General features: G+C 43.6%; 3 protein-coding genes, 1 long non-coding RNA gene and 2 other non-coding genes across 10 annotated transcripts; 2 read left to right on the top strand and 4 right to left on the bottom strand.

Moving 5' to 3' along the window:
- The first annotated feature begins 16354 nt into the window (after positions 1-16354).
- TRNAW-CCA (transfer RNA tryptophan (anticodon CCA)) lies at positions 16355-16427 on the top strand. The gene has a single exon. It is a non-coding gene; the product is annotated as a tRNA-Trp (tRNA).
- Positions 16428-18391: 1964 nt separating this feature from the next.
- Positions 18392-127569, top strand: LYN (LYN proto-oncogene, Src family tyrosine kinase). Of its 4 annotated transcripts, none has more exons than XM_059901977.1 (13): positions 18392-18474; positions 73044-73117; positions 76226-76271; positions 77101-77206; positions 79313-79411; positions 79533-79636; positions 80942-81091; positions 82390-82542; positions 92621-92803; positions 94875-94951; positions 115235-115388; positions 117806-117937; positions 126222-127569. In XM_059901977.1, the coding sequence occupies exons 2-13, from the start codon at positions 73049-73051 to the stop codon at positions 126422-126424; spliced, it is 1476 nt and encodes a 491-aa protein (XP_059757960.1). In that variant the 5' UTR covers positions 18392-18474; positions 73044-73048; the 3' UTR covers positions 126425-127569. The 4 variants fall into 4 exon arrangements, with proteins under 4 accessions (XP_059757960.1, XP_059757957.1, XP_059757958.1 ...); XM_059901974.1 differs by having other exon boundaries at positions 73044-73180; XM_059901975.1 differs by lacking the exon at positions 18392-18474 and adding an exon at positions 23667-23683 and having other exon boundaries at positions 73044-73180.
- A 2826-nt stretch (positions 127570-130395) lies between these two features.
- On the bottom strand, positions 130396-162556 carry LOC132351885 (uncharacterized). 2 transcript variants are annotated; one of them, XR_009498510.1, is made up of 5 exons: positions 161175-162556; positions 146772-146905; positions 134347-134421; positions 132829-133102; positions 130396-131429 (listed from the first exon to the last, which is right to left on the bottom strand). It is a non-coding gene; the product is annotated as an uncharacterized LOC132351885 (long non-coding RNA). The 2 variants fall into 2 exon arrangements; XR_009498509.1 differs by lacking the exon at positions 132829-133102.
- Positions 162557-162638: 82 nt separating this feature from the next.
- RPS20 (ribosomal protein S20) lies at positions 162639-163794 on the bottom strand. Its single transcript, XM_059901978.1, has 4 exons — positions 163661-163794; positions 163363-163462; positions 163009-163082; positions 162639-162857 (listed from the first exon to the last, which is right to left on the bottom strand). The coding sequence occupies exons 1-4, from the start codon at positions 163661-163663 to the stop codon at positions 162675-162677; spliced, it is 360 nt and encodes a 119-aa protein (XP_059757961.1). The 5' UTR covers positions 163664-163794; the 3' UTR covers positions 162639-162674.
- Positions 163149-163215, bottom strand: LOC132352164 (small nucleolar RNA U54). The gene has a single exon (XR_009498626.1). It is a non-coding gene; the product is annotated as a small nucleolar RNA U54 (small nucleolar RNA).
- Positions 163795-186653: 22859 nt separating the features above from the next.
- MOS (MOS proto-oncogene, serine/threonine kinase) lies at positions 186654-187694 on the bottom strand. The gene has a single exon (XM_059902204.1). The coding sequence runs from the start codon at positions 187692-187694 to the stop codon at positions 186654-186656; it is 1041 nt and encodes a 346-aa protein (XP_059758187.1).
- Positions 187695-228394: the final 40700 nt, after the last annotated feature.

Raw genomic sequence — 228394 nt, 5'->3', positions numbered from 1 at the left:
TACGTTTATATTTATTTCCCTGTCCATATCTCCCTAATATGTGATTCTATCTTTGGAGCAGGAAGCAACGGGGGGATGCTGACACTAGGTTTGGTATCCTGAGGATTTGGTTCTTTCCTGGCTTTTGCTTGCTTATTGGTTGGTTGGTGTATGAGTCTGCCGGGGCTACCATAACAAAATACTCCAGAGTGGGTGGCTTAAACGACAAAATTTATTTTCTCACAATTGTGGAGGCCAGAAGTCAGAGAGCAAGGTGTCCAATGGGTTGGTTTCTCCTAAGCCCTCTTTCCTTTGCCTGTGTCCTCACATGGCCTTCCCTTGGTCTGTGTGTTATGTTCTAGACTCCTCTTCTTATAAGGATACCAGTCATATCCGATTGGGCCCACCTGTATAAAAATTTTAAGAAACAAACAAGATCATAATTCCCCCTCTTTGGTGGGGAAGCCATTCCCAGGCTTCGGGGGCTCTTTTCTCCATATTGTTTGTAATGTAGTTATATTCAATTTATAATTTTAATTTTACTTTTAATGTCCTGAAAAATGCCCTTTTAGAATTTGTTCATTATTTAAAATTCATTATTTAAGACTGACCCTCAAGCTAAGCAAAAACAATGTAAGAAACTTCTGTTTTTCAAATATTTCATTCTTTGTTTCACAATATTATCAGTTCTATGTTTAAGCAGAAGTTTCACTGTTTTTCTTAACAACTAAATTGGATCAAAACAGAAACAAATTTCTCCTTCATTTATTTCCACCTCACTGTTTTACAAATTCAGCATTCATTGGACCAAAACTTGCCACCAACCTCAAAATCAACCAGAAAGTTATTTTTAGGGGAAAAAAAAGTGATTTCATCTTATGAAGAATTGAAAACTTAGTTTTATGGTTAACCAAAGATTGTGTTCCTTTTCTTCTTAGTCTCTCTTTTCTCCTTCATGTGGTTCAATCTTTGAAAAAGACCAGAGAATATTCCCTCGCACTTTGGTTTCAGTGTTCTAACAAGGCAGCTTTTGGGTAGAGAATGTTCTCCAAGGTAGCTGAGCAGGCATTTTACACTGGAAAACAGCTGTGTGTTATTTGGTCTTCTGTGGCCAAGGGTAATTTACCTTTGTCGTGAGGGCTTTTCACAATGCTTCTCCCCTTGGGCTCCACTGAACAAGCCGGGGGAGGGTGGCCCCATCTGCTGAGCTGGGCTCCGTCACCTTCCAGCTGGGCTGTTTGGGGCAAGACTCCTCATCCAGCTGAGATTCTGTTTCCTCTGCTGTAAAATGGGGACCGTTGCCAGTATCGGGGCTCCCAACACATGGTAAGTGTTCAATAATAACTTAGTGTTGAATAAATGTGCAGTTAAAAGGAGATAATTGTGCAAATACTTTAGCACACTGCCGGAAGGATACAAAAACTTCTGCAAAAGTATTTAGTAGCTCAGGAGAAGAGTCAAGAAAGAGGCAGTAGGAAAAGAGAAATCGGTGGCAAGTCTTCTCCTTCCTATTTATAGAAGGATAGGGAGACGTTTTGACTGATTAGTGTCAGAGTAAGTTACACTTAGTGTAAGTGTAAGCTAAAAATGAGAGGAATTTTTATGCAGCCCATCTCCTGTGGACGGACCAGCCCACATCTTTATATTGATAGATCGATGTAGCAGATTACACAAACCATTGTCTTTTCCTTGCACTGCATCTTGCGCTCTGGACTGGCAGGCAGTCTTCAAACCCAGCTCTTCCCCCGGGAGACGCATTTGCAAGTCCCCCTAAATGTCGCGGGAGTCACCCCTCCCCTGCCTTGGCAGTAAGAAGCAGTCTGGGGGGTGGGGACGCCGTCCCGCGTGGACAGAAGTGCCCTGTGCCCCCTCCCAGGGCGGCTCCCGGTCCCTCCGCCGTCGGAGCCGCGCTGCAAGGTTCACGGCACGCAGCCTGGAGATGCTCAGACTTCCACGCTGCATTAGACGCCGTGCAAAGAGTTTGAAATGTTGAAAACACAATAGTTGCTCTTTCTCTGCCAAATCCAAGCGTTCCTTGCATTTCCCGGAGTTTCCTCGTTTCTCTTCTCCTCCTTTAATAACATCTGCTGAGAATTTCCCAGGAGCCACGCCATGCCGAGTCCTTTACGAGCTGTGTCTCCTTTAATCCGAGTCCTATAAAGTCTTGTTCTTTCCGTTTGAAAACTCAGCGCCCGAGGTCCAGTGAGTTCAGGAACGTTCCCAAGCTTGGGTTCTGGCTGAGGGATAGCCCAGCCCCCGGTCCCCAGTATGTGACCCCTCAGATGCTGAGGATGTGTCACCCTTCCTTCACCCCGCACGACCCGCCCCTCACCCTCCGATGCCAGCCCCTCAGTCGCAAGAAGCAGCAATTCCCTGGAGCAGCTCCACTGTGTCACCGCCACACCCCTGCTAACAGTGGACGGCGACTCCCCCGATGCAACTCCCGGCATTGGAGCTGCACCCTCTGGCCTCAGCCCACCTGTCCCTTATTTTCTAGACTTGCAGCAACCCCTCCCCGTGGCTGACCCATTTTTCAAAACTTCTTCCCCAGACATCACACTCCCTACACACACACACACACACACACACACACACACACACACATCCCTGCACTTACAGACATGTGTCTGCAGGTACACAAATCTATACACATGCATATAATACACCACACGCATCCCTGCATACCCACACTCCTGCATAAATGCACACAGATGTGCTTACACACAACACACTCCTGCACACACATCCTTACTCACAAACACCCCTGAGCACACACACACATACCCCCATAAATGTCTTTACATATGCCCCCACCTTGCACACACACACATCTGTGTACATACACACCCCTATGCACACACACACACCCCTGCACATGTACAAATACCATCTACACGTGGCCCTAAATACATCCCCTACACGCACACACACACACCTGCATTCGCATACACAGCCTACACACACGTGCACAACCAGCCCAGTATCTGAACATGGATGAAAAGTGGACAAAACGAGGGGCATTTTATCATTTACAATTCCAAAGAGGGGACTGAGGGAAGTTTTCTTTCTTTGTTAATTTTTAAAATTTATTTTATTGACGTATAGTTGACTTACAAAGTTGTGTTAATTTCTGCTGTACAGCAAAGTGACTCAATTACACACACATATACATTCTTTTTTGTATTCTTTTCCATTATGGTTTATCCCAGGATATTGAATATATATTGAATATAGTTCCCTGTAGGACCTGGTTAACTTTTTTGAAGAATATGATTTGGCAATAAATGTATACCGAGGCGAAAGGTCCGTTGATGTAACATAATCAAGAAGTCTTTGGGAGATGCTGCTTTGGGAAAGATCCCCATCTTCTCCTTACTCGCTGAAGGTAATAATAATCCTTCCTTCTGCTGAGTTTTGGCTTTGTTGTGTCTTTTGGCTCGACACCCACCAAGAAGCGAGCGCAGTTTTTCGGGTAACACTTTTCATAGTATTTCTCCTTCTAACATTCTCTATAACTGATTTAGTTTTTTTACTGCTCATCTTCCCCCCGCCCCCATTGCAATACCAGTCCCAGAATGCAAAGCTTTTTATTGATCTTGTTCACCACTGTATTCCCAGTGCCTAATACAATGCCTAGCCCATAGCTGCCACTTGATAAATACTGGTTGAATACATGAATAAAAGCTTTTCTTCCTGGAAAGAAAGAATTCTAAAACATTTCTTACGAAGAAGTTTTTGTGCAGAGGAGACATTTTAGGTAACTTACATACGATGGTGTAAATAACTGCAAATAAAAAAAGAGGAGGAAAAAGACACCTTTATGTGTCCTCATTTTGTTTTTCTTTTTAAAAGATTATGGAATTAAAAGCATGTAATTTGTTTTGCTTTATCACAATGAGTGTTGCCATCCCTTTTTATGTGAAGCTGCTATTATTATTATTATTATTACTATTACTATTAGATTACTGGTGAGTTTTTGCAACACATCACTTTTTGTTGTTAATTTTTTTTCATTTTTCTTTTTGCAATACATCACTTTTGTATGGTTCAAGGGCTAATGAAGTTTTTTCAGTTGAGCAAGTGCTATCCTAGCTTTGCAGAACGGTGGTAAAACATAGAGATTCAATCAACAGATATCTTCCTCATGGCATTTATTATCAAGAACTTGAGAAGAGGGAAGTACCAAAGCTTTCAAGAATTCAGAGAGAAGACCAGCCTTGATGCTGCCTGCCCGTTCTGGGTCATCATCATCTCTGTGTCTAAAGTTCTTTCAATTCAAAAAGAATTACAGCAGATACCTTTACATGAGGACACCCATCGCTTGTTATCCTCGAATCTATGCGCTTCACTTTTATGAGGAGTGAAGTACCACACACAGTAAAAGCATTTCCGATGTGTCAAGTTTTATAGTGACTCATGCGTCTGTCTAACAAGATAAATGTAACAGGACATCCTGCAGTCGCTGTGCAGTTTTTCCAATGCTTCTAATTTTTTCTTGTCTCCCTCTCTCTCCCTCTCTCTCTCTTTCTCTCCTCTCTCCACTCTGCATGACATGTAAAAGCAACCATATATATTTTTTAAACCTCTTTATTGGAGGATAGCTGCTTTACAATGGTGTGTTAGTTTCTGCTGTATCACAAAGTGAATCAGCTATACGTATACGTATATCCCCATATCCCCTCCCTCTTGCATCTCCCTCCCACCCTCCCTATCCCACCCCGCTAGGTGGTCACAAAGCACCGAGCTGATCTCCCCGTGCGATGCAGCTGCTTCCCACTAGCTATCTATTTGACATTTGGTAGTGTATATATGTCAAAGCAACCACATTTTAATCCAATACCAAAACATCTTATAATTGTAGTTGCAATTGCATGCAAAAAGACAGAAAATGTTACTGATACTATTAGATGAGTACTGTACCTGATAGCATCCCTGCAAAATGCATTTTCATTTGAAAGCACAAATCTCCTTTCTATTGCTTTTTATTCCATCATGCTCTCCTCTCCCATCACTCCCACTCTTGTCATGTGCTTGGTTTTGGCCGTTGTTGTTTGCTTTTACTGGGAATTAAGGAATGTCTCTGAAAGACCACAGGATGTATAATTTTGTTTCGGTAACATACTACTTTATACAGAGTTCCCATACCTACTTTGAAATGATTTTGTATTTCTTCCAGTGGAATGGCGAGACAATCACCAGATCACGTAGACAGCAGCAGAGCAGGCCACCAGTTAAAAGAGCAGGCCACCAGTTAAAATGGTTGAGGATTCATAAGAATAGAACAAAAGTCAGCTCATATGTATAAAAAAGTTGAACAGTTAAGAAATTAGTCAATTATTATTTAGGTTTTACTTAAAGAATAAAATTTTTTCTTTCTTCAGCTAATAATGATAACAATGACCCTTAGTAAACATTAACAAATTAAGTTGTGTTTGGTTTTTACAAATGTCCTTAAATTTCTTAAGCATTGTGTTTCACCAAGAAATTATAGTCCAACTCAAGTTATAATAGAACACAAGTTACAACCCAAAGGGTAAACATGTAATAAGCTAAACTTTTGATCAAACGTTTAATTCTAGGTATTAATATATTTACACAAAGGTAATGTATGGCTTGGATAATTATTCTTTCCTTCCATTTACTGGCTGTGTGATATTGGACAAGTTACTTAGCCTCTCTGAGCCTTGCTTTCCTTATCTGCAACCTAGGGATTAACAATACCAGCAACAAATCACTGTTGTGAGAAGTAAATAAAACAACTTAATGGCACTTGTTCTGCTTAGCACGGAATGAAAATTAAGCAAATGTGAGGTGGTAGAAGGACCACAAGCAGCGAAGCTGAAAAGCCTGGGTTCCATCCTGGAAACATCGATTTACTAGTCTAGTATCAAACAAGGATTTTCTCTTTTCTTCCCCTCCATTTCCTTGCGGTGAAATGGAACAAAAACCAGCCTGTGAAGCCCCTTGGACTCTCCGGGTCATTGGTAGCAGCTACTAGATTCCCTTTCCTGATCTTTCCTGGCTCTCTGATCCTGTACTACGATATTAAAGTGAAAAATAGCAGCAAAATGACTGATTTTTATTGGGAAGAGAAAATAAGTAGAGTTATTAGCATATAATAGATCAGCAGTCTCCAACCTTTTTGGCACTAGGGACCGGTTTCATGGAAGACAATTTTTCCACGGACCGGGGTTGGGGGGGAATGACTCAGGTGGTAATGCGAGTGATGGGGAGCGATGGGGAGAAGCAGATGAAGCTTCACTCACTCGCCCGCCGCTCACTTCCTGCCCTGCGGCCCGGTTCCTAACAGGCCATGGACGGGTACTGGTCTGCAGCCCAGGGGTTGGGGACCCCTGTAATAGATGATTTCAACCTATAAGAATGACAGTGTTCCACAAGATAGATCATAGTTTTATACATATGAAGCCTATATTAAAAATAGGTGACGTCTAAGAGGTTTTGTGAGGTCGGTCACATATAGAAAGGGGTCGACAGCACTATAGCTGTCATTTCCATTTTATCATTAATCCTACAGCCAGTTTATTAAGCAACTCAACATCATGTATGTTGGCTGGGCCACTGTTTCTTTTCTTTTTTTTTTTTATTTGAATTTAATTTTATTTATTTGATTTTTTTTTATATAGCAGGTTCTTATTAGTTATCTACTTTATACATATTAGTGTATATATGTCAATCCCAATCTCCCAATTCATCCCACCATCACCACCCACGCCACTTTGATCCCCGCTTTCCCCCCTTGGTGTCCATACGTTTGTTCTCTACATCTATGTCTCTATTTCTGTCTTTGGGCCACTGTTTCTTGATCAGAGCAATGCAAGGCTTGCAAGATGGATAAATTGATGGAAAAGCGGGAAACAATCCAGTTTCAGAAAGCTCATCGCATCTTTGAATTCCCCTACTTCTCGACAGAGGGGCTCTGTCTGTCACGACCATCTTGGACTTAAAAACCTGCTGTTTGTCAGATCCAGCTGCTCCCCATGGAGCCTTCTGGGGGCGGGGGTGGCATTTCTTATTCCTGTTTCCAGGCTTATGTCACATGTATGGCATAATACGGCCGTACATACACGTATACATATATATGTACAATTATGGCCTCTTTAACTTCATTTCATGATTTGTCCTAAAATTGGAATTTTTTCTCGATCTGTCTGTAGCCTAATGTGTTTGATTAATATAGCTTAATTAGTTCTCAATCATTTCCTGAGCCTTTTTTTTTGTTTTTTTTTTTTTGAGCACTTTTCTCTTAGGGTTGAAACCCAGATGCTGCCAAATAAGTGAAAATGGACGATGACCTCTCGCGACCATTGTCACTCTTCCAGAATCTGCCTTATCCGGCCGTGTACATCAGCCGTGTGCATCAGCCGTGTGCATCAGCCGTGTACATCAGCCTTGTGCATCAGCCGTGTGCATCAGCTGTGTACATCAGCTGTAGTCTAGACCTTCAGGTTCAGATCACAGAAGGTCCGTAGCAAAGGGACTTCAGAAGATTTAGTGTTGGTTTTCTAGTCATTGTAAAGTTTTCTTTCTTCCTGTTTAACAGAAGCATCTAGTTGGACTGGTTTATAAACGTTCATGATAGTTGGTGAGGTTTAAGTTTCTTAATACTAACGATCTTCTTACCACTTCTTTTGTATATAGATGCCCCTCAAATGATCTTCCTTATTGAAACAAAAAGCTGCTTCTGATTGGCCTAAACAAAAAATACTGCTTTATACTGCTCAATTAATTGCTCCAGGTCACAATGAATTCTTTTCTTGGGTAAAATGCCCTGAACTGGCAATGAAAGTCCTCACAGGAAGTCACTGCCAGAAGCATAGACTCTGAAACCTGGAAGTTACTATAGATGCCACGCAGACCAACACCTAAGTTTAAAAATGAGGAAACCCAGGTTTCATAGCTCCTAAATGGTGGAGTTGGGGCCAAAACTGAGATCTTATCATTTCTAGATAACATTCTTTCTATCAAAGAAAGGTTATTTTTTATTGCCAGCTGACAACGTAGGCTTTTTTGATGCATAAAGGCATAACATTCTTTTGTCTATAAAATCGATTTTTTAAAATTGATACAGCCACTATGGAGAACAGTATGGAGGTTCCTTAAAAAACTAAAAATAAAACTACCATATGACCCAGAAATCTCACTACTGAGCATATACCCAGAGAAAACCATAATTCAAAAGACACATGCACCCCAATGTTCATTGCAGCACTATTTACAATAGCCAGGACATGGAAGCAGCCTAAATGCCCATCGACAGATGAATGGATAAAGAAGATGTGGTACATATATACGATGGAATATCACTCAGCCATAAAAAGGAACGAAATTGGGTCATTTGTAGAGATGTGGATGGATCTAGAGACTGTCATACAGAGTGAAGTAAGTCAGAAAGAGAAAAACAAATATCGTATATTAACATATATATGTGGAACCTAGAAAAAGGGTACAGATGAACTGGTTTGCAGGGCAGAAATAGAGACACAGATGCAGAGAACAAACGTATGGACACCAAGGGGGAAAGTGGTTGGGGGGGGTGATGAATTGGGAGATTGGGACTGACGTGTATACACTGATATGTATAAAGTAGATGACTAATAAGAACCTGCTGTCTAAAACAATAAATAAAATAAAATTCAAAAAAAAATGTAATCAGGTTGGAAAAATTTTTTTAATATTTTATTGAAGTATAGTTGATTTACAATGTTGTGTGAATTTCTGCTGTACAGCAAAGTGATTCATATACACACACACACACACATATATATATATTCTTTTTCACAGTCTTTTCCATTATGGTTTATCACGGGATATAGAATATAGTTCCCTGTGATATAAAATTAATTTTTAATCCACTGAGAAATCCATTCATCCAACAAACATTCACTGAGCGTCTTCACATACCTGATGCTGTGCTAGTAAAGGTGAGTAGGACACCGTCCTCAACTTAAAGCAGCTCAGGACCCTCCTGGCCCTGCCTGGGGATGTGGCCACATGTCATCTGCATTCGAGGATGAGGTGGGTCTTCATTGAAGGATGGCAGGAGACCGGTAGGATGCAGCCTGGTTCTGGTTCAGAAGCCCTGAGTGGACCCCAGCTCCCCTCTCACCACTCATGTGACCATGAGCAAGTCTCTTCATTTCTCTCTGTCACACTTCCTCATTTGTAGAGTGAGGGTCTCATCGACTGTAGGACACACTAAGCAGCATGTGTGGCAAACATAACTGTGAGAATTATTACATACATGGTGTATATAAGTGAGTTCCCAGCTCCTGAAACAGACTGGGGACTCAAGAACTATATTAGTTTACTAGGGCTGCAGTAACAGACGACCACAAACTGGTGGCTTAAACAACAGAACTTTATTGAATCGTAGTTGTGGAGGCCAGACGTCCAAGATCAGGGTCTGGTTGACAGGGCTGGTTCCTTCCAAGGCCATGAGGAAGAACCTGCTGCCTACCTCTCTCCTAGCTTCTGGGGGTTTCCTAGCAACATGTGGTGTTCCTTGGCTGGTAGATGCATCACTCCAGCCTCTGCCTTCATCTTTACATGCCTTCTCCCTGAGTGCAGGCATGTCTACCTGTGTCCAGATTTTCCTCTTTTGCAGACAGTCATATGCATTTGGGGTCTACCCTAACACCCTCTCTTGACTTGATAACCTGCAAAGACCCTGTTTCCATATAGGTCGCATTCACAGCCCTGGAGATCAGGATTTCAGCATCTTTGGGTGGAGAGAATCCAACCCATAATGACTGATGCCGGGTCTTCCCCACAAACCAAGGCTGGACATCGCCTCCCTGGGCTCCCACATTGTGGTGGCAGCCTCGCACTTTATTCGGCAAACTCACTGCAGCTCCTGTGCACTGTGCTGGGAGCTTAGAGTAACAACAACCAACAAACACAGACCAAGAGACATAGCCCGGATCCTCCTTCATTCCACCGTCTGGTGCAGGAGCGCCATGTATCAATAGATAAATAACAGCATTAGAAAGGGTGGAAAGTGACAAGTGTCAACAAGAGGTAGGGGTCACTTTCTGTAGGATGTCAAGGGAGGAAGAGAGGTGATGAATCTAATGAAGGCTTCCTGGAGGAGGTGGCACTTGAACTGGTCCTTGAAGGATGGGTAAGAGTTTACCATGGGAAGGTGGAGCAAAAGGGGATGTGTGAACACAAAGACATAAAGGTACCTGTCAGTGCGGCCTAAGCCACATAGAAATACCTCCATCCCACATCCTCAAAGCATTCTTTGGGTTTCTGTTCCTCCTCCCACCTCTTCCCCTCCCCCACCCCCAGCACCCCAGGCCATCACTACTTTATGCAGAGATTAGGAAAACCGGTCACTTCTCTGCCTTCACAGTACTTGTGTGAGGCGCATGCGACTTGCTTTATAGACAAGCAAAGAGTCAAATTAAGTACAGTTTACCCAGTAATCACAGAAGAACCTCTTCAGACCCTGGGGTCATGTACATGAGCAATTCAGGCTCCAAATCATACTCATTCCGTCAAAACTCTCCCACTGGGTGGTGAGGTAAATATCATCTTAAATTCTAACTTTCCTAATGCGACACTTTTCCTTTTGTAACTTTGAATCCTACCGACAATGAGACCGGAAGAATCCCTGAGTAAGAACCAGATAGCTCATGGGACAGTTGTTATTTAGGATAGCAGGAGCTTAACAATAACTAATCAATGTAAACAGGACTTCCAAGGGACAGACACACATAAACTATTTAGATCGACAAAAAGACACACCCATAAACCCACCCTGGAACGAACCCACCCTTTAGAGAGTGGTTGAGATTTTACTGAGTGACCTGCAGGAATACTCTGCATTTCCTGGACTTTTCTGGAAGTGGGGTTAAGGAAAGGAAGATGATTTCCATGGAGGCGCAGAGCTCTCCCCTCACACCTGAGCTGAGTACAAGAGGCCCCTGGCTCGTCGGTCAGACCTGCTCCGCGGAGACAGGACGGTGGGGCTCATATTAACACACACCAACCTCTCTTCACACAGAGTTAGAATCCAGAAAGTCCAATGAAACACTTCTCGCCTAACAGCAAAGGTGGCCATGTGTGTACAAGACGCGGTAATAACCAAACCGTGTTATCAGGCTGACTCTGTAGAGACCAGCGGGGGATTCAGATGATGCCTCCTACCAGGGCAAACAACAGAAGCCGAATTCATTTGAGGCTGAGATCATTCAAAGGCAGCGTAGACAGAAACAACATCCAAGATGGTCGTCAAACTGAATACACACCTCTGTGCGTAAAAATGATACAACACTAAGAATGTACTGTATAGCACAGGGAACTCTACTCAATACTCTGTAATACCTATATGGGAATAGAATCTAAAAAAGAGTGGATGTATGTATATGTATAACTGACTCACTTTGCTGTACAGCAGAAACTAACACAACATTGTAAAATCAACTATACTCCAATAAAAAGTAATTAAAAAAAGAAAAAAAGGGGCTTCCCTGGTGGCACAGTGGTTGAGAGTCTGCCTGCCAATGCAGGGGACACGGGTTCGAGGCCTGGTCTGGGAAGATCCCCCATGCCGCGGAGGAACTAGGCCCGTGAGCCACAACTAATGAGCCTGCGCGTCTGGAACCTGTGCTCCACAACAAGAGAGGCCGCGATAGTGAGAGGCCCCCGCACCGCGATGAAGAGTGGCCCCCGCTTGCCGCAACTGGAGAAAGCCCTCGCACAGAAACGAAGACCCAAAACACAGCGAAAAATAAATAAATAAATAAATAAATAAATAAATAAATGGAAATGTGAAGTTCTTAAAAAAAAAAAGAAAAAAGAAAAAAATGATACTGCACTGGCCAATGCAGATAAAAAATATCAGAATATAAAAGTCATTAACTTTACACAGCCATCCTCATCTGGCGCGTCTTCACCAGATGCTGTGTTTCTGGAATCGAGTTCAGAGAGCCACGCCGCTTCTGGTCCCCAGGAGGATGTGCAGGCTGAATGAAGGGGTCGGTGGGTGAAAGAGGGGTGATGGCCTGAGCCAGACCCTGAAGGGCCCCTGACAGGTCATCGTGAAAGGTCACGTGGACGATTCTGTCAGCACAGAGTGACGTCAAGCTCTGGGGAGGAGGCCGGGTTTGTTTCATGCTGGGAAAGCAGCGCAAACACCCACGGGCAGCCCTTTCACGCTCACTATTTTAACTACTTTGTGGTCACGTCTATGACAGAGGCCAGGGCGGCAGCCCCATGGCAAGGGCTCAGACGTGACCCCTGCCAGCTGTGAGCGGCGGGGAGGGTCTCCACCGACAGGAGCGTCTCTCCACACACTTATCACCTGGTCCACGGGGTGGGACACACACTGGAGCCCCTTCCTGGAGCCCCCACGTGGAGCCTCTGAGACTGGGTACAACTCAAGGTCCCCAGATCAACGTAACCAGGAATACTTCCCCACGGAATAGCTACTTACAGGAGAGCTTAAAAGAAGGTGGGGTAGAGAATGTAACAGGAGAGCCTAGCAGCACTGCAGCTGAGCTCTGGCTGGTCCACGCCTGGGCCTCGGCCCCAGCCCAGCCAGCCGCAGCGGGACTCCTGCTCAGTTCTGACAGTGGAGTTGATGGCCTCTGCTCATCCCTGGAGATGGGCACCCCATCCATGCCTCCCTCTGTTAATCGACTTGTTTGTTGCTGTGACCATTACAGGTGATCATTGGAGCTGCATCTTCCAGAAGGCGTTAAGTTGCGCAGGCAGCTCTCAAGATCAAGGTCTGCGCGATGCACCCCTGGACTCCCGGAGCAGGGCAGGTGTCTTTCTGCAGCCCTTTCCCACCCAGCATCTGCCTCAGGCCCCAGCCTTGCTTCCTGACTGCCCTGGCTTACTTCCCCCGAAGCCCAACTTCCTTCATGATGTCCTGGGCACCACGTGACCCCTTGCCCCTTCATCTCCATCCAAACTGCCAGAGTCTTAATGCCGATCGACCTTAAGAAAGGTCTCTGATTAGACTACATCATGAAGCTGCTCTGAGAATCAAGTGGTTTTATGCCATTCTGTTTGATCCTTGCCACCTGTTTTTCCAAATTCTTCCTACCTCCTTTGACTGACACATCCTGTTCCAGAAAGTTCATTTTGTTCAAAAGTCATAGGATACAGCATTTGGCAACCATCACGGTGACCATCGACCCAGGCAAGAACTGTCAATGGATGCTTAATGGGGAAAAGTCTGATGAAGACCAGGAACCTTACAGTAGACACAGAGCACAAATATGGTTAAACACGGACAGTTAGAGAATCTGGCTGAAGGATATCTGCTGATTCTTTGTGTTATGTTTGGAATTTTTCTCTAAGTCTGAAATTATGAAAAGCTAAATACATGAGTTCCTAGAAACCAGAGGGGCACCCAGAAAACAGGTTTGGCACCTCTAGACATGAGACCAGGGGACAGGGCAGACCCTAGGGTCCTGCGACCAGCTCGATTGGAGGGGCTGGGCATCCTCACTGAGGATCAGAAGGTAGGAAAGAGTGGGAGGTAGCCTTGGGGACTCCTCCTCAGAGAGAAAACAAATGAAGTCAGAAGCAATTCTCCCTCTTACCTTTTGGGTGTTCCCTGCTAGACCCTAGGAACCCCCAGTCTGACTATAGGAGACAATTTCTTTTTTAAAAAAATTTATTTTATTGAAGCACGGTTGATTTACAATGTTGTGTTAGTTTCTGGCGTACAGCAAAGGGATTCAGTTGTACATACATATACTAGTTTGCATCTGCCAATCTTGAACTCCCACTCCATCCCTCCCCCCTCCCCTTGGCAACCACAAGTCTGTTCTCTGTGTCTGTGAGGCTGTTTCTGTTTGTAGATAAGTTCATTTGTGTCATATTTTAGATTCCACATATAAGTGATATCATATGATATTTGTCTTTCTCTGTCTGGCTTACTTCACTTAGTATGGTCATCTCTAGGTCCATCCGTGTTGCTGCAAATGGCAGTATTTCATTCTTTCTTATGGCCGAGTAGTATTCCAAGGAGAGAATTTCTTATGCATAGCTGACGATTTTGGTCTCATTACCATGTAGAACAATCTTGTGTATCGCTGAGTAACAAATTAACTTTGTTGTGAATTTGATAAGATTCCGATCCCAGTTACTGGTGATACTATGTTTACTGTTTGTCTCAGTTTTAATAATTTCTTGTTCAGGTAGCTTGGGTCTTCCTTCATAAATGTAAAGGAATGGAGGAGACTCGGCCTCAATTTCTCCGTTTGCTTCCAGGCGCACGGTGCTGTGTCTCGGGTGTTTCAGGCTGAGAAGCCTGAACTTTGTAGGCACCTTGACATCTAAGGGTCCGAGCTGGGCTTTGATGTCAGTCAGACGGAATGGGGTTCAATTCCAGCTCCCGCCACCTCAGCAAGGTGAATTTGGAAATGCCCTGCTGTGAGATGAGAAACTGGGGGTGAATGATGTACTTTATTTAATTAATTAATTAATTAATTAATTTTTTGGCCGCACGGCTTGCAGGATCTTAGTTCCCCGACCAGGGATCGAACCCATGCCCCCTGAAGTGGAAGCGCGGAGTCCTAACCACTGGACCGTAAGGGAATTCCCTGAATGAATGTACTTTAGGTTGAAGTTCAAGTAAAATGTTTAAGGGACATTTACATCATTTTTATGATGTCCCCACTTCAAACAACTTGCTTGATTCATCAGTGCCAAATGCGTCAGATGAAAGGCTCTCCAGCGTGTTTTACTAGGAACACTGGTGAGAAGCAGAAATCCATCTGTCTGGCAGATTTGTCCCATATTCTCCCAGGATGTCTGGCCGGGGGTCTTTCCCAGTAGCTCCCCATCTTGGCTGCTCACTGGTACAATCTGGGGAGATTTGAAGTCTCTGAAAGTCTCTGATGATTGGGACCCCGAATCCCACCCCCAAGACTTTAGTTTAAAGACCTGGGAAGGGAATTCCCTGGCGGTCCAGTGGTTAGGGCTCCGAGCTTCCGCTGCAGGGGGCACAGGTTCAATCCCTGGTTGGGGAACTAAGATCCCACATGCGGGGCACGGCAGCCAAAAATCAATCAATCAATAAATTTTAAAAAATAAATAAAGACCTGGGAAGGGCCTGGGCTGGTGATTCTCAGGTGCCGCCAGCTTGTGCACCACTGTTCTGCACCATACGCTCAGGTCTGTGTCCACGTTTGCAAGGGTCAGATGGAGAGTCTTAGCCTCCGCTCTGCCCCTCCCCGCAAAACCAACCTGGGGGCTTCCGCAGATGAGCCGTCAGAGTCCCTGAGCTGCGCTGAGGAGCCTGAACCCCTGGAGGGCAGCTCCAGAGGGGCACTGGGGACAGTCCACAACATGGCAGCGGGTGGGCTGCAGGTCAGATGGCGAGGTGGGTGGGCTGACCTGAAAGTGTGTGCAGAGATGACCAGTCTCAGCTGTAAGTGCCGTGATCGGGAGTGGGAAGTTGAAGGTCGTGATGGAGGAGAATCTCCTTGAGGTCAGGCCTTTCTTTTTCCTCCCACGGAACGATGGGCTATTCCTACACACAGTAAGTTCTCATTATTCGCGGGAGTCTTGGTCTAGACAGTCGCCACAAATAATGAGTTAGCGAATACTGAGCCACTGTTCCTAGGAGGAATACAGGGTTAGGTGGCTGGGAGCCTCTGGCTGCCACATTTTCATCAGTTGATTGATGGATAACCTTGTTTTATGCGTCTCTGTTTAAAGACACCTTATGTAACGTATATCGTTGACTCAGTGACACTGAACTCATAGCCAACAGCACAAGTCACGTCTGAAGGCAGCTCATCTGCTACCTTGTTTCCTCCATGAAAGCACATTACAGCCTTCTTGTGCTCTGGGCACCAGACAGCACTTTAGCACTATGCTCAGGGTTATTTTAAATAGTCAACTCACCAACAAAAGGCACAAAAATGCAAAGAAGTTGCTCTAAGCAGATCACATAAGGACTCATGTTTGTATAACAAGAGCTAAAAGGAGAGGGCAGAGAAACACCTTGCTGACCTCAGCTGGGAACAGGTGAGTCGGGCGACTCAAAACGCTCACCGCTGTGCTCATGTCCACCAACGACTGTGAAAGCACTGCCTGTATACTGACTTTGGGGTTACAAGTAAATGTTAATGAGTAGGTGAGTTTGCAAACATGGGATCTGAAAAAAATGAGGATCGACTATACCTAGCTGACGCCATTTCCACTACTTCTCCTGTGTCTCCCCCCACCAGTCGCAGCCCTCATCTCCTTCAGAAGCCCACTTGCCCGTTGAGGGGTCTCTGCTGATTTGCAGCTGCCTCTGATCACTCCATTCTGTGCTCACTTCTCAACAGAGAATCTGTCTGACAGCAGGAGAGAGAGAAGTACAAAAAGCAATGCTGGGACTTCCCTGGTGGTCCAGTGGTTAAGACTCCATGCTCCCAATGCAGGGGGCCCAGGTTCGATTCCTGGTCAGGGAACTAGATCCCGAGTGCCTCAACTAAGATCCTGCATGCTGCAACTAAAAGATCCTGCGTGCCACAACTAAGACCTGGTGCAGCCAAATGAATGAATGAATGGATAAATAAATAGAAGGGGTGGAGCTTGGGGAGGGCTATTTTAGGGGTAAGGGATTTAAAAAGCAAAAGGGATTATTAAGGGATTAGAAAAAATCATGTGTGTGAAACTTTTGAAACTTGTAAAGCACTGCAGAATTTAAAGGAAATTTCATTCAATAAAAAATAAAATTAAAAATACATAAATAAATAATACTTCTGGGGACCTCTTTTGGAGATCCTTACTTTTATCACACCAAAAAGAAGCGGTGGAGCTTGGTGCAAGTCCAGCTCTGCCTGCTGCTGTTCTGTTTATTGCTCCAAGAGCCCTTTCACCGTAAACACTAGCAGGACCTTCCAGATGGATTAGCCAACACCAAACATTCTGTGTCCCGTGCCTACTTGCCAGTGCCTTCAGCCAGGACCTCAAGGACTCACTGGTAATAGTAGATATTTTAAATTAAGGCCAAGATATTTAAGAGGTCATTCTGAAGAAAAGTCCAGGAAACGGGCCCTCAGGTAGTGAATTAGTCCATAGGATTCATGACATGATCAACACTTTGCAACAGGTAACCCAATCCCTCGTCTTCAACAGGAAACTCACCAACTACATACCAGGGACCATCACAGGTAGAAACCATCCTACTTTGTTGTTGTTGGTTAAGGCAGTAGGCTGCAGACCTTTTCCTCTGTTACCAGTAATAAATGACTGCTCCCTGGGTCATGTTATAAGACGGCAGACTGGACCGCTGGACTATGGCTGTAGCCTCAGGTGGGCCGGCCTCTCAAGAACATTGTTAATAAAAGGTCATCGGTCTCACGAGCTTGGGGCCGTGGCTGGCACCCAATAGGCCCTATGTAGGTGTCTGCTATTGTTAACACAAAGTCCAATCTCCTACAGGGAGCTGTTTATTTCCTCGTAAATGCTACACTTTAGTGCAATGCTGAGATCCCAGCGAGTGGAATCTTGCTTAGAACAAGACTGATAATCTACCTTGGGTTTGTACGTGGCATTTACTGAGTTGGACCGTGAGCTTGAAGATGCAGTCATTCTTTTAGCAAACGACGGTCAGGCACCTGCTGTGCGCCAAGCACCGCGCTACACGCGGGGGTGAAGGTGTGCCAGGCACAGGGCGAGCCCTTTACATGCTCCCAGTACCCTGTCTCCATTTTTCCGGGAGGAGATTGAAGTTTTGAAGAACTGAGGAATCCCCAGGCCATTTAAGTCCACGACCACGCCCCACCCCTACCAACGCCCTGAACACCCCCGTGTACACCCTCAAGGAGCGACTCTGCTGGTTAAGAACTCAAGGAGACCCTGAGCATCCTCCCTCTAGGGAACTCCAAACGTTGGGGGAGCAGAGCGCGCCCCTCTGCTGCCAGGGGCACCCCGCTTCCTAACACTCGAGCGAGTAGGTTGGAAGGGAAGGAAAGGAGACGCGAGGGGTTCCGTCGCTGTGCCAGGACGCCAGGCGCCAGAGGGTCTCCTGGAAGATCCTTCTGTCCGCCTCCGCCGGAGGAGGTCGGGCCCGGGGCGGCTCCACGCTCCGGAGCTGCGGGCTGGGACGCAGGTTTCTCTGCCTTCAAAGCTCGGCGCGACGGCCACGCCAAAGCCCCAAACCTTGGGCAGGGGCCAAACGGTCACTTCCCCGCCCTCCAGGCGCGGTATGCAAATCCGAGCACCAGGAAGTAGCTGGGACCTCCCGGCCGAGCTCGGCGACGGCCAGTTCCTCCGCCGCTCGCTCCGGGCCGCCGCCGCTCGCTCCCGGCCGTGGCGCCTCGGGGCCGGACGCGCCGCAGCCTCCAGCCCGCGGCAGGCGGGGCGGCCGCGCCACCCCGGGCCCCAGCCCGCACCCCGAGCCGCGCGCTCCCCGCCCCGCCGGGCCGCCCCGTCGCGGCCCCCGCTCGGACCCCCGGCCACCGTGGAGCGACGCCGCCGCCGCCGCCGCCCCGCGACTCGCACCCGGAGCTGGTGAGCCGCGGACGGGAGCCGGGGGGCGGGGGGCCGGGGCGGGCGTCTCCGCAGGTGTCTCTCGGCCCGGGGCGCAGGGGCGGGGCGGGGCGCGGGCTGCGGGCGGGGGCGGGCGCACCGCGGGGCCCTCCGGCGCCGCCCCGAGGGCCGGATGCTGTCCCCGCGCGGGCCGCTCCCTGCGCGGCGGGGAAGACCCTGTCCACGCGGCGCGCGCGCGGCGGAGGTCCCGCGGGGACTCCTCGCTGGCACGGTCCGCCGTCCCCTCCGGGCCCCGGGTCCCCGAGGTGAGCGATGCGGCCCGGCCCGGGCGCCCTCCGAGGCCGGCGGGCGGCCGCCCTCCCCGGTGGCCCGGCGGGAGCGTGACGTCCGGGCGCGGCGGCGGCGGCGGGGGCGGTGCGCACCCTCCCGCGGAGCCCGGCGCCTCCCGGCCTGCGGGGCGGCGGTCCCGAGCCCCCGGCGGCCGAGAGGAAGCGAGAGTTATTTTAAGAATTCAGGGGTTGCCTTTCCTTCGCCTTGGGGGAAGGGTGTGAACGTCAGTTCTCACTTTCCTGCGTTATCTCCGGCGTGGTTTTGTGTGTGTGTGTGTGTGTGTGTGTATGTGTGTGTGTGTCTGAGTGTCTGAATTACCCCAACTTCTTTGCCATCTCAGAAACTCGAGTTCAACCGGGTTTCGCAGTTTCCTAGCTGAGTGTGAACTTGGGCCTATTATTGAAATTCTCGGTTTGGGTTTCCTTATCTTTAGGAGAACATACCTACCTTCTGAACTATTTATTGCACGTAAAGCCCCAAGCACATACTAGGCATTCCATAAACGGTGCTGTTATTATTGCGAATAATTTTGTCCATAACAACGAGGCTCCCTGGTTCTTTGCAATTTGATGGGTTTTACACCTAAACCTGCTTGTCAGATTTAGCCACCTGACCTTACTAATAAATCTGCAGAATAAATACACCTGAGACGTGCTGTCCCAAAGCAGCGCCCCGGAGTCTGACTCACCCTAAGAGCTAGCCAATGAGGAGGTTTGACTTGCTTTTGATTTCTTGGCTACCCCCAGCGGCTGTAGGGTTCAGGAGGGCAGGGGCGTTCTCTCTGGGCAGCACCATCTAAAGCTGTGCGGAGGGGAATATGCGCTGAGAGAACACGGGAGCTTACTGAGTACTCATAAGTACGTCCTGATAAGGTAAGCTCTGCTGGAAAAGGGTAGGATTCAGGTAGCTCTTGGTTCTCATTTGGAAGTAAGGAAGTCAAGCCGTTTTGAGGCTTGAAGAAATTTAATTTGATCACAAGGGGCTTTTGGTGACTAGGCCTCTTTGTTTTTTGTTTTGTTTTTTTACATCTTTATTGGAGTATAATCGCTTTACAATGGTGTGTTAGTTTCTGCTGTACAGCAAAGTGAATCAGCTATATGTATACATATATCGGCTGGGCCTCTTTGGATGCAGAATGGGAAAACCCTCTTCCTGAGTGAAGGACAGAGGGCAGCTGATGTAAAGAAGCCAGGAAACCTGAGTTTGGGTCTCTTCCACCATTTATCACAGCTGTGATTTGGGCTCAATTACTTGGGCCATTTATTCCGCCAGTATTTCCTTCACAGCAGTAACTAGAGTTATATTATGATTTGCCCATATGTGTATAGTCTGCATTCACCACTACGGTGAAATCCCTGTGAAAACAGCTTTGTCAGTCTTGTCCAAAATGCTAGCCCTGGTGCCTGTCACATGGTCGAGATTGCTTGGAAGAAGGAAGGAAAGTCTGCTCCGAGCCTGGCCCTGTGCAAGGCCGAAGAACAGGCTGGCCCCTAAGGCATCTGTAGCTCACTGGTCCTCTCTGTCCTGGATTTTAAAATGGGGATTTGAGGAACTTTTTTGACTGTCAAGTTATCCCAGCATGAGTGTTCTAAGTGGGCATTTCCACTCAGGACTGGTTTCTGTGGTGTATCACTGGGAGAGAAGTCTTGATTTGGAGTGGTAAGAGGTAGCCTGCAAAGACTACATCTGGGTAAGATGTTGCCCAAAAAGATGCACTTTATCTTACAATCATCGGTATTGGACCCTTTTGTAGAGAACTTGTGATATCTGTGTCCCATCCCCACCCATGGCATTCTCTTAGCAGAAAAGTGATCCACTGGGGTTGTGATTCAATGACTTCCAAAGCCTTTTAGTTCCATTATATTTGTATTCAAAAATAAACCACTGAAACATTTGAGATGCCAGCTGGTTCAAATGAATATATGGACTTGTAACTTACAAAATTAAACCACATTATCAGGCTTCCCTGGTGGCGCAGTGGTTAAGAATCCACCTGCTAATGCAAGGGACACGGGTTCGAGCCCTGGCCCGGGAAGATCCCACATGCCGCGGAGCAACTAAGCCCGCGCGCCACAACTACTGAGCCCACGTGCCTAGAGCCCGTGAGCTACAACTACTGAGCCCACGTGCCACAACTACTGAGCACACGCACCGCAACAAAGAGTAGCCCCCGCTCTCAGCAACCAGAGAAAGCCCGCGCAGAGCAACAAAGACCCAACGCAGCCAAAAATAAATAAATAAATAAATATTTATTTATTAAAAAAAACACAAAAATGTGGGACCATATTATCCATAAACAAACCCATATTAATTTAAAATTTGTATAAATAGGAATATATGTCCCCATCATGGAACACCGTTACAGCCCCCTCACACTGCGGATCTCAGTGACCTCTGTGTCCTCAGGCATGGACAGTGTTGACACGGAAAGGTCATCACAGTCATTAGCTGGGGCATTGATCAATGACACATTGATGGCAGAGACAGCCTCCTACCTTTCCTGGGCTCTTCCTAGAATGATGGTGCTGATACCTTTTGCTTATCCAGGGCTCTGAAGCCTTCTGAACTGTGATTTCATTTGAACCTCTCATGACCCCCGAGGGCAGGCAGGGACAGATACCAAAAAAAAAAAAAGAGTTTAGGCATATCCAAGGTCACAAGCCTGGTTAAGTGGCATCGCTGGGCATAGTAGGTATGTTTTCTGGCTCCAACTCTATAGAGTTTTCCCCACTTTTCTGCCTTTGGACCTGTCGTAGGTACTCAACTACTTAGAAGTAAATAAATTAACTTATCATTTAATAAACATGTTTAAGACAGAATCACAAGGTAATTTTCTTCTATCACTTGGAAACTGTCTGAACTAAGGGGCTGTCAGAGCAGATGTACTTAGGCTCTACTGAGTTCCTGTGCCTTTCAGCTCGGCTTCCTGCTTGGGGCTGGGGGAGCTCTGATAGCTGCCTAGGTGACACCTATCCTGGCTGCTGTCAGAGCAGCTCTAGTGACTGCCTTGGGGGCTCACCAGTGCTTACTGGTTACTATAGAAGTACCCAAGTAATACTTTGCAAAGGGATTCCCTTCAGCCTCTTTAGAAACCCTACGAGCCTCCTTGTGTGTTTGTTATAATAGGGAGAGTTGTCACTTGAGGGCAAAATATAAAGTAAGGAGAGAGGGCCCACAGGATGCACATGGAGACACACTGCCCGTTTCCTGGGTACCTGCTATAAACAAGGCTCGTCCTACGCCCACACTCCTACACTAGATAGACATTCCCTCCCGTCTTTTAAGATTGACGAAGAGCAGGACAGGGAAGAGGAAGTTGGTCAGAAGTACTGAAAGATTTCTTACAGCTGTCTGGTTTCCTGATACTTAAGTTGTGAAACTTTGAGTTCACTCTCTCATCATTTCTGACATTTATTTTGAGTAAGTTCCCATTTGGGGGAGAAGCCCAAGTGTAGAAAATAGTAGGGAAATCTGCCCATTGAGGGATTCAAATATTTGGAACAGGCCAGTTTAAGGACGTGAACCTTATTTTAGATATCCTTGGCTTCCGTTAGCTGGAAGGGCTCCCTTGTAATTTAGAACAGCAAGTTTCAGGAATTGCTTGGGACGATGTGTTTAAAAGGCTCATCCATGCTGACAGGTTGCAGGGGCCTGTTATAGCCTTGGTTCTTAATTCCTGGGCTGCTGCTTCAATCTTGTCCTGAACTTTACTTTCCCTTAGTACTGAGTAAGCACCAACATTTCTTATTTGCTGCCAAGCTAGTTCGGGAAAGTTGGATTTATAATCAAGGTATAGTTTCCATTTGTAAAGAACTCTTCCAAAGTGTTGGTTCTTTAACTGTGCTTTATTTGCATTTTATTAACCTCAGTGTATTTCCAGTGTCTCTTGTCTAACTCCCCTCTTCAACTCTTTCCCCACTGTTCTACAGAGCTTTCAAGTCATGAGTTGATAGGAGGTGACCGTCATTGGTTGATCTCGGGGTAACTGTGTTCCTTCTTCATCACACTAAGATGTATAAGGGATGTTCTATACTATAACTACGGACGGGGATACATTAATAGAGTCCATCGGAGTGGGCGTTTCTCAAGGCTGGGAGCTGTGCCTGCCCTTGGTGAGGTGTAGGACACAGGGAAGAAGTCTTCATCCCGAGGCTCAGGGGGTCTTTACGTGTGTCTCATTTCCGTTTCACAGTCCACACTTGAGACAAAGTCAGGTATTGCTGGGCCTGCGCACACGGCCCCGCTTCTGTGAGCCCCGAAGGGCGCTCTCTTTACTGACCCCGAGTCATGCTGGTTGGAAGCTCTTTGTCGCCTCTCCCTCTGGTCAGGGGCGCCCCCCCCTCCGGGGTTCGGGCCCTCGGGGTGGCTCCAGTCTCCGGTGAATGTTAACCCCCGGGGGCGGGGAGGCGCGGGGGCGAAGCTGGCCTCAGAGAGGCCGTCTGGAGAGGGCGGCCCACTTCTGCTTTCCACGGGGAAGCTGCGGCCCGGAGAGCAGAAGTGCCGCGGGAGGCCCGCGACAGGAGGAGGCCGGCCCGGAAGCGACGCCCGCCCTGGCCTTCGGCACCAGCCCGCACTGCTTTTTCTTGCGGGTTCGGGCTCTTTCTAGCACCTTCTGCTCTGTTCCTTTTCAGTTTGTCCTTGGGGGGGGAGGGGAAAGGGGGGATGGGGGGAGGGGGGAAAGGGGGAGGGGGGAAAGGGGGAGGGGGGAAGGGGGGGGAGAAGGGAAGGGGAGGGAGAAAAAGAATGAGCCTCGCCCTCAGGGTGGAGCCTCTTCGGGCAGAGCCCCGCGGCGGCCATGCTGGAGTTTTTCAGCCACAGAAAGATGGACGTTTTGAAATTCTGCATCATGGAAACTGTTACAAAAGTCTGAGTGGACGTTTTGAAATCTTTTAATGTTCAGGTATTATAATAATTTCTTAATCCTAACTACAGTGTTGAGTGCTATTTTAAAAATTACTCAAGCTATAGCCTCTTGTTAAACATTTGGGATAGATCAGTGACTTTCAAACTTCTTAACCTTGATCCGTAGCAAGAACCATCATATTTTACCTTGGGCCCAAATGTGCATCCATCTGTATGCCAAAAAAAAGAGAAAAGAAAGAAAGAACATTTGGTGAAAAGCCCCTCCTCCCAGCTTGTTGGGGGAGTCTGACCCCGGGGAGTCTGACCCCAGGCAGTCCTCTGAGGCCAGCTTGGTGAGATGGGGCAGAGTTTTAAATGTGGACTTCCCTGGCGGTCCAGTGGTTAGGGCTTGGCTTTCACTGCTGTGGCCTGGGTTCAATCCCTGGTTGGGGAACTAGGATCCCACAAGTGGGGTGGCCAAAAATAAATAAATAAGTAAATAAAATAAAATGCACAGAGGTGGTCCCAGCAATTCCACAAGCTGCAGTCCAGTAAGGGGGTTTATTACACAAACATAAATTAAGATACATCCATACGATGAATGGTACACCTTGCAAATGTCTTTAAAAATAGAATTAAATTACATTTCCCGATATGAAAGATGCTTTTAAAAAGCTGAACACAAACTGAGACGTAATATATATGACCATTTCTGAACTAAAATATTTCTGTGTGACGCATAATTATAAGCTATGCACGTCAGTAATTGTTTAAAGTTTTCAGCACTGATTATTTCTGGGTCATGGGAGAACGCTGATTTTTCTTTTTTGTAGATCTCTATTTTCTTACAAAGAGCATGACTTATATGGTTTTAGGACAGCGGTGTAAGGGGCGATGACGTGTAATAAGCCAGCGTGGCGGCAGAGGGGAGTTGGAGCGATCAGGAAACTTTGGGGCAAAAGTAGCCCTTATGATGGCTATGTGGATATCATTGCAGGCAGACCCGACCCTGGAGGAGCTCATGCGTTGCAAACGTTGTAAGCAGACAGGATATTTTTCTAAAGAAGCGTCCACTTATATTTACTTATATTTAGGGCTGAGTTTCTTGAGAACCCACCATGAGTCAGGCCCAGCATCGGGAGGAAACCCCGCAGGGGAGAAGGAGCCGCGGGGGGCCGGGGGAGAAGAGACTGGTTCGTGCAGCACCACTGGGCGGCCAGGCAGGGGTGGGGCTGTTCGCGCAGGCGCCGAGGACCCTTGTCCGCAGGACTCAGTGTTGCATTGCACTGTGTAGACGGAGGTGAATGGTGGCGCCTTTTTACGGGCAGCCGTTTTTTTTTTCCCATCACAATCAACTTCTTGCCTAGATTCTTCCATAATAAAGTATTGGTGATGTCGCCAAAAAATGAAGCGACACTGAGACACTCATTGTCTGCTCTGAATAGGAGGATGATTAACCCGGGGGAGGAACGGGGACTTCCACAGAGGTTAATCTGGGGCCGGAAAGTAACATTTATTGCTACTTGACGTGACATCAGACTACATCGTTTGTAGTCAGTAGCGAGTAGGAACTTGACGACTGCCCCGGATGGTGAGGCGCTTGCGCAGACATTTATCCGAATCTTCCTGATGAGGCAACACTGCTGAAGAAATAAGTTTGGAGTTGAGGTCTGAGTTTCTGTGGGGCTATCGGTATTTTCCACTTGATTTAAATGGAGGCTAGTTATTGTACGGCGGCAGCTCGGTGTTGGCAGTGTTCTTACCACGTACAAATTAGTGTATTAAAGGCATCACCATAGTTAGGAATGGCGACGGTTGGACAAAATGGCATAATTTGGCAGTTATGCGAGGAACGCCCTTGCATAATCAGACATGGCATGTTGAATAGCTGATGTATTCAGTGCCTACGAGGGATTATTCATTTTAACCTTGAGAAAAGATGGTATATCATACGGTGGAAAGAAGATGGACTTCCAAGTTAGACAAACCTGAGCCCACTCTGCGCTCCAACACTTGTGACTTATTCTCACCATTTCTTCATTTATAAGATGACGATAACGGTACCACACCTGCTTCTCAGGTGTGTGGTGGGGATTAGCAGAGTGGATCCGTAACCTCTGACGCTGTTTCTGGGACACAGCCGGCACATAATAGTGCAAGGCTTAGACGCTGTCTCAGCGTCGGTAAAGTTCAGAGTCTAGCGGGGGAGTCTGCCCTAGGCCATCCTTCCCAGCACGGTGTTTGCCCTGGGCTGGAGCCTCCGCTGTCGTGGGTCAGCTGAACTTGTGATCTTCCTGAGGTACCGGGAATTGCCGGAGGCTACAGGCGTGAGCAGGATGGCCTCTGCATTCAAAGATGCCCTCAGGAGTGGGACATGGGGGCGTAAATGTGGTTTTCAGAGTGTGCTCAGTGCTGCCCTAGACGTGTACATACAGAGTGCCCTGCACACAGGAGGACAGGACTCTTGGTGGCAGCGAGGGGACGATGCTTGAGCTGTGTAGGATGGGGGGAGAAGGAATTCACCGGTCGGAGGCTTTGAAGGGAGACATCCTTAAAGAACGAGAGACTTCATAATCTGAGGAGTGACATGGGGGTAGTGGATGCAGTCCCTGCTTCAAAGAAATCTCTAACATACAGTTTATGGTCATCAGCATAATCCAACATGCACCGAAAGAGTTAGTTTTTGTCTCTCTGGACCACATTGACTTTTCCAGTTGTTTCAAATTTAACGATGCCAAATCTATTTAAAAAAGAAAATTCAACAATTTCATAACTGCCTGCGTTTATTTTACTTTATGGTTTTCAGTTATTTTCAAAGCTTTAAATAAATGAAGATAACCACTAAATGAGGATTTAATTGTCATTTGCCATAAATTCCTTTACCAGTGGATAACCTTTCAAGAGTCTAGTAGGAAAAAAATTTCTGGACGTTTTGGTAAATGACTCAAATGTTACCTTATTGCTGTAGTTAATGTCTTCAACTAAGGCAGCCCAGTACAGCCCAATTTAACAAATGACGTGTTCCCCCTGGCGTCAAGTGTCAACCACCGGGCTCTTGACATCACCCATCTGCCTTAGTATCAAGCATGAGAAGCACAGACTCTGAGAGAAGGAAGAGATTTTGTCAGTGTGTCTCACACATAGGCACTTTCCCTTGAACATTGGGTCTCAAAAGTTAGGGTCTGTCCCAGGTGATTCTAACGCATGTAAGGAGGTCACATTGTGAAAAGCACCGTGATAGGGATATTCCTGTTGCCCAAAGCAGCCCGTTTCATTTTTGTCCAGCTGTGGATATTAGAAAGCTTTTCTCTTGTGCTACAATGTTTTATTTCCATAGTTTCTGCTTGTCAGTTCTAGTTCTGCACTGTTTTTGCGCAGTTGAAGCCAGCCAGTCGGATTGACTGAATATCCATCCACTGTGGCTGTAAGTACAGGATGTGTAGGGACACGACTGTTGGCCTGTCCACCCAGCACTATTACTCTGCCTGTCTTCCCTACAGAACCCAGATCACATCAGGATCCATCTTCTCCACTGAAGTTTCTGCAGACGTTTTCTGCGTCCCCATCTACAGGGTGGCCCTGATTGGTCAAAGGCTCTTATTCTTGCAAGTGATTGGTTCATGAATGGTGTACTTTGGGTTGGACGGTAATCATTAAAAAAAATAATGCTCCATAGATAGTCCTAAGATACAAACAGAAAAGGAGTGGGGGAGGGAGGAGAGTAGGGAAGTGAGACATGGATAAAGGATAAAGAAAAAAAAGCCTTATGTGAAAGTCAGGAAATTGGAAGGAAGATAGTATAGGTTATCCTGATTACTAATTTGTGATGTACACAGTAGGTGGTTGTCTGCTCTTTGTTTCTCCTAGTCACACAGACCGGTGTGGCATTAATGCTGATTACTGGGCTTTTGTAATCACAATGGATTTTTGAAATGTATATTTATTGAGTGCTGTGTGTTAGGCATTGTGGTGGGTATAAACCTTAATAAGTGTGAACTTCCTGTCCTAAAGAGTTGATCATACTCTGTTCTCTCTGGGCTGTTCACACACCAGAGGCTGACAAACTAACTTGCTGTGGTCGTGGGTGTGACCATCACCTTGCTCGGGAAATCCCAGGGCATCTGAATCAGTGCACAGAAAATAAGTAGTTCTGGTAAGAAGGAAGGCAGTGTGTAAGTGCTTAGAGCACAGGATAGGGAGGATATGGAATTAACCAGAAAACCAAACACAGAAACAAAACCCAGAAAATAACAAATGCTGGTGAAGCTGCAGAGAAATTGGAGCCCTTCTGCACTGCTGGTGGGATTAATAAAATGGTGCAGGTGCTGGGGAAAACAGTCTGGCAGTTCCTCCCAAAATTAAACACAGAATTTCCTTTTGATTCAGCAATTCCACTTCTGCGTGTAGACCCCCCAAAATTGAAAGTGGGGTCCTGAAGAGATATTTGTACACCCATGTTCATAGCAGCATTATTCACAATAGCTAACTGAAGTATCCATCAACAGATGAACGGATAAACAAAATGTGGTCTATACATGCAAGAGAATATCATTCAGCCTTGAAAAGGAAGGAGACTCTGACACAAGCTACAATACGGATGAACCTTGAGAACAGTATGTTAAGAGAGATAAAAGGACAAATATTGTATGGTTCCATCTATATGAGGTACTTAGAGAAATCAAATTCATAGAGACAGGAAGTAGAATGGTGGTTGCCAGGGGCTGCGGGAAGGGGAATGGTAGCTGTTGTTCGATGGATCTGGAATTTCAGTGCTGCAAGATGAAAAGAGTTCTGGAGATGGATGGTGATGGTTGTGTGAGGTTATGAATGTACTTAATTGTACACTTAAAGGTGGTTAAGATATAAATTTCGTTATGTGTATTTTATTACAATTAAAAAAATGAGTTTTAAGAAGTTGCTCGATAAGCAGAAATGTGTACAAATAGATGAGGGTGGTCTGGAGGACATTTCATTGAGTTTGCTGAGTTGCCCTTGTTCTGACTGGGGATTTGCCCACCTAGCTGACTGGTGCTCAGTTGTTTGCGGGGAAGGGGACGGGGTCTCTAACTCTGCGTTAATCCAGGGCCATGTGGATTGATGGCTGACAAGATTTTGTAATGGCTGTGGTGTGAGTTTATAATGGAGAATTTTACCAAGGCAGGGTTCGGGATTGGAGAGTAAGGAGGAGCTTTCTAACAATCAGAGCGGCCTGCAGGGGACCCGGCTGGGGTGTGAAGTGGTCCTTCTCCATTACAAGTCAGAAGTTTGTAAGCACAGGCTAAGCGACTCTCTTGCAGGACCTTTCAGAAAAGGTGAACTAGATGCCTCTGAAAGGTGTTTTCTGATTTGCTAATTCTGTCATTTCTAGCCACGGACCCCCAATTCCAAATCACATAATAGGAAAGAATATTTCTAATGCAGTTTTTCTTCATAGGTGTGAAGAGGAGGATTTTTTTTACGCTTTCCCAGTGTGGAGGTGTTTTTTTTCTTTTAAGTGTAATGTACATGTAGCAAAATGCAAACACATAGCTTGCTAGCTCCAAGCAAACCCTCATGTAACTTCCCCCAGATGGGGAAGCAGAACGATGCTCACCCACAGTATCTCCAGTTGCACCTCCCCACGCTCTCTCTCCTCAAAGGCATCTACATTCCTGCGGCAAGTTTTAGTTGAGTTTCCTGTGTTGGTTTTTTCACAATAAAGTGTTAGAAATTGAAAAGCAGTACAAAGGCATTTGGTTTGGCAGATGAACAGCTTTTCAAGCTGTGGGTTTGGCTGGCATCGGCATCTCTGTGTTGAATGACTGCAGTTCAGTGGGAGGAGGACAAGTCCTGGTCTGGTTTTATACCCTGGCTATTCAGTTGCTAAAATTCTCACACTGGGTTTGATCGGAGCCTTATTTACATACCTGTTTATTCAACCATTAGTTAGTAAAATTAGATGGCGCTCGCCATACATAGCTTGTTTTTCTACCCATCTCTGCATAGCTCAGTAAATGTATAAATGCAAATTTAGAAACATGGGTGTGATAAGGGTGGTTTCCAGTGACCCACAAGTAATCAAACATCCTGCTGTGTGACACAGAGCCAGTGTGCACACAGACATTTAAAAGTACCAACTGGCTTTGTGAATTCAGTTATGACGGTCTTCATAAAATGGGACTCTCTTTTTTGATGTGAAGAAACACAGTACCCTTATGACTGACTGACTGTTCTGCTTCTCGTAGTTTTGACATTTATTTTTGTTGGGGGTGAGAGAGCGCTGTCATTTGACCTGCGGAATGCATTAGCCCATGAAGTAATGCTTCATCTATTCATGATTCAGAAAACATTTCTTGGATGCTCGCCGGTCATGAATATGCATGCATTTGACTTGCCCTCCCATCCATTAGTTCTGAATGGTAGAATTGTTCCAATATGCTCAGGAAGTTAAAATATTTTTTAAAGTAGGACGAGGAGTATAACTTTCTATTTCATGTGAAATATGAAGAACGCACACAGGCAGCAGAGTACGGAGGTGCCCACCTTCCTGCGAGGAAGTCACAGTTGTGGTCCCGAGGTCAAGGCTGGGAATGACCCCACCCCGGGGGGGTCACTGAGCCCATGGTTTGGCTGCCTGCAGTTCCAGCCCCAGGTTCATGTTCCTCTGGCCACAGCTGCTGATGCTTGCTCTCTGCGTTTTCACCGTTGGATGATCCGGAAGATTGGAACCGGGAGGGAAGCTGGGGACGGAGGGAGGGGCGGATTAGCAAGGGGACCGGCCAGAGCAGGGCAGGTTTCCGGTGAAGAAGTGCATTCCTCAGCTGAGACTAGAAAGAGAAAAGATGGGGAAACAGTTCAGCCGGCTTCCTTGCCCATCTGCTGGAGGTGGTGGGCTGTGCGTTGGTAGCAGTCTAGGAGCTTGCGTGGCTGTGTCGCGCCACGCTGCCTTGAGATGCCTGAGGAGCAGGTACGCGTAGTAGTTACTCTCTTTTAGCTCTTCTACTTAAAAAAATAAATAAAGGTCCTCTCCAGCAGAATCTTCCAGGATGGTAGTAAAGGGCAGTGCTATTAAGCCTGGATGGAAGTTCCTACGGAGGGAATGCTGGGAAGCGGAGTTTTAAGTTCTGGGGGTGAAGTGTGGGCATTTGCCCTGCTGCATTCTGCTGCCTCCCCGCCTGCCCCCCCCCCCCCGCCCCTGCTGCCCGGGGGTGATGGCACTGCTCTCAACCCCCAGGTTTACTTGGCGGGAGCAGCGTCTGTGAGCCCCAGCTCCCCGCCTGGAGAACGGGCATGACCATAGCCTCTCGTGGGCTCTCACAGGCCTCAGGTGAAATGGGATCATTTGAGCCAATTCTTCCTCTTCTTTGTGAGAGGAGCGTCCTCCGGGGATGACAGACAGCGGACCCGGTCACATGACCTGGCTCCACCTTCGCAGGTATGAATTCTCACAGTTGGAGATATAATCTTGGGCAAGTCACCTGACTTCTCGACGTCTCCCTGTGGCCATGGGTCATGTGAAGATTCATAACAGAAGGTCTTTTGAAGTTCATCTGTGATTATTTATGTGGATGTACTTGAAACATAATAGAGGCCTCACAAACATTTCCTATTTGCTTTTCTGTTTGCCCAAGTAATCAGTTTTTGGCCATCATAGTCTTTAGGGAGCTTATTCTGTGCGACGATATGGAAATGACTGAAAAGATTTTGCAAAGGCTGTGGTCTTCTGAACCTAGATGCGCGCTTGGACTTGAGCCCGAAGTGCATTTTGAAATGTTTGTCCAAGCTCAGAAGCACCGTGTGTTGCTGAGGGAAAGAATGTTTGGATGAACGATGGACAGAGGGACCACACCAGGATGACTTAACTTTTCCATGCTGCCTGGGCTCTGCAGGGAGCTAAAGGACCTTTCTGGCTCATAGGCCCCCAAATCTAGACTGTCTTACTTACTGAAGACTAGATAATGATAAGCCTCAGGATCCAGACTGAACTCACTTTTTTCAGACCAAAGACTGATGTCTGAGGCTCAAGGAGAAAAGGAGCTAGGAGTGGTTAGTTTGGCACAGAAGGGAAAGCCAATGTCTTTCTTTTTTTTTTTTAATTTTATTTATTTGTTTGTTTGTTTGTTTATTTATTTATATCTGCATTGGGTCTTCGTTGCTGCACGCGGGCTTTCTCTAGTTGTGGCGAGCGGGGGCTACTCTTCGTTGCGGTGCGCGGGCTTCTCATTGCAGTGGCTTCTCTTGTTGCAGAGCACGGGTTCTAGGCGCTTGGGCTTCAGTAGTTGTGGCACGCGGGCTCAGTAGTTTTAGCTCATGCGAGCTCTAGAGCGCAGGCTCAGTAGTTGTGGCACACGGACTTAGTTGCTCCGCGGCATGTGGGATCTTCCCGGACCAGGGCTCGAACCCATGTCCCTTGAATTGGCAGGCGGATTCTTAATGACTGCGCCACCAGGGAAGTCCCCAATTTCTTTCTTAATTGGAAGAATCTTACTGGGTTGGCGAAAAAGTTTATTTGGGTTTTTCCATAACGTCTTCCTTCCTCCCTTCCTCCCTTCCTTCCTTTCTTTCCTTTTTTTTTGGCTGCGTGGCTTGTAGGATCTTAGTTCCCCAACCAGGGATTGAACCTGGGCCATGGCAGTGAAAACGCCGAATCCTAACCACTGGACCACCAGGGAATTCCCGGAAGAATCTTGTAATGACGCCAGCACAGTTATTACTTGCTTGACCTTCATACCAGGCAATGATTACCTTTTACAGAAAACATAATAAAAATAGCATTCATTTATTGAGTGTGTGTCCTCTGTTAGGTGACCAATTCCTTAGAAGGTGTGTTATTGATATTCTTGGTATTGATAAGGAAACCAAGGCTTAGAGATAATACTTTGCTCTTTTAGCTGCTAAGTAAATGGGATGCAAGCCAGCTTGACTCCCAGGTTGATGTGTTTTATTTAACCTTAAAAGGTTATTTTTTAAAGTTCGTGATTATAGCATGTGGAAGGTAATATCCTTTTTTTTGTTTTGAATTTTATTTATTTTTTTATACAGCAGGTTCTTATTAGTCATCCATTTTATACACATCAGTGTATACATGTCAATCCCAATCTCCCAATTCGTCACACCACCACCCCCCACCGGCCGCTTTCCCCCCTTGGTGTCCATACGTTTGTTGTCTACATCTGTGTCTCTGTTTCTGCCCTGCAAAGCAGTTCATCTGTACCATTTTTCTAGGTTCCACATATATGCGTTAATATACGATATTTGTTTTTCTCTTTCTGACTTACTTCACCCTGTATGACAGTCTCTAGATCCATCTACGTCTCTACAAATGACCCAGTTTCGTTCCTTTTTATGGCTGAGTAATAGTCCATTGTATATATGCACCACATCTTCTTTATCCATTCATCCGTCGATGGACATTTAGGTTGCTTCCATGACCTGGCTATTGTAAATAGAGCTGCAATGAACATTGTGGTACATGACTCTTTTTGAATTATGGTTTTCTCAGGGTATATGCCCAGTAGTGGCATTGCTGGGTTGTATGGTAGTTCTATTTTTAGTTTTTTAAGGAACCTCCATACTGTTCTCCATAGTGACTGTATCAATTTACATTCCCACCAGCAGTGCAACAGGGTTCCCTTTTCTCCACACCCTCTCCAGCATTTGTTGTTTGTAGATTTTCTGATGAAGCCCATTCTAACTGGTGTGAGGTGATACCTCATTGTAGGGTTTTTTTTAAAATTATTTATTTATTTATTCTTAGCTGTGTTGGGTCTTCGTTTCTGTGCAAGGGCTTTCTCTAGTTGCGGCGAGCGGGGGCCACTCTTCATCGCGGTGCACGGGCCTCTCACTATCGCGGCCTCTCTTGTTGCGGAGCACAGACTCCAGATGCGCAGGCTCAGTAGTTGTGGCTCACGGGCCCAGTTGCTCCGCGGCATGTGGGATCTTCCCAGACCAGGGCTCGAGCCCGTGTCCCCTGCATTGGCAGGCAGACTCTCAACCACTGCGCCACCTGGGAAACCCTCATTGTAGTTTTGATTTGCGTTTCTCTAATAATTAGTGATGTTGAGCAGCTTTTCATGTGCTTCTTGGCCATCTGTATGTCTTCTTTGGAGAAATGTCTATTTAGGTCTTCCGCCCATTTTTTTTTTTTTTTAAATTAGAGTCTTTGTTTTTTTGTTTGTTTATTTGTTTTTATAAATTTATTTGTTTTATTTTTGGCTGCGTTGGGTCTTCGTTGCTGCGTGTGGGCTTTCTCTAGTTGTGGCAAGCGGGGGCTACTCTTCGTTGCAGTGCGCAGGCTTCTCATTGCAGTGGCTTCTCTTCTTGCGGAGCACGGGTTCTAGGCGCTTGGGCTTCAGTAGTTGTGGCACGTGGGCTCAGTAGTTGTGGCTCGTGGGCTCTAGAGCGCAGGCTCAGTAGTTGTGGTGCACGGGCTTAGTTGCTCCGCGGCATGTGGGATCTTCCCTGACCAGGGCTTGAACCCATGTCCCCTGCACTGGCAGGCAGATTCTTAACCACTGCGCCACCAGGGAAGCCCTTCTGCCCATTTTTTGATTGGGTTGTTTGTTTTTCTAATATTGAGCTGCATGAGCTGTTTATATATTTTGGAGATTAATCCTTTGTCCGTTGATTCGTTTGCAAATGTTTTCTCCCATTCTGAGGGTTGTCTTTTCGTCTTGTTTGTAGTTTCCTTTGCTTTGCAAAAGCTTTTAAGTTTCATTAGGTCCCATTTGTTTATTTTTGTTTTTATTTCCATTACTCTAGGAGGTGGATCAAAAAAGATCTTGCTGTGATTTATGTCAAAGTGTGTTCTTCCGATGTTTTCCTCTAAGAGTTTAATAGTGTCCAGTCTTACATTTAGGTCTCTAATCCATTTTGAGTTTATTTTTGTGTATAGTGTTAGGGAGTGTTCTAATTTCATTCTTTTACATGTAGCTGTCCAGTTTTCCCAGCACCACTTATTGAAGAGACTGTCTTTTCTCCATTGTATATCCTTGCCTCCTTTGTCATAGATTAGTTGACCATAGGTGTGTGGGTTTATCTCTGGGCTTTCTATCCTGTTCCATTGATCTATATTTCTGTTTTTGTGCCAGTACCATATTGTCTTGATTACTGTAGCTTTGTAGTATAGTCTGAAGTCAGGGAGTCTGATTCCTCCGGCTCCGTTTTTTTCCCTCAAGACTGCTTTGGCTTTTTGGAGTCTTTTGTGTCTCTATACAAATTTTAAGATTTTTTTGTTCTAGTTCTGTAAAAAATGCCAGTGGTAGTTTGATAGGGATTGCATTTAATCTGTAGATTGCTTTGGGTAGTATAGTCATTTTCACAATATTGATTCTTCCAATCCAAGAACATGGTATATCTCTCCATCTGTTTATATCATCTTTAATTTCTTTCATCAGTATCTTACAGTTTTCTGCATACAGGTCTTTTGTCTCCCTAGGTAGGTTTATTCCTAGGTATTTTATTCTTTTTGTTGCAGTGGTAAATGGGAGTGTTTCCTTAATTTCTCTTTCAGATTTTTCATCAGAATGCAAGAGATTTCTGAGCATTAATTTTGTATCCTGCAACTTTACCAAATTCATTGATTAGCTCTAGTAATTTTCTGGTGGCATCTTTAGGATTCTCTATGTATAGTATCATGTCATCTGCAAACAGTGACAGTTTTACTTCTTCTTTTCCAATTTGGATTCCTTTTATTTCTTTTTCTTCTCTGATTGCCATGGCTAGGACTTCCAAAACTATGTTGAATAATAGTGGCGAGAGTGGACATCCTTGTCTTGTTCCTGATCTTAGAGGAAATGCTTTCAGTTTTTCACCATTGAGAATGATGTTTGCTGTGGGTTTGTCACACCCTAATCACAATTTCATTACTTGTGATTAGTCTGTTCATATTTTCTGTTTCTTCCTGGTTCAGTCTTGGAAGGTTATACCTTTCTAAGAATTTGTCCATTTCTTCCAGGTGGTCCATTTTATTGGCATAGAGTTGCTTGTAGTAGTCTCTTAGGATGCTTTGTATTTCTGCGGTGTCTGTTGTAACTTCTCCTTTTTCATTTCTAATTTTATTGATTTGAGTCCTCTCCCTCTTTTTCTTGATGAGTCTGGCTAATGGTTTATCAATTTTGTTTATCTTCTCAAAGAACCAGCTTTTAGTTTTATTGATCTTTGCTATTGTTTTCTTTGTTTCTATTTCATTTATTTCTGCTCTGATCTTTATGATTTCTTTCCTTCTACTACCTTTGGGTTTTGTTTGTTCTTCTTTCTCTAGTTCCTTTAGGTGTAAGATTAGATTGTGTATTTGGGATTTTTCTTGTTTCTTGAGGTAGGCTTGTACTGCTGTAAACTTCCCTCTTAGAACTGCTTTTGCTGCATCCCATAGGTTTTTGATCACCGTGTTTTCATTGTAATTTGTCTCTAGGTATTTTTTGATTTCCTCTTTGATTTCTTCAGTGATCTCTTGGTTATTTAGTAACGTATTGTTTAGCCTCCATGTGTTTGTGTTTTTTATGTTTTTGTCCATATAATTGATTTCTAATCTCATAGCGTTGTGGTCAGAAAAGATGCTTGATATGATTTCAATTTTCTTAAATTTACTGAGGCTTGATTTGTGACCCAAGATGTGATCTATCCTGGAGAATGTTCCATGTGCACTTGAGAAGGAAGTGTACTCTGCTGTTTTTGGATGGAATATCCTATAAATATCAAATCTGTCTGGTCTATTGTGTCATTTAAAGCTTGTGTTTCCTTATTAATTTTCTGTTTGGCTGATCTGTCCATTGGTGTAAGTGAGGTGTTAAAGTCCCCCACTATTATTGTGTTACTGTCGATTTCCTCTTTTAGAGCTGTTAGCAGTTGCCTTATGTATTGAGGTGCTCCTATGTTGGGTGCATATATATATATAATTGTTATATCTTCTTCTTGGATTGATCCCTTGATCATTATGTAGTGTCCTTCCTTGTCTCTTGTAACATTCTTTATTTTAAAGTCTATTTTATCTGATATGAGTATTTCTACTCCAGCTTTCTTTTGATTTCCATTTGCATGGAATATCTTTTTCCTTCCCCTCATTTTCAGTCTGTATGTGTCCCTAGGTCTGAAGTGGGTCTCTTGTAGACAGCATATATATGGGTCTTGTTTTTGTATCCACTCAGCGAGCCTGTGTCTTTTGGTTGGAGCATTTAATCCATTCACGTTTAAGGTAATTATTGATATGTATGTTCCTATGACCATTTTCTTAATTGTTATGGGTTTGTTTTTGTAGGTCCTTTTCTTCTCTTGTGTTTCCCACTTAGAGAAGTTCCTTTAGCATTTGTTGTAGAGCTGGTTTTGTGGTGCTGAATTCTCTTAGCTTTTGCTTGTCTGTAGAGCTTTTGATTTCTCCATCGAAACTGAATGAGATCCTTGCCGGGTAGAGTAATCTTGGTTCTAGGTTATTCCCTTTCATCACTTTGAATATATCATGCCACTCCCTTCTGTCTTGTAGAGTTTCTGCTGAGAAATCAGCTGTTAACCTTATGGGAGTTCCCTTGTATGTTATTTGTCATTTTTTCCTTGTTGCTTTCAATAATTTTTCTTTGTTTTTAATTTTTGTCAATTTGATTACTATGTGTCTTGGCGTGTTTGTCCTTGGGTTTATCCTGATTGGGACTCTCTGTGCTTCCTGGACTTGGGTGGCTATTTCCTTTCCCATGTTAGGGAAGTTTTCGACTATAATCTCTTTAAATATTTTCTCGGGTCCTTTCTCTCTCTTCTCCTTCTGGGACCCCTATAAGCGAATGTTGTTGTGTTTAATGTTGTCCCAGAGGTCTCTTAGGCTGTCTTCATTTCTTTTCATTCTTTTTTCTTTATTCTGTTCCACAGCAGTGAATTCCACCATTCTGTCTTTCAGATCACTTATCCATTCTTCTGCCTCAGTTATTCTGCTATTGATTCCTTCTAGTGTATTTTTCATTTCAGTTACTGTGTTGTTCATCTCTGTTTGTTTGTTCTTTAATTCTTCTAGGTCTTTGTTAAATATTTCTTGCACCTTCTCGATCTTTGCCTCCATGCATTTTCCGAGGTCCTGGATCATCTTCACTATCATTAATCTGAATTCTTTTTCTTGAAGGTTTCCTATGTCCACTTCATTTAGTTGTTTTTCTGGGGTTTTATCTTGTTTCTTCATCTGGCACATAGCCCTCTGCCTTTTCATCTTGTCTGTCTTTCTGTGAATGTGGTTTTTGTTCCACAGGCTGCAGGATTGTAGTTTTTCTTGCTTCTGCTGTCTGCCTTCTGGTGGATGAGGCTATCTAAGAGCGGTAATATCCTTGATAGTTTATCATGTTGACTTTATACATTAACTTAAATGTAAACACAGGAATGCGATTTCTCCTGGGAGACTAATAATAAATATGGGGCAGAGACTTTTACTGGGCACAGGCTGTGCGTCATTCATTATTCTAAACGCTTGCTAAGTTTTTATTCACTTAATCCTCCCAACAACCTTATGAAATCGATACAGTTACTATCCCCTTTTTTTCAGATAAATAAAGGTTAATTAACTTGCCCAATATCATGTCTCTATGGGGTGGAGCTCAAACTTGAACCCCGGAAGTCTGGTTCTCAAGCCCCACTCTACTACTACATGAATCCAAGGTGCAACCTCTCTGACTTGTGGGAGAAAAAAGCCCAGACACTCAAAACCAGTAGTAGAGCCAAAGCTAGAAAGACCCCACCCCCCCAGTTCTGACAACTTGGTGTCATTCTTACTATCATCACCGCTTGCAAAGACCAAGAAAAAAATTCATTGAAATCGCACCAAAAATCTAAACATTAAGAGTTTAAAGCATGATCAGGATTAAGCCAGTTGAATTTATGTGCATTAACTTCAGCTGGCGACTTAATTTCTCTCTATTATCCTGGTCACCATTTGTTGGGAGAGAATGATTTTCCTCTGCTGGCAAAGCAAAGCAAATCATTTGTTTTATAGCTAAGTTTGAATCATGATTGGATTAGCCTTTCCTTCAGCAGTTACTCCACAATTTTCTTTTGCTCAATACTTATCCAGCTTGTGTTTTTCTTCCTATTAAGCATTATCTTACATTCTCATAACTCTCTAAAAAACAGCTTCAAAGCTGTATTTGAAAGGTTATTAAGACTGTAGTTAATAGATGACTAATGGCAAAGGGTTGGATAATAGGCAAAGAATATACGGATCTGGTGAGTCATACAGCTGTCCTTGGCCCATTCCCTTCCTCTGTTCTTTGTGGCATTTGCAGCAATGAGTTTAAGATCATTGATGGTTAAGCCAGGGTTAAACCAGTTTATTCCCTGGGAAGCATGTCAACTATCTAGCCAGTGTTTTCACTCAGCACTTGGGTACCCCTTGCCCCATGTCTCCTGTATGGCTCCTGAATGGCTATTTCCATTTCTGAATGCTAGCTCTCCGAAAAGAAGTTAAAAGTGAATAAGAGGGCTTCCCTGGTGGCGCAGTGGTTGAGAATCTGCCTGTTAATGCAGGGGACACGGGTTCGAGCCCTGGTCTGGGAAGATCCCACATGCCACGGAGCAGCTGGGCCCGTGAGCCACAACTACTGAGCCTGCGCGTCTGGAGCCTGTGCCCCGCAAAGGGAGGGGCCGCGATAGTGAAAGGCCCGCGCACCGTGATGAAGAGCGGTCCCCGCACCGCGATGAAGAGTGGCCCCCGCTTGCCGCAGCTAGAGAAAGCCCTCGCACGAACCGAAGACCCAACACAGCCAAAAATAAATAATAAATAAATAAATAAAGTAGCTATAAAATTAAAAAAAAAAAAAAGTGGATAAGACTTTAACTTTTTCTTTAGAAGGGAAAATGTATTAGGATCCCTCTATTTCCTTTCATTCCTGGGGTGTCAGGTGACTCTTTAAGTAAAACCCCAGTTTTCGCTGGTCTTGATGAAGTTGGTATAAGCAGAAGTGTTCTGACATTGACTTTAGCATAAACGTTGCCATTTAATCTCTCCATCAGTCCTGTGCTCATTCTTGGGACCCCACAGGATCCTCTTTTGGTCCATCTTGTGGCCTGGCTGGAAACACTTCTGGGGATTTCCCTGGACCAAAAGCCCCCAAATACGGTACCCGAAGGCTGGGCATTTGCAGAGGTGGTGTGTCATTCTTGCTTTCTGTGGGGATGAGGGTGGAGCCGGCAGAGTCTTGTATCCATATTTTCCATGCCGATCCAGAAGGAACATGGGTCATACACTGAAATACACCCCGTTGACTGACAGTTTGGACCCGTTGCTAGTCTTGTAAGAATCTTCAGGCCGTAGAACCACAGCTGCATCCAGGACCAGCCACGAACTTGAGATCTTTCAGAGGCTGGGCTGGATGCAGCAGGAGAGGACTCCTAGCTGAGTAGCTCGTGCTAAGTCTTTGTCTAATTGCACTTCCTGGCTCAACCAAAGATAAACAGATGAGAAGAACCTAAGCCAAAAAGGGCATTAGGACCATGATTTGGGTAATAAACTATCCCAGGCTCGTAATGGACTCATTCCTAGACAGACACAGGAATCTGGGGTGAGAAAAGCCAAATGAGTGAGTGATGATGTGTCATCATTTAAAAAAATGTCTCATCGCGTTTATACGAACAGTAGAGCAGATGTTAGATGGAGCCCCTCTTTGACTGTTTCTTTAATATCTTCAAGAGAACAACGTGAGCTCGTGGGGAACAGGGAAAATTACTAAGCCTCCTGTGTGCCAGACTTGTGGGGTAGAGTTGAACAAGATGTACTAAACCTCAACAAGAGAAGAATAATGAATTGAATTACAGTTGAGCCTTGAACAACATGGGTTTGAACTGCATGGCCCCACTTATACCTGGACGACCTTCGGCAGTAAATACTACAGTACTATGCCATCTGCCTTGGTTGAATCCGAGGACGTAGAAACACGGATATGGGGTCTGACTGTAAAGTTACCGTGGATTTTCCACTGCGAGGGAGTCAACAGCCCTAACTCCACATTGTTCAAGGGTCAACTGTACATATGTTTTTGATCGCCAGTGTTTCATGAAATAAACAGGTTAAAATTTTTCTGCTGTTCTAAGTTTTACCTTTAAGATCAGGGGATAAATTATTTCCTAGGAAGCTGTTCTTTACTGTATGTTCTTTCTATTTCTGTGTTGATAGTCTAATCTGAATTCATTGGGTTTATTGAGACTTTCACATTTGTAAGTGATGATTAGCCTGACTATTGTTTATTTATGTAGAATTTATAGTGTTTTATCCTTTATGTAGATCTTGGGGTTTGAAACTTGAAGTAGCATTGCTTTATCAATCATAAACATTTGTTCTCTGAGTGCTGATTATAAACAATAAGGTAGAATGACTCTTGAAATAAAGGAATAAATAGTGATGGTATTGTAATAGATAAATCTGAGATAAGTATAAGTGAATTATATTTTTCATAAAATGTACCTCAAAGCTAATACTTTGTAAATACTACCATTTCCTTTACAGCTAGAGTGTAACCAAATCCAGGACTAAATAACTCTCCATTTGGGGCCATCAGGTTTATAGAACAAAACTAATGTTCACAGAAGCCTAGTTATGATAGGAAGGTCAACTTTACTGCACCAGCAAATTTTCAATAGTGGGTTCCACTCATCAGTCAGAGCCTTTTTTTTCCCCTCCGGAACATTTTTTTCTGGTTTGAGTTGGGTATGGGGTTAGGTTGGCAGTGGATAAATTCCAACGCCACTCTGGCATAAGGGCATGGAATTGTAATGCCATACGGGATAGTTTGTGTCACAGCTAGCCGACAGGGCATCTGAAGTTAAACCATCTATGGCACATCCATTGCTATGATTTCAGTTCTGGCGAGGAGTTCAGTACTTGATAAAAGGATCCCAACACTATTGGATTGTGAATTCTTTTTCAGAGCAGGGCTTTTCTAGTGGTTCTCAGCCCTGGCTGCTCACTAGAGTCAATGGAGGAGCATTTAATCCTCCCCAGGCCCAAGCTGCACCCCAACCAATGAAATGGGGACAGTGGGGGACCCAGGCATCAGTGCTTTTTAGAGCTGTCCTCGAGACCCCACTTGTGTACCAAGGTTGAACCGTTTGACCAGATCCAGCCGTTGTGGAATCTGTGGGCTGTTAGGGGATAATGTTCAGATCGGTGAATTCGGATGGTCCATCTCAGAATGTCAGATGTCCCGAGAGCCGATACGTGCCCAGAATAGCTCCCCGTCCCTTGAGGAGAGGCGACCACACTGGGCACCAGTTAGGAGGGTGGCGAGTCTCCTGGGGTTAGAGGGCCTGCTAACCCCAGTCTCCTCCCACACTTGAGAAGCATCTGGGCGGGACACCCTACCTGTTGGGAGAGCCTCACCCTCCAAAACAGCATGTCTTGGCTGTGTTGTGAGCTGTGTCGGTACACAGAGCTCCTCCTGCTCCGGTGGGGGACCTCACACTCAGGCCCGGAGCATCTCCCTTGTGCTGGGGGACCACTTACCTCTCCCCGGGACACAGAGGAGGTTTCAGGGGTCGCTCGTGACCTCTGCAGACTGAGGCTCCATCAAAGCGACCCACGAGCGAGAAGGTAGTACGTGGTAGGAACCGGGAAGTAGCGTCGTGCCGTCATAACTCGTTCAGTTGTTATTGTTCTTTTACTTTTTACATCCAGATCGACCAAAGTCTCAGAGATGGGGCACCTGTTCAGGCAGAGGGCTGGGATAGCGAGGTCTTCCCTGTGAGCCCTGGGCCAATTACCCCCTGTCTCCGAGCTGCTCTTTCACCATCTGTTAGAATTCTTATCAGGATTGGTTGTGAAAGAGTATGCGAAAGTGGTTTGTTAGAAAAAGAAAAGGAAAGAAAATAAATGAGCCCCATTTAAACTCCAGCTGAGCCAGGGGTGGTAGCCCTCCGGCCTGGATGGAAGGAGTAGCCCTCCGGGAAACCAGTAGCCCTGTCCGAGGGCTGTTACCCTTTTCTCGGCATCATTCATGCTGGTTCAGTGAGCCATCACGGTCCGTTAAAAAAAAATACTGACAATCCCAGCGTGCTGGCGAGATTGTGGGGAGACTGGAGTGGAAATGGTCCAGCCACTGCAGGAAGCCCTTCGGCGATTTCTTATAAAATTCAACATACAAATGCCTCACAGCCAAGCCTTTCCACTTCTAGGTATTTATGCAAGAGAAATGAAAGCAGATGTCCACAAAAAGATGTGTACAGTGACGTATATAGCAGCTCTTTTCATAATATATATATAAAAAACAAACCCCCTAGAAATTCTCAAATATTCATTATCAGAAGAGTGGTTCAATAAATCTGGATGATATATTCATAAAATGGGACTACTTGAACCAGAAAAAGATATTTCTCCATACAACAACTGGTTGAATCTCCAAAACACTATATTAAGTGAAATAAGTCAGACAGAAAGAAATATGTACTGTCTGACTTCCTTTCTATGAAGGTCAAAAACAGTGATCATGGGGAATGGGTGACTTAGAAAGGGACACAAGGGGACTGAGGTGATAGGGCCGTTTTGTGTCTTGTTTTTGGAAGGTGGGAATGTGGGTGGAGACATCTACCAAAACCCATCTCATACAGTACTGAAGATCTGTGCATTTCACTGTGTACACATTTTGGGGGGGTAATAATTAAAATTTATTTTTCTTGTTTGTTTTTATTGTGGCGAAATAGACCTAACACAGCATTTACCATCTTAACCATATTTATTTTTTTAATTTTTAAAAATGTTTTAATTTTTCTTTTTTTGGCCGCTCCGCGCAGCGTGTAAGATCTCACTCAGTTCCCTGACCAGGGATCGAACCCGAGCCCTCGGCAGTGAAAGTGCAGAGTCCTAACCACTGGACCGCCAGGGAATTCCCTCTTAGCCATTGTTAAGTGTTCTGTGGCATTAAGAACATTCACACTGTTCTGCAACCATCATCACCATTCATCTCCAGAACATTCTGTATGCATTTTGCCTCAATAAGAAAAGCAAAGTAAAAACACTGTCATATGGTGAGGTCACTTCAGCTGGAACTGAGGCGTTGGCCTCATGCATACGGGAAGCCAGCCTGGGCACGCAGACCGTCTGCTTCCCTCTGCGGCCCCGAAGCGCACGGCACACACCTCGGCTGGGCACCTGTCCCATCAGTGTCAGTGTCAGTGTCGATTTGCCTGCTTCTCCCACTGGCCCCGAGCTCCCAAGGATGGAGACGGTCCTGCTCATCGCCCTCCCCTGTCATCCATGTGAGGAAGGCTTTCGTGCACGTGTGCTGAACGCCAAGTGGTCCCCATGTCAGGACTCGGCCTGGTCCATTTCCAAGCTTTTCTCAAAGAAAATAGGTGCCTGTATCTTTCACAGCTCTATCTGTTAGATGGTTAAAGAAACCATGTGAGCATTTAGAATCTTGAAATGGGGAGCATTTTGCACGACTTCCTGGAACGATTGCTTCTAGTTAGCGTGTGTGTTTGTGTGTCTTCTTTCTTCTTGCTGGAGTCAGCTCACGGGTTCTCCCACCCAACACGGGGCCTTAGGCACTTCCCTACCTCCTGTGTCCTGTGGTTTCCTGGCCTGCCTTCAAATTGCTGATCTGAACAACCCAAAGGGCCTGGATGACCACTGCCAATATTCTACTCTTCTAGCAGCCCAGAAGAGTCCAAACGAAAACTTCAGGTTTTTCTTCTTCAGAAACTCCAACAATTGCCAGGAATCAAGAGGATTACAAAATAACAGGAGGGGTCGTCGTACGCCACAGCGTGAGGACCCACTGCCTTGCTTTTCAGCTGTGCCGCAGACGGTCCGCAGCAGCTCCTTCTCCCTCTCCTAAGCCCGAAAGCCAGAAATAGAGTCGTATGTGATAAGGGCTTCCATTCCCGGACAGCTGAACAATTTGTACCATTTCAAAATTCCATATTCCTGTTTAGACTCAGTTATCAATATATGTTCAGCATTTCACCCATGGTCTCAAGTTGCGTGCATTTTCTTCACAATAAGGCGACGAGCTTACACCAAAAAGAGGGTTTTGCTTAAGGCTGAAGAGTCCCTGCTTTCAACCTACCTTGTACTTTTCATCTTGTTGCTTTTTATAGCATTCATATCAACACCTTGGTCTTTTGGCTTTCCACTAAATTTTTTTTTTAATTACCAGTTTAAAATACAATGAAACGCTCAAGTAACGCACTGCACCGGGTACTGACTGAGACAGGGCTCCTGGTGACTGAGCTTGGAGGGACAAGCAGCAACACCGTGCAACTGTGCGTTCGCTGTTCGATGGGGAAAAGTCTGAGTCTGGGGCGGGAAAGGCTGTTTAGGGATGTCAACATATTATTATGAAAGTTGAACATGCCAAAGTGAAGCCTGCTTAGAATGTAAGGAAATCTCATTTCACAGGCGGGAAACTCATTCATTCGCTCATCAGCAGTAGGTCTTAGAGGGACGATTCAGCACCAGGTTCAGGTCTAGGTGCCCTGGAGACAGTGAACAAGAGGCAGGCTCTGCTCTGAGGTGCGGGCGTTGCCAGTCAGGGCAAAGAGACCATACACCAGTAACCGCTTCCAGGTTGGATGAAGGGCTTTGCGGGAAGTCTAAGTACTGCGATGGAGGGCGCACGGGGCTCGGGGGGTGCTGCTTTGGCTAGGTTGCCAGGGGAGCGTGGGGTTTCCGGGCTGTGATGAGGAGAGTGGGAGACACCCAGCGGGGGAGGGCTCGAGGCTGAGGAGACAGCAAGTGCAAAGGACCTGAGGTGGGGATGAGCTTGGGTGTCTGCAGAGAAGAAAGAGGTTTCTGATGGCCAAAGCATGAGGGTGAGAGAGGGTAAACAGGGAGGCAGAGGGCCTGTCCAACCTCTCCTGCCTTCTCCAGCCAAGCGCCCTGAAGCCCTCGGTAAAGAACTTAAATCTTATTTCCGAACAAAGCTGTGGAAGGGCTTTAATCAACAGATAAAGATTTGGCCCTGTAGGGAATGCGGGGGCAGATAGGGTCACCAGATTTAGCAAATAATAATACAGAATGCCAGATTAAACTTAAATTTCAGGTATGTAATGAATGAATTTTTAGTATATCTCATGCAATATTGAGGACATACTTATATTAAAAAATGATTTGCCATTTCCGTGAAATGCCAGTGTAACTGGGTGTCCTGCATTTTTCTCTGGCAGTGAGAGGCCATGGTGGCGGAGCTGAGGGGGTGAGACTGGGGACGGGCGGTGGATGTCCACGGGGAGACTTCGCTGATGAGCTGGATCTGGGGAGTGAGCCAAAGAGGAACCTAGGGTGACTTCTGGGTTTCCAACCTCAGCACCTGGGGGTTCCTTTACTGGGCTGGAGAAGATGAGGGAGGGGAGCATGTGCGTTGTGAGGCTGACAAGCCTTATTTAAGGGCACGTAAACAGGAAGACGTGGACGTTTCTTGGATTGTCCCCCGTCCAGGCCCACCCCTCCAGCCGTCTCCCCTCCCCCTCCCCTGTTCTCTGCTCCAATGGAAGAGAGAGAAGCAATTCAGGACACAGTGTGACTGGGACAAGCTATTTTCTAGATGAATATTTAGACCCCAGCTAAGCTGCTGCTAAGAGAAACAGTGGAAGAAAGAAATGTACTTCCTAGGAATTGGACTAAAGAATATTTCTATTTCATTATGTAACAGATTTCTGTGTGCCTCTTTTTTTTTTTTTTAATTTATTTATTTAGGCTGCATTGGGTCTTCGTTGCTGCGTGCGGGCTTTCTCTAGTTGTGGTGAGCAGGGGCTATTCTTTGTTGTAGGTTGCAGAGCACGGGCTCTAGGCGCGCGGGCTTCAGTAGTTGTGATGTGTGCCTCTTTTGCAATGTGTCTTTAAGGATCCATCGATAGGAGTAATGAAACAAGACAATTTTTGCAATGAAGTGGTTATGTGGGCGACCAAGGACAGCCGAGATAAACCGGACACAAAAGTGTCTTTGTCACAACTTTTATAAAACCCAACATTACAATTAGACCCAACATTACAATTATAAGATCCAACATTACAATTAAGTGCATGGCTGCACTTAAGTATTTTCTGACATTTTAGCCTAAATAAGAAATTCTATCATTATGAGGGAAAAACAAGAGTACGCGAGCTGTGATATTGCATTTCCTGATTAAAAAGATACATCTTTAAAAAAATGGACAACAAGTATTATAATTTCTTTTAAAGCAGCCCTTGTAAAAAGTTCATTCACCTTGACTTTATTCTTATACAGGAAGAAGCCACTTGACTAGATAAGTATTTTGATTACAGAGGGTTTGGCTGTAAAGTGGCCTCATAACCAGAGAATGTTTTGCAAAAATCAAAACTGGACCCATCCCATGACTTTTTCTTTTTCTCCATCCCTTCTATTTAAATCTTTTAATAAAGCATTTTACCAAAAATTCACATTAAGGTATGAATAGTCAATAGAGTTTACTATGTTGCTCTCTTTCCAAAGCGGCTCACATTTTAGTGGGGGGCAAAATGTGCCCGTAGTCAAAATCAGTAAAAGAATTACCTGTACTGTTGGCTACAAACACCCACACTCTCCATGTGGATTCGGATTCAGGGGTCTGCCTAGAGCAGGGCCCAAGAATCTGTATTTTTAACAAATATCTCAGTCATTCTTGTGAACTAGCAAATCTGGAAAACACTGGCTTGAGTGAAAGAATTAAAACATAATCGTTGGGGCTTCCCTGGTGGCGCAGTGGTTAAGAATCCGCCTGCCAGTGCAGGGGACATGGGTTTGAGACCTGGGCCGGGAAGATCCCACATGCCGCGGAGCAACTAAGCCCGTGCGCCACAACTACTGAGCCTGCGCTCTAGAGCCCACGAGCCACAACTACTGAGCCCACGTGCCACAACTACTGAAGCCCGCGCGCCTAGAGCCCGTGCTCCGCAATGAAGAGCAGCCCCCGCTCGCTGCAACTGGAGAAAGCCTGCGTGCAGCAACGAAGACCCAACACAGGCAAAAATTAATTAATTAATTATAAAAAAAAATAATTGTTGAATTGCAACTGTCTTGAAGGTGTGAGTGAAAGAGCCTTTTGAGAGGCTGAAGGGGAAATAATTGGACATAAATGATTGTATTAGTTAAATCGTTCATCAAAGTTTGTTGAGTGTTCGCTGATGGGCTTGGCGGCGTCCTGGGCACTGAGGGTGCTACGTGGATGAGATGTGAGGCTGGAGGGATGGGCAGTTCTGCCTGGCAGCTCAGGACAGCTTTCCACACAGGACGCGGGATTTGAAATGGTTCACTTGAAACAAGAAGGAGAAGGAGGCTGCTATGGGGCGGGCGGAGGGGGGAGGGCGGGGGTTATTCCAGGAAGAAGCAGGTGCGATGGTTCGGAGGAGGATGGAGGCCTCAGCATTGGGTTTCCGTGGGGCTGGTCCACAGGGTGTGTTGGGGTGATGCAAGCGGCTTATGAAGCCTGGGACATAGGTTGCCGTGAAGGGCGATTCTTGCCCAGCCCTGTCCTGTGAGGAACAAGGAAACGGGGGGGACAGCTGTCGTTGTTTTTGGAAAGGTAACTGGAAATAGCAGCGTGCAGCGTGGCGGATGGTGTGTGTGTGAGTGCGAGTGTGTGTGTACTTGAGTGTGAGTCTGCGTGAGCGTGTGTGTGTGTGTGTGTGAGGGGGTGGCGGGAGAATGGTAAAGGGAAAGCAAGAGGAAGGAAAGCCAGGTTGGAGAGGTTTTTTATTTTAATTTTTTTCTTTATTTTTGGCCGTACCACACGGCATGTGGGATCTTAGTTCCCCAACCGGAGATCGAACCCGTGCCCCCTGCAGCGGACGCGCGGAGTCCTGACCACTGGACCGCCAGGGAAGCCCCTGGAGAGTTTTAAATTCAGCTCTGTTGGTAGTGAAGGGTTCTGAGGTAAGGCGGGGGGTCCAGGCCCTAACGCTGAGGGGCTCGGGGACACTGAGTGTCCTCAGGAGGCCAGCCTCTGCTCCCTAGAAGCGTTTTATGTGTTAACGTGAAACCTGCTGGGATGACCCCACACCTTAGGGGGCAGATGTTCCCTTCAAGTGACAGTGGAGAAGAAAAAGCAAGAATGCTCCTGTTTCCACGTGTGAGAGTGTCAGGCCCCTTTGGGGCTCAGAGAGGGACGGACCATGTGCGTGGGTCAGGCCGACCAGCAGCCTTGACTGGGCCCTGCTGAGACCGTCTGCAGGCGTCCAGCTACCAGCCCAAGCCCTGGGGCCCTGGGGCCTCCGTTCCAGAATTTTACTGGGAATCCAGACAACAATCTCCGTGGAGGCTGTGCTCCTTGGACCTCTTTCCCGCCAGCCCCCCTCTCCCCTCCCAGACATGAGAAAACACCATCTCAGAACAAAATCCAGAAGACTTACCTACTTGGTAAAGGAAGGAAGATCAAGGCAGTTGCTGTTTTGTCTTTTTCACCCCCTGACCTTGTTCCTTTTGTTTGTAACAAAGGAGCTGTTTCAGACAGACGCAGAGAAGGTGAACAGCGGCAGTGGATTCGTGTCGGGGGGGTCCAGGGCCGCTGGACTTGGAGGGGCTCTCAGCCCTCTGTGTGCCTGAGGTTTCTCCTGCTTTGAATTGGGATAATTGAATGACGTCCAAATAGACAGAGAGTAGAGATGGGTTTGTTAATTAGATGAAAAGATCCATTTTATAATTCGTATATTAAACATGGGTTGACTGAGGCTGTACCTTGTCTTAAAGCCTAATCTGTTATCTGTCCTTCCTTTTGAAAATGTGTCTTTTCATTTCAATTTCCATCACAGCACATTGCGGCTGTCCAAGCTCTCTGAATTCTAGAATTGGATGCTGCTTGCTGTCCACCGCAACTCTTACCGTTCTTTGCCTGATTTTTACGATTTTGTTCCGCCGTTCCAGACATCCTCAAGCCTCTGGTTAGAAATGCCAATCCCCCCCCCCACCCCCACCACTGGCCAGATCTGCAGAATCAGACCCTCTGTGGGTGGAACCAGCGACCTGAGGTTGAGCAAACCCTCCAGCAATTCTTACACCTGCTGAAGTTCCGGAACCACTGATTCACTAGTCCGACCTCCTTGTTTTATAGACGAGACAGTGATGCCCGAGGTCCAGCTGGGAGCTGGCCTTTCTAAGCCGTTGCCAGGAGATGCTGAGGTTGCTGGCCTAGATGACTTCTTCAGCCTTCTCCAGCTCAGAAATGTTGACTCTGTCTTCTTCTGTAAAGCATCAGGAGGGCACTTGTAACATTTCTTGAGTAGATGTTTGTATCCGCCCATTTCTGCCCTGAACAGGTGTATTCTGTAATCGCTCTTTCCTGCCCCTGCCCTCTGCCAGCCTCACCCCACCCACTAAGGATCCCTCTACCTGCCAGTATCCGACAGCCGGTCTCACCCACTCCCAGAGGCAGCCATTCTGGGTGGGCAGTGGGGCACGGCGGTCCTCGCTTTCACTGTGTGCGCTCAGATGTGGACTCTTAGGATTTTTTGGGCAAATGGTGCTTACCCGAAAGCGAGCAGGTCAACTCTGGCTCCACTGTTTACTGCCTCTGTCACCTTGGAAAAGTTACTTTACCTGCCTAAGCCTCAACGTTCTCATCTGTTAAATGGAGATGATAGTAGTATATGCAGGATTGTCCTAAGTACTGAATGAAAGAGTCCACGTAAAGTGCTTGACACAGTACCAGGTACACAGTGAGAGTTAAATAGACGTTAGCTATTTAAAACCAGTAGATTAGAACTGATGAGGCTGTGTTTCCCATCGTATGCTCTTTTCTCATTTAAACATCGTGCTTCTCAGGAGAAACTTTCTGCTGCTTCTGGACATTATCAGATTACTTTGGGTGACTTTGAAAGATTTATGCCTGATTTCCAAACATGACACCACTCAGGAAGGCGTGGGCAGAGTGTAGATCATAGAGCAATGGAGCCGTGCATTTACATCAGAGGGCAGCGGTGTAGACACTTACCCTGGAACAATGGTTCCAAATGGGTGTCCTGCCTTTGATGTGATTCCTGAGCACCAGATGTGAAGGAAGACATAAATCCCTCATTGTGTGCTGAATGTCACGATGCCCCACCCCTGAGAGACGAGCACACACTGACCTCTATCTGGCTCTAAACTAGAGATGTGGGGATTGTAACACTGTGCATGTGTGTGTGTGTGTGTGTGTGTGTGTACAGACAGAAAAATAAAAGACCAGGTTTTGGTAATTTGGGGTGATGACTGAGGTCAGGGAGAGTCATGCTTTGAAAATGCTCTTTAAATGTTTCTACACAGTGCAGACACTAATAATATTTTATCAGACTTGTGAAGTTGAGGGAGTGTGGGAGGGGGAGATGGTGCTAATGAGCTGGTGACATGAACTGAAGAAAGAAGGGAAGAAAAGAGTTCCCCGAGTATGTGCACCGTGGGGAATTAGCCTACACGTACCCCAGGACTAATCCCCTTGGCTCCTTGGGGAGAGGCCCATGTCTGGCAGGTATTTGTGCCTCCTATGTCTCTCCCACATTAGATTCAACAAGTGACAATGACCCCAGATGCATAGATGCACAGAATTTGAGCTGGAAGAGGTGGGTGTTTAGTTTGACTCACGTGATATACAAGTGAGGAGATGGAGGTCCAGGCAAGGTAAAGGAACACTTTTGGGATACTCAGTGGTCTAGGCTGTAATAAATTCCCCCAGATTTCCTGATGTGAAGTTCCATGTTTGTCAACTATGACTCCATGCATAAGATGAATTTAAACTAAATAACCTGCGGCATTAGTAGAAATTCTTTGGGTTTCCATGGAAACCTCCTCTGGCTCTAGTAAGCAGAAAGGGGGAAGTATTGCAAGGAAGCTGAGGTATTGCACAAAAGTGCCCCAAGGTGAAGGAAGGGCTGAGTAAGCAAGTCTGCAGTGGGAAGCAGCCAGGGTGCTTAGGGGACGTGGCACCTCGCCGACCTCCTGCCTCTGATGCTGGGTCAGCCCAGCCCACCGCCCACTCCGTCTCTGATCCGCATGCGGGACTCCGCGGGGCCGTTCCCTCCCACGGGGTCCTCAGCTTAAGCACGTTCTCACAAAGACCTGCTCACCCACCATCCCGTCCCTCCTGCTTCTGCTACCCTGCTTTTTCTGCATCGCACTGACCACCACCTAAAAGTCTTAGCGTTACTTGTTCACCTGTGGAGACTTTAAAATACTGTCGCCCAGACCTGACCCCCAGAGATCCTGATTTAAATGGTCTGGGGTAGAGCCGGGGCATTTCCCCTAAAAGCCCCCATGGTGTTCTAATGCGCAGCTCAGGTTAGGAATCGTGGCCTAATAAATACACTGATGGGCCAAACACAGGACATAACTGCATTCGCCAGCGCAACTGAAAATACGTTTAAAAGAATTAAGAGTGACAAATGCAGAAAGGATTCTTTGGGAAGAACCAGGCAGTTGTGGGTAACCGCGCATAAGTGCTGCTGACAAGAGCCCTCCCAGAGTGGGTGCCCTGGGGACCAGCTCAGCTCCCCCTACACTGGCCCTGGGGGTAGGGGGCAGTGGCCTCAGTTTGCAAGTGAGTGCACTGAGAGGCAGAGGGAAAAGAAAGTGTGATTTCTGTCTCTTTAGGGAATTGAGATATAATTTAGTGTTTGCACTTTTAGCGGTTTGGTGAGAGGGGGCAAACAGAAATATGAGTGATCTGTTAATATAGTATTTTTCATCACAATAATGGCGTAGAACAGGCTTCACTGGGGAGAACAGAAAGCCCCCCTTGTGTCGGGGTGGTTTGGAAACAGACTGCTTTTAACAGGGGGGGGATGGACCATGGGACTGTGGGTTCTTGCAGAAAGAATCTGTAATCCTTTTGGGTTTCACCATTAGGCAAATCGAGCTTCCTGGTTTCAGAAAGAGAAAACACACCCAAAAGAGAAAAACCCAGGCCCGTGGGAACAAGAAACTTCCTCCTCCTGGGGCTGCTTGAAAGGCCTAATGTGCCCGTCCTGACCCTCCTGCTCAGCATGATGCTGGTTGGAGGGCATCCTGGAGGTGGAGGGGTGATGGGCAGAGAACGGCCACCTTGCAGGAGGAACTCAGGACACAGTGGCTGCCGTGACGGGCTTGGGCCTCGGCTCTGAAGGCACCGAAGCTGGATAGAGGCGGCTTTATCCTTTGGTGTAAACCTGGGGAGTGGAGAACCCAGGACTGAGTTGGGTTCCAGCTCTTTGCTCCTTTGTTCCCTTGGTCCTTCAGCCTAACACGCCTTGAGGCCCAAAATAGAATTCTTCGGGTTTTTACTCTCTCGGTGACAAAATCAGAGAAAAGACTCAAAGCCAACTGAAAAAGAAAGAGCTGCAGATACGGAACTCGTTTGCCTGCCCAGTAGGTGAGTGAGGCTGTAAAGACAGTCAAAGAACTGAGCGGACTCATTGAGGGGAGCCCAGTGTGAGATGGGGAGAGGTCTGAAATCTGGACCACTTGCATTTCAGTAACGGGAACAGAGGGCTGGGATGGAGGTGGAGGTGGGGTTCCTTAGAGGTCAGCTGCAGTGCTGTGGAAACTGCAGTGCTTTAGTTGCAGTGGAATCCACACTCCTCAGCTACATGTATAGAGCTAAAGCCTCCTTAGCAATTTTTATTTAGCAATTTTTTTGTGTGCCAAAAGTCACATGAGCCTTTTCTTCACTTACATGCGATAGTGTCACTATAAGCTGGCTCTCCCTGTTTTGGGGGGCAGGGAGGGAAAACGGGAAGTAACAGATTGTTCACTTTTTTGAGGCGGGGCATTTTAACTTAGGCTCTTGCGTTTAATCCTCACAATAACCCTTGAAGGAGGAGTGTTATCTACATTGTACAGATGAGTAGAATGAAGGTTTTTTTTTTTAAACAGATTGTCCCATTGGTGCTAGATTTCTTTTTTATTTATTTATTTATTTTTGGCTGCATTGGGTCTTCGTTGCGGTGCGTGGGCTTCTCATTGCGGTGGCTTCTCTTGTTGCAGAGCACGGGTTCTAGGCACGTGGGCTTCAGTAGTTGTGGCGCACGGGCTTAGCTGCTCCGTGGCATGTGGGATCTTCCCAGACTAGGGCTCGAACCCGTGACCATGTGTTGGTAGGCGGATTCTTAACCACTGCGCCACCAGGGAAGTCCCAAGTAGAATGACGTTTAATTAAGTAACTTGCTGATGTTTATATGGCTCTTAATAAATGCAGGAACCAGATTGGACCCACATTTCCTCATCCTAAAGCGCTGGGCTCCTTCATTTTGGGCAAAATTATTAAGTAGAGATTTCAGCCCGAATTCTTTAAGTGATCGCAGACTCTCAGTGAATGGGGGCATCTTGGCGGCTGTCATGGTCTAGATATGTCTGAAACTAAAGCAGTTTGGGGAATTAACATTTTCTGATCATCTGTTATAAACCAGAGAGGTTGTGGCTAGTAAAAAGAATGGGATCTGAGTACAGAACTGCTTCTGACCGCAAACTGTAGTCCATGGGGTTTCCAAGTTCAACTTTAATTCAACGAAGGTGTTTTGCTGCATCATGGTGACCAGGTAGGGGGACTGTGTGTGTCTCGGCGGTGGAAGCAGGGTGAGAGGCAGAGCGGATATAGTATCTCAAGGAGTTTACCGTCTCCATGGAGGAGAGAGCCACCTACACATTAACAAGAGCCAACGCAAGAGTTACAGAACCACGTGAAACAGCACCGTCAGAGGCGTCCCGGGGCTTGTGGCGACGTTGCAAATCGATTATGGAGAGAAGTAGTCTGGGAGAGAAGGATGTAGACCAGACTCGGTTTGAATACGGCTTCGGAGGATCTGTGGGATTTGCCTAAACGCGGAAGGCAGGATGGTGCCACCATGTCAATAAATACACGTTTCTGTCCTGGACACGGTTGGTGTCGAGGCGGAGTGGAGCCGGGCTGTGAGGGGCAAGTTGAGTATTTGAGATCTTATCCTGTTGGCAGTAGGAGAGGTGTTGGTAGCAGAATTCGAGGTGGTGGTACAGTCGTGATAATAGTGTCTACGCTTCTTGAGCACTTATTCTAGTGGGCATTCCGTGAGATGATGAACACGTACAGCGCATTTCCAAGCACCAAGCACCGTTCTCTGGGCTGGCAATACCACCGGGCACAGACCTGTCAAAACTCTCTACTTTCACGGGGCTTGCAGTCCTGCAAGGAGAGACAGACATGATAAAATAAGTCTTGTAATCTACATTCATGTCGTGTAAATATGGAGAGGTGGGCAGGGAGGCGGTGAGTGAGGACATCTCAGTTTTGAAGCTTGGCTCTGAGTACACGTATGTATTCATTCATTTAATCAGGTGAATAGTAGAAGGCAGTCTGAAGGATTTTGAATATCAATGATATGATGAAATGATAATTCACAAACTTGAGCAAAGAGTAGGGAAAAGACCGATGCCACAGAGGCCGGCTAGGAGGTGACCACACCACCCAGAACAGTTGTACTTAAAGCGGACCTTTGAGTCATTAATATCATTCATATCATAAGGTAGAGAAAGAAGACCAATGTAGGGGAAAACTGTCAGAATGACACTGTTTGTCTGGTCCGTGCATTTCCCTAAGTCTAGAAACCCAGCATGGTTACATTGTGAAGACGACAGGACTTCATGGAGACCCTACTCCAGAGGATAACGTGGGACCTGGATGTCACAGAGATGACAGAGCTTTTGAGCTTGGGTGATGAGGGTGGTGAGAAAAATGAGAAATCTGCACTAAGAATAACGGAAATTCAACAGAAGAGCCATCATGCTGTCCAGGTGGTGTAAAAATTTCCGAAAGTGACCAGGGGCATCCTCTCGTGTCAGCACTTCCTGGGAATCGGTGGTTTCTCCTCAGAGCAGGGCAGGCGACGTGAAGGGCAGCCCGGCCCGCCCCCCTTCCCCCCAGGTGCACCCGCAGGGGCCGCACCCTGTGCTCTTGCAGCCTGGCAGCTCCAGCTGACAGCACCCACCTGCCCTGTGCTCTCCTGGTGCTCGTCCCTTTTTAAAGATACAGGCTCATAGGTTCCCAAAGCCCCTTGGTTCACAGCCAGTGAAAATTTCATTCACAGTAACTTTCTCACAGCAATCCTAGAGCACAAGAGGCACCACAGGGTTCCAGTGACTAGGGAGGTGGGTCCAAACCGCTTCATCTGCATTTGTTGTAACAACGTAGTACCCTTTGAAAAAATGATACACACCCACCGAAAGCAAAAACAGAACAGTTGTCTATTCTCCCACATGGACATGACTGAGGGGGTGTGTGTACCTGTGCCACACGCCCTCTCAACTCTTGGGATCTTAGTTGGATCCCACCATCCTCACTTCCTGACCCAGTTTTATCTTCATGGGATAGCTGCTTTTTATCAGAGCAACCACAGAGAATCCACTTTCAGGCAGATGTGTGCAGGTGAAAGGGGCGCAGCACAATCTAAGGTAGAGCTAGTAGTTCTCGCAGTGTCCAGCAGAGGCCCTTGTGTTTCCCTTGAAAATGTGAAATATCCCCAGGAACGCCGGGAGTTCGCCGCGGCGCCCTGGGGTGCCTCGGCACACCGTTTGGGAACCACGGTGTAGGCCTGTTCTCTGCCTTCTCTTTCTTCTCCTCCAGCTTATGATACTTCTGGGCCACACCTATTTTAAGAAAGTGACTGTGGACCCAGCCCTGGCCTCAGTTTCCTCTTTTGCACTTTTAAACTCCTGGAGTGAGTGTACAGTGATCCTCTCTGCTGGCATCTGGGATCTTACACTACTCTTGGTAAGTCAGGGCTTTGTCCTCAAGCTTGTTAGTCCAGGGAATGGTTTCCAGTCCTCTCTCTTCCTTACTTCTTTTGTTTAAAGAAGTCTTGGCCCCCGTGACCTCTGGGCTCCCGGGTTAGAGTTGTTGCCTGGCTTTTAGCCATCACACTTTTTACCACAAGCTCGGGGGGTGAGAGTGGGAGCTGGGCCACGGGAAGGAAGGGCCTTCTGTGCCTTTGTCTCCCTGGACGCCCCTGAACTCCAGCCCAGCCCCGTGGGGATGATGCGATGCCTCCCCCATTGCATCGGAGGGAAGTGAGGCGGCCCTGCCATCCAGGCCGCAGGACAGAAACTGCACCTTTGGGGCCGCTGGCCTCCCAGTTCACGCAGAGTCTACGAGGCCACGCGGCATTGAGATGGCTGGCGTAAGTAACTGGCTCCCTGTGTTTCACGTTTAATTCAACCGCTGTATTTTTCATTCATTAATTAGTTAATTAATGTATGGCCGCACCATGCGGCATGTGGGATCTTAGTTCCCTCACCAGGGACCGAACCCTTGCCCCCTGCAGTGGAAGCACGGAGTCCTAACCACTGGACCACCAGGGAAGCCCCCTTTTTTTTTTTTTCTTTTCAACCACTATATTTTTATGAAAGTAAAACAGTGTAGCTTGTCATAGACGTGTTGGCAATGGAGAGGGAGAAAAATTAAAACGGACCATAGAAGTGTGAAAGTGTTTTTATTTTACCTTTGATTTAGTTTTTTAAAACATTTCTAAAAATTAGTTTCTTTTATTGTAATAAGCAAGTGTTTTTAATTTGTAATTTAAAAACCCATCATATATCATAACGCTGTACTGATTCTCCCCCCATTTTGATTTAATTTGATTTCCATGTTCCTTTCTGAACTCTTTTCTACATATGTGATCACAATGTAGGTTAAATTTTAACCTCGCTTTGTTAAAAAATTACATTATAAACATTTTTTTAAAATTTAGTCACAGAATTCTTTTAGCCATCCTTAAAAATGAGTGCGTATCACTTTCAAGGTGATACTTGTACATAATTTAAAAAGCAAAACAACTAAAAAGCTTTAACACGAAACCTCAGACACCTACCCCTCCTTCCTAGCGTCCCTGATCCAGGTTTACTCGCCAGATCCAACCACTTTCTTATCCTCAATTTCAGTGGCTCTACAATAGTCCCTTGAATGGTACCATGTAGTTTACGCATCTGCCACCCGTCCTATTTTTACTTAATCGACTTACTGAACTACTGGTTGACAGCGGTGCTTCTGCAGGATTACTAATTTCTGATAAAATCCTGTTCACTATGCAAATACGTGTGCGTACTCAGGGCTGCATTATCAGATGGTCTCTGCCTGCCGTTTTTTATGTCTAAATCAGTCGTATCTCGCATTTATCGTAAATGGCTACAGGCATATTGTTAGGAATACCACTTTATTATTAAACATTAATAGAACTTCTACCTCTTGCCAGTTATTTTTCCAAGCTAAAATTGTAGACGTTTGGGAATTCAGTCAAGAAGATTGAATGAAATTCGATTGTGTTTTACATCACGATGATTAAGGCAGAGCAGGTAACAGCCTGCCCTTGATCATTGTAAAGAATATTGGGTGCCTGGAAGGGGCGCATTAGAAGCTGTGTACAACTTTTCTCAGCAGAAATATTTTAAGGCACTAGGCTTTTCAAAATTGGGGATACGTTTTTCTGAAATACTCAAAAGTATGTGGCTTGATGCCTATTCTATCACAATATACTTTTAAAAAATTAACAGACTTTATTTTTCAGGGCAGCTTTAGGTTTCCAGAAACACTGAGTGGAAAGTACAGAGGGTTTTCCATGTAGTACTCACCACCCCCTCGGTTTCCCTTAATTATTAACATCTTGCATAGTGTGATACATTTGTTACAATTGATGAGCCAGTATTAATACATTATGCTGAACGAAAGTCCACTGTTTTCATTGGGTTCACTCTTGGGGCTGTACATTCTGTGGGTTTTGGCAAAGGTATGATGACATGTGTCCACTATTACGGTGTCATATAGTTCAGTACCCTCAAAATCCCCTGTGCTGCACCCATTCAGCCCTCCCTGTCCCTCAACTGCTGGCAACCGCTGAACTTTTAACTGTTTCCATAGTGTTGCCTTTTCCAGAATGTCATAGAGTTAGAATCATACAGTATGTAGCTTTTTCATATTGGCTTCTTTCATTTAGCAATACGCATTTAAGTTTTCTCCATGTCTTTTTATGGCTTGATAGCTCACTTCTTTTTATTGATAAATAATATTCTATTGTCTGGATGGACCACAGTTTGTTTCTCCAGTCACCCACCGAAGGATGTTTTGGTAGCTTCCAAGTTTTGGCAATTGTGAATAAAGCTGCTATAAGCACCCGTGGGCAGGTTTTGATGCGAACCGAAGTTTTCAGTTCATTTGGGTAGATACCAAGTAGTAGAATTACTGAGTCATATGTTAATAGTATATTTAGTTTTGTAAGAAACTGCCAAGCTGTTTTCTGAAGTGGCTGCACCATTTTTTGTTCCTTTTGTTCTACCTCTACCGCAGCCTTGGGTGGTGTCAGTGTTTGGGATTTTTGTCACTCTCATAGGTGCGTGGTGGTATCTCATTGTTTTAATCTGCATCCCCCTCGTGACATATGATGTGGAGCACCTTTCATAGGCTTATTTGCCATTTCTCTGTCTTTGGCGAGGTGTCTTTTCAGATCTCATGCTCATTTTTTGATTGGGTTGTTTGTTTTTGTATTATTGAGTTTTAAGAATTATTTGTGTATTTTTGGACACTAGTCCTTTGTGTTTTGAAAAGATCTTCTCCCAGTCTGTGGCTTGTCTTTTAATTTTCTTTAACAGTGTCTTTTGCAGAGCAGAAGTTTTTAATTTTAATGAAGTCCAATTTATCAATTTTTTTATTCTATGGCTCATGCTTTTGGTTTTGTATCTAAAAAGTCATCACCAAACCCAAGGTCATCTAGATTTTCTCCTATGTTATCTTCTAGGAGTTTTATAGTTTTGCATTTGTACATTTAGTTCTGTTATGCATTTTGAGTTAATTTTTATAAAAGATGTAAGATCTGGGTCTAGATTAATTTTTCTTTTTGCATGTGGATGTCCAGTTTTTCCAGCCAGTACTTGTTGAAAAGGCTGTCATTTCTCCGTTGAATTGCCTTTCTCCTTTGTGAAAGATCAATTGACTATATTTCTGGACTCTTTATTCTGTTTACTATACTTTTAAATGAGGGTTTATTTTTGTTACCTTCAGTGAAAATAAAATCTATTAGTAACTAATCTTGGTTTGACTTCCTTGAGTCTTAGTTTCTTCCTAAGAGGGGGTGGGTAGAATAGATCATTCTTACTGTTTCTTCTAGCTTTATCTCATGAGACTAGTTTGTCTGTATTTTAGTATAGCGTCAGGGTGATGATTTTCTCATAGAAAGTTTCTGGGTCTAGTCCAACAAACACCAGGTCTGTGTGCGTGTGTCTTTGTGAGTCTGTATCTTTCTGTGTGTATAAGCAGAGTGGCAGACTTCTATTGAACAAGATTTCTGGCTATGCCCTTTACATTTTATAATGGAATAGTAAACCTATCTTTCACTGATGAGTGACAAAGCATATTGTTCTGCCCCACTCTGTAACAGAAAATATCTATACTTAGGATCATTACCAGTAATTGAAACATCAGATTTCCTGCCATGCAGCTTTCATCGGGGACATTTGGCAATGTCTGGAGACATTTCTGTTGTCATACCTGGTATCTTGTGGGTAGAAGCCAAGGATACTGCTAACTACCCCACAGTGCACTGGACAAACCTCACAACAAATAGTTTTTTGGCTCAAAATGTCAATAGTACTGAGGCTGAGAAAGCCTGTTGCAGAGAAGCAGATTTATCTGCGGCATGTTTTCATCTTTGGTTTAGCCTCTAGAAAACCTAAACTTTTGGAGATTTGTGGTCTGTATCTAACAATTGTGCAGAAATTTCTGGTAAGATATAACCTTCAGCTTCTTTTCGCTGTCTTGGGCTTGGTTTCACTTTTTCTCAATTTCATAATAATTTCTATTTTTTGTTAAATCTATTTATGTAAACCTGACCTCTTAAAGTAAAATTTAAATATATCATTTTATATATTTCTAAAGATAGGTGGCTGGATCATTGATCATAAAAATCTGAGGCTAGAAACAGGGTTGATGTTTCTTCCACTTCTTGGGTTGTAGTACATAATTCAGACTCTGCTTTGAATTTCCTCTTCTGGTCCTTTAAATGATACATTTCCCTGTGATACCTAAGTTTCCATGAGCTCATCTTGTTTTCATAGTGTTCCCTTTTATTTTTAAGAGAAACAAAACCAAAAAACCCCCGCTCGTTTCAGCAATCCCCCGTGTCTTCCTCTGTGTGAAGTTGCTCAACTAAGAGTTATGCAAATGGGGATCGGCTTTGTGCACATTGATTCCGGGGGCGTCACTGCATCTTCGGTGTATTTGTTGTCATGAGAGCGTCAGGACCCTGGCCTCCTCTCTTACAGCTCAGCCTCTAGCCTTCCCCCAGCCTCATCAGCTCCTTCCCTGCCCCTCACCTCATTCCCATCATGGATCTGGGCACGACCTTCCAACTTTCTTGGAGTCAAAGAGAAGGGGGCTTGTAGGTATCAGCTGAACCTGCCTCTTGTGTACACCTGGGGACCTGAGTGCTTGTTATCTCCTGAGACAGCCAGCAGGCCCTCGCTGTCCATCCAGAGCGCACTGGGCTGCATCTCCTGGACGCTGAGCCGTTTTCCTGAGGTCTGTGACAGTCTTCATGATTGACATTTCCTTTCCTAGCAATCTTAGCAAAGACGACGGCTCCAGCTACGTCCTCCCCAGATTCTTTACTCTCACGGATTAACAGGGTTTGAAGGACCTTAGGCCATGGGTTCAGATTCTCTTGTCTTAAAATTTTTATCCATTTTTGTACAAGTTTATGTATGTGTGTGTATATTACATGTTTTATATATATACATATATATATAATAAAGACACGTATATATGTGTGTAATATATATACATATATGTAATTTACACAAAATGAAAAAATCTTTTAAAATTTTAGAATAAGGGTAATTAATTACCCTTATATAATAATGTGACCTAAGGTCCTTCAGACTCTGATATGTGTGTGTATACATATATATATCCGTGAATAGGAAATTATATATATATATGTATATAAAATGTGTATATATATATATAATTGTATATATCTAAATATATGTAATGTATATATATAATTTCCTATTCACAGATATATATATGATAGGAAGATGAAAAAGGCAAACCCAAAAATACCTGCAGCCCCATCACCTGTAGATGAACATTGTGATATTTTAGGATTTTTCTTCCTAGACTCTTTTCCTACCTATTTATATCTTTTCCCCTCACAAAAATGGTATTATGCTAAATGTATTGTTTTTTAGCTTAAATATATTGTGAATATCTTTTTATGTCAACAAATATAATGTACAATATTTTAGTGACCACTAGTATTCTTTCGTGTTGAGGTATCATCTTCTAGATCAATTTTACAAAAGCCAATTGCCTAAAGGCCAATTTGATGAACTTATCAAATGTTTCAATTTACCAGAAGATGTGTTTCTTTTAACTATTTGAATATTATTTCTATTTTTTAAAGAAACTTTATACATTTTTAATGTTCTCCTGCTGGTTCTTCAAATGGCATATCAAGTCTGAGGGCTGTGCAGTTAAACAACTAAAATTTTAATTTAAGTTTAGATTTAAATTTAGAAGCATCAGAAAGAAATTGGAAGTGATCAAACATTCCCAACACATACAGCATGCTAAAACTCTGGATTCTAAGGAGGAATGAAGCTGTGTTGATCTGTCAGCTGTTTGTAAAATCATTTGATATGAAAGGATGGAACAGCTTTGAGATGTGGAAAGGAAGTGAAGGTGTGTAGAGGAACTTCTAGAAAGAAGCAGAAGACTTGAGCCTCAAACATAACCAAAAACATGTTACTAGGGTCAAAGAATTTTTAGAAATTAGCTTAAAATCCTAAAAATGTAAAGATAAAGTTAAGAAATGAACTAGGAAACTACAGAAACAAACATATCTCATATTACATTTAAGCTACTAGTTACTATTTCTAAAATTACATCCATAAATATTTTAATTTTATTTCTAAAAGATAAAGAATCATTTTTCAACATAAATTTAATACCATTATTAAACGTAACAATAATTCCTACTGTCATCAAATATTCAGTAAATGATCAAATTTCTCCAGTTATCTCATAATTATTCTTAATAATTAGGCTACTAATTACTAGTAACTAAGGCTAATATAGTTCTAAGAAGACTCAACTATCCTTAGTTTCTAAAAATAGAGCATTCCTTAAAAAAGCATCATAGATGGACCTAGAGTCTGTCATACAGAGTGAAGTAAGTCAGAAAGAAAATCAAATACCGTATGCTAACACATATATATGGAATCTAAAAAAAAAAAAAAAAATGGTTCTGAAGAACCTAGGGGCAGGACAGGGATAAAGACGCAGACAAAGAGAATAGACTTGAGGACACAGGGAGGGGGAAAGGTAAGCTGGGCCGAAGTGAGAGAGTGGCATGGACATATATACACTACCAAATGTAAAATAGATAGCTAGTAGGAAGCAACTGCATAGCACAGGGAGATCAGCTCAGTGCTTTGTGACCACCTAGAAGGGTGGGATAGGGAGAGTGGGAGGGAGGGAGATGCAAGAGGGAGGAGATATGGGGATGTATGTATATGTATAGCTGATTCACTTTGTTATACAGCAGAAACTAACACACCCTTGTAAAGCAATTATACTCCAATAAAGATGTTTAAAAAAAAGCATCATAGAAATCTTCAAAAGCTTTTAAAACAATTACATTTGATAGGAATTGTTATACCCTTAAGCTGTTGAAAACTACTCTTAACACAAACCGTCAGTAAACTAAGCTGTTAAAACATCCCATCAAATATGAAATTATATACACCTCACAAATAGTTAAAAGATACAAATTTTGATAAACTGATCATCTTGTAAAATGAAAATCCTCAGAAAACTGGCTTTGGGTGAAATGAATTTCGAGAACTGTTCTACATTTATTTAACCAATGACCTATTATTTGGCAAACAAGTCTATTTCTTTTTTCTTTTTTTAATTTATTTTTTTAAATTGAAGTACAGTTGATTTACAATGTTGTGTTAGTTTCAGGTGTACAGCAAAGCGATTCAGTTGTATACTATATATATATATATATATATATATATATATATATATATATATATATATATACATATATTCTTTTTTTTTACATTCTCTTCCATTATAGCTTATTACAAAACACTGAGTATAGTTCCCTGTGCTATACAGTAGGTCCTTGTTGGTTATCTATTTTATAAATAGTAGTGTGTATATGTTACTTCCAAACTCCTAATTTATCTTCCCCCAACCTTCCCCCTTTGGTGACCATAAGTTTGTTTTCTAAGTCTGTGAGTCTGCTTCTGTTTTGTAAATAAGTTCATTTGTATCATTTTTTTTAGATTCCACATATAAATGACATCATATGCTATTTGTCTTTCTCTGTCTGACTTACTTCACTTAGTATGATAATCTCTCCATGTTGCTGCAAGTGACATTATTTCATTCTTTTTTAAGGCTGAGTAATATCCCATTGTATACACATACCATATCTTCTTTATCCATTTGCCTGTCGATGGACATTTAGGTTGCTTCCATGTCAAACAAGTCTATTTCTAATTGGATGGTATTACAAACAGTCTCACAATAAAAATCCTTTTCTACAGAGCTTTGTGTAACTGCCCAGTTATTTTCTTAAAAATCACTTATTTATGGAGGTGAGGATGTGTTGGGAAGTGGATACATTTTAAAGACCTTGATAAGTGTTGTCAAGGTGAAGACTATCACTTACTCTCTCGCGCCAAGCCCAGCAATTTCATTTCATGGTGAGGAGATTAGAGGCCACAGACGGGAGTGGTTTTGTCCATCATTATAGGACAGTCCAGGCTGGACCCAGCAGTCAGGCGTCCCGACTCCTAACTTCCCTGCACCTCTCGTGACCTCTCCGCTCTCTCTTCCAGGCAAGAGCCGAGTTACTCTTCCACCTTCTCTGTCCTGGACGCCAAACCTCCAGGTGTTTGAACCTCGTCTATCTCTGGAGTTGTCTTGCACTTCTTTTCTGGACTTATTCTAATACATGTAGTGATTAAAACTGTACTGGTTTATTAAAGCTCTGATAAACGCAGTCAAGTTGCTGTATTTATGCATCATTATTTCAAAATATCTTCGTGTCAGGTTAGCTTTACATTTTTATGCTACACATTCATGTTATAGTTGACTCCTAACCCCTGGGTCTTCCTGCAGCCGTGCCTGTGTCTTAAAGCACATAATAAAGAAATGGTTTCAAACCAGATAAAGACATCAGCAAACACGAGATAAATTAAAATGTATCAGATTTTGATCACAAAGGCGTAAAGAAAAGTTAATGAAGAAGAAATCAGCCATACTTGCAGTGGATCTCTCATTTCTGGGGGATCTCTCATTAATTTTAAATTAATTTTTTATTGATACACTTCAGATACCATCAATTTACCCTTTTATGGTGTACAATTGAGTGGTCTTTAGTGTATTCACGAGTTGTAAAACCATCACCACTATCTAATTGCAGAACCTACTGCATCTTGTGTGTAGTAGGCTTGCAGACTTTACAATTGCAATTCAGCTGTGCAAAGAAAGCAAGAAAGCAAGCTTCACATTGTCTAACTCTTCTCTCTCCAGCGCTCTGAGTAGCAGCAGGTGGAAAAATGGCCTTCAGTTTGCCAAGTGGGTTCAGATCTTTTCCATTTTAAATAGTCTCTTTTCCATCACGACTCTATTCCTTTAAGAGGAGAGCTTGGTCCTTCACATTTCTTCTGCTCCTTTCCAAGATGTAGGTAGATGCAGGTTTCTCTTGTGTTACTTGGGGAGAAAGAAGCCATAGATTCTTTCCATGTTCTTGGTGTGCCTGCTGATAGGACCGGCACTGCTGACTGGGGGGAACGTTACACTGACACCCGCCCCCCCCAAGCAAATGGATCACATTAGGACAGTCGGAAACACCTGGACCCCCTTCAAACCTTCAACAGGCTGAGTGAGGGGAGGCTTGTCTTGACACCTCCTTTCCTTCGTGCTCTACCGTGTGGGAGACACAAAGCAGGGAGGGGACCTGGAACCATCCAGATAGTCTTGAAGCCACTTCCCACCCCACCCTCTTACCCAGCTGCTTCTTAATAGGAAAAGTGGATGTTTCCTACATAGAAAACAAACTTAACAGTTACCAGGGGGTAAGGGGGAAGGGATCAACTGGGAGATTGGGATTGACGTATACACACTACTATATATAAAACAGACAACTAATAAGGACCTACTGTAGAGCACAGGGAACTCTACTCAATACTCTGTAATGACCTATATGGGAAAAGAATCTAAAAAAGAGTGGATATATGTATATGTGTAACTGATTCACTTTGCTGTACCCCTGAAACTAACACAACATTGTAAATCAACTATACTCCAATAAAAATTAATTTAATAATAATAATAATAAAGTAATGACATAGAAGCAAGAAAGCCAGAGATGCTCAGTTAAAAAAAAAAGTGGATGGGGGATGGCTGACCCCTTGGACACTGATTCTCTCCCAGTCTTTCCCAGTCTTTCCAATGCTCTCCTCTTCAGGCTCCTCTTTCTCATTCTTGTAAATCAAAAAGTACTTCTTTTAAATCCCATCGCCCTTCCTTCAAGGGGAAGCCCGATGGCTCAACCTTAGTCACAGACTGGAGGTGAAATTCATACCACAGGAGCAGCTCTGTGGGCCAAGTCGTCAAAGCCTTGCTCTTGACCTGGAACCTAGAGAAGAACTGGGAGCTGGGGATTGCCAAGTACCAAAATGACATCGACTTAGTTGCCCCAAGACAGTGTTCTTGTTTCATAAGGTATTTAGACCTTAGGGAGGGCTTTATAGGAGAGGCTGGTCAAGTAAGAAAGCCAGGCTCTGGAGCCAGGTGGACCTGGGTTACCAGCTTTCCAACTGTGTTGACAATGGCTTTCTGGGTGATTTTACTGAGGAAAAATATCAAGAATGTATGAAAATGATTACCACGGTGTATAAGAAACAAAAACCTTAGTTGCCTAAGTAAAGAGAGTCTGGCTATACCCTTTTCAATTCTATCTCTTGCAAAAGGAATTTAGGAAAATTGACGAAAGAAAAGACAACTACTTAGGTTGGAAGTGATGGCATTGGTCGCGGAGTTAGTTCTGGCACTCTCTCCTCTTCTGCCCTCCCGAGGACACCTATGAGGCTTGTCTGACCCCCTTTCTTTCTGATAAGTAGTTTGGAGAAAGCATCGCAACTCCTCCGTGGGCTTTGCTTCTCTAAAAAAGCCTCCGAAGTCTCATCCTTGAAAGTAAAGTAAGAAGGAAAACAATCAAAGGGTGCCTAAAAGGTTTCTGTTTGGGTGGGCAAAGTACATCTCTTGAATTATGCAACTGGTAGCAGACTGCATGGATAAGAATTGTTTTAGGACGAGTCCCTGTGAATGACCCTTGAACCAAACTCAACCTACTTTCGAAGCTCAAGGCCACTTTTGTCTGGGGGATCGTTACCACCCATCTCCATGTCCTTGGGGCTTCCTTTCTCTTTCTAGGCTCCCTAACTCAGAAACCTCTTTAGGAGATGAGCTCCCTCCACAGTCATGCAGGAGGCTTGGGTGGATAGAAGTGCAGCTTCAAGGCCGATGGGCCAAGGTCCACTTTAACGGGGACCTTTGATCGCCAGGCACAGGTCCATCTGTCAGGGTGTCATCCTGGTATGCGCTGCGCCAGACACACAGCAAGCAATTCCACGTCCTCCTCTTTTTTCCCACGCGCCGTCTGTCTCCTACCCTAGAGATGTTTCTGGTTACTCCAGAACACGACCACTTGATGTTGCAAGGTCAGGCGAGAGAAGGGCAGCGACAGCAGGGAGACTTCAGAGCTTGTGGATGAGTCATTCACTTGCTGCTGGGAAAACGCAATGCAAATTTACGAACTCAGCTTGGGAAGTTGCAGCGAAGTGGGAAAAAAATGTTTCTAATTTCTTTTTGGCTGCTAGGATAAAGGCAGAAAATGCATCAGTCGTCAAAAAACAAAATGCGTAAGTCGTAATAAAAATAAAAACAAAAATAGTTTCTTTTGTAGCAGTTTGTAGAGGCAAGAAATTTAGGTTCTCAGGGGTTAAATTCTAGTACCTTTGTTTTTAAATTTTAAGATCTAGGATTGTGTGAAATCGCTGTTAAAACGTGGATTCAGATTTTATAGGGGAAGTGGCATCCAATTTCCTGTTTTTGATTTCTTTAAGCTCTCAGAATATGAAAAATTGGTGATTTAAAAATCTTTGTATAGCCGAGAGGGAGGTGAATTTGTATGGACTTCAGGTTGAAATAGACATGATGGAATATCTTTTAAACTTGTGAAACTTATGATGAATAACAAAATATTACCCAAAATGTATATTATACAAATCCAAACTCAGGAACCTCTTTCACTACACAATTCCTTCGCTTCTCCCTTAATGACAGAGTAATACACACATTTACATTCAGGTCATCATGTTATAAAAGTGGACAGCAGAGTAACATGGCATATAGGGTACCTTGCCCAAAAGAGGGGAGGGGCAGAGAGGGAGAAAATGCAAGTGGCCCACGTGTCAGCCTGAGGCTGAGATGGGAGATGTGCTTCTGCCGTTCCCTCTTTGGGGTGAGGTGGGGTTTCCTTGTGCTTCTCATCATGGGATTGTTTCTCTTCCAATGTTGGAGGGAAAACTGGCATTTGGACCACATTTATTTATGTATTTAACAAAGATGTATCTAGCTCTTACTGTGTGCTGCTTTAAGTATACTTCTAAGCACTTTACAATATTAACTGATTTAACTCATCTAATCCTCGTAACAACCTAATGAGCTCGATGAAGTTATCTCCATTTTTTCAGAAGGAAACTGAAGCACAGAGGTTAGGCCACTTGCCCAGGTTCACACAGTTAATAATTGAGGGACCCAGGATCTGAGTTTAGCAATCCAACTTCACAGTCCTTTACTCCAAAATATTTTGCAAACTGTGGTGTCTTCCTTAGGAATTTTTAAGAGAAAATTTCTGTATACGATTGTGCACCTTACAAGTGGACTTCAGAACCCAACCAACATGGTAGTGGGTATCCTTTCAGACTTTTTTCTGTGGACATTACATATGGGTATGTGTGTGTGCGTATATATATATGTATATACTGATTGGTTATATAAAGTGATTGATATATATGATTTTTTTTCAGTCAATAATGATTGGTGGTCAAGAACATCCAAATTATACAAATCTCTCTTTTTAACCCACTTCAGTCTCATAATATGTCAGTTTGGTCTCATTTAATGGACTCTCCCCTATTGATAGACACCTCATCTCTGTCTGTAGTATAAATAAGACTGATATGAACATTCATTCATATTCCCTTTGTGACAGAGGGTTGCCCACTGTCTCTGTCTCATTAGATCACCTACTCGAGCTTATGTGTGAACATCCCAGGGTTGTATTTGCATGTCACACACTGAGGTATTATTATGAGTAACTCAAAGTCTCCACATGTAAAATGTGCCTTCATTTACTGTTAAACAAAAACACAAAAAAATTGAAGACGTTGTCATCTACATCATCCACAGCGCTTTATGTAAAGCCCATCATACAAAACTTTAGAATTCTCATGCCGGGGCCTCCCTACCTGGTGAGGACCAGGTCAGCTTCCTCTTTCCCTGGTGAAAGCGCGATGATGCAGGCTTTCCTCTGCCTCCTCCTGCCAGGAAGCCTGCTACTGCAAATCTGGTGCCCACCGGGTACTGCAATGTGCAGTACCAGATCGCATCCTCCTCTTCTCCCTGCCTTGAGTTTTCTGTTTCCAGTTTATTAAACTCACTTTTTGTAAAAGCATTTCAGATCCTTTTGAGAAAGAAGAGGCTATAAAAACAATCTCTTTAGTATTATTAATAAGGAGATAAAATGCATGTTTCAAAAGAGCCATTGTTGGGCAACATGGTAATTTAAAAAAAAAAGAAAAAGCACAGACTTTAGGGTAAAGCTATGTGAGTCCACCATTCACTTGTGCAATGGCTTTAGGCCAGCCATTTAATCTCTCCAAGCCTCAGTTTACTTCTCTGTAAAATGGGGTTAATAATACCTGGGTCATGGGGTTTCTTCAAGGATTAAATGAGATGCTCAGAAAATTACAAATGTTTAATTGAAAAAATACTAAGGTGTAAATAAATCATTGTAAAGCGTAGCTCCTGTCACTTGCAAACACGTTAACTGTGCTCTCAGTTTTTGTTGGGGGTGCGTGTGTTTTGTGCTTTTCTGGTACCTTCGTACAGTGAAAAGAATTGAGGACCTGATGTGAGCGGGTGGTGTTTATCCCCTGACGCAACAAGATGGTCTCTGAGCTTTCTTGCTGGAGTGTTTGAATTGCAGGGACCCAAACTCAAAGCTCAGTGCTCGTGGGTTGGGGTCTTCCTCTACCGTACGTCCTTTTGGTTCTCAATTATCCATGTGATGGGGGAGGGGAAATCATGACATAAGCGTAAATAAACGATCATCTGCGGATTATATCACCTCCTCACACATCCACCTGCTTTTTATTTTCATTCTCCGTCTTCCTTCCCACGGAGCAGGCCCTCGGACCATCGCCGTCACCCCTTCAGAGGTCTGGGTCAGCGATTCCTCGCTCTGCGCTCTGTAACTAAGACCCACAAAGCGCTTTTCTAATCTCATCTCCTGCCTTCACACACAAACGCGCGCGCACACACACATACACACTACAGGGGTTCCTAATATTTTGGAAAAAAATTTTTTTTCATCAAGTTGTTCGTACCATCCTCCTATTTTCTCCCTTATCCGACTTTTTATTTTGAAAATTTCGAATCTACAGAAAAAAAAGAATACCCTCACCTCGATTCACTAATTTTGTTTGTTTGTTTGTTTACTATTTTGCCACATTTGTCCCCTCCTCTTGTTCCCCCGGCCCCCTTTCTCTTTTTCATTTTGGCGGAAGTGTTGAAAGTGGCAGATACCCTGAGCTTGCATCCCTGCCCGCCTTGCGTGCATCTCCTCGGATGTGGACCTTCTCCTGCGTGACCGCAGTACCGTCATCACGCCTTTAAAGCACACAGTTGCCCACGATCACGTTCACACGTACTCAGATTCCCCCAAGGATCCAGCCATGTGTCCTCCCCCCTCCCCCCCCCCATTCATTCAAAGCTCATTCAAGATAGAGCTCCGCCCCTTCCCCTCCCCTGTCCTTTCTGAGGTGCCCAGCTTTTGGCACATCGTGGATTTGTCTGATCATTTTGTTCCTCTAACCTCTGTGCTTCCTATAAACTAGAAATTAGTGCTAGAGGTCTCTGTCCCTCTGTCTCTAATAAAAACGACAACGGCTGGGGCGGGGGCGTCTCCTTTCCTTGCCCACCTTGAGCAGGAGGGGTTGGGATGAGCACACAGGAAGCCCCGCGTGCAGCAGCCAGAGCGCTTGGTCCCTCCCTTCTTTCCGTGAACCCTCTCGGAGCACCTGCTTTGACAGGCACATTGCAGGGAAGGGGCAGGTTGGGAGCCCGGCCCGTCTGCTTCGGTTCCGTCTGGGGAGCTGACCTTAAAGAAACCCACGTGTAACGGAATGGCCGTCTTAATAAGAAAAATGAGAGTGTAAAGCGTGAGGAGTGGGCAGAGGGGTGACCTCTTCAGTAGGGTGGTTGGGAAGACCTGTTGGGGAGGTAACCTTTGGGTCCAGATCTGGAAAAAGGAGAGTGACCCAGCCGGCTAGGGCCTGGGGAGAAAAGCGGGCGCGGGGAGAGCCAGGGCTGCCCGGGCCGGGCGCGCGTGCGTCCTGGGGACCCGCCGGGCTCCTCCCCTCGCAGCTCGGGGCGCAATCGGGGGTCCGCGCGGGGTGGCCTTTTCCGCTACCGAGTTCCCTCCTTCAGGCATCACCGTTTTAATGCGGATGATTTAAACACAGCTTCTTTGGAGGATGAGGGTGGGCCTGGTCCGAAAAGAACTCCCCTGTTTATTTACAGATCAACTAGAAAACCCATCTCCATTTCAGAAACTTTAGCAGATGAAAAAAAAAAAAAACTGTCCTATTTTGAGTCAAAGGAGTACTTGCTTCCCCTTTATTTTGGGAACCACAGCTCGCTAGTTTCAGAAAGGGGTGTGACTGTCCTTAGAGGCCTCCTACGTCAGCCAATGAAATGATGAACAAGGTGAAGGTCGCAGACCTCCTGGAAGCCTGCAGGACCAAACGCAGGATGAGCTGGGGCGACAATGCAGAGAGGATGACAGTTCAGAGGAGAGCCCCTGAGGCTTCTCTGTACACCAGGAGCTGTTCCGAGCTCCCACCGCCCGCCTTCCCCACGCGGAACCACCCGTCTATCGTCCTCTGAAGTTCTAGGCAGGGGTCCCCCTTGGCAGTGTTTCAGAATGACACAGATCACTGGGGAGCACCCGCCCCCCGCCCCCCTCCCCGGGCCCAGGTGAGCCTAGACGATTCTGGTGTGCCTTCAGGTTTGGGAACTCTGCCCTCTAAGACCTTCTCATGGAGCTCATAACAGATTTTGTTTTGTTTTCAGTGTATAAATTTGACCATGAGGCTGTACTGTATGGCACTATTCATATCTGATTTCAGTTTTAAAATCATCTTTGGAGTCCCCAGAGTGCTTTGGGTGGCGCTCTACACATCCTAGTGTTAACTGAATAGACGAATAAGAGTCTAGCATTCAGAGGGGTGGTTCCTCCTGTCTGGTTGCCCGCACAAGCCCCCCCTCTGTCGGCGGTTCTTCCTTGAAGCCTTAGGCTTGCTGACGGCACCCTTCTGTGCCTCTGGCTCGGCCGTCTCTCCTGGTCTCCAGGCTCACTAGTCTCACTGGGAAACGTACAGGATGCGATTGTTTGGGTGTGCCTGCAAGCATCTTTTCTCCATGCCTGTGCCTCCTCTTTTATTTCCAGTCTTGGTGAAGGCCACCACCATTGCCCCAGGCCCCAAGCCACTTTTGGTTAGAGGCAGATTCTATGCCTTTGAAGCCCCAGGTCCCCTCACTTCACCTTGCACAGTGACATTTGTCTTCAGCTGTACCTCCCTCTCCAGCCCAACTCCTGGACTTCCGTCCTTGTTCCCTGAGGGGGACAGCTTGAACTAGTTCCCTGAAGGGGCCTTGTTATCTCAGGGCCAATGCTTTGCATGTGAAGTTCCTTCTTCCTGGAATCCCTTTACTGACTTTGCCACCTGGCTGACATCACTCCCATTTTGACTCACAGAGCATTTCCTTCAGGACACTTCCCTGCCCACATCCTTTTCCTCTTGCCTGAGTGCGATGTCTTTTCCTACGTCCTGTGCAGCCTGTGTCATTGACTTGCCACATTGTATTGTAATTTTAATTCACCCATCTTCGCCACAAGAATATGAGTGTCTTTAGGGCAAGAATTATATCTTGCTGACATAAAACTGATGCTCAATAAATAGTTTTTGAATGAATGAATGAACAAATGTATGAACAAGCAGCTAGTTTGTCAACAGTATCCACCTTTGAGTTTGTTAAACCATCTGCAATGAAGAATAAAAGCGTACTTTTTAACTCTTCGTTAATGGAGAGATTTTGGTGGCTTGAAGCCAGTTCTGGAATGGTAAAACAATGCCATGGCTTTTGTATTCCAACAGGAACTATGGGATGTATAAAATCAAAAAGGAAAGACAATCTGAAAGACGATGGAATAGATTTGAAGACTCAACCAGTACGTAATACTGACCGAACTATTTATGTGAGAGATCCAACGTCCAATAAACAGCAAAGGCCAGTAAGTAGATAGTCTCAGGGGAGCATTCCCACAGCAGGATCAAAGCATGGCTGCGTAATTTAAACACCAAATCTGTACCATGTGCATGCAAAAAAAAAAAAAAAATCATGCCAATTACTTGGGCCTCCAATAATTTTTGATATGCTTTGTAACTTAATCCTTTAAAGAGCTTATAAATATTTTCAGGATAACCAGGCCACTTAATGTACAATAAAGGGGGCTTTGGTCACCTTCTTATGTGTGGAGATAATCACCTTTCCTATCCCTGGTGTGAAGACCCACTCTTTATATATAAAGATATGCATCTGAGCTGGTGTGACTTAGGATAGATAGTGAGATTAGAAGGAAATGCTGGATTCAAGTCAGAAGCCAAAATAGGTCCTTTGGTGTATCATACTTTATCCCATCTTGTTGTTCTTTAATTAATTCAAAATAGTACAAACACTGAAGTTGCCATGACTTATTACAGAGAATTAAAAGATTTTTTTTTTTTAAAAGCATAACTAATTCTGCCTTCTAACCTTACACAGATATCTGTACCAACATTTTTATATGAGTGATGTGTTGTTTGATGCATCCGAGAAATGCTTGGCAGATGAAGGACTAATGCCGCATTTCATGGGAGAGAGGGATAATTAATTGGATAATTATTAATTAGATAATAATAATAATTTGGATAATTACAACCTTAAATGCACTTTATTTCAGATTTTATATCCTCTCCATCTATTCACTCATTATATGTATGTATGTATATCTCCCATTGCCTGGTTTTTATGGAATTCCTCAGCATTTAAGCTAGAAGTAGCTTATTCCACGTTAGCCCAAATGCCTTCATTAAGAGTTTTCATTGTTTCTCTAATCTGACATGTTTTTGAATGCCTTGGCATTCCAGAAGTATGTTATTGTTGTCACGCCCTCTGCCAGCCCTCTCCCCCTCATTCCCCATTATGCTGCAGGTTGACGTGTGCCAAAGTCACATGTCACTATTGAAATTGGTAAGTCACTGTTGGCCTTCTTAAAAAGAAGTGGAGATGAAGAGTGAATACATTATGCTGTTAATTACCATACTTGATATTTCTAGACAGATACATTAACATTGTAATTTTATATATAGAAACTTAAAATGTATAAGATTATTGATAACTTTAATAATTTGGTGATCATAAATATATAAATGTAATATTTAAAAACATCACATAAATAGGTATAGATGTAGAACTAGTCTATGGAAATATGACTTATAGAAAGTGAAATGATACAGGAATTGGACTCACAAATAGTTTTCTTATTATAGACTTCAAAGTTCTCATAAAAAGGATCTGGCTTTTTCTGGTATCATGTGCTATAGATTTTACATGCTTTAAAACCCCCATTTTTCTTACGTGATGAAAGAAGATGTCCTTTATTCAGAAAAGCAAAGGAAAACAGTACAAACTTTATGCACCATTTTCCCTCTCCTTAAGAGTAAAGGAGGTTCAAAAGTTAAGTTAGAAAGCAGAAGTAGTAAACATGTTGGAAGCCTCTCAGCTCCGTCCCACACACCGGGAACGCTTCCTTGTGCCTTCTGTGGTCACAGATGCCCTTGTTTACGAACCAGACAGTTGGCCTTATTCCACAGATAACACCCAGCTCCGGCCAGACGTGCCCAAAATCCACCCCTGGATTGATTACAGGCGGTGTGATGTGACATCAAGGCTGAACTGAGGCAAATTCAACAACACTCTAAGGAAAAGACATTTTAAAGAAAAAGAGTGATGATCGATGAGTTCCATACACGTGTTTTGGTCTTGTAAAAAGTGTGTTAAAACATTTGTCAACTAAGGACTCTTTGATATTTGAAAATCAGCTTGCTGCTTCCAAAATGATTTAATCAGTTTCTCATCTTGTTTCTTCTAACTCATTTAAAGTTGATCATGCATCCTAATTATGCACATCTAAATGAGTTTAAAAATCAGTGTAAAGCTTCTTGAAATCAGCATTGAAGGATAATATGGACCCAAGATTTTCTGATACTAGAAAAACGTAATGCCCCCCACCCCCGGAGATTTTATGGGCTGACTTTCATCAGAAATTTAAGTTTCAGTACAAACTGTTTTGGTCCCCATTCCACTAAATCACTTTAATCAAGGAGAAACATGATTTGTGGGTGTAAGCCTCTGACAGTACCTTCTCTAAAAGAAGCTCAAGAGGTCTTAACACGTCCTCCCCACGGTCACTGAGGGAAAAAAGGATTTGATTTAAAAGGTGATTGAGGTGGCCTTTGTGCCACCAGACCCTTCCTGATAATTCACCTCTCAACTAAAATAACAGAGATGCCATCTGTCCCCATAACAGAATCAGGGTCGGCCACAGGAAGCCTGGATCTGTTAGCACTTGTTCTCAGCTGCTAGAGACCGAGCCCTGACTGAAGTTTTTAAGACAAGTTTGGGAGTTGTGAAGATCAGCAGTCCTGGGCCGGGTGGCACTTCCACAAGGTCACCAGGGCCCCAGGTGACCCCCAGGACCCCTCTCTTTTTCTCTGCTGTCTCTGGTGACTGGTTTCCATATTGCTGAGACCCCAGTTCGTTACCTTCTTCTAGGCAGAAAGAAGAGGGCCAGGGAATACGAGAGTCAGGCCCAAAGCCCCACACGACCTGCTTGCAGATAAACTCCTTCCGCATCTGCATAGAATGCTGGAGAATCGGAGAGCATCACCATTTAGCTGGTCACATTGCCTCCCCCAATGATATTAGGGGTCTGGTACCAAATCAGAGGGAGGGTGCTGATTGGGTCAGCAGCTCGCAGCCAGTCTCCAGAGCCCTGGTCATTTCCTGCCGCCAGGCCCGTGGCCGCTGGAGAAGGAGAAGCCGTTCCCTGGGCTGTGGAGGTCAGGACGCAGCTCCACAGGACTGCTCCTCGGTACTCCTCTTCTTTCTGGCTTAATGAATTAACAAATCTAAACCCCATTCGCTTCTGCTAGAAAATGATGCAACATTCAACACGAATGTAAGTGTAAAAAGCTAAACATAAAAACGTATTTTTCTAACAAATATTCTCTCGTAGGTTGCAGACTCTCAGCTTTTACCGGGACAGAGGTTTCAAAATAAAGGTATGTTTTCACGGCAGCATGGAAGTTTCTTTACTGTTAGAGCCTCTGTAAAGTAGTTGTCCTGGGTGTTTTTGTTGATTTTTTTTTTTATTGTGAAAAAATACACATAGAATAGAATTTATCATCTTAACCATTGAAGTGTTCAGCTCAGTAGCATTAAGTACCTTCACACTGTTGTGCAACCAGCACCTCCATCCATTTCCAGAACTTTCCCTCATCCCAAACTGAAACTCTGTACCCATCAAACATGGAACTCCCATCCCTCCTCCTCCCAGCTTCTGGTACTCGCCATTCTACATTCTGTCTCTATGAGTTTGATGACTCCAGGAATCTCGCCTAAGTGGAATCAAGCAGTATTTATCCTTTTGTGTCTGGCTTTTGTCACTTAGCGTAATGTCTTCAAGGTTCATCCATGTTGTGGCATCCGTCAGAATTTTCCTCCTTTTTAAGGCTGAATAATATTCTGTTGTATGTATAGACCACATTTTGTTTATCCGTTCATCACAGTGTGTTTGGATTGTTTCCTCCTTTTAGATTTTGTAAATAACTCTGCTATGAGCATGGGTGTATCATTTCTTAAACCTAGAGTTGGAAGTTATTGTGGTCGTAGGTCTATGTGATTTGAGATAACAAACACTGTACCGGTGTGCACAGTATGTGACCGACCATGGACCACGTGGACCCCGAGCCCCACTAGGACGGAAGCAGGTCTTTATTCCAGCTGCCCATCTCTCAGCGCCTCACCGCGTCCTTTGTGCCCCATGACAATTTGTTACAACATTTCTGCTGTGGATTCTCAAAGGTCTTCGCTTGCGTTCTTCATTTTCAGATCCAGAGGAGCAAGGAGACATCGTGGTCGCATTGTACCCCTATGATGGCATCCACCCAGACGACTTGTCCTTCAAGAAAGGAGAGAAGATGAAAGTCCTGGAGGAGTAAGTGCGCCCGGGCATCCCCCGGGCCTGCCGCCCTGGCTTGGCCGCCAGCAGCACAGTGAAGCAGACACCCCTCTGGGGTGGGCATGGGGCCCCCAGCCTCCTTGCTGCCCGAAGGAGCAGGATTGGAGAGATTTTCCTGTTAGGCTTTGCTGTGAGCACTTCCCAAGGGTTTTCCCTTTCTTTCCTTATCCATCAGTGCTGCCTTAAGAGGTTTGGGTCTACGTGGAGTTTGCATGTTATTTAAATTCCATTTTTCAAAAAATTTTATTTATTTATTGACTTATTTGGCTGTGTTGGGTCTTCGTTGCTGCCCACGGGCTTTCTCTAGTTGCGGCGAGCGGGGGCTACTCTTCGTTGCCGTGCGTGGGCTTCTCATTGCGGTGGCTTCTCTTGTTGCGGAGCACGGGCTCTAGGCGTGCGGGCTTCAGTAGTTGTGGCTCATGGGCTCAGTAGTTGTGGCTCACGGGCTCTAGAGCGCAGGCTCAGTAGTTGTGGCGCACGGGCTTAGTTGCTCCGCGGCACGTGGGATCTTCCCGGATCAGGGCTCGAACCTGTGTCCCCTGCATTGGGAGGCGGATTCTTAACCACTGTGCCACCAGGGAAGCCCCTTACCATTTTTATTTCGTTATTTTACTCAAATTAAGCCTGGGTGTGTGGGTCCAACTGGGTGTGACTCCTCAGGGCGTGGTGCTGAAGCAGTGGTCGTCTCGGGAGAGTCCCCACTCAGCGTTCAGCGTTTCTGTGAAGTTGCTTGGACATCATCTCCGTGACCCCTCCAGGCTGACTCGCACACCTGTGGCCCTGCTGAGACCACAGGGCTCAGCAATGTGCTGAGAATAATGAACCCAAGAATTCTAGTCATCTTTCATATGGCGTCACCTTGGCCTGCCAACCGCGACACCCTTGGTTGCTTGGAGGAGGGAGACCCTGATTAAGTTTATGGTGTTGAGTGGCTGAGAGCAGTTGTCAGTTCCTGGCTGAGTGTGAACTTGAGCCAAATCCTGGCCCTGCCACCTGATAGCTGTGTGACCTTGACGAGTCACTTCCACTCCACACCTTAGTGTCTTCACTTATCAACCGGGAACGGCAATACCTCTGTCATGGGGTTGATGTGAAGGTTATGTGTGTACATATATATAAACGTGGCACAGGCATGTAGTGGACCATGGCCTGGTGGCAGCTGTAATTGTCCTTCATGTCTTGCAGACGAGGGTCCCGTCTGGGTGTGGGAATCTGATGGGGAACATAGTTGAGGCTCACAGGGACCCGTCCATTCCTCCCTCCCCAGCCCCTTCCCCGGCTCCACGCCTCTCACAGAAGGTGAGAGTGTGGTGATGAGGCCTAGCTGCTTGCGGTTATTTTGTGGTTTTCTATTTCTTTTTTTTTTTTTTTTAATTTTATTTATTTATTTATTTATGGCTGTGTTGGGTCTTCGTTTCTGTGCGAGGGCTTTCTCCCGTTGCGGCAAGTGGGGGCCACTCTTCATCACGGTGCACGGGCCTCTCACTGTCGCGGCCTCTCTTGTTGCGGAGCACAGGCTCCAGACGCGCAGGCTCAGTAGTTGTGGCTCACGGGCCCAGCTGCTCCGCGGCACGTGGGATCTTCCCGGACCAGGGCTCGAACCCGCGTCCCCCGCATTGGCAGGCAGACTCTCAACCACTGCGCCACCAGGGAAGCCCTAGTTTTCTATTTCTTTTTCCCATGGCTTGTGTCTATGGAAATGAGATGTTTTAACAGAGGAGTTTATAACATAGGAACTATGGCCCTTTATTCCCTTGACTCCCGTTTCTGTAAGGACCCCTAAAGCATTTCTTAGATGTGAACTTTTTGTTTCTGCAAGATGGGAACCATTTTCACCAACTCCCGTTGGGCAGCTCTGAGCACAGCGACCCACACTTCAGTCGTGAGACTGTTTTCTTTTGCTTCCATCACTGAACGTATTTATGTTTTAGCAAGAAGCATGAACTTTCTCCCTGGATTCTGGGTTTCCAGGGGTCTTCCCCGCCCTCCCTCACCCTGCAAGACAGACACATTAAGACAATTGCTCTTGTAGTTCTTGAGTCATTGAATACAAACCCTTTTGGATGCGTGTTTCTATTCCAGGCATGGAGAATGGTGGAAAGCTAAATCCCTTTCGACAAAGAGAGAAGGCTTCATCCCAAGCAACTACGTAGCCAAAGTCAACACCTTGGAAACGGAAGAGTGAGTCCTTTCCCGTGTCGTCTGGGATGGTTCCGTTTGTCGCTCTGGGTTTCTTGTTTATTCTTCGTCTTTTTCCTTCCCGGGATTAAAACACCCATGAAATGTTAATATGTCTTCTCAGGTGGTTTTTCAAGGATATAACCAGGAAAGATGCAGAAAGGCAGCTTCTGGCACCAGGGAACAGCGCTGGAGCTTTTCTTATCAGAGAAAGTGAAACATTAAAAGGTGGGAAGTGACATAAGGCCTCTTATAAAACACTGTTTAGGAAATCATTCTTAGAAACGATTCTAGAATTCTGAAAAAAAAAAAAAGAATTTTTTTTGGAAAAAAAGTCGATTACTGGCAGACCTCGTTTTATTGGCTTCACTGTATTGCGCTTTGCAAATACTGCAGTTTTTTACAAACTGAAGGTTTGTGGTAACCCTGCATCGAGCAAGTCTATTGGTGCCATTTTTCCAAGAGCATTTGCTCACTTCATGAGCAAATGTGTCTCTGTGTCACATTTGGTAATTCTTGCAGTATTTCACACTTTTTCTTTATTATTATATTTGTGATGGTGATCTGTGATCAGTGATCTTTCATGTTACTATTATGACTCACTGAAGGATCAGATGATGGTTAGCAATTTTTAGCAATAAAGTGTTTTTTTAATTAAAGCATATATGTTGTTTTTTAAACTGATGCTATTGAACACTTAATAGACTACAGTACAGTGTAAACATAACTTCTTTAATGCACTGGAAAACCAAAAAGTTTGTGTGATTTACTTTATTAGGGTATTTGCTTTCTTAAGGTGGTTTGGAACTGAACCCTCAATATCTCTGAGATATGCCTGTACTATGTTCTGGTAGTGAAAGTTTTATAGTTTGATAACAAATAAGAAGCTTAAATTATTAGTTTTGCTACTAAAAGTAACATAAAAGCAGACATAATTATGGCTATTTTTTTACCATGCTTTATGTTTACTGAGCCTCTTAAATTATTATTTAGTATAAAACTTGAAATTTTAAGAGAAAGAAAATCAAAATAACTTTTCAATTCAGCAAAATAATTTTTAAAAAACCATCACAAAGAAGAAAAAGTGTGTTGGTAAGCTTCACAGTAAACAAAACACTAGCTTTGTCAAGTAGACTTTTTATGACTTTAAAATTATGCACTATATACATGCTCAATTTATATTTTGCATATTTTTATGGCAAAATATGTCCACGGTGTGTATAATGCCAACCTTTTAAAAAATATTTTATTGAAGTATAGTTGATTTACAATGTTATGTTAATTTCTGCTGTACAGCAAAGTGATTCCCTTATACATATATATATTCTTTTTCATATTCTTTTCCATTATGGTTTATCACAGGATATGGAATATAATTCCCTGTGCTATACAGTAGGACTTCGTTGTTTATCCATCCTATACATACTAGTTTGCATCTGCTAATCCCAAACTCCCAATCCTCCCCTCCCCCATAATGCCAATCTTACTTACAAAATGTAAGTGTAATCTTTGCTTGTACTTCTTCCCCCACAGGAAGTTACTCCCTGTCTGTCAGAGATTATGACCCTGTGCATGGTGACGTTATTAAGCACTACAAAATCAGAAGTCTGGACAATGGGGGTTATTACATCTCCCCACGAATCACTTTTCCTTGTATCAGTGACATGATTAAGCATTACCAAAGTAAGTGAAAATGCAAGGTCAGACAAGAAAAGATACATCTATTATGATAAATATATGGTGTCAAACATTTATATTAAATTTTTTTGTATTCTGAAACTTTATTGAATTCATTGATGAACTCTAGTAGTTTTCTAGTCGCATCTTTAGGATTTTCTATGTATACTATCATGTCATCTGCAAACAGTGACAGTTTTATTTCTTCCTTTTCAATTTGGATTCATTTTATTTCTTTTTCTTGTCTGATTGCTGTAGCTAGGACTTCCAATACTATGTTGAATAAAATGTTTTATGTATCATATTTCTTTTGGATAAAGTTGGAGGATGATATTCTATAGTTGGTTCTAAATTAATCTATAAGTATACATTCAAAGTCAGATTTGATCTTTGTGAATAATTATCCTAGTCCTTCCCACCTAGTTTGTGCTGTTTAAGAGTTAATGTTCCAGAATTGCAAAGAGAAAAATGGATACTGTTTTCGCATAGTACGTATTTTTACAACGCATCTTTAAATATCTGGAATAAGAATGCAAATTTGTAGAACTGTCTCCTAGTGTATACATGTCTATGTGTGTGTAAAGTACATACCACGAGTACGTATTACTCTTGGTAAAAGAAAACAGAAATAACAACAACACCAAAATATTTAGAAGTGGCCTGTCAGTGGTCCTCTGTCACCAATCTGCTCTATGGCCTGGCTAAGCTGAACCCATGACTGTGTGTTTGAGGCCAGTTGTAGTGGGCAACTCTTGTTACTGCTTATCTCTTCAACCTGCTCCAAGGGATTACACATAAAATTTGCTTAGGTCCCAAAATATGGAGAGAGCAAGTACCCCAGATTTTGTGGAGCCCTCCTTCCCTCTCTGTTACCCCCATCCATTTATCCATCTGGCACGTGTGTTGAGGGCTTGTGGAGCCCTGGCCCTGTTCTGGCACTGGGGCCCCTTGGTGACGTGACCAAGTTCCCGCCAATGTGCCCTGGAGAGCTTACATGGGCTCTGTAATTAAAATTATATTCTATTAAGTGTGACAACGTGTCAGCCTTTGTTTATCTGTTCATTTTGTTGTTTTTATATTTATAGGTTAGCATTACTAATGAATAAAATCAAGTCTGTCTTAAATTGTCTTTCATTTAAGAATTTCAAAAGTCATGATTACGCAGAAGATAACCCTATAAGCATCTTAGGTTCGTAGACCTTGGCAAGTTGAAAATGATAAGACTCATAGTCCGGACTTCCCTATAGATACTGGTAAAATACAAGGGACGACTTTTTCCACGTTTATTTTCTCTTTCAAATTAGAGCAGTCAGATGGCTTGTGCAGAAGATTGGAGAAGGCATGCATTAGTCCCAAACCACAGAAGCCGTGGGACAAAGATGCCTGGGAGATCCCCCGGGAATCCATTAAGCTGGTGAAGAAGCTCGGCGCCGGGCAGTTCGGGGAAGTCTGGATGGGTGAGTGTGTGGCTCTGGAGCCAGAGTCCCTCCTGGGGGCGACGGCAGGAGAAATAAGGGCTCCGGCCGATTTCTATCAGTTTTCTCAGAAGTATCACTGCTTTTGTTTTCCTCTGTCCACCTGTGCCAAGAACCAGGCTACACAACCTACATGATTAGACTCTTCCTCTTCCTCGTGACTTAGTAGTTCTCTTTCAGGATGAATTTTTTTTTCATAAATTTATCTATTTATCTATTTTTGGCTGCGTTGGGTCTTCGTTGCTGGACGCATGGGCTTTCTCTAGTTGTGGTGAGCGGGTCTCCTCTTCGTTGCAGTGCAGGGGCTTCTCATTGTGATGGCTTCTCTTGTTGTGGAACACGGGCTTTAGGCACGCAGGCTTCAGTAGTTGTGGTGCACGGACTCAGTAGTTGTGGCGCACGGGCTTAGTTGCATGTGGGATCTTCCCGGACCAGGGCTCGAACCCGTGTCCCCTGCATTGGCAGGCGGATTCTTAACCACTGCACCACCAGGGAAGTCCCAAGGATGAATGTTTACAAGGAAGGGGGCAGTGGGCATTTATCCTGGTGGTTCTGTCTACTCTTCCGTGATTCTCTCATCACCAGATTCTCTGGACACACATATTAAGTGCAGGAATGTGCTTGCATCTCAGGGAAGGGTACAGTTGGGTTAGGACCAACCTTACTAGTGGGCTTAATAGGAAGCCTCACAGGTATTGCAGTTTCTCACCAAGAAACTTTGTAAAGATACTCAAAATTCCACCATCAGAGAATCGTTCCTTACTGTTAAGTACTGCCTTCTCAGGCTGGCAAGAAAAGCACCAAAATGATAACAGTGGCTTTCTCCAGCAGGTACTTTTTGCCCACCTGTCTTTTCTAAAGCTTTTATAATGACTGTGAATTCCTTTTTCTTTTGTAAAAAGAATTTTTTAAAACTATTTTTTACTGGATCATGGTTTCCACGCCAGCTTTGTGTGAGTGAGAGCCAACATGATTTCTAAAGCGAAGGGGCAGACAGCTTTTAAAACCCATCCAGCCCCAGCCCAGCCAGTCTGCAAGGGAGAGGTTTCCCTCTAAAATCTCGGCCCCTGGGATCACAGCTTTGCCCATTTTCTCCTGTTGTCACTGCTTTAGCCAAGGTATCGTTTAAATATGCCTCTGCATATAATTAATTCTTACTGCGCTGTAAGTCTGTGGGAACATGATAACGGAATTCAGGTAAATCACGATTACACAACCTCACCTTGCTCATTGGGGTCTGCGTGCGTACCTGGCACTCTGTTTCCGGTTGGGCCCGCAGATCTGGGGGTGTGATCTTGCTCTAGGTGTGTCTTTGCCACCACTCTGCGGCCCAGATCATCACCTCCTCCCCCTCTTTGCTCTATCCACCTTTTTTTTTAATTGAAGTAAAATTCATGTAACGTAAGATCAGTCATCTTCAAGTGGACAATTCAGTGACGTTTACTACATTCATCGTCACCATCGATGAATGAGGGAGGGCCCTGAGAAGCAAGGAAGCAACTCACCCAGAGTCACTCAAGGTGGGGAAGAAGCCAGCTGCCCCGGCCTCCCAGAGACTCAGACTCGCTCTCTTGCTAAGCTACCTACAAGTTAGTTGGACCTCCCTGGCCTCAGTTTCCTCATCAGGAAAATGAGCAAACAACTATCTCATCAGTTGCTGCAAGGAAGAATGAGATTATGTACCTGAAGTGTTTCCTGTAGAGTCTGGCTCTGTGTGTGCTCTATTTTTATTATTATTTTCATCTTACTACGTTTGACTGTAGTCACTAGAAGCTATATTTCAGTGGATTTTCCCCCAATTTTAATTATGAGTTCAAACTATAAATAATCCAGTTAGACCTTCCTATGGATATTTGGTGACGAAGGAATTGCATATCTGTCTTGAGGATAAAAAAGTAGAGGGTGCTTGCTGGGGTGTCCTCGTCTGCTCTGAAACAGTAACCCTGCATACGGAGTGGTCGTGTGGAGGTCTGTTCCACCCTCCTTGCGTTCAGCTGTGAAGTGGGATAAAGGCATTGAACTGCATGCTGTTTGCACCCAAGAGATCAGATCGGCTGGTCTGAGAAGTTACCAGTTTTCAGGAGGAAGAGATTGTGATAGCCCTCTTGTGTCTTCTTAAAATTTTCCCAAGGGCTACTAGCAAGTGGAATGGTAAGCCCTTTACCAGCTTCACCATGGGGGTGCCCACCGGTGCCATCTGCCAGCCCAGCTCATACAGGCCAAAGACGCTGAGGGTGTGAGCTCACAGGCCCTCAGAGCAAGGCAGCAGGGGAGGGCCCACGCCTGAGAAGACCTGCTCTCAGCCCGGTTCTGAGCCTCTGAGCCAATTTCTGTTCAGCGGCTCGAGGCTGTGCTGAAATTGTCACCTGGAGCTCAAGCCACTGGGCCTTTCTGGGATGGAGAAAACCTCTTTGCTTCCAATTCCAGATGTGCTAAATCCCCCCGCCCCTCCACCCTCTCCCATTCATGGGCTTCCACGTGCTCAATGTCGATGCTGATTTTAGAGGAGTTTTATTTAACGTGTACCCAGGTGGTGCCTGGGAGAAACTGAGGTGTAGAGGAGAGGAGAATGGGACCATGGAAAAGATGGAATTGGTCTCTCCAGAGTGCTACTTTTTATTTAGACTGTTTGAAAGAGGCTAAAAATCTTGGGAAAATTCAGCATTTGGATAGGTTTGTTGATCATGTTTGTGTGTGTTTGTGTTAAAATTTACCACCGAAGCCATTTTTAAGTGTATAGTTCAGGACTGGTATGGACATTCACACTGTAAAACCAATTTTCAGAACTTTCATCTTGCAGAACTGGGGCTCTAACCTCGTTAAACACAACTCTCCTTGCCCCCTCCGCCCAGCCCCAGTTAACCACCGCTCTACTTTCTAACAGTGTGACTGCTCTAGGGACCCCGAGTAAGTGAAATCATGCAGTTATTTGTCTGTGTGTGTGTGTGTGTGTGTGTGTGTGTGTGTGACCAGCTTATTTCATTCAGCATAATGTCCTCCTGGTTCATCCATACTGTAGGTGTATGTAAGAATTTCCTTCCATTTTTAAGGCCAAACAATATTCCATTGAATATTAATTATACAGTAATATAGATTACCATATAGTAATCCATAAACAATGGATTTCGGTTATCCGTTCATCCACTGATGGACACTGCTTCCACCTTTTGGCTGTTGTGAATAATGCCTCTGTGAACATGAGTGCAAAAATATCTCTTTAAGACCTTGCTGCCATTTTTGGCGGGGTACACACCCAGGAGTGGAATTGCCGCATAACATGGTAGTTCTATGTTTATTTTTTGAGGAACCTCCATACTGTTTTCCATGGTGACTGCATCAATTTACACTCCCACCAACGTTCCTCCACATCTTCCCCAGAACTTCTCATTTTCTGGTGGAGTTTTTGTTTGTTTGTTCGTTTGTTAGTAGCCATCCTAGTGGATGTGAGGTGGTGTCTCATTGTGGTTTTGATTTGCATTTCCCTAATGATTGGTAATGTTGAATATCTTTTCATGTGTTTATTGGTGATGTGTATATATATCTTCTTTGGAAAAATGTCTGTTCAAGTTCTTTGCCCATTTTTAAAATTAGGTTGTTTGTTTGATTTGCTAATAATGTTTGAAAAGGGAGACATAGCAGAGGCTTACTTGAAATGGGGGTTATAATAGAACCTAGCCTGTAGGGATGGTGTAAAAATTGAATGAGATGATGCAGGTAAGCATTTAATACAGTTGACAGCATTTAAGAACTGTTGTTATTATTAAATACTTAATTTTATTACGAAGATAGTATGATAAATTAGAGCAAAGGCTATGAAATAGAGACGAGAAATTACCCAGGATTCCCCCCTCAACACAAGCTGTTTCTTGCTGTTTTTTTTTTAATTAAACTTTTTATTTTGAGATAACTATAGAGTCACATTCAGGTGTCAGAAATAATACAGAAATGAAAACATCTGTTCACACAAACACTTTTACACAGATGTTCATAAATAAGAGCATTATTCATAATAGCCAAAGAGTGTAAACAACCCAAATGTCCGTCAGCTGATGAATGGATAAACAAAATGTGGTGTATCCATGCAATGGAATATTATTTAGCAATAAAAAGAAATAAAGTCCTGATACATGTTACAACATGGACGACCCTTGAAAACATGATGATAAAGGAAAGAAACCAGATACAAAGGACCATGTATCATGTGATTCTATTTCTGTGACATATCTGGAATAGGCAGATCTGTAGAGACAAAGTAGATGAGTGGTTGCCTCAGGCGGGGGGACGGGAGGATGGAGACGTGATTGTTAATGGGTACGGGGTTTCCTTTGGGGCCAGGAAAATGTCCTAATAATTGATTGTGGTGATGATACCACAAATCTGAATATACAAAAGCCAGTGAGTTGTATATTTTATTTTTAAGTCATTATTTAAATTTATTTAAATTTTATTTATTTAAAATAAATTATTTAAATTATTTAAATTTATTTTATTATTATTAATATTATTTTTGGCCATGCCATGAGGTTTGTGGGATTCTAATTCCCCAACCAGAGATTGAACCCATGCCCCCTGCAGTGGAAGTGCAGAGTCTTAACCACTGGGCCACCAGGGAAGTGCTGAATTGTATATTTTAAATTTATTTATTTATTTATTTTTGACTGCGTTGGGTCTTTGTTGCTGCATAAGGGCTTTCTCTAGTTGTGGTGAGCGGGGGCTACTCTTTGTTGCAGTGTGCGGGCTTCTCATTGCGGTAGCTTCTCTTGTTGTGGAGCACGGGCTCTAGGTTCACGGGCTTCAGTAGTTGTGGCACGTGGGCTCAGTAGTTGTGGCTCACAGGCTCTAGAGCACAGGTTCCATAGTTGTGGTGCATGGGCTTAGTTGCTCCGTGGCCTGTGGGATCTTCCCGGACCAGGGCTCGAACCCGTGTCCCCTGCATTGGCAGGCAGATTCTGAAACACTGTGCCACCAGGGAAACCCCGAATTGTATATTTTAAATGGGAAAATGATATGGTATATGAACTATATTTCAGTAAAGCTATCGTATATATAAAAGAAATAATACAGAGAGGTCTCATGTAGCCTTTACTCAGTTTCCACCAATAGTAACATCTTGCAAAACTATGGCATAATATCACTGCCAGGATATTGCTATCGAAAGTTGTTTGTTTTTTAATTGTACCTTTCTCCTTCTAGTTTTGTATTAAAGAAAGAAAAGAAGAAAGGGAGGGAAGGAAGGAAAAGAAAGAAGAGAAAGGGAAAACAATAGAAAATTTTGATCTGGGATCTCGTGCAAGCATGGTTCTGTGATTCTGGCTGCCAGCCAGGGAGCTCTTCCTTAGCCACTGAAATTACGTCAATTTGTTGAATGCATTTAGCAGAGGAATGCTGGGGAATAAGACCAAAAGAATATTGGTGGGTGCTGTGCTGAGAATCAGGTCACAGGATGCCTCTCTCCCGTGTGTGTCTGCACGTCTCATTCTGACCGAGGGACCCATTAAGAGCAAGGTCTGTGCAATTTAGAGCTGCCAGAATTTAGATTTTACTTCTCAAGGAATAAGCTGGCTAGCTTTGCTCATTGATATAAAAAGAACAACAAATTAAAAATTGTAACCCTGTTAACTAAGTAAGTGAATATTTTCGTCAAGCGTGAGAAATGGCTCATAGACTCCCAGGCACGCTTTATTGTCTGGGTTTTTTGGTCTGAAGCACCGTAGACAAATACGAGGATGTGGTCTGTTCTGGGGAGTGGGGGGAGCAAGGGGTGGGGAATAAAAGAAAGGAGTTTCTCCCTCAAGCTGTTTCCTCTTGTCCCGGTAATCCTCTGACATCTGGCTTGGAGACACGTTTTCCTCAGTGGGCTGTTGGATTCCCAGGGAACTGACCCATCAGTGACACGAAGGGTGATGTTTCCTGTTGCCACTCGGTCTCTGAAGAGACTTTGGGAAAGAAAGGAAGCTGATTTTGCGTTGAATTTTGCTGGATCAGTTTTCATAGGAGCCACAGCTGCATTGACATGAATCACCAGCCGCCTTCTAAAATCAACTACATGCATCTTTTGTAAAACCACCCTCCATTATGTGGTAGTCAGCCTCTTTTTGGCAAGTTAGTCACACCTGGAGTTGGAGCTTTCTCGGCTTTCTTTACCTGTGGCAAAGAACAGCACCCACACGAAATTATTTACTACCTTCAAAAGATTTTTTAAAATCGCTTTGCAACTCCCTTTTTATTTATTTATTTAAAAATTTATTTATTTTTTTATTGAAGTATAGTTGATTTACAATGTTGTGTTACTTTCAGGTATACAGCAAAGTGACTCAGTTACATATAAGAATCTTTTTCAGATTCCTTTCTCTTCTAGGTTATTACAAACTATTGAGCAGAGTTCCGTGTGCTATACAGTAGGTCCTTGTTGTCTATCTATTTTATACATAGTGGTGTGTATGTTTCCATCTGTAATGACAATCCAAATCTCTGTGACTGGTGTGAACCTGCCACTACCAGGGGATATCTTGGTACAGTACAATTTGATCCTTAGCGCTGAATAAAAATCATGCCTTTAGTGCAAGTGGAAACCTGCCCTATCGCGCAAATGTCACAGCCCTAAGAGGCCACCGGGCGGAGGCTGTGGCCATCCTGGAGCTGTGTTTGACACAGCTGTTTTATTCACTGTTCGTCTCAAACTCTTTATCAGCATTTTTAATATCTTTAGCAGCTGCAGTATTTCCTGCTAACTTTTCCCCCTACGCTTGGAAAGCGTTTTTCTCTTCATCCTTTACCCATAATTTTATTTTATGTGGAAGTCTGAATGAGTCCCATGGCTTTTATGACGACAAAGCGAGAGTAGTTCTGCTCTTTTCTCTTTGGTTGCTACGTGATGTAACAAGCAGACAGAAAAGTGCATAGCACACAAATGCTGGATTTCGTAGCTAATGACAACATGAAAACCTGCGTGGTGACCACTGAGGTCGCAGCCCGAAGCGCCCACTCACCCCCTGCCGGTCACAACCCCGCCTGTCCCCCGAAGGCAGCTGCTGTTCTGACTTTGCCATAATTTCCTGACTTTTCTTTGTAGTTCTGCTATTTTTGAATATGGAGGTGTGTGTGCACACTATAGTTTAGTTTTGCCGGGTTTTGAACTTTATGTAAAGGAATCCTACCTATTTCTCACTATTTATTGATGGCATTGGAGTCGCTCCCACGTTTTGGCCACTGTGAACAAGGCTACTGGGAACATCTTTGTGCTGGTTGGTGCGAGGGTACATGAGTTTCTCTAGATGACCAGGAGTGGATTTGCTGGATCTTCAACCGTGAAGATCTTCAACTCCACGAAATGCTGCCGACTTAACTTCCAAAGCTCTCGTCCGGGTTAGACTCTCACCAGCAACATACAAGGGTCGGCAGTGTTCCATTTCCTGACAGCACAGTGGTACTGGGTAGATGTGGGCCCCAGGTCGGCACAGCCCGGGTGGGTGGTCCCTCAACACAACTGCACTAGAAAGGAGTCTGCTGTGTCTACATCCTTCGAGGGACCTTGAGGGTATTGTTGGAGACAGAAGCTTTACGACTGAATTTCAGTGATGCTCAGAAAAGAGCCCAGGAAAGGACCTGCAGGAACTGCGCCAGCTCCCCTGCCAAGGGGCCGGCACTTACCAGCACTCAAGATTGTCAGACTTTGTCATTTTTGTCTTGCTGGGTGGTTGTTTCTCCCTGTGGCTTTATTTGCATTTCGCTGATTACTGATTAGATTGAGTTTCTTTCACAAGTTTGTTAGTCATTAGAATTTCTTCTTTTTAAAATGCCCACCCAAGCTTTTGCCTATTTTTCTATTTTTCTTATTGATTTATAGGAATTGTTTATATATTCTGGACACTAGTCCTTTGTCAGTTTTATATATCAAAGAGGGTATCCTTTCTTGTTACGCCTTGCTGTACTTTGCCACGGATATATCGATGTAAATGAAGACCTATTTATGAACTCTTAAACAAATTATAATGGAACCTTTTTGATGCAAATGTAATATTAAAAGGACTTTCGTTGGTGGGATTTACTTTCAATTTACTCTTTACAGCCATGAAAGGTTGTACTGTTTGTAATTATGCATGGAGATGGAAATCAATTTAATATATTCATAATTCCATTATTTTGTGTAGGTTGTGGCTTTTGATAATGACCTAGGACAATATTTTGTCAGCTTTATATTACTGTCTTATCCATGTGTTCCCACGCTTACTTTATTTTATATACTGCATTCTTCATTTTTCTGTAAGGCATGGAAAGCTACTACTAAGTACAAATCAAAGGAGAATATAAAAGGAAAAGTTTTAGCAGAAAAAGCAGTATTAATGATAAGAAGAAAAATCACTAACTAGAGTTGACTGTTAGCTGTAAACTAATACTTTTTTTTTACCCATTGGAAGGTGTGGAAGTAGAAACATACTTCCTTTACTTTTTAAAAATAATTCCTTTGGCAAAAAAAAAAAAAAAGATATATACACATTCACAAATTTAATCAAAATAAAAAAGAACAAAAGAAAGTCAAAGCTGCCCCAAATTCTGCCACCCAAAGACCAACCACCATTGTTGATTTTCACTGAGCATAAGCTGTGTATATGCTAATAATTGTGTGACCTGAAAAGGGACTGGACATTTTCACATCACCGTTCCTTAGACTTGTGTCTTTCTTGGGGCAGGTGCTATCAGGCTGTAACCCACCAAGTAGAGGTGACCTGCAGGATGACTCGTGGTGGTGACCAGCTGCCACTCCCTCCCTCCTCACCCTTTTTTTACTTCTTTTTTTTTTTTTTAACATCTTTATTGGAGTATAATTGCTTTACAATGGTGTGTTAGTTTCTGCTTTATAACAAAGTGAATCAGTTATACATATACATATGTTCCCATATCTCTTCCCTCTTGCATCTCCCTCCCTCCTGCCCTCCCTATCCCACCCCTCTAGGTGGTCACAAAGCACAGAGCTGATCTCCCTGTGCTATGCGGTTGCTTCCCACTAGCTAGCTATTTTACATTTGGTAGTGTATCTATGTCCATGCCACTCTCTCACTTTGTCACATCTTACCCTTTGAGAACTATGGAAACAGAAAGGAAAGGAAAGGGGCATGTGATTATCTCTACTTCTGCTTTACAAACTGAGAAAAAGCCTTCCCAGGAGAAAAATCAAGCTTGAAAGTAAGCACATCATTGAGGCAGGTCCCAGAAAAGCGGTGCCCTGGGGGAACTAGATTAAGTAGGCAGTATTTCCCAAAGTACGTTCTGTGGGGTGTGAAAAGGTACATGAAGAAGTGTTCCGGGGTCAAGCAAGTGTGGGAAATGCTGCAGTTAATCGACTCGGACAGGCATCTTCCCTGATGGACTGTCCGCACTCCCGCTGCATCTCCTGGCACAGCGGGTGGGGCGGGCCATGGTCCCCGGACAGTTCAGCCCAGAGCCCTTCGTTCACGCAGAATCGAGTTCTCTTTGAAAACTTCGGGAAATGTTTATTTGACTCTAGTGTATTGTTTGTACTTTAAAGTTAGTAAATTTTTTTCAAGTGCAAAGCTTTTTCTTTTCTGATTATAAAAATAATACATATTCATTGCAGTAAATTTGGTAAAGAGTTAAAGGTATGGGTGAACAAAATTTAAATCACCCATAATTAAGCCTGTCCTCAGTGTATTTTGGTGTATTTTCTTCCAGACCATTGCCAGGGTTTGTGTGTACGCAGGAGTATATAGAGCTTTGGTGTGTGTGGTTTTTTGGTCTTAGATAAAGAACATTTTATTAATTAGAGAAAATGGTGCAGTGCATATATGGAGCTTTATTTTATCATTGTTTTATTAAAAAAACCTGTTGATTTCAGAATAATTCTAGGGGTTTTTTGGTAAAGATAGTACAGAGAATTCCCATTTACCCTTTACTCAGCTGCCCCTAATGTTACATATACAGGTTTTAGATAATGTTAACACTGTAGAGTTCATAGAAGTTTTTTCTGTCTATAACTAAATATTCTTCTAAGTCTGCATGAAGTTTTTGATAAATCACGGCCTCCCTTCTTTTCTCTCCCTAGGTTACTATAACAACAGTACCAAAGTGGCTGTAAAAACCCTGAAGCCGGGCACAATGTCTGTGCAAGCCTTCCTGGAAGAGGCCAACCTCATGAAGACCCTGCAGCATGACAAGCTGGTGCGGCTGTACGCCGTGGTCACCAAGGAGGAGCCCATCTACATCATCACCGAGTACATGGCCAAGGGTGAGCGCCACCCACCGGCACCCGTGCTTGCGGGGGCCGGACCCTCAAAAAGGAAAACACCTAAGCGTTCCGAGAAGATGCAGATACTTCAAATTGTAAAACAGCAAGCTCCCTACCAAAGCATCAGCACACATAGGAGACTGAAGCCTTTTCATAAACCACGTCAGTGGAAGTCACCTGTTCTAAAATGAATCTGTCGTCTTCCTAGTTTCTCTGCACTTGTCTCCATGTACACATTAGCTCCAAGAGTCGCACCCCATACCTAGTCAGCCCCCAGGAAGTATCTGTCAAATAAGTAAATATGGATATCAAATAAGAGTATTATTGTTATGGGTTCAAAATGTGAGTTCTCAAAATTTCAAAACCAGTTCCATTTCCTCTTTAGCGTCACCTAAATGTTCAGGGTGTCACTTCAAAATGTAAATATTTTTAAAGCCTGTCAAGGTCAAATTCCTGTGTCATCACAGAATCCCTGAGGAAGAGGTTTCGAGCCACCAGCTTTTCTCCCATTGTTGTCACCTTCAGATGAAGGATCTGGAACCACCACCCTTCTGCCTCCAGTTCAGTAGAAATACTAATAAACTGCTAAGTGATTTCTAAAGAATCTTCGGAAGGAATGAAGGAAGAAAAGACACATAAGCCATAATCCAGAATTAACAGTGGTCTCCTGCAGAATGGAGATTATAGTGTATGTCATAGCTGAATAGGTTAGATAGATGATTATTACATTTTCTTATTTAATATATGTTAATATTTCAGAATATTAGTCCCCCAGAGTCCTTCCAATAAAGAACATTGTTTTTTAAAAAGCCCTATTGCCTGTGGCTTAGGTTGCTACAACCCAGAAACCAGGCTCAGGGTCAGACATTTAAGCAGCAGTTCAGTAGATACTTGTTGGGTTAATTAACTAATAATATTTCTTAATCATAAATGTAAACATGAGTTTCTCCGGATAACAGTGCCTACCTTGTATTGAGCAATTACTATATGTCAGACTGCTCTTGACGTCTTCCCTGGGGGATCTCACTCAACCTTCCCAGCAGTCTGAGGGCTAAGTACCACTGTTCTGAGTTGTGGATTTTTTAAAAATTTTTTATTTTTTTTAACTTTTAATTTTATATTGGAGGATAGTTGATTAATAATGTTGTGTTAGTTTCAGGTATACAGCAAAGTGATTCAGTTATATTGTACATACACACGTATCTATTCTTTTTCCAATTCTTTTCCCATTTAGGTGGTTACGTAATATGGAGCAAAGTTCCCTGTGCTATACAGTAGGTCCTTGTATCCATTGTAACCTTGTACAGTAGGTTATCCATTTTAAATATAGCAGTGTTTGTTGTGGATTAATTGAGCGCTTACTACCTGCCAGCTCCCTGGCACGTGCTTTAAACATGTCCTCCCGCGGACTCTGATAGATCTCCTGGGACCTGCCCTCTCTTGACAGGGACTCGGACGAGGTACAGAACTTGCCCAAGCCTACCCTCAGGTTGGCACCATAAGTTCTAGAAGAAGAAGCAGGTCGTGTTTTAGAGATGAAGCCCCAGGAAGCAGGAGACTTTGCCTGTGGGCACGCGCCCCTTTAAGTAAGGTCTCACTTTCCTCCAGAGCGCAGTTGGTTCATCAAATACTCATTGGGCGCCTGGGGCATGGCTGAGATCCGTGCTGGACACGGAGGGCAGTAGCCCAGCTGAGCGGCTGCTGTGGACACAGGCAGGCCGACTGGCTCGTTTCTGTGCCAGAGAAGCTCTGGAGATCAGGTGCTGCAGGACGTGTACCGTGGTGGCAGGTACGAAGTGCTCAGTAGCGAGAAAGCAGCATCCACCGTCACCTTTTCTTACCTGGAGCTCATGCACATTTCACATCAGGTCAAAGGAGACAGGTTAAAGGGGACTGGGTTTGACCCACGTCAGGAAAAGGCGCTGTGACCACACAGATTTACAAAGCAGTCATTTTGCGTGGTCCCCCTCGCCCCGCCCTGCCCTGCCAGTAGGAATGATCTTTTGAATTCTGTTTGGATTTTTTTCTTGTGTGTTTGAACTACACTAACGATCCCTTCCTCTGTCAACAGGCAGTTTGCTGGATTTCCTGAAGAGTGACGAAGGGGGCAAAGTGCTGCTTCCAAAGCTGATTGACTTCTCTGCTCAGGTGAAGTATGAAAAAACCGGCACGCTGTAAATTTGCAAAACCTCCCTGCTTCAGACTCGGGATGGAATTGTACTTCCAGGGAGAAGGCCTTTGCGTTGTGTTTCCCGGTAGCGGTGATAACAAAAAGATCTCCCAAAGGACGTGTCTTTGGAGGCGGCGATGGGTGTTTCCCTTGGAATGTGTGTGTGCATGTATCGAGTGTTGACTTGGACGCCCTTGTCTCTGACCCAGGTCCACCTCTTTATACTTGTATTCATTTCTGCGTGAGAGATAGAAACAGCACGACTGAGCTGATCACTTTGTGTGCATTTTGGAGAAGAACTCCACGGGGTGTAAGCACAGCACCTTCTAAGTGATGCATCTGTGGTGTTTAAGTTACTGATCTAAAGTACTGATGCTTTTAAGTCCTCAGTGTTCCCGAAAACAGAGGAACTGTCTTCCTTCCCTCTCTACCCCCTTTCACTCCTTCTTGTTGGGTGTGTCTTTAGGATTCTGAGAAATACTCATTTATAGCATTTCTAGTACTCGCCTAAAAGTTACAAATTTGTTTAGTTTGGAACCACATGATGTTTTCTGAAGTGTATTTAAGAGAAGAGGGAAGTTACCCAGAAACCCAGCCCTGTGCCTGGCATCGCAAGGAAATGCACATTTGCATGTTGCCAGCTACTGACTTTTCAGGGTTTCGTTGTGTCCGTCAGTCATGTTCAGCGATTTGCTTGTCTCTTGATACTGGTCATGGGTGGTTCATGCTGGGAAGACCACATACCATAAAGCCCAAAGGAGCATGAGAGGTTTCTAGAAGTTCTGGGAAAGGGGGGTCGTTATGGTCTTCATTTCTTATGCCCATTTCTTCCTCAGACCCTCTTTTAAAACTTGGGAAATTGATAAGGCCTTCTTGGGAAGATGAGGCTGAAGGAATGACTTAGTCCACGGGTCAAGCGCTTTGAGGAAGACCCAGAACACATACTGTGCAGCAGAGTGTCGGGGGCAGAGCCGGAGCCCAGTGTCCTCGACTGGAGCTGGTGCCGAGGCTCGGCCACTCGGTAGCCACTGTCAGGAGGGCCTTTGCCTCCGTGGGTCAGTGTATTCGCTTGTCCGAGGCGCGTGGTCATTGCTGCTTCAAGGAGATGTGTCAAGGGTTAAAGTCAAAGCTTGGGTCCCTCTTGGAACCAATGAACGAGGCCCTCCGCTCGCCCTGTTGGATGAGGGCATTGAGAGGGGGTTGTAAAGGCTCCTGAAAGGGAAAGGGGCTGACAGGGGTGTGGAGGAGCGGGGCACGTGGCCTGGAGGCCTGAGTGGTCACCCCCGCCCCAGCCCTAAGGGTCTGATCTGTGCCTACCGTTCTGTAGGGTGGAAATGAGCATGTCGGGGCGTGTACTACACCTGAGTAGGACTTCATCTTGTCATGTGGGCATTTTGTATAGCTTATCTCATAGTACCTTGACATCTTCGGAGGTTTTAAGGTCCAAGTCAAGGCCTCCGTCTCTAGTCTTTAACTTTTAAATTACTCCTCTTACTGCAAAGGTTAACTTTTTCTAACAGAAATGAGGTGGGGGGAAAGGTTGCTTTCTAAACCTCTGTAACTCGCCAAGTCAGTTATCACAGAGCCTGGCACTGACCATGACTTTCAGGTTGTAGGTTCCAGGAGGGGCCGGGTGCAATCAAGGCCACTGCCACTGGTCACCATCCAAGCCAGAGTACCAAAGCCAGCTCACGGGATGGTGCTCTTGCTTACCTGTCTCAGGCTGGCTTTCCCAGCAGTGACCGCCGGGTACAACATCTAGTTCTAAGTGCAGGAGTGTTGAGTGTCCGTGGAGAGGCAGCTGCACTCAGAAAGGCCCTAGCAGGTGGGGTCAGCACGAAACTCATGGTCTTTACAAGGGGATCCGTGTCCTTTCGAGTCCGTCTTTGTTCACGGTGCAAACCTTGCCCAGACTCTTCCCCAGCCCTTCCCTCAAGGGGGAACGCATGAGACCAGCTGCCCCTTACTTATCATCTGTTTCATCTGCTTGTGGCTTTTCTTATTATAATATCGGAGGGGCCTGCACCTCGGCAACGAGGGTGGGACCTGTGCGCCCCGGTCTCAGTCTGAGACCATATACCACACACACCTGCTCCCGTTAACCGTGCCCGCTGCCCCATCCCGCTGGGATACCGCCTGTTCCCTTTATGACTGGCAGTAACCAGCACCCCTCCGTCTTCATGTGCCTTTCTGAAATGATCTCTATACAAAGAAAGTCATCTCTGAATTTTTTCTCCTTTTCCTCTCCATCATGTGCCAGTAATTAACATTGTAGCTTTCCCATAGTGAATAACTCAAGAATAGTAAATATGAATAAAGCTGGCCCAAGGTGATACAGAACAGGGACTTCCCTGGCGTTCCAGTGGTTAAGTCTCCGTGTTTCCAATGCAGGGGGCGTGGGTTCCATCCCTGGTGGGGGAACTAAGATTCCACATGCGTGGTGCGGCAAAAAAAAAAAAAAAAAAAAAAAAAGAAGGGGATACAGGACACCCGGATACCTAATAATCCAGCCTTTCCTACCCCTTTTCTCCACTTGACTATTTAGAGTGGAAATAGGGTAAAGCAGAAGAATTGGTGAGTCCATGTGGTGTTTGAACGCTAACAATTAGTAGCCTGTAAAATACGTTTACACTTTCCTTTTTCCATTTGCATTGTCAATAGCATCAGAGATTTGGGAAACTGAGTGTGCATAAGAAACTGTAGTTAAATACAGCAGGTTTTCACAATGGGAGACTGAGAGTAGAAATAAACCAGTTGACTGACTCCCAGCTCCAGAAGAATAAGGAAACGGGGGAGATGGGAGGGGGGAGGGGTATGTGAGGGGCAGCGCTGGGACTTTTCCCAGACTCTCCTCTGGCCTCTTCTTCCCTCTCCCCACCACCTACTTCCCCATGCTCCTTTCCCCTCCCTATTCTCCCTGAGGGCCCATCGAGACAGGAAGGAGGTGAGGGCACGTGATCGTTCATGTGAGAGCTGATTTCATCACTTCCTGTCTCAGGATGAGTTCTGAAAGGCTCTTCGGAGCCCCAGTATAATCCACACCCCGCAAGCCATGTCTCAGGCCACACCCGCCTTCCTCTTCACTTAATGGAGATTAAGAAATCCCAACTAAATCAGCTCTATCCAGTGCTTTCCTTCTTGTATTAAATGAAGCCATCTTGGCCTTTTTGCGCTGAAGTAGGAAAATGCCCCCTTGGCAAAGAAAGTTTGATAACTTCAGAGCAGAGAGACTTTGCCTAATTCCCTTCCAGCCCTTGCCTCATGTGAGAGAAGAAAAATGAACTTGAAAAGAGGAGGGGGTGAAATCTGTGGGAATTCCCTTCAGCAAAGGCAGAAATGGAATCGTAGACTTGTCAAACGGAGAGGAAAAAGAAGTGGAGAATTCACAGTTGCAATATGGAAGTCAGATGAATCGTGTTGTAATTCAGGCCAGGGAATCAAAGCATTTCTTGGTCTCTGGAGGCAACATCCCTGAGTTATAAAAAGTACCAAAAACGAAATGGACAATTAGGTGTGAGTAAAACTGTAATAAAAACGGGAGAATCAAAGTTGTTGTTATAATCATGGCAGCAAGTAACATTTCTTTAACTCTTTCTAGATAATAAAACACTTCTGGTTCCATCATTAAATTTGAGCCCAACAAGCTTGAAAGCACTTATGTTGTTATTTAATACATTTTACAGATGAGGATACATTTTAATACATTTTACCTTGGACTTGCCCAAGGTTACAGACAAGTGGGTAGAATTACTGGGCTCCATCCTGGTTCCTCTGACTGTAAATAACTGCTTCTTTCCTCTGCACCCCACTGTCATTCCGTGAGCCGAGTTGCCCCTGTGATGATTTTGCACCTGACACTATGCTGACATGCATTTTCCCCTTTTAAGGATTTTGATTATCAGAATTAATAATATATTTAGCATTTTTTCCCCCCAAAATCTCTATTACCAAGATGTAGATTTTTCTATCACAAAGTGATCATGCTCAAGATACAGTTTGCCCCCTAGTGTTAAAGTTTAAGCCACATTTAAGTTGGAAATTGGGAAAGCAAGGCAGGTAGGATACCTCAGTCTACCATCATGTGATTCTCAGCCAGTTTAGTACAAAGGCCTTTGACATCAGAGCTTCTGGGTCCGCCCTCATTACGGTATCTACTGACCAAGAAAACAGCATATAGACTGGGGATCCCTTGTCATAACTCTAAGTTGGAACCCACCAGTCTGTTGGTGGTAAATGGGGTCTGAAGTGTCTGGAGGGGGCTGTTGTGGGGAAGTTTCTGGAGTACTTGCCCATGAGTGGGTCTCCTCATTCTGTCTCTTTGTAAAGAATCTAAAAGATAAGTTAGGATCTCATTGTCCAGCTCAAGGCTCCCCTCCATACCTCCCCCACCCACAAATAATATCATAATGAAGCAACTACGTTATTTTCAAAACCTTTATTGGTATTAACCCCTAATTAACAGTGTCATCACATTTAATCTAGCTAAGCTGGAGGGAGAATCACATCGAAACGCCGGATCGGGTTCAGTGGCACGTGGAACCTCAGGTGACAGGCTTGGTTTGCGTTTCATCCGGGAGGCTGGGTCTCCTCTCCACCTCATATTTGATCTCCCCTCTTTACACGGGAATTCTCATACGTGACTCTAGGGAGGCCCCACGTGCTCGGCTCTTCTTTCAACCACAAGACCCTCCTCCAGGGGAAGCGGCCAGCACTGCAGAGACAGTTAATTCCACAAAATCGTCTGAGCCGGGTCCGCCCTGCTGAGGGGTCACACGGCCATCAGGACACGGTGGTCCCTCGCTGTGTGTCATTGAGGAACCACTGCTTGGAAGCCATTCCCAATGTAAACCGTCTTACAGACACAGTGGTTCTCTCTTTCTACACAATATGAGAAGTATCAGTGTCATTTTGTGAATGGAGCTATTGATGATGTTAATGGTGGAGAAAGCATTGAGCTGAGAGTTGGAAAACCTGCTCCAGCCTGGGGAGAATCATCCCTTTGGCCCCGGGGTCCTCCTCTGTGAGAGGGAGTCACCAGTCAGCTTTCCTGTTGCCTCGGCTCTGATGTTCTACGACTAAGAAAATCTCCTCCTACTTAGAATATCTGTGTCAATTATCACCCAAAAGTTAAAATGAATGCTTCTGAGTATATTCAGAGGATGCTGATATAAGATTTTGACATTGCTCTAAACAAAGGAATATGAATGCATCATACAAATGTAGTACCCAGGTGACAGGCACGTAAATCCTCTATTATCTTTTCTGAATAATGAATTTTATGTCTGAGACTTAAACTTCAGCCATGAAAACTTACAAGATGGACAAATGAAAGTAGAGTTACTGTCAGCATTGAAGAACTGATCATACGCAGCTTCCTTCTGAAAAAGTTGGAAGAATAGGAAGCTGTCATTTTAAAATAGCGTAAAGGGCTTCCCTGGTGGCGCAGTGGTTAAGAATCTGCCTGCCAGTGCAGGGGACACGGGTTCGAGCCCTGGTCCTGGAAGATCCCACATGCCGTGGAGCAACTAAGCCCGTGTGCCACAACTACTGAACCTGTGCTCTAGAGCCCACGAGCCACAACTACTGAGCCTGCAGGCCACAACTACTGAGGCTGTGCTCTAGAGTTCTTGAGCCACAACTAGTGAGCCAGCATGCCACAACTACTGAGCCTGCAAGCCACAACTACTGAAGCCCGCACACCTAGAGCCTGTGCCCCACAACAAGAGAAGCCACCACAACGAGAAGCCTGCGCACTGCAAGGAAGAGAAGCCCCAGCTCGCTGCAACTAGAGAAAGCCCGCGCGCAGCAACGAAGACACAATGCAGCCAAAAATTAATTAATTAATTAAAAAATAAAATAGCGTAAAACAGGAACACTTTTTTTTCTGTTAGGTGGTAGGGGTGTCTGGCATATTTAAGCAGAAGAACCACAACTGGTTGTTTAACATAGCAGAAAAGGCAGAAGAAGTTATTCTTGCTTTAATTTTGACTGGAAACCTTTCTAGCACCAATAGGAAGCTTTCAGCTCATGTCCAGGGGGAGGTGGTGGGACTTCTGGTCTACGTGCCAGCTCTGCCTCTTATCTGGGAATGATTTTATCCAGGCGCGGCAATTTGTGGTCAGCATGCCTATAAGTCACAAAATAATTTCCTCTTCAGATACTCATCTTGGAAGCCTGCAAGGCTAGAATCAAATCAAAGTAGTTTAGGAGCGGGCAGGGCTCATTACCAGCTGCTTATTTTTAAACGTGGACGTGAACGCACTGGAGGGGGGCTGCAGAGTCAATTCAGTTGCTCTTTGTCTTAAGCACGTCGCTCGCACTCCCCGTGCTCCCCTCACCCTGTCGGTACCCCCCCCCTTTTCACCACAGCGTGTGCTGCGCTCAGCCAGGCGTGCGCCAGGGCTGGGGTGAGCAAGGCGCATCCCTGTGTCAGGGAGCTGATGGCTTGCTGCAGGAGGAGGGCAAGTAGCGGGTCGGCGGCGGGCAGCACGCTGGGGCCGTGGCCGGGGCTGAGCGGGCCGCGCTGCGGGCTGCCTTCAGGGCCCGAGGAGCAGCGTGGAACCCAAGCGGGGCGGGAACGGCAGGAGGGGAGGCCTCCTGGGCGGTGAGCCTGGCAGACAGCGTTAGGCCTGCGAGGCTGGGCAGGGGCGGATGTGGGGAGGCGGCTCTGGCTGAGGGAACGTGGTGCGTAAGGGCACAGGAGAGGGGTAACGGGGTGGCAGCAGGGACCCTGAGAGCTAGACACGGACGTTAAGGAAAGCCAGAAGCATTGCCAACCCCTGGGTTCCGCGGGAGGAGCAGTTAAGTGATTTGTAGGTAACCGAAGAGATGTACGTATTGGAGAAAAGGGGAAAATGATTATGCTCAGCAGATGGTCTCTCGGGAGTTTTACTTTACCTTTGAGGAATCCGTGGGTGCTGTTTGCATTTACTGTCACGTGCCCTTGGGCCTCCCCACTGGCCTCTGACCGCCCCCCCCCACCCCCGACCCCGGGCTCGCTGTAGAAACCACAGGTGCTCTGCTCCGAAGGTACTCTGCTGCTGCTGACTTTGGTTTGGTCTGCTGTGTTCTGTAAACCTGAGACCCCGAAAGGTGGAAGGAGGGGGCAGGGGCGTGTCTGCGCTCCATCCAAGCTCGTCTTTAAAGGGAACTCCGTGACGTGGGCAGGAACCGTCCTGGAGCTTTTCCATCAGAGTTAGATTTCTCAGCACCCCGGCCTCCTCCCCACCCCCGTGCCCCCAAACCAAAGAGCACTTTGGCCCGGGAGCCCGAAACCTGAAGAGGCTGAGTCCGGGGAGGACCGACCCTCCCACCCGGAGGCTGCCCCGCGTTGCCCAGGAGGCGGGTGTGGGAGCCCAGCCGCGAACGCGGGCGGGTTGCTCCTCGTCCTGGGCGTGACGGGGGCCCGTGAACGTCTAAGCAGGAAGGCGATGCGCCGAGCTCCCCACGCCCTGCGTTGCCCCGGGCACAGCCGTGCCGCGGAGGGAGCGGGGCTGGAGCCCGGGGTCCCGGGACGGGGGTGGGCCGAACGGAGCCCCGCCCAGCCCAGGTGTGCAGAGGGAAAGCGAGGGCGACGCCCGGCGTCTGGATGGGCGGCCGAGCGCCTGGCCCCGTGGACGCCGGGATTGGGGGGCGCGGGGGTCGGTTTTGCTGTGGGGATTGAAGTGTGGGACACCCAGCTGGACATGTCCCGGGGGGCCAGGGACTTCACTGTGGGGCCTGGGCTTGGAATCGGGGCGCGAGCTGAGAGGCCCCAACTCCTTCCCCGCTGTCACTCTTGACCCAAGTCGAACACTCACAGGATGAATGACCTTGTAGCTGCCTAACTAGCCTTGGGCTTCAGCTCTGCTTCTTCCAGAGCCCGTCTGTCACACAGCAGCCAGAGTGCTGCTCTAAGACCTCTTTTTTTTTTTTTTTAATTTTATTTATTTAGTTTTGGCTGTGTTGGGTCTTCATTGCTGTGTGCGGGCTTTCTCTAGTTGCGGCGAGCGGGGGCTACTCTTCATTGCGGTGCACGGGCTTCTCACTGCGGTGGCTTCTCTTGTTGTGGAGCACGGGCTCTAGGCACACGGCTTCAGTAGTTGTGGTTCGTGGGCTCTAGAGCACAGGCTCAGTAGTTGTGGTGCGTGGGCTCAGTAGTTGTGGCGCACGGGCTTAGTTGTTCCACGGCATGTGGGATCTTCCCAGACCAGGGCTCGAACCCGTGTCCCCTGCATTGGCAGGCGGATTCTTAACCACTGTGTCACCAGGGAAGCCCCTAAGACATAAGTCTTAACTCTCTCTAATCCAGTCTGATATGTCAAACGTCCGTATTTCCTTGCTGTAATTTGTGTTTATTTAATATAGATGAGGTCATGCATCTTTTCCTATATTCCTTCTTTGTTTGCAGTTTATTTTTCTGGGAACTGTTTCTTTAAGCTTTTTACCCATTTTTTGTTATTAGTTCATCATTATCCATCCTTTCTAATTATTCTTTTCATTACACGTTAGGTTTGTACCGTATGTGCTGTTTTGTACATATTGAACTGAATGTTACAGTTTTTCATTTTATTGAAAACTCTCCATAAACATGTATGTACCTATTACAATATAATCTTCTATTCCTGTGACTGTATCGTGATTTCCTTACCATTCCCTGGTAGATGAACATTTGGAGAATCTCTACTTTTTCACTAATGTAAGTAACAATACAAAACATTACTGTGGACAAAGCTTTACTTTCTGCATGTATGTCCTTAGGCCCCAGTAGCCAGATAAGAGATCAGAGTAGGAGTGTTTCTGAGTCACTTGACAGTCACAGCTTGTTTTCAGCGAGCAGAATTGCATGTTTGTGCCCAGTGACTTGTTCCTCAGCTGCAGGTGTGTGGGGCGTACCCAGTCAGGCCACATTCCTCCTCAGAGGCAGCTCTGATCTGGCCATCACAGATCCTCTCTCCTGCAGAAGACTGGACAGAAGTGCCAATGGCTTTTCTCTTGTTTCTCCATCCCTGGCATAAGTTGAGAACGTTCTGCTTCCTTCTTCTCCTTCCAGGGTGATAAGCATGGTTCGTTAGCTGCAGATCAGGGGTGGGTCATCTAAATATTTATTTATTTGGCTGCACCAGGTCTTTGTTGCGGCACGCAGATCTTTAGTTGCAGCATGCGAACTCTTAGTTGCAGCATGCATGCGGGATCTAGTTCCCTGACCAGGGATCATACCCAGGACCCCCTTCATTGGGAGCACTTAGTCTTAGCCACTGGACCACCAGGGATATCCAGGGGTAGGTCAACTAGATGACAGTAGTAGCAGTGAAATTGATGCAGAAGAGGGGAGAGTAAGCAAAGGAGATTTCTAATCTTAGTGTAGGTTCTTGACTGCCCTGTCCTGGGGGTACAGAGTGCGGAGTCCCTTCCCTGACTGGCGGTGGGTGATCCCCGACGGGGCATCCCTTTACAACCTCAGGCAGCCGGTATCAGGGAGCCCCGCCAGCGGATGCAGAGTCTGGGTCCAGCTTCTCCTAAGGGTGGCGGCAGCCACTCAGCAGCGGGGAAGCAGTGTGCCTGAGGCTGCGTTCGGGCGCCTCTGGGCAGCCTCCCACCTCCAGCCCCTCGGCTCTAAGAGAGCAGCCCTTCTGTCAGTTCACCATGATGAACCAGGTCTGGATGTGGGTCTTCTCGCTATGAATAGTAGTGGTACTAATATTAGTCATAGTGATCATTCATCTCCATCATGCACTGAGCAGCCTTGCATTCTCCTTTTCAGTCTCATCTGGACTCTACCAGGTTGATGCTATTCTTATCGCCACTTTGCAGAGTGGAAAACTTGAGATTTTGAGAAGAAACTTGCCCCCGTTTTGTATATAAAATCCAAGATGACCCATTGTAAGTCTCTGATCCACAGTCACAACTGTCCAACTGTCTTCTGAGGCATCATTGGTCTACTTCCTTCTAATCCCTAATTGTGTGTTCACGTCAAGACCGGGTTCATTTGAGGGTAGACTGAGGAGCGGCCCGGGGCGGAAGTGATGCGGGAGGAGCCTTGACCGCTGCCTAGTGTGGTTTGGTCCCCCAGGTGTGCATGGGCGTCCCCATCCAGGGTGCCACCACAAGCTGCCGAAGCGTTTCCTTGGTCGTCAGCACACTGCGCAGGGGTGGGTGATGGGCATTGCCCGCTCTCCCTGTGGCCAACAGCCTTTACCACCTCTGCTCCTGCTTCCCTACAGCTGGAAGCTCCCAGTTTTATTTTTCAATTGTGATAGAATACACATAACATACATTTCATCCATTTTTAAGTGCCCAGTTCGGTGGCATGAAGTACATTCATGTTGTTGTGCGGTCATCACCACCAGCATCTCCAGAACCCTTTTCATCTTGCAGAACTGACACTGTGTACCCATTAACTCCCCATCCTCCCTCCCACCAGCCCTTGGCAACCACCATTCTACTGTCTGTCTCTGTGAATCTGATACTCTAAGTACCTCGTATGAGTGGAATCATACAGTATTTGCCCTTTTGCGACTGGCTTATTTCTCTTAGCATATTGTCCTTAAAGTTCATCGATGTTGTAGCCTGTGTTAGAATTCCATTCCTTTTTATGGCTGAATAATATGCCATTGCTCGCATAGACCAAACATTTTGGTTTTTTTATTCATCCATTGATGGATACTTGAGTTGTTTCCACTTTCTGCTTTTGTGAATAATGCTCCTATGAACAGGGGTGTACAAATATCAGTTAGATATTGTACAAGTGTCTACTTTCAGTTGTTTGGGGTATATACCCAGTGGTGGAATTGATAGGTCACATGGTAATCCGATGTTGAATTTTTTGAGGAACACTCATTCTGGTTTCCACAGTGGCTGCACCGTTTTACATTCCCACCAGCAGTGCACAAGGGTGCTAATTTCTCCACTTCCTCAACAACACTGTTTAGTTTCTGGTTTTTTCTTTTTTGTTTTGTTTGTTTGTTTGTTTCTATAATAGCCATCCTAATGGATGTGAACTGGTCCAATAAGTTTTTGCAAGAGAAAGTCTATCAGAATTAGTTGACAAATGGTTCTTCCTTTGCTGCTAATGAAGGTAAATCTCTTTCATGGAAACTTGCTGGTTTAAATATGGTTATTCAGTGCAGTTTTCTATGTGGAACTCATGCCTCCCTGAGACTCTATGGGGCCTTGCATGCTTTTGGATTGATTGAATTTTGATCCGTCACAAAAACTTCACCAGCCCTAAGTTTGTACGTGTCAAGCTCTGCCCTCATCTTTCAGCTATGAAGGTATTACAGACTGCAGACTTTAACATGGCCACTTTTTAAATGATCTAGTTATTATTTCTCCTTTCTCTCCTTTTTCCTGATGTCAGCTTGCAAACATTCTACTGTTTGTAGCTCTTTTTAAAGGAAGAAGCTAGTATAGATAAATAGTTAAGAGCCCAGGAGGTGGGACCAGCCAGATTTGGATTCAAATCCAAGTCTACCTAGGAAAAATTTTTACTTCTCCGAGACTCAGCTTTCTCATCTTTACTATGAATATTGGCTACTTTCATAGGCTTGTTTTAGGGACTATAAATGCCTGGCAAGATGCCTGGGCAGGGTAAGCAGCCAGTATATGGCAGCTGTCACCATCCTCATCATCATCATTACCATCACCCTTATCATCACCACCATCACCACCATCATCAGTACCATCATCATCATCATCAGTACCACCATCATCACCACCATCATCAGTATCACCACAATCATCACCACCATCACCACCATCATCAGTATCACCCACAATCATCACCACCATCACCACCATCATCAGTATCACCATCATCACCACCATCATCATCATCAAAGCAATAAACTCCACTATTTCTTAGAAGTTTTGCTTGGAAAAGAGGAATAAAGAAGAATATTTTAATAACCCAATAAAGCTAACATACGAGGAAATTTGACCTCCAAACATAGCAAGGAATGAGCTCTATGCCATCCCTTCCTCTATCCAAATTATGGATTAAAGAGTGTAGGGATCCAGTATGGAGGATCAATGAATATTAATAGATAGAAAAGTACATCTATAGAAACTACCACGTACTACAAAACAAATGCTGTCATATTTGGAGTACCGAGGAGGTGTGTTCTCACTTTAAACTCCCTGGTTTTTTTTACATTTTATTTTTGTGTTGTAATTAAATGGTCTTTTTAGGTCAGTTTGGGATTGACCCCAGGGGTGATAGAGAGGACCCTTCAGAGAGGCTTGAGACCCCATCAGAGAGACTGTAGGTTTAACCCATTTGTTTGGTTCCAACTTATTAATATTAGCATTATTATTATTTTGTAAGCTTCCTAAGGCTTTTGAAAGTAATTAATTATTTGAATTCTACTTTCCCCAAGTGTAGGAAGGAAATACGTATCTAAAGAGTGAGGCAAGCAATGCCTAATGGAACAGGTATAGCCACAGGAAACCCAAAATTTAGTCTTTCCTGCTTTCTGGCAGGTTTCTTGTTCAATCTCTCTCACTGCTTGTCTAAGTGACAAATGTTTTCCAGCCGGCCAATTCTAAGACAGATTGGGTTTTCGGTTCCAGTTTCTCATTCAGGCTGGAATTTCCTGGGGCAGATTTTAGCTTTGCTTGAGAGATCACATCGAGTCCCTCAATTAGGTTCCTTTATTCCTTTATTCCCTCCCTCGTCTGACTCACATGTGGGTTCTTCTCATTAAAATTTTAAAAATCACTCACTAAGCAAGATAGCCTGTTACTTGCCCGTTTCTCAGAACAGCGGTAGGAATTCGGGTGAACACAGAACCCTAAAGCAAGACTCACACGGCGAGGTCATCCGTGCAAACACTCCATTGTGTGTCCAGAGCTTCCTTCGTGGTCCTTGGTGACACCTGCGCGGTCCGTGCACTGATCGCATGCATGGGAACAGGCTTGTGGCTCAGAGCCTCAGCCCCGGACGGAGGGAGCCTGCTGGAGGCTGGGGCAGGCTGGGTGGGATGCCGGGCTCACAGCATTGATTGGGTTTCTGGGAAAAACAGAAAAAGATGCGTGACCTCTGTGGCCATTGCTAGCAGGGAAGGTCACTTGCAAGGAGGGTTATTTGAGTCTGCCTTGGTCTGTAAAACTTGATTGAGATTTCTTCTCCAGCATTGTATTCCACATAAAGTAAGTCTGTCTTGTATATACCCAACGGGTATTGGTGTTAGGTATTTCCTGCCCCAAGCATCGCCATCCTGCGAGCCCCAGATGGTCCCTGGCAACTCCCTTCTCAGTAAATGTATTTGAGGACCAGAGAGGAGGGTCCTGGGTTGCCTTCCTCAGGGCAGTGCGGGCAGGGGTGCGTGTAGATGTCTGCGGAGGCCGCTCCCGGGGTCTCCTCCTCATCTGGGGAATGGCAACACAGACTTTCTACTTAAACGTGGATATTGGAGAGGGACTATAACGGAGTATGCTCACCTCAGGTGCTTCTGGAAACTTTGTTCTGATCTAACGTTTCTGACCTCATACCCCAGGAAACATTCATCTGCAAAGCATTTTGCGTTCTGTCGCCACCCTGCCCATCATAAGTGTGTGCATAGGTCAGTGTGCGTGTCGGGGGGTTGGGTAGAAAATGATAGGCAGAGGAAGCAGAAGGATAATGCTTTATGAAATGTTGGGTTCTGAAAACGTCCCAGAAGTTTGTATGTATCTGCGTGGTGTGTATGCCTGTGGGTGGGTGTAAAATCACGTGTGTGGATACTGACGTACTGAAAAATAGACACACACTGGCAACACTGCCATAGAGAGGGAGTGTCCGTGGTGGTCCTCCGAGATGCCCCACCAGCTGGGGGTCTCAGATGCCGGGGACGGACGCCGTGCACCCACCAACTGGTGAGGCTGGGCCTCTTCCCCTCGGAGGCGGCAGTGCCTGTGGGCCCCTGAGGGTGCGTCTGTGGGGGGGTTGTCGCGTCGCCTTCACACCAGCAGTGGGAGAGGCAGGATCCCCAGTATTTGGGGTCAGAGTGTCCTCTGTGGTCACACGTGTGTTTCCAGCCCTTCAGGTCCCTGGCTGGGAAGCTGATTGGCGGGCGCCCGATGGTCACGCCTTTCCTTCTCACAGCACAGTTGAAAGGCCTCCCTGGAGGATGGCCATGGGGCTGGGGGGCGGCTTATTTCGCACCTGACAAGATGAGGTTGGCCTCTCACTCAGAAAGCATCATTTTTTTAAAAAAAACTTATTTATTTATTTTTGGCTGTGTTGGGTCTTCGTTGCTGCGCCCAGGCTTTCTCTAGTTGCGGTGAGCGGGGGCTACTCTTCATTGCGGTGCGCGGGCTTCTCATTGCAGTGGCTTCTCTTGTTGTGGAGCACGGGCTCTAGGCACGCGGGCTTCAGTAGTTGTGGCACGTGGGATCAGTAGCTGTGGCTCGGGGGCTCTAGAGCGCAGGCTCAGTAGTTGCGGCACACGGGTTTAGTTGCTCTGCGGCATGTGGCATCTTCCCGGACCAGGGCTCGAACCCGTGTCCCCTGCCTTGGCAGGCAGATTCTCAACCACTGCGCCACCAGGGAAGCCCAGGATGCATCATTTTTAATATCTCCTCTGTGCCTAGAACTTTCACTGGGTACTAGATGCCTGGGATTTCACCAGAAGCCGCTGTGTTACTGGCTCAGGTTGGGATCCCAGTGGGTCACTCGCTTGCCTAGTAGTTCCTCTCTGTCCTCCCAGGGCAGCAGTGCATGCGTGTACACGCACACATGCACACACACACACACACACACACATAGAAACATCAAACAGAGAACATGTCACCGTATGTTTCCACTGAAGGTACAAAAAGAGGAACTAGGAAATGTACACCCGCCACGCTATTTGGGCTGAAGAGCTCAAGAAATGACAAGCACATGTAACCCTGAATCAGGTAGCTTTAATCCAGGAGTACAGACACATTACTAAAGTTATCTCCTTGTATGATTTTTCTCGTTTTAGGTAATAGGGGTGCTTTTTTACTTCAAATGCCCAGTAGCTTCACACACAGACTCTTTAATACAGAGTTGGAAATTAGCACATGGAGATGAGACATTTTTGGTTCTTCTTTAGTGCTGGCAGGTGGTTTAGAAAGTCAAGGTTTTCTCATGTTTGTGCATCACTGAGCCTGATGCTGGCATGATGCTGGCATGGCCCAAGAGGTAGAGAATCCCCTCAGATGATTTAAAGCTGAAAGATTAAATCAGTTTCCTAAGCCCTCTAAGTAGTGGCCCGGCCCCAGAACCATGATGTGGAGGAAGAGGTTCCGGATTCCCTGCCTCTGAGCCGTAAGGCTGGAGTCCTTCTCCCTTAGTTACAAGAAAAACAGAGGCTCAGGACACACATTCTGAGCTGCTGATGTACTAGGACTAGCCTGCACCCCCGTTATCTGGCCCGCCACCACCCCAGCTTCAGCATGACACCCCCATCTCCCCGCCTGGGCTTTTCCCTTCTGGCTCTGCCCATCTTGCTCCTTCTTTTTCTTCAGCTGAGTTGTTGGGGAATTCCTTTCCCCAGCATTAGGAGGACAACAGTCCATCTACTCGTGATGTTGAGACCGAGATTTCATTCCAATCCGTCTAGAACTTTAAATCCTAAAAGAGCTGAAGTTGAAAAGCATTGGATCTAACGCAGTTCTTCTCCAAGTTCGGTGTGCACACAGGTCACCCAGAGAGCTTGTTAGAATCCGGGTGCTGATCGAATAAATCACGGTCAGAATCAAGCTCCCAGAAGGTGGTAAGGGACAAGGGCCATTCTCCACCCAGACTGCAGGTCACAACCACCTAGGGAGGCCTCACTCCTAGAGATGCAGGTTTAGGTGGTCTAGGATGAGACCCGGGTTAAGATAAGATGCCCAGTACACAGCCAGAGTTAAGAAATACTGGTGTAAGGGTGTAAACTTCATTTAACGGCTAAATGCGCAGAAGGGAAATTGAAGTCACTTCCAAACCATTGCCCTAACCTGTGGTGTGACCCTAGGAAAGTAATTTCCTTTCAGCCCCATCAAATTTCCAAAGGGAAAGACATTTATTGATTTTTTTGCAATATATAGGGTTATTTGAATGAAAGAATATTTTCCTGCTTAATTTTAGCCTGGTTATTTTCATTCTGACAGAGCCTTAACCTCATTCAAGCCAAGAATAGATCATCATCCATCTTATTTCTCTCTTTTGAGTCATAGGGCAAAATGGGCTTTATACCTTCTTTGCTCAGTTTAGCTTCTTCTAGACCAAGAATTCAAAATGGGGCAAGTTGCCCCCAAGGGAGTGAAAATTGGTTCTTGGCAGATGGGAAAATCTTAGGTGTTACGATAGTTTGTGGCCCTCCAGAGCTCAGACCTACCTGACAAAATCTTAACTTCTTTGTATTTAATTTTAAATTTTTAATTTAATTAAAAATTTCTCCTTAGGAGATGATAATGGAAAAAGGTTGAGAAACCCTGTTCTAGACAAAGACAACCCAAACCAAGCTTGTATGTCCTTCCTGAGATGGGTATCCTGAGCTCTGCCTGGGGAAGGTTTGTGGTAGCTTTTCTGAGAGGTGAAATTTGGGCTTAACAACAATGAATTCCAGGAGGAAACTTCAAAAGCATTTTTCTCTCTTCTCAGTTAAATAGTATTCTCTTGATGAAAAATTTGAGTTCCAGAAGCATCTAGTTATGAGCTCTCTTGCTGATGGAACATTCTGGAATGTGATCTGGTGGTCAGACACTCCTGGGTGTCAGTCCTGGCTCTCTCCTTCCCTCCTGGCTTTCAGCAGGTTCTTGTACCTCTTTAAGCTTCATTTGCATGTGTACAATGGAAATAAAACTTACCGGGTAGATTTGTTATTCAGATGAAATGTGAATTGGGTGTAATGGATGTAAAATAGTATCTGGTACATAAAAAGTGCTCCATTAGTGGTGGGAGAAGTAGTGGTTATTAATGTCTAACTATCCATCTATATATCTACCTACCTACCTATCAATCAGCCACCTACCTACCTATCAATCACCCACCTACCTATTACCATCATCATCTAACTAAAATATCTGTGGGCACAAAGCAATCTCCTGAATCAGACTGTGTCCTCACCAAACCTGAGCGACTCCACATAACTCCTTCACAGATCAGCCTTTCTGAGCTAATGGGATTAACGGATATACACTACTATATATAAAGTAGATAAACAACAAGGACCGACTGTAGAGCACAGGGAGCTATACTCAGTACCTTGTAATAACCTGTGATGGAAAAGAACCTGAAAAAGAATACATATATACCTATGTATAACTGAATCACTTTGCTCTACACCTGAAACATTGTAAGTCAACTATAATTTAGTTAAAAAGAAAGTAGGAGGCGAGCGCCCGCCTCTTCCCGGGTCCCCGAGGATGGCTGAGCCTGGGTGGGGGCTGCATTTATGCAACAGCTCTTTCTGCAGTGCTGACAATGGTTAGACTAAGTGGCCTGGAGGAGCAAGGACATATTCGTGCAAGCAAAGCTGATCCTAGATTCCATTAGCCAAAGTGGTCTCCGATTTCTTCCTGCTGTTGCGAAATAGAGAAATAGAGTTGGATTTACTTTAGCCAAAGTAAATACAACAACCAAAAAAAAAAAAAAAAAAAGATTAAGGTTTTAAAAAGAAACAAAGAAACCAAGAAAGAAAAATACATATAGACCAGGAAATAATACTTTTTATATAAGAAGAGAATTGTAGTCTTTTTTGACCTCAAAACCAGCCCTATCTGAAAGCTTTTATTTTGCTCTCATATCTATTGTTTATTCCACTTGGCAAGCGCTGTTGTTTCGAAACTTGGTCTTGGTGAACGCTATTATTATTGTTTGGAATATGAGCCCCTTAAAGCACTCTGACGTGGAAAAGAAAGCCAAACTAAGCTGGGCTTGCTGCAAGTCTGTTATTATTTCAGAGACTCATGTTAAAAAATGCATTCGGGTTTGTGTAAATGCAGAACTCGGGTGAGTGTGATAAAAGCCTTACCCACAAGTTCCCAGGATTGATTGGTTGATTGATTGATTCTTCGTTGCTGCGCCCAGGCTTTCTCTGGTTGTGACGAGCGGGGGCTACTCTTCGTTGCGGTGCGCGGGCTTCTCACTGCGGCGGCTTCTCTTGCTGCGGAGCACGGGCTCTAGGCGCGCGGGCTTCAGTAGTTGCGGCATGTGGACATGTTGGGATCGCGGCCAGCTTCGGCTCTTCCCGGTTCCTGGCCCAGTTTGTCTAGAATCATTGGAATGTTACATACGGGCTCAAGAACAGGAGTGTGCCCTAAGGGGTTTACATTCCTGCGATGCCCAGGTAAACAGGTGAGGAGCAGGGGGCCCTGGGACACACACACTGGAGGAGAAGGAGGGTCAGGGAAGGCCTCTCAGCGGGAGGGCCGTCTCCCCTGAGACCTGCGGATGAACTGCCCCGCGACAGGGGCTGCAGGAGCCAGGATCCTGGAGGGAGGCAGTGGTGGGAGGTGGAGTATGATGGACCAGTCACCCAGGGCCTTGGAAGCAGCGCTAAGGGGTTCAGACGTGGTCTGGAGGCTAGTTTTATGCAGGGAGTGACCTGGGTGGACTTGCCCAAAGGATTAAAGTATTCCTGTCGAGGGATGCTGTGTGAGGCTGGCCCAGCCGTCCAGGCAGGGGCTGGACCCCGAGTCCACTCAGCAGGTGTCGCGTGGCCTGGGTCTTCTCCACTCTACCGGCCCAGCCTGCGCGCCACACACGTTATTCTTGGTCATAGTCAAGGTGTACATTATCAAACTGTCGTTTCTACTAAAGAAGATGCTCAGACCTCTTCTATTCTTTCGGATTTATGATTTTATCTGCTCAAGACTCTTTGGGGGCGAGTCACAGGCGAGCCCCTGGTCTGCCAGGACTTCGGGACTGAGCTGGTGTATTCTCATTATTATATGGCAGATTTTCTGGCCACAGAAATAGCATCTGGCAAATTCCTGCAGCAGAGAGCAAACAACATAGCATCCTGGTAATATTAAAAGCCCAGCACATTTACCAAAGAACTTTCTTCGGCTCTGAGAAGAGGGGAGTGACATGGCTGAAGCTTCCAGTAGATACAAGTGAGAACAGAAAAGATGTAAGGTGCCTTCTCCCTGGTGGTGTTTGCTGTCTGGATGGCAGGACAGCAGTAAGCACCTTAAACAGCATCAAAATAATGGCAAAGCCATGGTCAGGAGGTGCAAATGGTTTTTGTACAAATTGACCATTGATGGTGGGTGTGGAGTGAAATTATCAAGAGGAGTTCAGGGAAGGCCCTCTGGCCAGAAGGAAGCCTAGTGATTGGCCGAGGGGGGAAGCAAGGCGTTCCAGGCGGAGGTCAGGAGAAGCATCCGCCGTAGAAAGGAGCTAAAAAGCTTTTGCTAAGCCACAGGGCCTGGCTGAAACGGCGGCGTTTGACTGAGCCAGGAGGTTGCTGTTGAGGATGGGGTGTGGGAGTACTCAGGTCCCCCACGCTGAGCCGCCTGGAATTCAAGGTAGAATCCGCAGAATACATTCATTCCTGTGTGACACAATCCTAATTAGTTTTCCCTGTAACTGCTCACCAGACACAGCTACTTGGTTCCTCCCTCCTTCCCTCCCTTCCTTCCTTCCTTCCTTCCTTCCTTCCTACCTTTCTTCCTTCCTTCTTGATTCTTATCTTTATAATTTGGTAATGTTTTCCTTAATAATCCTATTTTGATCCCTTAAAAACCCGATTTCCTAGTAAGCGATGAGTAGCAGTTTCACCTCCCCTGTTTTATCATTTTGTCCTTGCTTCTCTCCTGCTGTCAGCTTTCTGTCTGGGTGACTCTCTCTGCTCATCCTGGAGGGACTGTGCAGAGAGAGCTTAGAGCCCGGGTCCTGTGGGCAGTCGACTGACCCGACAGCAAGGATGCCGCTGACCAGGGACAGCCCGTTCTTGACACCCCAATAATGTATTTGTGTTAGCGCGGCACTTCCCTGGCTCTCTTTCCTCGTTTGAAAAACTGGGATACAAACATCTGTGTATCTACATGCAGGAATTTAGTAGGATCTGAAAAAAACTCTCCACGCATTTAAAAAAAGGCCGAGACATATAGCTATTTAAATAACCATGTTGAGAGTGATTACCATCATTGGAGGTTTGGGGGCAGCTATTTTAGAAAGGACTCAAAATGACGATTGTAATTTACCCACTGTTTTAAAAATGTGAACGATCAGAATATCGTACATGAAAGGATTCCAGGAGCTCAGAAGTTTTCTGGTGTTCCTCCATACGTCCCTATAGGGGCCTAAATGGCACATCTAAAGGAGAGCCTTTTTCTGTTTGCAGATCGCGGAGGGAATGGCGTACATTGAGAGGAAGAACTACATCCACAGGGACCTACGAGCCGCTAACGTCCTGGTCTCCGAGTCCCTCATGTGCAAAATCGCAGATTTTGGCCTTGCTCGAGTGATTGAGGATAATGAGTACACAGCCAGGGAAGGTACGTTCCCGGAACCATCTTGAGGTGTTTGGTTGTTGTTTAGTTTTATTCTGTTTTCGCCTGTTTTTAACAAAGCAGTTACAATAGGCATCATTAGAAAAAGAATTCATTTGGTACAATATTCAAAATGTACCATAGTTGCTGTTTGCGGTTTATTCTAATAATTGTTTTGAAAAATTACTCTCTTGATTAGCTCTGCAAGATACTTTTATAAAATTAACAAATGCTGTCATTTGTATTTCGATTAAGCAAGGCAAAACAAAATGAGATTTGACAGGATCATGATTCTTTGTTCATATTACTTGTTAGAGCTTTTCACCAGAACAGTGAAGTATACTTTCCTTAACTATCGAGAAAATATTTGTAACAATAAGTCTATACTCTATATTCTGGCCTTTCAACTACAAATTAAAACATGGAAATTATCACACACACAGAAGTAAATATAACACTACAAAAATACACTCCTTTATTTTCCCACCTTCCATATTATATATGTAAACCAAAGAACGCACAGAGTAAATCTCCGAGTCCCTGGCCTGTCATTCTGGGGCCAGCCCTGTCTGGGGCTGCACTGACCTTTCCTGTTGGAGATTCTTCTGTGTTGCTTATGATCTGAAGATTCTGATGGTCTCACTCGTGAAAGTTGAGTGAGTTTTTTTGCAGTGCTTTCTCTCTTCTGAAAGAGCCAAGCACTTTCTTGACATTCCTAAGAATTATTAAACAAGGATTATTTTAACTACATGTGTGTTATTTCTGGAAGGTACTCACAGAATTTATAGAGGTGACAAACAGATTGAAAACATCGTTTTGATTTGTCTAGCATCTCCTGCATTCGTCATACTTACGGTAGTTCTCCTGCCTCAAGTTTGCATTCTTTTAGGTGGATTATAATTTATCCTTGGCCTTAATTATCTTCAGCAAAATGGCAGGTCAAGGAAAATAGTCCGAGGAAAAGTAGCTAAAAGGTAGCGAGCATTTGCAGTGTGGCAGCGGCTATTCTAAGTGCTTTCCATACATCATCTCATTTATCTTTACAATAACCCTATGTGATAAGTAGTATTATTGTTTCCACCTTATAGATGAGAAAAAAGGAGAGGTTCAGAAGCTTCTGAGGCCCCATAGTAAGTGCTAGAGCCAGAACTCAAACCCAGGAGATGTGGCCTCAAAGTGCATGAGTCAGAATTTATTACACCGGTTTTGTAGAATTTGACAAGCCCAGCGTCTCACAGAAATAACTGTTCTCACGTGAAACAGGTGGCCTAATGCAGAGAGCTCGGGTTCTAGAAGGAAACAGTAGGTCAGGTCACCTCAGGGCAAAAGTAATGATATTTACCCTCACTGGTATTTCCTCTGTACCAAGCATGCAGACCCACCCACTTAACCCTGAGGGCAACCGGGGAGGTTCTGCTGTTTACTCATCTCATGGATGGAAGTGCCAAGAGGGCACAAAAACAGTAAGTGTCTTGCCGGGGTCATAACTGGCTGGAAACAGCAGTCAAACCCCCCCAAGGCCATGCTGGACCCCAGCCTCCACCCAGCCACGCCCACCCATAGGCCCCGCCCCTGGCTCCGCCCCAACCACAGCCCCGCCCTTCCTGGCCCCGCCCTATGCGCTAGGTCTGGACTCCACAGAAAAGTCTAAAGCAAAGACCGCGTGAAGGCAAATGTATTTTAAAAATTCTATAGTAGTTGGTGGAAAGCCCTTGCCTTTCCAGGGTGTAGGAGTGCCCGAGTCCCTGCTTCCCTCGAGGTGACCCTGCGAGTTCCCCGGGGCCAGGCTTGCCTCCCAATGTGACCCGGCGGCTAAGTCGACCTGAGCCTCACCAGCTTCTCGTGAGAAACCTAGTTTCATCGTCATCTCACGCTGAGCAGATCATCATCCTATGCAGTTCCTAGAAGAGTAGTAATGTTTGGTCCTATCAAATGAAAGCTTGGAGTAGCATCTAAAATCCCCGTTGGTACAGGCTTCAAGAGATTTATCCACAAGAATATACACATCGAGATACTTACATTCCATATAAACATGCTCTGGGTCATTAGAGAAAATTTGAACATGAAGGATACGCGCTCTAGAAGGCTGATGTCGAGGGCCAGGTGTACAGGCTAAGAATAGATGCCTTTCCATTTGCTGTCATGTTCTCATGTTTCAAGTGTGCTAGTTGTGATTTCGCTAAGAGAATACACAAGAAACTTTGCTTCTTAAGAGGGGAATGCCGCGAGGGAAACAGAGGGAGGCAAACATTCTTAGTATGACATTTTGTACCATCTCTATTTTCTACTGTGTGTATGTGTTAACCTGTTCAAAGTAATTCATTAAAATTTTCCCCCCAAAGGAAAGTGTGAGGGTCACACGCCCATGACTCTTTTGTTTCAGCTCAGAGACCCAAGTAAAACACCTGCGTCTTCTGCCCTAGGTGCTAAGTTCCCCATTAAGTGGACAGCTCCAGAAGCAATCAACTTTGGATGTTTCACTATTAAGTCTGACGTGTGGTCCTTTGGAATTCTCCTGTACGAAATCGTCACCTATGGGAAAATTCCCTACCCAGGTATCAGTTACTTACCTATTTCCATTCACTTGGTATATATGAGAAAAAAGCCAAGTGGCACGAGTCATAAAAAGATAAACTTATATCCAAAAGTAAAGTAAGCTTATGGTGCTAGAACTTTATTTTGACTGTCGTTACTGGAAGGTGTCCTAAAATACGCTTAGAAACTTCTCTGCCTTCTTGCCTGATTGAGTGCATATTCTTTTGCTTCGCTAATTAATTCCACCACTTGCTGCCTAGAATGTGCCTGGCACCATCACAGGTGTTGCTGCTAAGGATGGATTAGAGGATTAGACACAGGTACCCCTCCCAAGCAGTCCACCTGATGGAGGAGGTTACGGACATGGGGATGAGGGTTTTACAATTCTTTCTCGGTCAGTTTTGAAACAGAAGTTCACACAAGGTACTTTGGAGTCTCTGCCTCTTCAGGAAATAAGCACCTCTGTGTGTGAGTGAAAGATTCTTCAGATCTTTGACTTATTGGACGTGGGGACATCGTTCAGTATTTCCAGATTCCTAACCTCCTCGGAGCCAGATTCTTCCGGCTCTCCCTTTTTCCAGGATCCACGCTGGAATGTGCAAGAAGAGGGATTTTTTCCCCAAGCTGTCACATTCTTGTTAATGTTTGGCTTTTAACAAAATTAATGGATACGGCCAATTTAAGATTAAATCTTTAATGTTTAAGTCATTCCCTCATTCAAAAACTATCTGAGGGTGTCAGGCACTCACGAGGTGCCCGGATGGAGCAATGCCAGCTTGTGCCCTTGAGAGCTAATACTTGAGTGGGGAGAGACTGATAACAATCACTAATAATAATCACTGGTAATAGGGCCGGTGCGTAGGATGGGAGGGGCGCCATGGAGGGGGCACGGTGGTGTAGGGATTGGGGGTGGGGTAGGGTTGCAGGTGATCCCGGCAGCAGCAGGGACTCGGTGACTTGATAGGAGGGCCTGGGTGGCCCACGGGGTCCTGAGCCGGGGCAGGAGGCGCGGAGCTGGGCTGGAGCGGATGCGAGCCTCAGGGGCCACGCAGGGGCTTCGGCTCTGACTCTAGGAGACCGGAAGCTTTGGGGCAGAGCAGTCGCGTGGTCTTCGCGCTCCCGATCACCCTCACTGCTCTCTGGGGTTGAGCCATGGAGAAGCCGGGGCCTGGGGGCCCCGCCGGAGGGGACAGCCTTCAGCGGTGCCTGCACAGTGGGCTGACCGTACCGCGAAACCCCTCTGGTGCCCGCATTTCATATTTTGACGGCCGCTCTGTTCTAGACACTGAAGTTCATGAATAACACCACTCCAAAAATATGGGGACAGTAGTTCTTGATCAGCCCGGATATCTGACATTATATATCTATAACCTATAACCTATAGAGAAAGATTATACACTCAGACTATATATATATATATATATATGACATCTGATCAGATAAACATGCAGCCTCACACATGTTGTGTGGTATGTACCACATGCTCCACAGTGATGTGCACACGAGGCCCTGAGGCTCTGAGAAGGGGACTCGTGCCCAGAACTGCATCACGAGCTCCTGGCGGAGCTTCTGCGGAATCCCGGCCTCCTCACTCTGACCTGCTGTGCTCAATGCCCACGATTAGAAAATACTTGGGGTGAAAAACCATAAAAACTATAAAATAACCAGTAGAAAAGCAGTGAGAATCTCACACACACACACACACACACACACCTGATAGGACCAACCAGAGAGCATCAGTTGGTCTATTCTGCAGTCTCTAGTCCTCTGATAGGACCAGGGATATGTCATCATTTCGGGAGTTCTGGGTTGATAAGGTTTCCCAGTCACAAGCGTTGTATGTTATGAGAGCCTCTAGCATTAGGACATGTGAACAGAGCGGACAGTCCTACTTACTTAACTATCAGAGGACTCGATTCACAGAGAGCATGGAAACTGGTGAACATAGACAATACATGCCAGTTCCATCACTGTTGTAAAACTGCTTACGACAGGCCCACTGACAATTAAGTTATCGGAGAATATTTTCTTTACCCGGAAAAGTGCTGGATATGTCTCTTTTTTGTGTGGTTTAGAAGCTATACGCCTAGCTTTGCAAAATAAAAAGGCACTAAGAGAAAGAAAAGGGGAATAAAAACAGAAAATAAATAAGAAAGTCTCCTATAAAATGAACAGAGGGAAAAAAAAAAAAGAGTAAAAGGTGTAATGTATCAAAATGTTACTATCCTTGAGCAATGAAATAACAGGTTACATTATTTTTTTCTTAATAAATTCCTGAAGTGGCTAACTTTTTACAAGTACCTTTTAATTAAATATTTTACTTCTTGTCTAAAAAATATATTTAAAAAATCAGGTAGTTGCAAAAGGCTTCTGCTGAAAACTTGCCTCCGGGGTCTCACTCTTGCTGGCTCCTCGAAGGCATTGGCTTTCAGGAATCTTGGTTATTTATCCTAATATTTGCTGTTCATAGTTCTAAATATTATACTCAGACTCTTATTTCCTAAGTAAAGATTTTCCTCCATCTTAGTTATTGTTAAATAAGAATATGGTCACATTGTTCTAAGTCCAAGAGGTACAAAGAGGTGTAAGGTGACAGGTGCGTCTGTCTGCAACCACACAACCCCTGCCCCCAAGGCGGCCGCTGTCCTCAGTTTCTGGTGCATCTGTCAGAGACGTCCCGGGAACATCAAGGCGTATACAACTAGGGCTGTACCAAGTACACAGAGTGACTGGATGCCAAAACGATAGCACCCACAGAAAACAAACTCTGGGAAAAGGAGAGTAAAATGTACAGTGTTGTTAATAAACTTATCAAAATTCTAGTCGTCAAATACTAGCAAGTGCTAGTGGAGCATGAGAGTGTCGTTTCCCATTTGCAGTCCTACTCGTTGAATAGACGCCTTGAGCTGCCACAGCTGGCACCACGAACTTCTGTGCACATAGGATGTGATGCAGAAAAGGGCTCTTCCGCAACCTGCTTTTTAGGAAAGGGCTTTGCACCTATTCGTTGTATTTGGGGCAAATCTCAAAACTCCTTTGTCTTCGTTTACTGTTGGTCCATTTCAGCCATATTTTCTTGTTATGTTTTTAAATGCGTAGCCCCTAGTTATGAATTTAAATGTGTAGCCCCTAGATTGTCTCGTGAAAATTGGAGGCATCAAAGTTAATATTCTTCTAGTTCATACCTAGAAGATAGACTCCACTCCAAATAGGGCTTCTTCTTGACAGACTCGTGTCCTAAATATACTTAAATAGCTAAATAAGTACAATTACCAAATTCGTTTATGTTATGAATGGTAGTCCACCAAACGTTCTCGCCTAGAATTTTAAGCAACTTCTTCCACTGACTTCAGCTTCTCGAGTGGCTGGCCTGAAGGCTGATGGCTTCTGTACCTGTCTTCTCCCTAGGATCCCGCTTCCTCTATGGAAGAATTCAAGATCCTTCTTTGTCCCTGGGATTTATGGCCATGTACCTTGGTGTGACACTTCTGTCATTTTTATGTTACGCTGGGTACCTGTTTTGTTCTTTTGATTTGGAAACTTGTAGCCATAGATTTGGGGAAGTTTTCCTATATTGCTTCTTTGAAAATTCGCTCCTCGCCTCTTTCCAAATCCCTTGCTGGTAGGACAGTAGACGTCCTGGGGTGGCCCTCAGAGCCCCCTGTCTACGCTTCTGTCCCTGTCGTCCTGTCCTCTGAGGCTCACCTGCTCCCCTTGCTTCGGTGAGACGTCGTGTGGGAACCAGGGCCTCTGGACCACCGGGCTCGCTGTCAGCATCTACCCCCGGCAGTATCTTCAGGTCTGTCCTCTGGGACTATTTAGTTCCTTCTGAAGAGGATCTTCCAGGCCCTGCCGGTGGGAGTACCGCCTGGCCATCAGCATTCCGGAGGTGCCCTGGGGAGCGGACATCAGTGTCTTTCTTCGCTGTTGTTGTGGGTTTTCTTATTGTGGTAAAAGAAACATAGAATAACATTCACCATCGTAACCATTGTTAAGTGTACGGTTTAGTGGCATTAAGTACATTCACAGTGTTGTGCAACCATCACCACTATTCATTTCCAGAACTTTTTCATCTTCCCAAACTGATACTGTGGTCATTAGGGTCATCAGACACTAAGTCCCCATCCCGCCTGCCCCCGCCAGCCCCTGGTCACCTCTGTTCTACTTTCCGTCTCCAGGCATTTCCCTGCTCCGGGCACTCCTGTAAGTGGAATCGTACAGTACGTGTCCTTTTGTGCCGGGCTCATTTCACTCAGCGTGGGGTCCGCAGGTTCAGCCAGGCTGTGGCCCGGGTCACATGTGCCTCACTCTCCTTGCTCCCAGTTCTCCGCCCCCCCTGCACCCCCTCTACTGGGCCTGGATCTTCTCTCCTTCCGTTTCTCCAGCATTAACCTGGGCACCTGCCAGGCGGGTTCCAGGTCCAGTCCTGCCTGCAGCACCGACCTCAACCCGGGAGTGCCCCGTCCCAAGACGTGGTGACCAGACATGCACTGTTGACTCCTCTCTGGCGGGCGCCAGGGTCACGTTCCTCCTCTGGGCTCAGAGCACTTCTGCCTCTGGCTGACAGGTGTCTCCTGATTACATCAGAGATGCCGTTTTTCTCTTTCTTGTTCTCTTTTTGTTTGGGGATGAATTAAAGGGAGAAAGGGAGGTGGGGCAAAAAGATCCTTACTTCACTATCTTTTTTTTTTTGATTGGAGTTTACTTATTTATTTATTTATTTATGGCTGTGTTGGGTCTTCGTTTCTGTGCGAGGGCTTTCTCTAGTTGCAGCAAGTGGGGGCCACTCTTCATCGCGGTGCGCGGGCCTGTCACTGTCGCGGCCTCTCTTGTTGCGGAGCACAGGCTCCAGACGCGCAGGCTCGGTAGTTGTGGCTCACGGGCCTAGTTGCTCCGTGGCATGTGGGATCTTCCCAGACCAGGGCTCGAACCCGTGTCCCCTGCACTGGCAGGCAGATTCTCAACCACTGCGCCACCAGGGAAGCCCTTACTTCACTATCTTAAAAGCAAAACTGTAGTCATATTTGTATAGGAATTTTCTAAAGAAACCAGAGGGGACCTTTGTGGTTGGGGGTTTGTTTTGCTTTGCTCTTATAAAGAGAAAGGAGGTTTGAAAAAGACGAAGCTTTCGGAAGCATTGTGTCTTTTCTGGCTGCTTCTTGCCAGGTATATCTAGCATCTTAAGCTGTATGTGAACCAGAATCAGGAAACTCATCCTGCTGTAAATGCTCCATCACAAGCAGTGCTCAGAAAAAAATAATCTGCCCTTTTGGAAGTCCCACTGGGCGGGAGACTGCAGTCCCGGGCTGGCTGTACTTCCTTTGCTCACACATACAGGCCCGCTCTGTCGTTAAAGATTGTCCTGGTTCCTGGAGCGCCTGGGCTTCTGTCTCCTGTCGCTAACCCCCGTCCCTTTTCTCATCTCTGCTGTACTGCGTTCTTCTCCCTCCCTTGCTCCTTCACCAACTTTTAGTCTCTGCCAATTCCTACCAATTCCAGATGTCACCTCCTGCCCACCCCCCAGCTCTGTCTCCTGAGCTGGCTTCCCCACTGGGCTGTGTGCCATTTGAGGACAAGACTCTGTCTTAGTCATCTTTGTATCTCTCAGAGCTTAGTGCCAGCTCATGACCCGTAGGAAGTACTCACTACACGCTTGTCGAAAGGAGGGAGGATGGAATATGAAGTTGCTTGCCTTTAAAGATCACCAGCCAATGGGTGTTTGCTTTCTTCAACCTAGCAACAGACCAGCACCGGGTTTAATCTTAGGGTTCGGTCAAGGTCTCTCTCCTCTCTTTCTTTCTTCCATCAGACTTGTCAGTTGATAGCCGTATTTTGTTGGTAGATTTACTTGTACATAAAAAGACAGACTTCAGATTTCCTTCTTTTTATTCCTCTTATCAAGTCAAATTCCCCAGGCAGGCTGGAGCGTGCCTGGCCTTTGTCTGCATCATTGAGAGAGTTCTTCGGGGTTAGGAGAACATATAAGAACAAGGAAGAAAAAAATCTACAGTGCAGCAGTGTGGGCCCTAGAAAGGTTTATTTATCTTCTGTGGGCGCGTTCTGACCTTTTATTGCAACTGGGGCTTCTCCAGGAAGGAGGTGAAAGAGATATTCCTACCCAGCCTTGCAGGTCCAGCTGCTATTTCCTTTATCCTGGATATTAATCCTCCTGCCAGGACCCCAGAACTTTCCCCAACGCCCATGTAGAAGTAAACACGGATATTTCTTCAGAAATTTATCCAAGTGAGCTTGGCTAGTTACAGAAGCCAGAGCACTGCTGAAGCCACCTAATTTATGGAGACCAGAACCCCAATTAAAGAAAGCGATGCAAATCAGCCCCTTGGCTTCAAGCAATGAGAAGCAAGTGAAGTGTTCCAGTTAGAACTTTCCCGTTACACAAATATTTGAAGATGATGTTTCAGAAGTAGACTTGAGCAAAATTAATTCACCATGCAAACAACTTTCAAGAGATCTTAACAGTTATAAGGTTGGCTTGGATCTTTCCATTTCAAAAACAAGGGCTCTTCCAAGACAGAAATAATCGTGTCTTTTTTCAGGGGTTTAAATCCAGGCAGGGCCCTTCAGTCACTGTGTCCTTAGAAGAAGAAAGGTTAGTTAAGGGCAAAGGAGTGCAGAGGTCACTGATTATGACCCACGGTAAGAAATAGACAGAAACCCGCTCCATATATAAAACGAAAGTTTCACAAAACCACACTAACTTTTGCCGTGTACAGCGCACTCTGATCTTTTCTATTTTACTCTGTTATATTGGTAATTTATATTTTAAAATACTGGTAGCTCCCCAAAAATCAACTTATTGATCCCAAATGGGTGGTGACCCACAATTTGAAAAACACGGATTTGAGAATAAATTCAAAAGAAGGTTCTGTTTCCAATCAAGTCAAAGACGTTTCCCCTAAAGTGTCTAGTTATCTTTTAGGATCTTTCCCGTGACCACTAGTGGCAAAACCTCTGGCTATGGAAAGGAGATAACTATGGAAAGGAAATGCTTGAGATGAATGGAGTTCCCCGTGTGCCAGATATTATATGTATTCTACGCATGAAAACATTCCGCATGAGATGCAGCCCCTCACTAGAGGAGCTCATGTCCCTACAGAATAAGGCAGCCACAAAATAGGCAAAACACCCAGACGTGGGTAAGTCCTGCTAAAACTGCTAGGTGGGCGTGGGTCGATACCCCATTTTAGCACTGGAGGAAAATGTTAGTAAAATGACCTTTTTTTCCTTAAAGCTATTCTCGGTATCAAAGATGGACAGTTCGGCATCTGAACTACCCTGAGACATGTGACCATAGTAAAAGCCGTCCTCCACGGTCAGCTCTCTTGCAGAGCCCCGTAGGAATAGCGGGCGGCCTAGTTCCCTCGCCGGCTGTTGAGATGTGCTCTTTCCCGCAGCCTGGTGGACTCTGCGTCTTCCTGTACTGAAGGCCGGGACCATCTGAGGAGTGGGAATTAAGCAATTGGTCCGGCTGACTTAAGGATCCTGACTTCTTTAAGTACACTTACGATGAAAAGCTAATTTTGAAAAAGTATTGGTATGAGATACTATACGGGAAAATGATTTTTTTGGTATTACAGGTAGAAGCTGGAAAAAAAATACTACAAAAGAAAGTGAGATTAAGTGTTAGGATTGGGCTTGTTCATTCACAAGGTCTGTCAAGTCCAGTGTCCTTTTGTCATTAGAACTCACTTTGTCTTCCATTTACCACGTTTGCCTGTTTTCACTTTGGCAACTGAATGCTGCCTTGATCTCCTTCGTACTAACATTTATTTCATCGCTTACAGAAATTTCCTTAGCCTCTGTACCAGTTTTCAGAGCTGCCAGCACAAAATACCACAAACTGAGTGCCTCAAACAACAGAAACTTATTTTCTCCTGGTTCTGGAGGCCGCAAGTCCAAGATCAAGGTGTCGGCAGGCTTGCTTTCTCTCGAGGCTTGTCCTTGGCTTGAGACAGCTGTCTTCTCCATGTGTCTCCCCGGGCCTTTCCTAATCTCCTCTTCTCATAAGGACACCAGTCAGAGGCAGTTAGGGACCACCCTAAAGGGTTCATTTTGACTTGGTCACCCCTTTAAAGGCCTTGTCTCTCAATGGTCACATTCTAAGGTCCTGGGGGCTAGGAGTGCAGCATAGGAGTTTGCAGGGGAGGGCACGGCGGGAACACAGTTCAGCCCATGGCAGCCTCCGAAGCTTTGCTTCAACCGCTGATGCAGGAGGTGGGCACCCCTGCAGTGCGTGAGCCTGGGTCAGGCTTCTAAATGGTACCTGTGGTTTCTCGGCCTCAGGGAGAACTAACGCCGACGTGATGACCGCCCTGTCGCAGGGCTACAGGATGCCCCGCATGGAGAACTGCCCGGACGAGCTCTACGACATCATGAAAATGTGCTGGAAAGAAAAGGCCGAGGAGAGGCCCACGTTCGACTACCTGCAGAGCGTCCTGGACGACTTCTACACGGCCACGGAGGGCCAGTACCAGCAGCAGCCTTAAGGCGCAGGGGACTCAGGCCACTCACGGGACGGCTGCCTTCCTAAAAGGAAAACGTAACAATCCCTGCTCACTAGTTATTTCCTGGGCTGGGGTCACCGGCCACCCCTGCTTCCCACACACGAGGCTAACACTCAGGAAGAACACCCCCCCCCCCATGGGAAAGGATTCTGCTCTCAAGGGCCACTGCCCACCAGCGCGTGGCCTGGCCTGTTCCCCGTGGGCAGTCCGGCCTCGCTAGACCAACATCTGGACACGGGCTTCTGAGAAGAAAACACCTGTCCCACCAAAAGTGCACCCATATCGGCCTCGTGTTTACAAGGGGATGTGTGACTCAGAGGTTCAGAGGCCATTTCAGTAAATCCCAGACAGGAGCACAGCTAAACTCACTTATAAAAGTAAAATAACCATATGCCTTTCGTGACGCTTCTTTGTATTTTCTCTATGCTTTAGCTTCTTTGTTTAAAAAAAAAAAAAATTTACTAATCCAACCTGTTAGATTTTGCAGGTGAAGTCAGAAGCTTCAGTGTCGTTCCCAGATTTCAGTGATCTCCCACCCCCTGAAATCTGAGACTGTTCAATGTTTCCTTTGGTGGAGACCGCTCAGAACCCCAGCTGGGAGGAAGGGGTCTCTTTTCTTGAAAGTGTCACCTGCAAGCAGACAGGGCAGCCCTGTTAAGCGACGTGGACCTCCCCCCAGAGCCGGGGTTTGCCCAGACCACCCTGGAAAGGAGCTTTAGAAACTGCTCCGCCATAAGAAGGAATACTTTTTAATGGTTCAGCTTTTCAATTCCACAATTTCCTGTATCCAGACTTTTTTGGACAATGTAGTTTGGAAGAACGATAAGATTCTGATCTCTGCAGAAACTTCTAGGGCCTTACAAAACATCAGAATTTTCTTTATTGCTTCAAATGATTTTGAATATTGTTTTAGTGATCAAGTATTCATTTTAGTCATACTCTAGGAAGTAAAAGTGCCATATTTGGGGGCTATTTTTGTGATTCAGCAATCTTTTCTAAATTGTGTAAGGTCTGTGTGAGACTATTTATATGAAGATATGATGGAAAATAAATGAGTCAGGAGGCTCAACTGAGCCACTGGAGCAAGAGAGACACGAGGTTTTGTTTATTAAATTTTTCTACTGTAAGCTTTGAATGGAAAATGCTCTATCACATCACATTTCACTTATGCTGTTGTGTATATACCTAATATTTCAATTTTTGATTTTATTTTAATACACCCGGCCCAGTAACATGAAGCTTTTCACTGGTGTTTAACATTTCCTACTGTCATCAATATAAAAATGAGTACCAGTTGGTGGGGGTGGGATGAGAGGTGATTCCATTAGATACATCCTTTAAAAAATTGTGTACAAGTTCTACCTCCATCCTTTGAGTGTTTTCACATTGGAGAACTGAGGAATTGCTGGGCTGGACACCTGATTATCCCTTTATGGGGGCCCAACAGGATTTGTTTTCAAACAGGCTCAGCAAGCACCATTACAATTTCACTTTGTTTGTGTTGCCTAGATGTTGGGTGCCTGGGGAAAGGGATGGAATATTTTGCTTTCCCTAAATTTTAACTTCTTTTCCTGTGTGATCATTTTTTTTTTTTTAAAAAAGGTCCTTTCTAAAACAGTCTAAAATTCTCAATTCACAAGAGCCGTCTTCGCAAAGGTGAACTCTTATCATCTAATGCCTGCACAGCTGGTCGCCTGATTCGCCACGGTGCATCTTCTACAAACACCCACCTGTTCACGCTTTAGTTCAGAATCACACACGTGACCCAACGTGGAGAGAAAGTGTAAGGAATCCCTAAAGCAAAAAGAAGTCTCTAAGAAATTACTAAATTCATCTTCACCGTGTTTTTCTCCTCTCAATTCTGCTTCCTTTGGCCATTTTACTTTCCACTGCCCCCCTCGGTCAAGTCTGTGCTCCTTTGCTCCCAGCATCTCTTCCGCCACCTCGGGCCTCCTGGCTTACTCTCAGCCTGTGCCCATACACAGGGCGCTCGGGGGACAGCACGCACCGTTAGGGTTCCTGGCAGGCAGAATCAGGGGCTGGGTAGGTGTTTGTTTAATCTCGGTGTGCAGAGGCGTGCAGGCTGGCTTACATCTTCACGTCCCAGGTCACTGAGAACTTGAAAAACGGAATCCTCACCCCCACCCCAAGACCGTGACTCTGTTGTTTTGCCCTGGGGGAGCGGGGAGGGGATGTGTCAGTGTACTTGAAAAGCTTCCCAGTGAATTTAAGGTGAGTATAATGCATGCCCAGGCTTGAGAGCCGCCCCCCAGCTTTGACCCATATTGCAAAGTGATCTGCTCAAAAGAAGACCTTCTCTTTCCCCAGATAGTTCAGTTTCCCTGAGGAGGATGTAGTCAAAAAGGAGGAATAAGGAGGAGGAAATGTGCCTTTTTCCTTCCTTAGGTACGGAAAGCTCACAGAACCCAAAGTAAAGCTCGTAGGCCTGACACGTGTCCCGAGGAGGAGGGGACACTTGGTACTTTTGTAGCCCCTCCAAGAAGGCCTCCCGAGGTGCTGTCAGAATCCCACTGGGAAAGCATGTTCAGGCCTTCTTTTAGGGGACACACTATGTACACCACAGATACCTTGACTCCTGTCCCAAGAGTGTAGAAGGGGGTCAATTAAAGGAGGGGCCATATTTACTTGCTTACACACTGGGAAAGATCAAGGGCACTGAAACATAAGTATAAGCTCATTTCTCATTTTGCCTGTGGTGAAGGCTTTCCCTTTGCTCAAACAAACTACATCCTGGGCAGTAGCTGCTGAAAGGTACTCAGTAGCAAAACACCAGCATCTGACAAGCTTCACTGAATTAAAACAATTGCTCAGCCCCCCACCCTTATGATTTTAACTGTCACGTTCCACACCCAAGCTTCCTGTGTTCTCTGCCCAGAGCATCTCTCAGATGAGCTCACACCACCCACCTTTCCTCTTCTGTTGGTTGAATGAGACTTCAGTTCTCTATCTCTACACTGTGACTACCTGATGAACTGAGGACACCTTGCCATTCTTCCTGATGGGAATGACGACTATAAATACACAAAGATACCCATACACCCACCATTCTCTCCTTGTTCTCTTCTGTGCTTTGGCACTTAAAAAAATTACCTTGAACTCACACAATCACTCCTGAAGTTCTGGATGGTACTAGCACTATTGCATGGCTGAGAAATCAGAGGCATTCAGGGCCACAAAAGGAATAGATTGGCTTCTCTTCATGTTTTCTTGCAAAATAAAACAAGTGAAATACCTTTACAGTGGAATATTCCTGACTCAGTTGGATATTCTAAGTGGGCAAAGGAATTACTTTAAAAATGCCCCACTGGAGTCCACACAGATGTGAGAGGAAATTTCTTCTAAAAATTTTAATTTGGGGAGAAAAGTCATGCAATAATTTAACTCACCATTCACACTTTTTAAAAAGACAGCTTACAGAGACTATGCTTTTGAATAAAATGCTTTGATAACATTTGTGCTCCATTTCGTATCATGAAGCTGTATTAAACTGATAAAATTTTATCCCAGAAAGTTCTAATATGATAAATGTGTAGGAGGAAAGCCTTCCAATTTAATTTCCTGTGTTCTTAAGAATCTAAATACTTTTGAGTAGGAGCGAGTGCCAAAAATGTCCCAAGGCTCCCAAGATGGCCACCGAGTGATAGTGAATATTTCCCTTAAATCTGGAAATGATGGGGGCAGTCTTGGTGGCCTCCATCTCTAGGCCGTTGGAGAGATTTGTCAGATATAATCTGGATTGGCCAATGTGCAATGTTAATACAGAACTTCTAGAACCAAAGGTGGCTTTATTTACAGCACCAAAAGTCAATACCGTGTCACAAAGCAAGAAAACAATCTGTGAATTTTTTAAAATTACACTTATGCTGGGGCTCAGACAAGTCCTTAAGCCCTCATCTGCTACCCTCAGGGTCAGATGTGTTTTTGATTTAAGGTTTGTTTTTTGTTTTTGTTTTTATTTAAAAGGTTAATACAATGAATATGCTAAATATTTGGTGGCAAACCCTCAGTGAACACTAGAGAAGAAACCATTAATCAAATAAAACATTTCTGCAGAGAAAAATGCCTGAATTCATAGGAAGTGGGATGAATATAGCCTATAAATAGCTCTGGATCAGGTTTTACCACCAAATGAATTCTTGAAAAACTTGGTTTGGAGTATTTTGGGCTTTTGCGGCGAAGGGGACGGGCCAGAGGGCTTGAAGGGCAGGCAGGACCTTTCAGAGTCAGTGGTGAGTCCAGTTCAAACAGACGACACGGGGGCTGTGGTTACTCAAAACTCATCTGACGCAGCCATGTTCCAGGATGCAAAGTATTTATGCATCTCTTTGAAACAACATAGTCATTAAAATACTCTCTGATCAAATGCACTTCAGGGAGGTCTGAGACTTCGCAGTTCAAGTGAGGAGAGGTGTCTAGTGGTTTTAGTTGCCCACAGAGCTGCCAGTGAGCTGTGGTTGCTGAAATAAAGAGTGCAGTAGCTGGCAAAGGATCACGAACAAAAAGAGATGCTCTTTCACGAAAGTCAGACCATGCGGGAGCGTTCCATTCAACTCTGAGCTCTAGATGGCGGACTCCCAAATCTAAGTGCCCTGAGAGAGTCTCTCTGATGTGGGCAAGCGGGGACATGTGACAGAACTGGGAGCACATCAGACGTGGAAGCCTTCAGACTGTCGGTGGGAGCCAGAGCCCAGGTGTTTTGATGGGAGAGATAAATCACTTTAAAACAATTGCCCTGTCAAAGGATTATCTTTTGAATCCTTCTTTGTAAGACAGTTTTTCCCCAGAGCGGATCATCACTCCTAATCTCTTTTTTGCCCATGTACTTAGTTTTGAAGCAGGTTCTCCATGGGTTAATAGTGGTCATTCAATACGGTGCTTTGCTGAACACGATCCTGAGCACAGTCTCAGACGGCCGGCTTTAAGGGGGCAGGTGCAGAGATGACAGCGCAAGTGCAAGAAGACTATTCTAAGGGAAAAATTAGGTACAGAAGGTGAAGAAGGTCATTCTGAGGAGAGACCGCAGGGCTGGTTACAAGAACAGGCATGGAGGTAAAGCAAAAAGGCTTCATAAAGAAGTGACATTCAGGATTGGCTCTGAAGAGGGACCGAGCGCCGGCAGCAGCAGAAGAGGCTGCAGGGAGTTTCAGAGAAAGGCTGCGGCGAGGGGGGAGGTGGGGCAGGGACGTCGGGGGGCTTCAAGGACAGAGCCCCCCAGACGGGTGGAGCTTGGGCGTGATTCTCAAACTTGAGAGTGTCTCAGAATCACCTCCTTATCACAAATCCCTGCCTCCTCATCCCCCGCTGAGATTCTGGTTCTGGGCTGGAGGTCTGGGGAGGGGCCCGAGAACGGCAGCTGATACGCCTGGTCCTGGGCCACCTTCGCTCTGCAGGGGGGCAGCGCAGTCAACGGGGACGAGGCCCCATGAGGAGAGAAGGTGGAGGCCCAGGTAAGCCATGCTGGCAGCACTATGCATTTGAGAGCCTGGGGGCGGGGGGCTGGCCCAGCTCAGAGCTGATGCCCGTGGCCGGTGCCCGTGGACGGCGGGGCCACACCGCCTGCCTCCTGGCCCAGCTCTGCTCACTGAGCTCAGCTCCCAAATAGGTGTAAGATTAGAACTCACTTCATGTGGTTGCTACAAGGAATGAATGCAGTAACATCTCATTATGGGTCAGGCACACAATTAAGTCAATGTGTTCGTGAAATAAAGACGTGATGAAGTCCAGTCGGCCAGCAGTGTGAGGGATGGATGGGCAGGAAAGCCCACGAGGAGGCAGTTACGGCAGGAAAGTGGAGAAAGGCTAAGCTCCCAGACTCCCCAGGGCTGCTCTGGGGGACCCTGTGGACGCAGACCACCGCCCTGACCCTTGCCCGGCGCCCAGAGATCGGGTTTCTCTAGATTGGGCGGGTTTTTTTTAATTTTTAGCAACCTCCCCCATCTGTGATATTGATTTAAATATTCAAATTATAACCCTGAGAAACTCAACTAGGGAATTAGATTTGGGGGTTGGCAACAGTTATGGGTTGACTTGTGTCATCCCAGAATGGTATGTTGAAGTCGCAACCTCCAGGACCTCAGAATGGGACCTTGTTTGGAAACAGCGTCAGTACAGATGTAATCAGTTAAGCTTAGATGGTGTCCCGGGTAGGCCCCTAATACCAGACCATCGTGGGAGGAAACAGAGCACACGCAGCGGGAGGGCCGTGTGAAGACACCAGGGAACACGCATCTGCAAGCCAAGGAGAGGCTGCGCAGAGCTTTCCTCATGGCCTCAGAAGGTCCTCCTGGTGCCCTGGGAGGAGACAGCATCGCCCAGAGCTGTCTGCCCTGGTCACCTGCTGACACCGGAAGCTGTGCCCTGCTCACCTCTGGGGACGCTCCTGCCCCAGCCCAGAATCTTCAGGGACCTCTATCAAAGCCAGTGGGTAGTTTGTCAGGGCTGCTGTAACAAGTACCACACACGGGCAGCTTAAACAACAGTCATTCACTTCTCAGCATTCTGGAGGCTGGGAGTCCAAGATCAAGGTGTCGGCAGGGTGGGCTCCTCCTGAGGCCTCTCTCCTGGGCTGGCAGACGGCCGCCTTCTCCCTGTGTCCTCACTTCGTCTTCCCTCCGTGCACATGTGTCCTAATCACCTCTCCTTATAAGGACAACAGTCACATCAGATGAGGACCCACCCTCACAGACTCATTTTAACTTTGTTACCTCTGTAAAGACCCCATCTCCAAACACACTCCGAGTTACTGAGGGTTAGGACTTCACCATATGAAATTTCGGGGGACACAAATCAGCCATAACACTCAGTCTTGGGAACTAGAGAACATGAGCTAGAAAGGTGAACAGATGACATCCAGCTGCACTCAGCGTGGGACCAGTTATGAACCAGGCTTCCCTGGGACACGTCAAAGCCGGCTCACCACTCAGGTCCTTCCTGCAGCTGCCAAGGGGCCGAGGACCCCACACAGCCTGGCCTGGCGGCTGGCACCGCCCATCCAACCTAACCCAGGACGCCCAAACCTCTCAGAGCCTTGGCTCTCCCCAGTCCTACCCTGCCGTGAGCACGGGGCCATGGAGGCGAGTGCATCCCGGTCCCCAGTGGGCTGTGTGCTGGGGTCAGCGAGAAGGGCTGCCACCAGAATCACTGCACAGACAGACCACGCTGTGAGGCCAAGTTTACCAAGACGCGGGGTGTGGGGCTTGCAGGAGAGGGCAGGAGAGGGCAGGGGAGGGCAGGAGAGGGCAGGAGAGGAACAGCCCAGGAGAGGGCGTGCCCGCTGAGCCCACCCAGGGCCCAAGAGCCCCAGAGGGAGGAGGAAACGGGACAGAGTGGGCCCTACAGCCAAGGTGATAACCTTGGGGCATCTCTGCTTCTCGTGATGGGAAAACGCAAGGAGCACGTGGGTTTCTGTCCGCGGTCACGTGCACACGCACACACACAGGTAGCGGTTATCGTGGGAAGCCGTCATCTTCCACTGCATCTTTACTCCAAGGGACATGTAAGTATGCCAAGCTTTTTTTTCTTTTTCGAAACATAGCTATTTTGGGAGACAGAACACTTTCCTATTATTTTTTGCCATAGTCCTCAGAAACTGTAGTATTTTGTTGTTGATGTCGTCATTTAAAATGAGTTCCTTTTCCTAAAGAAGCCAGAACTCGTGGATGGGAAATAGGATGAATTAATCTCCACTATGGGAAACGTATACCAATAAAATACCAGCTATTCATTCATGTATTCAATCAACGGCTAGCTATCGATTACCTGCCCTGTGCCGGGCACCATGCTGGGTGCTGGACTCGTTGGAATGTACTTCATTTTGAGGACACCCGGACCAGAACATCCCCCCACCCCGCTCACATCCCGCAGCCATTTACGCTGTCACTTACCTCTCTGAAGAGCAGCTCCCCATCGGTCAGCAGCTTTAAAAACGTCCCAGCCGTACTCCAAAGAGCTGCTCGGGCCTGTAGTAGGAAAGAAAGAAAAAGAGAGTGTGAAAAACTTAAAAATCAGAAGAAAACTCAACTCCAAAGAATCAAATCAGGGACTTCCCTGGTGGCGCAGTGGTTAAGAATCCGCCTGCCCATGCAGGGGACACGGGTTTGAGCCCTGATCTGGGAAGATCCCACATGCTGCGGAGCAACTAAGCCCATGCACCATGACTACTGAGCCTGAGCTCTAGAGCCCGTGAGCCACAACTACTGAGCCCACGAGCCACAACTACTGAAGCCCACGCGCCTAGAGCCTCTGCTCCACAACAAGAGAAGCCACCGCAATGAGAAGCCCGCGCACAGCAACGAAGACCCAACGCAGCCAAAAATAAATAAATAAATTTATATATTAAAAAAAAGAATCAAATCAGAATAAATATTTTTCTCCTTGTTAGTCAATAGTGTGACAAAGAAGCCCTTTGAGGAGTGAATTCACACATATACAAATTTCTGGGACAAGAGCTGTGGATGAGAAAAGAGGGTCCCCTCTCCAGGAGGACAAAACTGAAGCAGGAAGAAGTGAAAACCCCTCAGGCTCCTCACAGGAGAATCAGGGGTGAGGATTCCCCGCCAGACACACGGCCCCAAACCAACATCGACAATGTGCATGAGGTTTAACATCTGAATGTGAATCCCCACAATGAAACTCCCATGTTTATTACACCACGTAATGCAAAACAACGGCTGGATGCTCTCCTTTGAGAGAAAAATAATTTTAAAACAAAAAATGACAGAAAGAAATTTCTTTTTATTCTTTTAATGTACAGCCTCCTTTCAAATGTAGGAGTCTAGCTTCTGGTGTTTTCAGGTACCTGTGTTAACTTTTTAATGAACATTTTGGACAGCACAGTAGTGTAGTTAAGCAGAGATCTTAGGGGAAAATATGAATTCTCACTGTTCTGCCCACTTACGAGAGCTCTTGAGGGTTTAGGTGACTAGTACCACTCAGGATGTGCAGTCCCCTCCTCCCGTCCTTTCTTGAATTAAGTTGAATTAAGTCGGTTGCATAATTTCTCAGTAGAGCAGTGAGAATTCATGCTGAGAAGGGTGACACCCAGGCTCTGAACCAGATGTCATTTCTATGAAAAGCTTTATTTCTTAATAATCGGCTCATTTTGTTTAGCTTCTCAACCAATGAGCCCTGCCTTATTTGCATAGTCTGGACAATATCTTCCCTTCCTTTCCCTGGGTTACCGTCATACAATTTGCCCAATTTTGTAAAATCTAATTGTGAATCAAGGGCTTCAAAAATATTGCTGCTCTTATCGGACCTAGCTCAACTTCTAGAATTCTTAAATATGTGAAATAATGTAAAAGTGCTTAAAGACCTAATAGGCTCAAGTGTACTCATTTCATCACTATATATAATTCCAAAATACTGAAACAGATAATTTCAGTAGATAACTTATTCAGTCCCTATGTGTTAAAGGCCTGCTCTGAAGATACTTATGAGCCAATTCAACTCTAAAGGCAAGGTTAATCGAACGATGGAGGACTTTTTAAGTGATATGTACATAATAAAATAGAAGAATATCCACGATGTATTGTTAAATAGAAATAATCAGAATACAAAATTATTTACAAAGAATAAGTAGAGCCGTTTTTTAAGGAGGAAATGTCAAAAACTATGCAAAATAATAAAAATGAGAAAATAAAAGAAACACTTTAAGGGAACACACAAATAACAAAGATTGAATTGGGCTTTTTCCCTTCTACTTTCATGTATCTTTCAATTTTCATTATTAACATATTACTCCAATAATGGAAAAGAGACATGCTCACAGAATAACGGAGCTAAATCCTATTTGTAGACTGAACAGAATCTATTTAAAAGTTTAAAAGTTGCTTAAAAGAAAGAAACCACACTGATGGGGGCATATGGGGGTATGTCAAAGGGACACAGAAGCCAGCTGAAAGATCTCCCAAGGGCCAAAGCTGGAACAATTTGAGTAACAAAATAAAGTAGTACTGGGTTATAAACCAGAGGGTAAAATAAATAGTCATGAGTCTACACCGGTATAAATAAATAATTCCGTAAATAAATGGAGGAGAAGAGACATCTTTCCCATGCAGATTTCCAGACAGTTAATGTAGATACTCTGCCTTCAAAGAGGTGAAGCTTCACGTCCCCTCCTTAAGTGCGCACTGTGCAAAGTGACTTGCTTCCGAGGAAAAAGTACGGAAAGGGAGGGAAAAGGTACCTTGATGGTGGGGAAACCCGACAAGCACCCCTTCAGCCGGGCGACCAAGGTCAACATGCACAGTGACTGATCATATCAACGGCGTGACACCAGGTGATGAAACAGCCCGGCACCTCTGTGGTCCTCCCCCACCAAATCCATAACCCGGCTCGATCACCAGAAAAGCATCGGACACATGCAAACTGAGGGGCATCTTACAATATTCCCAGCCAGTAGCCTCAGGACCGTCAAGGTCATCAAGAGGAGCTGGAGGAGACAGGATGGCTACATGTACTGCGGTCATCTGGATGGGATCTTGGTACAGAAAAAGGATATTAGGTAAAAACTAAGGAAATCGGGATAAAATCTGGACTTCAGTTAATAGTAAGTTATCAACATCACTCCGTCAGCTGTGACAAGTGTTACAGGATGTTAATACTGAGGAACTGGGTGCAAGGTGTACTAGCTTTGACATGTTTCTGTAAATCTAAAACTGTTCTAAAGTTTATTAGCAACAACAACTGAAAGGTAAACAAGTTCCTTGAGTCTTCGTACCCGGAAGCCATAGTTACCAACCTGTCATTTACTCAGAGCTGCGTTATTCAAGAAGTCCAGTTTGTTACAAGTGTAGGTGCTTATTCATAAAGTTAACACTGCATTAAGAACAGAAAGTGAAGGGAGTATTTTTATCTGACTTCTGGAAAACACAAAATAACACACATATCCCTGACAAATGGGTTTAAAGAGACGCTAGGTCAATTCTAGCCAATTCCTGCGGAAGACAGCGCCACCTAGTGTTCCGTCACGTAAACGAACCAGTGGTAGTTCTGGTTACTTCTCTTTCGTCGGCTATACATTACCTTAAATCCGAATTCAAAACTGAAAAGAAAAATGAAATGGAAGCACATTTCCCCCATCCCTCCCAGAAGTCCTTTTAATACCAAATGACTTGAGTAATCAAATTGCAATAACGTGGTTTCATTTATAGCCTCAGCCTAGAATCTTTCTGTTTATAAGATAAAGGCCTGATTTTCAAAACTTCAGTCCACTAATAATGTGCATGAAAGATATCATATCAGAAATACAAACTGATGAAAAAGTGTAATAATATAGCTGCTTTTAACAGTTACAAAATAACTTAAGCCTTATGAGATAGCAGCTCTTAATTCCAAGTGTCAGTTCTAAAAACCATAAAGCTATATATTAATATTGTGTTATTTAACCCAACACTTACATAAAGTTTCCTCGTTTAAAAAGTCCATGCTTATATTAATATCAGATTGTTATTCATAGAGTTATACCTTTATTAAGAATAAATGTTAAAAGAGGAAAAATGGGGTCAATTATGGTCTAAAACGTCTCAAGGGGAAAACCTCAAATGATTAATTAACATATATTGGTTTTAAACCTGAATGTTTTTTCAAAATGTGTCATAGCAAACACAGCTGAAATAACTGGCACCTTTCAATTGCAAATAACCAAAGTAGCAGTTTGCCTAGAATATAAATGGCAAAAATTTATTCCCCCCACTAATTTCCTATGTACTTCACATATAGAATAGATGGAAAAAACTCCACTTCACTTATTAATTTGATTGACACTCCTTGCCCTCTTCTGACCACAAAGGCATGTTAAGTTAGGCCCCTGAAGTGATTATTTCTGTCTGTCATACCTTGGATTAAGAGATATGTCCTTGGATAAAGAAGTCATCTTCCATAATGGAAAAGAATGTGAAAAAGAATATGTATATATAACTGAATCACTTTGTTGTACACCTTGGAACATTGTAAATCAGCTGTACTTCAGTTTAAAAAATAAAAAAGAAGTCATCTTCCAGTTAAGATTAGTTTTTGCTTTTGTTTTTCAGATTTCACTAAGATTTAGTTAAGAGAGAACTTAAAGGCCCTGTTAACAATTTATCCAGGTTATAATTTATTCTAGCTTTTTTCGTTTGTTTTTTCACACAGAAATTTCCCTTAGCTTTGGGGCTTAATCATTTTCCTGACACCAAGCCACTGACTGTCCAACTTAAATGATGGTACCTGAGGTGTGATGTGACAGCTGGCAATTTACCCCATCGTAATAGCTGATGTCTTTCCCCTAGGAATATTATAACTAACCAGCTACCAAACAAACAAACAAAACCCAATAGTGAAATGCAAAACGCAGAGCAGAGAGGCGTGGGTTATTTTCTCCTGAGGAGAGATTTCAGCCTGCATGGTCATACAGCACAGCACAAGGATTTGGGCAAAACCCTGAGGCTCCGTCGGCCTTGTGATCGCTGGGAACTGCCCCCTTCTTCCCGGGGAAGCGTGTGTGCCCCGCCGGGCACCGTGGCTCTTGTGCGGGGCCCTCACCTGGGATCCGGCTGCAGAGGCCCAGCCGGAGCCTCCCCCTGCCCTGAGCCCACGCCAGGTTCTCTGGGCTGCATCTAAACAGGTGACACTCAGGAGATGAAACAGGGGTGGTCTCCCCCTGGTCCAGAAGGCAAAAGCCGAATGCTTTTCCTGGCGAGAGAAACGAACAGAACACGAAGCTGCCTCACCCAGGGGTGAGTCTGGAGCAGAAACCAGGAGTTAGAAACGGAGTCAGCGGCCTGATCCCGCAGCGGCTCTGGCCTGGGCTGGGCACCTGCCCGCCGGGCTCTAAACAAACAGCGGGAATTTGGCTAAAGAGGAGACCCAGGACCAACAGGTGAGCCGCGACAGGGCGGCGGGCAGAAGGCCCCAGAAGTCCTGGCCCAAGGGGCTGGGTGCTTCCTCCTGCCAGCACGCTCTGGGCAGTTACTTGAAGTCCTTCGGACACGCTCTCCTTTCACGACAGGAACGGATCAGAACAACCATCACATTGGGTCCATGGCTGAAGCGGACCAAGGTCAGCCGGGAGAAAAGACCGGCCCCTGTTACACAAAGGAAAACACCTTTGACACCCAGGCCCTAGAGGAAGAATAGAGCCTGGGTCTTACGATGATCAAACACGGACAGACGTTTATTTTATGGCAACACAGGTTTTATGATTCTGAAGATTTTGCTGTTTTCTCCTCCAATTCTAGGACGTTACAAAGACAGCACTGGAGCTGCTGTTACCTGTCTAATAAAAGCTGGGAATCCGTGCATTCCTTTCAGAGTCTGTACCGTGAATGCTCTGTACTGTGTTGCTTTTCACAGATTTAAGGGTCTCCTAGCATCAGAGTCTCAGGACTTTGAGAGGGTGGGAAACAGGCCCCAGACAGGCCAAGGAGAGGCGGCTTTTCCCGGGACAAAGCACCAGGAGAAGGAGCTGCCTCCAAGATCACCTCCAGCAAAAACAGACACAGAATGACCCTGGCCGGGGCTTTAACAGGAGCGGGCTGGAGTCTTCGTGGTGCTGGGAAGGAACAGCCTTTCGCTGCGCTAAGATGTTCTCTCGCAGGATAGTGGGTCCTCGGTTAGGAAGACAGAATGCATCCCTCTGTGTTCTCTTGAGAGAGTGAGGTTTCAACAGATACACTCCTCCCTGCAACTCCCAACAGCAAAAGGGATGGTGAGTTTAGCTGCCTTTTCTCTGAGAAACGTCCATTCACAATGATTTTAAGTTGATTTTAAAATAAATGAAAATTAGAGACAATAAAAACATTTCCCTGTTCATTGAATGAAGTAGGATTTCGGTTTTCATGCAGCTCCTCGCCATTTTGCCGTATGGCAACTTCAGCAATTGTTCATTGATTTTGCAGAATTGTATACGTCACTGTAATTAGAGTAGATTTGAACCGTTTTCATGCCTTTCAGTGCCATCTGTAGGTGAGTTGAGGTCACAGAGATTTATAATTGAATCGAGTCTGGAGTACACGTCACCGCAGGTGTGAACACAATTCCCCATCAACTTCCCCGGGGAAAGATTCATGACCAAGGGGTTATTTTATTAAATTTTCAAGTAAAAAAAAAAAAAATCCCTCAGGAATCTCTTCAAAGTTGCAGTAAAATTGTGCAATGCTTTAAATTCGCTCTAATAAGTTTCATGCCAATCCTGAGTCCCTGGGATTCATAAAAACACATATAGTGTGCTGTGAGTTCTGGAACCTTCTGGAGAACGGAAGGGATGTTCTCCAGGAAGCAGGCTGGGGAGAGAGGGCAGAGAGGGTCCTGAGGGCTGGTTTAAATATTCCCGCCAGCTTGGCATCCGGTAGCTTCTGCTTCAAGGATCTTTCTGGTTGTGACCAACTCTCCAGATTTGGGGCGGGCGGTTTGCCCTGTGGCTGCAGTTCTCAGATGGGTACAAGGAAATTCTTCGATTTTCCATTTGTCCAGATTTTTCTTGTCATAGGAGGGGAATAACGACTTCTGAACTCTTTACCTGTCAGGGCAGAAACCACATCAGCATTCTGGATCACCTTGGCAAACACGGCTCTTAAACAATGCCGCAGCTAGGAAATTAAAAATAGAGAAAGAGGAAAATCTACTCTTCTGGTTGCAATTGATTTTCATAAGGCCCATCTGAAGAAACATTTGAGAACCAGATGAAGAATATCTTTGAAGTGGATTTGGAATTAAGCAAAGCAGAAAGGAATCTCCTAACAGTAGGGTGACCTTATAACTTAGCATCCAAACTAGGACATTCTTGAGAGTAAAACGGAGAGGTTTCATTAATTACATGGGGAAAATTCGTGCATCTCCTTGGATTTTAAGTACTGTCTACATTTATTTAAAGATGAAAAATAAGTTAGCATCTGTTATTTACTAGAGCTGCTTTCTAACAAAAAAACTTGTTTTATTGAGTGTTACTAGATTCTTTACTGTAGTCACTTTCAAATAAAAATCCTGGCACTTCTCCAAGGTTGTCAATGCCAGTATTCTCAGATCTTTAGTCAGAATTAAAACAACAGAGAGTCCTCTTATGATTACGGACTATAACACCATTCCTACTAATGGTGCTCTATAGTCACGGGAGGAAGTTCGCATCACATCCATTTAGGATTAGGGAAAAACTATTTCTCTTTAATATAATCATAGAATTCTAGAATTCAAAGCTGAGATCTCACTTAGTCTCAACCTTTACATACCAGGCATCTAAGTCCCAGAGAGGTCAAATCACTTGCTCAAGGACAAACAAGAAGGAAGAACAGAAGTGGAACCCACGTCTCCCGATACAAAGTCTTGTGCACTTTTCAGCTCCACGTTGTGTGCATGTTTGCATATGTGTAGTCACGACGTGCCCACTGCTGTGAGATTCTCATCACAGACTCTGGCTTTCTTTCATGCTGCCTGGGATGTAATGATCAGAATCTTCCTTTTTTGGACATCTTCCATTTCATTTGTGGATTTCTTGGTCTATCACTTGGTAATATTAATTATAGTAAAAAGACTCTGTATAAGATCTACCCTCGTAACTGATTTTAAAGTGTCCGATGCAGTATTATTATCTATCGGCACAATGTTGATCTCTAGAGCACGTTCATCTTGCATAACTGACATTTTATACGTTTCACTAGCAACTTCCATTTCCCCCTCCCCACATCCACAAATAGCCACAATTCTCTTCTTTGCTCCCCTGCGTTTGACCGTTTTGTTTTTATTTTTATTCTCTGATTTTATTTCATGCCAATACTGTGGAATTTAAATATTTTTTGTCCTGTCTCTGATGTGATTATCTAGTTTTGTTCCTTGTTTCCTGTGTTTTATTTTTTGCATCTTGTTCCTGTTTCGAAGGCCTTGAAGGCATTGGGGCTCGGCGAAAATCGTTTCTAGTTTAGAGTCTGATATTGTGAGGGAAGCTTTTCACATCCAGACAGGGATGTAGCTGTGGTTGAGGCTATCCAGCACCCCTATAACTGGTCAAGCTCTACCGTTTCTACCGCTTGGAGAACGAGGTGAACGTGGGTCTCCTAGGCCACTGGGGATGCTAGCGGGACGTGCACTGGAGATGAACAGGACTTTCTGTCCCTTCTATTCCAACTGGAACTCATGTGAAAGAAAAAAATGTCTGTGTGCCAGGCACCGTGTGAATTGCTGCCATGGTTCCCGATGGAGTAAAACACATCCCCGGAGAAAGCACCATCAGCTGCAGTCCACTGGTGGTAGGAGGTGTGGGAGATACACAAGTTAGCTCAGGACCAGACTGAATTTGCCGTTTACCTAAGAGCGCTATCAGGGGTTCAGTGAGAGAGCGTTTCAGTTCTGACGTCTCCGTTATCAGGTTGTCACACAATTCACCTGTTGAAGTGTCTCCCTCCCTTCCAGACACAAGCTCCTCAAGGCCAAGTCTGTGCATCCTGGCCTGGCACAGAAAAGATGCTTCATAAGTGCTTGCGGCTGGAGGGGAGAGGTGCAAGCAGTGCTATGGGGATTCAGAGGTGGGTGAGAGCAGGGCGATGTTGGGCAATCAGGGAGGGCTCCACAGAGAAGGTGTTCTTTGAGACAAACCTTGAAGAAGTGATAGGATCATAACAGACTCAGATGGGAAAGAGGCAGAGACGTAAGTATAGGATACAGGAGCAGGGAAGGAAGTCACTTGACCAGAGCTGATGGCTGGAGAGGAGGGCCGGAACCAGATTACCAGGGAGATGGTGAGTGGTTTGTACTTAATTTGATCCCGATGGTTCATCAGGAAGGCAATCTGATGAAGGTGTGTTGGATGGATTAGAAATAGGAGGGGCTGGAGGCAATCAAAGCAGTTGGGGTGCTACTACAGTAGTCCAGCTGAGAGCTGAAGAAGACTTCAGGAGCGATACAGAGAAGGCAGTAGAAGGGATGGAGGGCGAAGATGTTTTAAAGTTGGGGTCTGAAGTTCTTGTAATCCATAGTACCCTAGAATATACCAGCCCAGGAAAAAAAATAGGATGAAAATAACAATAACAAAGGAATACTTTTCTCACCCTGCTCTCCAAATGTTTTACAACCTGGGGTCTGAAGTTCTTGTAATCCATAGTACCCTAGAATATACCAGCCCAGGAAAAAAAATAGGATGAAAATAACAATAACAAAGGAATACTTTTCTCACCCTGCTCTCCAACTGTTTTACAACCTGCAGTTCTTCCAGATTCTTCCTTCGTGTGGCACGTGAATAAGCAGATGCTGCCGAACCTGCCCTAGGTGCTGAGTGTCACCGCGGGGCCCACCAATGCTGCTGCCACTCAGAGGCGCCAGCACGGGCAGGACCCACCTGCCACCAAGGCGGGTGTGTCCTCGAGGGATACACCCCTCACTCCTAATTGTTACCTGGCTTAGGGACCAAGGCTCCCCTTTGTTCTCAGACTCACAGGGACTTTTCTTCTGTCTGTTACAGCAACCTCTTTCACGACAATCTGGTGTTCGTGTAGGCTGGGCAGGAGATGAACATATTCTGAGCTGTATTTAAAAATTGTTTTTGTCTGGCACTGGCTCCTTGGCCTCGGATGCAATCTGCAGCGTCTCTTTCCCCCCTCCAAGTGTATCTTAATAGTTGATGAAAATAAACTACTGGAAGGGCCCCCTTCTCTGAATCCTGGTCGAGACCTTGCTTCCCGAGAGGAGAGTGCGTGTGCCTGTGGATCTGGGAGTGCTGGGTAGGGAGATGGTTAGGATCAGTGTTTGGGGAGAAATGGGGGGCAGAGTCTCGGGGAGTAAGAAGAGTCAGGGGGCTGTTTTCTTTGCTCAGCAGAATGGAGAGCCTTCCATATTATTTTTTGGTTTAATTTGATTTTTTAAAAATTGAAGTAAAGTTGACTTACAATGTTGTGTTAGTTTCAGGTTTACAGCAAAGTGATTCAGTTATACATATATAGCTGTTCTTTTTCAGATTCTTTTCTCTTATAAGTTATTACAAAATATTGACTATAGTCCCCTGTGCTATACAGTAGGACCTTGTTGTTTATCTATTTTATATATAGTGGTATCTGTTAATCCCAATCTCTTAATTTATCTCTCCCGTACTCCCTCTCCCCTTTAGTGACCATACATTTGTTTTCTATGTCTGTGAGTCTATTTCTGTTTTGTAAGTAAGTTCATCTGTATCACTTTTATAGATTCCACAAATTAGCTTTCCATTTTAAACCATTTTATCCTTCAGGTGTTATTTCCTTTGTCACCTCTTTAAATATAAAAGCCCACTTACTCTTCTAACAGAATTTGTCAATAACTGTCTCATCACATGGGATGTTTGTGGCTTGATATATATCTTTTTCTATATAAAGAAGAGAAGTGATTTATGCAGGCAGACTTTTAAAGTCTTTCTATAGATGAAGTGTAAGGTTTAATTGAATTTGTCGATCTTATTCCAAAAGTATTTTTTATTGAGATATGATTAACACAGAAATTTATATTAGTTTCAGATGTAAAACATCATGATTTGGTGTTTGCATATACTGTGAAATGGTCGCCACAGTAAGTCTAGTTAACACCCACGACCTCACATGGTTACCAATATTTTTTCTTGTGATGAGAACTTTTAAGATCTTCTCTCTTTGCAACTTCTAAATATAAAATATAGTACTATGAACTATAGTCGCCATGCTGTCCGTTACATCTCCCTGACTTATTTATGACTGCAAGTTTGTACCTTTTGTTTCCCTTCATCTATTTTGCCCACACCAATCCCACCCCGACTTCTGGCAGCCACCAATCTGTTCTCTGTATCTATGAATTCAGTTTTTGTTTTTGTTTTTAGATTCTACATACAAGTGAGATCATACAGTGTTTTTGTTTCTCTGTCTGACTTATTTCACTTAGTGTAATGCCCTCAAGGTCCATCCATGTTGTTGCAAATGGCAGGATTTCCTTCTTTTTTATGACTGAATAATATTCCATTGTGCCTGTGTGTGTGTGTGTGTGTGTGTGTATGGATAAAGAAGATGTGATTGATGGTATGTATATATATACATACTATCAATATACTGTGTGTGTGTATATATATAATGTATAATATATATAATATCTTCTTTATCCACACGTCCATTGATAGACACGTAGGTTGCTTCTATATCTTGGCTAGTGTAAACAATGCTGCAGTGAACATAGGGGTGCAGATATTTTTTCAAGTTAGTGTTTTTTTTTTTCCTTTGGATAAACACCCAGAAGTGAAATTGCTGGATCTATAGTAGTTCCATTTTTAATTTTTTGAGGAATCTCCATACTGTTTTCCATAGCGGCTGCACCAATTTACATTCCCACCAACAGTGCACAAGGGTTGCCTTTTCTCCACATCCTCACCCACACTTGATGTCTTTTGATTTTTTGATAATAGCCATCCTAACAGTTGTGAGGTGATATCTTACTGTGGTTTTGAATCACATTTCCCAGATGATTAGTGATATTGAGCATCTTTTCATATACCTGTTAACCATTTATATGTTTTCATTGGGAAAAAAATGCCTACTCAAGTTCTTTGCTTATTTTCAAATTGGGTTATCAGTTTTTTTTTCTATTGGTGATATTCTTGATATTATTCTCCACTCCCTTGTCATGTCTTCCACCATTGTCATGACCTGACAAACCCCAATCCTGAATCAACATAACCATTTGCTTTCCGCATTTTTAAATCTTGATCACCAAGGGCAACTAGAGAAAAAGTAATAAAATGACTCAGATTGGTGCCATTATAAAATCAAGGTCCTACTACCCCAGTAATCCTTTGTTTTCTGGTCAGCTCTCTCTCTCTCCTAGTCTCCCTCAAGCTTTTTCACCTTCTCTTCCCTTCCAATCTTGGATCCCACCAGTTCCCTCCTTACTCATGTGTTCATGATTCTTTCTCCAAGTCACAGAGACACTGGGAATTAACGTTTGAGAAATTACTGAACTTCAGGAGTAAACAAGTGAACTTACCTGCCAATAGACCATGTCCTTACCTCTTTCCTTCTACTTACAATAGAAAAGGGGTAAGGTGTCCCCCCTCTTCTTCGAATCCCTCTACCTGTCTCTGAATTCCCTCCCACCCACCTTCTCAGGACCATCATTCCATTATCTCCTCCTCCCATGATGATGTCACCCATCATCTCCTCCCCCACGATGATGTCACCCATCATCTCCTCCCCCACGATGATGTCACCCATCATCTCCTCCTCCCACGATGTCATCCATCATCTCCTCCCCCCATGGTGTCATCCATCATCTCCTCCTCCCACGATGATGTCATTCATCATCTCCTCCTCCCATGATATCATCCATTGTCTCCTCCTCCCATGTCATCCATCACCTGCTCCTCCCATGATGATGTCATCCAGCATCTCCTCCTCCCATGATGTCATCCAGCATCTCTCATCCCATGTGTTCAGGTCTTGCCTCTCTACTGCCTCCTTCCAGCAGCCTTTAAACATACCTTAAGTTCTTCTGAAAAAACACAAAAGTCCACTCTCAACCACACACTGTTGCCCTCTTGCTCTTTCTCTATTTTATCTCCTTTAGAGCCAAACTTTCCAGATTTGTCTGTGCTCACTGTCTCCATTCTCTCAGACTCCTCTCACTCTTCAACCTTCTATAATCTACCTCACATCCCCATACATCTGTGAAGCTATCGTTTATATATTTTTGCTAAATCTAATGGACTCATCTTATTTGACTTGTGTCTTATTTGGTCCAGTTGACACCTCCCTCATTCTTGAAATAATTTTTTTTGGCTTCCCTCATATGGTCCTTTAGTTTTCCTGACCACGCTTATGGGTTCCCCTCCTCTCAGGATTTGTCTTCTCCAGGGCTCCCTCCAGCCCGTCTTGTCTCACTTGACTCGTGCTCCCTGGGCCATCTCACCTATCTCTATAGTTGCAATTACTGTCTTTGTGCTGAAGTTCCCACGTCTGCCTCTCCATCTCAGATCCCTCTCTTAATCTTTAGATCCCAGCTATCTACCAAGTATCTGCACATGGATGTCACATGGCCACTTCAGCATGTCAGATCCAGCCCTACAAAACTTCTTCAGTGTTCTCTGTAAGCACTCTGTCGGCTATTCAATGCTCAAGACACTGCCTCACTCTTGATTCACCCTTCCTCCTAGTCAACCTACTCACAGCCACGGTAGAGTCTTCCTTCTGAGAATTCTCATAGTAATAGAACCTTCTCCAGCCCCAGTCCCTCTGTTTTAGTTCAAGCTGCATTCAGGCCTTGGCCGGACACTTGAAATGGTCTGCCAGCCTTCAGGCTTCTCTCTCCCTCTCATTTAACAGTGTATTTCATCACCTTACGCCTCTGACCAAACCCTCCAACGTTCTACCCTTTGCTGGAAAATAAAGTCTACATCCCTCAGCATAGAGTAAAGCCCCTGCATGACCTGACTTTTCTTACCTCACCAGCCTTCTCTCTCTCCTCACATGAACCCCAGACGAGATATTTCATCCACACCTAACTTCTCTCAGTCCCTTCACCATGCCATGCTCTTTCTCAGCTGTGAGCGGGTCCTTCTGTCTGGAACACTCCTTCCCCTATTTTCCTCCTCCTCCTTGGCACTTCCCTACTCCCCCTACCTGCTGCCCCTATCTACAATCTAATTTATTCTGACGTTTATTTCACATGCTAACAGGCTCCTGGCAAACTCTAAAATCTGAATTAGGTGAAACATCTAGCTTTGAGCCGTGCAGATAATAAAACAAACACTTACTGAATTGAAACCATGATTTTATCATAGCCACACTGAAATTTACAGAAAAGCAGATGATTTACCAAGCACTGCCTTCAACACAGAGCTCAGCCCTCTTCCTCATGTGGAGCCAAATTCTTAATATACTCTTAAAGAATCAAGTATGTATTAAAAGAAACAGAGCAACTTCCAAAAACCTGCAGGGAGATTACTCAAGGAATAAAACTTCAAAGTTTGCATTGAAAAATCACAACCCTGGGGCTTCCCTGGTAGGGCAGTGGTTGAGAATCTGCCTGCCAATGCAGGGGACACGGGTTCGAGCCCTGGTCTGGGAAGATCCCACATGCCGCGGAGCTACTAGGCCCATGAGACACAACTACTGAGCCTGCGCGTCTGGAGCCTGTGCTCCGCAACAAGAGAGGCCGCGACAGTGAGAGGCCCGCGCACCGCAATGAAGAGTGGCCCCCGCTTGCCGCAACTAGAGAAAGCCCTCGCACAGAAACGAAGACCCAACACAGCCCAAAAATAAATAAATAAATAAATAAATAAATAAATAAATAAGTGAAGTTCTTTTAAAAAAAAAAATCACAATCCTTTTGAAGTTTTATAAGTCTTGATTATAGGACATAAAATTATTTTTCTATAGATACTAATGAGATCTATGGTTACAACAAGGCATTCTTTACCTTTAAAAAACCAGAAATATGGTGATTGCTATGAGCATTTCCTTAAGAAGGTTCATAGTCAGCTCCAGTTGGGGTCATGTTATGGAATTGTTCGCCTCCTAATCTGCTCTGTTCCTATTATATCCTGTAATATCACTTTGGATATTAATAAATCTTTACTTAGTGCATCAGTGCATTGTTACTCTTTTGGCAGTTAACTTTTCTATCAGATTTCCAGCTGTCCTTAACAGATTCTGCAAAAAATAATCAAAAAGAGAAAGCAGAGACATGGATAATTTGTTCTAGAGCAGGATCGAATCACACATCCATTGGTGAATGGGGGCCATTCCCCTCACACTCTGGGCTTTGCACTTATAACACTTAACACTCTAGAGAGACCGCATTTATTGCAGCAAATGTTAACATACATTTCATGGAGAAACAAGTACAGATAATCCATAAATATATGAAAATCTTTAAGAGAATAAATAAATAGCAAAAGTAAAAGACACAGCCTTCACCTATCATTCAGGAAAATGTTCAAAAGATAATCATGATATCCTGCACTGGAAGGGAATGAGCAAAAAGGCGCAGCTCTCTGTTGTGCAAAATTATATGTACAAAGACATGCAGGGCAGCGTTGTTTATGACCCAAAATAACTAGAATAAAAAATCTAAATATCTATCAGTGGGGTGCCAGATAAATAAATTGTGGTATAGCCATACAATGGAATCTTATGTGATTATTTTTTAAATATTAGAATAGTTCTATAAGCAAAAATAAAATGATGTCTATGATATGTAAGTGAAGGAAAGCCAGGTGCAGGACCTGGTATAGAGAGCACTGTAACTTGAGTGTGATGTACATACTTGGGTGCCTCAGGGGCTCATTCTATAGAGGTAACCCTGGCAACTTATTCTATCGCTTTGTTTATACCAGATGCTCATCTCAGACTGAACCTGTCCAGAAGACTAATTACCTCACTTCGTCACTTCTTTTTCTTAGGAGTAAGAGGGGTAACATCTCAGCCCATCTCATTCCTTCTGAGAATCTGATGAAACTGTTGGATCTTCTTTCCAGAAAGGTCAGGCATAAGCACATGCAACATTTTGCCTATAATTTCAAAGTGAGTTCACTGGAGTCCATCCACAGATGTCTAGAGAGCCAAAGCTCCTAAGCAAAGAGCTCTCTGTCAAATAAGAGCTCATGGTACAATATCACGCAGAATTCTAGGAAAGCCTTATAACCAGACCTGGCTGGGCGGGCACGCTCTCTGGGGGTTAGTGGGTGTGCAGCACCTCATGCACGCTCTCCAAGCCTTGGAAGGGCAGGTGATACAATCATACGGGTACAAGGCCGACCAGAGACCTAGATGGGTTCCAGTTCATTCCTACTCAGCCTACTGGTACCTTCCTTCTGAGAGCTAGGGTGGTTAAACTCTGGCTTTATTCTTTCCGAAGAGTAGCTTTTCCGGTAAGCACTGTGCCACTGGAAAGAGAGCCTTGAGGAGCTTTCCTGAAAGAAGAGAAGAACAGCTACAGCAGCATCTCTTTAAGTGAATTCAAGAGCCCCTCGTGGTGCCACGGCCCTTGAGGACAGATGGTCTCCTAGCACCTGAGGTACAGAGTGGTCCTCTAGCCTATAAAGCCTAAATAATTGGTATATTCTATATAATAAAGCAGGGGAAAGTATAGCACATTTTAGAAGAGTTCCACCAAGAATGAATAAAAGAAAAGCTCTGGAAATTAAAGGATTAAACTTTATCGGTAAAATTATTTTTCTGAATGCAACATTCTCTAATTGAGGTATTTCTGAGACAGAAATTATAAAGGATGAAAGGGGACTTCCCTGGTGGTCCAGTGGGTAAGACTCCGTGCTCCCACTGCAGGGGTCCTGGGTTCGATCCCTGGTCGGGGAACTAGATGCTGCATGCATGCCGCAACTAAGAAGTCCGCATGCCGCAACTAAATGATCCCACATGCTGCAGCGAAGATCCTGTGTGCCGCAACTAAGACCCGGCGCAGTCAAATAAATAATTAAGTAAATAAGAAATTATAAAAGATGAAATATGTGTGATTCTTCGTGGCAGCTGTATCTGCCCCAGGTAAGCAAGTGCTTGCATCTTGTTTCTGCCAGAAGACACCCGTCTCTCCTCAGATTTGGTTAGTTGGTTGCCTTAAGACTTCAGTTCCCTGATGAATTTGAGAAAAGTCATGGACTTGAGGTTTGTTTAGCTTTTCTTACTGCTCTAGGGTGGGAGTGACTCTCTTTCTAGTTCTGTACCTCCCAAGCAGAAACTGGAAGTCTCTATTAGAAAAGTTGAAACAGAAAAATGACATGATCTGTTTTAAATATTTAAAAAATAATTTTAACACTCATGAAAAAAACAATGAACCTGGGGGTGGGGACGAGAGTGAAAGCAGGGAGACAGAGCAGCGAGGCGGCCACTGCAATAGCCCGCGTAAAAAAGTGACGTCAGACCACGTGGTGCAGCAACACCACCTCTGGATATTTATCCCAAAGAACTGAAAGTAGGGTCTTGAAGAGATATTTGCACACCCATGTTCATAGCAGCATATTCACAATAGCTAAGAGGTGGAAACAACCTAAATGGTCATTAATCGATGAACAGATAAAGATGTGGTATAGGTGCAATGGAATGTTATTCAACCTTAAATAGGAAGAACATCCTGTCACATGCTACAACAGGGATGAGCCTGGAGGGTGCTAAATGAAATAGTCCAGTCACAAAAGGACAAACACTGTTTGATTTTCCTTACGTGAGGCAACTAACATAGTCAGGCCCTGAGAAACAGAGTGGTGACCTCGGGATGGAGGGAGGGTGGGGAAAGGAAGCTGTTGTCTAATGGGCATCGTGTTTCAGTTCTGCGGGATGAAGAAGTTCTGGAGATCTGCCTCATTGCAATGTGAATATATTTAACGCCCTGAACCATACACTTAAAAAAGTTAAGATGCTGAATTTTATGTTACAGGTGTAAAAAACAACAAAAAAGAAGTGATGGTGGCATGGGCTAGTAGTTACAGGGGTCCCAGGAGGACTTCCCGTGGGAACACGCAGTTTGCCATCTGTGATGGCTAATTTTATGTGTCAACTTGACTAGACCATGAGGTGCCCAGGTACTTGGCCAAACATTATTCTGGGGTTCTGTGAAGTTGTGTTTGGATGAGATTAATAGTTAAATCTGTAGAGAGTAAAGCAGATTGCACTCCCTAATGCAAGTGGGCTTCATCCAGTCAACTGAAGGCCTGCATAGAACACAGTCTGACCCTCCTGGGAGCAGGAGGGAACTCTTCCTGCCTGACCGCCTTCGAGCTGGGACATGGATTCTTCGTGCCTTCAGACGTGAACACAAACATTGGCTCTTCCTGGGCCTCCAGCCTGTTGGTCTTCAGACTAAAACTTTACCATTGATTTCCCCTGGTTCTCAGGCCTTTGGGCTCAGACTGGAACTACACCACCAGTCCTCCCGGTCTCCTGCTCCCTGACTCACCCTGCAGATCTTGGGACTTGCCAGCTTCCATAATCACATGAGACAACTTATATTTCATACATTTCAATAAGTTTAATATATTTCAATAAATTTCATTTTATATATGTATATATATAATTGGTTCTATTTCTCTGGAGAACCCTGACTACATCACTATAGAATATAAACCCAAATTTCATTAATAACTTATAACTACTTAAAATGTTTTATACAATAATTTACCGATTTCATTTTTCAGTTTGGGCAAGAGATTGAATATCATTTTGGGGTACACACATAAAATGCTTAAGACCAAGTAAATAATCATAGTCAAATATGACCACTTTTTAACCCTTCAAAATACTCTGAGATTCATGACATAAACGGAAAGGTATTTGTTTAAAATTTGTGATTCTGCTTGGAATGACTTCATCAGCTGGGTTCGAAGTTCTGTCTGCTACAATTCACGTTTAGACAAATACTGAAACCTATTTCTCTAGACTATCTAAGGCTCTTCCTTCTCTTTTCGTTCCCCTTTGTCCCTCCCTCCCTGAGCACCTCAGCCGTGGGTGACCCTTCACCCAGGGAGCGGGTGAGGTGGCGGGGGCAGCAGCGCAGCCTCGCCCAGGGCATCGCGGCCGAGCGGGAAGGTCTCAGTGGGGGAGGGCAGACTTGCAGGAGCCAGTCCTGAGTGGTGCTGCAGCCTGAGCAGGGTCAGGAAGGCATCCAAACTACACCGCCTGTAGCCTTCAGAAGTGCCAAGGTCATGAAGGTCCAAGGGAGACTGAGGAACAGGTCTGGACTAAATGATACTAAAGAGGCCTTTAACTCAGTGTGATGCCCGATTCTGGTCTGGGTACTGTGCTCTAAAAGAGCAAAATTAGGCCAACTGGCACAACCTGAACGAGACGTGAGGATGAGATCAAGGCGGGCGTCCTCATTTTGGTGGCTGTATTACGGTTGTGTGTGTGTGGGGGGAAATACACACCGAAGTATTTGGATGATGTCATGTTGGTAATTGTTACCCAAATGGCTGATGAAATGTTCTTTGTACTGTTCTTGCAGCTTTTATACAAGTTTGAGATTGTTTCAAAGGAAAAATAAAAAGCATCTTTAAGGAACATGCGTCTGTCAACATCATTTTCTGACATCATGGCAACAACTGACTGAATTGGGATCAGTGAGGCTTCCTATTTTTAGCGTAACTGGTTTATTTCTCCTTCCTGTTTTAAAAGACAATTTACTTCTTGCTCTCGTGGGTTTTCCCTCATTTTCTTTAAAGCCAAGTTTTATGGGATTTGTCCTTGAAAAAGATTCCTGCTCAGTGTTGATGCTTTTAGAAATGAAGACACTTGAGAATGTACAATATGCTCAATCATAAGTGAACAAATAATATGATTAAAAACACCTTACAAGTGCTCACAGGACAACAATGTCCATAGTTCTTTTTTTGTTTGTTTAATACAGTTCTGTTAGAACTTTTGCTGAATATTTTATTATGGTCTTTTTGTTGGGCTTTAAATAGGTAGTGTTCTTGCTTTCCTCCAGCTTTGACTCAAGTACTGTGAGAATGCAATGATTACCAAAAATAGAAGCAAACAGATGTTTGGAATCGTGTCACTGAGCTTTGCTGTGTCTCTTCCCTCTCTTCACTGGCTGTACAATAAATTCATTTTAATTGCTACTATGATGCCTGTGTGGCCTGTCAGGGACACACTTAGTCCTTTAAACTTATTCATTTACTTTTTATTAACCGCCTACTTAACTGCAAAAGCAGTCACCACTGAACCCAGTTGATTTTTAATCAGGAAAAAAAAATTTTCTTAAACCTCCTTGTATTCAGGGAACTGTTCCAGATGTGGAGACAAGAAATTAAAGGGGCCATATTTTCAGATCCATTTCATTTCTTGAAATTCAAAGCTATTCATTTTCAAACACTTAAATAGCTCTTACTCTGCGCCAACCACTGTCCTACGTACATTAAAAATATTATTAACTCATGCCATTTTCAAACAATTCCATGAGGCATTTTCTACTACTGTTCTTATTTTATTGAGAAAAGTTACGATACAAAAGTATAAATAACTGACAGCCTCAGCTAGAAAAGAGCAGAGTCCATTTTTGAGGACAGACGGCCTGGCTTAGGAGCCTCTGCCCCACACCACGCTACTCCACCTCTCTTCCTAACGAGATGCGTCCTGGATGAGGAAGAATCTGTAAGTCGAATGACGCCTGGGAAGAGATGAAGTATCAAGTGTGACCAACTGCTGCTCTTCACGTAGTGGGGTCTGCTGTGAGGTCCCCAGTATAGCAGTTGACTCCCTACAGGTGTGCCCTACTGGGAATTCCAGTCCATGGAAATCCTTCTAATGGTGAAGGAAGGCCTATCAGAGAACCAGGTCCATCTACACAAGAGGGAAAATCCAGACCGGTACCAGAAAGAAAAGCTTAATTATAATTCCTAATTATGAATAAAAGAAAACAAAGATCCCCAGAGTTTCAAAAGGAAAAGCCAAAGTAAATGGACAACTGCCCCCAAGACATAAGATGATCCTAAGACAAGTGCAGGCTGTCTTTGCTCTGCAAGGTTCTGGTAAGCGCGAGCTTCAGTTATCACGGCTGAGGCAGACACGACCGGCCCCCACCAACACAGTTCCTGTATCAGCTACCACAGTGTATCATTTGTGAATAACTGCACAGAGGATAAACTCTGCGGCTAGCTCTTCAGTCCACAATTCACCGAGTAAATAACACACACATAGCAATGTCATTTCTTTCAAAGTCTAGTGATTGGTCACCATGCATCTGTTATTCAATCTTCAGAGGCAGCAAAGACAACAAAGCATGTAGTTGTGTTGCTGCCGAGTCTCCCAGCAATAAACCCACGTGACATTTTACAAAAATGGAGAGCTAGAACAGGAAATTGGCCAACAAAGACAAAAACACAGCAAAGAAACAAAGCGTGAGAACGATGGAAGTGAAGTCTGAATCAAATGTAAACGGGGTTATGGAACACACAGTGGACCATGGGCATGTTGACAGTGCAACACTGAGAGGCTCAGAGATGCAGCCAAAGGGACTTAGTGAAGACAGACTTACTGAGATGAATAAGGAAAGCTGTTGTGATGAGAAGGATGATGATGTCCCAGAGGAGGGATACCATTAAAAAGCTACACATTAAAAAGAATCTAGAAATATTTCATGACCAGAGTTAGAAATGTGACAACTCACCAAGGCACAGAAAAAAATGCTTGTAAGTTATGTGATGAGAAGGCAAGCACTGTTCAAACTACTACTGATGAAGTTTGGGGTTTTGTTTTTTGCTTTTTTTTTAACAAAGACAGAATACTTTCATTCTCAATATTACTAATGTTTTAGATGATAGTATATTAAATATCAGTTCTACTATTTTACATTTCCCTTTACAGTTATAACTGAAAGCAAAAGACTTAATATTTTGTAAAATTTTTTAGGCACAGAACAATCATAATTTTTTCCTATTGATTATTAGGACCATTTCGCATGTTTTCAGCTTGCATGTTTATTTTCTCTGGTCCCATGCAAAGTGAGGCCTGTGTGTATTTAAATGATTTCTTAGATGGAAGGGGAACCACTCGATTGAAAGAAATTTGAGAAACACATCAACCAGTTAGATCCCTATTCAAATAAATACGCAGTAAAAACACTCAAGGAAATTTGACTACTACTGGATATTTAAGGATATTAAGAGATTATTGCTATTTTTAGTGGTAACAATGACATTTGATTATATTTCAGCAAGAGTCCTTAGAGTGACGTCAGAGAGACAGAGGAATAGGAAGCCCCAGACCCTCATTCCCACGCAGAGACACCAACCTAGCAGGGATATACAGACCACAGTGTAAGAACTTGTGAGAACTCCAGGAACCAGGTAAGAGGCTGCAGCAACACGTGATCACAAAGCCAAGAAGAGCCACACCACAGGATGTAAGAACGTTCCTCGCATTTTGCCTGCCCTAGTCCCTCCGACTCCCCCAGTGAGGACAGACAGACCAGAAGAAAACTCCCAGCTTCTCTCCTGGGAGGGAAAAAAGAGAGTGAAACATGAGTCCAAAGTTCTGGCTTTTTGAGGGGCTGCCTAAGGGACTAGTTTCTGTCTCTCTGACTCAGGTGACTGATGGGAAGGAAGTGGATTTTGGATGCTAGGTTGGGGGCCCTTGAGAACAAAGTCCTGTTCTGTCCAAGTTATACCATGGGGAATGCAGTACCACAGACAGACACCAGAGGGAGTAAGAGATTGCAGGCTCCTGAGAAGAAAACAGTGGCAAGTCTCTCTAACTAGGAAATCATACACACAAGCCCAGAAAAGGTTTGAGAGGTCCCCCAAATCTCTAGCTGAGATAACTTTCCCCATACGAGGCCAGTCCATAGAGACTGGGAGAGGTGGCTGATTTTTTCCAAATACCCAAATCCCAATAAAAGATCACATGGCATACAAAGAAAAGGGAAACAGCCCAACCAACTGATCAAAATAAATCTCCAGAAGCCAACCCTAGAGAGATCTATGAATTACCAAATAATTCAAAATAATAAAAGGTGGCCGATGAGCTAAAAGAGAGCACAGACAGACAACTAAAGAAAATCAGGAAAACGATGCATGAACAAAGTGAGAAATATCAACAAAGGGAGAGAAACTATAAAATGAACCAAACAGAAATTCTGGAGCTGAAGAACACACAAACTGAACTGACAATTTCAATACAGGTATTTAGTGGCAGTCTTGACTGCTTGATTAAGCAGAAGAAAGAATCAGCAAACGTGGAAGGCAGGTCATTTGAAATTACTGAGTCAGAGGAGCAAAAAGAATAAAGAATGAAAAAGTGACAAGAGCCTGGGAACTCTGGGACACCATCAAGCAGATCAATGCAATAATTATAGGAGTTCCAGGAGAAGAAAGAGAGAGAGAAAGGGGCAGAGAGCTTACTTGAAGAAGTAACAACCAAAACATTTCTAAATTTGAGGAAAGAAATGGACACACAAAATTACTGCAGTGGAATGAAACTAGAAATCTATAGCAAAAGAAAAAATTTTGGGCAGGAAAAATTTGGTAGGCTCAAAGATATAATACTCAAGGTATAAACTGGAAATGCAATTAAAAACCAGCTTCTTTGTTATTATATTTCAATATTGAATACTCTGCCATGTTTAAAAAGTTAAACAAAAAAAACAATGTGCTATCACCTCACACCCATTAGGGTGGTTACTATCAAAAAAACCAGAAAATAAGTGTTGATGACGATGTGGAGATATTGGAACCCTTCGTGGGTTCCAAATGGTAAATGTAAAATGTAAAATGGTACAGCCACTATGGAAAACATTAAGGTTTCTCAAAAAATAAAAAAATATAATTATACCCTATGATCCAGCAATCTCACTCCTGGGTATATATCCAAAAGACCTGAAAGGATCTTGAAGAGATATTAGTACTCCTGTGTTCACTGCAGCATTATTCACAATAGTCAAGAGGTGGAAGCCAAATGTCCATCAAGGGATAAATGGATAAAGAAATGTGGTATATATATGTATATATATAAGCACAATGGAATTATTAGCCTTAACAAAAGAAAATCTCATGGCACAGGGATAAACCTAAAGGACATTATGCAGGATTCCACTTACACGAAGTATCTAAAGTAGGAAACTCAGAAACAAAAATTAGAATGGTGGTTGTCAGGGCTAGGGGGAGGGGAAAATGGGGAGTTGTTTAATGGGTATAAAATTCCAGTTTTGCAAGATGGAAAACTTCTGGAGCGCTTTTGCACAGCAATGTGAATATACTCAACATTAGTGAACTGTTAAAAGTCCTTATCTTTTTGAAGTGAATACACTGAAAAATGTGCATCAAAAATGCCTGGTTCCTTGTCAACTGCATTATTATGAACTTTCATCCAATCTTTAACCGTGGTCATTTTTAAGTCTTCTGTCATTTACAGACAGTTCTGGGTGTACTCTGATGCTTTTGCAAATATGTTCCTATAAAAGGGTTTCATCTTCAAGGAATTCATGGAAAAGACTGGTAAGTACAGGTTTCTGGTAAATGACTATACTGCTGAAGTGAATGAATAAGCATTTTCAGAACTCTAATGGAAAACTGATGAACTCATAAAAGTGCTAACAAAAGATCAAGATGAAAAACAAATTAATTACATGGGACTGAGTGAACTGATGAGGATGATTATAATTTTTGTGACTTTCTGTTTGAATAAAAAAAAATATGTATGGGACTAAGTTCAAAATAATTTGAGGGTTGACTGGGGGAGAGGATGGAGTTATACATGAAATAAGACTGGCATCAGTTGACAATCCTTAAAGCTGAGTGGGTTCATTATACCATTCCCTCTACTGCGTTATGTTTGAAATTTTCCAGAACAAGGGAATTTTTTTTAAAAAATTGACATGAAAAAATAAATCAATAAAAGTGCTAGATAAGAAAGTCAAAGAAATATCCCACATAATAAGACTAAAAGAGCAGATGAAAGAAAGCAACACACAGGACCTCCAGAAGGTTATCCAATCAATAGGAGCCTCAGAAAGAGAAAATAAACAAATGGAGGGCAAAGCTAAAATAATGAGATTTTTTTTGTCCAGCAGATGGACGTTACTGCATTTCCACTACTGGTAGGAATATAAATGGGCACAGTCATTTGAGGGCATCCACTTGATAGTATCTTAAAGTCTCTTTTATCTACCCTAGAAAAACATTCATATACACACCCATAGTAAATGTTCTTTAATACGTGACTTTCTAATTCCTTTATATCAGCCACTACATATAAATATCTACAATTCAACTTCCAGGAACGTATCTTATATAGTTGTACAAGTGAACAAAGAAAATATTAAAAGCATATTTACTGAAGTGGTGCTTTTAATAGCAAAAATGTGGGAAGTATCTATTAAGTCCATCAAGAAGAGTCCAGTTAAATAAACTAAGGTGCACTCATACAATGCAGTACTCATTGAAAGAAATGAGGTATGTGCAGATAGAGAAACATCTCCCAGATACATAAAGACAAAAATTTACAGAATGTTTAGTATTGTCTCATTTGTATTTTTAAAAAGGAGATATAGATTTTATATAGCTAAGAGATAGATAAAAATCACATACACTATTTTCACATGAAAAGTTCTGAATATAATATTAACAATACCTTTTGGGATGGGTTCTATATAAAGAAAGAAAAGCACTTTACAGGACAGAATGTACAGAAGGATCAAGTTCTTTCATTCTGGAAGTTTAATTTGCTAAGAAAGTGAAATATACTGTTCAGAGAATGAAGGAAGTTAAGAACTAACTTAGCTCCTCTTACTTTCAAATGGTTGAAATTTTCGCTCTGCTGGGTTCTCCAATAGTTAGACCAGCTTAGTCACTTTTTTGGTGAAGAAGGATGCAGTTAGAAAGGCCAGGCCCCTGGGGATTCAAGTACACTTCTCAAAACGCCCTTGTAAGTAATCTGACCAATATCACCCGTCAGCAGTGTACCACATACCCTGTGGGAATCAAGGTCCCTGTGGGAGAAATCTATGCACTTAGCAAAACCAGTCTTGGTTTTGTTGGAAAATGTCTCCCAGAGAGACAAAGGAACACCCAACACGCCCTTGAGATAAATACAAGTACCTTCATTTTGCACATGAGAACTGAGGCTCCAAGAGGTATCTTATCAAGCCCACATATCCAGGCAATTACGTTTGGAACAGATTTGACAGCATGGCCAAGAATTCTACACTCCTGCCCATTCACTTGACACCCCAGATCCTGAACACATACTTAGGGATGTCAGGTGAAAAAATCTCATCTAGCAACGCACAGCCTCATGTTCCTGTCACGTTACGTGTAGCCACCGTGTCTCGAAGAGAAGTACTCTGTGACCCTAAAAGGAACGAGGTAAGGACCGCCGAGGCCTCCCATTTCCAACCTTCCTCTCCCTCCCTAACCCATACAAGCTGGCCTACGACACAGAATCACTGGCATCACCATCGCTATGTAAACTACCTTTACTTTGGTTTGTTACTGGTAACACTTGAAGGCCCTGTAGGGGTTTTATTTCCAAGCAGGCATTTTGAATGTTTAAGGGATTGAAGATAATGGCAGCTCCCCAAATCTTAAGTGCCATATTTTAGCTGTATTACAGGCCCTAAGCACTGCTTACAGCTTAAATACAACTCCCAACTATTTGAGTGTGATAAATTACAATTTGTGAAGCATCAGTCACTTGCGCATGCCATCAGCTAAACTTCAGAACTGTATGAAAGCCATTAGGCTGTTCCTTCAATACCTTCTGATTTATGAAGGCATATTTTGCACAATAATCTACTCTTTAGCCATTAAGTGGCTTAGTTTTCACAGAAATGAGATCTTTTTACAACCAGTTCTCAGGATATTGACCACATACTCCAGACTTCTGAGTTGCAATACACTTAAGAGTACTGAAACAAGCTTGCTGGAATTTCCATCTGGGGACCACACATTACCAGGTACTTGAATTTTAAAATGATCTTAACTGCTACCATAACAGCTCTCTCTGCACTTCTAGTGCAGAGAATCCCGAAAATTGGGCTAGAGGACAAGTTAGCAGTTTCATTGCCAGGCTGATTATTTCCTTCCCAGCTTCTAGCGTTAAACTGAGAACACCAGCTTCTCTAGGAAAGGCCAATGGACCACCGCTCGCCTCAGGCACCAAACCAGACTCCTCCTAACTCCTATTGAAGTCTTTACAGCCCAATGCCTATAGAACAGTTACAATGAAACCTTCAATTCTTCCTGTTTCCCCAAGCTAATTAGTTTAATGAAGGTTGATGATCTATCTGGCTCAAGGCTGTTACAAATGGTTACCCTTAGCATAGCTCCTTCCAGGTTCTGCGCCACTGAAATCCCTTTTCAAAATCCCGTGTTTTGTGGAGACCTGCTAAGAGAAAAAATGCGGAATCAAAAGGAGCTGGATGTTGGAAGGAACACAGGGGCGGGTTAAGGGATGAGAGCCGCCACGTCTGAACGGCTGTGCGGCACGTGGTGGCCGCGCTGGGAGGGAGCACAGAGCGGGAGGGTCTGTGGGCGCTGAGGCGCTGGCGCCTGGCACACAGCCGGGCGCACACAGAAGTGTGCACACAACCGCACAGACGGTCACTGCAGCCCGCGGACGGGGCGGTGCAAAGAGGACTAGGCCGCAGCCCAGGGGACAGGCGGGCATCTCGTCACTGTGATCCTACTACGAGCAGCAAACGCGAGGACGTTTTCTGAGAATTTTATCAATTGCAAAATGCTTATATACTTGTCAGAGATACTTCTTCAAATTTTCTCTAACCAAAATACACGTATTTAGCAAATCCATCAGACTATAAACTAATAGCAAAACTTTAATACCTTTAATGGGACATCTAGATGGATTCTCAACCCATATGCGCCCACTGAAATCTCAGCTGTGCTATTAAGCCACGGACACCGGGCAAGTTAAACCTCAAAACCAGTTCCTATGTCTACACGACGGGAATACTCGAGACGATGCAACGCGTAAGCAGAGCCCAGCAGTTAAGCGGTGTCATCCTCTACTGCGCCAACGGGGGCCTGAATAAACGGAACGTCACCTATGCGATGCGCTTTTCGGACCTAAGGCTGACGTAAATTTATGAAGGTAACATCTACGTACAAACTACATGTTAATGTAGCTTCCTACTGAACGACCCACATACGTTCAGTGAAAGATAATTGCAAGGAGCTTATGTAAAGCTCGTCTACAGACGTAACCTAACGTTAATCTAAGCACTGCGTTGTTTCTCTCCTAATCTAAAATACCAAGGCACCAGCCATCTATAAAATTTATTAACAAAGTTTCAAAAACACTTCGAAACCCGCCCAGTTTACAAGGAGCCCTGAGCACCTGGCAGAGGCGGGGCCGGAAACCTACGGTGCCACCTGCCCTCTAGCGCGCACGCTCTTCACCACGGCTGTACGGCGAGGATCGCCCCAGGAACTCTGGACGGTACCCCGTACCTATTAGGTCAGGTCTTCCGGAGTAGCACGCGGACCGGTGTTCCTGGGAAGGGCTCCCACAGGCGGCCACACTGCACGTGCTCCCCACCGACGCAAGCGAGGCCTCACACGTCTGTAGCTAACGCAGGGCAGCGTTCAAACAACGTCACGTGCAAACGCACTCAGCGCGCCCTGCAAGACGCAACGAGGAAAAGCAGGACCCGGGCTACCCACCTACTTCTAGTCACCCTGCTTACACGGCGGAACGAATTCCGGGACACGACTCCCTCCCTAAGGCCTGTCAGGGTCCGGAATAAGAGCCCACGAAGCTTAATGGCCGATTATCAATTTATTAGAGCCGCTGGCTCAAGCATCTGCGATGGTGACTTCCACCTCGACTCCCGGCTCAATGCTGATGGAAGTGATCTGCTTGACGATCTCGGAAGGGCTGTGCAGGTCGATGAGGCGCTTGTGGATCCTCATCTGGAAACGGTCCCAAGTCTTAGAACCTTCCCCGCAGGGCGTTTTCCTCGTCGTTATTCTCAGAGTCTGCAGCGGAAGACAGAGGACACCAGACACCCAGGCTGCGGGAGCGCCGCGCTCCCCAACCTCCCGGCGGGGCGCCCCGAGCAGCAGGGCTGCGCGCTCGGCCCGAAGCCGCCCGGCGGCCCCCCGCGCCCCGGAGCGCCAAGGCTCTCACCTTGGTGGGCATCCGCACCGGCCCCTTCACCTTGAGATTCTTCTCCTTCGCGCCTCTGATCAGGTCGGCACACACTGCAAGCGGGGAAAAGCGTCTGGGCCCTCGCTCACGACAGGGACGGCCTCACCGGCCCGCAAGGCCGCCGGCTCAGAATAGCGTACGCGACTATCACCGGACCTCAACCCAGTAAGTGTCTCCTCATCGCCAACGGCGGGGGCAGGGCGCGGGCCACGCCGAGGGGCCGACCTTGTTCGGCCTCCTCGGGCGACGCGCCTCGCCGCCGCGAGCCTCAAGCCCAGCTCGCCGCTGCTCCCGCCCCGAGTCCGACCCCCGGCCCCGAGCCACCGCACTGACCCTTCTCCAGCGACTTCACGTTGCGACTGGTGAGAGTGATCCTAATCCGGTGGATCGCCACCTCGGGCTCCACGGGAGTCTTTCCGGTGTCCTTAAAAGCCTGTTGTCCCACAGGTGACAAAAAGCACCTCTAAGACAGTATATCACCTCCCGCGGACGAGCGCGCTCACCAGCCCCCTTCCCCGGACAAGCGAGTCCCGTCTCCTTCCGCCAGCCCAGCACCCCCCGCGCTCGCCCCCCCCGCCCCCACCCCCGCCCCCACCCCCGCCGAGGCCGGACCGGAACGCCCCCGACTCACCATGGCTGCGGTGCGGCTTCCTGACCGACTTGTTCCTCCGCGAGAGCGAACAGCGGTGAGTCAGGAGCGGGAGCGGGAAGCCCAAGGCTCCGCAGCAACAGCGACCGCGTCTTCCTCCAAGAGGCACGCATGCGGCCTGCCGGGCCCTTATATAGCCGCGCTCGCGTCTGCATCCGGGTCCCGCACGCCCCTCCGCGCTGCCCCGGAAGAGGAATCGCCTTGCGGGCTCTAAGGCGGCGGCGCGAGCAGAGGGGCGGCCCGACGCGGCCGCGCGCGCCCCCTGCCGGCCCGGCGGAGTCAGAGCGCCGTCGGGTGGGGCGCCGCCGCGGTCCTCAGGGCACCTGGCGGGGATGATGGGGAGACTGCGACCTGGCCTAAAACTCCACAAACTCCTCCGTCCAGGTTCGCCGACCGCCGGCCTCTGCGGAGTCAGAATGACTCCTGTGCTTGTGGCTTCTACCCTGCAAAGCTTTTTCCCGTACAAACCGAATCACTCGTGCTATAAGCAAACGGGTAACTTTTCTGAGTTAACTCACGTGGATATTAGGGGAAATGACTGATAACCTGGGTCAGTTTTTATTCTATAAATTAGCAGTCATTTTTCATAGCCTGGAACATTCCTTCGCGGTGTTTCATCTTCTGGCTTCCCAGACCGGCAGAAGCACGTGCGGTCTGTTTCTGAAAAGCACCTGAGCGTGGTTCTTCCCCCTTCCGGGACGCAAGGGCGAACGCGCCGGGCTGCCGCGCTTACTCCCGGGGTGTGTCGTGCAACCCAGGCCCCGCCTGGAGACCCCGGCTCTCCGCCTAATTCCAAAGCGTGTTATCTCCTCTCTGTCCGGATAAAGTGATGTTGGATGAGACCCTTGAGGACCTCCCTAATACTCCCTAATACTAGGACAAAGTACAGTGGACAGACCGAGAGCGGGCAGCTGACCTGGGTGGCCAGGAGAGATGAGGAGGACACATATTCTTAAAGATGACGGAGTGGTTACGTGGGACGAAATAGGTGAGTTGGGTTTTGATACGGGGCAGAAACAAGAGTAAATAACCTCGTATTGTTTTACAGGTGAACCTGAGGGCAGAAGAGTTATTTGCTCAGCCCCACAGATCTGACCCCTCCAATTAGGGGCCTTTCTTAAGCCTTTCACTTCTGTTCCTTGGAGGGGAATTATACTTAAAACGTATATCAGATAATACCATTGACTTATTTGGTGATAATCAGGCACAGCTGATACCTGGCTTTCTTTAGCTCACAAACAATATCTACTGGATTTTGCTTGCATTTAACAAATAACTTAAATGTCAAAATTCGGATATTTTCCAGTTCAGTTATTTTTAAATGTCATGCATTGGCTGTAAATACTTTATTAGTAGAATTTGCAGCAGAAAGTCCAAAAACCCGCATTCTTGTTTTACTAGTTGTAACCTAAATGAGACTTCGAAACTTAGGGCTTTCACGTCTTGGCATGGCTACCAGCCACAAACAGACAAAAATGCAGTTGCCCAAGCTCCCTGGGCGGTGATCAACCACCGCTGCATTAATACCGAGTACGAATCTTCAGAGAAAGCTTACTTGAGTAGCATTCAAGTTTTACAAGTGCTCAAAAGACAGCCAGAAATTCAATGGTGGAGTGTTTGAGAAGTACATTTGTGGGTTTTTTTCAATAACAAATCTGATACATCTATTCTTAGGTTTCCTTGATTATAGAAAAAGAACTTCAGCATAGTAAAAGGCAAAATATGGCCCAGCATTTATGGGAAAAATGATTGATGTGACTAGTACTAAGGAAACAGCTGGTTGAGATATTAGACAAATGCAATGAAAAGATCACTATTTTGAAGTTTATAAGATTTCGTTTCAAACATTTTGTCATATTTTCCTCTTGAAAGTTATCAACTGCGGTAGTCCCCAGATTTCAATTAAAAATGTAATATTCTAACGTTAGATGTGAGATATTCACTGGAGAAAAATTAAAAATTAACAATAAGCACAAAAGAAGAAGAAAATACAGAATCCCACATTCAGAGATAGACCACGTGTTTACACTTTTAGATACATACATATCCCTTTAAAACGTGGGCTTATACTGTATATACAGTTTGGTTAGCTTTATCCACAGAATATTTTGCACAATAAATATGCTTCTGCAACATTCCTTTTAAAGACTGTACTGTATGGATGGGACATTCATGATTTATTGAACTCGTCCTCTGTTTTTAGACACTTAAGGTGTTTTTCCCACTTCACTCTTACAAACAGTACCATGAGGTACACGCTTCTAGACCGGGATTTCTCAGTCTCAGCACAGTTGACATTTGGGGACACATGAGTCTTTCCTATGCATTGTAGGATGTTTAGCGGTATCCTGGCCTCTGCCCACTAGATGCCTGTACCAGTCCCTCCCCTTCAGTTGTGACAAACATGTCCCTAGACATTGTCAAATATCCCCTGTGGGGCAAGACCACCCCCAGATGAGAACCACTGCTGCAGACACATCTTTCAACTCAGCCTTAATGCCTTAGATCAATGACTAGATACACTTATTCTTTGGTGGCTTCATCAAAGAATAAGCATATTTTAAATACTTTGGTATTAAGTAAATCGCCCTCTGGGAAGGTTACGCCCCAGTAGATACTTCTTCCAGCAGTGCAATGAAGATTTCAGTGTGAAAAATAACATTAAATTTCTGTCTCATTTTTAAAATATTCTTAAAAAATTTTTTTATTTAAGTATAGTTGATTTACAATGTTGTGTTAGTTTCTGCTGGACAGCAAAGTGATTCAGAATATATGTATTCTTTTTCATATTCTTTTCCACTACGGTTTATCACAGGATATTGATTATAGTTCCCTGTGCTCTACAGGAGGACCTTGTTGTTTATCCATCCTATACATCATAGTTTGCATCTGCTCACCCCAAACTCCCAATCTTTTCCTCCCCAACTACCCCTTCCCCTTGGGAACCACACGTCTGTTTAAGAATTATTCTTCAGACCATTACAAAGTCTGTGTTTTCAATATCTGTATCCCTATCCTTCCTTCACTAATATTTGTAGTTCTTTGAAAAGTATCTTGTAAAGCAGGTATTTGTGTCTTTCTGTGGACAGCCATCTACTGGTCTTTCGCTGCAATGACAGTGTCATCAAACTGTTACACTTCCAAAAGGAAATTAACAGCAGTTAAAAGCGACTCAATTCATGGTACCTGTGTATACGTGTATGAAGAAAATGCTAAAGACAGATTGTCAAATGAATGTGGATGAGTCTGCTTAGACACTATTTTTTCATATAATTTTTGATCTAAATAAAATTGGTGGGAAAGCTCATCAGTGTGAACTTTCAGAATAAAAGCCAGAAAGAAAAAGAATAAGAACTTTCTCCTGTGCCCACCCGTGCCGTATGCTAAGGGCGTGAAATGTAGAGGCAGTTCCTTGGCTTTCCTAGGGTTACAGGTGAGGATTAGAGCATAGGATAGTAACCAGCACCGTTGCAAATGGACTACCTGTATTAACCTCGATCTGTTTGATCCTTGCGTCAACCTTGGATTCATATTTTGTATCTATGAGGAAGCTGAGCTTAGGTGACAGGAAGGTCACAGGAGAAGCCAGTGTTTGAACCCCAGAGCCTGCGTCTTGCCCACTATGCTAGACTATTTCTCAGTATATGTTAGGTCTAATCTTTATCACTAGTAGCATTAGTATATCTGAGAGGTTAAAATCCTATTATGTTAAATAAAATGACATAGAAGGGCTTTATAGATTTCACTTGAGTTGGGGTCAGAAATTTCATTGAGCTACTAATATGTGTTCATTTTAAGGTAGAATCCCCATTTTTTTAAAAAAAAATTTTTATTGGAGTATAGTTGATTTACAACGTTGTGTTAGTTTCAGGTGTACGGCAAAGTGAATCAGTTATACGTGTACATGTATCCACGCTTTTTTAGATTCTTTTCCCATATAGGCCATTACAGAGTATTGAGTAGACTTCCCTGTGCTGTACAGTAGGTCCTTATTAGTTATCTATTTTTTATATAGTAGTGTGTATATGTCAATCCCAATCTCCCAATTTATCCCTCCCCACCCCGTCCCCTGCTCTCTCCCTGGTAACTATAAGTTTGTTTTCTAGAGTTCTATCTGTGACTCTATTTCTGTTTTGTAAATAAGTTCATTTTTACCATTTTTTTAGATTCCACATGTAAGTGACATCATATGATATTTGTCTTTCTCTGTCTGACTGACTTCACTCAGTATGATTATGTCTAGGTCCATCCATGTTGCTCCAAATGACATTATTTTGTTCTTTTTTATGGATGAGTAATATTCCATTGTATGTATGTACCACCTCTTCTTTATCCACAGAATCCCCATTTTTTAACTCTTTCAATTCTGAGTTTGAAGGTCCGTAGATACCCACAGTCAAATTAACTCTATTTGCTCATTAACATTGTTCACTAAAGTGATCAATGGAACAGAACCAGGGACGCAGGAAGATCTTTTCACTGAGAATGATTCATATGCAGCATGCATTGGGGGAGGTACTTTTCAATCATATTTAACTGCCGAGCTCCCGAAATTCTCTGTAGGGGTGGAGCTGAATGTTTGGCCCTCTAGGCCTCCTAGTACTCTCCTCCCCCCCCCGCCCCCCCGTAATCCTCCTATTCCCAGGCCCACGAGCCTAGAGATTCTAAGGTTCCTTGAAATATACAACCTGAAGAATTACACATGCCATTTCCTAGCTTTCACAGGTAAACTGCAGAGGATTTCCACGGCCACACTTTTTGATTCTGATGTCATGCAGGAGAGCCAGGGCTATATTTATCTATCAGCCACTTTTTCCCGGACTTCTGCTTCCCATGTTATATAGAATTCGTACAATTTTTAGAAAAGATTTCTACCATTTGCCGTCCTTCGTGAGAAGTTCGGAGCCCCTTGGGCTTCCCTGGTGGTGCAGTGGTTAAGAATCCGCCTGCCAATGCAGGGGACACGGGTTCAAGCCCTGGCCCGGGAAGATCCCACATGCCACGGAGCAACTAAGCCCATGCACCACAACTACTGAGCCTGCGCTCTAGAGCCCACGAGCCACAACTACTGAGCCCGCGTGCCACAACTACTGAAGCCCGCTCGCCTAGAGCCTGTGCTCTGCAACAAGAGAAGCCACCGCAATGAGAAGCCCACGCACCGCAATGAAGAGTAGCCCCCGCTCGCCGCAACTAGAGAAAGCCCGTGGGCAGCAACGAAGACCCAATGCAGCCAAAAAATAAATAAATAAAAAAATAAATAAAATTAAAAAAAAAAAAAAGAAGTTCGGAGCCCCTGGTTTTCACCACACACGAATTCTGCCGCGCTGCTCCTGTGTGGTGGACACCCTCAAATGTGACCCCGTGCCTCCACCACCTGTGATTCCCGTCCTGGTGATTCACACCCTTTTCTTGACTGTGGGAACCTCAGACTTGCTTCTAAAGACTAGAATTCAGGGAAAGCGCTGGCTGTCACTTCCACGAATAGATTAACTGAGATGCTGACCCCTGCCCTGCTGGCCGGCCCCCCCCTTGCAGCTTTGGTGGAGCAGCTGCCACGTGGAAGCTGTGGGATGGAGAGGCCCACGTGCAAGGAACGAGGGCAGCCTGTGGCCCACGGCCAGCAAGGAACTGAGGCTCGCGGTGCGACAGCCCCAAAGAACTGAGATGCTACCAACAACCGTGGTCTTTGGGAGCCGATCTCTCCCTGGAGGAGCCCACACCTTGAGTGCAGCCTTCACAAGGGACCCTGAACGGGAGACCCTCCAGAGCCCGCCTGGATTCCTGACACACGGGAACCGAGGTCGTAACTGTGTGTTGTTTTCATCTGCTCACTGTGCGGTAACTTGCTGTTCAGCAGTAGATAACTACGACATTGTGAATACACAACATCTTCATACTGGTGAAGTCAGATGAAAACGGTCATCAGGGGTCCCCAAAGGGCAAGCTGATGCAATATGTGATTAGCCAGCTCTGAACTGCTTTGCGCACGTGGTCACAGGGGGTGTGGAATTACGAGCTGGTGTGTAGGAGAGCCCTGTCCTCCGGGGTTCCTTTTTGTTGCCTTTGAGAAACGTTGCTTCCCTGCCAGCAGCACGGTGGCAGCTCTTCCTCTTAATCCTGAGCTCAGAGCCGCCGATGAGCTCGTCTCCAGTGGTGCCTCTGACACCGTCGGCTGAGGAGGTCACCATAGAGGGGCTGCCGTACCTCCTTTCAAGTTCCTTTAGAGCCGAATTCATGACTGCAATTTGAGAGATCTTAATTCTCCACTGATAAGTTCTTGGTCATTTGAAACCCACTTAGAGTAGCGACTTTTTTTCTTTCTGTTTTTTTTTCCTTCTTTTCTTAAGGCTATTCCTTTGAACAGACCGATCACTACAAGTACAATAGAATCTGTAATTTAAAAAACTCCTTACAGACAAAAGTCCAGGACCAGATGGCTTCACAGCCGAATTTTACCAAACATAGAAGAACTTATACCGGTCCTTCTCAAACTCTTCCAAAAGACTGAAGATGAGGGAACACTCCCAAAGACATTCTATGAAGCTCCCATCACCCTGATACCAAAACCAGACAAAGACACCACCAACAAAGAAAATCACAGGCCAGGGCTACTCCTTACACAGATACTCATGGGCTGACTGCTGTGTCCCTGCCGAGTTCCAGACACTGGGAATACAACGGGAAATGAGGCACTTCATTCCCACCCCAGGCAACATGCATTTTAGTGGAAGAGACGCAGGCCTTGCTGCAAAACCAACCAGAATTTCGGACAATAATCGCTTCTTTGAGGAAAACAACACAGGAGGAGTGGGTAGAGCACGACTGTGGGGCGGAGGCTGCGGGGTTAGGGAGGGCCTCCGCGAGGGCGCATCAGTCCAGGGTCCTGGTTTCCAAGCTACTGAAACCACTTCTGCATCACGTTGGGAAGGTTAAAATGTAGTAGGAGAACGTGTAGCACGGCGGGAGAGCCACCCCCGGAGAGCCCGCGACAGGAGCAATTCCCCAGGCAGTACCTGAGGCTGAGCCCCGGGCTGCAGCAGGCTCTCCTGCCCCCAGCTGCAGACAGGACGCTGTATCGAAGCCACTGCCTCAGCCACCCCTGGAAGCTGATCTCTGTGCTGATGGAGACAGCTCTGTTCGAGCCGAGTTCAGTCTGAGATGAGTGTTAGATCTCTAAGGCCACGTGCACTGTAGATGTTAAAGCCCAAGGCGGAAGGACAAGTCAGTGATACTAATGCTTTGTTTAAAATTGGGATACTCTGTTTGTCATGGATTATTTTGCTTTTTAAAAAACATGGCATTGTGATATGGTTTTTCTCAGTTACTGAGTTTTTTGGGGTGAGCACGTCCCAAGGCCTCGCCCTGGTCCTGGCTCTGATGGCACATCTAAGAGAAGCAGAGGGGACACTGGGCAGGGGTTGTGAGGACGTGCGTAAGCCCACTTACTGGGTGTGCCACCTCAAGAGTGTCTTTTCATCTGCACGAGCCTCAGTCTTCTTGTTTGTGAAAGGAGGGTGTTGAACTTGGTGATCTTCCAGCTTTGAAAGGCTCTTTCCCGGAAGCAAACAGATCCAAGGAGATACTTCCACCATCAACATATTGCCAGAGACACAAGATGACTTTGGCCTCTCCTGTCTCTCCTTCCTGCTCCCCAACACGGGAGGAGCTGGATTCAGAATCCACAGGGGAGGAGGCTTGAAGTAGCAGATGAGGGTCCCCTCTTCCCATTTCAAGTCCTTTGACCCAGGGTGGCCATTCATCCGATTTGGCCAGAACAGCTTCAGTACCTGACCAAGGTATTATTATTATTAGTGCCAACTTTCACTCAAGAGTGCCCAATTTGGATTATAAATTTTATGGTCTCCTTACTCAAGCCCAAGTCTAACTGGTAACAGTGGAGGGGAAAGGTTAGAATTTGGATCAGTTTAGAGTTTTAAACTGAACAGGAATGAGTTTTAGTAACTTGAAGTTACCAGAAAGTCACAGACTCTTTCCTAGAATTTTTTTTTTTTTAATTTACTTTTTTTTTTTTTTTAATTTATTTTTGGGTGTGTTGGGTCTTCGTTTCTGTGCGAGGGCTTTCTCTAGCTGTGGCGAGCGGGGGCCACTCTTCATCGCGGTGCGCGGGCCCCTCACTGTCGCGGCCTCTCTTGTTGCGGAGCACAGGCTCCAGACGCGCAGGCTCAGTAGCTGTGGCTCACGGGCCCAGTTTCTCCGTGGCATGTGGGATCTTCCCAGAGCAGGGCTCGAACCCGTGTCCCCTGCATTGGCAGGCAGATTCTCAACCACTGCGCCACCAGGGAAGCCCTAGAATTTTTTTTTAAATAAATTTATTTATTTTATTTTATTTTTATTTTTGGCTGCGTTGGGTCTTCGTTGCTGCACGCAGGCTTTCTCTAGTTGCGGCGAGCCGGGGCTGCTCTTCGTTGCGGTGCGTAGGCTTCCCATTGCAGTGACTTCTCTTGTTGCGGAACACAGGCTCTAGGTGTACAGGCTTCAGTAGTTGCGGCTCGCAGGCTCTAGAACACAGGCTCAGTAGTTGTGGTGCACGGGCTTAGTTGCTCCGCGACATGTGGGATCTTCCCGGACCAGGGCTCGAACCCATGTCCCCTGCATTGGCAGGCGGATTCTCAACCACTGCGCCACCAGGGAAGCCCTCTCTCCTAGATTTCTATTAAGGGATGGGAAGAGATGATTTGAACAATGCCATTGAAACCTTGAAGCTTGAAGATAAATTAAAACTTTTCCATGTTTATACCCCACTGGATTGGGACTCATCAAGAAACTGATTGCTAAGCAAGACCTTCCACATTCTGTGATTATTTTAAAAAAATTATCCCATGGTTTCTTTTAGTAATTTTATGATTTCCTTTTGGAATGAATTTAGAATATTATCACATGCCTTTTCAACAACTAAGCAGGTGTTCATATGATTTTTGTTTTTTGGTCTACTAATGTGGTGAATAGATTTCTTAATATTGAGCCTTTCTTGCGTTCCTGGAATAATGCTTTGTTCTTCACAAAGCATATTACAAATGAGATTGTAAGATCTGTGTGTGTGTGTGCATATTGATATACTGGTGCCAAAGAAACAAATTAGGAAGCTTTTCCTTCATGCCCTAGAAAAGTGTATGGAGTAGTGTGGTTATGGGTGCCTTAAAGATTTGGCAGAATGTGTGTTTTATTGAGAGGTAACTATAACCTTTAATTCTCTCTGTGGTAATTGATTTGCCTTGATCTCCCTTTTCTGGGGTCAGTTTTGGCAATTTATAATTTTCTAGAACAGTGATTCTCAAACTTATTGGTATTAGGAACTCTTTATAGGCTTAAAAATTATTGAAGACCCCAAAGAGCTTTTGTGGCTTATATCTACTGACATTTGCTATAATAGAGACAAAAATTGGGAAATTTAAAAACATTCACTTATTTAAAAATAGTAACAGATTTATTAATTGCTAACATATTTTTATGAAAAATAAGGATATTTTCCACAACAAAAAAGTTTAGTGAGAAAAATGGCATTGTTTTTACATTTTTGCAAATCTCTTTAATTTAACTCGGGCTTAATAGAGGAAGAAAGCTCAATTTTTATACCTGCTTCTGTGTTCCATCTGTCACAATATGTTGTTTGGTTGAAGCACAGATATGTAGTTGGTAAAAGGAGGAGGATTTTAATAACATTTCAGATACTCGTGGATATTCTTTGATACACTAAAACTGGATAAGTGGTAGTTTCTTAAAGATTAGTTACAATGGGAGTCTGAAACCATATCAGTGACTTTTTTGTACTTTCTTACTATTAAAAAGTATTGGTCTCTCTTGTACCTTGAATGGATCTTTTATCTTTACTCATGCATAATTTTGCAACATTGTGCATTGGTCATTTGGAAAATATTGATTCACTGACTTACAGACATCTAAATGTTGACATATTTCATTATATAATATTAAAAAACCACATCTATTAACATCATTACTTATCTTATAAGAAAAGTTGTAATGTTTTGGGACACTGTGAAGTTCATGGTGGCAGATACAAGTTTTCTAAAGTTCTAATTTTTGCTTAAAGCCCAAATTTTTATCATTGATAATTGGTTACTAATTGTTTTCCTTGTTGATGGGCTCACTTCATTCATTCCCAAGGAAATGTCTGCCAAATACTCGTGTCTGAATAACCACTGTTTGTCTTTCAGTTCTTTTGGATATATATTAAAAGTGGGAGTGCTGGATCACATAGTAGTTCCTTTTTAAATTATTTGAGGAACCTCTATACTGTTTCAATACTCAATAGAGGCTGCATGATTTTACTGTCCCACCAATAGTGCACAAGCGTTTCAATTTCTCCACATCCTTAACACTTGATATTTCAGGTTTTTTGGATAGTAGTCATCCTAATGGATGTTAGGTGATATCTCATTTTGGTTTTGATTTGCATTTCTGTCATGATTAGTGATGCTGAGCATCTTTTCATATGCTTTGTATATCTTCGCTGGTGGAAATGTCTATTTAATTCCTTTGCCCATTTTAAATTCAAGGAATTTGATTTTAGTCATTGAATTGTGTATATTTTGGATATTAACCCGTTATCAGATATATGATTTGCAGGTATTTTCTCTCATTCCCTAGGTTGCCTTTTCACTTTGTTTCCTTTCATGTGCAGATGTTTTAAAGTTTGATGTAGTCCCATTCGTTCATTTTTGCTTTTGTTGCCTGTGCCTTTAGTGTCATATCCAAGAAATTATTGCCAAGTCCAATATCATGAAGGCTTTCTCCTAGGAATTTTATAGTTTTAGGTCTTATGTTTAGCTCTTTAATCCATTATTTAAAATATTTATTTGGTTGTGCTGGGTATTAGTTGCAGCATGTGGGATCTTCGTTGCCCCGTGCGGGCTCTTTTAGTTGCAGCATGTGGGCTCTTTTAGTTGCGGCATGCGGGATCTAGTTCCCTGACTAGGGATTGAACTCGGGCCCTCTGCATTGGGAGCGCAGATTCTTAACTACTGGTCCACCAGGGAAGTCCAAAGATCTTTAATCCATTTTGAGTTAATTTTTGTGTATAGTATAAGATAAGGGTCCAATGTCATTCTTTTGCATGAGGATATCCAGTTTTCCCAGAACCATTTGTTCAAGAGACTGTCCTTTCCCCTTGAGTGGCCTTGGCACCCTTGTCGAAAATCATTTGACCATATAAGTGAGGGTTTATTTCTGGGCTCTCTATTCTATTCCATTGGTCTATGTGGTCTTTATGCTAGTACCACGCTGTTTTGCTTACTGTGGCTTTGTAATATGTTTTGAAACAGGAAGTGTGAGGCTTTCAAATTTGTTCTTTTCCAAAATTGTTTTGGTTATTAGGAGTCCCTTGAAATGCCATATGAATTTTAGGATGAACTTTTCTATTTCTGAAAAATTGCCATTTGGATTTTGATAGGGATTGTGTTGAATTTGTAGATCACTTTGAGTAGTATGGACATTCTTAGCAATATTAAGGTCTTCCAATCCATGAACATGAGATGTCTTTCCATTTATCTGTGTCTTCTTTAATTTCTTTCAGCAACGTTCTGTAGTTTTCAGTGAACAAGTCTTCCACATCCTTGGCTAGATTTATTCCTAAGTATTTTATTCTTTTTGATGTATTATAAATGGAGTTTTCTTCATTTCCTTTTCAGGTTGTTCACTGTTAATGTATAGAAATGCAAGTGATTTTTGTGACTATTCTTTTTTAAATAAATGTTTATATTATAAAGAATTTTTAGAAATTGGAAAAAAAGAGAAGTTTAAAAAAGAGAGAACTAAAGGAGACATCCACAGTCCCCCAGACAGCCAGCCTCAGACAAACAAAACTTTGCTTTCTGTCTTTTTCTCTGTATGTTTTAAGAAAAACGTGTTGATCTAAAAAAGGTAATAATCAAACTGTTACAAAGTTTCGGATGCTGCCCTGTTCAGTTAACAATGTAGTACAGGTATTTCTATGTTATTACCACCATCATAATATTTTGAATCAACTGTGTATTGTACTTTACTTAATCATTCTGGACATTTACCTTGTTTTGAATTTTTCTCCAGAATAAATGACCCTTAATGAACATTCTGTTAATTAAAATGCTTATTTTGTAGTATTTTCTAAGATGGGTTGCCAGAGACGTAATTTTTGAGTCAGTGAATATAAATGTTTTTGAGAATCTTGATATACATTGCCAAACTGCAACTGCTTTCCAAAAAATTGTATTCTGTAGTGTCACCAGCAGTGTATGGAAGATCCTGTTTTACCACCACTTCATTAGCATTAAGAATTTTGCGCATGTATGTACTTTCAAGGCACCCTATTTTTAATTTGCAGTTCTTCAAGTACTTGTGAGATAACATTTTCCTCTTTTTCATATTTGTCCCCTAAATGCATTTTCTTTATTGTGAATTGACTTTTCAAGATTTTTTTTTCCATTTCTCTATTAGGGCATGATGATATTTCATTTTTATTTGTAGGTGTTCTTTATAGAAAGAACATTAACCTTTTTTTCAGTCACATTTTGGCTAAATATTTTTCTCAGACCATTGTCCATATTTTATTTATTTGTATTTTAATATCCAGAAGTTATAATTTTTATATAATTAAACCTGGCAATCTCCTTTATACATTTTTTCACTGCTTTTATAAGAGGTTAGAAATCCCTTCCAGGGACTTCCCTGGTGGCACAATGGTTAAGAATCCGCCTGCCAATGCAGGGGACACGGGTTCAAGCCCTGGTCCGGGAAGATCCCACATGCCGCACAGCAACTAAGCCCATGCGCCACAACTACTGAGCCTGTGCTCTAGAGCCCACGAGCCACAACTACTGAGCCAGCGTGCCACAACTACTGAAGCCCACGTGCCTAGAGCCCGTGCTCTGCAACAAGAGAAGCCACCGCAATGAGAAGCCCGCGCACCACAACGAAGAGTAGCCCCCACTCACTGCAACTAGAGAAAGCCCGCGTGCAGCAACGAAGACCCAATGCAGACAAAAATAAATAAATTAATTAATTAATTTTTAAAACCTCAAAAACTGCTTAAAAAAAAAAAAAGAAAAACAAAAAAGAAATCCCTTCCTCCTGCAAATTTGTATTAACTATTCAATTCTATTTTCTTCCAGTTTTACAGATGCTCTCTAATCCATCTGGAAATGATTTTAGTATGTGGTATGTAAAGTATTTATTTAAAAAAATATATAGTTTTAGTAAAACTGTTGGTGGTAGGCTAAAAGCTCCTTGAAAACAGGAAGTATGACTGATTCACTCTTTGGTTTCCTCAACTTTCCCAGACAGAAGAATCACCAAACACAGCTACAGTCAGGAGAGATGATCCCCCCTTTCCCTCTGCTGGGAGACACTGGCGGTCTGTCCTCTGAGTGTCCTGACATCTCCCCAGGGGCTGCCCCCCCCAACACCTTCCACATTTGCGGGCAGGGAGAAGACTACCCCAACAGTTAGCCAGCAGCTCTTCTGATTTCAGCTCTTCGTACACCCCTCCACCCTCTCCCCTGGCAGTATTTCCCGGAAGGCGCCTCCATAGAGCTTTCTCCTTCCGTCTCTAGGGTAGCCTAGGCTACGTTGCCCAGGCGTCCTCTTCAGGGTAAATTTCTTTTCCATTTGAACAGTCCCTCCACAGTTAAGGAGAAGCCATTATTTCCTGGTTACCTTTTTGTCTTTTTGATGGGGAGAGGCGGAGGGATTGTGGGAGGCAACCAACTAATAGTCCCAACTTCTTAGTGATCTCTTCCATGAAGTCTTTAAGCCTTTTTTTAAAGAAAATACCAATGGGGGCTCCTACTACTCTCATGCGTGCCTGAAGTTGTGAGTTCCAACTACAGGTCTGACTCTGGGACCCTCATTAAAGAATTAGGAAAAAACCAAAAAAAAAAAACAACAAAAGAACACCTCTTTAAAATTGGATTTTTATTGCCTAAGGAGGAATCTGCAAAATAAGGAGAGTGGGGAGAATGCAGATAAATGTAATCTAAAAGCTGTCCTCAGATCCAATTAAAGCCAATACTAGATAGCGGACCTGTTAGAAAATAGAAGAATAAACTGTTGAATGTCTCCCCATCATTTTCTCTCCTAACGCCCTAGTGGAGGGGCTGATAAGTACCAGAATGCCCAGAATATGGACAGCAAGAAAGCCAAAAGAGAAGATCCTGAACAATCCACTAATTGCATACTCAAGCCTGAATTTAATCGACTCTGTTGCAGAAACAAATTTGTCTTGGTAATTAATGGGTTATTCTAGCTCAAGTTACAGTAGCAGGAAATTCTGCAATAATTGTGGAAAGATACACTCCAGCAGACAGTGAATGATAGCCATGTGATCTACCCAGAGTAGACCAGTGTGACGCTTGTCACGACATTCATTTGAGAAAACAGGCTATTTTTCTGTCTTAAAAAAGATTCTTATTCTTCATATTGTGGCAGAATTGACATTTCTTAAGGACTTAAAGATTGCTCAGCGTTTGACAAATGTTTGGTCAGACTGACTGAGAAGTGTGCTCTAATATGATTCACCATTCCTGAACGGGGGAAAACCTACTTCCAGCTCTGAAGTCAGGGAAATTCTGTAACTTGACTCCTCTGTAAGGGGACTTGCTTCTGGCATTGGCTGCCATTATTCTGTCAAGTATTTTCCTCCTTTCCCTTTAAGTTTCTTCTGGCTGCACTCTATTATTCCATAGACCTTTAGGTTTTCCCTCTTTGTAATTTGATGCCCTATTCAGCAGTGTTCAGGAAGCTGTCCTGCCTTAGTTTAGTCCTTCTCAAAGGACTAAACTAAGCTTCTGCTTTTCTTCGCTGAATGGGTGGCTTGTTTTTTTTCTTTTAGGCTTTTGAGGGAGATTGTACTATTTTATTACTCTAGTAAAAAGAAAGTATGGGTTTCCCATAGTGAGTTGATGCACACGTATCAGAGCAATCAAAAGGAATATTTAGTTCAATCACTTTGATATTGTTTGTTTCTTAAGATTCTTTTCATAGAGAAAGCACATTAAAATATGTCCCACCTTCTCCTAAGACACAGCCACACACTCAATTTCTTCTTTTTTATTTTTTAAATTTAGTTTTGATTTTCATCAGTTATACATGAATGTCAGTTGAAGAGTCAAATAATCGCACTAGAATTATTGCCCCCCAAAATCCCTCTAGGGTGCCACACCAACTCTTAGAGACTTGTAACCACTTTTAACTCTCTTTTGCTGTCAGTTTTGGTGTCTAAGTCTGCACCTCTAACTAGGGTGCTTATGTGGACACTTCTTGACTTTTTTAGTTTTAGGTATTATTTAGTGATTTCTCTCTTTGGAAAATAAGGATTTAGTTTTTTTCTCACTCCTATTCCTGTTACCTGTAGTCATAATTCCCCTCCATTGAACCGTTCATCATTTTTATGTTATAGCTTTTGTTAGATCAACATACAACATTGCATTATTAGAGCTATACACGGCTATTTTGAACTGAATCATTTCTTATGCAGCATTTGCTTTTCTTGTGTTGCCCAACTTTTCATGTCCCCTTAAGTTAGTAAACTTTTTGTTTCATTTGCTTTGTTTTCTCTGTACTCATCATTAAGTTAAATCCAAACTCTCCTCAAATTGTGGAAATGTTCCTTCCGTCCATTCAAACACAGATATTCATTTGTTTTATCGTCTTTGAGTCTTCAGACCTGCTCTAATCTGCACTAGTGCACTATTGACAGCTTGTCATCTTTACTTACCATCAGCCTTGGAGATTACCTTTGTCTCTGTATTGTATTGATTTCCTGCATCCTATGTTTTCTTCTTCTTTGGTTTATACTCTTGCTTTAGTGGAGTAAACCCTCAGATAGTTTCCTGAGAAAGGGTGCATAGTAGTAAATTTTTGAGACCTTGCATGTCTGGAGAGGTCTTTAGTCAGCTTGTCCATTCAACTGATAGTTTGGCTGGGTATAGAATTCTAAGTTGGAAATGTTTTTCCCTCAGAATTTTATAAGTAGTAGCCTCTATTATCTTTTAGGATCCTTATCTCTGGTATGTGATCTGGATTTTTAAAAAAATTTCTGGAAGCTTTTAGGACTTTCTCATTGCCGCTACTGTTCTAAAATCTTATCGTGATTTGCCTTCTTGTAGTATGTTTTCATTCATTGTCTGGGAAATCAATATTACATCTTTTCAACCTGGAGAGTTTTGTTTCCTAAATTGTTGATACTATTCTCCTATTTTCCATATTTTCTCTTCCTGGAACTTCTAAAATTTGGATATTAGACTTCCCAGACTGAGCCTCCAATTGCCTTGTCTTGCTATGTTCAATATTTTACTTTTCTTCTACTTTCTGAGAAATTTGTTTATATTTATGTGTCAATTTTTCTAATGAATTTTAATTTATATTGCTATTATAGCTTTAACTTCCAAGGACTCGTTACTGTTTTCTAGGTTAAAAAAAATAGAACCTTGTTTTTTTCAAGTAGCCAATAGCTCCTTTTATATGTCTCTAAGGATAGTTAAGATTTTTTTGATCTTCTTCTTTCATATTAAAGGCTTTTTTATAAAAGAAATAAACCAAGCTGCCTGCTCCTATTTAATAGTGGGGCACTAAAAACCTGACTGGTAACTGTGCACATGTGGATGTACCTTTAAGAATGAAAGCCTCACTGCAAGGTATTCTGGCTGTTTTACTGGGGAATCTCCATTGTCAGTATCTTGAGGTCTAGTTTCTTGAACTATTCATATTTCCTTGCCTAGAGGGTATTAGCTTGGTTGCCAGATTCTGTGAACTTAAACAGCCAATGCTAAGACTTTGGGCTATTCTATGGTATAACTCAGGTGGCATCTCAGGTTCAGGAGAACCTGAGATGCTGGCTCAGGATTAAGCTTTCTAAGGCATACTGAATTTACTGGCTTCCCAGATTTTGTTCCTGTAATTTTCTCACTCATTCCCTTTGTCCTTGTGACTAAATGCTTTGAAAAATTTATCTGCTGTCACATATGAGGATATTAGGAGGGAGAAGAGAGAGAGAAATGAGTATTTTTGCCCTTCATAATTCCCTGGACGTTCCAACATTTTCCAAGACTGTCAGGCAACTTTAAATTTTGGAAATGTATTTAATATTATCAATAATGAAATTGGTATCCACAACATCTTAAATTTAGTTTTGCATGACCTCTTCAACTAGAATGTAGTATCAACTCTTGGGTCTATACTTTTGCTTTCTCCCGCTGTGCCTGGCATGGTGCTGAGGATATACTGGATGATGAAATATATGCTTGCTGAATATGTGCATAAGCATTATCTTATGATCAGGTTTATGTGAAAGAAAGGAATAAGGACACTCTATAACTATCTCCTTTTATCAGCATTGGGCACCACATTATTTTTCTCAGATACCTTTTCTGTTTCTCTTTAAAAATCATCCCCAATGACACCATCCTAATATTTGCACCAAGTAATGCCCTCCAACAGCAATGTTCTTGGTTGACTTTTATGAATTAGATAAAATACATCGTTTAAACGTTTGAAATAACGAAGCTAAGAGTAGGGTATTCCCTGACATCACCACCATCTTACGTGGCGGAGTGGAATGGTTAAGGACATGGGTTCTGACCCAATCACTTAGCTGTGTGACCCTGGGCAAGTTCTTAACCTCTCTGTGCTTTTCTCCTCAAATTTAAAAAGGAAATAATAATAATAGTAAATATGATAGGGTAGTTGTGAGGATTTAATTTGATATATACGTAAAATACTTTACAGTTCCTGGTACATGATGCTCAATAAATTTTAGCCCTGATGATGATGACTTTTCTGAGCAGCAAAGATAGTGATTGCAAGAGTGATGAGAGCTGTGAAGGAGACGGAGTGAAATCTGGATGTTCATCAGACGGATGCAACTTAACCTGCACACGTTTTAGTCTTTTTCCTTCAAAGGCCACAGCCCAGTCAGCTGCTCTCTGCTCTGAACCTGAGAAAGGTCAGACAGAAATGAATTTCCCGGCACAGTGAAAAGCATGTTTACCATGATTTAGTTGGCCCGAGGAAAGCTGGGAAAGCTGAAGGTAATGACAGTGGTTTTATGTACACGAGAGGGGAGCTATTGGAAGAGAGGATTCAAGGTGGTTTAAGGAACACTTGTGCAGATTGAGATTTGACTTCATTTTAAAATATTTGTTACTGTTGAATTCTATTATTTTTGAATAGGCAATACATTCATAGGGTTCAAAAATCAAATTAATATAGAAGATATGAAGCGTAAACTCTCAAGGATATTCCCATCTCACCCACCTCATTTCCTACAGATAACCACTTTTATTTCATTTTTGTTTTTCCTTCTAGAGTTCTTATGCCAATGCAAACAAATATGAACATGTATTCTTATTTTCCTTCTTCCTTTCACAAAAGGAAGCATAGTGTGGCATACTCATTTTCCTTCGTCACTGTCTTACACGTTGCTTTTAATTTTAAAAATACATTATGCAGCTTTTTCCGTAACAGTAAAAGCCTTATTTATTCTCTGTGTTCATGTGCACTGTGTTTTATTATATGGACGTCTTGTCATCTAACCAGTTCTGATTGATGGATACTTGACTTGCTTTCAATCTTTTGCTGCTACAAAAATGCTGCAGTGAATGAACATGTGCATATACCCATGAGTATATCAACAGGACAAATTTCCAGAAGTACAATTACTGGATCACAGGATAAATGATTTTGTAATTTAAATAGATGTAACCAAATTACTTTCCATAAAGTTTATAGCAACTTGTACTCCCATTAGCAATATCTGAGAGGGCCTAATTCCCCATGTCTCACCAATTATATCTGTCAAAGTTTTAGACTTTGGTGATGTTTTCATTTTCCATAATGGATAGTAGTATCTCTAATTAGTAGTTCTCATCTATTTAAGGGTTATTCATGTTCTGTTTCTGTGAATTCATTGTTCGTCCTTTGTCTTTTCCTTACCAAATTCTAAGAGCTCTTTTTATATTAGGGAGATTTGCTTTTTGCTATGATTTGAAGTACAAATAGTTTTCCCCTAGTTTGTTGTTTCTCTTTGACCTTATTCGTACTGTTAATTTTTCTCCATGCAGATATATTCCCTCTTTTTGTAGTTGAGACTATCAATTGTTTCTTTTATGAATTTGGAAAGATTTTTCCACTCTAATGTTAAAAAGAAATTTCCACTTTTCTTCTGGTACTTCCCATGACTTCATTTTTACACTTAAATCTTTGACCTATTGAGAACTTATCCTAGTGTATGTTGTGAGATCTAATTTTGGCTCCAGTTGGCCACACAGGTGTCCCAACATAATGCCATTGAAAAGTTCATCTTTTCTCCACTGTCTTTCTTATATACCAATTCCCATATTTGAGTGTTTGAGTCTTTTTTCTGAACATTCTATTCTGTTTCAATGGCCTGTGTATTCATTTCCATTACTCAGTTTTTATACTACATATATATACTACATATTAATATCTGATAGAGTTATGCTCCTTTATTGCTCACCTCTTTCTGAATTTTTCTGGCTCTGTTTCTTTATTTTCCATATAAATTTTAGAGTCAGTTTGTCTGGTTTCCAATTAGAGGTATATTTTACATATACATATATATTTTTACATATATATGAAATAGGATTTTTTTTGTTCTTTTCCTAAGTTTGACTCATATGCTTAATTCATTTGTTTTTATTCTTTCTTTTTTCAGTTTTACTCGAGACTGCACATTTTCTTTGACTTTGTTCTCCCATGGGTTCCAACATAAGTGTTTTCATTATTGTTGCTCTGGAGAGGACCTGCAGTTCTGATTAGCATTTCATTTTGACACACAGTTACTTAAGCGTTTTTAAATTTCCAGAAAAAGGAGCTTCTTCTTTTCTTATTTTGTTAAAATTTTAATTTTATTTCTTTCTACTATTTTTAGGTTTTGGAATTTGAGGTTTTGTTCATGGCATAGGTCAGTTTTTGATGGGTGCTTGAAAAGAAGCTATAGTTATCTTTGTAGGGTCTTGAATGTCACATGTATCCTGTTGATTTTGTAACAATCACATGTATCCTATTGATTTTGTCAGTCTTCTGCATCATCCCTTATTTCATGCCCATCTAATCTGTTTTGGACAGAGTGAAGTAAATTAGTCTCCTACGAACAGTGTTTCGATTTGCCCTTACACTGCTTGTTATTTCTAGTCTTTGAAAATTGTTACTATGGTATTTGGTTCACAGTTAGTCCTTTTATGTCTTTATTCTGAATTGTATTCTTTAACATTATTAACTCTCCTTCTTTGGCTTCAATTCCACTTCATCTTAGGATAAAATCGTGGCTCCTACCTTTGGGGTAAAAGTTTATCTCACAGCACAGAGCTTTTCTTTTAATAGGTGAGTTAAGCCACTTACAGTTAATGAAATGGCAGGTTTGATCTTAACTCTGACATTTTGTATTATTTTGTGTTTATGGTTTATAGTGTTGTCTTTCCGTCTGTGTTTGGTTCTTTTGCCTTTTGTTTTGGTACTTCTGCTTTTGAGGAAGCGTGTTTGTTGTATTTTTGTTCTGTTACTTCCCGGTCTGTAAGGTCCTCAGTCTTAGACCATCTCTGGGGGCTTACTTGTAGAGACAGTGACAACACTGATAACTTGTGTCCGTTTCCCTCTCCCCTCCTCCACCCCAATTTAAGTCAGTGGTGTTTTTAATCCTTATCTTTGTACTGTTAAATATGCTCTTACCTCTGACTTGACTTGCCTACTTTAGATAATTTCCTGTGACTCTCAGCAGTTCCAAATGCATAGTCCGTGGGCTTATTCTACGTCCCCTCTGGGTGGTCTTCCTACACCTCAAAGACCTCCTTTCTCTGCAGCCACGAAGACCAGATTTGTTTCCTTCAAAAATGGCCTTTCTGTGGGTCTCTCCAGGCACCCACACCTCTTTCTCCCTCCAAGCGAACTGGGCTCAGGAGGCTTCTGTGCCTGTCTCGTGTCTCCTGCCCCACACCTGGGGACCCTCTCATTTTGCTACATGTTTCCGAGCTCTGCCGTGGCTAGACCCTCCTCAGCACTCTCTGTTCCTTCTTTCCCTCCCAACGCTCGTAAGCTCAGCTCCGTTTGATCTCAGGAGTTCCGTCCCCAACTTCTGCACTCCACATGGCCACCTGCTCTTCAGAGAATCTATTTTGCCACGTCTTTCTGGGATCTGCCACCGATAGGTCCCTGGGTCCTCCCCTGAGCTACCTGCACGGCACCCTGCATTCTTTCCCTACAGGGTCTCTGCAGTCATTAGGCATCACTACTGACATTTGGAGTCTGTACATTTTCTACGTCTCCTAGTGTCCCTGACTATGCAGTTTACAAGGTCCCTTCCCTTGTTCTCTTTGTCACTCTGAATGGTTCCCAGGAGAAGGGAAGATATTTGAATCTAAGCCTTGGCCATGTTCATTCAGGGAAGTGAATTCTGGACTTTAATATTTTTAGTAGGGATCCTTCTATAGCTGTCAGTCTGGAATTAGAATCTTCTTTTAACACACCTGGTAGAACAAACTGACCCACTGTGATTTTTTTTTTTTTTTGATCCATTGTATTTTAAACTTGCCAACATGAACTCCTGTTGCCACAGTACACAGAGGGAAGCATTTGTTGGTGTTGGTCTATGGCTGGTTTGTCCCCAGCTTCATGGACAGAGCTGGTAGCACTGTACCAATATTATACACAGTCATGACAGCTGCCTTTTGCTTCCCTCAAGAACAGTTCTAAATCCTGACCTCACTCTGTAGACCCTCAACCCTTAATCACTCTTAACAGAAAAAAAAATAGAAGTCCACAGATGAGAACTTCCCCAGTCCCTCTTCTTCCTCCTTGAAATCTTACCTGTGATAGCAGTTGTCCTGCCCTCTTTTGCTCACGTCCAGGAGGAGATGCTTTCTCTCCAAGGCTACAGTCTCTTTCCCTGGGCATTACTTTTCATTTCTTCTACAAGTTCTTAAACTTCATCAGTTATCTGTCTCCTCTTGCTTCTTTCACAGATAAATTCACTGCCTTTATCCTAAAAGTAAACTAAACCAAATCAACAATTTCAAAACATTTCTGTGTACCTTACCCTTTTAAAGGTTTCTGCTTCTCTCTTCTCCTTAACAGTCCAAACACTGCTTCTGCATCAAGCCCTTGCTGAAAGTGCTGTCGCTCAGTGGAAGTCAATTTTGTCCTAACGACAAGGTCCAGGCACCTCACTCTTTTAAACCCATGTACCAGCAGCCATGGCCTTGAGTTCTCGGACGGGCAATCTGCTTCTCCTTGTCTGCTCTCCTCCATCCCAATGTTAAATTTTACTATTCCTCGGGGTCCTCATTTCTTCTCACATCATATAACCTTTCTTTGTCGTGTCATCTACTTCTGTGTCCACATAACAGGAAAAGGGACCCAGTTTAGAAGTATTTTAGCAAAATTTTTCTACTCATGGAACGTACAAGTGCAAAATATCCCAAGAACTCATTTAAAACATTATTCCTTTAAAAATAAATTTATCTCAATTTGTAAATTGTTACGTGTGAAGGTCATTACAAACAAGTAGCTATTTTGGGGGGGGTAGGAGGAGGGGAAAATAGTCTTTTTTAAAAAAAGTGTTTACTTATTTGGTATGGGAGCAAGTAAAACTGCTAATAGTTTAAATTTAGGTATGGAGCATATTATTCGAATTTATAGAAAATTTTGGCATTTTCCAATTCAGTTCTGTTTTGGGCAAAGTGGTTTTTATCAATAACAAATTTGAATAAGTGCAATACTATGGGACTGTTGAAGTATCTGTAAAGGGATAAGATTAGGTCCTAAGTACCACCAGGACTACTAGACTTGTAGCTGTGCTGTTTGTCTCAGAAGAAGCATTTGAGACGAAAGGAGTTTTTAGGAACTTTATTTTCTAAAAATTCATCCTACCTATATGTTTTTTCCTACATCTTGACTTCGTTAAAAATGAATACAAACAAAGACAAAGGCTTATCTGGATGCAGGTTTAGAGTCAGCCCAGTTCAGCTTGTAAAGCGCGAAGGTCCACCAGCAGGAGTTCTGCACTTGGCCGCCGCGAAGCACTGGCCCTCCAGCAGCGCTGGATGACGTTCTCCAGCTTCTTCCCGGGGATGGAGGCGGTGAAGACGGCCGCCGAGAGGGCCGGGCGAAGGTCGTAGGCCACCACGGCGTAGAGCACGTGCTGCCGCTCCCCCGAGTAGGGCGCCTCCCGCGTGGTCATCTGCCAGAGCGTGATGGCGAAGGAATAGATGTCCGCTCTGGGCGTGACGGGCTCTCCTTTCAGGAGCTCCGGCGCTCGGTGGGTGTAGGTGCCGCCCAGGTGGTGAGGGGTCCGCAAGCACGGCACGTCGTCCAGCCTCGCGGAGCAGCCGAAGTCACCGATCTTGCAGACGTCCTGCTCGCTGATCAGAATGTTGGCCGGCTTGAGGTCCAAGTGCACGATGCTCTGTGAGTGAAGGAAGAGCAGGCCGCTGACCACGTCCAGGGAGTACTTGAGACACTTCTCCAGACCCAGCTGCGCCCCGGCGCCGCAGGCAGGCCCGTGGTCCTCGGGGCAGCCGGTGGCGCCGTAGATGACCTGGTGCAGAGTGACGTCGCCCCCGAACTCCATGATGATGGTCCCCAGGCTGTCGAAGCCCGCGGGCGCGCGCGTGCTGGCCGCCAGCACGCGCACGATGTTGGCGTGGCGGAGCCGAGCGACGTTGAGCTCGGCCCAGAAGCTGCGCCGGGAGGCCAGCCGGTTCTTGGTGCGCTGGCTCACCTGCTTGATGGCCACGGGCACGCCGTGGTAGGTGGCCTTGTACACGCAGCCGAAGCCCCCGGCCCCCAGCCTGTGCTGCAGGCGCACCTTCTCCCAGTCGACGGAGCACCAGGCCAGCCGGCGCGGGAGGCGCGGGGCCCGGGGCGGGGTGCCCCCCGCGAAGAGCCTCCCAGCCGGCCCCGGGAGCTCGCAGGGGCTGCTGCAGGGCCGCGAGTCCCCCGACGGCGACCGGTCGCCCGGCAGGTGAGGGCGCCGCGGGAGAGGCGAGGGCATCCCTCCGGCCGCGCGGACCCCGCCGGGGCGCAGGTGAGCGGGCAGAGCAGAGGCGACCCCGCGGGCCTGCAGGCGTCACTGGCGGCCGCCCCCGGTGCTCCACCGCAGCGTTTGTCTCCTCCGCCTCCGTCTTCCCCAGATGAGCCCCATCTGTGCCGGTACTCAGCGAGGGGTTTTATCAGATGGGGAAACAGTCCGAACGAAGCACGACAATCCCATTCAGATGAAAGCATTTCCCTTCGACGCTTAAAGTGAATTCGTATACAAAGAAGCCCCGGAGAAGGGTGCACCGGATAAACAGCCCCGAGCGGCCCCAGGCCTCGCCCCTCTTTTACACAATTTCTTTAATCATTGTAAAGCAGGCTTCTTCCCCCCAAGTCTCATCCGCTGCGCATCTTCAGTCCTCAGACTAAAGAGACCACAACAGTGCAATGAAGTGTTTTCACACTTTGCAGGCTCTAATGATTGTCAGTCTATTCCCCAGCTGCATGGAATCACTTCCAGCAGTTATCGGCAGGAAGAACTGAAACACGAACAGCTGACGTTTGTCGAACCGATTACAGGGAAAATTAGGTGCAACGTTCACATAGGGATAAAAAATGGTAACCTGAAAGTAATCGATCCAAACAGAATCACTGATACAGCTCAAAACACAAGCCCCCTAAGTTCATCGGAGAAAGGAAAATTCTCTGACACTCCATGCAGCTTATGTAGGAAATTAGCAAAAGACTTTTTTTTTTTCCACATCTTTACTGGAGTATAAATCCTTTACAATGTTGTGTTAGTTTCCGCTGTACAACAAAGTGAATCAGCTATATTCTTAGCAACGTTATCAACTCCCTAGCAATCCTTCAGGTCCACCCAGCCAGCTCACTTGCAGAAGAGATTCTAGGCTTCTCAACAAATGAGTTACAGAAGTTTTGAAGCAGTTTTGAAGGTAGAGGAGGAAAAAGAACAAAAATGATTCAGAGCCGTGACTAGAGCTTCAAATAATAACAAATATGAGAGAATCCCAGGAGAGGAAAAATCCGAAGAAATAAAAGCGGCACAGAATCATATAATGTGCCTCCCTATAATGTGGAAAACCAGATGTTGAAATTAAATACAGCATCGTGCTGTCCAGCCATAAGTTCTTCCGTTCTAATTTTTATAATAAAAAAACAATTTTCATTCCATACCTTTGGAACAAAGACTGACAATGTTACCCTCTTCATGAAAAAACACAGGAAAATGAAAGGATCTACCTTTTGAAAAATCAAATGATAAAGTTCTGTCCTGACTTACTGCACTTAGAGCATGTAGGTGATGTGTAACCACATTTTTCTATTGATAGGTCTATGCTTCTGAAGTATATTTGTTCCAAGAAGATGCTAATAAACACAGTCCATTTACATAAGCCATTGAAAGTCTTTTGAGCCCTAGGATAAGATTTCTAGTCTATCAATATATTACCCCTCTGACTTAGCATGTGTTATCACGTATAATATTCAACCTGTTTGAGCCTCAACCTTTTTACTTAAGAAATTAGGATAGTTATTAAAGTAAACTTTTTTATTTTGGAACAAAGTTTGGGGAGCCCTGTCTGGAGTAATAACAAAAATCGAAAAAATGTAAACTATGAAATATTTTAGTAGAAATGCAGTTGTGTCAAACCTGAAATATGAAAGGATGGCAGTGAATAGAGTAAAATAAGAAAGTAACAAAATTATATTCTATAAGTCTATATTGCAAAATCTATTTAATAGCCATCGTATAGTTGGAATTATAATCTAGGGCTCGGAAATTGTCATATGGTATCGGGAATGCTGTGAATATTAGCCAGGTAAGAGCAGTGGAGTGCCTTAACCTTCTTGGTATTACACACAATGCAAAATGATGTGACTTATTATAATATAATCTTTATTTTTAGGATAATAGCATAAACAATTCATTTTTCACAGTTTGACTTTATTATTTACATAAAATATAAGGTGTTAATGAAAATAATGGTACTCTGTCCCTTCACAAATCTCAAGTTCCTTAGATCTATCATCTGCCAATCTGCCCAAGAGTATTTAATTAAATATCCAATCTCTGGGGCCAAATGGCCTGGGTTTCTTACTGTCCCCCAGTTTCCTTGTCTGCAAAATGAGGAAAATATGCCTACCTCAGGATTGTTGTCAAGATTAACAGAGTTCCAAATACTATCAGGGCCTGATTAGTAATACCTAAATGCTAATTATTATTTATGAAACTCATAGAAAGATGTATATGAGATTATAACAGTAAGATCTGTTAGACAGTATTGGTTTAAAATGTACCCTACCAGGGCTGAAGTAACATCATTTTATCATGTTAAACCAATTTAAAGTTTAATTAGAGTATTTTTTTCTGCACTTAAATTTTGTTTGAGGTTAAAGACATAAGGGCATGTTGCCTTATTGTTATATACTAAAGATTTGGAGGGTTCACACTGATCTGATCAAATGAGGTAACTTTGTCGTCCTGAAATAAATTAGGCAAAGAATAAAACGTGTTGAAAACAGAGGATGTACTGTCTCCCCTAGAATTGCAGATGAAACACAGGAAAGTCGAGGGACTGGGCACCTACAGGTAAGAAAAGGCTCTCAGATTCTAAGAGTAAATAGAGGCTTGGCATTTTCTGCTCTTTGATTGACAGCCTGGCTGTGAAGAGATCCTTCAGCATCCGGCAAGCGACAGGATATTTATCGCAAGATGTGACAACAGGTGCCAGAATTAATAGCTTATTGAATTTGATTTCAATCACAGAGACTGAGGGCAGCGCTGGTCAGAGGAGTGTCTCCTGCTGGGCGGGTGCGGGGTCCAGGGCTGCCTCCCAGGCCACCGGGTCTACCAGCTTCCACTCAGGCTGAGGACCAGTGACATCAATGCAGGGGTCCGTTTCCCGGGGACCTCAGGTTACAACCCAACTTCAGGCTGTGAAATGGGAAGGAATGGGCGACCTGGAGTCGTTGAAGTCTTGTATTACGACTTACAAGCCTGGATGAAGGTCGAAAATTCACTTTTGCTTTTTGTAGGACTGAAAAACTAATAGATGAATACATGTACTTTGCTGAAATATGAGGATTTTAGAGTCAAACCTGAGAAATGTTACTTTTTTTTTTTTTTTTTTACTTAAGTGGGATTACACTGTTGACATTATTCTGAAATTTGAATTTTAGTCTTAGCAATGTATCGTGAGCTTGTTTCTACCTCAGTACAGTACATATAGAGCGACTTCAGTTTTTCTAACATAAGATGGTCAGGGGGAGGTCTAACTTCTGTGGGACCTAAAGCATAGTACAAACTGAGGGACCCTCTTTAAGAAAAAGATTTTAAAATTACATATGGAAGCAAATATTTTTTAGATGAGAAATCACAAAAAGTTACAAATTTTAAAAAGCTGACAACACGAAATTCAGAGAAAAAAAACAATTTTACTTATGAATAATACCTGAAACCTATATGTTACTTTCCCCTCCATTTTGGGGGGGGCGGGGATATATTTTTTGTTACCTATTCATATGACAAACATTCTATCAAAATTTGATCTTGGGTGGAACACCAATTAATATCAACATAAGCAACTTTTTTACTACTGTGGGTTTATTTTATAGAAATGAAACCAGTGCAAAATTTGTCTTTTATTGATCAAATTGATGCATCCCTGGGAGTTAGACACAGTCCCATTAATCTGAATTATTTCTTGTCTTGTTACAGCAAGTTGCCCCAGGCTCATAACCTACCCTACGCCAGACATGGAATCAGCCATTTCTCCAGGGTATCCTGGAAAGATGGCATTAGAAATCATAATAGTGAAGTTTACACATCAGGTCCATTCTCTTAAACCCTTGTTCCTAGCTCATTTTAGCTGACAGAATTGGAAAATATACTCCTTTTTTTTTCTTTTAAAGGCATGGGTTCATATCAATATTTCTAATTCAGTTCTAACATTATAGTTCCTAATTAAAACATTTTGATTTTATAATTTTCCTTCCCTTTCTTTTAAAATCTGAATTCCAAACAAAATTAATATAATTACTAATGTTATCTGGCAAAATTATTAAAGTTTAAGATGATTTTTTGCAGCTATTTTTATCCTTACACTGAATGCTACTCAAGGTGTGTAGTCAAATTATTTTCTTGTACAGTCATTCATAATAACTCATTTTGTGAGGTTTTGTGATTACAAATATCATATATGATTAGTTTAATTTTTTTCAATTTTGGGAGGTTAAATGCTGAAGGATGGTAGAAAAAAATTCTCAGAGTCAGCTTTATGAGAAAGGGAATAAAGGGGGAATAAAGCAAATGAATTTCCCAAGCTCTGTATGAAAGTTTCATTTAGCCACCAGCTGGTCCATATGTAATGACCAAATGCAATATTTTTTTTTCAAATGCAATATTATGTGCATAAGATTTATATGCATGAGTTCTGGTTGGGCAATCTAATTCTGTCTTCTATTCAATTTCTGATAATAGTTTTGTGTATCCATTAATATTTTATTTAGTAAATATTTAATAATAAAGTCTTTTTATTCTCTTTATTTTAACTTCCTTTTATAACATATAACATTCTTCCACCAACTTAATATTATCACGTTATACTACAGTTTACAACGTCTAAATCCAAATGATTCTCTGAGTTGATTTTATCGCAATCTAGTGGCAAAATCTTCAATTTTCCTCCAGGGGGACTTCAAGGAGGACATAGAATCTTAGGATTCTCTATTTTGAAGAAAAGATGCTGTGTTAGTCCAGGTCCTCTGAGGAGCAGATCTCAAGACAGGATTAGAGGTGCTAGAGGTTTACTAGGGGACCATCTCTGACGGAAGATGAGGAGGGCGCCGGGCAGCTCGAGAGCTGCCAGACTGTGATGCAGGTCTGACCCTGAGGGCGGAGGGAGAACGGAAGGTTGGGTGGGCGAGTCTTAGCCTGTAGTGTAGTTCTAAGAAGGTTCAGTATGGCTGATGAGGGTTCTCCAAGTCAAAGCTGTCAGTAGAGGAATCCGTGTCTCCTAGGAATGGGCTGGCTTGGTGTCCCTGTGCACAGTCACTGGCTGGGAGCAGCCCTGGGGAGCGTGGCTTCAGTGAGAACATCATGATTGATTTCTGAGTGGCTCCAGGGCCATTGGCGAGTAATACTTTCTGCATTCAGTGACCTGAGATACATATTTTCATGGCCACCATGCATACAAGTATTACATGCTTTAAAGATTTTGTCTGAGAGCCTCTACTTGGGGTAAAAATTCTGATATCATTTTGTAAATAAACGTTATTGTATATTATCTTAATTTTTTAAAAAAATTTATTTATTTGTTTGTTTATTTATTTATTTATCTGGCTGAGCTGGGTCTTACTTGCGGCAGGCAGGATTTTTGTTGCCGCGTGTTGAATCTTTAGTTGTGGCACTCGGGATCTAGTTCCCTGACCAGGGATCAAACCCGGGCCCCCTGCATTGGGATCGCAGTCTTTTTTTTTTGAATTTTTGGATTTAATTTTATTTATTTTTTTATACATCAGGTTCTTATTAGTTATCCAATTTATACATATTAGTGTACATATGTCAATCCCAATCTCCCAATTCATCACACCACCACCACCACCGCACCACTTTCCCCCCTTGGTGTCTATACGTTTGTTCTCTACATCTGTGTCTCTATTTCTGCCCTGCAAACCGGTTCATCTGTACCATTTTTCTAGGTTCCACATATATGTGTTAATATACGATATTTGTTTTTCTCTTTCTGACTTACTTCACTCTGTATGACAGTCTCTAGGTCCATCAACATCTCTACAAATGACCCAATTTTGTTCCTTTTTATGTCAGAGTCATATTCCGTTGTATATATGTACCACATCTTCGTTATCCATTCATCTGTCAATGGGCATTTAGGTTGCTTCCATGTCCTGGCTATTGTAAATAGTGCTGCAATGAACATTGGGGTGCATGTGTCTTTGTGAATTATGGTTTTCTCTGGGTATATGCCCAGTAGTGGGATTGCTGGTTCATATGGTAATTCTATTTTTAGTTTTTTAAGGAACCTTCATACTGTTCTCTAAAGTGGCTATATCAATTTCCATTCCCACCAACAGTGCAAGAGGGTTCCCTTTTCTCCACACCCTCTCCAGCGTTTGTTGTTTGTAGATTTTCTGATGATGGCCATTCTAACTGGTGTGAAGTGATACCTCATTGCAGTTTTGATTTGCATTTCTCTAATGATTAGTGATGTTGAGCATCCTTTCATGTGTTTATTGGCAATCTGTATATCTTCTTTGGAGAAATGTCTATTTAGGTCTTCTGCCAATTTTTTGATTGGATTGTTTGTTTTTTTAATATTGACCTGCATGAGCTGTTTATATATTTTGAAGATTAATCCTTTGTCCGTTGATTCGTTTGCAAATATTTTCTCCCATTCTGAGGATTGTCTTTTTGTCTTGTTTGTAGTTTCCTTTGCTTTGCAAAAGCTATTAAGTTTCATTAGGTCCCATTTGTTTATTTTTGTTTTTATTTCCATTACTCTAGGAGGTGGATCAAAAAAGATCTTGCTGTGATTTATGTCATAGAGTGTTCTTCCTATGTTTTCCTCTAAGAGTTTTATATTGTCTGGTCTTACATTTCGGTCTCTAATCCATTTTGAGTTTATTTTTGTGTATGGTGTTAGGGAGTGTTCTAATTTCATTCTTTTACGTGTAGCTGTCCAGTTTTCCCAGCACCACTTATTGAAGAGACTGTCTTTTCTCCATTGTATATCCTTGCCTTCTTTGTCATAGAATAGTTGCCCATAGGTGCGTGGGTTTATCTCTGGGCTTTCTGTCCTGTTCCATTGATCTATATTTCTGTTTTTGTGCCAGTACAATATTGTCTTGATTACTGTAGCGTTGTAGTATAGTCTGAAGTCAGGGAGTCTGATTCCTCCAGCTCCGTTTTTTTCCCTCTAGACTGCTTTGGCTATTTGGGGTCTTTTGTGTCTCCATACAAATTTTAAGATTTTTTGTTCTAGTTCTGTAAAAAATGCCATTGGTAATTTGATTGGGATTGCATTGAATCTGTAGATTGCTTTGGGTAATATAGTCATTTTCACAATATTGATTCTTCCAATCCAAGAGCCTGGTATATCTCTCCATCTGTTTGTATCATCTTTAATTTCTTTCATCAGTGTCTTATAGTTTTCTGCATACAGGTCTTTTGTCTCCCTAGGTAGGTTTATTCCTAGATATTTTATTCTTTTTGTTGCAGTGGTAAATGGGGGTGTTTCCTTAACTTCTCTTCCAGATTTTTCATCATTAGTATATAGGAATGCAAGAGATTTCTGTGCATTAATTTTGTATCCTGCAACTTTACCAAATTCATTGATTAGCTCTAGTAGTTTTCTGGGTGGCATCTTTAGGATTCTCTATGTATAGTATCATGTCATCTGCAAACGGTGATAGTTTTACTTCTTCTTTTCCAATTTGTATTCCTTTTATTTCTTTTTCTTCCCTGATTGCCATGGCTAGGACTTCCAAAACTATGTTGAATAATAGAGGCGAGAGTGGACATCCTTGTCTTGTTGCTGATCTTAGAGGAAATGCTTTCAGGTTTTCACCATTGAGAATGATGTTTGCTGTGGGTTTGGTGTATATGGCCTTTATTATGTTGATGTAGGTTCCCTCTATGCCCGCTTTCTGGACAGTTTTTATCATAAACGGGTGTTGAATTTTGTCAAAAGCTTTTTCTGCTGCTATTGAGATGATCATATGGTTTTTATTCTTCAATTTGTTAATATGGTGTATCACATTGATTGATTTGTGTATATTGAAGAATCCTTGCATCCCTGGGATAAATCCCAATTGATCATGGTGTATGATCCTTTTAATGTGTTGTTGGATTCTGTTTGCTTGTATTTTGTGGAGGATTTTTGCATCTATATTCATCAGTGATATTGGTCTGTAATTTTCTTTTTTTGTAGTATCTTTTTCTGGTTTTGGCATCAGGCTGATGGTGACCTCATAGAATGAGTTTGGGAGTGTTCCTTCCTCTGCAATTTTTTGGAAGAGTTTGAGAAGGATGGGTGTTAGCTCTTCTCTAAATGTTTGATAGAACTCACCTGTGAAGCCATCTGGTCCTGGACTTTGTTGGAAGATTTTTAATCACAGTTTCAATTTCATTACTTGTGATTGGTCTGTTCATATTTTCTATTTCTTCTTGGTTCAGTCTTGGAAGGTTATACCTTTCTAAGAATTTTTCCATTTCTTCCAGGTTGTCCATTTTATTGGCATAGAGTTGCTTATAGTAGTCTCTTAGGATGCTTTGTATTTCTGCGGTGTCTGTTGTAACTTCTCCTTTTTCATTTCTAATTTTATTGATTTGAGTCCTCTCCCTCTTTTTCTTGATGAGTCTGGCTAATGGTTTATCAATTTTGTTTATCTTCTCAAAGAACCAGCTTTTAGTTTTATTGATCTTTGCTATTGTTTGTTTCTATTTCATTGATTTCTGCTCTGATCTTTATGACTTCTTTCCTTCTACTTACTTTGGGTTTTGTTTGTTCTTCTTTCTCTAGTTCCTTTAGGTGTAAGGTTAGATTGTTTATTTGAGATTTTTCTTGTTTCTTGAGGTAGGCTTGTATTGCTATAAACTTCCCTCTTAGAACTGCTTTTGCTGCATCCATAGGTTTTGGATCTCCATGTTTTCGTTGTAATTCATCTCTAGGTATTTTTTGATTTCCTCTTTGATTTCTTCAGTGATCTCTTGGTTATTTAGTAACGTATTGTTTAGCCTCCATGTGTTTGTGTTTTTTACGTTTTTTTTCCCTGTAATTGATTTCTAATCTCATAGCATTGTGGTGAGAAAAGATGCTTGATGATTTCAATTTTCTTAAATTTACTGAGGCTTGATCTGTGACCCAAGATGTGATCTATCCTGGAGAATGTCCGTGTGCACTTGAGAGGAAAGTGTAATCCGTTTCTGGATGGAATGTCCTATAAGTATCAGTTAAATCTATGTGATCTATTGTGTCATTTAAAGCTTGTGTTTCCTTATTAATTTTCTGTCTGGATGACCTGTCCATTGGTGTAAGTGAGGTGTTAAAGTCCCCCACTATTATTGTGTTACTGTTGATTTCCTCTTTTGTAGCTGTTAGCAGTTGCCTTATGTATTGAGGTGCTCCTATGTTGGGTGCATATATATTTATAATTGTTATATCTTCTTCTTGTTTTGATCCCTTGATCATTATGTAGTGTCCTTCCTTGTCTCTTGTAACATTCTTTATTTTAAAGTCTATTTTGTCTGATATGAGTATTGCTACTCCAGCTTTCTTTTGATATCCATTTGCATGGAGTATCTTTTTCCATCCCCTCACTTTCAGTCTGTATGTGTCCCTAGGTCTGAAGTGGGTCTCTTGTGGACAGCACATATATGGGTCTTGTTTTTGTATCCATTCAGTGAGCCTGTGTCTTTTGGTTGGAGCATTTAATCTATTTATGTTTAAGGTAATTATTGATATGTATGTTCCTGTTACCATTTTCTTAATTGTTATGGGTTTGTTTTTGTAGGTCCTTTTCTTCTCTTGTGTTTCCCACTTAGCGAAGTTCCTTTAGCATTTGTTGTAGAGCTGTTTTGGTGGTGTGGAATTCTCTTAGCTTTTGCTTGTCTTTAAAGCTTTTGATTTCTCCATCAAATCTGAATGAGATCCTTGCCAGCTAGAGTAATCTTGGTTGTAGGTTCTTCCCTTTCATCCCTTTAAATATGTCATGCCACTCCCTTCTGGCTTGTAGCGTTTCTGCTGAGAAATCAGCTGTTAACTTTATGGGAGTTCCCTTGTATGTTATTTGTCATTTTTCCCTTGTTGCTTTCAATAATTTTTTTCTGTTTTTAATTTTTGTCAATTTGACTACTATGTGTCTCAGCATATTTCTCCTTGGTTTTATCTTGCCTGGGACTCTCTGTGCCTCCTGGACTTGGGTGGCTATTTCCTTTCCCACGTTAGGGAACTTATCAACTATAATCTCTTCAAATATTTTCTCGGGTCCTTCCTTTCTCTCTTCTCCTTCTGGGACCCCTATAATGCGAATGTTGTTGCGTTTAATGTTGTCCCAGAGGTCTCTTAGGCTGTCTTCATTTCTTTTCATTCTTTTTTCTTTATTCTGTTTTCACGGCAGTGAGTTCCACAATTCTGTCTTCCAGGTCACTTATCCGTTCTTCTGCCTCAGTTATTCTGCCATTGATTCCTTCTAGTGTATTTTTCATTTCAGTTATTGTATTGTTCATTTCTGTTTGTTTGTTCTTTAATTCTTCTAGGTCTTTGTTAAACATTTCTTGCATCTTCTCAATCTTTGCCTCCACTCTTTTTCCGAGGTCCTGGATCATCTTCACTATCATTATTCTGAATTCTTTTTCTGGAAGTTTGCCTGTCTCTGCTTCATTTAGTTGTTTTTCTGGGATTTTATCTTGTTCCTTCATCTGGTACATAGTTCTCTGCCTTTTCATCTTGTCTATCTTTCTGTGAATGTGGTTTTCGTTCCACAGGCTGCAGGATTGTAGTTCTTCTTGCTTCTACTGTCTGCCTTCTGGTGGATGAGGCTATCTAAGAGGCTTGTGCAAGTTTCCTGATGGGAGGGACTGGTGGTGGGTAGAGCTGGGTGTTGCTCTGGTAGGCAGAGCTCAGTAAAACTTTAATCCACTTGTCTGCTGATGGGTGGGGCTGGGTTCCCTCCCTGTTGGTTGTTTGGCCTGAGGCAACCCAACACTGGAGCCTACCCGGCTCTTTGGTGTGGCTAATGGCAGAATCCAGGAGGGCTCATGCCAAGGAGTACTTCCCAGAACTTCTGCTGCCAGTGTCCTTGTCCCCACAGTGAGCCACAGCCATCCCTCGCCTCTGCAGGATACCCTTCAACACAAGCACGTAGGTTTGGTTCATTCGGGGAGCGCAGAGTATTAACCACTGGATCACCAGGGACGTGCCTATCCTAATTCTTAATTTCAGTGTAGAATTCCAATTTTAAGAAGTCTTTGGGTGTTATATTTCTTTTTGAGCTTGACTATGCTTTAAAAAATTAGGTGTATTTGCTTAAAACCCACTCTTATAATTTTAGCTTTATACGAATACATATATAGTTATATACATTCAACCAGAGGAGTAAAGACAAAGTTGTGTTTTACAGCACCCCAGTGCTTTTTGGAAGTAAGGCAATTTTTAAGTTGGTAAAAACAGAATTGCTTACAGTCTTGTGTATGTGTGTCTGGATGGATGAATAGATAGATGATAAGTTTTGTATATATACATGTAATTCTTTTTAGTGATTAAAAATTGCCTTACTCACTGTCTCTTATTAGACTAAGACTTTAAAAATATGATTTCTTTATCTATTTATATCTATATAAAATATATATGTCTTCTCAATGCCTCTTATTAGATTAAGACCTTTTAAATTTGAAATGCAAACAACTCCTTTCTCACCTGACCTTCTGCAATCTAGACTAATCTGAGGAGAGATTTACTTCATGTTCATGTATTCTGAAATACTTAACTGTTCTATCTTTAATGGACAAAAAAAAAATGTTCTAATTATTTCTAGGGCATGCCTCCTTAATAGCATGAGGATTTCAGTGCTAATGCTTTAAAGCTTAATCTTATATGAGATAAAGAACATAGTGCTTCTGTAGTGACGCTCCTGGCATCACTGGCCCACATGTTTGGAAGTGGAACATCAGGAAACTTGGAACTCCACACAAGATGATTTTAGGTGAATCTGGAGGAGGAGGAGGAGCCCAAGTATTAAAAGGCCTTTAGGGCTTGTTGAGATGGGGGAGCCTGGGGTACAGTCTCAGTGGGTCCTATTTGGGCAGGAGGTGGAGAAAGAACCTTCTGGAGGGCTTCCCCTCAATATTTCTCTCAACGTGTTTAGTGTGGTTTTGGCCACTTTCTTGGTAGCGTGTGTCAGAGCCTCGTCTCCTCTTTCTGTGATACCGTGAATCAGTCTGGTTGTCATGGTGATTTTCCTGGTTTTCCTTTAGATGTTTCAGTATATCATAGTCCCAGGATTCATAAAGGGGAACTTAAAATTTGAGGTCATCTCTAGTGTGACTATTGTGGAATTTACAGACCACTCACTGTGATGGGCTGGTACTAGCGGAAGAAAGCTGGAAAATCCTTTCTGACATTCAAACATGGTGGTACCCATGTTGTGTCAATCTAGCCTAGGAAGGAAAACAGGATATTAAATCCCTTTATTGGCTGTCATAGGAAAGATATAAAAGGTGTGTGTGTGTGTGTGTGTGTGTGTGTGAGAAACAGAGGGTAGACAAAAAGATTTAATTTCTGATTCTTACCTGAGACTAGAGGCTGCTGAACTCAACAGAGTTGAGTACTGGGTCCTTACGTGGTGACCTAAGACAGCAAAGGGCAGGTAGGGAGGGGAAGACAGAGGCTTACAAAGGTCAATTCTGCAGCCTCAGGGCTGAGCTCAGGCCCCCTGCTGCAACAAATTCTGCTGACCATGCTGAATTCTTGTGGAAATAAAGATCATGGTCTCAGACTTGAAATTAAGATTCCATCATTTACTACTAATCTGTACTCAGAACGAAGAAATAGAGAAGCATACACACATCAGTGGCTTTACTCCCTGGCCTTCTCTGGATCTTTTGCTTGCTCTTTTAATCACCTTTTTGTGAAACAAATGCAAGGAACTTAATTTAGCAACTTCAGCAACCCACTTACTTGGGCAACTCAGAACATTTCTGAGAATTATTTTTGCGTGTGTGCAAGGGTCTCCTATGAAACAATGAAGTATGTGAAAGGGGGTTCCTGTGTCATACGGGAGTTGTGGGTGCTTCTGGGAGGAATGAGTAGAATCTTTACCTAAGCATTTCCTGGAGCCTCAACTCAGGATACCAGCGAGGACTTACTAAATGCAGTTGACCCTTGAATAGCATGGTTTTGGACGTGCAGGTCCACGTAAATGTGGATTTTTTTCCAATAAGTACATTCTACAATACTACATGATTCATAGTTGGTTGAATCCGAGAACGTGGAACCTCAGCTATGGAGGGGTGACTGTAAAGTTATACGTGGAGTTTTGGCTGCATGGGGGTTGGTGCCCCTCACCCCACGACGTCCAAGGGTCAAGTGCATATGTTCCGTTATTCACAGAAACATTTGATTTTAGGCTTTTGTATGTATTAGATCACTACTGTATAATTTTAAACTGTCAGTGGACTGATCGACCGGAGGCTGATTTGGGGTTTATATGTCCCAATTAACACTGACACATTTCAAAGACCATTAATTTACAAATTACCGAAAAAGAACAGCGTGGTCTCTTCCACAATTGAGTGTAATCCCAGCTCTCGCCTACAGACAATGTCCAATTACATGACCAGATGTTATTAATAACTTGCCTTCATATTGGCCCCCGCATTCAGCCCAACCCAAGGAAGGGGGTGGCTACACAATAATTTGTCCCAGATGACCCCAAAGAAGATAGCAGACAGGCGGTAACTTGTGTTGTTTTCCACCAAAAGGAATAGTGTTGAGTTGGCACGTTAGCAAACGTGTTGATCCAGGTGAAGTAGAATCGTGGCTCCAACTTTGAACAACAACAGCTAAAGTCAGAAAAAGCAGGGTCAGGGAAGCATAGTAGAAGATATGAAATTACTATAAATCTTCATTTTGTTCAATTTTTGTTTTTGTTTTCTGGCCGTGCCATGTGGCACGTGGGATCTTATTTCCCCGACCAGGGATCGAACCCTCACCTGCTGCAGTGGAAGCGCCGAGACCTAACCACTGGACCGCCAGGGAAGGCCCATATAAATCTTCATTTTGAATGGCTTTGGGTTTTAGATTGTATTGTCCCTTGCTCAATTCTATGTTTCCAATGCTTTTAACTTATGCTTTCCTATTGTTTGGTTTGTTTCTTGCATAATTAACCCTACACTCTATTTTCCATGTTTGTACACCGATCCCCAATCAATATATTATCAATGTAATAGATAATTATAATACTTGAATCTAGTTTAGGACATAAGCTTATTTATTTTAAGATTTTTTAAAATATTTATTTTATTTATTATCATTTATTTTTGGCTGCATTGGGTCTTCGTTGCTGCGCACTGGCTTTCTCTAGTTGTGGCGAGCAGGGGCTACTCTTTGCTGTGGTGTGCAGGCTTCTCATTGTGGTGGCTTCTCTTGTTGCAGAGCACGGGCTCTAGGCGCACAGGCTTCAGTAGTTGTGGCACGCAGGCTCAGTAGTTGTGGCTCCCGGGCTCTAGAGCACAGGCTCAGGAATTGTGGTGCACAGGCTTAGTTGCTCCGCGGCATATGGGATCTTCCCGGACCAGGGCTCTAACCCATGTCTCCTGCATGGGCAGGCGGATTCTTAACCACTGTGCCACCAGGAAAGCCCTAGGACATAAGTTTAAATTCCATTGCACCTCCTTATGACACAAACTGGGGCGTGTATACATCAAATTATCATTGCTTTTGGTGGTGTTACAGGGAGAGAGAAGATTGCATTAGCCGGATTCGTAAAAGCTTACAAAAATTAGGGGGATTTAGGATAATCTTTCAATACAGAAATAAAATTAGGCATAACATTGACACAGCAGGAACAGCCTCATTCAATTTACTACAATCCACAGTTAACCACTGTATTACTTAGGCTTCTTAGGTTCCCAAAAGTAGTAGAAACCAACTTAAGCAAAAAGAAGTTTATTGGAAAGATTTTGCAGGATTACGGACTCAGTGGGAACCTGAAGAACCATGCTCAGAAGTGGGCAAGAACCAAGACTTTTCTACAGAACCAGGAAACATGAACCACTGTACCAGTCTGGGCAGAAAAGTAGGGCCAAGATACGAACTGTTGGACTGAGTGTCCCTCAGTCATTTTTTTAGTCTTAGGATGGAGCAGCCCACAGGTCAATTTTGTTCACTTTTCTCCCCTCCTGGTGGTACAGCATGGGGAAAACTAGAACATGAAGCTTTGGTTCCCTCTGTGGGAAGCAGGCACCTGGATATACTGTTTCAATCAGACCATGAAACATTGTGGGGAGAAGTAATTTCTCAAAAGGAAAAGAAACAAACTTATGGTTGCCAAGGGGGGAGCCGGGGTGGGATGGATTGGGAGATTGGGGTTGACGTACATACACTACTATGTATAAAATAGATAACTAATGAGAACCTGCTGTAGAGCACAGGGAACTCTACTCAGTGCTCTGTGGTGACCTAAATGGGAAGGAAATCTAAAAAAGAGGGGATATAGGTATATGTATAGCTGATTCACTCTGCTGTACAACAGAAACTAACACAACATTGTAAAGCAACCATACTCCAGTAAAAATTAATTAAAAAAAGGAAACCGATGTGTTGTTAGGAAGGTCTAGATATTGTGCAGCCAAAAGGTGACAGATGTCCTCTACACTCTCCAGGTGACCTGTCTCTGGCAAACCCAGGGTAATAAGGGGGGCACAGAGGTAAAAACTACCCTAGTGCGTCTAAGTCCTACGTTCAGCTGTGATGACGTTCAGTCCTCTGGCACCCTCGTGCTGTTTCATGCTTATAGTTTGGGGTGCGGGAGAGGATTCTAAAGACTGCTGCTCTAATAACAGCCCCTTCCAACTGTGCCCTCCACCCGTGGGTAGTCCTTCAGGATTATAAGAAATCAGTTCTTACGCTACTCCTGGGAAGGGGAGAACTATCACAGGGTAACCAGCAGGCATGTCTGAGCCACTTGGAGTGTTAGCACAATTTAGTCACTTGGGGCACTAACTTCTCCATAAGTTCCAATGGTTAAGGGGTTCTTTTTATTTGCTAGGGTCTCCAGGCCTGCCTAATCATCATATTCTCTTTCTCTTGGCCATAATGATTGATTCGGTGAGTCTCGGTTTAGGGAATTTTCTAGAGCAGTGAAGAAATAGTACCTTTAAGAGAATGCTTACCTGAGAGAGAAGTGAATGCAGAATAAAGCAGAGCAAAGATCTGGTAAAAGAGAGATGGACGTCTATGAACAATGTTTGAATGCTTAGGAGTAATTCTGCATGAAGCAAGCACTTCTCATGGACACATCATTTATGTGATCGAGAAAATAAATTACATTTGGGGAAATGGGGGGTGTCAGGATGTCCCAATAGTGATTGAGATAGAATTTCCCTAAAGGTTGGTGAGATGTGAGCTCACCGCCATCTCTCTTTCTCACTTGTTACCCAGAGGCAACCCTTTTCAACTTTTAAAACTGTGTATTTGGGGATTTGCCTCCTATTCTGGCACACATTTCTGCAGCTGTCCTAGTCTAGAGTGGATGGTTGTTCTAGCCTAGCACATAGCTACCATCTTGGGTTTGCATTTTACTTTTCTTCTTGGAATTCTCTTTGCCTCTGTCTTGGTTTGGATGCACTTTTTCTTGAATCCTATGCCTTCCTCAACTGCTTTATTTTCTTGTTTTGGTGGAACACATCCTCCAATAACTTACTGAGGAAGGGTACATGGGAGACAAATTTTTTCAGTCCCTACATGTCTGATGATGTATTTTACCCTGACATTTGATTAATAATTTGTCTGGTCCAAATTGTATATTGAAATAAATTTTCTCTCACAATTTTGAAAGCAGCTGTTAAGATGTCCGATGCTTTTTTTCTGGGTGCTCTGCCTGTAACTGATTTTTGTTTGTGGAAGTTTTTAGGATATTCTTTGAATTAGATATCTATTGTTGCATAACAGATTACCCCAAAACTTAGTGGCGTTTATGTCTTACATGTATTATCTCACAATTTCTGTGTGGTCAGTAACCTAAGTGCAGTTTAGCTGGGCCCTCTGGCTCAGAGGCTCTCAAAACAATCAGTGTTTCAGCTGGGGCTGTAGTAACGTTTGTTATAATCAACAATTTTCTTCTGCTTTCACAGATTTCTCATCAGAAAGTATGCAATCTAGAAGATAGGGGAACAATCTTTAAATTGCTGAGAATAAGATTAGGCATCAATCTATTAATCTTTAGCAAAAACTGCTCAAAATGTATATAAAATAGATGTTTTCAGGCAAACAAATTGGAGAGACTTTGCTTCCTGTAGACCTGCACTATAAAAAGTGTTAAAGGAAGTACATTAAGCAAAAGGAAGATGATACCATATGGAAACCTGGACGTGCATAAAGGAATAAAGATGATCAGAACTGGTAAATATGTGGCTAAATGTAAAAGATTCTTCTTATTTAAAAAAAGTTTCTTTAAAATACAATTGAGGTTTCCCTGGTGACGCAGTGGTTAAGAATCTGCCTGCCAATGCAGGGGACACGGATTCGAGCCCTGTTCCGGGAAGATCCCACGTGCCGTGGAGCAACTAAGTCCGTGCACCACAACTACTGAGCTTCTGCTCTAGAGCCCGTGAGCCACAGCTACTGAGCCCGTGTGCCACAACTACTGAAGCCCGCGCGCCTAGAGCCCGTGCTCCGCAACAAGAGAAAGCCCGCGCGCAGTGACGAAGACCCAACGCAGCCTAAGATAAATAAGTAAATAAGTATTTGAAAAAGAACTACAAGTGAATGTTTAAATTTGAATAGATATATAGGGAGAAAATCTTTTTTTGGGGGGGGGGGGATTTTTTTTTTAATTCAAACAGAAAGTCACAAAAATTATAATCATCCTCATCAGTTCACTCAGTCCCATGTAATTAATTTTTTTTTCATCTTGATCTTTTGTTAGCACTTTTATGAATTCATCAGTTTTCCATTAGAGTTCTGAAAATGCTTATTCACTCAGTTCAGCAGTATAGTCAGTTACCAGAAACCTGTACTTGTCAGAGTCTTTTCCATGAATTCCTTGAAGATGAAACCCTTTCATAGAAACATTTTTGCAAACTCCTCAGAGTACACCCAGAAGTGTCTGTAAATGACAAAAGACTTAAAAATGACCACGGTTAAAGATTTGATGAAAGTTCATAATAATGCAATTGACAAGGAAATTTAGTTATTTCTGAGATATACATTTTAAAGTAATAACTAGAATTATGACTTATAACATTATACCAGAAAATCTTAATCTGCAAAAAAAAGAAATGGAAAAATAATAAATGAATTCAGCAAGGTGGCAGTTGCAAGGTCAGTATATGAGCAACTCTTTTACAATAGCATCAGCAAACATGTCGACGGTGATAAGTTTACCAAAATGTGTGTACGATCTCACACTAAAAACTACAAAATGTTGCTTCGAGAGATTAAAGGAGACCTAAATGAATGGAGAGATGTACTGTGTTCATTGATTGGAAGACTAAATACTAACATGTCAGTCACCGTTCATTTTTACATTGATTCAGTGCAATACTAATCAAATTCCCAGCACTTGTGTTTAGAAATTGATTGTCTGACTTTATTTATTTATTTAATTTTTGGCCGCGTTCGGTCTTTGTTGCTGCGCGTGGTCTTTCTCTAGTTGCGGTGAGCGGGGGCTACTCTTCATCGTGGTGCGCAGGCTTCTCATTGCGGTGGCTTCTCTTGTGGTGGAGCACAGGCTCTAGGAACGTGGGCTCAGTAGTTGTGGTATGTGGGCTCAGTAGTTGCAGCACGCGGGCTCAGTAATTGTGGCTCGCAGGCTCTAGAGTGCAGGCTCAGTAGTTGTGGCGCACGGGCTTAGTTACTCCGCGGCATGTGGGATCTTCCTGGACCAGGGCTCAAACCCATGTCCCCTGCATTGGCAGGTGGATTCTTAACCACTGTGCCACCAGGGAAGCCCCTGATCGTCTGATTTTAAAAAGTATCTATGGAAATGCAAAAGGTCTAGAATAGCCAACATAACTTTGACAGAGAAGAACAAAGTTGGACAGTTAACACTGTCTAATTTCAAGACTTACTATTAAGCAAAGTAATCCTGACTGTGGTACTGGCATAACGTTGGAATATGGATCAATGGAACATAATAACAAACTCAGAAATAGGTCTACCTATGTAGAGTCAATTGATTTTTGACAAAGTATCCAAGGTAATTCAAAGGTGAAAAAGGTAGTGTTTTTAAAAAATGGTATTGGGACAACTGGATATCCATACAGAAAAAAATGTAACTTTGATCCTTATTTTACACCATCCACAAAAATGAAATGGAAATGAATCACACTTTTAATACTGGGTTTGCTGTGGTAAATAAAATAAGTAAGCTTTCTGCCCTTGTGGAGCCTGTGGTCACCGCTATAGTCACATCAGCACTTGGCTTCTACTTTTGCTTCTTTTATCTCAACTCTCCACAGTAAGAGACCCTACTACTCAATGCAGTTAAGCAACTGCTTTAATAGAACTTTGAAACTATCTCTAGGACTGTGCTATGAAAACAATATAGGATTTTACCAACATTGAATTTTGGTCAAGAGAGCCACACATTGTTTAAATGACTTTTGTATTAGGTCTCTTTAGAAAGACATTGCCCTGAAGAATGCTCATCCAAAGTTAGTACATTAATTCAGGGAAGGCTTCCTTTTTTTTTTTTTTAATTTTTATTTTATACTGGGGTGTGGTTGATTTACAATGTTGTGTTGCTTTCAGGTGTGCGGCAGGGTGATTCAGTTATACATATGCATGTATCTATTCTTTTTCACATTCTTTTCCCATTTAGGTTGTTGCAGAATACTGAGCAGAGTTCCCTGTGCTATACAGTAGGTCCTTGTTGGCTATCTGCTTTGTATATGGTAGTGTGTATATGTCAACCCAAAACTCCCAATTTATCTCTCCCCCTCACCTTTCCCCTTTGGTAACTATAAGTCTGTGAATCTGTTTCTGTTTTATAAATAAGTTCATTTGTATCAGTTCTTTTTGGATTCTTCATATAAGCGATATCATATGATATTTGTCTTTCTGAACCACCTTTGCCATATTGGACGGCGTATTGCTGTCTTCATCAATGGGGGTCTGTAAACTATGCAGTCAAGGTGAGAAATGAAGTCAGATTCAGAGTGGGCTCAAACCTCAAGGTAACATGTGGCTTTGGGCATGTTCAGGGCTCATACGTGGGTTTCACTGTCCTTGTCCCAAAAGGAAGAATGGCACTTGATTATATCTGTGGTCCTCTAGCAGGAACGTTTACTGGGGCTATGTTAATAAAAATAAAATATGAAAAAAATAAAATGAATCACAGACCTCAATATAAACACTAAAACTAAAAATTTTATAAGAAAATGTAGGATAAAATCTTCACAGTCTTAGGCTAGACAAAGATAGGACAAGGAAATCAGGAGTCAATTCAAAAGATACCATTAAGAAAATAAAAATGCAAGCCCTACAGTGGGGAAAAAAGATACTTGCAATAAATATACTTGGTATCCTTCTGGCTGTAGGAGATGAGTGTTTTTATTCTACTTAGGAAGCCCTAAGCCTTCACGCTTAGAGACCAATTGCTGATTAAGCAGTCCCAGACGCTTCATCTGTTGTCAAAGTCCACTGCCTTTAGCAACTGCCACCTGATTCAACTATTGGTATAGTTACCATTTACTCTGTATTTTTGACACGATGCCTGGCAGGGTACACAGCACCATCCCATCCCAGTTCATCACAGGTAAAAGTTTTAACAGTTGCTCTGCTACCTTATACAGGAACCCCTCTGTCTCTCGCTCTTACCAGGAGTCCTAACTCGTCGCATTTTGAGGGGGGGAGGGTCCAGTGCCAGTAGACCACTACTGACTCAACTGTAGCGGGGTGGGTTCCCTGGGAGACGGGCTGACATGGAGATTGTTGTGCAGGATGTTCTTTATAGAGGGTTCTTTGGACCCGTTGAAGCAGGAGGGGCCCGAGAGATAAGCTGGGCTGGGAGGCAGTCACTTGAGGTTGCTCCGGAGCTGGGATCATCCTGCAGAAGTGTCCCAAGTTGAGGAAAGGGGGCCAGGGACTTGTACACATACACTGACCAGTTACTGAGTAAGGACTCCCCTCGTGGAAGGGGTGTGATGGTGGGCAAGCGGGGGCTCTTCCACTGAGGCAGTTCTGAAAGAAGGCTGACAGTAGAGGGGTCTCCTGGCACACTCCGAGTCCTGAAGAGGGCTACAGGCAGTGCCTCAGTGTCCCCTAGACGCCACGCATGACAGATGCGCTCTGTGGAAGACACATGTTCTTCCAACCTGGTTGTCAGGTCGCCCCGCCAAGTCTTCTAGGAGTGGAGGGGTTCTCGAACGCTGCCAACAACACCGGAGTGCCAGGTTATCGGAATTCTGTTCATTCATTCAAAGTGTCTTGGGCTCCACAGAGCCTGTAACTAGGCACATATCTTGAAGACATCAGTTTCACCAATGATTTCTTTCCTTGTATCCCTTAACAAACCTTTGGATGTATATTTCCATCATAATCTTGACGTGCTAGTTCTCTAACTCTGCAATGAGAATTCCTGATTAGGGTACTCCAAATCCTAACTGTCCCTAAGGAGAAAATTGGTGTTTTTATAACCCTGTGCTGTACCTCTCTCTCTAGATATGAAACTCACCGTTTATGCGTTAGCAGTTTAGAGTGAATTCCCCCCCAGTAATGTGATGGCAGATCTACAGGCCTTCAGAAGTTAGAGTCAGGGAGATTCTTCCGTGGCACCCTTTCCCCCAACGAGAGCTGATTGTATGGAGTTCTCAGGACTCTGCTGAGTAGGGCTCCACCTTTACCTGGCTAGTTGGAACAGGGGCAGGTCCCTAGGACTTACACCTTAGAAGGATGGAACCATTAGGAACAAGGGGAGAATGGCGCAGGTGCCCAGGAGCCGAGTTTTCTCCTGGAGCTGACAAAGTAAACTTAGGTGGGTTGCTTAGCTGCTGTCCATTCATGGTGGCTGCTGGTTACTTGGTGGTGGTGGCTGGGAAAACAGAGGAAATTTGAAACTCGGTGGTTACAGAGAGCATTCTTAAGAGCCCGGGTTTCATTTTATAAGAAGCATCTCAGCATCTCTCCTGATAGAGATTGGAAGTGTTGGGTCTCAGTGGCTTAACTGCTGGATTATGTGCTTAGATTGGAACTTCCCAAAGGGATAATCCGTGAGGAGATAACGCCAGAATTGCTCATCCAGCTAAAGAGGCATTTGAACAGTGCTGGCACCCATTGGAACAATTCTCAACCTTTGAATAGTGGTGGCCCAATAATGTGGCCAGCAGGGAGTGCCAAAGATCTGGCAATCCACCCCCTTCCTATTCTGAAAGCAAATGCCTATGGGGCGTTAGAGGCTGAGCAGAAGCCCAGATCCAGGAACTTTGACTTCAGAAAATCTCTGGTTCTGAGGAGTAGAAGGGGACTGTAAATGTAACTCTTGACCCAGGCGGGTTGTCTGCTCACTGATGAATAAAACGCCTGTTTTCTCCACGATGCTCAACAATTATTTGAATTGAATTTCTGTAGACTTTTCGAGAGGTCTCAGGAAGCTGATTAAGTCTAGGACTCATGAAATCTCATTAGAGAGTGATCAGTTAATGATATGGCATGTAAAACTTAGAGACTTTATCCATCCCCCTCGCCTTGCACTGTAGTGATGAGGAAGAATCAGGAAAATGATGAATGTGCATAGACCCTTGCACTCAGAATAGGAGCCTACAGTAGATGAATCCATTGTAGCAGTTTGTTAGTTCTCAGTATTGGACTTGATGAGTAGGTATTAAGTTATACATAGAGCTGGGGAGGGCAAAGCCAGAGCTGCCTTTATGTATAGTCTGTGGTTTAAACAAATTATTTTAAGAAACAAAAGTTTATTTCTCATTCAGGCAAAGTCCAGGAGACTCTCAAAGATAGCTTTCCTCCTTCCAGGATGTTTCAATATTATGGCATTTAAAAACAATGGAAGTATAGTGGATTTACAATGTTATATTAGATTCAGGTATACAGCATTGTGATGCTTTTACTCCATTAAAAGAAGTTATTAAGGGATAATGGCTATAATTCCCTGTGCTATACAATATATCCTTGTTGCTTCTCTATTTTATACATAGTAGCTTGTATGTCTTAATCCCATACCCCTAATTTTCCCTCACCCTTCCCTCTCCTCTTTGGTAACCACTAGTTTGTTTTCTATGTCTGTGAGTCTGTTTCTGTTTTGCATATATATTTGTTTGTTTCAGTGATATCATACAGTATTTATCTTTCACTGACATATCACTAAGCATAATAATCTCTAGGCCCATCCAAGTTGCTGCAAATGGCAGAATTTCGTTCTTTTTTATGACTGAGTAATATTATATATATATAGTTTTAAATTTTGAATGAATGTCCCAAGATATTTCTGGGGCATCTACCGGATTTTATAAGTGAATGGAAAAGTTATCGGGGCTCTTCATTATCTAGAGTTGCTGGTTTAGCACAAGAAACACAAAAATTGAGGAGCTTGACCCCTTAGGGCGGGTCCAGCAGGCATACAGTTGTCCCTGGACGAACACCGATTCTGTCAAACATCCATGTGACGCACGAGGTTTTAGTGCTACTCCACTGACTGACTCTGAAAAAGGGCCACCACCACCACCAACTGGTCCTTAGTTTTATTAATGACAGGAAGTTTATGATTTAATAGCAATTATAAGAGGTTTGAAAAGGATTATTCCCCAACTTTTAAACCACTCAGAACTTCACTGGGATTCATCACACAAGGGTGGTGACACTACAAACACAGCAGTGCACACTCCGCGTCTGCTCTTTGACCTGGGGGGGAGGACTGGGGGGGGAGGACTGGGGGGGAGGACTGGGGGGGAGCACTGGGGGGGGGAGGACTGGGGGGGAGCACTGGGGGGGAGGACTGGGGGGGAGGACTGGGGGGAGGACTGGGGGGGGAGGACTGGGGGGGAGGACTGGGGGGGAGCACTGGGGGGAGGACTGGGGGGGGAGGACTGGGGGGGGCGGGGAGGACCATGGAGGACGCCCAGGGCGCTGTCCTGTTGAGTGCAAATCCCGAGTTTAGCCTCCCTGACTCTGTAAGTCCTTATTACCCATATGGATATCAGCTTTGAGGGGTCCTGAAACGAGGAAGGAGAAGGAAGAGAAATCGAGTTCACCCAATCGGAATTGTGCAACTCCCGCATTAGAATTCTTGTCCCTTTGAGGATCCTGACTTACCTGTTCTCAGATATGTGAGGTCATGTATCAGCATGAAATGCTTTTTATTGCAGGTAACAGAATAGCTAATTAACATCGGTTTAAGTGATGAAGGATTATTTCGTGTAACGTGAAATATAGAAGGAGATGGTCAGGGCTGTCAGAGGACTTAATGTTACGTTACTGTGCCGGCTTCAGCAGCAGAGCTACATCCGGGCAGGATGTTGGAAAAAGCCAGCCGTGTCTGTCATTTTGCTAGGAAAGCAGGAGCTTTCCCAGAGGGAGCTTGGCTTTTATCCTTACATGCCGCTCATTTGCCACAAACGGTGTTGCCTGACTACCATTAACTGCAAGAAAACACCCGCCCCGCAAAACAACAACAACAACAACAACAAAAACAAAGCAAAAAAACCCAAACCAAAACAAAAACAGATCCATAGCTTTTTTTCTTTGCCTCTACTCCGGGAGTAGAATTTTTGTTTAATAAAAAACAACTATTTTGCAAAGCAAAAAAATTTAGTGAGAAGAGTGGCATCGTTTAACATTTTTGCAAGTACATTTAACTGAAGGTCAGGCTTAATAGAAGACAACCAGATTCTCACACCTGCTTCTGCATTCAGTGTGTTGTGAGATGTGGTTTTGGATGAAATATATGAAGAAAACTAGTGTCACAGAGATGTGCACAGTTGCATTTTCTATTAGTGTTTTCAAATAATTGTGGATATTCTACTTTGATACTGTATCCAAACTTGGCAAGTGGTAGTTTCTTACATGTTAGTTGCCATGTGGAATTTGAAACTGTAACAATGTACTTTTTATACTGTATTACATTAAAATCCAATGGTATCTCTTGAACATTGAATGGATCTTTCACCCAGGCATGAGTTTGTAACATTGGTCATTTGAAAAAAATAATTGTTCACTGAGTTATGCAAACCTTCCAAATGTTGACACATTTCATTACACAATACCAAAAAATCACACTCGTTAATATCACCCCTGATCTCATCATACTGGAAGCCACCAAATCAAGGTGGTAGATAAAACGTTTCCAAAATTTCACTTTTCTCTTGAAAGCAAATTTTATCAGAAGAAACAAATGCCGTCAGTTGTTTTTCTGGATGTGACAGGCTTGCTTCATTCAGTCTTAGAGACAGTGTCTGACAAATACCCAGGATCCCATGCAGGAAACATTGCATTTAGTTGTCATGGCCACTTAGGCTTCCCTTGCCTGTGGCAGTTCCGCAGACTTCCCTTGTTTTTGATGACCTTGACTGTTTTGAGGAGTACTGGTTAAGTATTTTATACAATGTCCCCCATTTGGGATTTGTCTGGTGTTTTTCTCATGATTAGATTGGGATGATGGGTTTCTGGAAGGAAGACCACAGAAGTCAACTGCCATTTTCATCACGTCCTATTGAGGGTACATAATATCCACACGACTTACCCCTGTTGATGCTGTTCTTGATCATCTGGCTGAGGTCGTATTTGTCAGGTTTCTCTACTATAAAGTCTTTATTTTTACCCCCTTTTCCATCCTATACTCATTAGAAAGAAGTCCCTATGCGCAGCCCTTTCTTAAGGTGCAGGGAATAATGTAGTGTGTGTATACACAAATTATTTGGATTTTTCTCTCCAAGAGATATGTCTATTCTCCCCCACTTATTTATTTATTCACTCATTTATTTATATCAGTAGGTAGTCATGGATATTTACTTTATACTTCGGGTTATAATCCAACACTACTTTATCTTCTTGCTAAAATTGTTCCGGCTTTGGCCATTGGAAACTCCTTCAATTGGCTACTATTTCCCTTTGACATACCCCCATCATTATGGAGCTTTTATTTCTATTTTTGAGCACTAATTTACTTTCTGACCCTACAAGATGCTCTAGGTTCATTTTATATATTTCCCGTTCCAGTCCTAGAATCAGCCATTTATCCAGTGCAATTTATTTTTCTAAATTATTTTTTTATCTTTTTAACTTTAAAATATTAAAAAAAAATAAATGTACAGTTCAGTGAATTATTGTAAGGAACACACCCTTCCAGCGTTGTGCTGGAACTGGCTCATACAGCCTCCTAAGAGCTGTCTGTGTAATCTCTTCCCAGATCCACATAAAATGACATCATGTTGGTAGCTTGAAATTGGCCATGGTGGTAGTATTTACATGATGGAAATCAGAAACTGCTATAAGTCAGGGCTTTCTTTTCCCCTTGGAGAGTCAGTTGTTAAATACCAGCATACCACTGCTCGTAACCACCACCCAAGGAAAGAAATAAAACCACAAGCTAATAAATAAAACTTTGCCAGCCACCCCAGTAACCCCTCCATGTTTTCCATCACAGCCCTCTCTCTCCAAAAGTAACCACTACCCTGACTTTATAGTAAGCACTTCCTTGTGTGTGTCTGTGTGTGTGTGTGTTTTAATACTTTTTGTCATCCATGTATCCATCCCTAGACACTATGGTTAATATCACACATTATTAGGACTTCCCTGCTGGTGCAGTGGTTAAGAATCAGCCTGCCAATGCAGGGGACACGGGTTCGAGCCCTGGTCCGGGAAGATCCCACATGCCGTGGAGCAACTATGCCCGTGCGCCACAACTACTGAGCCCGCGTGCCACAACTATTGAAGCCCGTGCGCCTAGAGCCCGTGCTCCGCAACAAGAGAAGCCACTGCAATGAGAAGCCCGTGCACTGCAACGAAGAGTAGCCCCCGCTCGCCGCAACTAGAGAAAGCCCGCACGCAGCAATGAAGACCCAACGCAGCCAAAAATAAATAATAAATAAACAAATTAAATAAAAATCACACATTATTTACACTGATGTATATTTAAGGCCTTTAATCTACAGACTGACTCTCCATCGCTTTCTTTTCTTTACAATTTATCTGTTGAAGCAAGTGGACCACTTTATCTGTAGACATTCCGTCATCTGGATTTTCCTGATTGCATACTTATGGGTGTATTTCAACATGTTTCTTTGTCCTCCATTATTTACCACATCAAATTGACATTGACAGGATATCCCACCTAACACATTCTCTTCAAGTGTCCATGAAATATATCAAGACCACATCCATAAAACAAACCTCAACAAAGAACTGAAACCAAAAAGAATGTTCTCTGATCACAGTGGCATTAAACTAGAAAGGAATAACAGAAAGGTAACAGGAAAATCTCCAAACAAACACCTGGAAACTAAGTTACACACTTCAAAATAATCCAGGTGTCAAATGGGAAATCTCAAAGGAAACTAAAAACAACAACAGCATTGAACTGATATGCATATAGCATATGAAAATCTGTGGGACACAACTAAAGCCGTGCTAAGAAGGAATGTTTTTTTTTTTCTGATAATGCCACGCAGCTTGTGGGAACCTTAGTTCCCCGACCAGGGATCGAACCCAGGCCCCGGCAGTGAAAGCACCGAGTCCTAACTGCTGGACTACCAGGGAATTTCCATAAGGAAATTTTTAACACCAAATGCTCACATTAGGAAAAAAGAAAAGTCTCAGATCAATAGTCTACATCCTCACCTCAAGAACTTAGAAGGGCAAAATAAATTCAAGAGAATCTTAAGGAAGGAAATAATAGAGAGAAAAAAGCAATGAAATTGTGAGCAGAAAAGCAATGGAGAACATCAATGGAACAAAATCTAGCTCTTTGAAAAGATCAACAAAATTGACAAACCTCTAGCAAGACTGTCATATAAGAGAGAAGACACAGATTACCAATGTTAAGATTGAAACAGGGAGTATTACTATAGACTCTGCAAGCATTAAAAAATAAGAGATACTGCAAACAACTCTCTCTATGTAAATCTGGCAAATTAGATGAAATAAGCCAATTCCTCAAAAAAATACAAACGACCGTAATTCACTCAATATGAAGTACATAATTTGAATCTGGAATACATCAAAAACTCCTCAAAACCCAGCAGTTAAAGAACCAAACAATCTATTTTAAAAATGGGGAGAAGACAAGAAGAGACATTTCACCTAAGAGGATATGCAGATAACAGATAATCGCATTCAAAAGCATGCCATTAGGGAGACTCACTATCAGTACAAGTGCTCACTATCTCCCACACCCTGCTTTGCTTTTCCCCACAGCATTTATCATCACAATATGCAACATGTATTTATTTGTGTGTTTATTTATTGTCTGTATCCCTCCAGTAAAAGGTAATCTCCATGTGAGTGGGGGCTCTGTTTTGTTCACTGCTTTTCACCCTGTGGCCAGAATTGTGTCTGGCAGGTGATAAGCACTCCTTAAATATTTATAGAATGAATGAATACGTGCTTTTGCAAGTTTAGATGGAAATAAGCTATGAGTTTTATCCATGGGATGCTGGTCTTTTCAAATAATAGTTTTAATCACTTTTCCATTCTTGTATATGGTATTTGATTTAGTCCAATTTTCTGCTCCTTCTTGAGTCTTAGTAATTAATATTTTGTTAGAAAATCATCCATTTCCTCTAAATTTTTTGTTAGAAAATCATCCATTTCCTCTAAATCTTCAAAATAACTTCATTAGATTTAGATGTATTAGTCTCTTACAATCCTTTTATTCTCTTATCTCTTTTCTTTAGCAAGGATCACCAAGGGTTTATCTATCTTATTGATTTTTTTTGTTGCAAAGCATTAATTTTGCAGTTATGTTTCGCTAATTTTTACCTCATTGAATTCACCTTTAACTTATTTTATCTATTTACTCTCTTCTGACTTACTTTATTGTCCTTTTCCCCAAATCTCTTAAGTTGATATGTTAGTTAGGATGCAGGCTAAATTGCTGTAGCAAGGGGATCCCAAAACTTCTTTGTTATTTTTCTTTCATGGAACAGTCCTGGGTAGGTAAGTGGTCTGTTCCATAAAGTCACTCAGGACACAAGCAAGTGGGAAAACCCTGCCATTCTCTAGGGCAGGGGTCAGCATACTACAACAGAGGGACAATTCTGCTTGTTGCTTGTTTCTGTAAATAAAGTTTAATTGCAACACAAAGATACTGATTGGTTTACATTTTGCCTATGGCTGCTTTTGAGTTACAATGGCTACAATGAGTAGTTATGACAGAGATCAGATGACCCACAAAACCTAAATTATTTTCTCTTTGACCTTTTTCAGAAAGTTTGTTGACACGGCTCTAAAGCAGTGTCCTGTGTGCATAATCAAAACTGGGTCACCACCCTGCCCTCATTCCAGCTGGTGGGGAGGGGAGAGGAAATGTGGAGGAGTCAAGCCCCCGTAGCTACACGTGGCACTTAACACTGTCACTCATATTTTATTGGTGAGAACTTGGTTACATGGCCACATCTAGCTGCAAGGGAGTCTTGGGGATGTAGTGTAGTTGGAGACCAACTAGACACGCCATGTGCCTGGCTACTATTCTTTTACTGTGGTAAAAGGAGAGAATGGATTTTGGAGGCTAGCTACCAGTTTCCCCCATAGATAAACACCGAGTTCCTTTATTTTCTGTCTTTCTCTTTCAATAATGAAGAATTTTCAAGTCATAATTTTTCCCCTGCACAACTTAAACTTTGACTCGGGGCTTTGGATATGACACAGTCTTCTTTTCACTAGCCTTTTTTGGGTAGTTCGTAATTTCAGTTTGGATTTCTTTGTTAAGTCCAAGGGATATTTAGGATGACGTTTCTTAGTTTTCAAGTAGTTACATATTTTTTAAAGTCATATTTTTGTTATTTATTTCTAATTTTATTAACAGAATGTGGCCCTAATATTTATCCTTTTGAAAATGTGTTTACATTTTATATATGATCACTTGCATAAGAGATTTTGTAATACCTGGACATACATATGAGGGTGTATGTATTCCTTTTGCAAATGACAAAGTTTTTTTTAATATATACATCAAGTTTGATTATATTATTTTATGTCCTTTCTTATTTTTTTCTTTTATATTTCATTCTGAAAGAATTACTAATCTCTCTCATTCTAATAGAATTTTTGGAATTAAGTTCCTGCATTTTGAATAGTTTCCATTTATATATTTAGCTGCCATGATTTTTGGTGCAACAAATTTGTAGCTACTACATCTTCCTTTTAAAATTGTGCATTTCATATTGCTTTCTCTTCTTTTTCCTTTTTGAATGTTTTAATCTTAAGTCTATGTGTTCTGATATTAACAATGCTACTTGTGATGTCTTTTTTGCTTGTATTTATTTAGTACCTATTTCTCATCTATTTTTTTCTAAGAGTTACTTCTCTACTCTGTAAAATGAAGATTAAAAAAAAAATGCCCTGCCTTTTGTGAGGATAAAAGAAGATAATGGCTGTGTGAGTGTTTGTAAACTGTAAAGAACTATACATATGAGTAGTATTCTTTCTGCTACTGGGCCTAATATTCTGCCTATGTTACTGGGAGAGTCAGATCCACTCTATCTATCTATCTATTTACCTATCTATCTATGTTTTTCATCTTTCTATCTTTCCATCCTGGTTATCATTCTAACCAATTTAATCATTAACTAGTGGACTGTCTCTCCTATTCCAACATATATAGATAACTGTACCAGGCACTTGCCAATTTTCATTGCCGACCCGAGGAAGAATATTTATACTAATACTATTTTTCTATACGGCTAGGCAGCCAGATGTCTACAAGCCAGCCCAGGGCACTCAAAGTTGTGTGTCCTTAGAGAGAGACTGAGCCAAGGGAAGGTTTATCATTTCCACAGCCTAGCCTTATAGGTTTCACAGCAGCATTTATGCTGCATTCTTTTTCTTAGACGTGAGTCACTGAGGTCAGTCCATATTGTAGGGAAGGGGAATTAGACAGCATCATTGGATGGGAGGAATATCAAAGATTTTGTGGACATGTTTTAAATTTGCTATAATCTTCTCTCTGGTCTCAAATTATTTACTTTTTCCCCATATGCAGATTACATATAACCTTCCCAATATCCCTAAAAGTTACAGCACAGACTCAGGTTTGAGGTCAAGAATCTTGTTATTGGGACTTCCCTGGTGACACAGTGATTAAGAAAGAATCTGCCTGCCAATGCAAGGGACACAGGTTCGTTCCCTGGTCTGGGAAGATCCCACATGCCACGGAGCAACTAAGCCCGTGCACCACAGCTACTGAAGCCTATGCTCCTAGAGCCTGTGCTTCGCAACAAGAGAAGCCACTGCAATGAGAAGCCCGCTCACCACAACGAAGAGTAGCCCCCGCTTGCCGCAACTAGAGAAAGCCCGTGCGCAGCAACAAAAAGACCAACACAGCCAAAGATAAATAAATAAATAAATTTATTTTAAAAAAAAAAGAATCCTGTTATCTAAATCTGGTCCAGATACGGATGCGGCTCCTTGGGGATGGTGTCTCAAATGCAGCTCCTTGATACAACTCTCCACGTACAGCTCCTCTCAATCTGAGATCTGAGAACTAAAAAGACTAATGATCTGCACCCCACACCTCCAACATACAATGGAGGGACAGGCATAATAACTGCCATATGGTAGAACAACTCTCATTCATAAAGGGAAAAATAGGAGGCACACAAGGGATCACTGGTCTATACAATTCTGAAATCCAGCTAGGCACATGTTGCTTTGATTAGGGCTCAGCCCACCATCTGGGGTGATTCAGCATGGCTCTGGGTTCTTGATCCTGCCTTCTGAGTTAGTCTTCCTTTTTCATAAAACGTAGCTATGTTGGCAGCTGAGGAAATTTTGTAGCCTGATTCTTGCCCTAATTGATTTGAGGGTAAAAATCCCTTTTCATTTCTACTGCCTCTGTCCCTTTCAGTCACATTGATACTATTCCTTTTAAAACTTTGTGGGTTTCCTATGAATCAATTTATTAAAAAATTCACACCCTGAAACCTTGTTGGCTGGGCTGCAAGTGAGGCCGCTGAGAGACAACAAACTTAAGATTCTTAGAAGCCCTTCTGTTTAATGGAGAAGGTCTGTGAGACACGCACTTCTCCATTTTGTATTGTCTCTGTCCCTTTCATGTCATGCTGATACAATTCCTTTAAAAACATCCTGGATTTTCTATAAATCAATTTACAAATCCATTCCATTAAAAAACACTCCATGCACAAGAGTCGCTGAGCCAGTCAGGCTGCTTAGAGACAACAAACTTAAGATTCTTAGAAGCCCTATTGTTTAGTGCAAAGGATCTTTGAGGCATGCCCTTAAGAGCCTTCGAGGGCATTTTGTCTGGCTGAATGGTTCTCTGAGGTACCGTCTTAGATCTTTCTGAGATATTAACAATGGAATTATAGTCCTTCTTTGAATTTGATCTTCTCTCTGAGCCCTTTGTCAAATTGAATATCTTGGAACGAATGAAAATAAGAATAGTTTTATTTTGAAGCCAGCAAGTCTTGGATCTTGTAGATCTTTCCTGAGCTTATCTCTCTTTTCTCTTATTTTGTGGTAGTTCGTTACAGCAGCAACAGAAAATTAATCCAGTTACCAAGGCTCTTTAGTTTTCTTTAATATGAAACAGTTCCTCAGTCTTTCTTTGTCTTTCATGACTTTGACACTTTTGAAGAATATTTTATAGAATATTCCTCAATTTAGGTTTGTTTGATATTTCCTCATGACTAAATTCAGGTTATGAAATGTTGGCAGGAATACCAGTGAAGTAAATGCTGTTGTGTTCTTCTCAGTGTAGCATATCAAGAGGTCTATTGACTTGTCTGATTACCGATGAGGTTCACTTTGCTCAATTGTTTAAATAGGTGTCCACTGGTTTTTCTAATGCAAAGTTACTCTTTTTGTAATTAATAAGTATTTTGTGGGAAGATACTTTAATCCTATATAAATATCCTGTTTTTCATTGTAGCTTAGCCCACTACTTCACACCCATGGATGATTCTCATCTGAAGTAATTATTACTCTGATAGTTGCCAATTCATAGTTTTCTAATTTCATTATTCTTTCTCTGCAGTTATTACTTGTAATCCTACTTCTCTAGTTATTTATATTTATTCATTGTATTTTTATCACCATAACCTCATATAGTCTTGTCTTAGTCCATGGATTATAATTTATTACTGTAACTATTTATTAATGCCCCAAGTTTCCCAAATTAGGCCACTGGGTACCCATTCATGTTGGCTCCTGTGTCGTTTTTCACATGTTCTTTATCATTCTTTGAACATTTCCTTATTTTCTGGTAAAAGATGTTCCAGGATCATCTTGTATTTTCCTAGCCCCAGGTCCTAGAAGCAGCCATTTTTCCAAGGAGCTCCAAACCTTTTGGTGGAGAATGGTACTTAGAAACCAAGATCTGGGTGTTACTGTGCTCATTGCCATAAGTATCATTGCTTCTAAGCCCTCTCAGGAGGCAAGTTAGGAAACATATGTGTGAGTGTGTGTGTATTTACATATACATACATCTACCTGTATACCACACACACATACACTCTACAGAGTTTGTTGTGTTTTCCTTGTCTTGGTGGAACAGACATTTAGGTAATCCTGTCCGGGGAGAACTTCTCATGTTATTTTGGGAGTGTAGTCTCCCGAACTCTCAATTTCTGCTTTCTTCTCTCCTGTGGATGCCCGGATACTGGGTCTCCTGAAACTATAGTGATAAAGGGCACAGGCCCTGGAGTCAAATAACCTGGTTTAAATCCTGTCACTTCCTAGCAAGTCAATCTCACTGAACCTTAGTTTCTTCATCTGTAAAATGAGGACAGTAATAGTACTGACAAGGGAGACAAAGACACATAATTTTCATTATCTTCCCAGAACTTGAAATTTTGACGTAACACATGAAACTTTAAAGAAATTTCTGCTTGTAGCCTTGCACGTTAAATTATGCCTCTTCCTTCCAGCAGAGCTGGCTCCAGTGGGAAAACTTCAGACACCTGAAAGCATAAGCTGCCCGGGATTGTGTCAGGAGGCCTGGGCCCTGGTCTCAGTTGTGTGGCCCTGTACAGCAGCTGTAACTGCCTGGTCCCATCTGTAAAAATGGGGGGAAAACCTCAGAGGTCTATTTTGGTTTTGATTTTTTTTTTTAAAGAACAAATTGATTTTCACTGTGTATGTAGAATAAGCAAACAAAAATGTTCCCTTTCAGTGGTTTTTTACTCATTGGCCTAACTGCTAAGGAGAAAAGGCAAATTAAAATTTAAATAAGATCTAAGGAGATTTCAAAATGATAATTTCAGTTAATGAGAACTTATCCTAGTACTTGATGAAATAAAATCTTAAGAACCCTACCGGGCTTCCGTGGTGGCATAGTGGTTAAGAATCCACCTGCCGATGCAGGGGACACCGGTTCAAGCCCTGGTCCAGGAAGATCCCACATGCTGCGGAGCAACTACGCCTGTGCGCCACAACTACTGAGCCTGTGCTCTAGAGGCTGCGAGCCACAACTACTGAAGCCCACGCGCCTAGAGCCCGTGCTCCACAACAAGAGAAACCACTGCAATGAGAAGCCTGCGCACCGCAACGAAGAGTAGCCCCCGCTCGCCGCAACTAGAGAAAGCCGGCGCGCAGCAGCGAAGACCCAATGCAGCCAAAAATAAATAAATAAATAAATAAATTTATTAAAAAAAAAAAAAAAGAACCCTACCTACTGATGCTTATCTCTAGTCACTCAAGTTCCAGGAAGTTTAAACAGAGCTAAAGACTCCATAGTTAGAAGTGTTGAAGTACAAAGTTACAAGAATTGGGATCCTCAAAGGCTCTCTAATTTTGGTCCATTGCAGTGAAAGCATTTAGAGTGGTTTATTTCTGAAGAAATGGTACTGTATTGTAGAATTTGCTCATTTTGATGCAGGAGGGCAGAACAAACTGTGAGGTTTAAGTATGATCACACAATCTTTTGTTTTTTTTTGGCCGCGCCCTGCGGCATTTGGGATTTTATTTCCCCAACCAGGGATGGAACCCGCGGCCCCTGCATTGGAAGCGAGGAGCCTTAACCACTGGACCGCCAGGGAAGTCCCCACGCAATCTTTAGTATATCAAGTAAGACTTTCTATAGAACAAAGATAACCCAAGCATTAAAATTATCCTGTAAAATTTTTTCTAGGTTCAACTTTTGAAAGAGTATTTCTTTTAAACTATGTGTCCTAATTGTTAAGATGGTTGAGAAAGGTAAGAGCCATCATTGCCCTTCAGGCAACAAATATGTGTTGATTATCTGCCGTGTGCAGGGAACTACGTGGATAGGGCTTTCACCTCCAGGGCTTTAAAAGAATTAAAAAAGACAGACACATCCCTGAGAAGATCTAATGAACGTTCATAGGGAAAATAAGATACTTTTCAGTGGGTGAGAGCAAAGAAGGTGTTGTGAATGGAAGAGCTATCATCAAGAAAGGGCTAGAGGAGGGTAAGCTTTTGGCATGTGGCATTCACAGGCAGGAACAGAGAAAGCAGGCATTCCAGGGATGGAGAACAGGACAGAGGCATGCATAAGCACAAGGAACAGCAAGTGACTTAACATGAAAATGACAGAAAGAGGAAGAGGATGAAACGGGCAGACACTGTCAAGAATGGAAGAGAATTTTCAGGGTCCTTCAAATCACTGACTAGTACTAACCTGAAGCTCTTTTAGTAAACATCCAATTTAGGAATAACTATGGAAATAGCATATAAAAGAATTTATGACAGAAAGTACAACAGTAAGTGCACTTTACTCCTGTGAGAGATAATGTAACAGAAAACTAGGGATGAGGTGAACTCAGCTGCCTGTAGTCTGTAAACAAAATGGTCTTCGAGATGCTTATAAGGGTGTATATTTGTTACAGCCACTGATCACCGCTAATTCTGGGTGGGAAAAGCTGACATAGCTTAAAATCTTAAATAGGGCATAGCTTAGGCTATTAACCTACTTACACAATGAACATTCCTAGGGCATGAAAATCTGGTTACAGGAGCCGTCTTAGAAATGTCACCAGGTGTGTGTGGATACTAATAACAGATCAATTATGTGTTTTTAGAAACAGAGCAGTTTTGCAAGAACGACACTTTGAAAGGGGCCCCAAGAAAAAGATTAAAGTTCTCTAATACAGCTAGAATAAACCAAAAGTTAAACCTTTGCAAAAATTCTACTACCATAAAACAGGAAACTTCCACAGCTTATGTGAGGAGCCTTTGCACTTCCAACTCTCATCTCCCTCAGGATCTTAAGACCTTGACTAAGGTATTACTATAAATGGACCATGTTTTCAAAAAAGATTCAATCTACAAATGTTTCCACTTGTGCATTTAGAATAAACATTGGTTTACGTGCCAAGTATGCCTCTCTTGGGCAGAGCAAGATTAGCCTGTTTACATTTTTTTTTAAAAAGAAAACTTGCTCAGTAGGAGAAAACCATTTTCATCTGCAATAATGGCAACCGACAACAAGGTCCTACAGTATAGCACAGGGAACTATATTCAGTATCCTGTGATAAACCATAGTGGAAAAGAATATGAAGAATGTACTGGCTTGGCCAAAAAGTTCATTTGGGTTTTTCGGACGATGTTACAGAAAAACCTGAACGAACTTTTTGGCTAACCCAATATATACAGGTATAACTGAATCACTCTGCTGTACAGCAGAAATTAACACAACATTGTAAATCAACTATACTCCAATAAATAAATTTAAAGAATAATGGCAGCCAAAATAACAGTATGGTAAAGGAGAGTCTGAGAAATCCTTTATAGGTACAATCTCCATTAAGTACTGTGCTCTTTTTCTGTTTCTTTTCTAAAGCAGTCAGAACCTGGGAATTTATGTTCTCTGCTATAACAGCATATCAGAGAGAAAGATGTTTCTACTTCTTCCAAGGTAAAACTAGCACCTCTAAAGAATGGCAGTTGTTGGAACTAGCTGTGGTAGTGTTTTCCAGAGAAACTGAAGCAATGGGATATGTATACCATAGAGATAGAGATTTATTTTAAGAAATTGGCTCACATGACTGTCGAGGTTGACAAGTCCGACACCTGCAGGGCAGGCCAGCAGGCTGGGGACCAGGGGAGAGCTGGATCTTGCAGCTCGAGTCCGAAGGCCGTTTGGAGACAGAATTCCCTTTTGCTTTTGGAGAGCTCACTTTTTTCTCTTAAGGCCTTCAACTGATAGGATGAGGTCCGCCCACATTATGGAGGGCAGTCTGTTTTATTTGAAGTCAGCTGATTATAAGTCACACCTAAAAAAATACCTCCACAGCCACATCTAGACCAGTGTTTGACTAGACCAGGCATCTAGTCTGGGTACCATGGCCTAGCCGAGTGGACACATTAACCATCACATTAGCCAAGAGTCAAACATCTGCAGGTTAGACAGATTTATTATTGACCTTGTGTTGACTAGAATGCAGTCAAGACCTTCTGGGTCTTTTTGTTGTTTTGTTTTAGTTTTAGGCTGAAATTGCCAATATTTGACCATTTTTGATCTACAAAAATGGGTAACTGGGTACAGCTCAATACAATATTTACACTTTCCCACAGTTGCAGTGATGCTGTCCTCTTCTCTCTGATGCTTGATCAGGAAACAGCCTTCTTTCTGTAAAGCTGACTTCTTTGGAACGGCCCTAGGGCTTAGCACGAAGCAGTGCCTTTTGCTTGAGAAATGCTTAATTAAGGAAAAGTGGCAGCAAAACTCAAGCTGTCTATAGCCAGACTGAACTTTTTCCTCCCCTTAATGGTAAACCATCAGTATGAACCTTTCAGTTAACAAAAACATGAATGAAAAAGTCTTTTAGCCCCATTGGGTCTATGGTGCAGTAAGCAAACTGCATTTCTAATTAGTTTTCCATAAGTGAGAATATACCTTAAGTGAATTAATCCCAAACATCCTTTTTCAGAGTATTCTAACTATAAAAAGCGATAGCATTTTTCTTTCTATAAATAGTCCTTGAAATATTTCATATGTGTGAATTTAAATGAAAATGTATTTAGTGTTAATGCTAAGAATTAACAAAGTAATGCTTTTAGGTTTGCTGGAATTAAGTATGTAAAAAGAGGAACTGCAAAATTTGGGGTCACTGTGCATTTTCTTTACCTCTCTGAAGGTAGACAGCCTTAAGATAGGAAAGCCAAAGGTAAAGAAGGAATTTTTTCCTATCATAGTAAAAAAGGTGCTATGAGATACAAAAAAAAAAAATTCTACAGTTGGCTCCTGGCCAGATTATTAACTGAATTTTCAGAATTAATGTCTCTCTTTCGAAGCTGCATGACTGTTTAACTGATGAATTTTAGATGAAATGACATTTGTGTGCTCACCATTTTGGTCCAGATGAATTGTCAAGGGAGGCTTTTCAGCAAAATTTTAGACAAGCAGCCCAAAGGGAACTTCTAAAAAGGTAATTTACAGGCAGGACTGACAGACAATAAGGGCTAAAGGAATGCTGAATGCCAATTTTATCTCACGTGAACAAGAAACATGATCAATTTATACATTCCTACAGCCTTTTGGGGATTCCTTTTTTGAATTCTCACCTGGATTAAAGTTTTGATGCATGATGTTTCGACTTTTTTATTTACAATTTCTGTCCTTCCTTTAAAGGTACAAAAGTTATAAAACAAAAGAAACCCTAGAACTTTACATTTCATTTCAGCAACCAAGTATTGTCCTAGAGGCAGCTATTAGAATCTTACATTTATCAAATGAGAAAATATTTAAAATTCAAAGGGAAAAAATGTTATACCAAATAGAAATTTATCATCTATTAAAATTTCAGGAAGATCTACATTATCTAAAGCCATTCTATAATTTTTATTCATATATTTTGTGGAGTTCACATATCTTTTTCTTACAGCAAACATAACACTGTAGGCCACAAGAAGCTGCAGCACTATTGTTTAATTAGCAGCAAATTAATATTTTATATCTGGGTAACTGGACAATAAATAGCCTGCTTCTTTGGACGTGGATGTTTAAAATGTAGTTATCACTGCAGCCTCGTAATGTGATTGCTAATTTACAGAGCTTATACACACACAAAAAATACGATCTTTGTCTATATTTTATACAAATACAACAGTAGTTTGTGAATACATTTTAAGTACATGATATACATGATAAGCCACTTGATTTCCCATATCACAGAATAGCGATTTTAAATGCAATAAAAATATACAAAATTCAGCCTGGAATGCAGAGTTTTTCTTTCCTATTTTGACTCAAAACTTTATCATTAGAACATTTTTAGAGTACTAGTCCAAACACTTTTTTCATCAGCTAAAAATACAATTTCAGCAGTCCAGCTTATGTTCAGGCATGATGCAATCCATTTCCGAATGGATTCCCAGTTTTTGTTAAATTCAAAGGGCTGTTAGTAACATACAGCATGTTCTTCACGCCACACCATATTATAAAGCCCACGTTTCGTTCTGAGTTACAGTCACCTTGTGGACAAAGCTGGGTTTGTTCTGGTAACATCTGCACATCCGAGATTTCCTTTTGCAAGTGCACATGAATACATTGTTGTGGGTGGTGTAAAAGTCTTGTTAAAGACAAATGAAGTCACAGTATAAAAATATATTGTACACCTTTACGCCTAATGTAGTCCTTTTTTTTCCTATGGATAAAAAAAACACGACTGAATGAGACAGAGAAGTTTGTAGCACCATGAAGAGTTGTATCCCAAGTTACATTAGCAGCATGATCCAACAGAATATTGAAGGAGTGCTTCTGAGAAGATACACATTCATTCTGGTTCATCTGTACCACTGAAGCTTATACAATGAAGTGTTTTATACATTAGCAATAGTTCTGTTATTTCTAAGCCAGATAACTTATCAAAAGACACTGCCTTCCATCCTCAGAGGGCTGACAACGTTGGAGAAGGGCCTGGGGGGGTGATCCGAGCGTGCCTTTACCATTGTGGGTGGGATCATCTCAATTTATATGATCAAAAAGGAGCTCTGTATGGGTTTTTAGCACAGAACTACACAACACAACTTATGTGGCTCTATGGGATCACAACAGACTATCTGTGTGGTAGACAGCTGCTGACGCAGTATGAGAAAAATAAGACAAGGTCAACATAGGCACTCATTTCTCAGAGATAACAGTCTGCCACTGCTAATGAAGAATACTCAGTATCTGAAAGATCTCCTCCAACGCCACATGGATCTCAGTAGGCTAGAAGCAACTTGGGTGAACTGGTATTTTTTTTTTTTAATTTACATACTGGGAAGACAGTGTGTTTTGAGACACGTAAACCTTGTAAAAAAATAAACCATTGTAAAACCTTATGAAAAGACACACACTGATTCTGTGCAATATAGCAAATTGATAAGAAAACACTGTAAAAATGTACCTGTTTAAAATACCATCTACCATTTTTGAACACAAAGCATTATATATCAAAGGCCTACATATATATCATCTAATGGCACTTGAAACAAATTATAATAAGTCTTAAAATAAAAGGCATAACCTATAAGAAAGTTTCTGTAAAGGTTTAGATTCATTTTGAAAGTGCTATATCTTGTAATATGTGTAGTATAGAGGTTGACCAAGCTCTATTTTTTAAAAAAATATTGGCCTATATATGTGTATTGCTTTCTAGATGAATGATCCTGAAAATATGTACTCTTTAACATTCATTATTAGCTTAATAAAGCAATCAGCTCTGGCTCATGTTTCAGTCAGTATATGGTTTTTAAAAACCGCTACTGTCCAAATTAACACAATATGTCACTATATTCCACAAGTGACTAAGAATAATAAAGCACAAGCAACAAATAGGCAAAAATACACAGCTTGGAAGAAACACTAAATGAAATTAAAAAGCTGCAC

This window comes from Balaenoptera ricei, chromosome 17 (genome assembly GCF_028023285.1).
Source record: "Balaenoptera ricei isolate mBalRic1 chromosome 17, mBalRic1.hap2, whole genome shotgun sequence".
Taxonomy (NCBI): domain Eukaryota; kingdom Metazoa; phylum Chordata; class Mammalia; order Artiodactyla; family Balaenopteridae; genus Balaenoptera; species Balaenoptera ricei.
Note: the sequence above shows the minus strand (reverse complement) of the source record. Positions and strands in the feature narration are given on the sequence as shown.

Excerpts from the sequence above, each read along its gene's own strand:
- MOS (XM_059902204.1), bottom strand. The coding sequence starts at position 187,694 with ATGCCCTCGCCTCTCCCGCGGCGCCCTCACCTGCCGGGCGACCGGTCG.
- RPS20 (XM_059901978.1), bottom strand. Across the intron at positions 163,083-163,362 it reads CGTGAAGTCGCTGGAGAAGG|TGTGTGCCGACCTGATCAGA; the intron begins GTCAGTGCGGTG and ends CCCCGCTTGCAG. Across the intron at positions 162,858-163,008 it reads CGGTGCGGATGCCCACCAAG|ACTCTGAGAATAACGACGAG; the intron begins GTGAGAGCCTTG and ends CTTCCGCTGCAG.
- LYN (XM_059901974.1), top strand. The coding sequence starts at position 73,049 with ATGGGATGTATAAAATCAAAAAGGAAAGACAATCTGAAAGACGATGGA. Across the intron at positions 73,181-76,225 it reads CCAATAAACAGCAAAGGCCA|GTTGCAGACTCTCAGCTTTT; the intron begins GTAAGTAGATAG and ends ATTCTCTCGTAG. Across the intron at positions 77,207-79,312 it reads AAGATGAAAGTCCTGGAGGA|GCATGGAGAATGGTGGAAAG; the intron begins GTAAGTGCGCCC and ends TTTCTATTCCAG.